The sequence below is a fragment of the Athene noctua genome, chromosome 22, assembly GCF_965140245.1.
Source record: "Athene noctua chromosome 22, bAthNoc1.hap1.1, whole genome shotgun sequence".
Lineage (NCBI taxonomy): Eukaryota > Metazoa > Chordata > Aves > Strigiformes > Strigidae > Athene > Athene noctua.
In genome coordinates, this window is record NC_134058.1 from 4,322,187 (window position 1) to 4,610,544 (window position 288,358).

Below are 288,358 nucleotides of genomic sequence, written 5' to 3' on the forward strand. Positions count from 1 at the left end.
TTCCATGTGGAATACGGACTATATAAAGAAAGAGTTATGTTCTGCACTTTGGTGTGGCACCTCTCCTCTTTACCTGCTTTCCCCTTTAACCAGACGGGACGGGGTATGGTAAAAGAATTTCAATCTGACTTTGCCCAAGATGGTAATCTGCAAGCAGATGTCACTTCACTGAAGTGACTCAGAAAATCTTTCCCTCTATCTTTGTCAGGGACTCTATTAAACTCCCTTACTCAATCCCCAACCCAAGTCCAAAGAGACTGTCCTAGCGCACAGGAGCACCAGGGGGGTTCTGCCCCACTTCTACCCAGCATGTGTTGTCTTGAGTCCACCCTTACAGCACCTTTGCTCTTGTCACCCTTCGTACTCAAGAGCCCCAGGTGCACCCCCCCAACAGCAACAAATCTTACCCAATTCCTTTTCCCTCTCCTTTGTGCTCCTTATTTCTCATTCCATCTGACACACCTGCTTAAAAAACAAATGTGGTCCTATCACCCCAGAACAATACATTTCAAATAAGCATATAAAAGACCTTTTATTGACGCAAATAAATTGACTGGGACCATTACTCTGTAGCTGCTTCCCACAGAAAAAGCCTCTTAAAGGCAGCCTGAGGCAGGGAAGCAACATTTACATTTAGATGAAGGCATTTCTGTCACAGCACCTCCCAACAGTTTCTGGCCCCAGGTATTGTCTCCAGAAGAAATTAGTAAAGTCAAGGAGCTTTGCTTTAAATAACACAGAATGAAAAGGGGAAAAAAAAAAATAATATTTTGACAGTCCCACTGCAGGCATACTATAGTCTGGGATCACATAATCTGTAGCAACGCAGTGTCAACAGGTGAAAGGAGAATAGTACCATCACATCAGGGAGAAACAGCAAAGAGCCTGATGTCTGGAAACCAATTTTTCCAGCACAAACTCTTTAAAATGCCCTGCTTTGTGTATACTGAACAGTTACAGAGGTTTCTACCACCAGGCTATGAACAGTTCCCTTACATACTGACAACAGACCAGATTCAATGCTGCTGTGAGACACTGGAGTACCACCACAAATTTACACCATGTAGGCTTTACCTTCAGTCTTTACTCAGTTCATTACCCTCCAAATCTTCAGGACATCTGACAAATGAAATGCATGGTACAGTGGTTCCATACTGACAGAGTGGAAGTGCTTTGCAAAGGAACCTATTTTAATATTTTTCTCCCCAGTGAGCAGAGATCCGACAAGGATTTTCGCTACCCTTGGCATCCATGTCCCCAACCACCACAGAAATGTCAGTGAACAGTAACTGACCTGTTTTTTGCTGCTGTCACTGAAGGGCTTGTCTATGCTAGAAATTTGCCCTGTTTCAGCACTACACAAGAGTTACAAGAGTAAAAGCAACAGATGCAAATATAACAATTAAATTATGTTTTACTGTCTTATCTACTGTAAAGGGATATCTTGCAGTCAGTCAGCTGGGGAAGAAAAGTATTTTCACCCCCCTTATCAATACCACCAAAAGTAAAACTCAGCACAGACCAGACTTTAACACAGCAGGTTTGATGGATGAAGGACAGCCAGATTACAAACCCTCTAGGTGCAGCACATTCTTCTGTTGAGCCAAAAAAGTAGACCCAAAGGGGGCAAGAAACCCCAAAAGCCCTCATTTAGTTTCAAAGTAAACATGTGCCACAGATTCCTAAAATATACAAGATATACTCAGGGGATTATTTAAGTATTGTCATCTGAACGAGTTAGTACTTACAGCTCAGTGTCATGCCAGGGACTGAAGTCTCTGCTCAGATTCCAAATCTAAGGTCAACTCGGAACAAGTTACAACCTATGCAAGTGCTGACAAAGCATCCCCATATGCTGAGACAGCTGTGGGAAACCTCCTGGCTGCTCTCCTGATGGCCTGCCTTCACCTGGAGGGTCCTTGTATATCAGCACATCCTCCTGAAGGGGAGTATTTCCCTATCTCCCAGCACGTATCTTTAGTGGCTGTGTATCTATACAGTGCTACCAAGTCCAAACTTTGATCCTCATTTATCTTCAGGTTTTTCCCCTTCAAACAATGGCTAGAAGAACATCTGCAACGTAAAAAGATCTTGCTGGCAGATACACTGGACATCATGCAATGCTGTCCACTAGAAGATTTAGGGCTGAGTGGACCCTTTCACACACACACACACAAAAAAGAGCACTCAGGGAATTAATCTATTTCAAAATGGGCACTTTGACTGTTAATTTAATTTCCTCTGTTAATCCTCTCCCCTACTTCCAATAAATTGTCATAGACACTTTCTCAGTGACAAACAAAACCCTCAGTATTATGAAGTGCTGAAGCTGGGTAGTGTGTTCCTTTACTCCTTTGCTACTGAGCATCCTCTTGTGCTTCTTAAAACACTGCTATTAAGACCCGTTTTATTTGCTACTACATAAAAAGCATTAAGCTGTGAAGGAACTGACTACAGAGAAGCCAAAAGGATCAAACAGTGACAAGTTAGATGACAATACGACAATCCAATCCACAGTGAGGAAAACCCCCCACAAAGCTGTGGTGGAGTATTCGAAGGCATACACTCAACCATGTCACCAGGCCAAGAATACCAGACTCCTTGTCATTGCCTAGACTTTGTAATTAGGGTTCATTCAAACAAGCTGCAATGCCAGAGAAATTTCCATCTTACAGATTTGACTAATAGTCTGTTCCAGCAAAACCAAGACCCCAGGCAAAGTGAAATACAACTCCACTGACATCACGCACAGCTATTTTCCAAGGCCAGTGCATCGATTTATTCCATCATTTCTCTCCCGTACACATGTTCCCTGGTGCAAGAAACTCAGCCTTGCAGCTATAGCGAGAGACAGGAGTGTTCATAAGCTAAGCAACAACTCCGCAGAGCATGCTTCTTTCTGGTGACATTGCCACAGGTAAGGACATTGGACAAATATTTAAGGAGCTAACAAATAATGAAATGGAATTGCAACAGGATTCAGAAACTGGAAAGACCCAAAGTCATCCAGAGTAAAAAATGGGTAACAAGACTGATTGCTTGAATCTTTTCCGTGTCTTTCACTTTGATAACTGTACTTCTGAGTTACCCTAAGTGTGCTTTGGTGTGAGGGAAAAACACACTGCTTCATTAATATTAATAATCAGTAAAGTTTTTCATGCTTACTTTGAAGCTGGGCCTAATTTAGTGCCCTAAAATTTACACACTCTGACTTACAAACCCTGAGAGATATGCAAGCGATGGAATTACCAAATCCTGTCCTGGATGTGACTTTTACCTGCCAAGCATCCTCCACTCACCAAGAGCTATTTTTTTGTAGTGCATTTTCCCCCTTCTGCAGAGCAACGCAGGATTAACCTAACCCTTCCCACTACTCATCCAACCTGAAAAGTGGATTTGGACAATGTTTTTTCGGAGGGCCCATTCTCTCCTTTGGGAGACCCAAGGAAGACATATTTATGTTGCGTCCGAAACCTGAGCTGCATCAACACTCACCAGTACATCTGTCAGGGTGACCCTTCTTAAAAGTACATTTTTTTTTCAAACTGCCTGGGAGTTTATGCAGATTAAAAGTTTTTTGACAGATTCTTTCACTTGTTTTTTCTTTAAGGAGAGAGTGGGAAAGGTGATAGGGGTTCGGAACAGGGCAGGGAAGTACATTTTATATATATATATATAGAAGTAGCTGAATTTGCAGGGGCCAAGTTACCGCTTCTACAGAGATGAGTGTTTGTAAAGAACAAAAAATAGCCTGGCTAAATCATCCACTTGGGATTTGTGGTTTGCATTATGTTGTTTTTATCTTTCCTTCGTTTGTTTTTGCAAAGTCAACACCATGAGAAAAATCAGGCTTAATTACCTCGCATTAAAGAAGGAAACCAGCAGAACAGCAGTTTGCAAAGGATGAGTTGTACATGCAGGGCACCCAAAAGGCTCTTCCCTCCAGAGTCTGATACACTTAGGGTGAGAAACTACCCTGGAAAAAGACCGAGGCTTACCTGTCACATATGAGGAAAACACCTGGAATTGTCATCGCAGTGGCAGCTGACTGGGACATATGGAGGAGTACCTGTCACAGCAACAGGGATGGAACTGAGCAAAGAGAACAGGCCCCTGGGCCCCGAGGGTCTGGGCTGCCTCAGGGGCCAAAGGATACTTGCCAGGAGGAACACAGAGGGACCCAGCTTCTTTGGGGACCAAGGGACACCCCCACAAGGGGCAGGGGGGAAGCTGGCTCCCTCTGGGATCAAGGAGCACAGGCAGAAGGGGCTGGGGGACACTGTACCCCAAGGTCTGGGCTTCTCTCCACAGGCAAAGAGGCATGGCTGCTCTCAGGGCTGTGCCCCAGGGCTCCCTCCCTCCACCTTTCTGTCACACTTTTCCCCCTCACAGCAGGGAAAAGGCTCTTACCTGCAGGCCACCATGCTGCCCGGCTGGAGGGACTCGCTTGCAGCACCTTCCAGAACCTTCTGGGCCAGCTGCTCCCAGCTCCCTGCCCTTAGAATGAAGCCTGGCAACGTGCATGTAACTAAAGCCAGGTGACAGACGGCTCTCCAGCCTTCCCCCTTGCAACAGCAAAGCATCATTAAGACCACTACTGCAAGAGGAACTGTATTGTTCAATTTATGCAGTAATAAAAATCTTTTTGGCCTTGTCCCTGTAGGATTCATCATTTTAAATCTGGAAACTCAGAACCTGTACCAAGAAAGGGAGGGGAGCCTAAGCCCATTCGAGTTCTATGTTAAGTACAAGGAATTAAAAAACCAAAAGAAATGTCAAAATAAATACCATAGCACATGTTCAAGCCAGCCTCAGAAAAAGCACTTTCAGGAGCTATTTCCAGTAGACAAGAACTGACCTTCCCCTTATAAAATGCCACAGGGTATAAATAGAGCAGCCTCTTCAAATATGCAGCTCCAAACTCGCGTGCAATTTGTCATGAACGCTTCTCCGTCTGCTTCAAGCACGCTTGAACAACGGGGCACTCTCTTCTCCCTACACTCAGAGCACTAATTAGCTTGAACTGGAGTCAAAATACCTCAGTATTTCTAAAAAAATCATAGATCAAAAACCAAAGCAGAACCAGATCAAGAATGCAGCCTCCCTGTCTCCCTTCTGACCAAACATTTGTTCTGTAAAGACACTCGCCATCTCTCTCTGTGACCTCACAACATTTCCCTGAAGTTTTGGAAATGATGATTATCATAAACTGCAAAGACTCAAAACAGCTAGCTCACACAAATACATTATAATCCCCCATAAATTGACGACAGGGAGCTGCTAAAAATGTATACAAACATGTAACTTGATGCAATTTAAAAGCAAATTTTAGCTTTTCAGCAGGCAACAAACAGACAATGAGTTATTGTGCATCTTCCTTCTCTACAATTATCATCCCTTTAGAATGCATCTCTGTATCACTTGTGAGCAAGACAACTCTACGGGCACAAAATAACATCTCTTTGAAAATAAGATGCATGAAAAACTCAGCTAGTGTGCTGTATCTGATTTCAAGCTTACACGTCGTGAGTCATCAGGCCTCATTCTCCCTTGTGTGTCTTCTGAACACCTTTGGTTCGCAGGCAAATTTAAAAGATGATGGTAACACGCAGTCTTGCCTACTCTGTTGAGACCAGGGGAATTGTCCTCTAGTTTATAAGTTCTCATCTTTCTACTCTTCTTCGGCTGACACAATGAGAGCTTATGTACACGCTTCATTTTAACTACTTGTTTGTGCTCAGGCAGAGCAGTGGCTACGGTATCTGACCACTGTACACTGAAAGCCCCTGAAGTCACGATAGCCGAAACATCCTTACACATTAATTCTAATCAATTTGACTGCTTAACTTATGGAAAAACATGCCAAATTTATGCAGTATAGCCCTAGAGCATAAATGTGCCTCAGGGAGGCAGAATATACTCTGGAACTGGACGTGATGTTGGTGTTTTGTGTACCGTGTATTAAAAATGAAATGACTTCAAAGAAGGAAAAAATAAAGCCAGAAAGACAAGACAGCTTTGAAACAGACAAGATGGCCATGCCGGCATCCCATATTATCCCAGATGAAAATAACTCTTTTCCCACTAACAACAATCAACAGACACATTTCGCTTGCAGGCAAAACCTGGCTGCTGTAGTGTAGCTTGGTTTTATTTATGTCCACAAATATTTCAAAAAAATTACAAAATACTCAAATGGAGAGAACACAGAAGTCACGATTTCTGGGTTTCTACTCTGTTTACACTGTGTTATCCCATGGCAAACTACTCATATATACATTAAGCTTCAAGATATATATAAATGTAGCAGTCAGAATGTACACTCTGCTTTAACGGTGCAGTGAAACAAGCTCAACCATGACGACATAGAACAAGAGAGACGTTTCAAAAACACTAAAGCAAAATTAAAAAATCAACTTTCAAAACAGAGGAAAAGTAAGAGAGATTTCTTAAAGAAAACCAAAAGGTCTGGGTTGTTTTAACAGGGCATCGAACACCAAGATGGCTTCAAAAACCACTGCATGTAAAGTTGTAGTTAATCATTGGTCTAAAATGGAAGAATTTCAGTGCTTATTCGCTGAATGATGTGAACAAAAAAAACTCCCAGAAATGATCGGAACTACTTTTCTGGGAAAAAAAAGAAAAGAAAAAAATCAATTAATAGCTTTTAAACAGACTGCAAACTTCAGCTGAAAAAAGAAAAAAAAACAAGCAACAAGAGAGAGAGGACCATGGGAGGCAATTAGCTGCTTTTTTTTTTTTTTTTCCTTAAGAAGAACTATAGCTAAAAATAACAGCAAAAGAGAAGGATCACAAGAAATGGCTGAAGTGACTGAACTCCCCCGAACTCCCAAATTCCACATGGTAAAAACAAGGAGAGGAGGTTTAACTGCAATGTGCCTAATTAGACCTTTAAAATAAACTGAGGCACTCTCTCTGCTGAGCAGACCGATCTTACCAGCTATTCCACTGTTCACAAAAGTAAAAAAATGTTACTCAGAAGAAAACCATTTCACCTGATCACAGCAGACAGCGACCGAAGGCACTGACTGGAGCTGACTTTACCATCCTCGATTCTAGATTGACCTCGTGGTTTCCAAATCTCAAACACTAGCTGTTCCTCCTAATACCTTCCCAGAGAGTTCAAACAGAGCAGATGGAACTGATTAAAGGCTACTGCAGTTCTTTAGCACTGAGCAATCTGGAATGGAGGACAGAAAAAAAAAAAAAAAAGGAAGATCAACATCAGCTGCAATAGTCCTCCTCTCTCTCCTATAGACTTTTGCCTTAAGCAGACTTAGAATGCCCCAATGCATATTTTAATTAGTAAACTGATGTTATTAACTGTCCGACAGTAATCTTTGGGCACTGACACTGGTTTGAGCTTCAGGAGGTGGATAAAGCACTGTGCGTGCCATGCCTTCCATCAGAATGTATGATTAACTACAAGTTTATCAAACATGGCTCAGTACAGTCCTATGACACAACCATCACACCGAACAGTCTACGACAGCAGAGAGAGAGCACTCATGACTTCAGAGAGAGAATGGGGGGGTTATGCACCAGCAGAAAAAACGGCCAGCAGATTCAGATGTCCATTGGTTGCATCACCCTCTGCTCTGGCAAAGAAAATCCATGGCAAAAGAGTGGGGGAAAAAAAAATTAAAAAATCTGCCTAAAGAGTAAGCAGAGGTGTCTTCGAAATAATGCTCACTGGCCTTCTGTGTATTCCTCTCCTTTTACCATCCACATGGGAATTAGCCAAGAGGAGTTCCTCCGCATGGACCTGTTGTGTTGGGAGTCAGTAAATGTCACTATCCACATTATCTGGTTAATCCCAAAGCAGTAAGTTCCTGAGATACAGAACACTGGTGGCAGTTAAAAAATTTTTTTGCCTACAAAAAACAAAACTAAAACAGTCAAAGAGAAATATAGTCTGGTCTTTGCAAAACAACTTTAAGAACACTAACTGAGTTGCCTAGTCAACTTTTCTTAAGAACATATCAAACATAAGAGGCCAGAAAGGGCACATTCTCCAAAAATATGCACATGCATACAAAATTCTGGCTGTACTAGTTTTGAGCCACGGAACATTTTTAAAAAGATTTTAGAACAGATTATTTCTTTGAACTTTTGCCTAAAGTCTAAAACCAACATAGTTTAAAGTTTCAAAAGGTAACAGGAAAGAAGCGTATTATGGCCACACTGAAAATTAACCCTTGAAGTAGGGATCAGAAGGGTAAGCTAGTTCCAAGGGACATCTGTACTGCTGAGAAACCCAACTCAACAGAAATCATCTGCAAAACAGAGAGATGTAACACGAACAAAAAACCCCAAACAACCAAACCAACCAAAAAAAACCAAGAACAGAAACAGTCATTTGCAACATTATCCCTGCAACTCCCTTTAATGCTTATTGTTGATATCAAACCAAATGTCAAGCTTTTACCCATTTGAAATTATTGATACCCATCATTCCCTTTAATTAAAGGGATAATTATATATATATATTTTATTAAAAAATCAACTCTGTATTCTGTCAATACCAGGTAGGAATTCACAATTTGTGATGTTACTGAAAATCAAGATAAATGTTTCTGGAGTTTTGTTTTGTTTTGTTTCTCCCCTCTACCCAAAAAAAGTTATTTACAGACTTAAAAAGCCATGCTGCAGAACTGAGCTCTCTTTAAAATTATGAAGATTTCCTACAATGTATTAAAATAAAAGTAGATTTTTATTATTATAGCACTTGGATTCAGAGCTTGTTATGTCACCTACTTGCAATCCTTGTTTTTTTTTAAAATAGCTATAGATGCATTGAGTGTCTCTTCACGCACAGTGACTTGTGTTGTGAACCTGATTCTAGCACCTACTCAAAACGAACTAGTAAGAAAAAAAAAAAAACAAGATTGCAGGAAGTTCTCTGAATATTCCACACAGTCCTGTATTTTCAATAGGCTTCTGAATACGTTGTCATGCAGGGAGACCCACACCAGTCTTGAGAAATCTTCTCTACAAATGAACACTATGCTGATAAGTCTCTACTTGTTGGGTGGTTGTTTCTGTTTTAAATATATAAAGAAATCTTTATAAGATATTCTTTTCCTTTTGTAGCTCTTATTGTATGTAAAAATGTTCCACTCCTTCCCAAGGACTGGGGTTTCCATAGCCAGCATTACAAATAAATAATTTATTACAACTGTTTGTCGCCTTCTTTCTTCAGTCGACTGAAAGAGAAAGAAAACTCATTTTAACAAAACGAAGGAGGTGTCATGACACTTCAGAGATAGTTTTTGCCTTCCTGCTAACCTCACCGGGGTGCCCTGGAGGGATCAGAGGTCGCAACAGGACTTGTGAGCTTTCAGCACAAAAATGAGAGCCACTGTAACAGCAGCGGTAACACTGTCTGTTGTGGGAGGAAGTGGTGACCTTTTGCTACCGGAGTGCTCCTTACGTGTGAGCAAGATCACTAATGGCAGCTCATCAAGCTTTTGCTTTATCTGCAGTTGCAGATGTGACAGTCGGCTGCAGGCACACTGCCTGCCCCCACGGCACAGGGCTGCCAGGCAATTCAGGCAAGCTTGGGTAGCAGAAGCAAGGACTGAAACACCAGAGTAAAGCAGGTGTTGACTATGCTGCTTCCTACAGATCCCTGCTGCCCACAGGCACGCGGAATGACCCTCGCTAGGTGCTGGTGGCTTTTTCTTCTTATCTGACATATTGTCAGTGGTCACTGTCCAACAGGAGCTAAGGTGGTGTCACGTAGAGGTCAGCCAAGGAGAGAACCACTCTACTACCAACCCCACGGAGCATTCTGGGGAGGAAGAACTTGCATCATTCATCTAGACATTCTCAGCTGGTAATGCAGGACCCGTATTATTCACACATTTCAACCTCCTATTGCCCTTAGTCATTTTTAAAGATTTACCGAATTCCACCCTTCTCATTCATAAAGCTTTACCCACCCTCCTTCACTGTTCTCAAGGAAGAGAGAGAGATGTGGAAGCAGAAATCGTAGTCTCACACTACAAACCCCAATCAGAGGTAATTCTGCAACGTAAGACTCAACCAGTCTACATCTGTGCCAATAATCTGGACCAAGCTTCCAATCCGCCCTATCACCTGTGCCCAAATTTGGTCTCAGTACAGCTTCACCGTCTTCCGTAACTGCATCAGGACAGTAACTCAGCACACAGTAACAAAGGCAGTAATTCAGAAGAAAAAAAGATGGAATGTGGAGAAAGATGAAGGAAGCCGCAGCACCCCCGCATCTCCAAAAGCCTTCATTGCACCTCTCACCTGTAATAATCTTCCTGACTTGGTAGATGACCACCATGCATGTGAGGATGCCCATGCAACCACTGCTGCTCCATTGCCAGTCTCTGCAGCTCTGCGGACTGGGCATGCATGGCCTGCAGCTGGTGGGCTGCTGACATTGGAGGTGGAATGGCACCAGGCAGATCTCGTGGATAAGGAGTACCTACAAGAGAGTTGCCCATTTTTAGACACTTCTTTGCTATGAGGTCTGCAGAGTTGTCCCATGAAGCTCTAAACAAACCCACCAACCTTTGGCTGTATCCTAAGTTACAGCTCAACTCCACTAACTCCCCTCCCAAGAACTGCAAAGACCCAGAAGGAACGATGTCAGTTCAGATCAAGAGCCAAACTTCGTAAAGGACCAGAAAATGCTCTCACCAAAGACTGGATGTCGGAGCATTTCATGCTCATGAGGTGGCTGCCCTAGCAATGGGTTGGGGATGGTCCCAGGTGGGTAGGGAAAACGTGCCAAATGGGGTCCCGCGGCTAAAGGATCCACCAGCGGATGAACAGGTCCTGCTGAACCTTTAAAAAAAAGGTGAGAAAGTAAACAATCAACTGCTTTAGGAAGCTCCACTCACTGCTGGGAGGTCGAAAGTCCTGTTAGACCTGAGCTGGAGCAGCATTTGGCTTGACTGGCATGTAATTACCGGGACTTTAGCTCCATCCAACCCCCTTTTCTATGTTCAAGTGACATCTGCTTACCAAACAATCTTAGTTGTTAAAACAACAACCCAGGGCTTTCAATTTCTACAAGAAATCTACCACCCAACAGGGAAAACCAAATATGATCAACAGTTAAAAAAAAATTTCCCTCTATTTTCCCTTTACACACATAAAATTAAAGGAACACTAGTGACATTTAGTACAGAAGCACTCAAGCAGCCTTCTGACTTTAGCAATACTACTTTATAAGCCAAAAGCTGGCAAAAAACATTGTCTGCAAAAGATAACATTGTCACCACCCTTGTGTGGAGAGGGACACCTGTAGACAACCTCTCTGATCTCACTTTACCAATGTAACGAAAAAAAGACGCTGGCAAAACCTGAAAAATACTTAACTCATCACCTTATCTGCAATCTCTGCACGTTAAGCTGTTAGCAGACTGCAGAGGAAATCACAAATGAAAGGAAGGCAACACAGTCAACACCATGCTCCCTCAGGTGTTATCTGGTCCAGAGCAGAAATCGTGGGGTCATTTTACACTCTGTTCACCCCTCCTCTAAGCAGACAGAGAGATTACACACTTTAGGGCCTTACTCACCTATGGAGCTACTCTGGAGCAAGAGCTACTCGGAGACACTCGAGCGCGCCTATTTCAACCTGGCACCCAGGATTAAAGCCAAATTACTTTTCAAATACAGGTAAGAGAGACTTGACAATGAGTTGACTTGGCTTTGCTTGCACCGGTCTTTTGCTAGACTGAGACTAAGAATGTACTCCCCACATTTTTGTCCAGAACAAATAACTGGGGAGTATCTAGACTTACCTGCAGAGGTGGTGACTTACCTGACAACAAAAACCTTGTACAGACAAGATCTATGACAAATTTCTTCTGCTATCAACGGGGTAGGCAAACCTGCCTTGAACTGAACCAGTTTGTAATTTGTGCAGTCAGTCTCCACCAATATCCACAGCTGACAGCTTTAAGGATGCTGATATTCAGCGTTATCATCTCCTAATCGTAACCCCCTGCCCCTTCATCTCACAAGACCCTGCTGCTTTCCTTGCTATACGATTTGGCTTCTGAAACAGCACTCAAATTCCTTCCAAACTCCAAAAAGCAGACACCCCAGCTATGTTTAATGCATGCTGCTCCAAGGCCAAGTGTGCTATATTTGCCTGCACCACTCATATACTCAAATACTACATTTGTAGCCAGCTGCACCAGAAGCCACGCCTGAAGTACTTGGGACTTTTTTTCCCCCCCTCTTACTTGGCAGCAACTGCACCTGGTGCCTTGCTATGTTCTCTCCAGTCTGCCACCAGAAAATCAGAAAAATTCTGCTTAGTGCCTCATCTTCCAGACACCAGAATTCTAGAGGAGTAGCCACGTAGCTTGCTTTAAAAATGAGCAAGGCATCAGTTAATTTCTGAGACTATTAAATACTTTGGGAAAAATCTTTCCACATATAAGAATGTACTGTAGCTAAAAAGATGCCAACCCATCAATGTAGATGGTTCTTATGAGAATTGTGACAGTTTCAGCTCAGCTAAAGCCAGATAGCTGGCATGTCAAATAGCTAAAGAGATGAAGTCTTTCTCTCCTGATTTTTTTTTTCAGCTTCTTTTCAGCTATAACTCATATAACAACAGCCATTAGCAGCGTTATCAGTTCCATGACATCTCTCCTACTGAATTCCCTTCACCCAGTGGAGTCTCCACCTGTACACAGACACTGTAAGGTGGTGCTCTACGATTCCAGTACTTAAAAAAAGAAAAACAATACAACAAACCAGCAAACCTTTTACAGTGACAGTGTGCAGTCTTCAAAAAGATCACTGTACTGTTATCATCATTTACTTTATCACTGTTACTGGTCCATCCTCCCCAAAAAATAATTGCCTGTATTTCAGTTATCACAACCTTATACAGAAGTCAGAGCGTGTACAAGGAAACAGGGGTTTTGTTACTTGAGCTCCAGAATCACCATTTTGGCCTGTTTTGGGTAGATTTCTGCTGACAGCTCAGGAAGAGAGATTCCCTAGGAAAGTGCCCAGCCCCTTTCCCCCGGGCTCACCTTGGTGTAAGGGATCCTGCTGATGTAGGTGTAAATGCGAGTGTATGTGTGAATGTTGGTGATGGTGAGGCGTAACGTTGAACATCTGGAGCCGTGCCAAGGGGTCGTTTGTCAGCGATGCCATCCGCTCCGCGTGGATTCTCTCTGCTGCCAGTCTGTCGGGGTAGCTCATTTCAGGCCGTAACTGCGGGCCTGCCAGTGCAAGTCTCTCTCTTTCGAGGGGGTTCAAACCCGGATGGAAGGAAGCAAATGGGTGAGGTCCTGCTGTTGGGGGAATAGTCAGTGCGCCATGCCTGGCAAAATGCTCCATGGGGTTAGTAGCTGGGTGCAGGGCATCTAGCTCTGGGGGCTTCACCTCAAAGCCAGGTTTCATCCTCTCTCTCAACTCCCTTTCCCGGATTTCTCGCTCCCGGATTTCCCGCTCTCGCAGCTCTCGTTCCCGAATGGTGGGATCCACATTGTAGAGGCCAGGCATGTGGTAGGCCAGAAGTGGATCAGTGGGGTTCAGGGGGACAAAGAAGGGATGATTACGGTTTGTTGGTGACATGACATGAGGACGGGCATATTCGCTCAGTGTTCGTAAAGCAGGTGTATCTGGACCGATGTACGGTGGTACAGCAGCGATGGTCGTCGGGGGAGGTTCAAATGAAGGTCTCATGTGTGCTGGCCCGCTGAGCTGAGACTCTCCAAGACGGCCTTCATGGGAGGAGCTGGATACCTTCTGCTGCACAGAATGGGGGAGGAGAATTTCAATTCAACACATCTGGCTTAAAAACACAGCAGGCAGACACTTCCCTTCTTGTGCCTCAAGCCTGAAGAGGAGGTAAGTTCAGCCTGCTGAGCCTCACAAGTCCTGCACTTGTGTGCTCCCATGTGGTCTGGGGAAGAAATGGGTTCTGTCTATCCTGGAGGCCACTTTGTAGTGGCAGCCTCAAAGCTACACTAACAGCTTTACAGTTAGTAAAGCACCAACTAGTTGGTAGATGTCAAAACTATGAGCAACAGCTGGCTGGTACAGGTCAACACAGACTACCAGTCCTGTTCACAGTGTGTTCTTCCTCTCCTCTCCACACTCACTTGTGACCTAGAACCTACTAAACCCAAGCAAACTCATCTCCATGATGTGCAACACAATAAATGCCACTCCTTTCACACCGTGACTTTGCATCTTGCTCTCCCCTCCTGTACAAGGGCACCATAGCACCTCTGGGGAGGGCACTAAGCAGAGTTTACCCACACAATTGCCCAAGGATCCCCACCCCCAAAATGAAGCGAAGTCCCCGTACATAACACAACCCTTAACACACGGATGCTATACCCTGAATTTTATAACCCTACAGAAACACATAGCTCTGATTCACATCTCTGAAATGCACCTGGAACAGTAAGACTTTATCACCTTCTTTCTCAGCATCAGTAGTGCCTTACCAACCTACCAATTCTGTGTGCCCGGAAGCAATCATTCCTTTCTGACAGGCCACAGAAAAATGGATTAGTTGTGTGGGTTCTTTATACCAAGACTGGAGTTTGGGTCTCCCCATTAAAAAAAAAAAAAATTACATGCCTTTAAAGTTCACTTCAAATTTGAAAGTCTTTAGATCACCTTTTTCCAGACAGCACTCTTGTGCCTGCACAGTAGTAGAAGGTACACAAAGGCACTCACTGTATCTGCACAGAACTCTTTCCTACTGAAAGTAAACGTAAATACTTGGCCTAGTTATCCCCAGTGGCATTGGCTTCCCACACATCAGAACCAGGCCAGGAGCAGAAACTCTCCATTTCCTTTAAAGAGAAGCAAGTCCCAGGCAGGGCGGGAGGTGCTCAGAGCTGGTTGGCTTTCACTCAATCCACCAGGCTCTCGTATCCACAAACACCCGACTGCTCACGCACTAAAGCACTTCTGGGGATTTGCGTTCCATAGTCACCTCCAGGTCAGATCCCACCATGCCAACTTCCCTTAAACAGCTCTTAGCTACAAATAAACCTACCGCAGCTCTTTCTGCTTCTCTTTCACGCTCCCTCTCCCTCTCTCTTTCCTTCTCTTTTTCTTTTTCTCTTTCCCGCTCTTCTCTGGCTTTCTGCTCCGCTTCCCTTTTGGCCTTTTCAATGGCCTCTTCTCTCTTCTTGGCCAGTTTTGATCCTGCCAGAGGCATAAAGTACAAGTCTGCTCTTGAGCATGAATTGTAGCCACGGTCCAGGTGCTTATAGAACCTGAAAGAAAGAAAACAGAAAGAGCTTAGCCCTGGGAAAGATGCAAGATTTAAGAGCTGTATGTAGAAAAAAACCTCCAGCGTGTAGCACTACTCGCTTCCCTGAAAGCCATGAGAAAACTAATTGTACCCTATTACTCCACAGAGGAGTGGAGTATAAAACCCCTCTCACAATTACAAACTGTAATGGCCTCTCTGAATATGCTGGCTGAAACAGCACCTCCCCAGAAAAAAAGGGTAAAATCATGCTAGAAAGAGAGGCTGAGAAGATGCAGATGTAAAATACACTCAGCTTTCGGGAGTGCCCTGCTACACAGAAAAACAGCACATTAAGGAAGCACTGCTGCCAACCTCCGTACCTGGCTGACTGACTGGCGTGACTCGGTGTATCCACCACGGTGGGTTCTGGCGATGGACTTCTGGGTGGAGGGGGAGGGCTTTCTGGTTCCTCAGCTTCATCTGGGACTTCTTCTTTGATTTGAATAGGTGGTAGCGTGCACGCTGTCACCACTGGCACGTTTCCACTAGAAGCTGCTGATGTGGAGATGGGAGTCTGAAGCGGAATGCCAGGCACGGTGGGTGGCGTGGAAGTGGAGGGGCAAGAAGGAGGGGTGATGGAAGGTGGGCCTCCGGGGACAAACGGATGCTGAGAAAAGGGGGGCTGGGAGGATACCTGATGGAGCCCAGATGGGGGGTGATTAGCAGGTGGGGGAAGGCTCTGACTCTGCGTCAGTACAGGAGGTTGGGCTTGTGAAGACTGCAGCGGCTGGCTCTGAGGCATCAGCTGCAAAGGAGGAGGGTGTGCAGATGGGGGATGATGAGTGGAGAGGGAGCTCAGTGGTTTTAAAGCAGGTGGTGGAGGCAAGTTGGAGTTCATTGAGAATGGAGAAGGGCCAGAGAGATGAGGAGGGTGCTTGTGGGACGGAGCAGTGGGGAGCTGAGGGATTGGGGTGGTAGGGGGAGGTTTGATGTGAGGCATGGCCATGGGGGCAGGGGGCAGGGGCTGCTCCCGCGGGGGCTGAGCCTGCTGCAGGGAGGTTGCGGTCGGCAGGACAGGCTGCGTCACCTGAACCTGGAGAGCAGAGTGAGAATGAGACGGTGCCTGGGTCTGGAGGGGAACCTGAGACTGAGATGACTGAGTGGGGAGGGAGAAGGGCTGGGAAGGAACGGGATGAGGCAGGAGGGGCTGGGCCTGCAGGCTGTGAGGGGCAGGCTGGCCCTGACTGTGGAGCGGAGGCTGGGAGTGGGGCTGCGAAGAGGGGGGGGTCGGCTGGCTCTGCGACACGCTCAGAGGCTGCAGCGGAGGGTGAGGCGATGGGAGCCTCTGCGGGTGCAAAGCGGGGGCCTGCTGGATGTGGGAATGAGGCGGCGGCGGCGCGGGGGGCTGGGGCTGGCTCGAGGGCTGGGATGCTGACGGCGAGACCTGCGGTGCAGCCGGAGCAGCGCTCGAGGCTGCTGGCAGCGATGCTGGTAGCTGGGCTGAGATGGGTGGCGTAGGAGGGGGAGCCTGGCCAGATCCGCTCTGTGCCTGAAGCACTTGGGGCTGTGCCTGCAGCACTTGCTGCTGAGCTGATGAATCCGAGTCGCTCTCATTGTCTTGAGGGCTGGGGATGCTGGGGGACGTGCTCCGGTTATCCTGGTCGATGTCCTTGGGATCGCTGCTCCCCTCATCATTGACACTGCGGCTGTCGGAGCTCTCCCCTTCGCCCTCACCCTCCGAGGGAGAGTTTGGCCTGCTGATCTCCTGCAGGGACAGCGGGAAGGAAGAATAACGCTGTGCGTGACAAAACTGCATGAAGAACATTACCAGCGTGCCACAGGATGCAACCTATTGCACACGCTGTGCAAACACAGGTACAGGTACCCCCATTTGAACCTCACAGGACTTAAAACAGCACAGGCAACATAATTATCCGAAGGGAGAGAGCAAAGACAACAGAGCCAGGCTCTTTTTAGTAGTGTCCAGTGGTGATAGGCACAAACTGAAACACAGGAGGTTCTGCCTGAATATAATGAAACACTTTTTCACTATGAGGCCGCCCAGAAAGACTGTGGACTCTCCATCTTTGAAGATATTCAAAAGCCATCTGGGCACGGTCCAGGGCAGTCAGCTCTAGGTGGCTCTGCTTGAGCAGAGAGGGTGGACTAGCTGACCTTCAGGTCCCTTCCAACCTCAACCATTCCGTGATTCTGTAATATGGAAAGCTCAGTGTCAAAATTCCAAAATCCTGTGCACAGACTGAACCTGGTCAGGTACATGGAGCTGAAAAGACATCTTGAAAGTATTTCAATTGAGCTTTGATAGCATTAAATCGAGAGTACTCCAGTAGTGGTCTGCTAACTTGCCACAGAAGAATAAAAAATGAATTTCAATTAAAAAAAAATAAAAATCTGTGGAAAATAATCTAAGTATACTCCTGTAAGGCTGATATTAAAACAAAACAAAACAAACAAAAGACTTCTTGACTTACCCTGTATCATTCCACTTCTTTTCAACAGAAGGAACGCATCACAATATTGGTTGATTTCCAGCCATAGATTAAATTACAATTTGCTGTGGCCTAAATTGATTTCATGTTTTTGGTTTGTTATTGGCTTTGCACCCCCTCCCACTCCCAAACCACTCTCCTGAGAGAAAAAACTCCTCTGTGGGACTCACTTGAGTTTTGGATTTTTTAGCATTGGACCTATCAGGTTCCTCTGTGTCAGAAGCTGCCTTTTCCCGCTGCCTCTTGGAGTTCTTGAGAGGAGAAGATACCTCTTCTTTTATCTTCTGCCACAAACGAAGCAGAACACAATAGTTACCGGTGATGTAAATGCAAAAGTAAATTGAGCGTAGGTCAGTGCTACTATATTCATACAAATAAGAATAAATAAATCAGCAGGAGAACTGATGAGGAGTTGAGGAAGTCAGTATTTAACAACAATCCAGGACACATCTGTCCCTCTGTCCAGTTGCAGGGGGAATCCGCTCAGGAGCTGCTCCTGTGTTCTGCCCTCTGCCAGGAGCAGCTCCCAGAATTGCTGCATCTACATAATGCTCTAGCCACTCCCTCTGGAGGTCAAATTTAAACCAGAACCCAAATCAGACGGCAGTTTTATTTCTGCAGATGGAAAGCCAAGCAGCAGTTTGCACACAAACCCTGCACACATTTCTGACACAACCAAGCAGGAAAATGAAAACATGAAGTATCATCACGCAGATGTGGTCTCAAACTTTGGAAGTGGAGAACCGTTTTGAACAAAGCAGCTGTCAGCTGTGCAGGATCAAGTCTATCAGCAACTCGTACCAGGTCAACTGGCCCAGTGTATTCTTCTAACAGACACCGACACCAGTGGTTAACAGGATGGAGAAGAATTTCTGCAGTAGACGGGCACAGGATAAGCCTCTTTCTACCACATGGAAGTCTTGCTTTACTCCTGATATTCTGAGAGGGATATTTTTACATCCCCTCAAATACAGGGCTAACACTGAGTAGCTATTACAAGATTACTACCTTCTTTTACGGCCTGGGACAGCTTTATACATCACATAATTATCTAACCTAACTTCAAATTTTGCGAAGCTCTCAGTTTTATCATGTGAAACCTTGCTCCATACTCCAGTTTTGACTATTTTTCTTTTTAAAATACTTATTTTTAACTTGCTACTTTTCAATTTACACTGCTTAATGGCAAGTCTTCCCACTTCATCTGGCTGTGTTACTGCAGTACTCTCCTGGAGAGGCACTTACTCATTTAAACAGACTAAACTGTCAGCTTGCCCTGAAAAATCAAGCAAATATACATACAGAAAAACAGTAACAGAAGTAGTCTCAATTACTACTTATTCACGTTCCTTTGTAAACAAAGATTAAGTACTGCTTTAAAAAAAATCCCCCAAACTGTCTACTTGTCTCACATATAGCATTTCTCTATTTATTACTGTATTACTTGCACGAGCCTAATGCTTACATTTGCATCTGAAACTGAAGGATTAATTTATCATGAGAGCAGTAAGGTTATGTGGGGGTACTTTAATGATCACTACTCATCCTTATGAGCACAGGAACAAAGCATCAGTCAGATACACCATTAAAATTTTTGCTTATCCACACAAGCAGGAATTTCTAGGTCATGGAGAGATTCCCTGACTTCCTAGAATCTGCACTGCCTTGAGCTGACTGAAGAGGCCTCAGGTGTCCAGTCCTAACACAAAAGAACAACGGGGAAATTTTACCTTGGTAGACTTCTTCACTGAATCTGCTTTGCTGTCATTACTGGAGGTGCTGGCAGCACTGGGGGAGTTGCGGCCACTGGAACGGATGTCTTCATTAATCGGTGAGGCTCTACCATCAGGGCTGGCTGGCTGCTTTTTACGACCACTACGTAGTGTAGACATCTATTTGTTTAACAGAAATAAAAGTGTATCAAAGTCAGCATTCGTCCAATTTACTTTTTTACATTTACTTTGTTCTGTCTTACATCAGGGTGTGGAAGGACCACTCCTGCAAAGGGCTTGAAAAATTAAAAACAAAGAGCATTTAACATCGTTACAATTTTTCCTTGAAAGCTCCGTTTGGACTTAAAGGTAAAAAGAGGTAAAAAAGACGAGAGGCAAATCTCGTCTACTCAAAAAATTAAGTGCTGATTATTTTATTTAATAGTGTCTGATAGAAATGACAACAGTTGAAGGATGTTCCAAAGCTGCTGCTGTTTACATGCTAAATTTTCTTTATAAAATGCATGCAGACACATTTGTAAGTGTGCATACACACACAGTAAGGTAGGAGAGGGCCCTCACGTTTCATTAAAAAAGTTTATCTGTTGGCATTCAAGCACTCAAGACCAGTTTCCAAAACCAGTTTCAGTGTGCTCCTGCTATGCAATAAGGAATCACAGTAGAGTATATTTGAATAATTAATGCTATTTCCCTCCCATTCTGGCATTTTTTGGATGACTGGCGACCATAATGACACTGACAGTGTAGCCTCACAACATATTTAGAAGCAATAGTCATATCATCACAATCAGAAAGATGGAGAGGGGAGAGCAAGAGAAAGAAATGTATCTGCTGCTTTCTAGCAGCCACAACCCAAAGCAAACATCAAATTAACTAGAGCTGCTGTCAGAGTTCTCACAAGTGCCTTGTGCACCGTAAAGCTCCCAGCATTTCACCCCGAGTAAACGCTCTGTGACAGAGCACACTAACCACGGGAGCAAACTACAGTTTTCTGTAGGGGAGAGATTTTAACTCCGGTAATACAAGGAGACCACATGAACAGCATTTCATTTTTTAAAAACTCTTCCTTTAAAACAAGCCCAAGGGCTTACCTCTGACAGGATCCAGCTGGAAGAAGGGTACATACTAGTACAAAATCTGTAATGACACACCGGTCAAGTGCCGAGTGACAGTCCACTGCCAGTCATTAAAAACATGGAAATAGCAAGTTTGACTAGAACTTGCAGAAGAGACATTTCAGCAATTTCTTTCCAAAGAAAGCCTCAACCTTAGCAAATCTCACGCACACAAACACAGCAGCAGGCACATACCATGGCAAAGCAAGATGGAGAAAGAAGTCTGACCACCTTCTTCCAGACAACACCTCTTTACAGAAGGAGCTGCAATACAAGAGTGTTAAACCTACCGAGCCTCGACTCCGCCTTGTCCTCATGCTATGCTTTCCACTGAGTCCATCATCTTCCTCTTTGACAGGCTTAAACATAAAGGGTGGAGGGTCCACAGGCTTCTCAATGGGTGGCAGCTCTCCGTATTTTTTGAAGTGAATGCGACAATCGGTGCACAATAAAATGTTTTCTCGACCACCGTGGTGCCAGTCCTTGGAGGCTTGGGGCAGGAAAAGCAACAGCTTAGAAACACACAGAGTTCCAGATACTCAGTACAAACACATTGCATTATTAAAAAAAAAGCACACAACTACTAGAAAAGTAGCTGCTTTTCTACAGGCAACGAAGTTGGAGAAATTTCTGCAAAACTTTTCTCCTGTTCCAGGCTTGGTCTGTGTTCCAGTGCATATTTCAATTTACAAACTACTATTTTGTGCATAGTTAAGCAAGTAAGCAGTAAGTAGTACTTACTTACTTTGTAAGTAGTTTACAAACTACTGTGTATAGTTAAGCAACTACAGCTCTGAAAACAAAGAAAGCAGCTTTATCTGCTCCACCTGGGAACTAACAGGCAGCTATTATTCTCCAAAGCTGTGGTTTCTTAAAGTGAAGTGAGTGATGAACTTCTCATTGCCTTCCCCTCCCTATTTTGGGGTTCACACTTCCATGCCACGCATATGCCCAAATATCAGACAACCTTAAGGAATATCTACAGGAATAAAGCTGCTGCAGGAGAGATCTGATGCAGCATAAAGAAGTTTTGTGTGTGACAGTCACCGTCCAATACTGATTTACTGTATTGTAAATTGATTATCTAGATTATGTAGATGTTTTTCCCCTGTATAAATGTCTACCTCTTAGGATTCTCCTTTGTCACTGCAATATTAATTTGCAATGGCAAATGATTAACTCTGCTAGGAATGCTGCATGGTTTAGCTCATTCAACCCCACATTCTTTTGAACAGCTGCACATGCACAGGAACTGCTCTTGCTTGAATGAAGCTGCATTAAACAGGCAGTAGCAGAAGAGAGAGAAACCCAGCAATGAGTCAGGCGCATACTGGTTGTGAAGCAGTGACGACAGGCGTAGCCCTTCAGTTCCTGTTCACTGTCCTCGCTGTCAAAGTCATCTTCACTGGCCGAGCTCAAGTCCACTGAATAAGTAAAGAACAAGGGAAGAAGAACAAAATGGAGAAGAAAAACTCAGCAGGATTTTCTATTTCCTCCTACTTGGCTAAAAAACCCATTAATAATAATAGTTCTCGCACGAATTTTGTGACTTCCTACAACCACCTTGCCTTCAACGGCCATTATTTCTGATTTTGCAAACTAAGCAAGGCCAAACCTCATCAGTCTACAGACTTAAATGAGGATTCCAGGAATGCATAGGTGCTACAATTCACAGAACTTTTGATTCAGCACACGTTGACTTTTCCAATTAAGTTGTTCACGTTTAGTCAGAGAGGCTGAGTTCCAAAGGCACAATTTTCAAGAGAAAGGAGGATCATCTCTAGAACCCATTCAAATTTAAAATCAAATATTCTGTACCTAAATCCTGCTTTACTAGATTCCATGGACAGATACTGTGGTGGCTTTTCTAGTTTTTATTTTGTTTCTAGACTTCATCTTCTAAACCAGATGGGGTCTGCTGCTATGCTCTGGTAGACAATAGTTACATTTAACCCAAGAGCTGGATGTGTTTGGTGGGCTGAAGAAACGACGCTTACATATAACATACCTGTTTGAAAAACATGTTGCCATTCTTTTAAATGAAAGGTACTACAAGGATTCTACCAGCTTTCCTATCCTTATTGCAAGCCTCATTAAGACTTTTAACCTGTGGCAAACTTACATTCCAAGAATGTCACGTTATGAAGAAGTGGAGAATATGGAAAAGGTCACTCTCTCTTGTGGCAAGCAGTATATAGCAGATCAGCCAATTACAAGGCTGTGAGCTAAAAAGCACCATCTAAACCACTGAGAATCTGCAGACAGCACAAAAATGGTATCTTGCCTCATCTTCTAAAACAACTCAAGAGTAAATCCTTTCTTATTGAGTACTGCATTTTTCTAGCACCACCCCTATAAATTCACAGCATAACAGGTCTATAATTTGTCACAAGCAGAGAGCCCTGTGGCTTCTTTTGCTTACATCTTTAATTAGAAGTCCTTGATGCAAGAATACTGTTTTTCTAAAAGTTCCAAGAGGATATTTGGCAATACATGCAGGTTACAGAGAGGGAGGGATTCTACAGCAGTTGCCATTAGCGTTTGTCATCAACTCATTACCCTTCAAATTAACACTGGGTCCCATTTAATAACAGTAGCTGCTAGCACTCCCATAATTTCTACATTAATTCTTACAGGTGTTTAAACCCTGACTGCAAAATTGACACCAGGCTAGAATTTGCTTTCCTTTACTAAATCAATTTTTATTCTCATCCTGCAGTCGGCTCCATATGGATGGGTCCTTCCAGCCACATGTGCTCTGAAGAGCCAAGTATCTTGGGTCGAGCTGTAGAGTCAAGGTCCTCACTTCTTGTGCACACAGAAATCAGCAATAAATCCTATTAATTTCAGCAAGAGGAAGCTAATAGCCCTTTCCTACCACCTCACTAATATCCTCTCCAAAATACTCTGTCCTGTCTGCTCATCACATCCTCTACCTCCCCCGTATCAGTAAGAGTCTGCCAATTTCTGCCTTCCACACAGTCCATTTTTCTTTAGAAGACATGTGAAATGCGCTGGGTTTAGTCCATAGAAAGACTTAAGCTCAGAGGGTAACATAAGCCTTTTACATAAGGATAAAAGCTTCTATATCCATGTGCGCATTACTAATCATAACCCTCTGCAATGCTGTACATCTCACTGGGTTGGGTAATTATTCTTCGTTTAGACACTTCTGCTTCAGTCAAGGCAAAAGTTCTTCCCAGATGCATTAAGATACAACAGTGCTGGCTGCAGCACACTGTCTGAGATCAAGCAGAAGGTATGGGTCACAAAGATGGGTAAGGGACTTCCTTCCAAAGGGACCAAGGACTTCCTTCGTTTTGCATTTTCTAATTCCCATTACTGTAATAAGCCTGGAGAAAATACAACAACACAAAACCAAGAAAAGAGTAGGGAAATTCAGTACCAGGGCAATGTTTCCACCCTTACAGGATGCTTTTAAGAACGGCACAAAGCACTTGGTGATCAAAGACGCCTACCACATTCCAGCATAATGGTATAGGAACAGGAGGGCAACCGCCTGAACTCCATTTCCTTGCTTCATTCACTCGAAGGTGCAGCACCATTACATTACTGTTGCTCCCTGCATCTAAACAAAGATAAATGCATTGCTTTTAGCTTCCACTTACAGAATTCACTGGAGGGGGGCCTGGAGGGAGTGTTGACTGGAGTGGAAGCAGTTCGAGTTTTAATTCTCCGAAACACAGCCTGTCTTCGATGCCTACGGTGGGCTCGAGAACTTGCTGCTTCAGGGGTTTTCTTCCAATAGTAATAGAAGGTGATTAGTTCTCCCTGCAAATACAGAAGGAGTATGTTAGAGGGGCATGCAAAACTGACTCGTCAGCTTTTTTTTTCTTCCCTTCCTTTTGCTCTCTGTATGCGTGCACATGTGTTTTTTCAGGAAGCTTCGTGATGTATTTCAGCCAGACAAAAGAATTCTTTTGATAAGACAGAAGAAAAAAAAAAAAGAAAAAAAAAAAAAAAAAAAAGAGTCCTCATTATTTTTTGGTTTGCTTTTGCAGGGGAGAAACAGAAGTAAATAAATGTCTTCTCACCCCTCCCCTAGGAAAGAAAAGAGGCTGGGTAGGACGTATCCAGCCTCTGCATGCTGGTCTCAGCAATTCGGACGGGGGTGCCCTTGCCTTGCTGTCAGCACCTCTGCACAGCTCAGGAGGCACCACAAAGGGACAGGGACCACCTTCCCCTGAGCCCTGACAACAAGTAACAGGCAACTGCTAAGAATTCTCTGGTGTTTACAAAAAAAAAATCCGGATCAATTCAAACAGATACTGCCATTTTGTCAACCTACATTCTGCATACAGATATTTTTAAATATCCCTGTTAAAGAAGCTGGAAGAATAAAAAACGTGTTCAGCAAGAAGTCTATAACCGTAACTCAACCCTACTACAGTAAATCGTGTTTTAATTTGAATATATATGCCCACATCTAAATTAATTAAGCAGTTAAAAGAGCACACCTAGAGAAATGAGTGATAATTTCACAGCATAATGAATCTGGCTTACATTCAAAAACTGGAGCAGCTGCCATTCAAACTAGCGGATGTAATGCTGAACTGAAGAACAGCATGTGGTTTTAATCTCTTTTCTCTTACTTTGAAACCCCATCATTTCCTGGCGACTTGTCTGCCTCTAAGGTAAAAGGTGTTGTTTCTTTCAAGTTGCAAGAGAAAAATGGAGAAGTTCTAACCAGCCCCTTGAAAAAAAATCAACATCAGAACAAACATACCTGAATTGCCCACAAAAAGGGTTGCTTTGAACTGCATTTTATGTGATCAAACAACATAACCTCAGCCTGCTCCCTCTGTGGGGAAATCCTGCAGCCTGTACTCAGGGCAGATCACTGAAGTTAACTCTAATAAAGACACACCCTTAATCCAAACTCTCCCAAGGGCCTCAAACAAGCAATTTACAGCCATAACTAAGATTTGTACCACTGAAACACTTGAAAGACAAAAGGAGGATGTTGTTCTAGACATTAACTGCTGACATTTAAGACACTTAAGAATTTTACCAACACCTAATTTAAAAATAGAAACACCAAAAAAAGAACACAACCACAAATTTGATTTCTGGCAACAGGCAGAACAGATGCATTTGTAATCTGCACTGCTATAGACTGGGATTGATGCCATTGATCTCCACCACAGACCCGAACAATATTCACACCAAACTGTATTCGGAGCGATACTTGGTGAGGAGGAGGGAGTAGTGAATGGATAAAATTAATTGTTACCTACAACTGTTGATTCCGAAGGACAAAAAACCCTTAAAAAAAAAAAAAAAAATCACTTTCCTGAAGAGAATCTAAAACTCAAGTGGGTGCAGGCTGGCAATGAGCATTCAAGCTGTGTGAGATCTGGGAAGAACAAGAGTTCTGACACCCAGCACCCCGCTCTGCTCCCCCATGTTCAACTGGGCCTGTTTGCTTTAGCAATTACATTTTGCTCTGAGCCCATGAAGTAGGTTCAAAGTCCACCTGGCACAACTGTTTGTCAAACTGAGGATCCGACCTGTGCCAGGAGGCAGACAAAAGCTCTGCAGAAAAGCTTATGCAATGTTTTTCAGAGGTAGAAAGTCTCTCGCAAATGAAACCAGCCACATTTCACCTATAAATTCGTTTACATAAAACCCGAGGTGTCAGTACCAAGGAGCAAGCCAGTAAATCCTGTGTCTTTATGTCAGTGAATCAGCGTGTCCTCTGACATATGGCAACAGCAGAGTGCAAACCAATCTGTTTTCCTCCCGTTACAAAACAGGAAACGGGCACCGATCTGAGCTCCGGTTACACATCACCAACCCACCGGGTCCCAAGGGGAGTTTAACAACTTAGACACGCACAACATCATAAACCAAACTCTAAAAAAAGAAACGGGGCATTTATAAAAAATACTAACTTCATGATCATTTGGGGTTTTTTCCCCCGAGACCCTCCCAAAACTGTGGTCACAGCTGCATGCAGGTGAAGATGAAATAGAAGTTTATTTAACAGGTTTTACCCCATCTATGAAATCTGGGTGCATTAAAGGACTAGAGAATATTCTGTACTTCCAATTCAGTGTCGAACTGCACAGCTACATGATTCAGTAAATGACTCAACTTTCTGACAACGAGGGAAAAGTAAAAGTCAGAGAGGAAGCATACGCAGAGAAGGTTAACGTTACATACACACGGGTTAGCCATGTACGACTGAAAAAATTCCATGCCAGATCTTACTAGCTGCCTGGCTATCTAATATTATATTGTCTAGCTAAGGGATTAAATGCTGGAGTGGAGTGAGTCAGGTAGGATTAGAAACAGCATACTGGTGACTGCACGGGTGGCAGAAGCTGCTGCACAAAGGAGTAAGTCAGGAAAAGCTTTGGTTCTACAAACAGGGAGTAAAACCAGCTTCCAGCTTCACTGCCAGTGAAGTCAAATGAACTTTAATCAAACATGCATTGCGTGTGCTGCTGAAACCCATCACACATAAATTCAGGGAACAAAAGCTATTGCAGAAATCAATAGCCTACTGAAACATTAACACAGGCAAGCATTGATCAAAAGGCCCTTTTACGAAAGGCAGCCTTGCAAATTAGCTGCTGTTTTTGCTTGCAAGCAAACAGAAAAGCATAAACGCTGCTGACATGAATGGCCTGTAATGATCATTTTGTTCCCGGTGATCTCACCTCACCTCACCACAAGGTCTCGCAGTCAACACATCCTACATCTCTGTACTATAATTGCGAACAGCATGATGAACTGAGGCAGTCTGCTGCTTGTTCACGGCAGGGGGGGCTGAGAGCAGCTGCTCTGAATCTGATTTTCTGGGTAGCAGGTCTACACCCAGGGGAATAGTCCTAATCTAACAACCTGCAAATATACTGTATGTCTCCCTTGAAGTTTTTTGTGCCAAGAACGGGGTATCACTAGTCGCATACGTGCTAAAAATCACAGAAAATAAAGCAGACTGAATCATCCTCTGTTGCATCATTATACTCGTTCAATTTAAGAGTGACATCCCCCTCACTTCCAAACGTCAGAGATAAATTAAGGGAGGAGTGAGAGCACTGAGGTGACTACTACCTGTGGTGAGGTCTCTGCCTGACGGTGCAAGAGAAACTCAAGGCTTGCAAGCCAAGATCAGGGAGGGCTGAACCTGCTGCTTCAAACATGACCTCCTTCGTCACTCTTTAACCCAGTTTAGTGGCCCGAGGTGCACAGACCACCTGAAGTTAGGAGGCGACTGGCTCCTTTTGCAGTAAGCACCATCCAACTGCTCCTGCCGCCCTCTCTCCCCTACACCCAGGGACACGCTCTTGTTTCATCGAGCTCTGGCACCACCGATAAAACGGGGATTGACCACTACTGCAAAGCCTCACAGGGAAAGGGTAAAATCTAAGCGATGCATGCCCAGCTTGTCACCACTTCCAAGGCAAAGTAGTAAAATTTTATATGGCTGCACATACATGGCTGACCCATAACACACACTGAGAAACGTGAGTGTTCAAGGGAGCAGGCCCTCACGGCACACACAAAACCACGCTTCAGCACAGCTTCCAGCCTAATGAATCAGAGCAGTCCTAATATTCCAGATGTGGTAATACAGCCTGTATTCTGAGGCAGTTGTCCAGCAAAAGGGTTTCCATGTCCACATGTCACTGCTGCTTTCACCAGAACTGCCAACATGCTGCCTCCAGTCCCTGAAATCCACCTCATCTCTCAGAGCCCCAGTGACCGACTTTGCTGACAAAACCGTTCATATCACTTACCAATAAATTCAGTACGTTAGAAGGAAAGTCCCAATAAAACGGCCTACATGTCTGCTCCAACACCACCCCTCAAATGAGCAGCTCTAATTCCTGTACTGTGCCACATCAGAGGAAGATGTTATCAGTGCCCTCCCAGATCAACTCCACCAAGGAACAGCTTTTTGCATCAGTGTGGGGAGAAGATTAATTTCTCCCCCAGCCTGCTCAGTTGATCATAGTGAAGGCATCACCTCCGCCTAACACAACACCACCACTCTTTTCTGCAAACACAAATCCATTTTTCTATGTTAATATCTGATTAAAAATTAGCAACTGATCAAACATATATAAACCAAAGTGAGAAGCATTGCTGAGGCTGTTACTGCCACCTTCCCTTGACAATATCTACTTTCCCATTACTGAAGGCTCAAAGACAGAGGGGATATGTTCTTCACTAAAAACCACGGTTCAGCTTTCATCAATTTTGAAATACATCCGGAGCTCACAACTCAAATCTCTTGCCTTCTCCTGCCAAGGCCATTTCACCCCATGTTGTAGGTACATAGAAAAAAAGTCACGCTTCATCTCCTTTTAGCTCTGTTCCAGGGATTATTTTTAAATGAAGAAATGGTTCAGATCCACTCCCGCAGGAGCATGCAGCGGTGAGACTTGCTCTGCAATTCAGCTCTGGGGGTTGAGCTGACACAAGAGTCTCCAAGTGCCCGACAGCCCACATCCTCCCCAGCCCAGCACTCATTAGATTATTTCCTTGGCATGTGGCACCTTTCTCTTACCTCTCCCACTACTTTCACCCATTGCTCCCACCCGTATTTTTCTGCAGCTCAACCGAGCTCTCCAAGCCACAGCACAACACGCTAGGCCAGACCTTACTAACCCTTCCATACCCTTAAATTAACACCAGCACCAGTAAGTGCTTCGTGCCCTGGTTTCTCACTTCTTATCAGTAGTTTTCAAATGTAAAATACACAATAGGGGCTGCGCCCCATGTTTGTCTTTAGTCTTGCCTTAGGTAAACAAAGGATTAACACTGTGTATGCATTTCTGGATTTGAGAGGTTTTGACAGCCTTGCTGCAGCCGCTGCTGCTCCTATGGAAGCCAATCACACAAACACATCAACTTACCTTCAAGTATCTGTTACGGTATAACAGAGTGAGCAAACATAATAATTGCTGTTTAATTTCCCCAGAGCCTAGCTCTGCCAGGAAAAAAAAATAAAAAATTGTGGGGGAGGGGAATAGCTTTACAGTAATTAAACAGAAAAGGTAAATGACAACTCTCTTCGGTGGCTATAAACTAGTCATGGCAGACCAGAGGGGAACAGATTGTCCAGCTGTGGCCTTAATGAATTCACAATCTTTCTGGAATGCATCAAGGTTTTATTAAGTCAACTCAATTTAGCTAATGCTCCCTATTACTAAAGTCCTGTGGTAAAAACAGTGTCTCCAGTGCCTCTCCTCCCTCATCACCGAATCCCCCGGCTTTCACAGTCTTGGTTATGACATCTGTTCAAGTGCCCGTGTGCCAAGGGCCATACCAAGAAAACGGACCAGAGATTTGCATAACGGGAGCTTTACAGTACACACCTTCAGTACAGAGCACCCCTGTCTCTGTTGGTGATCTCCAGGTTGTTTCCTGAATTTACAGAACCCCCCAGAATACTGCCATACGCTGACAGATAAACCTGAAGGCATCGGTCCTTTCCATCACGCACATCTCCATACCCAAAAATTGCCAACGCAAGAGGCACAAATGTACACAAACAGGCCAGGGCAATCATAGAACAAATCCTCTGGCCTCCTGAACAGCACAGCCTACCACAGCAAGGTAGAAACAGGACAGCGAGGGGAGGGCACTGCATGGCTACTTCTTGTTTTGAGCCTATGTCCAGATAGAAAAAAATTGAGACTCTTGTCTCGCCCAGAACAAGTACTGGAAAAAAATGCAGCAGGAAACAGAAAGAACAACAGCTGTGTGCAGCTCACAAGAGCTGAACCTAGGCAGTTTTACAATTTTAAGCTTGGTCTACATGCCTCTGCCAACTATGACAAATAGGTTTGCATATGCTCTAATTAAGCAATAAGTCTCAGCAGCTTGTTCAGTAGCACTGATTAATGTCCACCCTGGGTGCACAGGAACACTGCATAATCTAGAACATTACTGAAATTTTAAGAGAGGCTTTTAAAAACCAAGCAATATTTTACTAACACTACATAACATTAAAAACTGTGGGATGCTCTCTAAGGAATACCCTGCAGGTCTCTCAGTTCTCTAGCATATTTTGAAAGTACAGGCGTTCTATCCAGCAGTTCCTCTAGCCATTTGTTATCTTCTGGATGGCAATACAGCCTTCTCTCCCTGGTATCTGCTAAGAACTCTACCTACAATTTTAGGAGGAGATTGGCTGTCCTAATACTCTGTTTCCTTGTTCTGCAAACCGCAAGGTAAGCTAGGTGGTTTCATTTTTTATTTGAAACTCCTGGCAAAACAGGCTGGCCAACTGGGTCTCAAAAGAGGTGATAGGTATGTAAGAAACCCAGGCTATCTCCTTGGTTTTTTATGCTGTCAATTTACCCCCAATACAGGAACAGTCACAGAATTTCCTGGGAACCCAGCCGAGGCTCCATCTGTATTTTCTGGATTTCATTTTGTTGTGGAAAATAACCTGCAATCAGATACAGCTCTATGCTTTTTAATTGTTTCTGCTAAATGAGCGCTGCTACCCTGCTTAGTCCTCTACAGACCAGAGGAAAAGAGAGATTCTGTCTCCTACAAATTACGCTTTTGTTTAAATAGCTGACACAGGCTTATGATACAACAGGTCATTAGAGCTGTGTCACTCCCGATAATGCTGAAACAAGTTTGGAACCTGAAGATTTCCCTCCAAAGTTGCTCAAGGAATGACAAGACTAAAATAATTTCATTTTTCATGTTAACCTAAACACATAGGTCACTTCTGTAATTCTCCCAAGAAAACATATTCTCCCTCCTTCAGAGATAATAATAATAAAAAAATCATAATGGGTGAGTGCAAACTAAACCTAACTCTTAAAATTATGCATGGGAGCTGGGAGTGGCAAGAGACACAATGAGTAATGAAATCACTAGTAGAAAAGAGTCAGTGATCAGGGATTGCAAAAAGGAGAGAAAAAAGGAAAGAAATAGGCAAGATAGAATGTAAGTAATCTCTCATTTGAAACAAATCTTTATCTGTAGTAGCACAGTAACACTCAACCATTGTACAGCATCTTCCATTTGATGACAAAGTCAATGCAGTATTTACAGATTAAGTCTCTGCACATTCTTTTAAGCTTTATAGTGTATAGAAACAAAGAGACAGAAGATTTATAAATTGGCCAAGATCAATCCTGTGTGAGACGTACAACTGTACTGATTCACCTCAAACTACATGAACAGCTCCACCAGTGACAGTCAGGCTCTAAAATTCCTTCATAATTCAAAACCGGGCCAACTGGATAGACTTATCCATCCTTATATTAAACACAGCACTGGCTGACTGTTCCTCAACAGTTCAGCTTTCCTCCTGCCCTCAATACAAGCTGCTTTTTCTTTTCATCGGATATTCTTGTTTCATTCCTACCACTTGCTCGTATGGTTTTAGCAAACCACAGAGAAATCTAAATGTTCTTGTCCACAGCCTGAAAAACACACCAGTAACATGTCTCTGTGCCACATCTAACTCACAATTTTCATGTAGGTCATTTGCTAACCTTTTCCAGTGTTTGTAATTAAGGTTGCATACACTGGCAGGAAATAAGGTAATTAGCACATTATGGAACTTACTCTTGCTATCTAATTGGTTTTTGGTGTTTTGTTTTGTTTTTTGTTTGTTTGGGGTTTTTTTTAATTTTCATTTTTAGGGATTTAAGTACCAGCTTTAACAGTTCTGCAAAAACAAATGCATCGCATGCTAGTGCATTGTTTTAAGCCTCTGCCACAGTTAAAAGCTGCTGACCCTCTCTCCAGCTGTATATCATGCCAGAATGAAAAGAAAGCTTTTGTAATTAAGGCTTCTTCCTCCAGAGTCTCCTCTTTGTTAATCAACAGAGTTCCTAATCCCCACAGGAACTCACAGACTGTTGGCTGCATCTATTATTAATTATTAGAGCCTATCTTTAACAGTGTCAGTTACAGTTCTCCAGGACTGTGTAAGCAGTGCCAGCGTCACCAGGTACACCCCACAGGGATCTCTGCCCCGTGATCAATTAAGAGGTTATCAAAATAGTGAAAGAGTTAAGAACCTGCTTGCCTTATACAAATTTGTTGAGGGTTTATTTTCTACCCAGCTCCCCTTTGCAACTTATCATCAAAATTTCCGAGGTTAGAAATCCTGTTTTGCTTGGCCACTTTTAACTCCAATCATTTAACCTTTTTCCTCTCCTCTCCTAAGCCCTCACACCTCTGCCAGCCTCTGCTCAGACACAGCTAACCCAATCTGCAGCGTCGAGGGGGCTCCCATTCCAGCAGAGCCCAATTCTTCTGCACTGATGTGATGTTTTCACCTGGCACAGAGTACAAACTGCTTCATGCAGACAGAGCCTGGAGAATGTAATTTAGCCCCTGTGGAGCCAGGGCATCTCTCTTCCTATTGAGGCCCAGGCTGGCATACACTGAAGGTTCCTTCTAACCCACTGTTCAACAACCATTTGTTCTCCCTAGCAAATGCAAATATTCAGGCTTTTTTCCCTTTTCACTTACATCTTGATGCCCAAAGCGCTACCCCTAACAAAATGCACGTGGGCCAGGTGAATTAAGCACAATGTAGTTCTGAAGAACAGAGCTGAAATGCTTTTGCAAAGATGGGCAAAGTTCCTATTTTCTTGAGCCAGCAATTCTTTCATTCCATTTTACAGCCCACATCAAAGTCCTGGGGTTCACAGCTGTTTCATGCAACATCTTTCACTGCCAGTCTCTTGTTAACTAGAAGTTCTCAATATTCGAGCTCACACACCAGGACAAAGAGGAGAGTGGGATAAATACGCAGATAAATTAAATGCAAGATATTCAGAAAAGCTTTCAGAGCAGAGCTCACCGTAGTCTGCACTGGATTGTGTCTTTCCCCCTTCACGTACACTGTTCCATCAGTGCCACTGACATTGAGCAGCGCAATACAAGATTTTTCTCAATGAAAATTATCCCTTTATAAATATCATCCCTTTAACTGCACTTTCTTTTTGTGCCAACCAATAATTAAGTTTCTTGGTTGCATATTGGTTGGACTAGGTGATCTTCAAGGTCCTTTCCAACCTAGTTGATCCTGTGATTGCTGAAGTTCAGGTGTGGGACAAAAACCTATTTCACTGCTACTGGCTAAATCACAATAGAAATCTTTCTCAGTGCCTATAATACATCACATTTTCACTATTTAAAGTGAAGGTGTCAGTGGTGGTTCACATGGGCGTGTATATGAGAGAGAAGCAAGCCATAAAGCAGTTAAAACTACCACCCTCCATCCCGTAAACATTTTTCTATTTATCTGCCCTTCATTACATGCACAATCTTATTATCTCTGCACATCCTCAAAGCGACAGCCGTCAGGGTCACCCTATAAAATATACATCGGCAATGTTACATTTAATGACTGGAGCGAGAAGAAAAATGAAGGATGGGAGGAGTGGAATACCGCAGGATGTTTTAAAGGGATCATCAGTTATATCTATGCATTTCCTGAGGTGATAATTGAATGACAGTGGCTGGGGGGAAATCCATTTTTGAGCTTGGGAAAGGACTGTTAAGAAAAAAATGTTTTTGTACTGGCAGCATGTAATGGCTGCCAGAAAATGAAAAAGGTTCCTTCAATCACAGCAGTTCCTCTATTTTATGGATTTTATATAGGGGCTGAAAATTGTATCAAGTACCATCAGCTGTTCAAACCAATCAAAAAATATTGACAGACTTTGGTAATTTCATCCCCCAACCAGACTACCTTCTGTTGTGGTTTGCATGTCAACTTTAATTTAAATGAAAGACCAATTTGTGTATGTGCATGTGTGTGCACAAAGTGACATTCCAAACAAGGACAGCAGCATTTTCTACTGTCACCATTTTCATTTAAACAAAGTATTAAAAATGTAGCTCTACTACTCAGCAGGGAACTTAATTCTCCTGTGTTTCAATAAGGTATACATATGCTGATTTGTTTTCTAATTCTGCGCAACTGCAATTAGGCTTGCAATTATTTAAAAAAAAAGTTTTACTACTTAAAAATATTTTTATTATTGCATTAGGACTCTTTTACAAATAGAATAAAACTGTATTTACCAAAACATTTCCTGTGCTACAATTGTTAGTTTGATTCACTCTGTTAGTTGACTACTTCACAGCAATAATGCAAGCTGGTATTTAAAACTAACCACTTTCAGTTAATTGTCACTTACAATCAACGCTCTGCATTACTGCAACACTCCACTGGATGCCTCAGGCTCACTGGAATGACACTGACACATAACTGAAGGGATGATAGAAAATACTGACTTTGAGCTCATCAGAATTAAGAGAGGTTTTCTGTCACTAGAATACTAGGGAGGGGTAATAAAATAACCCCCATACATTCACACTCCTCATTAGCCAAGACAGACAACCATTATATAGCTCAGCAAATTCCCCTTCTGTTCAGCTGCAAGTTTACACAGCGATGAGATGGATGACACTTTCCGATCTGAAAAGATTATTTCAAACGATGAAGTGCTTCTATCTCACAATGTGAGTTCCCGGCTCAACTCACCTGAGAAAGCACTGGAGTCTCTAACATTTAACAAAGCACTTTCTAGCTATCTTTCAAGCACCAGTTTAGAAGTCAGCCGTTAGTCCACGTGTGGGCAAAGTGTTTCAGGTCGAACAGACTGCAGCATTCAGCACTACTGGATGGTCTGGAAAAAAGTTCCAAGCCCCAAGCTGCTGCAGCTTCTCTGTAATAGCCAAATCTATAAAACCTACAACATTTTATGGGCCACCAAGGACTGTCTTCCTGTTCATTATAGACAGTACTTCTGTTGGTTTCCCCTCTATGAAGCTGTCTCATGCCTTCCCCACATTGTTAGATTGTATTTTATAATACCAGGTTTCAAAACAAATCTGATTCCTACCATATTCTATTATTGGAATCTGATGTCATACTTAGCTAGAGTTCATTCCCATGATGTCAGATATGGTTTTTTCCCCCCTTATTCCTTTAGGGAATGGGTTTTTGCCTCTAGATTAAGAACACAGATTACCTGCACTGTGCTCTGCAGTCCTAGCCCCGTTCCCTTCCTGGCAGGGAGTGGTCAGTGGGCAGATAACATACCACAAAACCAAGGAAACAAAACCACTCAAATAAGCAGATGGCAATTCTGACAGTTTGATCAGATTTTCCCATTTTAATAAGAGCAAGAAGAGCTGAAAGGTAAGTAAGGAATTAGCCATTTGTTTCTCAAATGTCACATTCTGTAACTGCTCTTATGTCAATAAAGAAATAAAAATTGAAGGTCCACTTAGTTCTGAGACAATCCCGACAATGCAACTTTGCCACTAGCAGCACCACTTCACGCTGTCGATGTGTCTGCACGCTGACCTGCATTCCACATTTCAATGTAACAGATGTTTCAGGTTTTCCAAACACATCTGTACTGAATCACACAAAGCCTGGCTTGTCAAATGTCTGCATTATCTTCCCTGACACACAGCTTCCTCCCTTTGCAGCTCATGACCTGTAGGGGAGCTGCTGAGTTTTAAGTTTATTAATAAAGTCGTGTTAAAAACAGCATTCAGAAAATAGTGAAAATTACAAACCTTGTAAAATAGATCTCATTGCTAATGAGGAAAGTGAAGATACAATCACCTGGAAACAGAAAAAAAAATTCCATCCCTTTTTTATTGCAACTATCCTCAAACTCCTCACAGCTGGTTATTTCATGATGAAAACTATCAAAACCCCCTGACTCCACACTGAAGACAGCTAGTATTTGACCTCTTAACAAAAATCTCTATTCACAGGATGTCCGACACCTGAACAAGCCAGATGGAGGAAGAAAGTCATCCATTTTACCCCTGGAAAATATCAAAAGCTCATACGAACCATCAGGCTTATCACTGAAAAACCTTATGCACACACTACACACAGGTTTAAGGAGGATGGGTTCCTGCTCTACTCTTCAGTCTGAGTTATGGACAAAGCAACAAACTTGCAAACAAAAACTCTCCAGCAGCCACCCCTGTCATTAAGCCTTGATTTTAAACAGACTTAGTTTCTCTCAGATCTGATCCCTGAACAGCTGTTTTTCTTTTACGGCTCTCCAAGAACATTTCTCTAAACCCATAGATTTTCTAGATTAAGCGTGGAGGGTTGAGGGATACTTAAGTGTCTTCCTGTTTATCAGAGCAATATATGAAAAGAGAAATATTAAGCAGGACATCAAGCAACCCCCCCCACCCCACAAAAGAACTGCCACGTAAGCTGCTTATCCCTCGGTTATTGTTGCTTCCATCCAGTCTCAAATTCTTTCCGTCATGAAAAAATCCTTAGCAAGCAAAATTTAACTAAAAGACAATGGTAAGAGTTGTAAAGCAGTATTAGAAAGACCAATTCATTGTAGCTTACTATAATACCTATACAGTCAGCTCAAAAGTGGAAGAAATTGCTAATTCTTTACAGTTCTGTTCCGCCCTGGTGTCTCCAGCAAGCATTAATCCTAGCTACTCCCTCGGAAAGTGAATATGATCCCCACTCCACAATTAGGGATAAGAAAAAAAAGGCGCCAGTAATTTGGGGCACAACTCAGAGCTCTGACTGCTGAGGTCTTGCAAATGACACTACAGTGAGTTCAGAGACAAAACGGGGCTGCTGGCATTAATCCTGTCCTCCCCGTACACAGCCCATGTCCTCAGCAGGGCTGCCAGGACAGGTGCTACACCTGCCGCAGCTGATTTTACAAAATGTACTGACTTAAAATGTCTTTGATTTCAGTTTACACTGTCAATTGCAACGAAACAGTGGGCTCATTTTTACCTTTCTGTTATGTCCACTACAGGGACACTAACCTCTGATAGAAGAACCATGTAAGCAGGATGGAAAAGAAGTATGCTGGAACAAGGAAGACAGGGCAATAGTATTTTTCATCAACTGCCAACTCAGAACCAGAGATCTCAGAGCCAGGAGTAAAGCCCAAGAGCTCTGATTCACTCCACTAGGCAAGCAAACCTTCTAATAGCTCTTTCTCACAACTTGGGCAAATTTCAGATTCTGACCCACTGGATGACATAAAGCAGCTGCAGTGTTAGAAAAGGCATCTTCATCTATCTGGCTCTGCACAATACCTATTATACAGAATTGCAGCTCCACATGCAGTTATCCACCAGGGAGACAGAAGAGCCATTAAAGCAAAAGGGCAGTATTGGCAAAAGAACAAATAGCTATAGACCTTACGAGCTTTAATATGAAGTTTGATCCCTTCATGAAAGGGATTTGAGAGATGGTTGCCTGTGACAACAGAACTTTAGATTCAGCAATCCCCCCAGGCCTTTCTGGCCCTGCTTTCTTATGCCAGAGGAAAAAGAAGTGCAGACCCCAGGAAACCCATCAAGCAAGGGCGCTGACCTATTATACAGCCAGTCTGCCACTTGCACAACATTTTCCTTAAAACAGTCTGACAAGCTTGTTCTAGAGCTGCCTCTCTGCTTCCCTGAAACACTTCTCTCTACATTGCACTTTACTACCCAAGAAAAGCTCGATTCCCTCATGGAAATGAAATCAGGTTTATTTCTTAGGCTTGTAACGTGTCTACCTGCCTTCCTGAGTTCTTCTGCCAGTTGAGATTGAGAGTTTCTGATAAAAAGGAATAAAAGGTCATTTTTACCCAGTCAGCAATCTTCTGAAGATTAAGATGAAGACTGTCTCCTTGTACTGTTTTATTAGATACGCAAACCCATATAACCAATTCCTCTGCACAGTGTTTGACAGCTCCTGCCACACCACGCTTAGCCCAGACTCGCATTCTCACCCACCCACCCAGCCCTCCACTGCACAGACCTGTTTCTCGTTACCAGTTTATAAACACTGAAGAGTCTCATTCCAATTGCATCAATAAGAGCTCAGAAATTCTTTACTACTACAGTTAGACCACGCCAATATGCCTCAGAAACACAGAGGCTGGCTGATCAGGTATTCCAAACGCACGGAGTATTTCACCATTTATTCCCCACCACCACGTCTAACAGTCACAGCATGGTGATGCCAACCACTAGGCAGCGTGAGTGATCATTTTAATTAGTGGCTTGTCTTCAACACAGCAACCAAGGTGTCAGGAACTAAAAGAGAATCACTTATAATTGAGAACTTCAAAACAACAAGAAAGAGGTTATATCAATACTTGGTGGCCTCCTTGGAGAGAAAGTGAAGTGTACCAGTACACATCTACACTTGCAGGTCTCAAGGGTTATGCCATTATTCACTGGTAAGCTGCAGCCACAGAGTTTCTGAAATTCTTGGAATATCAATCTTCATACGTTTACCAGAGGGCAACCTATACACTGCACTATTTGCAAACAAAACTACTCACAGAAGCATCCTGCACTTTCAACAAGACGCTTTTATCCCCATTAGTCCCTAAAGCAATGTCACTCTCAAACCAGCCCTCAATATCCATCTTTTAACTACAGTGGTGCCACGCAGGAGGCTCTACTTGAAAATATAAGTTAGTGTTTCCATCGTGAATCTGAAAGGGTAGTAAAGACAAAATTTAAACACAGCACTAGTGTAAAAGAAAAAAAATTAAATCAAGGGGTGGTAGTAGCAAGCAGAACTGCAACTGTAAACTGAACCTGGTTTTATTTTTAAGCACGCACTTCAGAGTGAGGTTATACGGTCTGCTAGGACTTCCAGCCTTAACTGTGAACAACACCACTTCCATTTTTAGTGATCATCTATAGAATCAGTAGTATTACATAAGTTTAAACCAGAGTGCAATAAAAGCTAGTGATTTACTTTGTGAAAAACTCCATTAACTAGAAGTAGGTATATGCTGAGTTAGTTTAAGAATTCATTCCCCTGAAGGAATCCAAGAACAGATTTCTCCTACCACAAAAAAAAAAAAACCAACCAACCAACCTGTGGTTCCAGACATAGCAACACCAGCTTTCATCTATTATTAAGTTGCGTTACATGTTGGATTTGGTTTACTACAGCAAAATATTATGTATAAATAAATTCTTTAAAAAGATGCAGACTCCCATGACACAACTCAGTGCTGGAAAAAAAAGCTTGAGATGGATGTTCAGTGTATTGATTTCACTGCCATGTGTAAGTTTGCAAACTGGAATGCCAAAAGCCTATTTGGTGGGGACACATTCTCATTTTTTCCTCCTAACCGTGGAAGATTTCCATTTGCGAAATAAGATCAATGTTTAACACAGTGCTTGGGCTCAGGGCCAAGTTCAGCAAACCACCACATGTAGTGCACAAGTTAATGTTTCCTGTAGGCATTGAATACTTGTAACTTCTGTAAAGGGTTTCTCTGTATAATGCCCCATCACATCAAACCCGTAGTAAAAATGCCAGCTTAGAAACGCCATGTTGACATGATATGACAAATCATTGTGAGAATCCTCCAGCTCCTATCTTTTTCCCTTCCCTGTCCACTCCAGTCCTCTCAAAGCCTCTCCCCTACAATCAAACTTAGGAATGATCTCTTTAAATCTTAACTGCTTTTATCTCCACAGCACCATTACAGAATAGGCTGAGATATTATCCCATTTCACAGAACTTGGAGAGAGACTAGTCAAGCCAGCAGAGAAGGCTCACAAAAGAACAAGGAGATAAAGTCAGTTTTCTCTTTAGAAGATTAGCTTCAGTCTGTCAAATCATCCTTCTGCTTTGTTTTCTGGGCCTCCCTTAAGTCCTTTTCCTCTCTCCAAACTCTCTAGAATCAGAAAGGGTAGAAATTTCCAGAAGGGGCAGCAGCTGAGCACGAGACACAAAGACCCCTGCAATTCTTCCTGCGGGGTCTAGGTGACCAGGGAATGAAGGTAAGAGAGATGGTACCCTGCCTTTAGTTAAGTACCATGTTGTAATATGCTGCTCCTGTCAACTCCTCAAAAATCACAGCAACATGTCAAAGAAAATCTCACTGGTCTGGTATTACAAAATTTATTTTCTGGGCAATGTAGATGGGTAGTGTTTTTCAGGAAAAAAAGAAACACCCCTGCTTGATGCAGGCAAATCTTCTCGTCTGAGCGCTCTGGCATCCAAATGAAATGAAGGCATCTGGGATAAAGTGATGACCTTACCCACATAAAACCTGGTTTAATTTGGACTAACCCTGACTTGTTAAGACAGAAAACTGAATTTCAGCCAAAGAAAGCAAGAAAAAAAGATTTTACACATGCCTACTTTAGACCTCCACATTCTTTAGGCTACCATGTCCAAAGCATTTTATTTCCCAGCTTTCAAAAGAAATGTCCCTTTAACAAGCTTCTTGTGCATGTAAGTAGTAGCCGAATAAAATAGGAAGACATGAAGATCACAGGGAATCTGAGCTATGCTGAGCCAAGACAAGGAATTAGCACCCTCCTGCTCCAGCAGTAGCTGCTTTCAGGGTGAGGATAAGAACAGATTTCACTGATGAGGGCTATCACCAAGCTTTTACACTGGAAGAAATGATAAAAACCAAAGCTCAACCACAGTAAGATTCAGTGCCTGAAGACTCACTAAATATATTCTGCAGGAGCACTGGGAAGTCCCATTACAGATTACACCTCCTTCCTACCTGCTTCAGTGTAATGGAAAAGTGTCAGTTAAAGGATAAGCAAAACTAGTTAGTTTGGGGGAGACACAGAATCATAAAATGGTTTGGGTTTAAAGAGGCCTTCAAAGACCATCTTCTTCCATCTTTGTATGCTGAAAGGCCACAGTAAGGTCTCCACAGAGTCTTCTTTCCTCCTGGCTAGCTCTCTGAGCCTGTCCCACAGGGCAGGTGTTCTAGCCCCCTCATCATTTTCATGGCCTACTCTGGACCTGCTCTAACAGGTCCAGGTCTGTCTTGTAGTGTGAACCCCAGAGACGGACCCAGCACTGCAGGGGGGTCTCACAGGAGCAGAGTAGAGGGGGAGAATTCCCTCACTCGACCTTGCTGGCCACACTTCTCTTGATGCAGCCCAGGACACAGTTGGCTTTCTGGGCTGTGAGCACACATTGCTGGTTGATAGCCAATTTTTCATCCAGCAGTGTCCCCACGTCCTTCTCCACAGGGCTGCTCTCCATCAAGTCATCACCCAGTCTGTACTGATACTGGGGACTGCCCTGACCCAGGGGCAGGACCTCGCACTTGGCCTTGCTGAACCCCATGAGGTTACTTACATGCCTTGTAAGAGTCGTGACTTCGTCCAGCCAGAATCATGATGCATTTGATCCAGTTTGGTCCAACGGGCATGGAAGAGAAGGACTTTCTCAAGCTACGGGTTAGAACAAGGTTCTTTGTAGTTGATCTCTTCGCAGCCCTCTCTAAATGCAGAATCCTTCTGTTTTCCATATGAAATATTCAATAACCTAAGAATGCTCTCAGCTTTACATGCAGTTCTCCATCAATTAAGAGCAAAACACAGCAGTGACAGCCATCTCAGCTCTTAAAGGCATCTGCTGCTTCAAACAATTCATCACCTCAAGTTATTCAACAGCAACATTATTGCCTCACAACAGCTTTTCTGTTCTGCTTAACTCTCGCCTATCTTGTCCAGTTTGGAGTTGGCAGCACCCTGTTCTACCAACCACAAACTCCGTATCTTGCAGGCTTAGGAAAATACAAAGAAACAGAAAGTCATGGACTCAAGATGCAAGCTCCTTTCTGATTACAAATACGTTCAATTACCCAACCAGCTGACACAACTGAGGCAGACATCTTGCAGCAACAGGGATCTGAGGCATTACACAACTCTGGGAAAGAAACCCTGTGAAGAAGAAACCCAGAAGACAGGCCACAAACACTATTTTCTCAGTTAAAAATCACTTTACTACGCTAGATCTAGCCACATACATTATTAGCAGAGGGTATATGTTTTGAGTGTCTTGTGTGGCATTTTGTAATTAATTCTAGCTCTTGTATTTTTTCCCCCACATTAAACTATTCACAGTAACACCGCTAAGATGTGTCATGTGTTTTTTGTTCATCCTCGCAGGTATTGTTTTGTAAGGTAACTGTGTAATTCCTTAATTTATTTGTACATTTCTATTGCTTAGGCCTTACTTCTGAAATAATAGTTGGGGGATTCAGCCCATTCCTCTACGCATGCGAGGACAACCGGCATCCCCCAGGTCTATACACTGCTGTAATTAGCTGCTACCAAGCTAGCAGGACAAAAAGTGGCACCTTCAGGTGGGAATAAAACAAAAGCAGCAAATTAAGACAAATACAGATGTTTTCACACGAATGGTACTAATGATAAAAACAAGAGGGAATAACACAAAAAAATGATGCACTAAAAAAATGGAATCACTCACTGGAACTTTTCTATACTGATTTCTTCACAACAGGACTACCACCTCTTTGAAATGTTTCATGAATCTTTCATACACAAACACACACAAAAGGCCTAGACACCTGACATTCTACTCAAAATGTAAGAATTTTTACATCACTTATTTTATACCATGTAAAAATACCATCAACAGCTCAATGTCCGAGAACACCAAGCTGTAAGCAGCAGGCAACTACTACACATTCATGTCTCCAAAGCAGGAGAGGGACTTTGAATAGATAAGATATGCAGCTCTTCACTTCCACCTCACTGCTTCAAATTCAGTCTGAAGCATTAATGACATAAGAGCTGAACAGCTGGCAGCATTCCCAAGAAGCAAATATGCATCTTGGAGGGTCAGAATATTTGAAGGAGTCAAGGGGTCTAAATCCACTCCTACCCTTCTGTATACAAGACATGAAACACTAACTACAAGAGAAAAATAATGAGCAACTCATCTGGACTTTTGTGTAAACCCTCATCATTCTGAGTCTCTTCACAGTGATAGAGGAGAGCAACACTGCAGAACTCCACACTTCTGTGAAATGGGTCAACTGTGATCTAAAGTTACAGCTAGAGAAATACTTAAGCATAAAAAAAAAAAAAACTCAAAAAAGAGAATAGGAGATGAGGGAGCAGAAGTAAAGACACACCCTTGGCAAATTCCACACTCTACAGAAAAGCCTATCTTTACAAAAGACAGCACACAAGTATCCGCATTTAAACATACAAACAACCCATTAATCCTGTTAATTGACTGTCCAAAGCTCCTCATTAAGTTAAACATCAGAAGTAGGCCATGTTAAGAACTACCATTCCTCCCAGTTTCCTTACCTCCCCCTCTTCCTGAACACTCTTTCCTCTGCAGAAACTCTTCAAACCCTGAAACTCTGGATCCTGCCCACGCTCAGTCCCGTCCAGCTAACTGTACCTCTCTGCCCACTACCCCTGCTCTGGTCCTCCTTCCGTTTAGCAGCTTTAATTAATACCTGAAACAAAATATTTAAGAAACGCACCAGCTAATAAAAAGCCCATTGAAAAAGTACGAGGAGACAGGAAGGAATTATGTTCAACATTTGTTAAGCCAGCACCAGGGCATCTGCTGCTAGTGCTATGGTGAAAGTGTTTTATCAGCTCAGCCATCTTGTCTGGAAAATCATAAACCCTGGAGGGATGTTTGCTGTTAAAGTTTCAACCACTTGCAAAGCAGCTTTCCGACTAAGGCAAGTGACACAGAATAATGCTGCTGTTATGAACATAACGGAACAGCCTAACAGCCGTTTGGGGGGATTTCTATTCCACAAGCAGCCGTACAAGAATTTTCAATTGGCACTGTATGGAAGTATGCATTATACAAGGTTTGATAATTTTGAGGTGTGCATAATGTAAGATTAAAAAGCAACATCAACCTAAGAAAAAAAAAAAACCACCACACAGTAATTTTTCCATGTCAAGAGGAGGTACCTTCGCAAATCTCACTTGTTTGTGAAATACAGAATAATTTCACAAAAAGATAACGTATCTTTACACTGTGCATTTCTCCTGTGGTTGGCACTACTGGTTAAACATTACCATTGTGCTCTATATTCAAAGCAAGTTTTCAAGATGTTGTCACAGTCTGACCAGATCTGTCCATGCACATCATTAATCAATCTTTTTCCCCTACTCCCCATTACCGTAAAAGGCCTTTTTTTTTTTTTTTTAAAATAGAATGCCAAGCTTTTAGAGTACTGCTTATTTCACCAGGCAATATTTTTTTTCTTAAAGACATTTTTATCTTCAATAGCAACACCACAAGTATCTGAAACAAGGTAGAATTGGCTCAAAAGAAAAGGATGGGAGAAACATGGCATAAAACTCTCATGGAACATGCCAGAATAAAAAAAAAAAAAAAACAACTGCCATGTAACCCTGAAATAATTGGCTCCATACTTTCAACATTAAAAGCAGCCGTTTTCAAGATAAAAGGAACTAGGCTGTCCATAGTGCATTAGTGTATAATCTCCAAAAGGCTGACGTTAACTGCACATTTGAAAACTAACCTTCAGGAACAGTCATGCTGTCACAAGGCTGTTAGACCCTTTGTGTTTGAAAACCCTGCCTGAATGCCAGCCTGTAGTTTTATTAGATTTAGGCAATGAATTTGGAATGATGGGCTTTTTGTGTGTGTTTTGACTGCTGTAGTTTGCTTTAGGTTTTTGTGGTGTTTTGGTTTTTTTAAAGAAGCAATGCTGCGTGTTCCTATCATTCTTGCTCTTTCCAATCCCAGCCTCCCAAGGAAAGTGAACCCAAGAATGACAGGGGCATGCCAATAATATAACGGATCATCAAATTACCATCGTGTTACCCTGGAAAGGGGTTAACTTTTTCCAGTAAAATTTACACTGCTCCTGTACAAATGTGGTAGTCAATTTTCCGATGTGGACAAGCTGAGAGTGAGACTACACCGCACAAAACCCAAATTAATTGCAATTTTAATGCTACAATAGATACCCACCCATATGATTACTTTCCACTGGAGAATGAACACTCACTGGTGCTATCACCTTAAAACCAAAAATCCAGAGTAACATGAAACATGTGCCTTCCCCCCATCCCAAGTCATTAACTAGATGATTGCTTTGTATCCTAGGAGATTGGCTTGTTAACATTAATTCAGTTTTCAAAGGGCAAGCAACTATATTATCAGATACCTGACTACCACTGGCTGCAACTGTCCTGCAGGACAGCCAGTGTCTGCAGTCTAGGGAGAAGCGAGCAAGGCTTTCAGTAACGTTACGTTAGCTTCAAACAACTGGGTAACAGGGAGGGAGGAAACTCTTAATACATATTTTTTTTTCAGGATTATGTTGATCAGTAACGAGTCTGTTAGTCATTTTGTCTGCCACACACACGCTCTGCTCCTCAGAATAAATTCAAATAAAAGTTTAACGAGTTCAGATAAGATCAAAAGTTTAAAATCGGTGTGTTAGTTTCCAAACCTATGATAATTCTCCATACAGGAAGAGTTCAAAAGACAGTCAACCAGAAAAATAATTAACTATGAACTGTAGTAAAGAAGGTAACAGGTCAGCAGAGCACACCGTGTCACTCGTCTGGCATGGAAAAGCTTATGTAAGCCTAACCATCAAACCGACTGCCTTCCTACTGAATTGTCTTGCGGTTCTTACCCAAGAGGAACAATCCAGCTAACAAGACTTGAACTGTGGAAGGGATAACAAATCCTAAATTTGGTTTTGCTTCCAATCCTAATCAGGCTGCTCCCCGAATTATTATATTCTCCAGGTACTGTAGTTGCAGCTGTGTATGTATTTTAATTTACTGCAAAGGAAAATATTTGTTTAACACACCAAAGAATTACATCCAACAATGGAGGAAAACACCAGTTTCCTTTTGGCCTTAGAGAGAGGTACTAACTTCAGAAAAGTTATTTACTGTACAGATACACAGATTTCTAAGAACAACTGAATTTCTGAATAGGTGAAATACATGGGACAAGGTGAAAGCATTACAAGATACAGCCACTTACCCGTATCCTCTTCTGGTATCTCTGTTTGAAGAGTACCTGTTATATTCAGTGCTCTGGCAATTAAAAACCAAAAAACCCAACAACAAAACCTAACAAACCCCCAGCTAACACAGATCATTTCCTTACAGTCAATCACAGCAGACAATTACCTTGAGCAGAGTAACATTCAGTAACAGGAGCTCAACCAGGCACAGATTCCCACTCTACCCTTGAAAACTCAAATTTTTAAAGTTGTATTAAAACTAGAAAAAAAGTATATAAGTGAATATCACACACAACTCTGAATTCAAATAGTTAGTTCTTACAGTAGTTGGGTTTTGGTTATTTTTTAATATTTAAAACCATGCAGGGCGCCTTAACTTGTGTTTCCCTACTCAGAAGAGAACTGTTGCTAACCCAAATGGCACACACTCCTTCCCCCCTTCAGAAAAGACTCGAGAGACAAAGCAGCAAGACAGGTTTTCTATTAGTCATGTTTCCCTAATCCATCAAACACATGCTACTGCAAAGTGGTCTCATAATTGAAACCATTCTAATTGTCAAATATACGAACAAAGCTTTTTCTGTGGTTCACTAGCCATTTTTTACTGTGGTTTGGTTACTCACTGGGCTTAGAAAAATTTGCATCAACGTGACCCCGGACACCCGGGAGGGCCCAGAGCAGGTGTAGAGCTCCAACCTCCCAGCACCTAGGGATGCAGAGCTCGGAGCCTTCAGCAGGTACCAGTTTGCAGGATTCCTCAGCAGTGCTTCAAAGCTAACAGAGGAAGCCTCCTACAAAAGGGCTTTTAATTTATTAAAGGATTTAATTAATGGGCACACGTTGTTTCTGTTCAGAAAGATGCAGGTACCTGCAACTTATTTTTTCAGCGTCTGCATCGCAGAGGGCATATATCCCATAGCTAGGAGATCCCCTGGGGAGTAAGAAAGCAGAGCTGCCAGGAATCCAGCAGCCTTCAAGCAAGCAACGTCAACATTAATTATGATGGAGACAAGGCAAAATAATACAGAGGCAACAAAGCTTTGGCAGCATCTAACTTACTTTTCTGCTGCCCTTCAAAAACACTTCTAATGAAATAAAATGGAAATCCCCACTGTATACTGCAGATGAAGGTGACCTTGGGAAGTGGGGGAAAAGAGGAATCAAAGCAGATGGATGATCTTAGGAAACTGCCTGGTACCCAACAGACCCCCCCAGCCCCGTCCTTCCACCTTCTAACAACCATTCAGAAACGGACAGGTCTAATTAAGTGTCAGAGCAAACCGTATCTATCAACGTCCATCCACGAGGTTTCCACTAGCTGTGTTTTATCCCTGCACTGCTCAGTCTGCAACGACTTCAACTACAGACGTTAACCCCATTAAAAAAACCCACCTCTTCTTATTTTCCTTCCTTTTGCCAATAGAGTGTTACAGCTGCAATGAAGTTGCAGAAGCTGGAGGCTGATTAACAGAGGAAAGTGTAAAGGGAATTAAGTTACACAATGGACTTTTTTCAGCATTGAAGGAGAGATGAGATATTCCTGGGGAGAGACTGAAGCAAGAATATCTGAAAAATCAGTAGCCCAAAGAACTTCTTATTCCTAAAATAAGACAAAACTGCTAGTCTGGGATTTTTTTTTGTTGTTTTGTTTTTCTTCCTTTTGACATGACCTTTATGGAACGACAAACCAAGACTGAACAGTGCACCAGAAAGGCCGTTTATCTACAGCCTGCAGGATTCCATCCACATTTTCAGCTCCAAGATGACAACTAAAGCAATCGAACATCAAATGAAACTCAAGTTTTAAAAACTCCCCGTATCTTTTCTACATAAGTTCGCTTGAAAAGGTCAAAGCAAAACTTCAGTAATTAAAAGAAAAACCAAAAACTTAACACTGGTTTGGCACAGGAATAAATATATAAAACTAGCTATTCAGTGGTGATTCACATGAATTTGTCACATACTACTTAATTGCTAAAGCAATGAAAACTTCTACAGTTGCAGTTTCTAAATGCCAGCATGTTGGGTTTTTTTGTTTTTGGTTTTGGGTTTGGTTTTTTTTAGAGTCGCGACTCAGCATTGTGTAAACATGGAATAAGGACTCTGAAAGACAGATGAGATGAGGTAGGGAAATGGCAGAGCAGTTTTCACATAAACACTTAATCCCATTGATTTCTCTTCAGTAGCACTATTAATATGCTCCATGGAAAAATATTCTGAAGCATGAGGGCAAGTGGGGTCATTCATAACACCCACAAACAGCAGCTTATAACCTTCGTTTGTGTCTGTACAGCAGATACACACCTATTAAATAAAACTTTCTAAAAGTATGTGCATTATTTCCAAATATATCTTGGAGAGCTATGGGTTAAAACTCACTGGTGGTTCAAATCTAACCAGACTTTAGCTTCCACCTTTTCATCCTTTAGCTGAAAATAATTTGGAGTAATTTTTGAAAGGCTTACAAGTTTAAGAAACACAGATTTCTCTGAAACAAAAACATTAATCACCTGAAAAGTATATAAATAAGGGAAAGATAGGGAGGAGAGCTTTATGCCAACAGTGAGCAGACAAATTCTTTTTAGAAGCTCTTATGCTCACAACAAAAGAATGTTCTTCTAAAGCCAGGCAGTAACAACAACAAAATCTAACACATCAAATGCCACAGAATAAGAACATGAGCTGGAATTGTTAAATCAATACAAGTTTAATGCAGCATCGAAGGTGGAAGGCCTTTGTCCATGTCACTTCTTCATAACAAGGTGAAAGCCCAGTGATACAACCCACAGAGTTATTCTATATACTGGATCTGATTGAACAGTGGGAATTAGGATAAATGCATTTTTCCATATGCCCTTTAAGCATCCAGATTGTGCAAGGTTTATGACACGTATTTTTAATCACATCTCAATCTGCAAGTTATGGAATACTGCAGAACAAAACCAGAGTCCAAACCAACAAAACATCTATTTCTGTAATTTATCTTCTTCCAGTATCTAAGCCATTATACACTGCAACTGTATCACTCTAATACAATGCAAGGAAACCTATGCAGAAAGTGTAGTCTGTGTAACATCAAAATCACAGAGAAGTCAGCTAAGCTCTAGTGAAGCACAACCAAATGTGAAAAACACCGCCTAGGCAAAAACCCCCCACCTTTCAGACAAACTAGCATGTATATGGATCTCTCACATGCTCCACCCTTTCCTACACAGGCAAGAAATGTCATTTTGGGCTCTTAGAAATAAGCATTTCGGATGTCAAAAATCTCTCTTTCCCATATCTCATGCCGCTAAATAGAAAAGCTAAATCCAAGTAATGCAGTGAGCATTACACATTTGTCTAAATTCACTCTTAACCCTAAAGGCCTAAAAGAAACTTCAGGGAAGGGAAAGTAACAGATGGGAAGTTAACATAGCTGCAGGAACAAGGAAAGGAGAGAGAAACGGGTTGTTTTTCTAGTTTAACGGGGTTTCTTCTATTTTTGTTGTTGTTGTTGGGGGTTCTTCCCCCCCCCCCCCCCATTTGTTTGTTTGTTGGGGAGTTGCCATGATTTATTTTTCCAGTTCCCTCTCACAGCACTTCAGGTAATGAAAGACATGAGCTTTGGCAAAGATCCCCTCCTTAGCCATAAAAAAAAAAAAAGAAAAAAAGAAAAAAAAAAAAAAAAAACGAAAAAAGAAGAAAAGAATTGTAATTACGCTTACAGGAAACAAAACTAATCAAACCTGAATAGTAACAAAGGGCAACAGGAACATGTTCACTGTATCACATCTTCCTTGCTGGCCAAGAGCCCGGAGTTTTCATTACATTCCCCCCCCCCCCATTTCACAACAGCATTAACAAGCCCTGGCCCAGGACTCCTAGCTTTACAAACTGTATTTGTAGGAGGTCAGCTTTTCATGAGGCCAGAAACCCAGCATGTGGAAAGTGTTAAAAGACTTTCATGTAGTAGAGGAGGTTCTTAAAACTACTACTGTTCAACTCCAAAATTCTGGAGCTTCACAGATCATTAAGAGGTTTCTGAACCACAGTGGAGGGCAGAGTTAGCAAAATAAATCAAGGGTTCCTGTGGGATGTCCTAGTGCTTTACACAACAAGAGGCACCAGGCACAAAGCAGGCCCAGAATTAAACAACGGGGAGGACTTCTCAAATTGCATGAGGAAAGAGCTGTTTTATAACCTGGAATGTACTCTCCCCCTTTCTTTAAAGGTTAGGGTCTAGAGGCATTGTACAAAATAATTCAGTTTGTGTCATGGGCACTGGTAGGAAAAAAGAAAAAAGGGAGCACAGAAAGTACATGTGGAGGAGGGGAAGGAGAGGAATCAACTGTTCCACCCAACAAGAACAATCTATTTCACCATGGCAATAAAAGTACTTATCAGCATCTTTTAAATGCCAGATTTCTTACTGCTGTACAGGAGCATGCTAGCATAAAAAGAAACAACATTCCTTGCCAATTTTCTGTACACCAGATGACCAGAGCCAATAAGGATTTCCCAACCATCAGTAGTCAACATTTTTGATTTTGTCATTAATCTCATAACACTTCGCCTATTTCCCAAGACTCCAAGTTCTTCAATACAGCAATTACTTAAGAAACCATCTCTTTCGTTACATCTCCCAAAATGTTCCAAAGTTCACATTTACAAGAAAAGGGGAATTGAAAAATTTAATCTTAGAAGAGCTAAATCAGAAGGAAACACATCTGTCGACATTCTAAAGTGTTTAAAGGGACGTAAAAAGCAACAGGTTTTCTGTGGAACCTGCTTTGATTACTCAACATTTGACCCAACACTAACCTGCACCTTCTTCACTAGACTAAAAGTAAGAAATGAAGCAGCGTATTGAATTTTTTTACTGTAGAACACGTGATGCTGCAGCGTAAGGAAGTACTTCTACATGGGATGCTGTTGGAACAACAGTCAGCAAGAAAAATGTACAAACAGGACCAGTGGTGGACCCAGTCTTGCAAGACACTTACTAGTCTAAAGCAGGCACAGGAAACCCAAAGCCTAAGCATTTCTCATGGCTCACAGCTTCAGTATCTTTTTTTTTTTTTTCTACATACCAAAAGGCATTAAGATGCCTCAAAATGCATCCTACCTCTTGTCAGGGAAAGGAGACATATCCTCTGCTATAAATCCAAGATCATACACGCACATACAGGGCTGAGGTTCAGATTTGAAGCCTTTCTCCTACCAACCTTGCAGAACAGGCCTCTTCCCTTACGTGTTGCTGTGGTAAAAGCAGTAGATGTTTACCCAAAACACCACCACCTATTACTTCATGAGAATTTGAATTCTGTCATACTCCCAAGCACTCTTCTTTCAGATACGGAACAGGGGAAACAAAAGGGAAACAAAACAAACCAGCAGATTTCAGCTTGTGATGTTAAATGTTTCTTAAAGTACAAGACCTACAGATCCTGTTATATCCACAAACTGCCTTAGTTTCCCCTACAGTACAGCCCTTTTAAACAAAAGCCACTATTTTAACTCCCCGTTTTCAGTTTATTCCAAAATCTGTGTAGTTTCCTGGGAGTTTTCCTTGGCAAGAAAAAAAAAAAAAAACAACCACATAAACGACAAAAAAAAAAAATCCAGTAATCAAGCACTGCTTCTTTTTTACAGCTGGTTTGAAACAAAAATGACAAAATGAGTGCATCTGTCTACTGAAGTTGTTATTGTCTTGTTCTCACAGTACAGTTATAGCAGCATATTACAGGATATTTAGGACTGAATAATGTATTTGGGGGCTGATTCTATGCCAACACAAGACTGTAGATACCGTTCTTACGGTGCCATCTGGGGCAGGAAGAGACGATTAAGGCCAATGATCTGTTGTATAAGAAGAAAGTTAATTTCATGCTCAGTGTGGCAGGCAAGATGCATTAAAAGTATAGTTTACTCTCTGCCAACAGACAGGTTGGTTTTTGGTTGGTTTTTCTGTGTTGTTTTTGTTTGTTTGGTTGGTTTTTTTTCCCCGGTGCACAATCTTTTGCCACCAAATGGCTTGCTCTACTGAACCCCACTCAACCTGGACAACAACTTTATGAATGTCTGTGTTAAGGGTCTGAAGCTTTGCACTACTAAGCACTCCAGATCACCCTGACTTTCCTGTAACATGACTCTCTCAACAGGTCAAAGCTGTTTACATTTATTTTGCTTCCTGAACTTGAAATTTCAAGAAAACTGCTGCAATACCTTTTGAAATTGTAATCTCTCTCTCTCTCACGCACTGTGGATACACACGTGAAATGCCACCACTTGGGACAACACCTAGATAACATCCTCAGTTATGTTAGCTACGATCTAGCTGCCCCCGCTACATTTTTTTTCCCCTTAACTGTAGATTTGCAATTAATCTTCATTATCCCTGACTAGGATAAGAAAGCGGTGTGGGTGCTGAGGAGGAAAAAAACAAGTAGCAAGACAGAATGCTTGTTCCTCAAATGTAAGCAAGCCACCAGTTCGGCAAAAACTAACCGAGCAGTTTGTGCTGGCTTCCAGTGGATAACTAGGGGTGAAATTTGGCCCAAATACACACACACCCCCCCAAATCAAAAAACCAAATTACGTATAGGCCATAAACATCAAGTTCAAACACCCAAGCTGAATTAGCTGCGAAAACTGCTGGACTTTCACCGAAGTTTGTTTTTCAGTATCTCACAGACTTGAGCAATCGCCATAAAACTCAGGACTTGCCAACCAAACTACTTTTCGCCACATCTCCCTCTCTTTCTAAAAACCCTTTTAAAAAAGCATTCCTTTGTCTGCTCCATACAGGAATTTTTAGAGGTTAACATTCCTGCTGCATAGATAAGAAAGAGGGACTAACCAGTACCAGGTAGACACCATATGAAGCATAACAAAGAGACTTGCACTGCGTCGTCCCCTTTGGCCCCATCCCATCCCTCCCCAACAGACAATACCATCTTAGAAAGCCACGGTCATGCATAACAGAAGTCTTTAACTGGCCAGAAAACAAAGCCATTGATTCATGTATATCTTTCATAGATTAAATCAACTACTTGCAGGATGAGATTTGTGCAACACCACTTTTACATCAGTGAAACTATTCTAAAGGACATCAAGGCTTATCTTCCTGCTTTGCCACAAAAGTTTTCGGTTTCCCAGAGCAGGTCACTAAGTTTGGTTTTGACTCGGCTCTTAACTTGTAAAAGCTTCAATTCCACACCCAACAGTGCTGTACATTAGGTACACGATTAAAGATCACGAGATATCAATTGCAGGTCTGTGAATTAGTACCAGAGAGGATTACATGGAGAATATTTCTCTATTAAGCCATTTGAAAAATCAGACACCAGGCAGGATTATACAGATTAATTCCGTCAAGGAGTTATCCAGGTTTTGTAACGTTAGCACTGTTCTAGGACAGGATGCCCCACAAACGTCACTGTTGCTTATATGACGTTTATTTTTGCCTTTCTGAAAGCAATCTTCATGTTTTAAAGCATATCTTCAGTAGCTAACAGGATGGGAAACAAACGACATGAAGGGTTTGGTGCACGGCATCTGTGGAAAAGCAACTTGCCAGAACAGGACACTCAACTGTGAAAATAAACTGCACAAATTCCCAAATAGATACCTATTATATGCACCTGAGATTCATAGGACGTTAGCATTGATGTCTGAGTATTTGATACAATCTGACAACTACCACAAAAGAAAAAGCTAGTGTCTTTTCTCACAGGGAAAGAAAAATGCAGAAAAAGTATACAGCTGGCGGTGAACAAAAACATTTTAACCAGTCACACATACCCTGCAGCACAGATGCAAAAAAGAGAATTCACAATGAGAAAATAAACAAAACAAAAGCCCTTATGTCGGTGAATTATGAACAGAGGTAAGGAAAATACAGTGTAACAGAACTATGAAGAGTCACAGCAGCATGGTGTTGTCTCAGTTGTTGAGGAAGACTTGGACAATGTTGTACCAATTTCCCAAATAATCTTGGCTTAGATGTTCAACTACATACCTTTCACTACAAAGCAGAAATTGTCCTTTTTGGCTCTCTGACAGAACTCAATGCAATTGCCTAATGGCCCTCTTTTGCTTGCAACAATATTTTACTTCTACCTCTAAACCTTCAGAGAAAAATAAACAATGAGTTCCAATCTTGTAATGTAAAATAATAAAAAAACCCCATCATACTGCAGAGTTGATTTATTACTGATGCTAAACGCAATTCTAGAGTCCAGTTGGCACAGTGAATACACCTTCTGCTTTTATGCTCCTCACCTATGAAGGTTTCTTAGTAAGAAGAATAAGCAGCTCACTTTTTGAGCTGATAGCACCGTAATTTACCTTTAAAATACAAAAATAATAAAATTGAAAATGAGTTCTCTTTTTCTCTTAAGAGAAAGCTTAAGAGATTTAAAACAAAACCAAAGCACATTTAGGTACTTTCTTTCCTTGGTTTTACTTGCTTCAGCTGAAATCAAGAGACAGAGGTATGTGAGAGGGTATTTTGGTCTTTGGAGGACGTAACCGTAGTCATTAATCAGATGGCCACACACTAAAGGCACCGGGCCCTAAAAGCAAACAGTCAGTGTAAAAAGGCAGGTCACAGAGCAAGGACTGAAGAGCCAAGGAACATATACCTTCATGATATGTTAAGTCAAAGGAAGAAACTCAGGAAACTGAAACAAAAGGAACACACATGATGTAGATAAACCACTAAGCTGAACTGTGGCCCAAGCGTGTCCAATGAAGTATAGAGTTGGCAGCTCCACTCACCTGCAAGACCTGAAATCAGTTTTAGAGATGAAGACGACATGGTATATACTAGAGTTAAACCTTTATGTTGCTTTAAAGACCTTTCCAAACCTTCTGTTTTATTATCCAATAAAATGATGACATTTGCAATAGGTTTAACAGTTAAACTTTAAAAACCAGCCAAATCACAGTGAACACACATACCGAACATCCCTTACAGATGATCTGGTCTTTGTAAACAGCTTTCAGCTCAGTGCCACTTAAATTTAGGAATATCTCCATCTGAGCTCAGCTCCTATGAGCTCAGCATTTCATTAAATTCTTTGGCTTACTTATTCTGCTCCTGGTGAGAAGCGTGAACTGAATTACTGTGTGCCTCCTCAGTACACTGCTTTACCTTAAAGCCAAACATACTCATTTAGTGTTCTGCCTCAATCAGGTAATACAGCCACCCTCAAAAAAAAAAAAAAAGCATAAAAAATAAAATAAAAAAAAAAAAGCAACATGTTTCCTACAGAAGAGTTTGTTATGCAAATGAATCAATGGTTTCACTTACACAAGAAAAGCAACTGATGCCTCTGCCCATTTTTCAAAATGGACTGAAGCCCAGTAGGATATCTGCTATGACTAAAGAAAAAAAGTGTGAGGCTATCATTTTTAAAATGTGAAGTCTATATTCCCTGTTTTAACAAGAACAAAACCCTCCAACTGTAATATCCACGCCATGGAAGCACTAGCAGCAGTGAGCAGAGATGAAATGAAAAGAAGCAGTGGCTGTTTATGTTGGCAGTCGCTTCAAACTCTAATGGAAAATTTCAGCTCTGACTGCATCTAGGCTAGAACAAGTTATTAAGGAAAAAGGTTCGGCTTTCAAACAGAAAGGGCTTACATAGCTTGTGCCTTTCTGAACACTTCTGCAGCAAAGACAAGTCAGGAAATAATATGCCTTGACTATGCAATGTATTAATATCCTATCATTAGGGGAACATGCCATCTAATAAAATGTATTTCCTTTGGGAGAGGAGAACTGTGATAATGCCCATCCCACAGACACCAACTCAGCTCCTGGTACAAGTAAGTTATACCACTAAATGCAAATATTAAAAAAGGCAATGTAGGCCTTACTAATCGCTTTATAGTAACGGACCAAAATATATTCACCTGATTATCCCCCTCTCTTGATCAAAGGAAAACTGCTATTTGAACAGTTATGTGGAGAGAGAATCTTTACCTTTCATATGCTTGTAAGAATTTTGCATATTATTATTAAGGCTGTTTGTTGACATGATTAGTATACAGTTTGTCCTCAGAGAGGACAAACACCTTGCCAGGCTGCACATATGGTAACTGCAGTGACCTTTCAGTTACTACACATTTGACTATATTTAAGAGCTACTCAGGAAGCCAATATTGTATATTATGTAACACAAGATTAAGCATTAATGAGGCAAGAATAAAATTGTTTATCTAAACCCCAATCTAAAATTAAACAGAAGTTTATGCTGAAAGCTCACACTGCACTCATTTTGTCTCCTAACATTAACAGAGCACAGCTTATTTAGTCTCTGAGATATGTCCCAACAGCATTTACTTGGGAGAAAAAGATGTTGCTATCAGGAAGAGAGACTATTTTTCCTAAAGCAGAAAACGATGCATACTTAGTTCTCATGCACATAAATACAGCACATTGCAGGTATTTTGATCTAAGGAAAAGAGCTGATATTCTTGACTTCTGTTTACACTGTGTTTTAAAGCTAAATACAGAAGCATCTACCCAGAGGCAAGACCTTTTGACTGCACTCTGTCGTCTCTTGCTGAATAGCCAAACAAACAAACAAACAAAAATAAAATCACACACACCAAAGATACCTATGTGCTCAAAAGGGAAATTCAAAACAAAATTAGACCAAAGTCTGCATATGCCTCCACAAAGATTCACTGTCCTCTTTTTAGACATCTCACTAAGCAAGCAGCTCTACAAAGGGGGCTTCAGACTGCCCCAAAAAAAGACAAGCAGACAACGAGACCACGGTCACCATCACTGTACCACAAACCTTCACAGTAGGGGTCACGTCAGAGCCTCAAAACGTTCAGCTAAGTGTCTGGTTTTAAGGATAGGTGGAAAAGGTCAAAAGTCCTTGAGCCTATTCCCCTGAAAGACAGTGTCTCCAAAACCTCAAACCAGTTGCGGCGTATGCCATGGCTAATGATATAACATGCTATTACCCCTTAAACCTATGCTGGGCTGCCAAAGAGACAACCACACACCCCCCTCCCCTCCGTTTCCAGTGGCTAATCAACCAGCATCAGATGTTTGAGTTCCACCGGTCAGACAACACATCTGACAGAAAGCAGGCTGCAGGAACTCCAGCCAGAGGAAAATGAATCTGTTTTTCTGGGACCGTGGCATTAAATAGCTCAGGCAAAGTGAAAGTGCACCCTGACGAAGCTTGTAGAAGTGCTGCTGAGTGACCAGCACAAGGTAGGACCCAGCCCTAACTCCCAGCAAGCTGACACCATGACTTGGCGTCCTCCTCCTGCTCTGACTGGACGTTGCTCATGTTCATGCCGTGCTTCTATTTACCTTTTGCACGTCACTAACACAGAATTAAATATATTTGCAAGAAGACAATTGTAAGACAATCCTCAACCTTGTAGGCTTTTAAGTACATTTACATCAGGCCTATCACAATGCTGGTGGCTTCTAAAACTTTCAAATTCAAGTAGTTCAGGGTAATCACCTGAAGAATTCAGAGCAGGAAAACTTTAAATCCTTTGAAAATTCTGTATTATCACTAAGTTCTAGCAAATTATTCTAAAATGGATGGGAGGGGAACAACCACGTTCAAATGGATGGGAGGGGAACGACCACGTTCAAATGGATGGGAGGGGAACGACCACGTTCAAATGGATGGGAGGGGAACGACCACGTTCAAAGCCAAATCGTATACTTACAAAAACTTGCTGTCAGCTGTGTACCTCGCATTCTCACGCCATACGGATTTAAATAAAAGTTATTAATGAAAACTGTTCACGTCACAATAGGTGCCTCCTAAATTTATTTCCCACCTTACCAGGTAGGAGAATCAAAAGTGGTGCTAAGCACAGACCAAACGAGAGCAGGACACTTCACCAGCTGTCCCACTCAAGTCCAGCTGAAACTAGGAGAGAACTCTTCAGGAGGAAGGGGAAAGGCAGAAAGATAATCTGAACAGAGGAGAAGCCAGATTTAAGACAGAGTTCAATGGAAACCCAAGGAAGTTTCAGCAGTTTTATTTAAGCTCATCTACATGGAGGCAGTTTTTCTCCAGAGTAGCAGAAGGTTAACTAACACTGATCCAGCCCTAAAACTCCAGGCTCTCCTCGATCCATCGCAGCATTCCCACTTCAGCAGAGGGCATGCTCAGCTAAGAGCTTATTTTAGTTCCTGTGTCTCTTGCTTATAACAGCTTGAAGAGAATACTACAGATATTTACATTCATGCCCACTGGGAACCCCTCTCAGACATAAATTTTAAAATAAACTGGAAAAGTGAAGACCTAAACAAACATACAGCTTAGAAATGCGCTAAATATTTCCTTTTGTAAAGATTTTTTTTCCTTGCTGGTTATTAATTTAGAAGAAACAACTAAAAAAATGTTGATAAACTATGTTAAATTAGTCAAAACACATTGACAAATACAGGGTTTTCTTAAAAGATATTGTATACTAACTATGGGAAGGAAAAAAAAAAGCAAAGGTACCACTCAAATAGGACATTCCTTAACACGCTTGTGAAAACTTAGTACAGTATGGCCTAATTCTCATCTCTCATCTTCCAATATTATAAAAGAAATACAATGTCATACCCACCTCCATATTCTGACTTCCCCTACAGTAGCCACAGCTTGCTTTAATATAAAATAGGTTCTACAATAATTTTCTATTTCTGTTGTATTACTTATCTTGCACTATTGTAATGCTCCAACCACAGGGCTTAAGGCAAAAATTAGGAAGAGTTCTCCCCCAGAGAAAGCAGCATAAATGTAAATGTCTAAAAAAGGCACACATTATACAAGAAGCCTGATAATAAGGAGATTTAACTTTAAGTAGGGTTTTGCAGAGAGGCAAAAATGCTGGCTTCCCTCCCCACGGGCTTCAGTGACTGGTAAGGTAAACTCTCATAAATTAGAAACGTGCAGGACGTATTGACCTATAGCCTGGTTTCCATTCAGGGCAAGTCACTTCAAGAATGCCCCTGACTCATTTTCAAGTAGCTTTTGCAGAACTTGGGAGTTGCCGTAGTGCTCCTGTATCCACGTAATAGTTTTGAGAGCTTCATTTCATGTTAATATGGTAGCTAAACAGGAAAATAAGCCCTTTTTTTCTAGCATTTCTGGAATTGCTAGAGGGTTACTTTACACTGCAATAGAAAAATGGCAGGCAAAGTATCTTAAATTATTTTGGTGATGAAAAAAACGCAGACAAATTAATTCCACAGGCTTGTAATTTACATTATTCATTATTCCACTTTAAGGAGGAAAACCAAAACTGGATAGTCAAATATTATTTACTGCAGTCTTTATTCTGAATGCCTTACTATAGCAAAACTGCTGTAAATTTTGTCTGAAAAAGACTGGGAATTAAAAGAAAGCAGAAGTGAGACCTGTGGGCAAAAATAGGAAACAGAGATTAAACAATCCGTTGTAGGTCAAAGGTTATTTGTAGATCAGTTACCACTGGGGGCTAAAAAAGCCTACTCAAAGCCATCAACACTCTGCTTCACAGTTGCTCAAACTCAATATTTAGTCTTCTCTACATTGAGAATTTAGACCTAATGAAGAAAAATGTAACCCTTGAAAAACGATAGCTTATATAAAGTTTCACACCACTTGCAAAACTTTTACAAAAAGCCTTTAGGCCTGATATGCAAGTTCAAATGTAGAAGTCAAGTAGCACAAACAGGGTCCGACACCTGCCCCCAAGCCTCAGTTCTTTACTTTTTCTTTTCCTTTCTCCTGTAAACTGTTTTTCTTTACCAAAAAAAGACATTTTATATTTAAAAGCGTATTTCACAGTTGCTGCAATTCAAACTTTAGAAAAGTAGTTTTGCGTCCCAGTAACTTCACCATCAGCAGAATTCACTTCTGAAGTGAACCAATTTGTTCTAAACACATTGCTAGGAGATTCTCGAAAGAGAAAAGGACTGCTTAAGCTGACCGTGTGCTGGATTTATCAGACTGTGTGCTAAGAATCATACTACTTTGGCATTCCTTCTAAGCTGTCACCTTTCCAACACTGGGCCTTCACACCTCAAAATCCAAGAGAATACTAAAGCAAGGTCTACCTACATTTGACCAGTAATGAAGTTTTCTCATCTTTCTCAACAGAATCAGTGAACATACACACCAACCCAGGCACTCTGGGAATGATTTCATCCTCCCCTTTCTGTTTGACATATGCGGTGTTACGAACTATTTACCAACAGAAGATTGTGGTATCACAGCATCGTCTAACAAGAACATCTCAGAAGAGAATGGAAACATCCTACAGTAAGTGATAGGTTTTAGAGTATTTTTATAGTAACGCTCTTCCCCACTGAACATCCAAATTCCACACAAGCAAAAGTCTAAATAAATGATTATGCTTTAAATAAATATCTTTCAGATCACTAACACGTTGCTAGAAAATAGTCGAACTCAATTTTCATTATTTCCCTTCTAAATTCAGAACGAATATGAAAACTGCTTCCCAAAACCACCCTCCCAGCAGTTAAATGACACCTGCAGAATAGAAACCGAAGCTTCTAGAGAAGCTTGGCAATTAGGACTAATGGAAAAGTAACTAGATTCCCAAGGCTTCCCAAACCCTCTTTCCTTTGAAGAAGCCAGCCACTCCTCCCTGTCCATCTTCCTTCTAAGCACTTGCCAGGATTTCTGATAGCATGACAGTTATGTAAGCTTTATTAAGTTCAGTAGAGTAATAAGCCACAAATCAATTCAGAAACTGAAGTTACACGCTTGTCCTCCACATGTGTCAGGAACGTGAAGAGTTAAATACAACAACCGAATTCACAGGAGCAGGCACATACCTCAGTCTTCCAGATTCAATTAGATTTTGTTTTGTTTTGGCTTTCTTTAATTACCCACTGCCATTTGAGTCCAAGTGGGTGACATAAATGTATTATCCCATCATAATGTCAGAATTTAAAATTAGATTTGGTCTCCATAAATACACTTCACCCAACCTTAGTGACTCCGTCCAGCAATGACGACTATTTTATGTAACATCTTTCATACACTAAGACCTAAAAACTGCACTAAAAATTACAGCTACCTTTTTCTGGCTGTGGATTTCTCCTCCATTTGTCTGAAGAGAATTCAGTTCAGGGTGAAAAGGAAATAGTTTCGTAAGATCAAACACTGAAACAGCAGGAGAAAAAACAAATTACATAAAGTACAAATGTACTTACAGTCTCCTTATTCGGAAGCAACTCCTTTCGGATCCTGAAGAAGTTCTTGCCGTACTGCCTCAACCCCTTAATAAAACGTTTCTGTGATAAAAGATAACAAAAACAGTATGTCAGCAAAAGGAAGGAAAAAAGGAAAAAGGAAAAAAAAAAAAATCTTGTTAATCGGCACAACAGCCAAACAACGTTCTTAGCTTAAGGTCTGCCGACAGAAGAAAACGTTATTACCTACACAGCAACTGAAAACAGGCGGGGGAAAAAAGGCTTTGAAAAGATACCGAAAAATTCAAACCACATTCCCTTCTACGCCAAACTTCCAACATTTGAGGCTTAAAAAAAGTCAGTACCACAGTCAGTTCTTCCCCAAACCGACCGAAGTGTTCTGCCGCACGTCTCCTTTGAAGTCTATTTTTCAACTACGAAGAACCAGGCGAAGGAAAATACGCAACGCTGATTTTCAGGGGAGAAAAGTGACTCTCCGGAGAAGGTGTTGCAGGGGTTAAAGAGTCCTTGCAGCCGCCAACCCTCCGGCTTCTCCCGGCCCGATTTTCGGCGGAACAGCAGCAAAAACCTTCCCGAGAAAGCCCTCGGCCGGGCGGGAGCGGAGCCGCCGCGGCCGCTCCCCCTCCGCGGCTCGCAGCGGTCCGCGGTCGCTCGCCACGCCGAGACACTTCCTCCTCCTCCTCCTCCTCCTCCTGCGCCCGCTCCCGCTCTCGCCCTGCAGCCGGGGCCGAGCCGCGCTCGGCGGGGCCCGGCGGGACGCGGCGGCTTGGGGGGGGGCGGTGAAAGCGGTGGGGCCGCGGCTGGCAACGGGGCGAGCGGCGGAGCCGAGCTGAGCCGAGCCCAGCCGAGCCGAGCCCAGCCGAGCCGAGCCGAGCAGCCGAGGGCCGGGCGGGAGGCGGCGGCGGCCGCCCAGCATGTGATCGCGGCGGGGCTGGGCGGCGCGGCACCCGCGGGGCGCGCCGCAAAAGGCGGCCTGGATCGCCGGGGTGTCCCCGTCGTGTCCCCCCCTCCCCACCCGCCGGGCCCCCCCGGGAAAGCCCCGCGAAACCAGCTCGCCCCCGGCCGAACGCCCCGACGGGCCCCGGGGGCAGCGGGCGGCGGCTTCCTCCGGGGGCAGCTGCCGTAGCTCCTCTGCCGCCCCCTTCTCCCCGCGGCCCCCCTCAGCTGCCCCCTTTTCTCATGTTTCTCCTCTGTAATCCCCCCCCCCCCCCGCACTAACTCCTCGGCCTCCAGCCGTAAGCATCGCTCCCCCTCCTCCTCTTCCCAGGGCCAGCACCTTGGTAAATCCAGGGGGGCTCGGGGACCAGTCCCACCTACACCCCAACATTTCACCCCCCTCAACCAGTAGCAGGAGACGAGGACTGAACCCAGAGCCAGTCCCGAGGACTTGTTCCTTTCATATAATAAACATACAGGTTTAAACACTAGCAAACACCAAATTGTGCCTGAAAAAAAAAAAATAAAAAATAAAATAAAAAAAAAAGATGAAGGATGTTGAGTATATGGGCCCGAACACTGGGGAGGGGAGGGAGATGAGAATTAATTCTTCCCTAAAAAGAAAACCATACCTCAAATTGCTTAATGCATTTTGGCCCACATCTCCGTGCAAACATCTATTCGAAAGAGTTGGGCAGGTGATTAGAGGCTTCTATATTGTGGATAAAGAATCCCAGAAAGGGTAATTCACTACTAAAACACTGCTCTGTACATAAGCTCCCACCACAATTCTCAATATGAGTGAGCAGTCTCTTTGGAACCTCACGCATATTATTTTACGGATATGCTCCCAGAGGGATCTATCCTTACCTAACCCTGACCCTCAAAACCAGCAAGACTTCTGGGCTTGGCCCAGAACATGCCTGGGGGCACAGAGACAAGAATTAACCACCAGTTGTATATGCTTTGAGATTACAGGCCCCTTCCAGTATATGATTTGCTCATACCCACCTGCTCCTATTAAAGCAGCAAGCAGAGCAGGTGGGAGTTTTAAGAATTCAGTGACAGCAGTGCTGGGGTGCTTGAACAAGGAAAATTTTGCTACAGCAAGGTACCAGCCCCCCAGTTCACAGGCAGAAGCCACATATCTGTAGAGCAAGGTAGCAAGACTGTCCGCAGTGTGTAACTGGTCACTAATGCCTTGCCTACTTCTCACTTATTACCACGTGAAGGACAAGGAATTTTTACTACACTGAGGGGGGAGGCCCATCGCTCCCCTGGCACCACAGGCACACCTCTCCTGCCTTGTGCTTCTGGCCAGGAAAAGGTGGCAGCAGCAACCAGGCAAACAAACGTGCCCTCCTACCCCTCCCAACATCCCAAAGAGCAATGTAACGCCTGCCTGCAGCTTATCGCAAAGAAGGAAAATCAACTAAATCAAGAATGGTTTAAAACCAGGCAATCCAAAGGGAATGCAGATTCTAAACGACGCAGCTCAGTCCCTGGCTTTGACATCACTGCCTCGTGGACTGCATCAGAGGTACGATGCTTGTGCAGCAGCAGTTAACAGAGCGTAACAGGAAAAAGCGACATAAAAACCTGTAGGGGAATAAGAAGAAACCAGAGCTGGAACACTCCAACCATGGATGAAAAAACACAGCGAAATATGAGAGAGCAATCTGGTCTGCTGCATAGAATGAAAAGCCCCGATTCCCTATTCTTCATTTTGCCGAAGACTTACTATGGCGTATCAATTCTCAGGACACCATTTAAATTATTTTTTAAAGATTCCTTTTAACCAAACTATTTTACATTTGTGTTGGGATCCAACTCTGCATTAAAAAAAGTGGATGACAAACTATTTTCCTTTGAACTCATGTCAGAAATCCCTACCAGAAATGTAAGCCTAGCATATAGCTGCTATCTGAGTAACAGAGGGAGCTTGAAATGCTGTTCCAAATTTCCAAATACGAATGAAGTCAATCCTTCTGGCATTCTGAAGTTTTGGCCAATTATGCTGTCACCTTTATCAGTGTCATACAGAATTATCACTAGGCCGTTGAGGCAGTACAAGATATCCAACTATAAAATAGTCGTGTGCCTCTACTGAAAGGCAAGAGAATGCTACTTCTTAATACACAAGGAACAACAAAGCAGACAAATTAGTTTGACACTTAGAAATTCTAAAGCTTAACAAAATGATCAAGCTTTTAAAAAACATTTTCATCTTTCAGATTTTCCTTCCTATTCTACTCTTCCATTAATTCAGGTATCGTGTTCAGTTCCCCCTTACCCTGCAGCAAGAACAGCTACTTCTTTTCTCCAAGTCAAGCACGACAGAGACCTCTAAATGTTTTTAAATATAAAAGAACTAAATAGTTGCACACCAAATCAGAAGTGACCTGTTGCTCTCCAGCGTCTCATAAAGCAGACTGCATAAAACAGTTTAAATTTTCTCTCCTCTGCACAAATGACATGCAACAAATTTTATGTCTGCATGTTAATGGTGCAGGAGATGCTGCACTGCTCACAGAAGGCATCCGAAAATGACAGCTGCTGAATTAAAAGTCTTACAATACAGGGCTGGTAGAACGATGAGGCTTAAACCTGTGGATGCACGGGAGAGAAGTTTTGATAAAAAGTGGAAGTGGCTCTAGACAAAATGGATTAAAGATCCTAGTTCTGTACTTTCAAAAATTAAGATAAACCTTTCAATTTTACCCCTTTATGTTTAAAACATTACTTATCACAGAATTCTGTCAGCATTGTTGTTCATACTGTAGACTGAAGACAAACTGTAACCAAAAAAAAATGCTATGGATAATTATTATTGTGAAGTGGCATTAGGAAAACCCATGGCTTGCTAGGTCAGTCAATACCGACGGACAGCACAGTTGTATTTTACAAAGTGGTTACCATGGCTATTGACCAGCCACAGCACAAGATCTCCCAATACCATTTTATAATTTGAGCTTCCCCAATGAAATGTATTAGATTCTGCAGTATCCTGCTACAATGTGTAAACAGGGAGCTATAAATAACCAAGGAAGAACAAGGAACAAACATGTTAATGTTTGCATATGTGTTACTTGCAGGTCCCATATTTTATCCCAAGAAACAAATATCATGACAAGATACACAAAGCCATTATGTTCTGACTAACAGAGCTCAGATGGCATGTTTATCAATGTGATGATAATGCCATTGCAAAGCTGTAGTTAAGGTTATGCGTCAGGGTTTCTATTATCAAGAGATTACAGCTTGGCAGGAAAAATTTGCTGCTGCATGCTGAAATTCAGCACCCCAGGTATGAACTGGGAACCTCAGTTCCCAGTTCACTTTTCTTCTTTACTGCAGAAATCTGAAATAAAGCTGTTTCTGAAAGCATGCAAGAATAACATCTAGTGCAAAATAACCTGTTTAATTAATTTAAGACTTTCAAACTGAAACCTCATGGGCTTCAGAAAGGCAGGATGACTCTGATAAAACTGTCAATTTGTAACTGCTACTAATGTGTCTCTTGATGCTTCAATCAGGTTTAGATCAAATGTATTTTTTCTAAGAAAATCCATGTGTATTTCATTCTCTTCCCATGACTTCCACCTGGTTAATTAGTGAAGAGCATGTTGTAATGCACTATATTTACAAACACACAAACAGAGCCTTTTCTGTTCCTTCTTAATTCAGGAAATAAGGACTTTTTTCCTAAAAAAAAAAAAAAAAATCTCCTTTTTAGACTTTGTCAAAGAACAGCAAGTTCTCTCAACCTTTTCCTTAATTACAAGCATATAAAGATGGAAGATTTTGCTATCAGGAAAGCAATAGGTACAGTGCATGTTTTCAAAGGCCCAAGGTTTTCTAGGCAGAGACCAATTGAAATTTTCACCATCTTCCATATTTTAATAGACCTTTTTAAGTTTTATAGTAAATACGGTAGGGAAATTTACAGGGTTTTAATAGTTAACAGCAAATAAATGCTAAATGCATAAACCCATCCTTATTTCTTACATTTCACAAGATGAAAAATTATGGCAGTTGTTCCGAAAGGAAAATGAAATCTGGTTATATCTGCAAAACTTCTGTTAAATGTGCAGCACATTTATAGATTGCCCCAATCAATTTTTTAGCATGCAGACACTGTATATGCACACTAGCTGAATTTCAGTGCAGAGTACATTTTATTAAAAGCTTGGCTGAGTTTTAACATTATATTTTGTGTGTACTGTGCAAATAAAGGCGATTGCTGATAACGTTAGATGATATATATTGTCCTCTAGAAACAGAAGTATCCTGATGGTTTCCTTAAGAAGACACAGTTTAACCTAAAGATGTCAGGTATCTCTTACAAAAACATAACTTGTGTTACACTTGGGGTTTTTCCACCAAACTATACCTGGCTGTCACAGAAAATGATGCTAGTATTTATTGTATCTTTACCCAAAAGGAATCCTACATGCTCAAGAACAGACAGGACTAAGCACTGCTCAGTGAATAATTCCATCATGGGTAAAAAGAGATACTTTAAGTTAAAGAAAATGTAGCTGTCACACATATCCAAGCTACTCTCAGAATCCACCTAACCACTGCATGCCCGTTTAACTCTTTCCACAAGCTGCTCTGTGCCCTGAACACTAAGGGTCGTTTAGATGAGCTGTGGGGGGATGTGGGGTAGGGGAGAACCTGTAGAGTCGGGCTGAGGGTTGGACTCGATGATGCCGAGGGTCTTTTCCAACCTGAATGATTCTGTGACTCTGTGATACCCAGAAAAATCCCAACTCCCCCAAGACCCGGGCCCGGCTGGGGCTGTGGCCAGGGGACGGCCGGTCTCTCGGGGAGGAGAAGCAGCAGTCAGACTGACAGGCCCTTGCTGTGCCCCATCCCCAGCCAGCCTTGGCTGCCAGGCTTGCTCTCGGTCCTTCCTTCTCAAACAGCCCAGACCAGGGACTGGCAGCCTGGGAAAAGCTGGGGAAAACACTTTCTGGCGCTGAGCCCAGGAAGGCTCCATGATGGAGAAGCAGGTGGAGACACGGAGAGGTGTTCTGGCTGGTCAGAGAGAGCACAGCATAGTCAAAGACTTCCACAAGACAATTTTAAGATGCACAGGTTGTCATCTAAAGAGAAGAAAATGCTACAAAAGAAATCCTCTTTTCTAGGGCTACAGGAGAGGGTAGAAGGGAGAGAGGTTCCACAGAAATTTCTTGGCTTAAGAGTGCACATCCTCAGAGCAACTTTCCGTAGACAAGGATTGGTCCCAAGGTAACTGAATATTCTAGGCTATGACAGCAGCATATAGAATGAGGAATAAGCAATGAAGCTCACCTGAAACCTTTGTAAAAAAAAAAAAAAAAAAAAAAATCAGTCCACTAGAAAAGAAGAACTATCAAGAAAAATCTACATTCGGGCCTCTGCTACGTTCTTTTAACACGCCCTGCTGCTGGAGAACAGGATACGCTTCAACCTCATCTGAACTTCATTTTATTGTTTCCTGTCACTACTGTAACTCTGCTTAATGTTTTTAAAATTTAATTTTGAAGTAGCAAGCAATTTTACCCTTAGCATTAGATACTTGTGCTGCTGTGCGTTACATCAGTTAACGGCAAGCTTGCAAAAATCACCTAGCTGGCAAAGTTGTGTAACAGAAAGATACCATAAGCCTTCCCTAAATGTCTCTGCATGTTGTTTCACAGACTCTGGCATCGTATCAGAGATGTGTGCAGATCTCACACATGCAAGCAGAAGTAGGAGATCTTTGCAGAAATCTCTCTGTTCCCACTGCTCCCTCTGTTATTTGCCCTTAGCCTGCAACATCTCAGATGCTCCTAGGTTAAGTTTACTGCTCTGTCCCATCTCTAACCACAGCACTTCTTTTGTCTCCTGCTGCAGGAAGTGGGGCTGTCACCAGCTTGCAATTTAGAGTCTCCTCCTGAAGAGGCTGCACCAAAGCACAGGTCATGATTTGAAGGACCTTATTCTCTTCTCTGACACAACCATGCAGAGGTATGAGAAACTGTTCACAGAGTCTGGCAGCTGCTCGAAGATGTCTGCAACCACTTACCACAAATCTCTGTGTTGCAGGGGAGTATCTGTGCTTTGATGACCACTGACACAATACACACAAGCTCCTTCATGATCTCTTTGGCTTGCAGAAAGTTGTGGAATAACAGCAAGATCCTTCACAGCCAAGCATGAACAGTAATAAATGCAGCCCACTCCTGCCATGGCAGTTCTTGCTGCTTAATTACAAACTACAAATTTTTAAGTAACCCATTTTGAGGCAGGTTTGTTTGTCTTTGCTCATTTGGGTCTTTTTTAACAGTCCCATTTCACAACTGTAAACAGGTCAATGTTTCTTAAATTGTGCCACAAACCTGCTTCCAGACTTCCAGTCTAAGAGAGAAGGCACACATGCAGGGGATTGTTTTGTAGAGCAAGACTGCAAGAGAATAATTATACAATGCATGTGAGTATCTGTATAGATACTTTTTTTTGGTCAAAATCATCCCTTACGTCTGAAATATACTTAGTTGATCTGCTTCTTCATTGAGCAGATTGTGCCTGTAGTTCAGAAGTAATACTAAAACCAAATTCATCTTTCTTTTCATAGATACCGGTCTGTTTATTTTTCTCAACAATTTTTAAAAATGAAATCATTCTCTTGTGTCAAGGCAAAATTGTCCTCTAACCTTCGTGGTATTTTGAAAATAAAATTCTTCTTCACCAAGACCTCTTACTTAAAGATACGGAAAAATAAAAGTATTTTGCTGGTATTCATCAGATAATCAATTATATTAAAGGACATTAACGTTCTAATTGGATATTCAAAGCACCTCTCCAGAGTGCATTGCTGGTCATCTAGATGTGATAAAAATCTTGTACTCCTTAGGCCATATGCCTGTAAGATCAAGTATCCTCTATAAACAACCTGACAAGAAATAGATCAGCTGAAAGCCTTAAAGGTGCCGAACAATTAGCTTTCCCTCCCAACTGGATCGCTTTGTCTTCCTGAAAAATTATACTGAAAAATTAAACCCTACCTCACAGTGCAGGGGATTCAACACCGAGGCATCACACAGATGCAGAGAGGCACAACACCCACCGGAGTCGGTGTTCCGTACGTCCATGGCCATACACACAGACGGAAAGTCATTAAGCAGACTCCCTCAAGGGAATGCCAAAAGATCCTGAAATGATAATGATCCCCCTTCCATGGCGCTGCACTGTTGGCTTTTGTTTTGAACAATAGATCTCCCATGATACCTCTCGCTTGCTGAAAATATTGGTATTAAGTGAGCATGAGCACAGCTGTGTGTAAATTACATATATAAACAGATTAGATTTGTATATTTATACTGGATGCAAACACATTAATAGCACATTTGCATACACAGTTGGCTAAATGAGATTGCATGCAGAGCAGGATTACTAGTTACAAACACATTTATTTAGAATTTTCAATAAAGTATTTATACTGCCATTCAAGAGGTCAAAGTGGATTCATCATCCTTTCTCTCCTCTTCGCCTTCTTAGAAGCATACAAAAATGCTCTTGTCAACATGCTTTCCACATCCTGCCAGTCCCTTATCACAACTATTCTGGAAAAAGGACTTACAAGCTAGCAGAAGAAACTGAACTGGGCTGCTTACCTAAAGGTTATCCGAATTTCCTTCAGTTCAGTTTATCGAAGGTGATGTTTTTTGGGGGCGGGAGGAAAAAGAGTTCTACATTTGACCACAGCATGAACTACCACCTAAATGCTGGTTTATAAACCTCTCCTTTTCCTGCTCTGTTTAATGCCAGGGATCAATGGGGAAGTCTGCATGAAAGGCAACATGATATTGAAGGTGACACAACAGCGCTCAGACATTTCCAAAGCTGGGGGAGAATTCAACTATTCCTTCACCCCAGGCTTTGAGCTGTCAGGGTGCTGTTAACCTTCTGTGCTAACCCCAGCTTTATTTTACCATCAGTATTTTAACAGAGCTATTTTTATAAAAAGAGAGATTTCAGGTTCACCCAAAGCCATATGCAAAGCTTTGATTCACTTTTCTGCATTGTACCTGTTTATGCATGAGAGCCTAGATGAGAAAGAGAAAACAAACCAGAAGAAAACCATAAAATTAATTATGTCTAAATGAGGAGCCTTTAGTGTTGCTCTAATTGTGCCCTGATTGCTGGCTCTGGGTGCTTTCACGGCACATCCCCAAATAACACTCCCAAGCCAGCCAGTCTCCCCTCTCTCGCCTTCACATTTCACGTCGGTTCCTGTTAAAAGGTCCAGTCCTGCCTCTTGGGTTCACCACGCTCGCAGCCCCGCCGATAAATCATCTCCCAACCTGCTCTTGGAAATGCACTGGCCGCGATGCGATGGCTCCGGCCGCGTTGCCAAGCAACCTGCGCAAGAGGGATGTCTGAGAAGTGCTGACAAATAGCCAAGTGGCTGCAACAACAGACTTCTCTCTGTCAAAAACGTGTTTGGGAGAAGTGCCTCCCCCGCCTCGGCTCTGTGCGAAACACTGCGTGATTGTAAAATCAAAATCAAAAGGCTATTGTAATGAACACACGCTTCCTGCTCAATTACTAATTGTTAAAAAGCTGCGGGGAGGCTGCGATCACACAGCGTATGGCAACAGAAATGTGATCCGGTAAACGAGATAAAGTCAACAGCACGCCAAGAAACCTGATCTGAGAGCAGCCTGCAGTGGCACATCAGAAGCTGATGCACAGATCAAAAAAAAGCCTGGATATTAAAGCAGCAGCAGGAGGAAAAAAAGAAACCCTGACTTTACTTTTCCCTGAGCTCTAGAAGGGATATTTGATAAACAACCTTGACTCTCTGGAAGAACAATTCGTGGGTTATTACAAGATTATCCATCCCAACACTAACGCAGTTGCGTGGTCCCACGTTTCAGCAGGAAGATGAACAGGCAGGGACAGATGAGCACTCTGGTTTGAATTCTGCTCAGTTTGCAATTCACTTTCCTCATAAAGTCAGGGTGGGAAGAGGCAGCATTCATTTTTCCAAAGCAGGTCTGGAGAAAACTCACCCCTGGTGGCACTGAAACAAAGGAGTGAGCTGCAGAAGATCTTCTGAAGAGCAACAAGTCCTGAACCTCCAGAAGGCTGGAAATGCACAGTCCCTCGGGACCCTGTGTACCTCTCCCCCGAACAGCACTGCAGCAAGGCAGTTATATTTAACACAGGCAAGCATTTCCTTAGTCCACTAAACTTAACCGTTTCCACCAGCAAGAAGCCCAGTTGGCCAACTTGCCCACATACATATTTAAAGGCCCATGACAGGCCTTGCCTGAACAGACGGGAGGGTCCACACCTATGCAGCGTGACGGGCTGATCCGGATCTGTGCAGCGCCCCAGCTGCTCACAAAGCCTCCCCGAGACATTTGCTCTTTCGTGATCTTCAGAACACGATCACATTGCACATGTCCATAAACCCGGTTTCACACAGTGAGTCTAAGTCTATCCCCTTCTGTGGACACAGACCTTAAAAACCAAACTGGGCGCTGCCTACATTGTCAAAAAAGAGCTTTCTATTTATATATTATTTGTAGATTGTTGTCTCCCCTAATCAACAGTTTCTCAGTGCTGCAAACAAAGCTAAAATGATCCGAGTGTGTTTTTACATAAACAATTTAAAGATGCATTAAGAGTTAAAGAGAACAAAGGTCTGGCACATTTGTGACCCAGAGAAGCAAAACAATATGCTGCTGCCAAGAGACAACAGAAAGCTTTTGATTACACTTAAGATTGCCTTTTTCTGTACACAAAGAGATTCATTTCTGATTGTTATTTTAAACCTCTGTTAAAATGCTAATATACAAAAAGCCTTTTTGTACATCAAAACTAAAGAGGAAGGAGAAAGAAAAAAAGTTGGACATGTTCCTTTTCAAGAATATACTTCCTTTCCCATATGACATCTGAGAGTATCTCCCTTTAGCATAGGTAAGTAGTGGAAATTCAGTACTTAACCTGCAAACTTCAAGCTGACAAAAAAAGCACGGCTATTTGCTTTTAATTTCCCAAACTCATGCTCGCGCAGACTTGGTAAAAATGCATTTCCCAAAAAAATAAGTCAGCGTTCCAATTGTAGTTGGTTAGTGGATGGGATATACTTCTACTAGTGGAAGTATAGAATCCAAAAGCAGAGATAAAAATGCATATAAAGTAGCATATGTAATGCGAACCAAGACAGAAAAGCAGCACTTGTGGAATATAAACAATGCCCTGCTACACCACCTTTCCTCCGAAGGAATGCTTCACATGCATCAATTTAGACAATTAACCCTTCTTTTCCTCATATACTCTGTATCTCAAATACCAAATGCTGCACTGCCTGTGTATTCTTAAAGTTGTATTTGCTTGAATAATGCCAACATCAGAAAGCACAGCATCTTCCACAGGGCTCAAGATGTTCATTATGTTTCCTCAACTTTACTGGGCAGACACAAGCCAAGAGGAAAATATCATATATTAGCCCCTCTCTGAATTCTATTCTCCTTATACTGTTTGTCTTAACAACAGAATTTTTACTCGACTTACAATACCGTAGGGAACATCACTCCGCCCGCTACCACAAAGCGGATCCCCATTAAATCACCAATACTAAACCGCCCAGTCTAGGCAATAACATGGGTGGGTGAACACAGACATACACCAGCCCCCAACCCACAAGCTATAGTTCAGCAAGATCAGACCACAAGGCTAATAACTAACGGGAGGGTTAAGACAAAATAAGCTTCCACTCAAGCTCTTTCCTTAAATAGCAAAACATTTCCATTTTCTCCATTTTCCATCCCCCCCCCCCCCCCCCAAAATTTTCTTTGTTACACAGATCACACAGAGTTCTGGAAATACATGTCCGCTCACTGAAGTTTAACGCTATTATGCAAGCCTGAAGTTGTTTTTTTTCACTGTGACATTTTTTGTCCTTTCAGTCAATTTGTAACACTAAGCACAAAAAAGCAGCAGCACTCAGACTACTTGAAATAAGCTGTATGATCCTTTCAAGGCTCAAACATACTATTTCTAGAGGAAGTTCCCTATTGCAGAATTGTTGTTCCACTGGGATTTCAACCATTAACGTCAATTATTCTGTAGACTATTTCTGCCTTCAAACAGTGACTTTATGCAAATTGCAGAAGGAAACAAATAAAACCACTCCAAGAGCTCCCATACTTTAGAGCAAAAAACATATCCAGGAGTAACGAGACAAAATGGTGGCAAGAATCCCCAGGAAATTATACAAATAGAGAAGCAAGTATCTCTGTAGGTGACTTCACCAAATAAATAACTAAACAGCAGGGCTGTTAGTAGTAGCAATGCCCAGGTTTGAGTTCAAGCACTAAGATACAAGTTTCAGTTTGTGACCCTTATTAAAAATGACATAAAGCAACTTCTGCAAACTTCCTGAATTTCTCTCAAGGTAAGTCTGCCACGAATGCAGCGTAGTGAAGAGATACCTGACAGCACAGCTCTGCATATAAGAAATCAAATTCCAGGCTAAGAGACATATCCTCAGTGAGAGACCTTTCCTATATCAAGCAGAAAGCAAACTTCCTCTTGTGACAGGAGTTCTTCAACCTGCCAAGTTGTTTACAAGAAAAAGAGGGTGTTCTGATGCGTTCAGGAATTTTGTATTTTCAGTTCAGAGAAATGAATTCCCATTTTCACCTAGGATGATACAGTATCCAAAAACCTTCAACACTTAAAACCAAAAAGAGGATATTCAGAACACTGCAAATTCTGTTCAGCTCTTTAGAAAGTTCAGTCTTCAAAATGTCATAATTTAAGATTTTTTTAAACCTGTGTTTTCTTTCTTCCACTGGAGTTTTTATTATAAGAAAATTCTGCCAGTCAAAAATGTTAGAGGCGAGCAATCACAGGGGAATCTAGGTATGTAATACTGTCTCCACTGAAAGACAGCAGATTTTAGCACATGAGCAAGCACCTAAAATTCCCTCTTTAGATGTGGGCTGGGGCAACAGTGGCAGCATACTCTGTGTCTGTAACTGGTACTCGTAAGCTCTGAAGGCTAAGGCCAAAGATATTAAAATAGAACTTGTGATACTTTGCACTGTTTAGAAGATGGTGGACACTTTAAGGAGACTAAATCCCAAATAGTTACAGACACACACCCTCTGACACCTCTATAAGAACTGAACACCCAGATTTGGCACTCAAGTAACTTAAAGAATTCTTTATTTCAGTTGTGTAGCCCAGTCTGACCCAGCCGTGGAGCAGTTCCTAGGGAGAGTGGCAGCATTTACCTCCAATTTCCAAGACTCCATGCTGAAACCACATAATATAGCCTTCTCTTTAAATAAGTAAGAAGGCCTAACCTTTTCCAGCACTTTGACTGATTGCTAATTAAAACTTGTCTTCACAGCTTTACATTTAAAAGAATCACAATGTAATAAACAGCACCAGCGCTGCCCTAACACTAAGATTTTCATCCTTTAGCTACTGCCCACTGCCAGTGTGGGTCCTAGTGGCACCCAAGCACCAAAATCAGCAAGACTGCTTATAACAAAGTAGATAAACAGCTAAACTTGCTAACTATAACGACCAATAATTGTATTATTATTTTTAACCAGTAAGTCCCACTGCACAAGGTTTCACTGCCTTGCGAGCTCCTGTCATGATCGCACACCACAACCCTCACTGTTCAACCCCCCATTGTATATTTGTCAGAAGCACACAAGATTTCAGCAAAGTGAATGATACACTTCTGCAACGCAGCCATCCAATTACTGAGGAAGATGTTGGCTCCTACAGGGATCTTGGCAGTAACATATAAAAGTAGTTTTTAAAAGAATCGGATGATTCATAAGTTCCCTTTTCTTTTGTGTAAGGGACTCTGAATAAAACTAGCTACGGGGAGGGTGGGGGGGAATGGTGCCAAATATGAAAAAGTGACCCACAAGTAAGAGTGAAAAGAATAAAGATTTCAAAATGAAGGACCAGAAATGCATCTATAACAAAGGTGAACACTGACAAAGGAAACTTGAAGGGTAGATATTTGGGGGGAGGGAGGCAAGGGGGAAGTGGTGCCGACACTGTGGAATTACCTCCCCAGACATGCAGAAGTGGACAATATCTTCCATAACACATAAATGAAATATGCACCCTAATAAAATAGAGGTGCCCTCTTTTGCCTTCCCCAATTTGTAACAAATGGAATGTTTGATTTGAGTGTTTGAAGTTATTCCAATGCAGTGGAGGGTAATACGCTGCGATGCTTATTTATTAGCTCCTCTAAATGCATAAGCCCCTGTCTGATCAATCTCCCCGTGTAGCCTAAAAGCTATATAAATCTGAGCAGCTACTATGAAAGGGGGAGGGCGGAGAGGAGGAAAGGAAGGAAAAGAACAAAAGAATAAGACAAACCACGGTGGATCATGCACAAGTGGGTAGGGGAACAAGTGAGGTATCAAGAGGCCAGTAAAAGCTGAAGCAAAACCACAAACCCAGAAGCGACGTGAGCTTTGAGTCTTTACCACAATATATGCAAAACCACAAGGCACATGAAAGTACAAAACAACATCGGACAGGGAGCACAAAGTCGTAGTTTTTAAATGCACCCTCATGAGTACTGATCAACACATCTCTTACACAACACTTAAACAAGGAGGGAGAAAAACCTAACCACGTGCTAGCTTAAGAGAACCTTTTGCAGAAGCACAGACAGTATTTACAAGCTGTCCAGGGATGGCTCTGTTGGGGTTCATCTCTGTCGACTACGTAAACTTTTAAAAAGGTTAAAAGGGAAGTTACTCAGCTACTATGAAATGGAAAACGGGCTGCTTCTAAGGTGGCATTTCCACACTCAAATCTGTTTCCTTCCAGATCCTACGAAACCCCTCAACATCTGCTATGTAAGCAACACGGAGGCACGCTCGGAAATTACTCCTCAGCTCTAGCAGGGTTCCTCTGTGCTAGAAGGTACTGAGTATCTCTCTGGATCAAGCCCTTATTTGCTGTCAAATTCTTTTTATGGCAGTATAATCATTAGCTTTACTGGCACTGTTACCCTCGTAACTAATTAGGAATCTTGGATGGATGCAGAAAATGATTAATATTTAGTCACTATGCATCTACTACAGAAGCAGCCTATTATCAAACAAGTGACACCTCCACAAACTTAAATTAAATAATGGCTCCCACAGAGGATTCAGAGCTACTGACAGAATGGCAAGTGATTTAAGTAACATAAAGCTGAGCAACTGGTGATGGATCACAGTTTTTTCACTCGCTCTGTTACAGCCTGTAATAGAACAAATGATCATTTTTCAGCCTAATTGAATATGGCCGCCCCGCTTATACACAAAAGGAGACAAAGCTATATAATTTGCTTCATTAAAATGCATTTTTATGGCATCTGAAAGATTAAAAAAAAATTGGTGCTGTTGATAGGGAAGATTAGAAAAATAAAATTCATCACGCAAACAGAACTTGCAAATGAGGTGTACTTTGGCATTCATACTGCTTATGCTTGGGCAAGAAAGATTAAGTCCTGAGCGCTAAAGCACACAGAGCATCCATATTGTGACAGTAATCAAGGTTTCTTAAATAAGAATTATGTCACTATACTACTTTGAAGCAGCACTTTGTCATTACCTGTTGCAGTGACTGGCTGGGCCCTACTAAATAATTTTCAGAGAAGTTGTCAGGCAGAGCCACAGAGAATCTAGTGACCTTCAAAAAGTTAAGGGTAAAAAATTTTTTTTCCATAATGATTAGAAAAAAATCAAAACACCTGTTAAAAAAGAGCCTTTTCCAACATAAAAATCAAAGCTTCAAGCAAGAGTGCTTCATTTATATAACTTTAATGACACTGAAGCTTTCCAAGATGGCATGTTTTGGTACTCTCACCTTCCACAAGCCAGGCGGCAAACCTAGTTGTTTGTCCTCTCCCCCCTCCAATCCCCCTTTCAGCTTTCATTGCTTGGAGATGCTAGGGAGAGATCTAGGAATTTAAAATTAGTTACCATTTGACACTGGAAAACAAATTTGGTTTTTCTTCCATATTTCTATCTTGGCCAAGAAAGCAACATGGCATCTCTGTTATTTCTCTACAGAGCATCACTTAGGTGAGAAAATGCTGCTCTGGCAACAAATACCTGCTCATCAACTGCTGCCAGAGCACCAGAATGTGGTGTGATTGCCCCACCAAGCATGGAAGCACAGCCTGAGCTCCATACTGGTTTCTGACTAAAATACTCACACCTGTTTCCAGCTCTGCTCCTTCTTGAACCTCTTTGACCTACACCCTCTACAGCTACAGTTCAGCCATAGGATCCCCCTTATTTAGTCTGAGCTGACAGCTCCATGTTCAAACAGAATGGAAGTCAAGGCTAAGACAAAAAGAGATCCAAACTACCAGGAGGAAAAGAACTTGAAGGGGAAAAATAATCAAATGTCATCTTGCCAAGTTGGAGACAACACTGTAATCTGTCTCTGCACTCGCTTTGTTTTACTTGGGGTTTTTTGTGTTTTTAAAGCAATCTTGTTAGGAACAGCAAATTGCCTTTTCCCATGGTTTAGACAGCAAACAGCTCCTTCAAAACAAAACAGTGATTTGCCATATCAATTAATCCATTCCTGGGCTCTGTGTATTTAATAAGTAGTTCCAACATAATTATTGCAAAATAGAACACGTTCACCTGTATCAACTTAAGACTAAGCCACAATTACTTGGAAAGATGCTGGAGATTTCTATCATAAGCTTATAACATGGAAAAACATCCAAGCCCTTCACCATTATTTATTACTATATTATAGTTTAATTTTGATGTATTAAGGAGGTAAGGATCCTGTAGACTAATTTAAATTTCTTAACACCTGCAAGATAGATAAACTCAACCCAACAGTGAAATGGCAGGACTATTGAAATAATTTGAAATCAAACCAAGATCTCTGGATGTAGCTGTCAATACAAGCCAATAAACCAGTCACCCTGCCTTAACCAGTAGAAAAGGTGAACCTAAGTTTAAATCACACTGTTTATAGCGTTTCCAGAACAAAACAAAAAATCTTCTGGAAGCAGACAGCTAACCAACATTTCTTACATTTGAATTGTAAAATTGTTTTCAATAGCATGAACTCATCCAATCCTAGACATTGGGGTGTTGCCATAACGTACACCAAGGAGCATCAGCCAGAAATCTAAGGCCATTTATTAAATTTGCATTCAGAATAGGAAGCAAATGGTGATCTTATTAACACTATCAGGCTTTAAAAAGTCAATCGTACTATTAACATATACGGATTATCTTTAAAAAAAATTAAACTTCAGAATTTGGAAGTTAATTTACGTACAAAGAAAGGGAGAGTCAACAGATCAGTGGAATCTAAGCAGGATAGCTTTGATACAGTCTCTTTTAAAAATTAAATCTAGATGTACACACATCCACCTGCCCCCAAAAGACAGATGCAGCGCAAAAAAGTTTTAGCATGACCATGAGAGATGAACACTTAACAATCACTCGGCTCTGCCCACTATGGCAAAGCATTAACCCTAGAAGCTCCCAGAATGTTGAGGATCGCTCCACTCTCCAGATGCTCTTAGCGTTACCGCGTCATGGACTCAGTGTCCCTTTGGAGAAGAATAGTAGATAGGATGATGTTATATTTAAACCAGGTTCCAGATCTCTTAGCAGATCAAACCTGATTAAGAAGTCAGAGTATTGAAGACAGTAACTGTGTCACTGACCAGAATATCATTTGATGGGGAGAAAGAAAAAAAATACAAGTCCATGCAGCGTATTAGCACGCTTGGTTTCTTTTCTTCCCCTGCACAAGGCCAGGGTGAAGAGTCTTTGTTTCAGTTGCAATACTGCTGAGCTGCACAGCTCATGCTTCTATACATAGACTTGTAAGATATACACGAACATTAAAACTGACTCCAGCTCTGTTGCTAAGAAACTACGAAGGATAGCTTTTTTGGCCCTCTTCATTTATAAAATAACCACTTTGCCCTATGGGAGAACGAATGCAATCTCTCAAGTCCCTCAGTGCCTTGTTCTCATTTTTAAATGAACACAGAAAGATGATCGAGAATGCTAGGAAGTGTAAGCGATCTCCATTTTTAAGATGCCCTTGAAAATGAGATGAAAAACATGGTTTCAACAATCAACTGCTGTCGTATTTATTAATCTTTCAAGCAGCAGATTCTTTCCCCTTGGCAACAGTGAACTATGTGTATGTGCTTCTGTCTCTATTACAAACCTTCTTCTAAGAAAAACAAAACACCAGCTTCTGAAAGCACCTACAAATTATTTAGTTTGTACTGGAGTTAAACTTTGAGTTTAGAGTTTAGCTTCCGTCCCCACACAGAAATAGCTTTCTAAGCTGTGGCAACTGGCCAGTGTAAATATTTGTTGTATTATTTTTTGGGATCAGCAATATGGTAAGTGCTTAATAGATAAAAATATTCCACACGAAGGCAGAAAGACGATGAATCAAGAAACATATGGCAGTTAAACAAAGCAAATTAAAAAAATGATATTGTTAAGAAAAGACTAACTTATCTGGCAGCTGCGGAAAGATTAAGACGAGCAAAAGCGGTGAAATCACCCATTTTGAAGCCAAGGTCACTGACAGGATTTATAGATTTACCCCTGAAGGCAGCCTTTGCTGAACATGAAATGCTGAAATAATTTATTTTTTTTTTTAATCTACTTCCCCCACCCCATTTGGGCTATCTCATTTGCTGGAGGCTTTTAAAATTCATTCCTTTTCACAGCTGGTTAAACAATGGAATCTTTCTGCAAACTAAAAGGACAAAATTGATTGCCCTACACAAACTTTTCTGCACGTATAATTGATTTTTAATTCACTGTCTTATTTCCGAAAGGACTTGACAATAAACTCAGTGCTGTATGTGCAATATTGATCCCTTTAAACAAGGACTTGGATCAAAGACTGATGCAAGTTAATCACAACCAAAAAGATTATTATCTTCTGTCTAGAAACCTGTGCTTAAACTAAATTCACCATTCCTAGCCATATTACAACTTATATTTTCTAGCTGTACTGCATCTTATAATTTTGTTAACCTGTCAACTGCTAAGTAACTGTAATTTTATGCAACTTTTAATAACTCCCCCCCCCCCCCCCCCCCCCCCAGCATAATAATTTCATCCTTCATTAGTTACTTTTTTCTGTGAGGACTGATGGTTCTTTCACATTCTGAGTTCTTAGAATAAGCTACAGACAAGTCTGTGCATTCCCACTCTTCCTTAAACTAAAAATCTTACTTATTCCCCTTAAAATAAAGGAGAACTACTAGACCGTGGCAATTTGTGTTTGGTGGGTTTCTTTATCTCAATGCTCAGTTAATTTTCAGCTGTTACTGATTAACACACTTGCAAATGGCATCAGATAGCTTGATTTCTAAAGTCCAGAAAATGTTAATTTAGTAGGAACTGTTACTCTACTATGAAGCTATAATGTTTACTTTTTGTGGATAAAGAATTAAAACTAAGCCCACTCAATTACTCAAATGCAGCCCTGCAATGTCAGCCTTCTTTACAAGTATCCCTTGATGATTTTTTTCTCCCCCTGACTATTCCAGAGGCTCTGTTTCAATTTTGCTGTGAATTACATTTTCTATAGCTGCCATATAAACAGTAAATAAAATTCATGGTATTTTTGCCCCAGTAAGCAGCTCTGTCTTCCAGCATATCTGAAAAGCCTGGCTTCAAAGGAGTGAGCAATGAAAACAATGTTTTCATGAGCAGATACTCCAAAAAGGGCAGATGAGAGACATTTGAAAATGATTCTAGGCAAAGAAGCCAAGCAAATAAATGTGTGTTTTGCATAAGTAATTTCTTGACCAGCTACACTGGATTACAAATACTTGCAAACATGTTAGGAAATTAGTTTGCTGTATCTTGTCATTTTTGGCAGAAAGATCTCCACTTTTATTTTATGACAAATGAGCTTTAAGCTGAAGCCAGGTGTGGATATTTTAAAATTTATGAACTTGTAAATCCACGTACACGGCCAATTAACGTTTATCACCAGCAAGGATTAACTATCCCTGCCCATAAATTTAAGAGGTTGTTTGAATCTAGGTTGTTTACCTCAACTACTCTACATCAAAAGCAATGTAAAATATTTAAAGGGCAGCATATTTCATGATAAAAGCTAGTTATCAGGGACGTCACAGTGTGTCATCGACAGTTCTGCCTGCAGATGCACAAGTGAAAAAAGCACCTTCTTCCTAAGGAACACTCAGAAATTCTTTTTTTGAGAATTTAACATCTCTGAGAAGACGGGACCGAATATAGAAGGAAAAGGAGGAAATGGCCAAGAAATAATACAAAACTATTGTTTTGCCCAGATTCTCTTTAACTTTGGAAGACAAGAGCCCTGAATTTCAAAGGTGGTTCAATTAGCCTCGCCAGTGTTCTTCATAATCAACATCTGAATGCTAATTAGGAGCACAGTTCCATGCAGCAGAAGCATCCCTGTGCAATAAACTGCAACACAGCAGCAGTGAACTCTGCCTTCAGCTAGCATGCATAAGTAAACAGAATTAATAACTACCCAAGTGTGGACGGCTGACTTAATCTGTTTCGATTAGATGCAGCTCAGCCTGAGGCCTTTGTGTTATTTAAAATGTGTTCATCATGTTTAATTAAAAACCTAATAAACTAGAGGTTCTTTTAGTTCTGATTTGTATTTCTCTCTTCTGTAAGCTGTATCGATTTTGTTAGTACTTTTGATAAAAAGGCAGGAAAAAAAGCACATTCTGAATAAAGAGACAAAACTGTAAGATCAAATCAGCAAGACTCACGTGAAGAACAGTCAGAACTACTCTACTTCTTTTGACATTTCCAATGCATGAGGCATACCAGAACTGAAAACCATTTCATTTGGTAATTTCAACAAAACTTTAGATGAACACTGTACCCTCTGTCAATTATAGCCGTTTGATAGGTTATTTATCTGAATAATGGAGAAGTGTGCACAAGGAGCTCGGGTTTGGACCTGGAGCAAGTGTAGGGTCAGAACTGTACCGAAGATCATTAAAAGTACAAAAGCCATTTTGCAGAAAAGATTTTGTTCCAAGACGGGCGGAAATTCTGCAAGGACAATTTTTCTGGTGAAATATTTCCACTGAAACTACGCCAGGAAATATGGGTGTTCAATTGAACCTAAACTGAAAGAAGCTTATGATCATAGTTCCAGATTTGGAATCTGTGGAAAGTAAAGCAGCAGATCATCAGGGCAAGCACCAGCGTTTAAATATAGACACTCAGTTTCAGATTTGTTGTGCTTATTCCCCATAGACAAACTCTAAGTCTGCATGTTTCAAAATACAATTTCAGTGTCAGTTTTGAAATGTTTTCAACTGGAGAAGACGACTTGATCAGCACCATTCCTTTCTTATGAGTGATTTCTGATGGTTTCCATCAAAAAGGCCTGTACTCTGTCAAAGATTAAGAGACACTGTTAGAGGTGACTGTGAGATACAGAGTAGACCTCACTTGTCTTCGACTCTGACAATCTCTTGCTGAGTTTGAGTGAAGCATCTTTGTTTTCTCAATGCATTGTAAGTAAGGCAAATACTAATGACATCTTGCCTGTACTACAGCCTAACGCTGTTGTACTCCAAGTGACAACAACAGTGCTAGAGAGATGGGGTGACACCAAGTCTGTGGGAGACTAGGAAAGATGGCTGAAGAAAATGAAAGGAGAAGAGTGGTTACTCTGTTATCTTAGTGAATAATGTTCCCTGTGTAGCGTTAGTGAAAGGCATCACACATGCCCAAGGGCTAAGTCAGTCCCCTTTTCCCAGCTCCACTAACCTTGCCCTAGCAGCGAGCATCATGCCACACGTCAGCCATGGCATTCAATGGTAGGAAACTTTTAAAAGGACACTGCCACCATCCATATCAAAACAGACAACTTGCTCCATGGCTTCTTCCCAAAGACTTCACTCTGAACCGCCCTGCTTTCTATTTGCAACTGCAGCCCACCACTAAGATTCCACCAGGTGATGCTGCTGAATAGTGGTCTATCGGCTGCATGCTTCCAAAGTGCTTAAATATGACATTATATATGAGAACTGCTCAACAAATTTGTCCACGGAAGTAAACTCACAAGCCTTACAAGAGAAACCAAACCCCCAAACCAAATCATTGCTGGAAATTGATGTTGTCAGGTGCAGCGTAAGCCTTTACAAACAGGAAACAGCTGCTCTTAGAGCTGCGTGTGGATGCATCGGTACACAAGTTTCTTTAGCCACTTTTATCAGGCAGTGTGGAAGGCTGGTTTTCACAGTATGCCTCTGAATTTACATACTGGAATAAAAAAGGTTTAAAAATAGCCGTAGGTTTAGAAACACAAGGGAGACAACAAACCTCCATCTTCATATTTAGAGAGTCTTCCATTTAATTCAATCAGCGGCAAATTTTATCCTCTGTTTAATTTGATCTAAACCTCTGTAACCACATCATCAGTAGTAAAAATAACATAACTCCCCTCCTTTATTTTAATCAGTTCTGATCACTGCAAAGCAGCTCTTACTTGATATTTTGGTCACATGCAACAAAGCTGGTTTAATTAACAGGAAAGGCTTTCTCTTTCGGCAACAGATAGTCCACAGAAAAAGTTAAAAGCTTTATAAATAAATAAATTTTCAATAAACTTGAGTTGTTCACACAGCGTTGTATCACAAATACTATTGAATACTACAGAGACCTGTGCTGGACACAGCATTGCTATCATGCACAAGAAAATCAACAACATTAATCATCCAGCACAGTGGAAACGGACTCAGTGAAAACACTCGTGCCAGTAATAGATCAACCAACTTGGGGGATTTCCGACTTAGGAAGTGCAAAGTTTTAGGAATTAGTTTTGTACTAAGTCAGTTCTTTCCCTGCACGAACGTGTCTACGCTTCTACTGAGGTTGCTTTTGCCACCTGCCCGAGTACCTGACATTGCCCCAGTGCTCCTGCCCAGCCCCACAACCTCATGGCTCCCCTGCAGCAGAGCTGACCCTCACCTTCAAAATCTGGCAGAAAAGTAATTTAAGACTAACAAAAGGCGGAGCGTGACTTTTTGGGGGTCCAGAGGCATGGCAGGGGGCAGAATATGATTACAGGATTAGAAAGGCAGGAATGGAAAAACTGAGACAACAAAAGTCCCGGTCTACACGATTTCAGTTGGTCCCACGCGACAGAGCCTCTCTCAGGTAAGGGGATTAACTAAGCAAAACTCTGTACCTGGTGTGGTACCTGCTTATTTATCCAAGTTGTAAAAATTAATAAGTAGATATTTGCTGAGCCACAAGAAGAGATTAATTCTAAATCCAGCACAAACAGGGAGATGGTTTGGACCTGGGTCTTCCACTTCTCTTGGAAGTGTCTCTCTTGGATTATCAACCAGGCACGTTATCAGGGGCTTCCTCCAGCTCATCACTTGCCATCATGAGACCGAGGGGGAACACATGCCCTTAAGATTCTCACCAAAATTTAATTTTTTTGGCCAGACTTTGGGTTTGACACTTCAGTGTTTTCTGAGAAATACTCTGTTGTGGAGTTACCGTGCAGCTTTAGCACCCCGTGTATCATGCAGAAAGAGGTTTCCTCAGTTTCACAGAGCCAACAATAAGGATTCTCGCCTTGCAAGTCTCAGAAATGCTCAGAGTGCAGTACAGCTGCTTTAATCTGGAGTTTTCCACAAACTGCCAGGGACAAACACGCTATGAAGTTGTGCAGGTGGAGCTTAGCTGTCTATAAATAAGAGCACAGTTTGATCTTTGGCTCTGCTGAGGCTGGAGGGCTGCCAAATGTTTCTGGAAACTTGGATGGAACAGTACAAGAACAAATATGATAAAATGAGCTGAGACTGACAATGATTTATAGAGTCAGTGATCATTATTCTGTACTCACAGAGTTTGCACTTTCGGAGTAATGTTTCACTTTTCAATAAACTTTGCTTTTTCTACTCTCTATCATTTAACATGGACTGCTCATCAAAAAACCCTGAGCTGCAGCAGCTATGGCATTCACAACATAGTGCAGCTGATGGAAAAAAACAAGGAGAGTGAAAAAAAATCTAGACAGAAAAAAAAGAGGTGTTGGCACTGCGCAATTTAACCATGAATGTGGGAAAGAATGTATGCAGAGAAAACAGAGGTTAAAACAATACGAATACAAACTTGCTATACGCAGGGCAGAGCACTTGAACTGTTTGTTCCGGCAGTCTGTTCCCTAAACAAAAAATCCCTTTTGTGACAAGATAACTGGAAAACTTATCAGGAAGCTTTGTTCTAGGCTTTTTACTCATCTCCTCCTTCGCTTTACTGTCAGCGTTAGCACATGATCCTCTTTCAGTCTACGACTTCAGACAGTCTCCTTACCACAAAGGTTCTCTGTTGGATTTCAGAATAAGCCTACTTTAATACAGGTTTACATGGCCTGGCCTACTCCTAATCTAGCTCTTGCAAAAAAAGGTTTACATAAGGAGAGAGCAAGCACACATAATTCATTGGACTAACTCCCTGAAAGACTTTCAGAGAAATGAGAGCTTAAAAAAAAGTCTCTCCAGCCATCATCTGAATAATTAAAAAATGTTAAGAGACCATGAAAGTTTCACCCATTATTAATCGGTTCTATTTTACAGCACCAATGACAACTTTATTAGTCACTTAACAAGATCGCAAAATTTATTTTTATTTGCTTCTTCTAATACATCTACCAGTTAAGGGGGGGGAATACAACAAACTTTTCTGTTGTCACTTGTACATGAGCAATGCTGGTTTACACCGTTATCAGATTTTTTTCATTTACATGCCTGTTAAGTATACATGACAAGTTGAATTTCTATCCCCATTTATTCTTATGGTACATGAGAGAAGAAGCTTTTCCAACAGCAAAAACCATAAGAGTCTGAAGTTCTTCTGTGATAAATATTTTATCATAACTAACTTCCAATCATCTGATTTTCTATTTTAGTGCACGCTGCAGCCTAATTATTGAGCTAGGAAATAAAACGTTTTTCCATCTTCACAAAACCAGACATGCCTAGTCAGCTTGCTAAAGAGGTACTGTCTCCTTACATGTTACATTTCACATAAATCTATTCTGTTAAGCATAATTAACACCACCATTAAAATGCAAAATATTTTTAGGATGTAATCCAAGTAAACTTGTTCAGCATTCCTCCTGGGTACTGAAAATGCGCTAGTTTCACTTTTTTTTTTTTTTTTTAATATAGTCAAGTACTTCTGTGCTAGCTTAAGCTGCAAGGCCTGACAAACAAAGGGCTGTAATCCAAATGCTGCCAGAAAATGCATCTTGTGTTGAATGCAATATTTAAGAATGTTTGTTTACAAGGTGTCAGCAAATTAAGAATCTATAATTTGCTTCCAACTTCACATGATTTATTTCAGTTTACAACCCTACAGAAAACTGTTTAATAAGCACAGTTGCATTATATCATACGTATAAAAATTAAGCCAGTAGAAACCTCACAATTACAGTAATTAACCTGGAGAACGAACCACAAGAAACACCTTTGCTTCACTAATTCTCACACAGATATCATCTCCCCAGATTCTGGAAAAATACCCAGAAATAAAGAAACGTGGTCTGTTTGAGCGTGAAGTGCTTTCCCAGCAGCACAACCTCTCTGTCAACTACAGCTTTTATGAAGAGGTGTCTTTCTCAGGTCAAAATTATTTTTCTCCACTACCCAGACTGCAGATCCGTATCTTTTAGTAGGCTAATAACAACCATAACATTTCAATCCAAAGCCATATACACCAAAACCCTCAGCCTCTGTCTCAAAGAAAGAACAACATGTTTACACATTCCTCCTTTGCCTGCACTCCCACCCCAAACCCAGAAAGATTTAACCACCAGCACATGCCAAATCAGCAGCCATATGGAAGAACCAGCACTGCAACTACTAGATTGTGTAAGATGACAAGACTCGCAGTGTCCCAGGATGTTAAACTGGCCGAGCACAAATCCCTCAGTGATTTCAGGTCCGTCACTGCGAAGACACAATACAGCACCGTGTATTTACTGCACACCCCAAATTCATCACGTCTATACATGACTTTAGGAGCTACGTATAAGATGGATGCACGGTTTTCAGCACAGTTTCAGAGCCGGACAATTTCGACATACTCTAAACGAGATGTGGAAGGCATGGCTAAATCCCAGCTTTCAGATCATCTGTTCTTGGTCTGCTCTTTGTCAAAAGATTCATCCATCAAGAACTATGCCAGTAAACACTTTCTAATATTCTGTATGAGGGGAAGAAAGGACTTAATCTCACACTCTGTTTAGGAGAAGCATTGATATCCAACCTCCCATTAGCCAGCCTGAGCTGACACTGTAAGCCTCCTCCAATGCCAGCAGGGAAAAAAACAGGAACAATACTTTGTATGCCTTCTGCATCTTATCCTACTCCAATTAATGAACGTGGCCAGCCTTCCTGGAGGTGAAAGTGAAATTTTGAGTCCAGATGTTTCGCAGCTGTTCATTTACCCTATAGCATCCTCTCAAAAACAGTCACTTGATTGCCTCCTTTCTTATTCTGCTATTAGAAAGATATTTTCCTCATTCTAATTAAGTTCTATAAATCAAATGAGGGCTCACTAACTCAGCATTGTGCAAAAATTTATCCTGTGCAGCAAATTATTTGGCCCTCTTCTTTACCATAAAGGTAATCTCTTTAGAGGAAAAAAAAGAAACAAAAAAACATAAAGAAAGAAAAAAGCAAGAGACACAACATGAACTATAAGGCTCAGGGGAATAATTTATTTCCCTACCACTTCATCTTCAGTCCAACACTTCTCAATCAGTTTTGGCACAGGTTTCTTCACCAAGCGCTGCAGGGCTTTTCCAGCATCATAGTTACTTTCATGTAGCTAAAAAATAAAGAAGACAAATAGATCATTCAATGGAATTAGCAGTGAATTGATATTGGAGAAAAAAAAAACACTAAAGGGGGCCACATGAGATGTTCTATGCCTAATTATTTTTACTGCTGATATATGAAGTGAAATCTAAACAACCTGAAGGATAATTGGGGTCTTATTAGGAGAAAAAGCAGCATTAAAACAAGTATATTTTTTCCTTCCTTCCTCAACTTCTCCCAGATAATGTTTGAACCCATAAAGCAGATTTTTTTTTTTTTTTGGTTAACTTTAGAAAATATTTTTTATATTAGAAATTCCAAGGAAAATTTTAAAAAGGTCCAACAAAATATTTTTCAAAAGGAGTTGTATTCCATGCAGCATATTTTGTTCAGATTAGTAAAACCAACTGGAAAAACTAACACGCAGGAGGGACTGCAAGTCATGGGATGTCAATGTTACCCATCCAGAAAATTCCCTTTATTTTTATTGCACTGCAAAGATCACCATGCTGTTGGAAATCAAGTATGGAAGAGAAAGAAACCCTCTACAAATAGCTACAGAAGTACATAAAAGCAGCTAGGGATGTCTACATTGACATTATTGCTTCAGCTGGTCACAGCCTACCGTGCACATTATTTTCTACCATAAATTCGGTATCTCTATGATCAAAAGCTGTCTGAAGTAGACAGTAGACATTGAAATTGGGGTGAGGTAGAAGAACAACTACACTGAAAAAAAAAAAAATTCAATGAACCCGTGAGAATCTCCAGCTCTTCACTCTTGATGGAAAACATTTAGCACACTCTAGATTTATACCCTGTTCTATCTTCAAAGTACACTGGGATTTTAAGAACTGAAGGACTAGTTAGGAGCCTGCTCTATGTCTTCTGAAAATAATCTCAAAGAAAAAGAAATATCGCTGGGATGATAAAAACTGAATTATCTTCCTACACCCAAAAGGGAGAATGATTTGCATGCCAACTTCCCTACACAGGCAAGAAGTAGTTTTTCTAAACAACATGCTAAGCAAACCAAAGCTTCAAAGCTGTCGATTAACATCACGGAATTTTACAGACCATCAGAAGTTTCCTTTACAATAGGGACAATCAAAACATGATTCTGTACATGGATTATCTCCCGCTTTTCCTTCCCACCCAGAATTTATCCTGAGCTATCCACAAACCCGCTGCCTAGAAGCATCCATGCTGCTAGACCTGTGCTTAATCAGTCTCAGAAAGCAGTTCAACAAGCACTATAATTTTTGAACTTTTCCCAGGGCTGATGAACCGAACAGGGATCAAGATATAATTACTGAAGAGCGACAAGATATGAACTACTTTGTCACTATTAATATAAAGTTATAGCTAAACCTGATTACAAGAGGAAAAAATTCCTCATTTTTCTTACATCAAAAGGCTCAAATTTTAGAACAGCATTCTGCTTCAAATAAAAATAGCAAGATTACTTTCTTACTGCCGCTATTTACATGTCTCAACCAACTTGTAAGTACCGATTATGTACATTTGACAATGACCCTTCTACCCTAGGGCCACCTCCTAACAATACTGAGTTTTTCTTATATTGCTTCTTTTGTCTGGTCTTGCCTCAACTCAGACTGTAAGCTCTCTGGTGCACAAGAATGCCCTGCATTCATCCTGAATCCAGTAGCACGATTCAGAGACTTTTAAAACCTGTAAGTAAATTACTCAAATCTACTTCTGTTAAGTAGGTCTGAGTGATTTCTACTAAGAAATGAAGGCAGATGTCTGAATCAAGATAGAAGGGAAAAACCAAATCACTCTCCCTACAGAAATTTTAAGTGAGACTATAATAAAAATCAGTTTCCACTGAAAGCCAGCTTTGTACAGTTCTCCCAGTAAATAACCTCTCTATGAAAGGTTTGTGTATTGACTTCTGAAAGCCACCAAATAACTTAGAGAAGAAAGTCAAATGACATCTTAGATTGCAATGATGATATTTACAGCAAAATACAAACCTGCGTGCATATGCGTGTATATTATAAATATGTATTTAATATCCTGCTTTAAAGCTGCACCACTGTTGAAACTAGGTTTCAGATGGGACAAGCCCACTGTAAGAAAGCCAGCACGGCTCGAGCCATGGCACTTCTGTGAACGATGGGGCAGAATATTCAACAAGACTTCAAGGGCTGCAGCAGAACTTGCCAAAAGCTGGGATATGGAAGGCAAAGCTCTGCCCAGGACTCATGCAGCTGGGAAAAGAAAGCACATCTGTCAGACCTGGTACGAAGCAGTCTTCACGTTCGCTTCCTGGCTTTTGCCAACTCAGGTTTTAAATAGCTTGTGCATCTGTAAGTACATTGCTTTTTCATAAAACAGGGTTCACTTTTTCAATAGAAATGATACCAAAAACGGACAAGGAATTTCAGAGAACAAGACGTGCCCATGTCGCACAAGGCAATGTGGTCTGTCATACGGGGCAGCACTTCATGAAATGGTGGATTTTGGATATCACGTATCATGCCATGCCACCTTCCCATCTATTTTATTAGCATCTCAGTTTTCTGGTCATGACTGCCATGGATTGTGACAGTCTATAAAGTCAATCTATTTGCAGTACAAAGTGCTAGAAATTACTTTGTTTTCTTCAAGTAAAGTCCCTGCACATGAACCTCAAGGTATTGGAAGCAAACAGCTAATTTATTCCATCTGCTGATGAAATTTCAGTTCCATATAATTGAGTCTCCTTTGTAACACCCGAAGAGCTGAGTTTCCAGAAAACAATTTGATCAACAAGTGTTAGTAAACACCTCAAACAGACCGTCTGAGGTCCAAAACCACAAAGGACCGGGTTAGCTGTAACAGCAGAAGTGCACAGTCCTCTAGAAAATGAGGCCACACGAAAGTCACATATCTCCTACTGACAGGGGTGAACATGTTATCAGCTGTGTTACAGAAGTAATTAGTACATTATGAGTTGCACTTCACACAAATTGGCTCAGATCATCTATCATCAGCAGGAACAGGTCCTGAACTAATGAAGGTGCTTTTCCACCTCCACCAAGTTATTGTGGCATTCAAAATTTATTTATACTTGAGAGACTTTAAAAAAACTAAAGGACCTCTAAAAATAAAAAGGTCACTATTGGGCAAAGACCTCTGATCATTACTTGCAATATATTTTTACAACAAACAGTAACGTTCCCTAACTGGCAGCCTAAACATATCCCCCCTCCCAACAACTACAATAATAGCAGCATCCAGGGTGTTACTGCAGTAAAACAAGTGCTTGGCTAATATAACGAGAACAAGAAAGAAAAACTAAACCAGAGTGGTTTTCTATTAGTTTTCTGCTTTCTAGAGGGCACCTACTGAGAAGTTAGAGATACTCTGTACAATAATTGTATGTACTTAGGCAGAGTAACCATAGGAAAAAATGCTTCAACTTCCAAAAAATAATTTCCTCCCCAGCCCCCTTCTTCAGCTATCTGATCTCTGCAAGCTACTGCTAAGAGAACATTAACACAGCAGAGCCATCAATAGCACCTCAGCTGCTCTAAGTCAGGGAGATGCATTCCCTGAGATCACTTTGGGGAAACCACTGCTTTCAAAGCTGTCTCCCCAGGCAAAATTTCCTAATGTACAACAGAACCACGGCTTGTAAATCTGCCTCTGGTGACTACATCAGTGTCAGCTCCCACGACTCCACCTCCGTGCCACTGAAACAACCATCTCCGTCCATCCTGCATAAGCCCCAAGCCAAGTGATAAGAGCAGAAAGCCAGACTTGCAGTGCCAGAGCTCAACACCAACCACACAATCATCTAGGCTGGAAAAGACCTTGACGATCATCCACTCCAACCATTAACCTAACACTGGCAGTTCCCAACTACACCATATCCCTAAGCTCTATGTCGACCCTACTCTCAAAATACTCAATACTCAAACAACACTACCAACCTCAAATTCTTTTTTTAAACTTGTTTTTTTAAGACTCCTGTGGTATGCAATACCTACTTAAAGGCATGAAAATAAGATGTTGTCTTTTCTACTGGGTACACATTAATTTTTCTCCTTGTTTGCACTCCAACACTGGGAACAGGTCCATCCTAAAGGAAAAAGGACTGTTTGTTTTGCCAGCTCACCTTGCAAATGCTTTTTTCTGTGCACGCCACTACCTAAAAGATTTTTCATTTAGGAAATTTGACAGTGTTGAAGAGAATAGTGCTTCTGTTTCTTTTCCCCCTTTGCTCCCTCCCAAAACATGCAGTAATGCCAAAGCCTCTTTGTAATTTGGAGGGCATCTTTACTTCGCCTCAAGGACAACACGTGGTTTTCCCTGGCAGTCCTATTGCCCAAGCAGTTCAATCTGCAAAAAAAAATCAGACAAGCCCAGAAAGAATGGACTGGTCTAGCAGGCAACTACTCTGGTTACTGAAAAAATGAGAGAGTTAGGCCATCAGAACTGTCCCAAATCAGCAACAGAAAATGTGAGCATTACTTCTGACCAAGTAACTACATTAATAACAATCACAAAACCCATAAGCACAGATATGAAAGAAGAAAAGTCATATAACAGAGAAGACACAGGTAAACAAGAGACCTGATACAGGGTTTATAGTCTCCTGAAAAACGTTACTTTTAGCAAGCAGGAAAAAAAAAAAAGCAGCTTTTTTTAAGTGCCAGGAGTAGGATAATGCAGAAAAAAAGAAAAAAATTTTTTTTGTCAGTGCCAGAGTTCCATTTATGTGTTTCAATCTGGCTCATTCTCTGCTTATTACTTTCGGTCATTTAATACATATAAGCACTTTATTGGCAAACAACTCAAAGATATAAATAATAGCTAATGATGACTGCCTATGGTTTCATTAACTTCTGGTTGAACTTTTCAAGCTATACTAGATTACCATCCTGTCATCTAGAGAATCACCATTTTCAGCATTAACTCTGCCATCTAAATTTTGAACCACTGTGACATTATGTGTATATATATAACTGCAACAAGAGGAATCAACACAAGCATAACTATACTTTAAAACAGAAAATACAGCAACTTCTGCATCACTGGACAGGATTTAAAAGAAAAATTCTGAATGTGCACGTGTCTAAAAACCTCATTTATATTACAACAGTCATTAAACAATGCTAGATCACAGGCAAGCCTTATTACCATAAAGTCTGCACATTACCACAAGGTTTCAAGTTTCCACTAAAGCTTCTCAGCAGAGCTGCCATTTTCTGTCTGCGTGATGTCGCAAATAAATTCTCCTTTTGGCATGGCTCAGCTGTCAGGCACCTCTGTTCTGTAATGAACCCATGAATTACATCTTGCAGCTCTGACATCTCTGGTCTTGCTCATCAAAATATTGTTCTTCAATTGTAATTTATAACTTAATTTAAATGTCCCTTTTACTGTGACCTTTTTAGATCAGAATGGCATTGCATCTGGCAGCTTCTACTTCGGCAAGGCATCCTTCTGCAATTACAGTCATTATGATCTCCATTGAAAAGCCCATCTGAGTTAGGTTGCATTCATGCTACAATATTAAATAATTGCAGTCCATTAAAAACACTGTTAGATTCCAGAGTCTTTTTCTCTAAGGAAAAATTGCTACTATACAGTGAGAAAGTAGTACTGAACTCCTTTGAAATCTACCCAGAAAAGTCAATAAAAGCAGACGGGATTGTTCAGCCAGAACACACTTTTGTGGGGATGCAGCCACGTCCAGAATTTATAGAACAGCACTGGAATCCAGGAGTTATCCAGGTTCGAGTGCTGGCTCTTCCACTGAATGGTCACTGGTCATGGACAAAGCACATCACTTGTCAGGGCACAAAGATATAAAGCCTGACCTGTCAAACACGAGGGAAGTACTACCAATATTGCCAGAGCTTTTTAAAACTTAAGTAATAAAGATGAGTCAAAAGAAATTTTTTACTGCTGTCAAGCAAGATGCTTCAGTGGCACTGTAAAAGATGTGGTATTTGCCTGGTACTGCACTGTCGGTATTTACATAACACCCCCACCAGTTATTTTAATCTATGCAGGCTTAAGAACACTGTAATTCTTAATAAGGGATTTGCTCCTCTCACTGAAAAGGTAAATGGTCAAGATAGCCAGTAGTTCTCTGTAAAACTGCAGCATGTTTAAGAGAGCAGGAAATAAAGAGGAGAAAGAATGAAAAAGACAACAAGGAAAATGAACAGCAGAATGAGAATTACTGCCATGTGGCTTGAGCAGCCAGGTCTTTTGGTGTAATTACTCTAATCCAACCATCTAATTTAATACAAAATGTAATTCAGGCCACTTTCAGTAGCAAAGCTGACAAATTTCGGTTTGATGCAGATACTCTTTAAAGCTACGGACATCTCGCCCTACTATCAAATGGAATAGGCTCCATAGCAAATATACTTCATTAGGTGAAACATCAAAAATCTGTATTTTTTTTCAAATTTGCAGCACTCTTTGCAGTGCTCATCCTCCAAAATGACAAGGTTTGATTTTTATCAGCCATGTCTGATACCCAAAACAAGACACTAGCACCAAATGCCCTTTAATTCCAGGAATTTCCTTCCCCTTGCTGAAATTCTACCTCCTCCCCACCTGCTGTAACACACTAAACAATCTGGATCAGAGAAAAAAAACACACTGCCCTCTCAGACAACAAAACTACTTTGCTGAGCTCCCTCTGGTGCCCAAGGACAACAGAACCTTGAACCAATCAAGAACCTAAACTATCCAAGGAAGACTCTGCCCAACAATCTTGTTTTGTCAACATCCCGTCACAATTATCTGGGCAGTTTTGATGTATGACTAGTTGACACACGGCTTGGCCTGCAAGAGAATTTGGAACTAACAAAACAAGAAGGTGACAGAAATCAGTAAGCTACTTCAAGAGAAAATTGCTACTAGTTCTGCTTTTTAAAATATCTGACAGCTTGAAAAAAAACAGAAATCAGTCCTCACTGCTTTGGGGAAGGAAAAAAAAAACAAAAAAAACCCAACAAAACCCAAGAACCACCAAAAAGCAACTTCCATCTCTTTTCCCCCCAGTTCTAATCTATTTTAAGCTTCTAAATAACTCTAATTGCTACAAAGTGATCTAAGATGCTAATGATGGAGATTAAAAAGCCAGATGCTTGTGTTACATCCACTTTTCACGTTGGCACTGCCAGGGCTCTGCCAAAGCGCTCACAATACAGTTGCAAAGCAGAGAACAGCAGAGGGAGCTACCTGTGCCAGCTGCTTTGTGGGCAAACAACAGGCATGGCAAGTGCTCCACAAGCATCCAGAGCAACGACTTGCCAAACACCTGCAAAACTTGAAACAGCATTTAAAAAACAACTTTCAAAAAAAGCACAAACATTTTATATATTCTCCCCCAAATTTTTTTAAAAACCATGGCAGTCATTTTTGGCCCTTTCAAATCTGCCCATTTCAATAGCTTCTCCAGAAAGATTTCCTGGCTCATTTTGCAAATCAAGTGCTGAAGTTTTCCCCCTAAGAGCAAGGATAAGGATGAATGAAAATTCAAAGTGGCAAAATTGTCTTATGCACTAGAAGTGGCTTCATTTTCCAGCATGCCCAGGCAGAGAGCGATGGCCCCTAAAGTGCTATGCTACCTCATCTGAACCATGAGAGTAGCTGTTAATTAAGGCTCATCCAAAAGGAAAACTAGTAATAATAAGAAAAGCTAACATATATTTAAATATTGTTTTATGCTTTCAACCTTGTCTGTAGTTAATGAACAAGAAAATCTGGTCTAAGGGCAAGTTAAAACAGGGAGTAATTTGTCTGGGTGACAGCTTACTTCGAACTGAATTTCCTTAAACTGATATTACACTGTCATGTTTGTCACTCATAATGACATGTTCCCATGTAACAGTGTGTCATGAGAAGTCAGAACACTATTAGTAAAGAGAAATTTATACAATATTAGCATATGACTGTTTTGTCTTTTTTCCAAGCTTAAGTGGTGGTATTTTCTTACCACAGGAGGATAGAGTTGCTGGCTCTTTGATTACCCCAGCAAAATAACACACACATCAAAAGGACCAAAACTCCCAAGATTTGCACTTACACACTGAGTTTGCACACCTGACATTTCCAGTTTCTTTTCTAGAGTCTGCTGTTTTATATAACTGATGCTCACACTTACTCTGGAATCAGAACAATGGCTAAGGCAGAACACAGAGAATGTATTTTTATTTGGAACTTTTTTAAAACTGAGAACAAAGTAGTAATTTAACTCCTTCTTGACCTGGATTCTCTAAGAACTGCAGAAACTCTGAACAGCAGGCACAGGTCAAAGGCAGCAAAGGATAAAAGAGGTCATGAGTTTCTGACTTTGTATTGGTACGGAGCACAAAGAGGATCTTAAAGCAGATCTGTTATTAAACCAGAGCTCTGGAGGACAGAGGCAAAGAAATGGGAAGAAGGGAGGGGAAAAACTACACCAAGCTTTACCGCAACTCTTACTCCAGAGTGGTAGCCAGCAGTAGCAACTATGTGTATGCTCAATATTCACCATGTTACAATCTCTCCATGGATTGTCAGATCCAGGGCATCAGCTTTCTACTACAGAGCAGGATGAATTTTCTGAGTGTATTTTTTCCCCAACGTATTTGTCAGCCATTTCTGTTCTCCAAAATCACTGTCGTAATTTTAAACACTTCTTTTCACAGTTCTCATCTGCAGGGCTTGCCAGCTCCAATTCTTGTAAACAAGCCCTCATAACATTAAGACATTTTCAAATCAATTCCTCCAGACCTTGCATACCTGAATTCTAGATATGACAAATTAGTAATGTCCTCAAAAGCGTTCACCTACTCTTCTACTGAAGATGAAGCCATGATTTCACTGAAGTTCTAACATCACAGCTATGGTGCAAAGTGAGATGATGACAGGGGAAGAACGCCTTGCTGCTCCTGCTCCTCCTCCCTACACACAGCTCAGCCTCAATCAGCTTCTGCAGCGCTTCCTGATACAGTATTCTGGGACACCAGTAACTCTCACTCTTTCTTTTAACCATACATCAGCTCTCATTTCTTCAGAGGAAGTGAACAACTCTGAGCAACCGAGGTGAGTGCAGAGTTGCTGCTTGTGTGCCACAACCAGCCAGGTGAAGGAACAGCCACAGGCTCCTGCCTAAAATGAGAGTGATATTAAGGCACACAGTAGGTGATACCAGCTTGCATGGATTGTTTCACTTTATTTCTTGTATTAGAAATGAAAGGACATCCAGAGTGCAAAGGGATCCCAAAGAGCTGCAATTATCAGTAGCCCACCAGAAATGTGGGGTTTTAAAATGAAAAGGTCTTTCTCCTTGCCTGTTAACTTTAAGACAGACACACTTAAGTTTTAACTAAGGGCAAGCCACCATAAATCTTTCCACTGGAAGAATGTTTTGAGTTGTTCCCACCTCCCCAGTTGTGCCGGTTCTACTATCTGACAGCTGTCCTACACACTGCACGTGGGAAATGATGTTACTTTAGAGCATCCCATAAGAGGTATGCGCTTTGCTTTGAAAAATGAACAAAACCACAAAAACACTGCTTTGGAGGTCACATTAAAGTCGTCATAACCACAATACTGTCAAAAAGCCACAAAACACTTCTCTGGTCTTTACCGAATCCTTAATAAGTCTACAGCAATCATCACAAAGTCATCCTATACAACTCTCAGAGTGAACAAAGTTGTGAGGGTGGATTAAGAAAAGGAAGAATAACACTGAGGAAAACTTCTGTGAAAATAGTGACAGTTATTCCTACGAAGACCTCCTAATAAAACTCTGGCCTTGTGTGTATGTCACAAGCTACGCCAAAAGTTTCCATAAGGTCCTTCTGTGTATCATGTTTAAAGAACCACCATTGTGATACAGGCACACATCAATATTTGGTTTCCATCTCAAAAAAAAAAACACCACAGGGGAGCTGGAGACTTATTACTTGCTGAATTTGCATGTAACTTTGTCACATGTACAAAGTCAGGTTTCAAAATTCTTTGACATTTAACTGACTTGCCTATAAGCTCTCTATCATGGAAGAGTTTACAGCATTTCTAACAAACGCAACGAAGAGGGACTACTACTGATGTTATATTAGTGGAAATTAACCTGGAGGAAATTACAGACTCACAGTACAGTTACCACTTCTGAATTTAAATTGCAGAAGTGATTTACATGGCTCTGGATATTAAGAGAAGGGCTCATTCTACTGCATTTGAAGGCGAAAACTCCTTTAGATTACTAAGGAGCAAGACAAAAATTACTCCAGTGATCCATATGCCTTTGAAATGAGCCTTCCCAGGACTGAAGTATAATTTTAAAACTTTGCCAGTAAGATGATGTCTGTAAGTTTTCTGGTATTCTTTGTTCATCTGATCTTCAATGCTTCCTGATCTGAGAGTTAATAAAGGCAAAATTCAATGTAATTTCTGCTTTTAAGAATGTTTAAACTACTTTCTATTACTTTTTTTTCCATAGGGCAATACCGAACTGCATGGGAAAAACCTAACCTGAGTTGTCTCACACTGCAAGCCACAGTCCAGTAATCTGCTTAAATGTTTTGGCACTTTATGTTAGCTTAAAAGCATGAAGTGGACAAGAAGGGTATTTTCTGTAACAAGCAATAGGACCATACCTCCGAGAAGTTCAGTCCCACAATGAAGGAACACCCCAAGTATCGAATTTCCTACGTCTAAGAGGAGTTTTGCAAAATGCAATGCCAGAAATGGAGTCTCTAGAGGAACTCAGGAGAACAAGGACACACGAAGAAACAAATAAAACTACAGTTTCACCTGCCTGTCTAAACATGCTTAAGCTTTGTGGTAGGATCAAATTCAAGTGCGGGGTTGTCTTTATTTTCATTTGAAAACTGAAAATCCTTCCACCCTTGTTTCACGTAAGTATTAGATGGCCCAGGTTACCCACAAATTGCATGTGTTACAGAAGAAATTTATCTGCAAGGAAAAACATACTGGCATCACAATTGGCCATTTTTTACAAATACTTTAAACAAGACTTCACTTCCTTCTACAGAAGAGAACAAAACAGTGTGTCAGATGCATGCACTTGCAAGTGAAGAATGCTAAGCAAAATAAGTTAGTTGATTAAACTAGCCTCACTTGGAAAGGAAATGAATTCTAAGATTTTTCTATTGATTTCCAAATTTCAATTAGCTTGGAACAGATAAAAACCAACCTACACCAAAACAACAACAAAAACAACCCCACACAACCCACAACTGGCTAAGTCCTGGCTCTCCTGCACGATTTTCTTACTAAGGATCTCTACAGTTATCTTGTAAATACAGTGTTTTGAGGGGTTTTTTGAGGGTATTCTAATTATTAAAAAGTGATGGCTATCCACACTCAAAGCCCAAAAGCACTAAAAAGGAAAAGTGCATTACTGCCAATTATAAAACTTTCACACTGACCATGGTGGCTCTCAGAATACAATAATGTTGTCCACAGTGACCCAGAACAAGGTTTGGGAGTAACACAAATCAGCATTTCCATTTCCCTTTTCACTTGCAAGGGAAACAATGTGCTCCTCCAGATCACAAGATAGGAAGAACTGGGTAGCAATTAAAAAAAAAAAAGTTTCCATCATCTACCCTTTCACCAATAAAAATGGCTTCACGGATTATAGTTCAATTATGAAACTTGAAAAATAAAAATGTACTGAATATGCATGTTTGTATTTTACATGACTAATATTTTAAGGTCTAACGCATCAAACGACCTTTCTTCATGAATATTTAAACAAAGCACAAATCCCAGCTAGTTTTAGAAAGTCAGCCCAATTCAGCTACCTGTTCTATGGTCATGTTAAAAGACCCTCTCTGTGGGAAAACACCATGGTGAAAGGCTTTCAGGAACTCTTATGTCCTCCTTCCTACCTCTCAGCAGTCATCACGAGGGCAACAAACTCCATACGAAAACTTTATTTCCTTCCTAAAGCCTACAATGACAAATGTGGCATCAAATCCCAAACAGCCAAAGGAACAGGAGTCGAAATTTTCCTGGAACATTAAGTGAATAACCATTTCAATGAGCTGATATATATGTTGCATTGTGCCTTCCATGATCTTCATTTCTATCTGGTATAATTAACAATAAATCATTCTGGGGGCTACAGCATCTGTTATTACATAAATAAAACACTAGCAAAGGAGCTTGTCAAGACTGATTTATATGAAATGCTGCTCTGAAGTTTATTGGATTTCCATAATAAGAAATCATACCATATCCATTTTTTTTTACATTAATCTTCTGGGTTGCATATGATAATTTCTAAATGAAAACACGACTTAGAGCAGGGTAAGATTCTCACAAATTATTTATCAGATAAATCTGGTATGTTTTAAGTAGACAGTGAACAGAAAGATAAAAAGGGCACCACTTTGTCAGGACAACAAATTACCTAGCTAAATTGTTTTAGGTTAGGTTAGTCAAAGAAGTAGGCTCTCAGAAATCAGTCAAAGTTTCTTAAAATATCCCACTTGGCAGAACTATTATTCATAAGAAAACACTTTTCTTGAAAAATTCTGAGTGAACAAGGAAAGTATCTTCATTGGTTCCTAAAAACTGCAAGGAAGAGTACTAGTACACAGAGTAGATTTTTGAAGCATTAACAAAGCACAGAAGCCTAAGGACCTTTCAGAAGTCATTAAGGTCAAACCTTGCAGACTGTGTTTTCTTGGAAATACAGCACTCCATGGTCAGGCAGACTATTTAATGGGAACTACAGTGTGTCAATACGGGCTTGAAAACCAGCCTAGAGAGGAACCCGCACCACAATGCCTACAAAAGAGAAACTTCAGCAAATCTGAAGATAATGAGACAATTACAAGAACAGTACAAGGTAAGTCTTACTGCTATGCATTATGTCACAGTGAGGGGAAGTCATGACAACAGCAGTCAAAAATATTACACATGAGAAACGAGATTCTTAAGAGGGTAAATTAAAGAGTTTGTATAGTGCATTTATTTTAGAAGTGTGAAAGCCTCCCCCATTCAGAAAATGAGTCAGCAGTGATTCTCTAAAATAGATGTGCACTAGAAATTCAAAGAGAAAATAATCGGAAGAACATAAACGAAATATTTTGGGACTAATCTAAGTCTCAGAAGCAAGATATCTACAAGTGCAACTCCAGGCTCCTTAGAATCCCAAGTGATTAAAGGGGGTAATTAAAGTTAATATAGTGAAGCAGTGAAATTAAATTATTTTTCTGCATTAGTCTTTTATTATAGATGACGTGGGGAAAGAAATTCCAAGTCCAAAATCTCTTCAATGATTATTGGCCTTAACAGAGATTTGAGTCTCTAAGTAGGGTGTCAGGGAACAAAACTCTAGAGTGGTAAGGCACCAGAAACAGATGGCATCCATCCCAAGAGAAAGGAAGGAAATAAAAGGGAAAATGGGTAAGAAATTGAAGTGGATGTGCCATACAGACTTAACTGCAACTCTTATCAAACTGTATAAAAATCTTTAACACACTGTTTCCTTAGAAAAGGAAACAAAGGACTAAGATTTATTCATTCACCTCATTTCTGAAGTGCACTGAGAAGCAACATTTGACTTTGTAGATGTAAAAGCAAGAACAACAAGGAAGCATTTAATTTGGGTACAGAATTCCCTCTTGGATTTTAGTTGGTTACACACGTGAGTGTATAGACTATACTGAAAAAATTCTACAGAACGAGAACGGAAATTCTGTTGCTGTTTAGGTAGGAAGTGTAGTGGGGCACGTTTTAGATCTTAATCCTGTTTTACTCCTGCCTGTTGCAGGAAGCAAGACAAAAATTGATGCACTCTATGAAAACCATAGAGTAATCAAACAAACAGAAATAAGAAACTGAAATAAAACACCAATGCAAGTGGTTTTGGTAAGCTAGTGTTACATAGGGAACGTTTTTCATGTTAAGAATAAAGGATTTTATCTGTAGTGTAGATATCGAGTCATACATACCTGATCATGGGCTTGACCAGTTACAAACCAGTTATACAACTTGAGCTTCTTATTAACATTCTGAAGTATTTAAAAATTTCATGTAATGGGATGCTTTACTGACAGTAAAGAATCAGTTTATCAAATTAATCAGGTTAAATATGCTTAAGTCAGTTCCACTCACTTTAATAAAACAACCAAGCAACGACATGCTTAGGATATTTCTTCTACAGAAACAGTCTGTTCTCTGTTTCAGTGATTATCACTCAGTTTCTGAAGTATTTCACAACCATCTACAAGCTTTTAAAATTTTATAAATAAATGGTTAAAAACTATGCAACTGTAAATAATTTAAGCACAGCAGAGACAGACATAACATTGGTCATGAGGGGGTATTTACCATAAGCCACTTTACAGGAGTACAAAAGATAAAGTTGGCTTTTGTTGGTATCACTAGTTGTTTTATTATTTCTGAACAAAAACAAATTACTCGCACCTCAAGCACTGTGAACAAAGCATGTATGAATCCCTGTAGATAGTTATGGTGCTGGACACTGAGGGAGAATATATTTAAAACTACTTTTAGGAACGGAGATCTTTAAAAATTAAATCTGAAGCTACACACTGCATCTTTCCTTGGCAGTTTCACAAAGAATGTGCTCAACTGAAGTTGCTCCCAGCTTCCAGTCCTCCCAGCTGTCCACGGGGTTTGCACATTTTTACTGTGATTGCCCCTAAAACATAGTACAGCTTTAGCTAGAAACTCATTCAGCAAAGAATACATCCTATCCTTGCCACAGCCTTCACCAGTGGATGTGATTAGAATGTAGCCAATAACCATGAAAACAACAGGACAGAACTCAGCTGTTCATACCTCCGAGATATGTTTTATGGATAAAAGGCAACATAAAAAGAGGAAGAATGAAAATTGTTTATTGGTAGAGTCAGCAGATCTGTCTGTGTGTTTCTTCAGAGTAACATATGACTAGTTACACGTAATTCCTTTTATTCTATTTCAGGAAGGAAACAATGAAGACACACAAAGGTCACTTGAGTCACTCCAAAGCTGCAAATAGCACTCTGGGGAAGCAAACAACTAGAGACTTCCTTAAGTTACCAAAAATATGGAATGACAGACAAGTATCTGCAGCTTGATCTTAAAACAACATTTCACGTATCATGATTTACCCGTGTTAGTGTCCCCCATCCTCCCCAAAACAGTTGTTATGGCTGTACTGAAACAGCGTGAGCCTCTCAATATACACTCACATCTACAGAACTACTCAGTAACACTTTCTTTACACACCTTATGTTTATACAACAGATAACTGACATACATGCATCCAAATATAAATGATAATGAAGACTGGACCATGAATGGGATAAATTCCAGATAGTCATTACCACATACGTGATACTACGTCTGATAGCATTATGAATTTTCCTTCTAGGAAATAACTATTGTTTTCCTACAGCTAGAAACTAGTTGGACTGAATGAAAAAGGACAAATTGGCAGGTCAGGTGTCAGCTGACTAAGTAACAAGTCCAGCTGGTGTACTTGACCTGAGCAGCTTCCCCTACAGAACACCCACTAGCTGTCATCTTAAAGGCACCACCCAGAAGTTTATCACTGAAATCCTGTAGGTTAGATCTTTGAAAACGAGTCGGTATTTGAAAGGGAGTCATGATATCCTAAGCTACTATCATACTCATATTGTGATCCCAAAATCTATTTTACCTGTAAAATATTTTATGCGCTACATCAATAGTTCAGAAATAAATGGAAAGACTGCTCTTCCAAGCTTTAGTTCTATATACTTACTGTATTGAGTGCGTTAAGTGTAGTGTCGTCACGGGAGGCTGCAACACAACCATCTTCTGTGGATCCTCCATCACACATGCCTGCGAAAGCTGCCATGCTCCTTCATAGTTTGAGGGGGGAAAAAAGTATAAATTCTTCAGCTGCTGTTTGATGCACACATCATGCAATACACAAATAATATATTTACACCTCAAATCACAAATTTCAGGGCCTTTGCGATACTGCGGAAACAAGTAAAACAAGGCACCACAAACCACTATTTGTTATGCAAACCTGAGTCACCTCAGCGTATGGAATAATTCATTCAAAATTAAAACCCAATCTGAGTGGATTTCATAAATTAAATATCTGCGCTGCAGTAGCACCCAAGCCTGATCAGGATTATGGAAGACATAACCTCCGTACATGAGGATAGGGTCTCACCAGAGACAGCAAAGCTGTTGTTGTAATCTTAGTTTAATTATGTTAGAAAACTGACTTAAATTGCAGATTCCCCACGTCTCTGAATTCTTGCAAACTACAGGTAATTTACTCATACTCTGAATTATTATAAGGCCCACGAGTGCATCTGATTAATCTACCAGGCATACCAAAGATCTGTATGAAACTGAAATGCAAACGAGAGCTCATTCAAAAAAAACCCCTATACAGTGTCTGAGGGAATCCTGTGCTTTCACAGCTATTCCACTCGTAGCAGCTACTCCCCTCGTTACACGCTACACATGCAGTGCTCTATCATGCTAGCACATACAGCTGGCTTTACATTTTAAATCCAAAAGCCACAGCCAGAGGGAAGATTCTGCGTTGGCCCAACATCAAATCAGAGAACTCTTGTCTCAAACTAAACAATTTCAGCTTATCTGGTTGACGTTCATGCTACACCAAAATAGAATAAAAAGGAGTGACCGTAGCCAAGTGCACATCCATGACAGTCCACATTTCCTCTAGAGCATTCTACACACACTGGTAGTATCTTGGCTGGAATTACCTTGCTGCCCTAAGGTACATAAGTAAGTCACAGTCATTGACTCCTGGCATCCACACAAGTTCTTCATGCTGTGTCACTGTGTCACCGTCTGGGGAAGGAAACGGCTGCAGATCAGGAAGCTTTGCCTGGAAAAAATGAAGAGTTCATAGAGACATTATAGCTGTTAACAATGTTAGGAGGATGCACAAGTGTGTGTCAATTCTCCGGAATATTATAATCTCATAGATAGGTGTTCAGACAACAGGTGGAAGCTGTTTGATCCAAGTTTCAGAAGTTTATGAGGAAATTGGGTCATCAAGCTCCAATCTATTCACTTTATCCAGCATTCCCTCTTTTAGAGGGGAGGTTCATTTTCTGACAATTATGCAGGGTTAACGCCACCTCTCAGTTCACCACCAGCGAAGCTCTTCTGTATACAGACCAAGTGCAAGCATGTCCGCAGAAATATTACAGCCTGAAAGTAAACCACTTAATGCATTATGTATGTATTTACCATTATGTATAGTCCTCCACTGTACAGATGTCAAACATCATTGGACAATTTGCCCTCAAAAAGACAGTTCATTTTCATTTGTCAAAAAGATGCTGTTACAAATCCTGCTTGTTGGGCTAAACCACACTCATTTAACATACTAATATGAAAGAAGGCAAGAATATGGCTACCATATGTGTACCATTTTAAATCTGTAAAAAAAAACCAAACAACCCACATTTGACACTAAGCTTAAAATTAAAGTCTGCAGTAAATCATTAAAACTCGAAAGAGAAACAAAGAAATTTCCTGAAAGTGAGATAGCTCAGTGAAATGAACTCTGCCACTAAACATTACACTGTATCCAGAGACCCAATTAGCATCTTTAGTCATCTCCTGCTATTGGATGAGATAGCTGAAAGCCTCTTCAGAAACAGCTTTTAAGCCCTATAATTACCTCCTATACTTACAACGCTAAACATATTTGAGAGGCAACATTTATACATAACCAGTAATTACAAGTCACAGGTTCAGATGTCTTTCATGTTCTGCTCTTTAATCTGTACTTTATTTTACTTCTTGCCTGGGAAAATGGAGATGTCATTGAACTTCTCTTCTGGAAAAGGAGAAGCAAGCATTATACCAAGATGAGATTTCTATGAGCGCTGTGCATTCTGGCTACCAGGGTGCTTTCACAAATTTATGTTCATCCTTATGTACCCTAGGAACATGCTTAATTATAACAGTTACTCCTAGGAGCAACTTCCTCTTGAAACACCTCTGGCCATTAATTTGTTAGCCAAAAGTTTTAATGGGAGAACATTTAGCAGAGACCCACTCTCCTCCTCCTACGCATGTGAATTTTGAGAACAAATGCAATTCTACAAAACATTTGTCTTCACTGGTGTCTCTCCTTGCTATTATGATACAAGCGCTTTGAGGTATCTGTGCACGAAGTATCAAAAAACTGAACCAACAGTCCTCTAGCATCTGTAACATGCACAATTTAAGGAAAATGAAGGCAACAGATTCATCAAGCTACTACTGGGATCCCAGGGTTGTTTCTGGATTCTGCTACATTTTTACACTTTCCCCAGAATGAATCAGACTACAGAATGGAAAGCAGCAAATACCATCTTCAATCTGATTTCCTACCGCGGCCCACAACCAACCATTCATATATTTTAAGATTATACCTCATGCTAATTAACAGGATGTGAATATATCCTCCTAGTGATGACATTTCTCAGAAACATAGATACTCAGTGAAAGAATGAACAATGGAAGTTTAAAATACTAAGCAAGCAAAAATTAACAGAATTCTAAATCAGTGGACCTTCTTCCTACTTTTATTTCCATCCGTAAATGCATCTGGTAATTATACCTTACAGCACAGGTGACTAATACCTGCCAAAATATTAGATGACAATTTGAGATGAAAGTTGTTTTGAAGGTATCATTTACAGTACTCATATTATGACTAGTGAAAAGAATACTACAGGTTTAATTGCCATGGACTTTCTTCCTCTGAATGCAAAACATCCTTAAGAATGTTACAGCAGTTCCATAAATGTTATTAAACAAGATTTTAGAAAGAGTCTGAATGAATATTCATCACTGGGATGCAAAAATCCAGCACTTGGGCAGCACAAAGTCAATTCCACAGGTAAAGGAGAGCCCTTAGTTCCTAGAGAGAGATCTGGCCTTCTAAATCAGAGTAAGTTGCAAGCTAATGCTAAAACCTGATTATTTTCAGCACTTAGGAAGGATTTCCCTCAAATTAGAACATACCAGGAACAAACTAACCTCCAGAGTCTTAACCTTATTCTGCTTCCCAGTGTTTGAACACGTTCAGCATGCTTTCTCAATTTCTATTTTAACAATCCAAACGGCTTAAGGCACTGGTCTTAAGAACTTCCAGTTCTTATTGCTCCTCACAGTCAAACAAACAATACAACTGAGCTCTCCCTATCTTTAAAATCAAAACTTATCCTCTACAGCATCAGAATGTGAAAAGAAAGCCTGCATCAAGAACTTCCTGGGAAATACCAATAAGATACTTTAATTATAACATGACTCCTATAGACTATGGACAAAAGGGATGTTTCAATAATCATCCAGAAGTACCATGCCTCCTAGTTAAGAAGAATTTGAACTGCTTTGTATGAAAATTATGGAGGTAATATGGTAAGGACCAGCTAACCTCCTGAATGGCAGAGGGGGAGCGTGTTGGTGACACCAGCACGTGGTCACGCAGGAGGAGAGTATTTAGAAGAGATCTAATCCTTACAGCTGCCAAAACTGCTCCAATTATAAATACTAATTTCATTTTTAAGACAACTGTTGAATTACTAAATATACCGTGGCACCCCGATTTTTATGCTGAAGTACCACAGTTGGCCAAACTCAATTTAACGTTTAAAAATAAGAGGAGAAGACGTGAAGAGCTCAAGTGTAAACGCAAGTCGAGGAGGAAATGCAAAGCCAGACATGACACCAGGCAGAGCACGCTCGGAGACAAACATAAAAGGGAGAGCAGGTTTACAGTGAATTCTGCATTAATGACAGCTACATTAACAGACATGCTTAAAAGCACTGTACCCTGTGTTAGAAGATGAATACATACATAAATATATATGTATATCTCAGCACAGTCACTCTGCAGGAAAGAAACCTTTCTCAGGTTTAAAGTTCCCCAATCCTTCTAATTTTGTACTGTTATTCTTGGAAAACTGCTGTGGTTTTTTAATCACTTCTAACAGAACTCCATTTTGTTTAAATATGTAACAGGTAACATACTATCAACTTCACCATTTTACTAAGCAAATTAAAAAATCTACTTTCAATATAACTAAAAAAAATTTACCAAATTAATTTTTAATAGTTTATTTATACGGTATTTTTAATAGTTTATTAAAAACATTGCCAGCTGAGAAAGCATTCATTTTTAACTCCAGAATGTGCCCAATAATAGTTGAGATTTTTCCTTTATTTCCAGTAGCTATTCATACTTCAGTCTTATTCTAGAATTAATCCAATAGCTACTTCTGCTGGCAAAAATCATTAACGTATCAACATTTGACATAGAAAAAAAATCTCATTAACTGAGCTAAGGAATTCTAAAGAACTCATGATGAATCTAAAAAAAACCTCATTGTATTTGAATGCATACAGTTTTAACTAACTGCCCTCTGATCAGATCAAGTGGCAAAAGCACGCCTTCTCGATATTAGAATAGGAACAAAATCCCTTACCTGATGGCTGGGTCCCACTCTGATTTCACCTTGGGTACTGTTTAGCCTCCTAATATATAAAGAAAAAAAAAAGTAATGAGAAAGAATTACAGTTAATGCCATTTAGGATCATATTCCTTATTTTTTCTCATTGCATTTCCAACGTAAATGGAAGGAAAAATAATACACTGTGGAGAACACAAGACAAGATACACCCAGGTGTGTTACAGGCCACACTGCAAATGGCAAAAACCACAGGGGCAAGTCTGGAACTTTCAGTCAAGCAGCTGAACTCAAGAAGAGGATCAGTGTGATCTGCCCTCACAGGAGCAACTACCACAGCAGCTGATAACGGGACACACACCTTCCTTCTTGTCGACGACTGGATTTCATGTAACACAGAGGCAGGACTGGCTTCTCATCAAGACCCTTTACAAGCCTCCACAGCTCTGAACTGCTCCATGCTTTAGCCAGCCAACTCCAAAGCCGGCTATGCAGAGAATCACCTTCCAACATGACTCGTACCATGTTCCTTTAACTGCTTATTTCAACACCAAACCCAAAGCAGCGCAGACAGCACGCTGAGCACTACGCTGCGGATGCCCACACAGGAAATACCACATTCCTCATCAACATCTTTGTGGCCACTTTCATTTTGAAAGAGAAAAATATCTCAGATAAAAATATTTGGGGTATTAAACGTTGAAGAACGGAGCCTTGCATTACCAGAACTGGCAAAACTAATTCCTCTTTTTCCAGGCAGAATTCATGGAAAACCATTCAGGTTACATGCAAAATCATCTAGCTCTTGTTTTAAGAAGTTTAAATTATTACTGCTGCTAATTCATCTGCTAAAATCACATCGGATAGTATGACACAGAAGCATGGAAAAATCTAAAAGGCAATAAAACCATGCCTTGTAATTTTAGAGAAGTGAATTTAATTCGATTCATCCAAAAAGGGCTTCCCTTCTGCATAACACACTTGGCCCTCATATTTTTCCACTATTTTGAAATTATGTTTGCATAAAAATTTCAAGTTCCACATGAACTGTCCCCCACGTAGTGAGAATTATACTCTGAAGGGTTCTGTGCTGCTCACACCATCGGCTGGAGTTAGTGAAACATCATAGTATATGGCAGGAGAAAAAAAATATTTTTTCATGTTGCAGAAAAATTACCCTGGCAACAACGAAGTTAAAGGTATGTCAATATAAACCAGAATAACACATCTGACATGACAACGTTTATTTTTCTTCTTAAATTTTGAACAGACTAACAGAGTAAATAAAACTTTACCACTGGAGAGTGCCCTTTGACCCCTTTTGTTTATTAAATATATTAAAATATAAGCAACAAGAAGGCACAAGAACAAAACTATTTACTGGAAATACTGATTTCTCAAGGACTACAGTTGAATCTATGGGACCTCTCTGCTGTAATCTCCCATAGCCAGCTCGTCAAGAGCCAGATCACTGCTAGTCTGTAAATGCACTTGTGCCTCAACATTGGTATTTGGGATACTGAATGGAGCTACAGCCTGAAAATTTAAATGACTGTTCAAGTCTCCTATAAAATAGCATTAAAGAAAACGACCATATCCACGGAAATTCAATATCCTGAAGATCAACGTACTACTTCTCCTATAAATTGTTCTTAAACAGAAATCTTTTATTTACACTCCGCATATTGCATTAGAAGGACAACAAAATTCAGAGCTGTTTTAAGATAAACTTTTGAATTTAACTCCTCAATAACTGCAAGACATTTAAGTGCCTCTCAACACACTGGCAAGGAAGAGCACACACATAAACCTTAGAGATCACCATCCTTAACTTGGAAAGAGCAAACCTGAATTCATCTTGCAATCTGCTGATACAGGAGTAAGAACATCATTTTACAAGTAAGCTGGTGCCCTGCAGGATTTCTTAAGTCACACTGCCACGTTCACAGTGATCTTAAGCTGTGACTGATAAAGTTTCCTTTATACTTTTAAAAATTCAGAATCCAAACCATTAAATACCACTTGAAGCCAAAAAAGGTTACTGGAGGGTTGGGTTTGGGGTTTGTTTTTTGGGTTTTTTTTACATGATCATTTGTGTATCTTTACGAACATTTTCACCTCAAAACTTCCAAGTATGTTGCCTATGTGTGTTAAGTTAAACTTGACCTTATTGACCATTCTGAAACGTTATTCATTGGTAACACAAGCGGGTGAACTACAGCTCTGGATCTGAATGGACTTTATCCAAGACAAGAAGACTGGAGAACCTGTCTGACAGGAATAAACACAGGTTTTGTAATACTCAATCTTCTGTCTTGATGTCTGTGCAATGCTACCTCCTGGTAAGCAGATCCACTCTAAAGTATGTGCCAAAAGTTTCCTGAAAAGAACGAGAACATGGGAAAATGTTTTTTCTCCATTGCATATTTTTGCAAGACACGATCTGACACTGTTAACTCTTGTTTTCAGGTTATGCAAAGAAATGACTGAACTAGAAAAACAATTTTATATTTACAACAAAGTCATAAATTAAATACGAAGGTACATTTTTGCAGTGACAAGGTGTCAGAATGTTTCCTTGTGAGGAATGAAGGGAAAACTGACAACAGAAAATGCTGATGCTCTTCCTTTATTCCCAGAATTCATTTTAAAGCCACGTACATCTCTACTAGTTAGTGCAAGTCAAACTGAAAACATGTCTATGCAGTTTCTGCCAGCTACACTATTTCACACCAGCCAAAGGCCGCTCAAACTATATTCCATTTAGACAAGAAAAAACACAGCACTCCAAATATCCCTCAACTCCCATGTTCTTCAGTTGCATCACACTGAGTATGATAAATAAAGCGGTTAAGAATCAAGCCTTGTTAGAGGAGTCTGAAGCATCCTGTAAGTAATTGCAAAGATAAAAGCAAAGTTTTGGAGGGAACCTCTGCTCCTAACTATGTAGAGTTAGCTGGGAAAACTCAATGGGGCTACCCAACCATGATTCCTCACATGAAGTGTCGAGAGAAATACTTCTGTGTGCCGTTTCATCGCTCATTTACCATTTCCTGATTATATTCACACCCTAAAGGTACTCCCTCCTCCTGCCCCAAAAGGTAAGGACTGGATTCAATTCAGCTGCTGTGCAGGAAGCTCTTTCAGACTGCCCTACATCACACTTTTTTTCAAAAGGCACAAAAAGCTGATCGTTCTGCAAGGGCACACAGTCTGTTAAATAATTTTTACCGTTTCCACGTCCCCTGGAATGGGTTTGCAAATGGAAAGAAAATTCTTGCTATGGAAACTAAAATGCACTGTAGATTTTTAAGCTAAATTATATTGGTGGAAAGCAATTACAATAATAATGGAACAGCACTCTGTGTTTATTCGACGGGAAAGAAAAAAGAGGACCCAACACTGTATATGAAATCTGACACAAAAGAAACTGATGTAACAAAGCAGTATCCATAGCAACAACAACTTAATATTTCAGTCCTCTTCAGCTGCAGTGGATTAAATATAATGACAAGATGTTCCCTTTGAAAAGTAACCTGTTGCCATGACAACGTTGTATTCTGCAAAGTAAACAGGGGCTGGTCAGAAAGGAGATGGAAGCCTGCGACTGAATATCAAAAAGGCAAGAAGCTTCTGTAGCTGAGCAGGGCAAAACAAGCATACTCTAATCCGAGAGAGGCTTGTTCCAAACAGTTCCGAGAGAAGAGAGAGGATGTTCAGTTCAATAAAGCTTTGTCCTTCCAATTCTAAAGCAACGGAGGAGGTTGGAGGTTCAAGGCCAAAAGCAGCACCACTGAGAGAAAACAGTTCAGAGGTGAGGATGAGAAAGGAACAGGAGACAGCACAGGGTGGTGCAGAGCTTTAATTTATCAGCTTTAGAAAGAAGGAAAGAGAGGAAGGAAGGTCGGCAACAAGAGGTCCCGCACAATTTCCAATACACAAACAAGTTTAACCCTCTGTTTGTCATCTACCTTCTCGTCTATACTCATGCCATTTACAAAAAACCTGGCACAACTGGCAGCCTGTGCCCGTGCCGTGGCATCACAATGCCATTAAGGGCCGAAACACGGCCACGAAAACTGCTGCCAGACAGAGGCTGAGCTGCACTGAAGCACACTAGAGCAGCTTTGAGGATAACCCGGGTTCAGGACTTGCAACACCAACTGCTGTTACGGTACTGCCAGAGCCATGCAGGGTTCAAGGCTAGAAACTCGCAGCAGAACTCTCCCAAGTTGGCGGCAATGGCAAAAGGCATTTACAGATTTCCACGTAGCACTTCTCTGCACCATCCTACCTTTGTCCTGTCTTTGACATGAATCCAAGTCACTTCTTCACCCAGCACATTTAGTGAAGGACTTTGCTAGAAGCCAAGCTTCTGAAAGAAGCTACACACGCTGCTCCCTTAGAGGTCAGGGATCCTGTGCACAAGGTGGAAGCTTAGGAATTGTGACACTGCTTCTTTCATGTCTTCCCTTTTTACTACCAAAGTTCAGCAAGAAACAAGCTACACAGTAATTGCACATTTTTTATATACTGACTTACATTCCTGAGACAGGGTGAGGGAGGTGGTGCTACTGCAGTATCACACTCAACCAACTATATTCTTCATCAGCTCATTGCACCCAGCAGACAGGCTTTAATTTCATTCTGCTGTGGTCACCACGCACTGCATGCTCTCCGCCACACACTGCACTTGCACTGGCTTTCCGAGACACCTGCTACTAGCCAGCAACAGCTTAGAAAACATGACAATAACTTCATGCTACCATTAAGATTAAAAAAACCCAAACACCAAAACAAAACGCCAAAACCCAAATGCCACATAGAGGACAGGGTTCTGTGCTACCTGTTTAACCACTCTTGGAATAATCATTCCTGATTCTGTACGCTGAGGTGATCTGTAATTAAACTCGAGGGATGCTTCAACAGAAAAAGGATTTTTAACAGGCCAAATGGCCCAGCCACAAACCACCTTTCAAGCAGTCTTTCTAATTCTCTTCGCAGCTCTCAGAAAAAGCTTTTCAAAACCAACTTGCTAAAACACACTGCCTTCTGCAACATATGCATGTCGCTAAGGCAATCTTCACAGTGTAAAAAAAAGTTCCAGCCATTAGACTAGAAGCACTAGGAGTCTACACAGATCTCGCCATCCCGGAGTACAACCCGTAGGAGGGCACAGAGCCCTCTGAAGCTGAGGCCACAACTGGTACCAGAACAGTGATTTCTGGGCCTTCAACATCACAGTGGGGGGACAGACTGTTAGCTGAGGAACTGTGCAACAACACCCGCAAGAGGTCATTACTTTTATATAACAAAAGATGAAAAGACACAGATGAAAGATATGCAGGGCATTGGGGGTGGTTTTTTATTTTTAATAAGCAATAACAAGCTATAAGCACTAAACAATGAATCTTTGGAGATTATGGTTTATTTATGAAGCCTGGTGAGAAAATCAATGGCTTACTAAATAAAACCCAAACCAGATTAGATATATGTATTATAGGCAGAACAGATTATAAATTGAAATCATACACTTTAACACTGACGTAGCCAGTCAGTCACTATTACTGGCAAGATAATCAGTTATATAAATTGAAAGTGTGATACAGTAAGGCAATTCCTAGATATTTGTGATTTCTGTAAAATTAATATAAATCTGAAGTAGGCAGGAAAGAGAAAAATCTCAATAAAAGTTTTTTTAAAAAAATCCTTTTATGCAAATGGTCCAATACCCAAGATTAAAAAAAACACCACACTCTTCAGAGGCAGTTCTAAAAACATCTGGCAAGGATCATTTTGTTCCATCTCTAGAGGGACAAAACAGGAGAGAACAAAATTACTCCACTTCAACTTCAGCTGGTTAAAAAATAGTTTATCAGGGCCTGAAAGGGACTGGCATTACATGCAAGAGATCCATTTGGTAGGACATTGTTTCTTTTTATTCTGTGCATCCATAAACCAAAAAATCTGAACTTCTCTTGCCATGCTCCTCCCTCAGCTGATGCTGTGCAGGCTCTATCTGCAAAGACCTCACTACAAAAAAAAAAAAAAAGAGATTTACATACATTTGCTCCACTGCAACACTAAGTCATAAGATTTCAGCACAGCAATGCCAAATAGACTGCCCACAAACACAGCAAGCCCCTGCCATACAGCACAGCTCCAGTCTTACTTTCTCCAAGCATCTGCTTATGGTCACTGTTGGGAGACAATACACTGAGCCAAATGAATCCTTAATTTGGCCCAAGACGACCGTTCTTATGCATGTTATGCTCTTACAATACGTCATTCAAAATATGAAAATCAGGTTCAGGCCATTCAAACTTTAACCAAAAAAACCCCACAACTACCACAAAGCCATGAGGTGCCCAAGAACAGAATTAGGTCCTCCCCAGAAAAAACCCTGCAATTCCTGCTTAAAGACAATGAGTTACTCACATTGGTTTGTTTTCATTATATGGGGACCTAGATAAATTTACAGATTAAACAGTTGTTCATTAGCTTTTTTACCAACAACTATTTTCTACATTAAAAATTTTACTTCAAGTTACCTGATTTCATATGCCCAGCTTGCATCTGTGACTTAAACCTTTTTAAAGTAGTATCTTAATGCTCAGAAAATATTTTTGCTAATGCTGAGCCTCTAGTAAGTTTTTTAAGTTGTGTTTAAAACCTGTTGTAGCAGTGTGTTATAATAAAAAAAAAAAAAGCAATTTTGTGTTCAGAGTGAAAAATTCAACCCTGCATTTCAGGCAAATGAATTTAGACAGGAATGTTTTTAGTGATTGCTTAATCTAAAGCAGGAATGAATAAACATGTACTAACATTGTATTATCAGTACAAGCTCACACCTGCTGACTGATTGCAGAGCCAGAATTTTAAGGAAGTGGAGGACTCCATGTTCTGCACCCATGCTGCTGTTTGGAGAAGGGAGGAGTTGCAGAAGTTTGAGTCAGACAGAGAAAGCTTTGTCAAGACAACATTATTTTTCATCAGGTTTATACAGGAGGAAAAAAAACCCCTACACAGTCCTTCGAAGTACTGTCCCCTACTCAAAAGGTAGGATGGAAGTGATGGTAACAGCCATTCTGAGACACACGTTGTTGCAAAGGAAACGAGCAGTCTCTCCACACAGGAATTACCTCTGCAGGTAATATTTTGGTTGTAGAATTCATTGATCACCTCTCTAATACTTGTTTTCCAATATTTATTTACCCTCAAATAAGGAAGACACCAGTATTTTGACCGCAAGTTCCAAAAAATGAGTTAGGAAAAACCTTTGCATTATAGAAAAGTTTTTTACCTGGTCTACATATGATTTTAATAGAACCAGAATGTTACTTATAGACAAGCTACAGTTACACTGAGAAGTAAATATGCAAGTGAATTCAACATGGAATTATATTGCTTCAAGTGTTTATAGCTCATATAACTATATTATAACTACAGTTTCTAAAATGGCCAGGCAGTATCTTTGCACTTCCCAGAGCAAATATTCACTATTAAAACCAACTATATACTACATCAGCATTGTTTCTTCAGCACAATCAGAATTTATATGCAGGACAATGGAACCAGGCAACCTAGCAGTTAATTTTTTTTCTATAAAGTTCCATCAAGGTTAGATGAAATGATCTACCACTCAGTCTCTTAGCTTGCTTGACAACACAAATCTCCACCTTGCTTGAACAGCAGATAGATGGAGAAACAACAGCATATGTTAAAGGTGATAAGCATGAAGAATGCGAAGCATAAAACAAGACTGAAGATATCCCTAGTTCTGCCATACACCTGGAAATACAAAGCTCTAATTAAAACAAATTACAGCCTAAAGAATTCGAAGGAAGGAGGAAAAGGTAATCTTACTGATTTAAGTCTTGAAACAAAGCTAAAATTAAGCCAGAACAAAGGGAATTAAGACTAGCAAGTACTTAATCACTATTTCTTCATCCAAAGGACAAAATACAAGCACTTTCCGTAACGTATTTGTAACTTCAAGCAGTTGTCTGGAGTGGCTCACCAGACCACCTATCAACAGTCTCTGAACTGGAGAGAATCTTCTGGGCATCCAGCCAGCTTAAAACTTCACCATCAGTAGTCACTGCGTCAGCACACTCACAGTCTGAGCAAGGAGAAAGGGGCTTTTCAGCACACCAAGTATCTTGCCAGTACCACAGGTACCTTACAGCAGACACCCTTATTTCTCCTGCTACCAAGGGTTGGGTGTTTTTTTTGTTGTTTGGGGGGGTTTTTTTTAGTTATTTTTGTTGGTTGGGTTGGGGTGGGGGGTGAGTAAGGAGGTTGGTTTTCTCCTTGTGTTGTTGGGGGTATTTTTAAAACAAAGCATTAACAGTCTTGTACACCTATTCACAAACCTAAGGAACTGCTCTCATTATAAAAACTGTTTTTACTACTGGCTGACCAACTCCACAACTGGCAATGCAGGTGAAAGACATTTATGTTGAAGCATGGGGAAAGGAAAAATTGAGATGTCAAAAACCACTGAAGGTCTGCTGTGAGAGGAGTACTGCCACAGGGAATAAAAATATCTATACATTTGCTAGGAGCAGGAACCATCTGATTCTACACGAGCAGAGCACAGACACCAGAGGCATCCATCAAGGGGAGTTCTGGGTGCCAATACAACCAACATCACATCCACAAGCTCACATGTGTGAGTGATTAAGTGAAGAATGCCTTGTTTGGCATATTATTCCAGCAGTACTTGTTTTGCCAAATGTAATACTTTTGTCTGACAATCAGATTTTGTTTTGTTATAACCTAGAGGTGGGGGTTTTTTTTCTTTTTCTTTTTTTTTTTTTTCCCACCTGTTCTATTTTAAATTAACCTTATAGTTGCTAAAAATAAGCAAGGCCAAATTTTCATTTTAAGTTTTGAAGTAGAATTTTTTTCAAGTCTCTTTTAAATGCGTGCCCAAATTATCACTAAAGCCAGCACAAAAGCAGACTGCTTTATACACTCCCCATCCCTTAATGCATTCTCTTCTGCTTGTAAGTCAACATTTAGAACAAATGTTAAGGACACAGGTGTCACATCCCTGTATTCCTGCAGAGCAGTGGCATATTCCTGTACATATTCAAGTAGCTGCTTTATTAGGAATGTTTCTAAAGCCTAGGCCTACAGAGACACCCCTTTCAACTACGAGACGATTCAGCCGGACTGAAAGTTCAAGGGAATTGTGTTCTGTAATCATTAGCATGACTTTGCTTCAGCCAATAGCAAAAATGACGAGTGACCCACACTAAATAGGTATAAAAGGAAATGGAAAAGGGAATGACACTTCAGAGAGCATACAGATACAGACACTGCACTAACACGGGCAAAATTATGCAGTCTTATTCATCATTCCTTCCTTGGCTTGTAAGGAGAGGAGGAAGGTAGCCCCAGCGATGCACACACACAGGTGACTGGCTGTGTGTGCAAGGCTACAAAGTTCCAGAGATGTCACTATGAGCAGCACAAACCATCCTGTCACCTTTGAACTCAATCCAGTAACTCACAAACAAGTTGCCCTGACTGAAGTATTTCCCAACAGCAACAGACCCCACGGTCCCGGGATCAGTTCCGCAAGCCAAGTGGCTAGGCAGAGGGCCACAGCAAAACAGCACCCAGTTCTGCACAAGCTCAGACACTGCTGTGAATGAGAACATGCTGCGCAATCAAGTTTACTCCCACTCAACACACCCAAGTCCTCTCAAACCCACCGATCTGTAGCAGCGACAGGTCACTGACAGCTGTCCCACAAGGACCGCAAAGCTGGCCACAACCATACTATCATCACACGAAACTGTGCAGCCCAAGTCATCCGTTTTATTCGGATCAGTCTAAAAATTGAAGTGTTTTGCTAGCCCCATAAAACCGACGGGGGTATTGCTTCCACAGCTGTCACGTGAGGAGCTTGTCAACGCATAAAACAATATTGCTGCATTTTAGATGCATAAGTGTTATTTGCATGTGACTGACAAGCAAGCAGAAGCATGCCGGCTAGTTTTCGGGATTTTTTTTTTTTTTTCCTTAATACTTGAGGAAGTATCAGCAGGATCACTGCCCCTCAATCAAAATGAGAACCACCCATCCTCAGAGCAACCAATGGCTGCTGATCTACGACCCTTCCTGTAACATTATCTAAACAGTCTGTTGCAGGCCCAAACATTTCCTAATAGCCACTTCGGCAGCAGCACTGCATCCTGCGGAGCGCCTCTGCAGCTCCCTACAGACCTGCCAGAAGGCTGGCATGCAGACAGCACAACTGAAATTAAAACTGCACCACGAGGGGAGAATAAAAAAAAAAATAAAAAAAAATTAAAAAAGCCCAGACAGCTTCAACATTTTTGCTACATGCACCCCTTAGCCAGCAGATTCCCTGCTCAGTGCCCTCATGCACGGTCCGAACAGCTGCACAGCAAAGCTGATGTGATTACAAGGTTCTGAGGAACATGCAATAGTAATGAAATGATTTCATAAACATTTCAGAAGTCACAAATAACAGCAAAAATCATCACTGTTTAGGGGAGGCCAGAGTGATGTAGCCTACCTGCAGGGGCTGAATGGATCATCCATGACTATGACAGGCTCTTGTGGGTCTAGATGTATTCCTGAACCCTCTACTTAACAGCTAAAAACTCTGCCTTTTCCACTCTACCAACTCAAAATGGAGGCACATGCAGTCTGAGAGACCTCAGAGAGCTTTCACTGAGCTTGTGCTATGACCTAAGCCTGCACGCAGAACGCAGAAACTTCGCCCTCGGACTGACAGGACTGAGCATGTGCTGTGACCCTCCCTCATCCACACACTGTCTTACAACGCAATCAATCTCAACCCTGCTGTTTCCGTAAATAAAGCGCACTGAACAGCCTCCGCAGCCTCGGCACACCAAGCTAGTGTGCAGGGAAGTGGGGCCTTAGCTAGGGGATCTGATACAGCCAACGCTAGAGAGCAGAGCCATTCCAAGGCTGGGGAGCTGGGTTCCAGCACTTTTTTTTTTTTTTTTTTTTAAATACCTTCTGCGATTTAAAACAGGCTTCTGAAAGCACGTTCTTCCCACTTCGTGAGCAGCTTTTTAAAAATTACATTCAGTAAAAGGCTTAGCGGTTTTCACAGATGCAAATAACAGAAGCTCCACATTTGAATATACAGTTTTTTGGTTAGGAAACGAAGCAGCAAGCTGATTCACAAAATACTTTTATACTACCTGTCAATAATGCAATATACGAGAACATTTAAAGCACAGGGATTCTCAGCAACAATGCCATTACCATTTACAAGCACGTGTGAACACAGAGTGAATCCAAGAGGAGCTAGACCTGACTCTATTTCAGCTTCCTCCATCATCCTTGATTTTTACCACATACTTATGTAATTATAAAAAAATTTCTTAGCCACCCATTTCTATGAAGGTAATATCCCTACAGCATAATATGCTCTCATTAGTATACCTGCCTCCATCTTAGAGCATCAGATGCCTGAATTTACTGTGATACTACAGGAGAATAGAAAGTTTCTCAAATTTTGGAGTTTAAAAGACAGAAACAGATTAGGCAAAACAGATCAGGCCACGGAACAACCCCAAGTTTTCTTTCAGAATAATTCAGTGAGAAAATTTTGTTACAAAATAGGTGGATAGACCTTTCCTCTTGCCCAAAGTATGTTACCTCCCACTCCCTTCTTGGAAACCTTCACCAACATAGTCTGGCTCCTTCAATGAACCTGCAATAATAATTCAAATGTTCAGTAACTTGAACATTTCAGCTACTGCGGCTCTGCTGAAGCTAACTGATGCTATCAAAGCTCATTCATAATCTGAAGGAGCCGTTCCCAAAGATACAGGACAGAGGGGCTTGTAAAACACTTGTTAAAAACAAAAAAAAAAAAACAAACAAAAAACCACAAAAAAACCCAACACCAAACCTTTAAAAATCAAACACAACCAACCATGATAAAAGTTCCTATGTTTTTTTAAATTACTAAGCTATACTAGGCTATTTATTTAAAAATTCCAGAAACACAATGAAGTTTTATAAACTGCTTTAAAAAAAAAAAAAGGAGACAAAACCATGATAATATTTTATCAGCTCACTTCTGTTATAAAAACATTACAGGAGGCACCACATTCAGAAGACTCTCTGACCAAATTTTCCCAGACTACAGACTAGGAAAAAAAAAAAGCCTACTCCAAATCTGTTGCACAGTCTTTACCAGCTGACCCATTTAAGAGCACTTACAAGGCCGAATGTATCTGGTCTTCATTTCAACTACAGCTGAAATGCATTTCTGGATTTTTTTGTTGCTGCTGTTCTGGATTGGGGTTTTTCCCCTCAAATTCACAACATGAACTTGAGAAAAAGTTCTCAGCTTTTATGCTACCCTCCAGTTCAAAAATAAATTGAGATATGAACACACAGAAATAATGTATTCCAAATAGTACAAATAAGTGTGATATCAGCTAGAAAGAACCACCCAAGGAAGTTATACATCCATTTATCTAAATACAGGTTTTTGAAGGGTTTTTGCCTGTTTGTTTAAAAGGAATCAACTGCAAGGCACCTCCAACACATGACAATACCTACTGACATGAAGTGAGGGTGCTCAGCATCTTCCATAATTCTTTCCCAGGAATATTAGACAAGAGAAATATGAAACTATTTTGCTGTAATTTAGGAAGACATACAGAAGCCATCTGTTTCACATCACATGGGCATACCATGCAAACAGTCCCCAATCTCCCCCATCAGGAGGATTCCTGATAAAATTGCTAAACCTATTAAAAAAAAAAAAAAAATTGACTTGTGATACACTGTAGGAATTTTCTTGTTTAAACAAAGTACACCCCAAACTCTCAGGGTTCTGCTAAGGGTGAGCCTAGTAAGCCTCATTTTAAGGCTCTGATTTGAGACATAAGGTTGGATACATTTAAAAACCGTTATGATCATTTCATCCTCTATCACTGCCCTAGGCACTATTATATGCATAGAATCAAAATATTCTGACTGCTAAAAATTAGCCAGAAAAAAAGATCAAAATAGCAAAACAGAGCTCTGCAGTCCTCTTGAGCCTCTGTTTGCATTGTGGTTGTAGATATCAATTTATCATTCAACCACAATTTTTTACAAATAAAGGCAATGTTAAGAGGAAGCTTTGAAAACCCTACTTACACACAATTCCACACTGGCTTCTTGATTTTGTAAGAGTATACACTGGTCTTCTCCATTTCTAGACCTGAAACTTGTACTCCACCCACTACACTTTCATTGAAAGGAGAAAAACAAAAACAGGCTCTTGATGAAGACTTTAAACAGAAATCCCCTTCCAGACAACAAAATAGTAAGCCATGAAAGACAAGGAAAAAAAAAAAAAAAGCAAGTCAACTTCAATTTCACTTTGGGGAACACTCCTCTCAGACACACCAATACTCATTTAGCTTACAACATTCCCCAACAAGAACACTTCAGAAGAAAAAGATTAAGAATTAAGAAAAAGCAAATGTTGTGGAATAAAAACACAGACAAGATCCTGGTCTTCCCAAAACACCTATTCAGAAAATTCACCCATGCCTTGAATGTTTGGTATTATTTTGTTCTACAATGCAAAACAATGTTGTAGAGAGTAATTCTGATTCACAGCCATGAGAACTGTTGGTAGAATAATATCTGATTGTTTCTAGTTCCAAGTAAAAATTCAGTAGCATTTAAATCTATGTATATTTACAGATGTCAGTGTCAAAACTTTGCAATGTCTTTATTTACTCAAGAACTGACTGACTAGTATGTGCCAGTACACTACAAAACCAGGCCAGTACCTATAGTGGCATCTGGCATGCCTGCATCCTTGAGTCAGACAGTTCAAAGTTGTTTCTGTAAGTCCATACAGGATGTCAGAGTACAAAAAGGAAGGACTGGGAAAAGTCCTTGCCAGAATCCGCTACATAGGGCAGATCAGGTAGGAGCTAGGGTTGCAGGAAAGGAGTGGTAAGGTATGAGCTGGTGACAGGCAGCTGTCTGAGGTCAAGCGACATGTTCAAGAGCTCTCCCAAGCCTTGCTGCATATTTCTTCTTAACAGGCAGACCTGAGTTCTGACTCAAATACCAAAATCAACAGCTTAACTCAAGCTGGTGCAGTTACTGATTTTCTGAAGTGCTATCACAGAATCAGAACAATCTCGGTCAGAAAAGCCCCTGAAGCTCCTCCAGCCCAACCCTGAACCTCACCCTGACCGTTCCCAACTCCCGCAGATCCCTCAGCGCTGGCTCAGCCCGACTCTTCAACCCCCCCAGGGATCCCGGGGACTCCCCCCTGCCCTGGGCAGCCCATTCCAACGCCCAACAGCCCCTTCTGCACAGAAATCCTTCCTCAGAGCCAGCCTGACCCTGCCCTGGGCAGCTTGAGGCCATTCCCTCGGGGCCTGGCGCTGGCTCCTTGGCTCCAGAGACTCATCCCCCCTCTCTGCACCCTCCTGGCAGGGAGTTGCAGAGGGCCAGGAGGTCTCCCCTCAGCCTCCTCTTCTCCAGACTGAACCCCCCCAGTTCCCTCAGCCGCTCCCCAGCAGACCTGTGCTCCAGACTGGTACATCAGGTCTGTTTTGCTTTATCCATTAATGCTTCTTGACTGCTATTCCATACACTCTGAAATGCTTCTGAACTGATTTCAGGGCATGTACAATTCACTTAAGATCACTTCTTTGATAAGGCATTAGTCTCGTCTGGCCATTTGAGGAGCCTCAAAAGTTTGAGTGGGATTCCATGGTAGTAGAATCAGTGTCAGAGCAATCACTTCTCTGAAGAGACATGAAATTAATTATTTTAATGTACTTAGCATAAAATGAATTTCCTTTCTCTGCTGGCTATACAAGCTTAGCAGATGTATTCCCACTCTTGAGAGCCAGGAACATATTTCAGGTCTGCTTACTAGCTTGATTAACGCTTTATTCAAGGTGGTAACACCCAACCTCTAGCTTTAAGAGTATTTTTTTATTCCACAATCAGATTTTTCTCACTAATGTGAGAATTAATGAAACAGAGCATGTAATCTTTTACCAAACTCTATAGAAAAACTCCCAGCTAGATACACACTGTAAAGAAAAAAAGTTATCCCAAAGCACACAGGTTTACCACGTCCAGACTGCAGAACGATCAACAGTAGGATCACAGTTGATATTTCCCAAGCTAAAGCTATATTCAAGCAAGCTTTCAAATAGGAAAAAAAAAGGACAAAGCATATTTTCCTTCAGCACTGTGTGCTCCAAGAACAAAAGGGCCTCTTACTACACATCTACCACACCAGTGTTTTGGATGTTTTGGGGGTCTGATTTTTGCAGATTGTTTTGCAAATACAACATATGAAAACATAGAAAAAAAGTCAGATTTCCAACACATTAAACTGCATTTGAGAGTCCTGGAAAAGTGATGAGCATCTTCTGCTGAACACAAACCAAAACCACTCGAACAGAAGTACATCTTTGTAGATGCAATCTACAGCTCAAGCTTGTTTGGTCTAATAATGTATCCTACCACACGTTTCTGCAGATCAGTTGAGGGGGTCACACTGCTGTACTCAGAACCTAATTTGCAACAAACTAATACTTCAAGCTACCATGAAAATTTTCCATCCTTTTCATGTGAAACAAACACTACATTAGAAAAGCTAATCAAGGTGAAGATGAAGCTTTGTTTTCATAGACAAACCACCAACAGGTCATCCTGAAATGCACGTTATAATACTTCTATTCCAAAAGTAAAACCAATCTAGAATTAGGAATTCAAAGCAGCATGCATTCTAAGGCCGTAGCAAACACAGAAAATCAAGCCACCTAGACTCAGCTCCTTTTGCTAAACCACCCCCCCCATTCCAAGACAAAATACAGACTTGGAAGAGCTAGAATTAAAATAACAAACACCGGCTGCAACCAAATGAAGAAAAACCTACATTTTGAGAACTGGCTAGTCTGACTAATTAGCTGATCACTAAGTGCTGTACTTTGTCATTTTATTGATCTTTCCAGGCTCAGTCATTTCCTAATAGCTGAAAGAATTAAGAGCTACTTCTACCAGAAGGTAGGTTTAAGTCTGCACTGACAACTCGCATAAATGGCGTTTTATAGGAGAAGTCATCCATTAAACACAGAACTTGAACACTAGTACAAATAGTTCATTTAGCATTTATGCCCTCAAAACTAAAATGCATTGAAGAAAAGTGCTAAATAGAGGGGTCAAGCACGGTGCTGAACATCAGAGAGGTGCATCAAGACAGACTTCATAAATGCCTTGCCCTGATGGACTGCTCAAAAAAAGAAAAACCCCACACAAATGATGTTGCAAAGACATTTTAAAATATTGCATTTTAAAACATTATAGGATTTCACGTCCTCTTCCCAGAGCTCAGCACCATATACTAGAGCATGATTGCTTCCTAAGGACTTACACTGACAACACCTGAATGTAAACTGGATCAGTTAAGGGAGGTTACCTAGTCCAGTGCCCTGTCCCAGACATATGGACAGTTTAAGACTCTTCAGAGTAAGGTACAGGAAGCCTCATAAATAGGCAATTACATAATAATATGCCCACACAGGGAGTTTCTTCCTAACTGCAAGCAGTTAGTGGTTGGCGATGCCCTGAAGCATAAAGATTCATATCTGCATTAGAAACTGTAAATCTACCATGGAACAATTTGAATATTTATTATTTATATGCCTAGCTAATCCCCACTTAATACTTTTTTCAACAATATCTCTAGAAGTCAAGGTCCATCGCTAATTATGTTTTCTGCACTGAAGGAAACAATAGCACTTCCAGGTGGCACAGACCTTGCTGAGCCCTGTTACTCAAGCGATCTTTTACTCATGTGCTCATAGAAATATGCCACTAGACAACAAACTCTTTAAGGCTGGTATCTGTAAGGCATCCTCTGTGTTTACAAAACTACATAAATTTAAAAAAAAAAAAAAAAAAAAGAGTCATGGTTTGGACCTGAAAGAATAATGAAGGTACAGTCTAGTACCAGCTTTGGTTTCCAAACACAGCTGATACAGAGTGGTTGGACAACTCCCAGGCAGACTGAAGGAACTGCAGAATGAAAGAGCATGCTGAACACACCCTTCTTCAAAAACGTAGTAATTCCCCAAAAGAGTTCTTTCTGTACTTCTAACTCGCTCTAGGCCAGCAAAGCGTAAACTAGGAATTGTTGATATATGGACCCTCTATGAGTATTTACACACAAAATCATGAATTTCCACACTTAAAAACTTTCAACTCGGTTTCTTAAAGTATCTCATTTCAGCATTGCTTACTAGAAGATGTGAATGTATTTTCAAAAATAATTCTGAGGGGTCTGCATTTAGCCAATGAGACAGCTAAGAATTCCTGCGAATGTTTGCAACCTTTAAGAAACATTTCACAGTTTTAGAAAACCTCTTTTGAAGCAGTATGTTATTTACCCAAAGATGCAACCAGATGTCATGACTCACTGCACAATTTCATTGTTTGCTAATTCTTCTCCTATACACACACTCAGCAGGAAGATGTAGCTTCTCCTCGCGCTCCCTGCCACCCCACCTTCCTACCAGCATCATAGCTAATGTTAACTTTTTTTCCCTTGAGTAGTTTTCCTGTTCCTACAGGCTCAGATCAGTAGTAAAGCTTGCCTTGAAAAGTCACGTCACTTACCTTGTCTCTGGATTATAGCCCAGTATGTAGAAAAATGAATCCACTCGGGCTTTAAACTCTCTAGCAGCAAATATGTCAGAGAAATGGGAGATATTACACTTCCCTCTGAAAGAAAGAGGGGAAAATGGTATTAGAACTCTATCTTGAATAACAACTATTTTAATTAAGTGCCACTGCAATCTGTGTATAAGCCACAGACAGCCTTGTGTTCTCATAAATGTCTAAAACATCATAAATAAAAGCCTTTTGTAACAAATAACCATGCAGATTCTTCCCATGGTGGAAAGGGAAGAAAATTCAGTTACAGTGTCTCAGATGGTATTCTACAAACATTCATTAATTCTCATTCAGCCAGCACACAGTCCTGAAGAGCCCAAATTTAATCAGACGAACAGACAATATCTACCCCAGAAATACAGTCCTGAAGATGTCTTATTTTCAAAGTTTTTACAGTCCTATTACACTTACATCTTTAAGGAAGCTTCCAAAATTCTACTAATCATATTATTTGGGAAGTCAGCTTTTTATTTAGAAGGCTAAATAAAATTTCAGTTTAATAATACTTCCAAATAAAAAGCAAAGCTAGGCTGTTTTTCACAGGATTGCAATCTTAACAATACAAATTCCAAACACTCTAAAGTTTCTTCCTTCTACTACCACACAAAAGACAGTAAAACACATAAAGACTTTTTTTTTAAAAAAAAAAAAAGGGAGTAAAATGAGGAAAATAGGATTTATTATCTTGTTCTACAACAGATTGTTAATAATTTTTTTTAATATAGCTTGTTGATGAAGTCATTATCCTTAAGCATGAAGACTAGCTGTAAGAAGTTGCATCTCATTTCCTCAAGGGTTTGTTGGACTGTTAATGTTCGACAGCTGCTCGTGTTTTGTCGTTCAATGCGTCGCAGTTTACTGCCGCCAAGTAAATCAGATCAGAAGCGGGCAGAGACAAACAGGCCAGACAACCCAAGAGTTAGTGCTTTTTATCTAAAGCTGATTCAATGCAATAAACAAAGCACAAGATTTTGCTCTTTTTCAGTATTTCAAGCTTTCTAGTGTTAATATAGATAGCATCCCTTTTCCCTTGTACTCACTGAATAGTATTTGCTATTATAAATAAGCTAAGGGACTTATTTAACGTTGTAAAAAAGGTTTGCCAGCCTTGGTTAAAATTGAATGAAAAGTGCTATTGCCACCAGTACACCAAGATAAATAATTATTTAGCCTGTAATACTACTGGATTCATTTGCCTTGTCTTCTCACCGAGCTTAAAAGCCCCGCATACTTGAAAAACTGCACCAGGAGGTAGAAGCGCTAAGCTTGCTTCCCTTCCTAACCTTTTCGTGGTAAAGTGCTTCCACAAGACTTTACCAATCAACAGCCACTGCAAACCTGCCATGGAACATGAGCTCGCCCATCCACAACATCAACTACTACAGGCGAGGACAAAAAAAAAAAAAAAAAACAAACAAACAAAAAAAAAAAAAAAAAAAAAAAAAAACAAACCAACAACAACAAAACAAAAGGATGAAGGATGAATAAAGTTGCTGACTGTTTTAAGACCAAATCAATACGGCTATCCTGTGAGCTGAGGCTGCATAATTGTCCCTATGATTGCCTAATTTTCAGTCAACTGCCTTTCTAGCAAAGGACAAAGCAACACTGGATATTGCAGGGGTCACGCCAGGTTGTAATGGAACATTAACAAGGTCCATAATTGAGATGTCACACAGAAATACTGAAAGACAAACTTGTTCACTACTATTTATTTTATCCCTGGTTGGCTGAAGCTGGTTTCTGAGTTTAGTCATTTAGAAAGAAAGAAAAATGAGAAGGGATATTTGTTTTGCCATTTCAAATTAAATTCAAATTTTAAAAGTATTTGGGGGGAAAATATTTCGTTTCCTTCAGTAATTCATCTCACCGTTCACAAGCATTTTCCAGGTAAGCTTATATTATCTATATTCATGAAAGCAGTACATCTTGTTCATAGCATTTCAGACAAGTAGTACTACACATTACGACAAAGATTTACCATATAGGTAAAAAGAACATAACTTTTATTACAGACTTCCACAGGGATCTATGAGTATCCTCTAAGTTATTTTTTTCCACTGGTTAGAGCAGAAGATTAGTAGTTACAATCACTGGTTTTATTTTCCAGTTTGTCATCAATTCATTGTGTGACCAGAGCCATTTTGTTTGCAGAGGGCAGAAAAATAATCTTGGATTAGAATAAATTAGAATTTCATGTTAACCCTCCTTTCACGCATCACAATACCTACTGCCTAGTCTGTGTTCTCGAACTGTTAGAACTCCGTGTGCAATTACCCTTATGTTCATCTTGTACACTGAAAATTGCACGTATTAATCACAATTTGCTAGAAAAAAAATCAACAAAAATATAATCTTTATCCTGCAGAAGTACATTCTCTCAATTATCAGCATCTTTAGATACCATCTTATCTACAAGCCTGTAAGAATTATTAAAAGCATGAACAATTCAGAACACAATGAAACAACAGGGAAAGCCAACAAAGAGAAACAAAAGGGCGAGTTGAAAGGTGCCTGTGGTATGAACTTCCAAACAAAACCAATGCAGACGAAGCACAAGACACATCGAGGAAGCAGTCTGGCCTCTCAGCAGCCTCCACTCCTTTTGGAAGGGGAGAAGAGAAGGTTATTTTTCAAGCTTGCCTGGTATACACATATATTCTATTTTTATCTTCCCACTTTTATCCTTTCTTTAAAGAAAAAAAAAAACCAAACTAAAAACAACACAGAAAGAATGTTGAAGAGAAGTTAAAATCCTCCCAGGGAAAATTCCATCCACACAGTTCAGCTTCTCTCTGTTAAAGCAGAGTCAGTTTTCCAAGATTGGTTCCATCAAGACAGCCAACCTCCTGCTAGCTTGTTTCTAAGCACGCTGATTTAAAATTGGAAAGTGACCTTCTGTAACTCAGAAAAGGCCCTGTGGAATTTCATGAGATTACTGTACACCACTGGAATTTTCTGAGTTTAGAAAAAAAAAGTCTAATCTGTAAATCAAAGACTTCTTCCCACCCATATAATAGAAGTTGCAGCTAGTTTGTCTTGAAGTAAGTGGCTTCAGCAAAGTGACTCTGAACAAAAAAATGTCTCCAGATGGTTCTACTGAAACACCATCTGAGCATTATTATCAGGGAGATTATTCAATTTGCATTTTGACAATATCCATGCATGTTTGGCATATTGAAAAATCTGCTGAAAAATAATGCCTCGCTGTTTCTATTTGAAAACATTTTTAAGGAATGGTGTGTCCCTTCAGCCTAGTCAAAGGTTAGCCACTGAAGTTAAAAACTCAGTGAGTAAAAAGAGCAGCAACCTCCAGGGAAGGGCAGACAGTACAGAGAACAATACAGGGGTCCATTACCTCCTGTCTGTGCAGCTAGTTTTTAATGGAGCTCTTAGCTGAGCTGCAACAATGACAAGTGCCTCAGAGAAAAAGCCTTTAACGCAATTTAATCAGGGCGACATACTAACAGTCACTTTGCTAGGAGATGCTATTGTTAATAGTGAAATCAAACACAGAGGAGGGAAGGGTAGTATTTCTGCGGGAACTAGCAATAACCTAAATTGGCAACGATGGGAAACAATATCTTCTGAGCAACATTGATTAACTGAGATTAAAACGAGATTGTAGAATTACAGCTCCTTTTTGAATGAGAACAGATAACAAGTTAATTACTGGAGGAGATGAGGAGAAAGCTGAGCAGTATGCTAATGATCCCCACAGAAAACCAGAAAAAGCACCTCGCTCTCAAGAAGGTTTTTCTCAGCCGCCTCTGAGCCGCTGCACCACATCCTCTGTGACTTACCTGAGGGCAGCAGCGTGGTAAGTGTCAACGTAATCTGAAATGAAGAGCTCTCGGTTCTTGATAACTGGGTCTGTAATAACAAGCTCTCGTCCAGAGTCTGCCAGAAAGCAAAAACACAAACAAAAAAAGCACCAACACATTAGCTTTAATGTGAAAGCATCTACCATTGCCATTTTGCAGGTCTTTTTAACAGGTCAAAATTTGAGGATGTTTCTTCAAGAGAGACTCCTCAGTGTTAAACTGTTTACATGACCTGTAAGGTATGGAAATAACGGGATACCCTTTTTACACATGAATTCTCCCTTGCTATTTATAAAGAGGGGAAAGAGCTCTTAGTGGTACTGGATGACATCCACTAACCACTAGAACTGGTCATTCCTAACTGAAAGGAACGAAGCAAATTAATTTATCACTGACTTCTGGTTTCCAGGTTAAGATCTTGGTTGTTTTGCATATGTAATCTTCATCTCAACAAAATCTTGACAGTACTAACTGCTTAGTGCTGTGGCTTTGAGATAAATGTTGACATTCATGTTCAAATACGGAAAATTCTCAGTGTTAACAAAAAAAAACGGAAGACAACTTTTTCCATGACTTCTTTATAATACCTTTGAAGACCACACAAAAATACTTCTCCACGTGCACAGAAGTGTGACATAAAAAAGCAGCCACATGACCAAAAATGCTCATTTTGACACTATGCCTATAATCCCATAGTTAGAAGTTTCAAATAAATTAGTAAGGAAAATGTTAGATTTGTGCAGCTTTTGCTAAACACACACACAAAACATCCTTAATGCCTGCAAAAAGGAGAACGTAGGCTCAACTTTACACTATCATGCACAGAAAAGTTGCTGTGTTCCACATTTCAAGGATCAACTTTTATCATCACAATTCACCTTGGAGTATCTTCAGAATTTTAACAGTTGCCTCAAGGAAATTTCCTGGTAAGAATGGAAGCAAATGTTATGTCTCCCCTAGAGGCAAGAGATAAATGACACTGGAATACGTACTAAAGTTTCTCCTGCTTCTATTAAACCCAAGATCACACTTGTTTTTGCAAAGAGAAAAGGGGGAACTCAGCTACGAGTGGTTCGGTTACATCACTTACTGCAGTATTAATCACAGCAAGTATTCATACATGCAATGTAGCATGAATGTAAAAAACAATAGTTCTGATGACACTATGGCAGAATAAAAAAAAAAAAAAAAAAAAAAAAAAAAAACCAAAACAGAAGAGATGCACATTTCTTCAGATAACTTGGTCTTCAGCCAGTAAGATAGCAGTACACTGTCCAGAAGGCCTACAAAGGATCGGATGTTTTTCACTACTCTCTCAAGGCATTAGTATTATACAGCACAGTATTTAAACCATACCAGAAATAGATCTGATTATAGCTACGATGGTTAGTTAGAACAAACAAGGCAGGTAAGAAACACTATCATCCATCCTCTAATACACTGTTTTCATCAAACAGTCCTTGCTTCATATCCCTAGGCAGAAGTGTTCTTGCTTTCTGGACTGTTCAAACTTAAAATTCAGAGTAGAAGTAAAGAAAGCCTTACTCTACAGAGCCTAACTTACCATTCTCATTGTGTCTGTCCTGAACCAAATGCTGATAGACTGAATCTGGGACTTCAGACTGGCGATAGTACCATTTGACATTCATAAGGAGATGGTCCCGTTTACTCTGAAAAAGAAGGTCTAAAGGCATTACTAAAAAGGAAATCAGACCACATCTGACACAATCTTCTAAAGTATAAAATTTGTATTCACACTGAAAAAAAAAAACTAAGGCAAGACCCAAAAGGAAAGAAAACATATTTCTGTGACAATAAAACAAAGGCAATGTGCTAGTGGCAGAACGCCCTTCAAATTCAAAGGCAACAGGAACCTAGGACTGCATCATCATGCAGTTGTATCTCTCTCTATATCTGACCAGCAGATACTGATCTATTCACTCACAAAAAAAAGTGGCAGGGGTCAGAAGAGGATTGGAATTTTTGGCCTCATGCAGCATGATCTTAGTCTGCTAATTTCTACAAACAAGAAGTATTTATGGCCAAACACGGAAAAAACAATACCAATAGTACCACAAATGCAACCATTCTAAACAGTTGTAACTAGGAGATACCAGATTTTTTCCCCAGAAGGACAGATGGATTCAGACATAATCATAGATGTTCTTTATTACACTCCTTTACACAGAAGAATAGGATGCTGCACTTCAATCCCAATAACAACAGACTGACTGACTGCTCATGTACCTCACACAACCAACAGCAAAATTCACACAAAACTACTTTCCTCAAGTGCTCCTTTTTCATGTAAGGATCCAGCTACCAGTTTGTTTCTTCTTAGAAGGCAACTGAAGCATAAACACCACTTACAAAGAGAATTTTTTACATCAAGTTATTACAGACTCTCTGCTTCAGTTTATCTTTGAAACCCTTGGTAGCCAATTCTTTCTACCACTCCAAAACCCTTGAAGAAAGAGAGGAAGGCCTAAAGGGGAATTAACATTCTTCTGGCATGAAGCAACTGCAAGCACCGTTTGTTTTTTCTGGACTACAGTTCTCTAGACCTTTCTAAGACTGCTCTTAAAACATTCACATTTGAGAGTTAAATCACAGGTTACCGGACCAGAAAGTTCCTATCGTCTCTCCTGTTCACATCAGCCCAGTTGTTACAGTAATTTTCATCCTTTCTGCTTAATAAACAACATCAAAATCTTTCCATTAAATGCACTTTGTGAAGACTTTGATTAAAAACACATGTAATACCACAAAAAAACTGCTAGTGGCAGCATTGTGCCAGAAAAAAGTCTGTTAACTAAGCCACTGCTACCACATGTGCTCCATGTACTGAACGTCTCAAAAAACATTCAAAAACATACCACGCGTCTTTGTGCTGTACAGGAGAAACCTGAACCTCCTTTTTTTAAATAACATATTTGCAGTCAAAGACAACAAGCTTGTCTGATGCATAAAAAACCCCCCACAAAATAACAAAATCTGAGAAGCAACACTGATTTCTGCTGCCTGCTGCTCAAAAACGGTGATTGCAGACTTTCCTGTTCTGAAATAAAGTTCTGTGCCAAATAGACAAAAAAAAAAAAAAAAACAAAAAAAAAAAAACACCAAAACCACCAACCAAAAAAGTAAATGTTCTGTTACCCTCTTGCTAAGAGTTCATAAATTCTAACAGGGCTAACAAGAACAGCATGCGGCAATGATGAGAAACATTAACCCAGCATTTCTCTGCAAATTCCCTTTGCGTTTCTTAGCTGAAATTTTATTTTCTTCTCTTTCTCTTGTGTTACACAAAGACCCGACAGCACACTCAGAAACCATCGCTTTGTGGCACAGAAACTACCCACTTGTACGTACGGACAGTTTACAACAAGCATCAAGAGCTAATGCTTTAATTTTCTTGGCTTGTGCCACTAAAGTGAGGTGTCTTCCAAATAATACAACACTCCAAGAAGCACTGTAAAGGAGGCATAAGTACATATGTATATGCAACCAGGAAGGAGGACGACAAAAATATACAGTACTGAATTTTGTTGGTGCTGGTGGTTTTGAATAGCAAATTACATCTGAGGGGGGAGGAGGAGGAGAACTAGGGATCTACACACTGCTCTGCCAGGGATGGACAAATGCTTATCTACAAATCAAATCACCAAAAGTCTGAACAACTATCAACAGCCGATGGATGGAGAGCTCTGAGAAAAGGACACAAGTTACTGTATCTTGATAAAAAGATGAGTAAGTGATGGAGAGGACAAAGGCAGCAAATGCGGAATGAATGGTTACAACCTCGGATGTAACCTTACAGCGACTCTGCTACCAAGGGACAGTTTTGCAGAAAGAACCCGGGAAGAGGGTGACAAGTTTTGTGTGAAGATGTGTTCTTTATGTATGCATACACTGAGATTATGTGAGAGAAAAAAAGGGAGGGATCAAAACTGTCAAACGTTTTCATTGCCTTGGCATCACAAAGAGCTGTAAGCTGGGAGGTCACAGCTTTATTCTGAATTAAGCCAAGACTGTAAAGGACGTGGTGATGCAATCACTTCCCTGTCTCAGTTCCTGATTTATCACAGAATAGCACAGGGCTTTTAGCAGCACAGGGATGAGGCTGAGATCACTTAAAGCATTCTGATACATTTGGATAGGAAAAAAAAAAAAAAAAAAAACCAACAAAACAAAAACAAAACCAAAACCACCACTAATTAGGAGTGAAGTTTTACCACTTGCTGCCCTCAGGGACCACCTTATCCTCTTCCCTCCTCCCAAAAGCCCACCCCAGTTTGTCATTCAGTCAATGCAAAGAGAAGTTTCCTTACTGCTGTGCCTCCTGTAAGCTTCACTGCAAACACCCGCGTTCCCCAATACGTGTTTAAAAAACGGAATAGCAGGGGATTACACAAGAGTTTATTAGGAATATTGACACATTAACAAACTATGAAGGCAGGCAATGTATTCGTAAAGTTTTGCAGTATTTTATCACCTTCTCATTCAAAAAGCCCATACTTTAGGAAAGCATAACATCTACACACAGTCTGGAGCTTTTTGCCAGCTCAAGCACTTGAATCTGATGGGAAGGTGCTCATTTCCCATTTTGAAACTTTGGTCTCAGACTCACAGAATGCCTTGGTTGTTCCCTTCGCTGTGTTTTATTCCTGACCTTAGCACTTACTCTGCACAGTGGAAGAGAACAACAACATTTCCTCCTCTGAAATCAGTTCACAGTCAGGAATAACACGGGGAATGAGATTGAATTTCAGGAGGCTGGCTGAATCTAAAAAGTTTGCAGGGAAATGATGAATTGCCCTACAATGCAACCTGCCAACATGAATGGTATGGAGTTCTTTAGGTTGATCGTGTAGTTGTGAGGCATTGTCAGAGGGGAAAACTACAAAGAAAAAGAAAATACAGGGGTTTTCATAACACAGAAAAGTGGCCTTCCTTTCATTACACTTCAGAAACAAAAATTATGTATTTTTAAAAACTATGGAGGAAAGTAATGAAAGTTGAATTACAACCAGAACAGATAATAAAAACAAGAGACAGTCAATCGAAGTGAGGTGTGTAAGCACAGATTTGAACCATGGCATACACCGGCTCTCTATGCTTTTAACTTCTAAAAGCTAAATTTTATAAAATAAGCATTTTAAATTAATTATAAGTGACAGGAAAAGATGAATATGGCCAATGTATGTATCCTCAAAAATTACAAGACTTGTGTATCTTTCTTAATGGAAAGCAGCTCATGCTCCATCATGCCAACTGTTCTTCATCATGTGAATCCTAGAACACACACACGTGGCACGACTCAGTGCCTCTGTACACAAGGACTGCAGCAACAAAAACATCATTTACAACTGAGATGTGCAAGTAACTTTTTAGAGAAGAGTCTCTGGACAGTAATGCAACTAAAACTATGCTGACATACTAATAAATGCTGCTGCTATTTGTGCTCTGCTGATAGCAGTTGGGTTTGGGTGGTGGGTTCTTTGGCTTGTGTTAGCTGAGGGATGGCGATCTGATCTCATTCGTAAATACCTCTTTTTACCATGATTACTGCTTTTTTGCCCAATTAATTTAAAAGCTTCAACTTGAGAAGTATTTTCTGTAACTACTCTCCCAACGTGCATGACTTTGTGAGCTTTAACCTGAAGTGAATTTCAGTCTCCCTAAAAATACAAAACATCTATCAGAATCTTGTTTTTCACATTTATATCCTTCATTGCACAGAAATTCCTAGACATGCTATTTTGTCAGCCAGCTTTCTAAATATGTATGTCATTTACAGAGCAGACTATACCCAGAGGTGTCAAGGCACCAACTTCTGTGGTAGACTATTTATTTTAGAACCAGGCTCACACAAAAGAAGCATCCCCTAGTTCATGAAGTGGTTTGGTGGGTTGTTGTTTGGGGTTTTTTTTTTACACCTTTACATATGAAAAGCTGCAGATAGTCACATGTCAAATTCAGACTTGCAGAAATCACAGCAATAGTAAAGTGCTTTAAAGGCTCTTTCTGTCAGCTCAAAAAGATTCCCTGTGCTACACAACTCCATCCTCCCCTTAAATGAAAATATTGCCTATTGCTGCAGTACTCAAAGCTCTCATTTGGCAGTTTTGTTGTTGCCCCTGTTTTGGTTTTTGTTCCCTTTAAAAAAAAACACATTAATCATTTTTGGACATTCAAGAAGAATCAGATAAAATCTGTAAATGGATGAAAGCATCCCAATTTACAAGCATCTGGTCAACTTCTATTTAAAAATGAGCCTTTCCCTTAAAAGGGAAAAAAATAATCTTGCCAGTTCTCTTTAAAAGTATGAATGCACTGATTTCCATACCATGTTACAATTCCAAGGTGCCAGTTTTCTTTTAGAACACACTTGAAAACAGAGCTATTGCACATCACAATTCCTATCTTAAGAGATTCCACATTCTCTTCCCAGGGTTATGACTAACCAAATTGTGCAAATGATCACAGATGTCCTGCAGATTCTCTCAGAGGGATTTAAGCAGTATCCTTCATTACTTGCCCTATTTAGATACCACGTTAAATCACAACTAGCTTTGGAAACAATATACGAAATGCTGGAGATGACAGATGGGCACGCTGGAGTCAGTGAGTAGTAGATATTACAAAGAAACAAATAGCAAAATAGAAACAAGGAAAAGATCATCTTTCTGTTCAAACGTATCTTCAACACTGAAATTATTCTATCAGAAAAAAAAAAAATTCACGTGATTCATTCTAAGCCACCAAATTCTTTGTATTATTTTAACAACACGTTAATGATTTTAACAGTCCCTCCACTGTTCAAAATAAACATCTTATGCCTTGCAGCACAGAAGCTCTGGCCTCACAAAGCCAGTTTTTAAGTGGACATTATTTTAATTTTTTTAACACTACATATTAACCCACTCCTTTGGGGCCCTATTCGCTCCCCCAAATTTATTTCGTTTCACACAAGCAAGTCTAATTTTGCTCCATGACACAGTATTACCTGACTCCCATACCAGTTGTAGCTCTGACTTGCTGCACCCCACCTTGCCCTGGCCCTTCCCTGCCCTGTTGAACTGCGACCCACATTCCTACTCTTACCGCTGAAGCATTTTTACACTTACTCGATTTGGACATTTACTAGTATTCAAAGAAAGGAGAAAGAAAAATGAAGACGACTCATAGCAGATTCCTGGTGAGGGGAAGCAGAGGAGCGGACAAATGAAACTATCTGGAAATCAGGAGCTAAAGACATACAGCAAGGATCATTCTTCTTCCCTCTCTGCAATAGCACATGTAATTTCAAGTTCTCAGGATATCTTTTTGTAACTGTTTTCTAATTAAATAAGAAACCTGATCAGCTGTTTGTAAGCCAAAAAAAACAACCCAGCTTGGAAATACAGAGGTTATTACTACAAAGGAACGTTATTTTTGCGGCTTCGTTATTTCGTTCAGATGCGCGCATATTAACACATAATTACTTCTTGCAAACACAGAAGCATTGTCAAAAGTGAGAGCTATCAGTATTCAGCAAGAAATAAAAACGTTAAATAAGAGCAGTAAATACTGCAACGTGAAGTTTAATCCTCTCTGCCCCTCAAATACAACCCCAAGAAGGCAGCCCTTTTGGTTCCTGTCCTCTTAACCTGAACCAACACAAAGACTGCAACCTTTAAACCTGTTAGTGTTATCTAATGACTATTCCATCTACAAGAGCTTTTCTAATAGAAACATGCCTTGATGGCTTATCTCAGCACACAGTGCAGGCCACAAAGAACCCTCGGCTTGATTGAGCGCAGTAATGGAAGGCAGGAAATGAGAAGGCTTGGTTAAGCCGCGGATAATCGATCAGTGTATTCACTGAAGTGTGAGCTGAGCTGGGAATAAGCTGCCTGGGGTATCAAATATTGCTGTTTCCAGGGTAAAGTCCCATTTCTGTGATCTATGTAGGAGAGAGTATAATTTATTGACAAAACAATATAGGATTTTTTTCACAATATCTCGCTCCTGACATTTTCTGATTGTTTACAGCAAGAATTTCTCTTGTGTCCCTTTTATTCAGAAGTTTAACAATGAAACTCCTTTTGGAATTCATGAAGTCACCTCAGCATGCTAGAAATTAATTCAGTCTTGTGTACAAATAACTCACGAGATGGAAAACAAGCATCACACTCACCTTCCCCTGAATTTCAAGCTTCTACACTCAGGTGCGTATACACATGAACACTCACACACCTTCGGGGACACACCTGTCCTGAACACTATACAAGAAACAGTCATTTTGCTCAGAGCCACTCTGCTTTGTCCAGATTTTTTGTTCTAGATCTCTACTACAGTTTCTACAAAGTATGAAGCAAAACTGTTTGCAAACAACGTCAAACATTATGCAGTATAGAGAGGTTATTTGTAGACAGAGTTGCTTCCTACGTAAGGAGAGGGGAAAGCATACAAGTCCCATAATTATACCTGTAAATCTCAGCCTACACGCATACTGATAGACACATATACAAGTATAAAACAACAATCTGTTGGCCTACATCTTGAAACAATTAAAAAACATGGCCAAAATTAGTCTTAAATCACGACTCATTATCTGCAAGGCTGTGTTCTGTGCACTGTGGGGAGATGGCCAGATAGTCAAAACCTTAGATTCCAGCTATCAAGGCTCAAGCCTTTTTAAAAACACTAGGTGATGTGCTACTTATCCTCATGTTCATTCATAGCGGTTGCCATATGTTGTCTCCTAGTGTGGGTGGTTTGGCATTATAGTTGCTAGACTGTCTTAAAAAAAAAAAAAAAAAAAAATACAGTCTTCAGATCACCAGAAGAATTGTACGATCAAAACTTGCTATACTGCCATTTTAGAAACACTGGATGTTCTGGTGGAATAGCTATTATAGTCACAAGACAGGAACTTTATAGCATATACAACAGACAATGAATAATTATGGTAACTGAAAACTAAGGAAAGAACCATCAGAAATGGCAACATATAGCACTAAAAGATTGCAGGAACCTTAATGAATTCAACAATAAAGTCTGCCTCATAAGGATACAGGTCAGCACTGAATTTCACTGTGCTTCAGCTAGATGTACTTCTAAGACAAAGCTCAAACTGAGCTATCTGAATGCATTTTTCTCTTCCCTCCATCTGTTCCTCAGCTCTGTCTTCTCCTCCACACTTTTACAAAAAGTCAACTAATACGCAGTGAATGTTACCTACCAGCTCTTAATTTTATGTAGTGTCATTCATAAATCTTTCCTTCTCCTCAAATCCTGCTCTCCAGATGTCCAAAACATACTGAAATAATTAAGTCAAAAATCAGATCCGGTCACCCAAGAGTTGATATGCTATAATTCAAACAAAGATGTAATGTAGACCCAGCTTCATCAGCAGATCTTCCCAGTAAAATCAGTGTACTGGAATAGTTGTCTTTTACAGGCACCTCAACTACTCACCCATCGAAAATAGGTAAGTGCTTGCAGATTTAGAGGGTACAATTGCACTGGGGTCTTTAGATGGGAGGTGTTACACATTAGCACCTCACTAGTTAGCCAAACATCACTCCATAGAAGTGACATCAATACGGAAGAGAGCTCTACACTCTTAAAATGGCACTTTAGAGATAAAATAATCCTCTCCAACATACTGATAACAGCTTCATCCTCAAAGAGCTAGAATCAGATTGAGACAACAAACTCTTTCTATACACCTATATTCCCCTCTTCTGCTTCTATTTTCTCACTGTTTTCAAACCCATGTCTCTATTTGCTTCTAAACGAACTGCAAGGGGTACGTGTTAGCAATTCCCCTTGACACAGAGAGGCTGACATGGATTTATGCTGAATGCCAACAGGATACCAATCTGTGAACTAGGCGTCATATTAAAGAAAAAGGAAATACAAGGAACAAATGAAAATACCATCAGGCAAACAGTCATTCCTTTCTGAGACCTAAGCCCATATGGAACAATAGCTTTAATAGGACACTTGCCATGAGCCAAATAAAACTTAAGCTTGTCTTTATGTCTTCAAAAAAATTCTAGAAAGGCAACTGTGAATTAGCCAAGTAAAATGGAGTGTTTAGGCTTTACCAGTTTTGTTAAAAGAATTGGTAACTATTTAAAAATCTTACTCTAACGGTGTTTCTTAAAGGCATAGGGCCATTAAAATTTAACATGAAGTCTCCTGTTTTCTACTGATCCAGAAGAACAAAGAGCAGTATATAAAAAATACTACTGGATAAATTACCAGCCCAAGTTAGCTACTGAACAACATACTTTTATATGTGCAGAAGAGAGTGTGTATAATCGCATAAAAACAAGTGCAAACTAGAATTGATCAAAATGAGACCATAGTTACTTGAAAATTAAGCTATGAGGGCATCGGCCATCTGTCAAACAGTTTCCATACATTCAACTTCTAACCAGCCTTCTGTACCCAGGCTCTGCGGACTCCTCCCTTTCGATATCAAAAAAGCATCCATCTTTTTTCATTGGAATTCCACTCATATTCACACCTCCGAAAGTGCAATCCATCAGCAACCGACATCATCATCTCTGCTTTTAAGATTAAAGAGGTCAATGGGGACCAAACAAGAAACAAAACTACACAGTGCTTGCCCAAGTTATTTGTGCTTTCTACCCAAATTCCAGAGGCAATTTCCTCCTTATCTACAACACTCAAAATCAGTCCCACCTTCCCTACTTTTAGCTGGCAGTGACACAGGAGCAGAGGATCAGAAACAGCATCCTTACATGCCACAATACATCAAACATTTGATATTAAATATATATTCATTCACAGGGGTTTAAACTTTTGAACAATCCAGAACTGAACATAGCCTCATCCAATATTTCAAGGAGAAAAAGAACATTACTCACTCCAGGTAAATGACCATAAAAGATTTCCGTATTTAAAATAAACTGTAGTATTTATTCCATAAACATTGCAGCTTTACTAGAAACAAAGCTGCTTACTGTGCCAAATCATCTGGCTTCCTAGTAGTGAAATACACTTAAGTATGACACCACCCTTAACATTTCAGTGCAATTCTAAATGACAGAAGATAATTTCATTTCGTAAAAAAAAGCAGTTATGCTTAAAACCTGAGTGGCTTAAAATAAAACTATTGGGAGATCTTGCACAAAGGTTATGGGTCATTGCTTACTACCTCATTTAATCCCTTTGTGGTATCTTTCTGCTCCGTTTCCCTTTTATGTTCTTTGAATCCCATCTGTGGTTCATGGTGTCAGTTATGCGGAGCAAAAGCATAAAGTAACCACGCTATTAGTGTGTACAACCACACACTAACAAGCCTTTTTAATTACAGCTGTCAGGACTAGAAGACTGTGTGTCCACCCGTTTTCCCCCCCATGAAAGCTTCTGCTGCACAAAAAGCTCTCCCCCACTGACTGCTCCCTTCTTGGGGAAAATAAGCAGCAGTCTACAGACAACAGTGGATCCAAACCAGCTAAGCATGTATATATCTGATGAAACCCGTGCAGATAAACTTTGTGCTGCCTCCACAAGGGTCCAAGAGGAAAGCAGAGCACACCCTAGCTGTGGGCAGTCTGCTGGGTCCATCCGGGCTTACTGGGTTTGTTTTAGCAAGCTGCACCTCCATGCAATACCCACATAACACCGCACTCTGCTCCTGCTGAAGAGTCTTCCCAACACACCAAGCTACTGCATTTCTATGTGCGCATATACACGGTCCACTCGGCTCTGCTGTACAAAAATCACAGAGCAGCGGACATGCCACATCTTGGCTATTATCTCTACAAGCATCACGGACGCCCTGTACAAAAGACAGAGGTGAGAATTCATTAATAGGCTGTAATTAAAATCACTACTAGAGAAAGCAATAAGCACTATTTCTGATCACAGCATCTCCGTGGTCGTGTTTGCTGCTTCTCCCAACTCCACTTTGATTACAGATTATGCCTTTCCCACAGAAGAAAATTTGGCAGCAAGCTGCTGACACGGTATTGATGGCGACCCTCCTTAACACACGGGCTTATTAGCATTTCTGTTGCTGCACTGCATACGATACGCATTGTACATCAAATACACTCTGTGTCAAGCATAATAAGCAAACAGTTACCTAACAACTAATGGCATTACAAATGCATTTAACTAATCATTGAATATATGCTCTCATAATTAAATTCCATTAAGGTTTTTTAAGCATTATCCCAAAGAAAGTCAACACTGAAATGAAGATACCATTCAGACTATGCCTGACATTTGCCATTAAATGTCATTTATAGTATACAGCTGAAGTCTAATTGCTGAGCACCACCAGCCACACTATTTATCACTTCTATTAAAACAAGCAGCACACAGCGGTGAGACTACTTGAAGCCATCATATACAGTTTAAATAGATTTCTCACCTTTTAAATATCAAGAGGCCATATTTTCTTTAACATCTCACTAAGGGGTTTACCTTTTAACAAAGAGATACCAAGAGCTAAAGGATAAAACAATCAGAAGACACTTTGCTCAGCAAACCCAGCAGAGTTTGAACAGTCATATGGCTGTGAAAATACCGCCTAATAGTCAAGGGAATTTTATGACAGGAACAATTAAAGCACCTCTGCAAACTGGCCTGCTTTGCTAGCAAGCTGGGCTTCAAAATTATAAAAAGAAAAAAGGGAAAAAAAAAACACCACAAACGAACAACAAAACCTGATCAGCCAGATCCGGTGACTTGGCTATTTCACCACATAAGCAAATGCTGTTCCTAGGAGGAAACAAAGTGTATTTGGAAAACAAATGTCTGAAAAGTAAATGCTTCCTTTTGCAGCTTCTCATGGGATGTAAGCATTTGCTTATTAAATGGTCACTTACTTAAATGTTTACATCCTCTAAGCACCTACACCTAACATGCTGTGTTAAAGAAAAAGCTAACACTTTAAACCAGAAAAAAAGTTTTCTACACATGTGCTTCATATAATACTACCGTGTTCAGACACTGGCTGATAAACAGGGTCATGGCATAGCCTTAATATAATAATAGTGTCAGTAATTAATGTGAAACAAACCAGAGCAGCTAATCCAAGAAAACAAAACAGTCTTTTAAAAAATGTCAAGTTGTAGGAGATACGGCTGTATCTTACTATGGAGGGACTTTCTAATATTGTCTGCTGCAATACCAATAGCTTGAATTAGCAACACTAGACTGTGTATTTTTTTCTTTGTATTTATATGTAAATCAGTACTAAATAAATATACCCCAAACCAGGTCCGCAGGCTGCAATCTAATCTAAACCTGTAGATTGGAAAGATGGCCTCCATTCATCTGGAAATAGCTAGATATTGAAAATGCTAAAATCAGAAATAACTACACTGGAGAATAAAATGGATGCATTTACCTGCTATAAAAGAAAAATGCTCAAAGGAAAAGTTGAGAGAGATACAAAGAAGAAAAAAAAAACCACCTTTTCTCAGATACTGAAAGTCATGCATGAACATAGAGACAACTAAGATGATCCACAAGAAAAGGAGTCCTGAAACAAAGATATATATATATATATATTTAAACGTATAGTACACATATCAGGGACACCATCTGCACTCTCATTTGAATTAAGATTGAAGCGAATACAGACAGCCGATCTAATATACAATTCTAAGGCTAATCATTTGTCTTGGGCAATATAATCGTCACAGCACTGCAACTTGAACAAATGAAGTTACTAATAGCTTCCATTTTAAAAAGTCATGGTGTTAATTCAGTCAGAGATCCAGAAGTAGAATGCTTTGAGACCAACTAGTAGTTCCATAAAGCATTCAGTCCTCCTGTAGAATTGAAATTAATTTACTTTATTACTAGAGGCAATGGATAGAACCCGTCTTTGCCAGATTCAAATGCTCCTGACTCTGATATCATCATTTATTGTTATTGAAAGCTTGTACCTTTCCCACTGTGCTGGGCACAAGGATTTATACAAAGCATATGATCATTGCCAATTTTGTTTTACAGACTCATTGAAAACAACAGGACACCTGACTGCGCCCATTACCTGTAATTGCAGAAACTTGCAGAGTACCTTACAAAAAAAGAAAAAAATTTTCATAAAGCAAAACAAAACACCCTAACCAAGTGTTACTAAAACTTAAGGAAATTTGTGCAAAACCTTATTTGGCTGTTTTAAAGACAGCTCATTATTTAATTTTCTTTTACCAGATAGATTCTTCTCAGCATGACTTAAAAGGTTAGTAAAATCACCGCGAGCTTAGTTCTTCAAATTGTTCACCAGGAGTCTCAATTTTGGGGGGGTTAAGTGTGGAATTGGTGGGGATTAAGTAACAAAAGTGGGTGCTCTCCCTCTCTGATGCATACGTTAAGAGGGAGAAGCCTACTTAAAATCAATATTGAAGCACATATTTGAGAAGCTTGTGCAATTGTCTTCAGTTCTGGCCGTGCCATCTCTTCAACTTCTGCTTCTCACAAGCTCATGTATTTGACTGCACAGACCATGTGCTCTAACACTTTGCAGGTTGTGAGAATGCTGCCAGGCTGGAAGGAACCTCCTGTATCAACTGAAGGAAGAAGAGAAAGGAAAACAAACGAACAAAAAAAAGTCCTAGATCACTGGGAGCCCTACCCTAAAAGGTATGGAGCTACCTGAGTATTTATCACCTCAGAAAAGTAAAATAAAATATTCATGCGCCGGCATAAGCAACACTGACAAATCCATTTCCCATCACTTGAACTAATGTAAACTATAGCACTTGTCCTACAAGTGCTTTCCAATGAGTACAGTAATAAATGAATCTTTAATATAATGCAGTATTAGCTCAAATTTAAATATTTACTATGCAGTTAGTGTCTTTCAAATGCAGGCATGCTCCAGGTACTCTCCCAGCTGTTTATTTTCCTGGTCCAATGTCTTTACTGACAGATAGCACCCTTGGTTTAATCACCTCTCCACATGCAGCATCAAAAGGCAAATATTAAACATCAGCTACAGCTACTGTATTAACCCTCTTCGGTATCAAGAACAGTCAACATGCAGGGACCAGCTCGCATTCAAAGGACATGCCCTTCCTAATCAAAAGTGAAGATTATGCAGCACAGACTTAAACCAAGTAGCAGGTTACACTGGAAGACTGCGGAGAGCATCATGACAGCTGCAGTTTCCAGATGAAAGATTTATGATGATATTTTAACACAGTTAATGGAATTTTGCACTTCAGAGTGTGAAGTTTTTAGCTTAAAGGTCCATACTACTTCAAAACTCAAACAGCTTATACTGAAAGAATGTTCTGAGGGCTCAGAAAAGCACATATAAGAAACAGCATTGGAAATCAGTATACAATTTTCAAATATTTCCTTATAAATTTGTCTGAGCTAATGCAGGGAAGCACTCAATCACAGTCCGTACTGGTGATTATCATCATCTCTGATCGTGAGCACAGCACAGGGAGCAAGAATTCCTAGGTTTATGAACACTTTTGTAATACAAATATGCAAAACACTACAACACATCAGAACCAGAAAACTAACATCAAATAATAGCTTCCTTTTTTGAAAAACCTATTTCCCAATCTTTTCAGCAACAGACATTCTGAAAAGCATTCAAGGGAATACCTTCCTGCAGATTTCTTCACATACACTGCATGCATTGTGTGGTATTATATATTACACACCTTTTGCCTCACTAGGTCCTGAGGTTCAGACATATCAAAGCACCCAATTGCCTTTTTTTTTTCCCTCTTTTTTTTAAACATGAAGAATATGAAAGCACATAGTGAAGCTGGCCCTTGTTAGCAGGCCCATTTTCATCTCTTTAAACTCAAAGAGAGCAATTCCCTTGAAAACTGTCACAGCATTTTCACAATCCATAAAGAGGAAGTTCAACAGCCTTAGGTCACTAATCATAACTACAGTAGATACAGAGCATAAATTATGTCTTTCTATTTCGCAGTACTGAATCATGTATACCCTTTTATCTTATTTACTTGATTCTTTTTATAAATCGAATATTCTAGACATGTTTGTAGCCAGTAGGGTGTAAACAGCTGCAACTCCATTCTCTAAAGTAATATTCTTGGCATTAATGTTCCATCTCCTTTCCTTTCTACAAGGCTATGTGTAAACCTCATTTTAACAATTCCCTCTCAATTTTTTTTCCTATATATAAACATACAGATGCCACATTTCTTGCTGCTTCTATCACACGGTTACTTGTAAACAAATCGCTAAAGCTGTCAAGTGGCCTTAACGCCAGTCAAGAATCTTTTCCATGTATGAAAGCAGTGCTGTGTAGATGTAGTTGAATATATTTTTATACTGCAGCTACTCTAGCATTTCTTCGACACTTAATGCATTTCATGAAGATGCATACTACACTGAGTCATAAACACGGGATCCAGACTCGCCAAGATGTTCGTTCACTATAAAGCACTAGTTAGCTTTCCCAGCAAAATTAGAATATGGAGCATAAAAGAGCAAGTGCAAGCACTTTGGTGGTGTTAAGCTATGTGAAAAAAGCCCCTCTGAATCAGACATCCACTGGAATTCTCCAACCGCAAATCACAGTAAAAGGGGTAATTCCCCCCCCAAAGTCATACAAGTATGAGACACAGTCAGGAACAGCACCTTTAAAATTCAGTGTTGCAAGGAAATAAATGGATTATTTGACCTGCCAAAATGTTCAAACTGACTGTGACTAGTAATGAATCCATGAATCTGCTTCATGGAAATCTTAACTCTGAAACATACAGCTTTGCACAAATATTTAGCTATGAAATCTGGACAAGCAAGACCCAAAAGTTCAACAACCCTAGTGGTATGTCTCATATAAGAGGAAATTTGGAAACAGAACCACCTTCTTTACAGCTTGTCAAATCTTATTTATGAAGTCTTAGACTAAAGTCTGCTGCACTGGTTGTAGAGGCTGATTCTACCACTTGTCCCAGCAAAGACCCTACATTACCCAGAGTTTTACAGCAAAACTACAACTTTCATATTTGGTGTTAAAACTCCAAGAATTTCTGCTCCATGACTTTAGGCTCAATTTAGGGTGCCTCTTTCACCTCCCTCTACTCTTCTGATATTTCTAAGATATTTACTGACCTAAGGAAGGGGGGAAAAAAAAATATCAGAGCGACAAAGATTCACTTACACAGACAACTGCAAATTTGGTTAAAAAAAATATCACAGAAAGCATACTGATAACTGGAAGATATATATAGATATATAATTGTGGTGTTCCAGCCTTCTACATAAACAGCAAATTAGTAAAAAGATTGATTTGACAACAGAATATATCTGGAAAGATGAGAACCACCCTTCCAATTCTGTTACCTATAATCAGACTTTTTTAACTGGGGATGCTTAAAACACACCATCACAGTGAAAAGACAATTCCTTTTACCGTTCATAAAATGCAAACCATGCATGGGATTTTGGTCCAGCAAACTAAGCTGTCAAATAGGTTAGTCATAGGAGGTGTTTCTGCATCCTCTCTTCGCTATTAGGAAATGGGAAAGAGGTATCACCTCTTGTAATTCTTGATCACATGTTGCTCAGATCCATAGATATTTTATACAGCTTGTGTTTCAACTGAATTTTATATTATGCTTAGCTACAGATGACCACCTTTTAGAGAGCACTCTGTAGATTGCTGTGAAAGCAATCCCATCATTTGATTAAAAAAGTCAAGGATTTGTCTACACTCAGCTCAAGAAACCCACAGCAAATCACAACTACAGGAATAGTCCACATCAAGAGCCATAGCCCATTAATCCATTCCCCAGCGTGCAGGAGTGCAAAATAGGCCCTCTCTCATCATCACATCTGGTATGATAATGGCAACTGCTGAAAAATAGTTATTTTCATAGCCTTACTCTCTTAGAACTTTCATAGTGCCACAACTTTATTTTTGGGAAGGGTCCTTACATTTGGATGGATTTCTGCCTTATATTTTATGGTGGTATTTTGCTATTTTAAAATTATTTTTTACAAATAAAAAAGAAACACAGTTTGTTGTTTTATAGAGCATTCCTTACATGAGGTATATTAACAGTACATACAGGTGGATGGAACAAGAACTGCTTTAGAGAACAATACAGCTTGTATGTTTTCCAAAGGAAAAAGTTCAAATAAAGTTTAAGATTTGCTTAGCACAAGTTTAATAATTTTGCATTGCTTTTAACCTTAAAATGTGCCAAGAAACAGGACACTGAAAGAATCAGGATTTTGAAAAACTAGAGAAGTTTGGCTTAGAAAGCAGAGCAAGACACTTATGCACTACTAATTTAATTAAAGAGTTATTTTCCTTTTAAATACCCTCTAATGGCCCAAAACGAACTCAGGCTGATTTAAAATCAATCACTTTAATCAAAATTACAAGTTCAAATTCTCCATGGATTAGTGTTCAGTGACTAGAGTCAAAAAATGCACATCCGTCACATCCCGACGTTTTACTTGCTCCAAGTCCCAAGTAGGGAAAAGAACGGGTTCTCCCACTTACACAAAACATGTGAACCTCGGGCTCACGGTTAGCCAGCCCCCAAGCCCCGCTGCTGCTCTCCAAACAGGCCCCCGTAGCACACAGGCCTCTCGTGCCCGTCTTCTACGTAAGAAGGGGGGGGGGGAAGTCTGCAAAAGATCTGAAACTCTATTAGACAGTCACAAGGTGGAGCTGACTTGAAGCATTTTCCGAAGTGGCTCAATCGCTGTCTATGCTGTATAAAAAGGGGAGACACGTTGCCTTTCCTGCCAGACACAGAACGCATCCCAGGTATTCAAAGAGCAGCTATACGCTATTTCCCCTTCCACACGCCAACATTTTTGTACTTCTCACCAGCAGCCTGCTAGAACCGACATCTCTCGTAATATTTTTTTAATCTACACGGAATCAACACCTTTTGACACAGTGTGGTGTGCTTAAAGCTCAATTTTACCAAAGGCAGACCAAATAATCACTTGCCTTCAGAAACGTTCTTGCTCTACACAACAATCACACAGCAAGACTACAGGTAGTATATGGAAACGACACATCAGCAAGCAATAATCAAGAAAACTGACATTGTAGAACACACACCAGTTGCCCAGCGTCTATCACGTTATCAAGTGCTTCATAGGAAAGAGGAACAAAGGCTGATCTTTATGGATAAAGACAATCGCTACCCGCTTGAGCAGCAGCACAGCAGAAAGGCAAGAAATACTGGCAAGGGAAGCTATCCATGCCTGAAGGTGAACACACGCGTGCCAGTAACCTGAAATGTCCCTAAATCCTGAAATCTTAAGGCAACTAGGGAAAACAGGAAGAAAGAGTCCAACCGACTCAATATGGGGCAGGGAAGGAAGAACAGAGATTTCTGATTACACTCACATCTCTACACAGATTCCGGGGAAGAGATTTCTCTACCAAGACTTGCATCACTACAGACAATTGTCACCTCCCACCCTTGACCACACGCTGTTATTTTAGAGCACTTAGGACAAAAAATTTAGTTAGGCTGCCTCAGTGATATTTTCCATAACTGAACTTGTGCAACAACTCAACTGCACTTTCTTCAATACAGCTGGAAAAATCAAAAGTGTCTATTTGACATATTATCCATTATTCTTTTCCAAGTTTTTACTTCTACACATCCAGATAGGACTTACAAGCTTAGCAAGATGCATGTGCCTAAGCTGCCCTTAACCACAGCTACACCACAGCTATTATGACTGTTTCATAGCTATGATAACACTAAAACACAACTCCCCACTGAAGTCACGGCGAGCACAGGCATCGTCTTGGGTAGCTGCTGGCGGGATGTTTATTACATCCTACACCTCCACATGCTACACTGAGCATTTTGTTTTCACAAGAGCGTTATCACTACCTCGAAGAGCAATATGAAGCACATCAGTGAGGCTGCCCTTTCCCAGCAAAAGGCAAGGAAGCAAATGGTGAGGGATGGGACACACACTAAAATTTAGTGACCACAGTGACATTTCACATTCCTGAAGGAAAACCATTTTGAAAGCGGGAAAACAAATTTCTTTAATGAATCATCTTCAGCAGCTCATGAAGCATAACAATGTATCTTTGGAGACTTAGCACAGACACAAGAAATCTGACAGTGCTCAAGTACCCCCGAATGACCAGAGAGAAAATTTCAACTTCAACAATCCTAAAGGTCAGAAGCATTATTAAACATGACAGATGCCCTCACTATTCAACACAAGAGGACATGGCTAAATTTATTCTAACTCCATTTTCTCTTGCTAAATGTAAAGCAGCTAATGTACCATTTAATAATTTTTTTTCCTAAAAGCTAGAAATAATCTTTTTTTCTCCATATTTTCCAGTTGACACCTAATGATTTATTTAGCAGTCAATTATCTCAGCACCAGGTGTAGGAAACAGCTAGGTTTACTTTGAGCAAGTAGCAGGAAGCAAGCAGAAAAGTAAAAAAAAAAAAAGAAAAAATAGAGAAAAAGGTGCTGAAGACTGCACTGCCACGAGAAAGGGACTAACAAAACTAAAAATACGGGCAAGTCGAACATATAGAGGGACGTTAATAAATTCTACGGTTCCTGTATCTACAATCAAGCCATTGCTATTAAACGTGTTCTCATGTACAAATTATTAGTCACACATGTCTCTCTTGATAACACAGCATGGGAAAAGCAATCCTGATTATACACCACAACCATGCATTTTTTTTTTTTCCCCCCCTCGTTTGCTCAATATCTGTTTTCATCCTTGGCTCACAGTCAGATGGGGGGTGGGGGGGCATGTGTGGGTGTTGTTAATGGAATTTGTATCAATTGTGCTTCCTGCTTTCATTTTTATAAAATTGGGAAAAACAACACAATAGCAATTTCGCAAAATGAGCATGGGATTTCACATTCAGTCCTATTTTTGTCCCCCTGCAATTCTTAGAATTCCCTTTTCCATTTTATATAGAAGTTGGCTCTCAAAATAAAACAGCTTTACAATGAATAGGAGCAATTTTCTGATTTGAAACAAGCTGACAAGCATCATCAGCTCACATTAAGGCACTGCCCGCCATGTTATCTCTTTGGGAGCGTACAGAAGCCGTGGTGCACACACACGCACACACACAGAGAAGCATCTCGCCACAGGCAGCCGTGCAGGATGTTCAAGCAGCTCTGCCGTTAGAGGAAGGGCTTCAGCAGCCACTGCTGGAGCCAGTGAAAGGGCTCACAGAGCCTTTGTTGGGGGTGAATCCTCAATAGCCTCCAAGACAAGCTTGCATTTTTCACGTGGCGAGAAGCCAGCGAGGAAAATTCCAATTGCTGGCCTTCTGAATGCCAACCGGTCCAAAAACAAACAGGGTAATGACATTAAAGAAAATTTTAAAAGTGGGTTGTTTTGTGGTTTGTTGTGTGTTTTTTGTTTAGTTGGTTTTTGCTGTTGTTTTTTTTTTTTTTAAATTGTAAGGTCTGGATTTCAATCGTAAAGATCTGGGCCATATGGAGGGGAACGGAGAAAGAGCTGGAGTTGAGCCCTAAAATACATATATATAGTCTTAAACTTCCAGCTGTTTAATCCTTATTCTTAACAATGCTACCATCTGTTTTAAACCCCCAAATATGAATATTCTCTCCCTTTTTAGAAGACAATGATGCAATTGTGACATAACATTATAGCTCTGTACAGATTAATTCAGTTGCATTGGTGCATTACGCTATGAAAGCCACTCAGAAAAACAAAACCAAAAAAATAAAAAAAGCTGCCACGAAAATGCTAAACATTCTTTACTTGACAAAATAATGCCACTGATGAAATTACAGATCTCTGCCAGCATCAACCAGAGCTGAATACAGCATCTTCATGCAGCCCTGTGCACTTTGGGAACTCAAGATATGCTGGTTTAGCTACTTCAGAATGGATGGTTTCTGCTCCTGCCTTCCGAAGATATACAACAGAATAAAAAGAATGTTGCTCTATTTTTCAACCAAGTTCAGTGAAACTCCAATACCCATAAATCCACAGAGCAGCCTCATTCCTCTTCCTTCAATTCTGAACTCTCATCTGAAAGACATTGCAAATACCTTGCTAATTTAATACGCCAAGAGCGTGCAAATCAACTCTGCACTTGAAGAACAGTCTGCTACTACAAGAATTTTTTTTTACATGACAAGACCAAACCCTACTGTGTACCACAGCTTAATATTTGCGTGAAAATTCAAAGTGTCATTTGGGCAAACGTACACAGGAAAAAAAAAAAATTCTAGGGAGAAGCATTGTAAAAAGGAAGAGAATTATCAAAATGGATTCATATGCATCTGGAACAATTTTAATACAAAATGCCCAGCAAATCTCCCTGCATTGCTGACAAATCACCAGCTGAGGTAAATCCCAGATAATGAAACATTGTAAGAAAGGCTCTATTTAATAATTTAGCCCCTGTCAAGGAGTTTGTATTGATTCTTGTTTTCAGCACAGGGAGAGAATGTTATCTTCAGCCTTACGGCTCAATGACAGCATCAGTGAATTTAATCACTGTGCAGCTCCTGCCATGCAATCCTTAAACTGTCACCTCTGATTCTTCATCATTCCTTCCTCCTTCCTTCAAAGCCCCCTATACCCACATTTTCATACTAATCTCCCACCCCACACATACCCCACTATAATCACAGCAGCATTTCAATCTGCTTCCCATTAGACATAAAAGCCAATCTCATTTGCAGGCTAAATTTTTTATTTTAAATAATTCAGCACTCCTTCAAACGTCTCATTCGTCTGTCTCTTATTAGCGAGTCCGCTCCATACCTTAATAGCAAACTTAGTCGTGCTGAAGGCAGGATTGAGCAATCATGGGACATCAGTTCTAGCAAAGGTTTTGAGTAGAAAGAAAATCTTTCAGCCTTTTCTTGGCTGTAGAAGGGAAGATGAATCTGGAGGAGCAAGAATCTATATTAATCAGCATTTTTTCCACACCAAAAAAAGAAAGGTCATGCTGCTTCATAACTGGCCAGGAAAAATTAGCCACAAATTAATTCAGCTGCAGTTCAGGAACAGAACATCAATTCATCTACAAACAGAATGAGGCTTTTAAATACATAAACGCTTGTGGCTACAGAAACCTCACCCAGATATTTGCATTCAAAAACACTACCTCCTGTAGAAGTGTAGAGAATAACAGATGTAATTTTAACATGTTTGCTATAATGCAAGGCCATATGCAGGAAGAATGCAAAGGAGAGGAAGCATCCACTGCATAATTTAGAAAAACGGATATTTCTTTTAATTTTTCTTCTCTATTCCAGGTGAGATGCAATACTTTCCATTTTATAATCCTTTGGATCACAGTAAAATGATCCCACAGGTCCATACAGACAAGGTCATCATACACAGATTTTCTATTACAGGGCACTAGCGGCATTTCACAACTGTCTTTTTATGCACTTCTGCTTTTCCATCCAGACTATAAATTGTTACAAGGCCCTGGGGCAATCCAGCTGTATACTCCATTCAAATCAGGCTTCAAGGAGAAAGCAGCACAGTCAAAATGCTTCAATCAAGTAAACATACAGGCACAAAGGGCAACTGCATCACAATTAATAATGTTTTCTTTTGTACGGCAAATCCACCATTTTTCCGTTTTAAAGTTTCTCTCTGATGCCCAGATTCAAAGTGTAGCCCATTAGCATTTTAAATGCAACAACAAATTAAGTTAAAAATATGATAAATCAGATGCATGCTGCTGAAATCCATTTGCTGGTTGGGTTCTGTTTCTCTCTACAAAAAAGGAAAACCTTAAAACAAAAATTTGGACTTATCAAACACTGGAAATTCATACCAAGAAAGGCTTAAATGATACGATTAAAGGGCAGATTTGCAAGACGCATTGTATTTGTATAAACTGGCTTGTATCGTGGGCAGAGATATCATGTTATTACCAGCAGCTATGTGGTTTTTTTGGCTGTCAGTTATCACCCCTTGGGTTTGTTGTTGTTCTTGTTTACTTAACTTCTCACTTCGCTTCTACTTGTTATCACAGAAAAAGCACACAAATTTCTTGGATGATAGTTCCAGTTTTTCTTTTCGGATGTGTCTTTTTTTCCCCTTTCAATTTACAAGTTAAGCTGGAATGGCCTTGGCTTCATTAAATTAATCAGAACTTTACATTCAATACACTCATAAGTGTAACGTTCTGTGACTAGCTACATTTCCAAATCTGAATGCTCTTCACTCGGGATGGAAGTTAAAACTTCGGTAAGTTCTGCATTGTGTTTTGTTTCTTTCTCCCAAAACACTAATAATCAGTAATCTTATTTTACTACTGATCTTAGCATACAGATAAACATATTTCCAGTATCTACGGCTCTGTACTACTTTTGATATTTACATCGAGACAAGTAATAAAAGCGGGATACGCATGGTTTTAGATGCATTACGTAATTAACATATTCATATTTGAAATGCAATTACTACTGTTGCATCATATATTTAAGCCATCAGCTGGTTATTTAAGGTGAGGAGAAAAGTTTAATTGGGATAAAACAATCATGTAACCGATACTGCAGGCTTTTTTTTGCTCACAAGCCACTAAAAAGCAGCTGTTAGTGTCTCCCGAGGAAGCAGGTTGCACCACCAAACAGACCTAGAGCTTGGTACAAAGCATCCACGTCTGTGCTTCTCTGCACAGAGATAGATGTGTTTGCTTAAATTCCACTGGACTGAAGTGGGATATTCCTGTGGGATTTCTCACCCACACCGTGTCACAGAGCTCTCCCTAAAGCCCGTTTAGTTTATGTAACTGGGGGTGTCTGCGTGTCTATCTGTGTTATAAAATGGTTACCTCACTCAGCGTCATGGGCAAGTTCACGTTATCATTAACGCATCTTCACAAAGGACAGTGCTTGGCCAGCAACAGATAGTGCCTGTCCACAACACCAGGTGTTCAACAGAAAACCATGCAGGAAGAGCAGGCGGAGGGGTGATCCTTGGCTTTACAACAGCATGGCTTTCCACACCACATAACCTGCATCCTTGAGAATCTCCAAAACACCTCGTCACCCCTCTCTGGTAAGCCCACTGAATGCAGATGGCAATTATTCGAGCTAGTTAGTCGTACCTACGTATCCCTATATATCAATCCTACACACTGCTTAGATATTTCACACTAGTTATAAGCTATTAGCTGGCACCGTGTGGCCGCATCCTTGCTCTCCAGCCTGAAGGACTGAAAGAAGCTTCTTTCCAGTTGAGTGGGGTCTTAAATAAAAGAGCATCAAAAGCCATCTCAATGACCACTGTGTGTGCATATTAACCGAATTTCTGCATATTAATTGGATTTTCTCATACAAGTCAGTCATCTAAGTTTTAATCATGTATTTTCATCATCTGGAAGTAATCACAATCAACATGTTAATTAAGATAAAGAGAATGGACTGAATTTTAGGACTTAACCATTAACAAAGAGATAAAGAAAAACTTCACTGTTTATAATACAGTGATTTATAATGCAAAGAATCCGTCAAAGTTTAAAATACAATATAAAACCATGAAACACTCTTTAATAAAAAAAATATAGCTATGATGTTATAGCCTCAGTCTGATGAGAATCCAAATCTGTTTCTTTAAATAGTCTGATCCAAAAATAAATTTAAAATTTCCATTTTTAAAACAAAGCTGCCTGAAATTAGAAAAGGAAAAAAGGACTTGTTTTCTTTTGGGGAGGAATAGGAGGCTGAATGGAACAAAGCAACTAAGAGTAAAGGTGTGCAAAAGAGAAACAAGGTTGTCTGAGCAGACCTGTAGCTATTTCTTCAAGAAATTCTAGATACTATTCTTCCACCAGAAACTCAGAACAAGGAGATCAAAGTGATTTTGACCAGGTTTGATTTATTCTTAGCAGAGCTTAGACTTCAATTCAGAGACTGCAATAACAGGATAAGTAACCAAAGTCAGGCTTACTTCTGAAGGACGACGTGAAATGAGTGAAGATAGTATCAATTCTGGAGAATCAGCATTTGGGGGAAATGAGCCAACATTTGATTCCCAGCTACTTATTTCAGAACTATTAAAGTTCAAAACTTTAGGTCTGCAGACAATTCATCCCTCTTCACCGCCAGCTAAAAATATGACTTGTTCATCATTATCCTGCTGTGTATGCTTTGATCAATGTATTTGTAGCACCAAAGAATATTTAAGAAATACTTTGTGAAATCTGTAGACTTTCAAGATTTTTCACTCATGCCAAATTAAAGAGAAGAAAAAGTATTCTTCCATATCTTTGTGATGACTAGAAAATTTGTATTTATGACAGCAGTGTGCTGCTGTTGAAACACCTGCACTGTTAGAAATGCAGTGGTACTAGTACAGAATTAAGTTAAAAGCAGTGGACTGATGTACAGGAGGCATCTCTCAATATAAATAAGCCTAACATGTTCTCACAGAAAGGAAAAAATAATCAGAAAGACTTACGTAATCGTAAGTAAGATATAAGAATCTTCTAGAAAAAACAGACAAAAAAACCAAAAGTAAAAAACCCTGAATTAAATGGTAATGGATCCCAGTTTTATTATTCTACCAAACACCATTTTCTTCCTTCTCAGTTGTTCAACAGTCAGGTTATGCCGATGTAGTATTAAAGCCACATTACTGTGCCCTTTTATAATCCACGTATTTTAGCTCTCCAATTATATTTTGCTGTTTCTTATTAAAAAATAATATTTTTAAAGTAACTGACATTGTAGAGTGGATAACAGAGGTAAAGAAGTGTTTCCAAGGAACAAAACAAGGTTAGAAAAGTTGCTCTGAAGCTAATCATAACCCTCCATAATCCAGATTTACAGAAGACCACTTAAACCCAAACGCTTGGTTCAGCTGCCCTGACGTGCTCCTGCTTGGAAGGAGGGTCAACACAACCTACAAAGTAACTGAGAGCTAATATTTAGCACCACCAATGAAAAAGAAGGAACTGATAACCAATAAAGACATGTAAGGCAATAAACTAAAACCAGATGTAAGCACTGCTTCATCACTATTTGTTCCTAATCAAAGTCCATAAGGATAATCTGGTCTTGAATCCTGAAAGAGGATAGTATTAGTCCAGTGCAAAATGAAGTAGCACTGAAGAGAGGTTAAAAAGAAAATGTTCCAGGTCACAAACAACATGAGATAACACAATCAGTAGGGGGGAAAAAAAAAAAAAAATCTAGTAATTTGGCTTGGGGTTAGACAACTCATACTCTTCTAATAGGCTACGGCAATTTCAGTTATAAAATGTATTAAGTTCAATAATTCAGAACTGGTGAACTGAACAAGGAAAGCATTTATGGCATATTGCACCCTTCTGCATGACCCACCACTCCATTTTCTCTAAGAGGAGGAAAAAGAACCTCTACTTGTAACAGTCAGCATTCAAAAGTACAGTCAACATGTCGGTGTTTGAGGGCAGAAATAAGACAGCAGATTTCCAAAGAACTTGCTCCACAATGTTCAAGCAAAACAAGATTCACCAGAAACACTTTCCATTCTATCTTTCAATTATTTTCCATCAATTCCTGCCATCTGCCTTCAAAGAAAATAGGTTAACTAACCAAGTTACTATCCACTGCTGCAGAAATCAAACTTTCTACTAAAAAAATATATAGTGTTAAGCTCAGGTTTATTAATGAAAATGCACACATTCTTAGCACTTGAGAGTTCTGGTGTTATCAGTGGACAGCACCTGCAATAAATGTACTTAATATTTCCAGAAAGAAATTTAAATTACATCGCAATCACTGCTATCTTAATAATAGCTAACCAAAAAAAGTTGATTAGTGAAGACATCTGGTATAGTAAAAAGTTAACATCATGCCACTATTTGGAAACCTGTAACTATTTCTTTTTTTTTTTTTTTTTTTTTTTAAATCCAGCAGCTCTATTATTGCACTGTATTAGATCTGTGCATCTCCAAAATTTAGTAGATCTCTGCACAGAGAAAGCTTTGCCAACTAGATCTGGTTCAGATCAGGCTACAAGCGGGTTGGCAGCACTATTTTGCCTTTAAAGACCCATCAAAGGTACCTTTATGCTAAATTCTGCTGACTGCCTTCAGGCAGGTTTATAGATTTCCGATAAAATACCTTACAAACATAGTTAAGATGGTTTGTCAAAGGACTACCAATTGCCAGTAAAAAGATCACTGTGCCTGTCCGACAGAGTGTCTGATAGATACTGGTAATCCATTCGAGAGTCTGTCACACAGAAGGAATGCAAAAGAGAAAGTTTGACAAAATTAATGCCATAACTAAAATCTGTCAATTTAGCAAACCTCAGTTAGTGACCACTAAAGATATAGAAATTGCAGCAAAATTCATAATTATGCAAAGACAAAGGAGATTAGAAGACAAAAGCTGAAAAATATGACCTATTAAAAAAAAAAATTTTAATGGTATAAGGAAGCTTCCAATTCAATGGATAAATTGGACCAACACTGCACTTCTGATTTGTTGAAAAACGGAGAGAAAGAAGAATATCTGCATGTTTTTCCTGCTATCCCTTCCCTCATCCATCCTGAAGTCTTACCAACCTTTGAAGCTAGAAGGCTCCTCCAACAGGCAGCTGGTTTTTGAACCCAGCACTCAGATCTCAGCATGCAGCCAGCAGCTGAAATATGTAAGTGAGTTTTCATTCACTCCCAGGTTCTGCATACCATCCATCTGCTTCTTTTAAGCAAAGTTCAGACAGATGAAAATAACAGAAGAGATCCAAGACACCGTGCCTTAAAAATACTCACTGTTGCCTCACTCATGATTTCCAACCCTTTGCTTGGGTCCTCAACAAGCACCTTGGATTCTAAAAATAATATTACACTATAAAGACATTGTGTCCATTTAGAAGGTGTTTTACACATCAATTTTGTGGCAAGGCGAAGTCAAAGCAAGTGTATTCGTACTTGCTCTGGCATCTTCCACTGACAAAAAGAGACATAAACAAGAACTTCCTTAAAGACACACAATAGTTTTCCCCCCTGTGGTACCCTTCACATAACACATCATTCTGAACCAGCAAAAAAGTGAATTTGAAACATTTCTTCAAAATTCACCACTACAATGAGTTGCTCAGCTCTGCAGTAATTTAAAACCAGAACACAACACTGGAGCAAAACATCAGGGAACTTAAGCTGCCACAAGCTACTCAAGTATCTTGCATTCATATTTACCATACCACTGCCAGTAAAAACAACCCTTCCCCTATTTGTACAAACTCAACTTTAAAGACAAGCAACTTAGTCACAAGATTATCAGACCAGGCAATACACTTGGAAACTCCTGGCTTTGTTCCTCTGGCTGCTGAGTACTCTCCTGTCAACTGAATTCAATGGAAGACACAAATGCTCAGTATGTCTGCAAGCAATCCTTCTGAAATTACTCAACATGAACATTTGTAGCAAGACAAAAGATTTCCCAAACCCGTTCTAAGCCTACAAAAGCCTTAAAATAAATCTGAAGTCAAAGGCAGAACAGAACTGAGCAGTAAAGTGTTAGAACCAAAGCGCTAACAACACGAGTTTAGCTAAACACAAAACGACAAGGCAGCAGACCTTATAAAAGCCATTGCAACATTAGAAGTTCATGTGCTCACAAGCTGCAAGCAACCCCACCGTAGTCTTCACACTTTTAAGCCATAAATAGCTTTCCAAGAAGGAAAAATTATTCCTGTGCTTTCTCACTACGAACGTTCTACACATGTCATTAGTGAGAAAGTGAAACTTGTTAGCTGCCCAACAAATCAACTTACCACTTGCATTTACAGTTATAGGAGAAAGGAAAGTTAAGAAGCATTCATATTTAAGACTAACAAATAACTTGTTTCATCTCCAAACCTTACTGAACATCTTTGTGTTCAGAACACATTTTTAAAAAAAAAAAAAATTAAAATTAAACCAAAAAACCTACCCGAACTATGGACATCAGACACAGGGGTCAGGACAGGGGGAATATCATTAGATTAACACAGTTCCCTTTAAGTATCATAGAGAATTAGGCACAACAAAAACTATGACATTTGACCAAGAATTGCGTGTGCATTTTCCTTCTCAACATCAAGTGCATTATACCAAGTAGATGCTAAATAGCAAGTTTGAACTACAGATGGTTTTCCAAACTCTTGACTAGCACTAGAGAGTAGAAAAGGACAAGCAATAAAGGAGCAGGTGAAGTCCCTTCTGTCATCATCCTTATTCCCTAGCAGTGTTCTGTGAGGCTCCCACAGGTTTCAAATCAACACTTTCTCAAAGCTGTTTCCCAGCTGCAGGAACAGTCAGTGCATTTCTTAAAAGCATGCCAAGTTCACGCAGCAGAGCAGTACTCCACTCCTCCGGTGCTGGTATTATTTAGCCCTCTCCCCAACAACATATGAGACTATCAGCAGATTATTGGAAGTGATTTTGAAGGACAATATTAATCTTTGTGAAACCCATGTTATGGAAGTAGCGAAGCAACGCCAGACCCAAAAAGGACATGACGATTAAAGTGCCACTTCTTGTTGCTAGTTTTCCTAAGACACAACGCATCACACTTGATCGTATTTTACTTCTCAATTCCACAAAGTTATTTACACGAATCCCAGAAAGCCTGAAGGAATCCACTACCACAGAAACGGTAAAGACAAAAGAGGATGTGTGTTACCCATGACAGTTTCTAACGTACTTAAGCTGCATTGATCAAATCACTTAACTTCTTCCCACAATGCCAGCCCTGATGCAGCATTGCATTTTTTGATTCAGGAGAAAAACCTAGAAAGCTAACTATGCTCCTCACGTTGCCCTCAAAGCTTGGGAACCAAATCTGCTGCTCTTCCTCCCAACCTCAGTTTATCTTCATACAAGAACTAATCCAAGTCACAAAGGGAATGACCAAGCTCTGCAGCATCACACCTCTGCTTCACATGAAGCAACACAGAGCAACAAAACACAGGGTGGCAACAGATTACAAAGAAATGAGCAGTAGGTAAAACTTCATCACTAGGACTTTATGGGCATTGGTGAAGCACAGTTGTTCTTCAGGAAAGCAAGAGCTGTTCCTCTTGTGTAATTTTTAGTAGAACTGATTCATCTTAATGTCAAAGGAAACTTGGAAGTATAAGCTAATGCAACAAAGTACATTGTTTTACCTGCCATAATTGCTGAACTGCGAAGAGCAGACACAGGAAAACATTTACTGGTTTCTCCAGTCACAAGATCTAGACTCCAGAATACAAATCTGCGCTGAAACCATTTGAAACATCTGCTTCTAGAGTAGTACGACTTCATCAAGTTATAAGTAATCTCAGCCCATTTTCCATGCTGGTATTTATTAAAGTGAAGCAGGCAAAATGGCTCTAACCACAGGAGTGTTGTTTGTAACACAATTTGAGTAACATGAAAGGGAGTAAGCCCATTTTTAGTGAACACACCACTACTTCAGTATTGGCTTCTACTTTCTTTGCTTCCTGCCATCTGTCTGTCAAATGAAGAAAGCTTGAACATTTTACTAGAAGAAACTGCCAGACCTCACAGAAACAGTTTCGAGTTCTGCAGTAAACATAAAATCATTTCTAATTATGATTTAAGATTTTACTGGAAAAAGCAAGTTGAACCTCAGTTTACTTCAAGAATGACACTGAAGGTACTCTAGCCTCAGCCTCAGAATGACCCTCAGTACCTCCTACTCTGCGGGATAGGGTACATGAGACAGTAAATGCTTCCTGACACACATTTTTAACTCCCTCTTTGTAAAAAATGCAAGCTTACATTCTTTGTTTTACTCAGTAAAACACCACCATCAACTCATAAGCCTGAACTGCACATAGAACAACAGGAAGTATAGAGTAAGACTCGTACACTCAGCCAAAAACTTTTAGGTTGTGACAACCAACATGATAATGTACTTAATTAGTAGGCAACATTTCAAAGCTGTTGACTTTAACTTCCTTGCTTCACTTGACATATTTAGCTGAAGGCAAAACAAGACTGCTTTCCTGTTGGTATCTCACACTAGAAGATAAATCAAGTGTCCTTTCCACTATACGTCTTGCCTTTCCCTCAAAGTAAAATCAACAGTGACACACTGAAGATTCATTTTTGCTAGTATAATCAGCATCAAGGGGTGGGTGGGTTTTTTGTCATTTTTACAAGTTGCTTTTCTGCATGATGTCAGTAAGAAAAAAAAAAAAGTCTAACAGAAATTAAAGAACTCGGAGCAGGCAAAAGTAAACATAACCCAATGATACCATTTCCATGTGAAAAAACATGCAAAGCTACCAGCAACCCTGATGTCATATCCTTTGCACGCTGAAAACACAAGAAAAGAGAAACTACTCCAAAAAAAACTTAGAGGTACTAAAACATACTGCAATACACTTGCCACGTAGCTTTGCAAGCAGCTTTAACGTGTGGTACAAGACCAATGCTGACAACAGAAGCTTCAGCTTTTGTTGTCAATATCCTGAGCAATTAATGCAACTCAGCAGGAACTTATTCCCCAGAATGGCAACTATCACATTGTAATTCTGGTCAGACACAAAAGCACCTGCTATGTGCAAGAGTAGTACGACTGTGGCTTAACCCATTGCTAGAACCTGTTAAGTACAAATCCAACAACTCCTTTAAAAGAAAGGAGAAAAAAAAAGGAAAAAAGGGGGGTGACACCACCCTCAAGTGCCAAGCACTACTATGGACATCAATATTAAAGCCTACACATTGTCCTTCACTGTGGTCTCACAAAAGAAACTTGAAATGAGTGAAATGGAAGAATCAAGTAAGAAAGTTTGGAAAAGGAAAATATATTTTGATAGCAACAAGCAGTGGGTGATCTACATCTGCACTGATAGGAAGGACAGTGTATTACACCCTCAGAACTTCTGTAAACCACCAACAACAAGATGATCAACAGCCACAGGTAGCCTTTCCAAACATCCTGCTGACACTACCCAAAGCACTACAAAGTGCAAAACCAGCACAGGTGCCCCCTGTGTTGAACGGGCAGCAGCCTCCAGCTCTGCACCGCGTAAGCAGCAAGTGGTTTTCTGCACAGGTACAGCATACTGGGAAGGAACGTGTTTAACCTTTTACATGTACAAAATCAGATCAGAAAAGAGGCAAATCACACCTCCAACTAATTTGTTTCTTGCACAAGTCCCCTGCTTTTCACTTTTAAATAATTAAGTGCTAAAGGATTCTTAAACATTATTTTATATTTTTCCAAATCCAACTCCCTACATTGGCCTAGTCTCTTTTTGCATCCTCAACCATCAGTCCCCCGCTCAGCCAAGATACACAGGCTACCACGACTCAGCCCACGTGCTGCCATTTACACAGCTGTGCTGCATAAAGCTAAAGGCACAGCCAAATATAACTTCCCAGGAAAAAACTGAACTTACTGAGCCACAATTTCCCTAACCCACTCAACTCAAAGTTCATATTTTTGTGGATTACAAAACCTTAAAATGATGTAGATCACAATTTGAACTCTACGGCCCTGTTCACTAAGTCTGTATCAAGGATAGATCACTGTCCTGGTAACAAAACAGCCACTATTTCAGAAGCTAAAGATCTACTCGGAGCAAGGAACTACAGGAAGAGATACAGACTAAGAACTATTGCCATCTCACTGGAGAATGGGGCAGGGAAAAGGAGGAGATGTGAAAATTTTCCTTACCAGTTTGAAGTCTTGAATGCTGCAGATGAAATACGGGGTATTCGGCCGGCGACTTTCAATATATACGCAATCTTTAAGAAAAACAAGATTTTAAAATAATGGAAATTAACTTCTGTACCTCCAAGAAAGAGCATAAAAACAGGATAATTTAAAAAACAGCTTAAGCTTAGGAAGAGCCACCATTTCATTTGCATAACATGTAATTTATTCCAAGTGTGATCTAAAAATAGAAACTAGATGCTTTATGATGATAAATAAGGGAATTAACTGCATAAAAATTAACTTTGGTTTGAATAGACATTTTGCTAGGAAAACAAAAGGAAGTGGTAGAAGACCATATTCTGAATTTAGTTAATAAAAATGATCAGGTCACAACCTATGAACCAGATCGAAATAAGACAGGAAACTAATCAGATCTGGTGTGGTTAGCTTGCTATTAAGAACCTAGCACTAACATATTTTCTCATCTAATTGTGAAGAAAACCAGGGCAACCAATCATAGATGAAATTCAGCAGACTAAATTAGATTTACCTGAGGGAAGCACTGGGCTTTCTCAAATTACATTTGACATGACAGAAACTGAGTAATTATTTTTGTTTGCTTTTGACAGCTGGACTCTACAAGGTTGCTGTAAAATAAGGTCTGTTGTATTAAAAACAGTCTTGGCAATAACCACAAGAGTAGTGCCTCAGAATAAAATTACAGCCAGGATGGGAAAGTAGTGCCTGATTAATGATAATGACCTTAGAAATCCGAAAACTCACCCACAGCTTGCTAGAAAGCAAACATGCTACTCCCAAAGCCAAACAAATATTTAAAGGACAGTCATTGTGTTCTCCTTTTAGATTCGGATAAGTAACCGCTATTCAAAAGACACAAGACACAAAGAACACCAGCTATTCTACAAATGAATCTCCATGAACCTTTTTATATTTCTACAAAAAAATTTGGATGTCTTAGAGAGTTTTAAGCCATTTCAAAACACAACTAATGGCCTGCTTCACCTCTTGTAAAATCTAAAATTTATTGGACATTTTTTAGTTCTTACACTCCACAAATAGCATTCTGAAGGAGGCACTGTCACTATTTCCAGCAATAAACACTACATGTTTATAGCCTCTTCCTCGTGAAAGAAAAAAGAAACCTTTCATTAATAACTTGAAACCCAGCCTGTACTCAGGAATTCTCCCACTCCTGAGAGTTAGCCCAAAGATTAATTTAAAAGAAAGAAACTTAGCAGCTGTTCAGCAGGACTACCTTAGGACCATCAGAAGTGCAGAAAGTCTTAGTAGATGCATCCACCAAGCTGGAAAAAGGCCAGGCATTTCAAATCTATGACACTTCAGTGATATATGCCAGAATTACAGTTGTGCACCTGTTTATAAAACAGGCTTCTTCACCACACCATTCTCCATCCATCTCAAACTGCGTCGTTAATCGCTTCGCAACAGCATTTGATAAAGTCAAATGAGCTTGACAAAAGAGATTCCTTTTTTTAAACTGAAAAATCTATTGCTTATTTTGTAGTAAGAGTCAAAGACACAGGATAAGAATCTGGAATAATCTGAAATCATAATTTTATCAGCATCTGTGAAGCTGCTCTCCAAGTGTACAGAAGAAATGTAATTATAGCAGAGTTGTGTCCACATTCCCCCTAGAAGAGACTCAAGTTAACAACTCAAAGCCTGAGTGTTCTGAACCAGAACTTGGCATCTAAATTCCAAACCAAGCAGTTTTCCTGATGGTTTTTGTATTAACTAGAAGTTAATGTTGTTTAACTTACACAAATTCAACTGAAATCTTTGAGAATTTCTGTTACTGTAGTAACTTTTGATCATTCTTTACAAAAGCATCCATAAAAACAGCACTGAAATTAATTCATGATTTCTCAGGCCACAAGTTCCAAAAAGCCCTTTTTTCATGAGAAGCACCTTTCCTACACTTGCTGTCAGTTATAGCCCCATGAGAGTACTGGCCTCTTTTGAGAACTTCTGCACAGCTCTTTTCAGCATAAAAACGCCCACAAAAGTAGGAATTCCACTTCAAGTACAGCTGGCAACTCTTTACCAGGTGTCCACCTGATGTAAACCCCAACTAAATTGAGAAATAATAACAAAGAGAATAAGGATAATGGAATCAACTAAAGAGTGAAACGATCAGCAGTGGGAAGGCAGGTGTTTCAGAGATGTTTTTGTGCTATTAATGCATAAATATAGTTTTAGAGCAAAGAACTCTAAATTTTAAAGCAAGACAAAAGGTAACAGTGAGAAAGAGTTAACTCATATATTGGATTTATGTTGAACTCTTAATACCACTTGAGCATTAGAGCAGAGGAGGAGACACGGTCAGGAGTACAATCTCTCAAAAATGCTTGTGCTAACCAAGCATTTACTAAATATAGTCATTTGCCTTAGTGATGATGGCATCACAAAAAACCTTGCTAAATATATAGATAACTATGTAGCCTTACTAAGTAGTATCGCTTTGAAGCTTCCTGATGCGTATTTTCGCTGTCTATAATGTGACGAATTTAATGTCTTGCACCAGGAGTCTCAAGAGAAATAGAAGTTTCATGGATGTAAAATGCACTGAAATCTTGGGGTTTTTTTCCTTTTTTAATAAGAAAATAACAATAAACAGTTCTGTACAACAACTCCAGTATCTCTGTAGAATCACAAAGGATTATGCCCATTTATTTCAAGCACAACTTGCCTTTCCCAAACAACTATTTTCAAATGGTTTATTTCTTAGCCAGGTAGTAGCAGCTGTTGCAACAGCACACATATGTACATTTTAAAAGCTTGAAATAATAGATACGTAATCAACTACCAACACCATAACAATAGTAACCTATTTTACTTATAACTCACACTTACATACCACTTTTTATCCAGAATCCTGAAAACCCCCCCGGAGCTGTTAAGTCAGTCTCTCCTGGGAGGTAAGCGTCTGAACTACCTTGCACCAAACGCATCCTCTTGGCCTCCTTGCATTGACACAGCACAATTCAATCCCGTTTACTCAGTAGCTGTAGCAATTTAACTGTATCAAAGTATTCCTGTGCTGTTTTGTTATCCCAGACTGCCTTGACTAATCATTCCATTTAGACAGTTCTCTACGCACCCAAACCCAACCGCTCAGTATCCCAGGTGAATCAGCCATTTACATGATGTTCCACCACTCATTTGCAGGAAATTTGTCAGGATTCACTGGGGAACGAGTATAAAAAGATTTCCAATACAGAAAACACCGCAACTTCTAAGGGTTTGGTTTTTTTTCCCTTAATATCTCAGTTTTGCAAAGCTCATTTTCAGAGTGTTATCAAACAGCGCATAAAATAAACAGCTAAGCATCCCTCTGAAATGGCCAACGCAAAAGTAAGAGAATCTGGCCTCTCCTATGGATAAAGCAAACATGTTGACTCACTAGTACACTGCATTTAAGTAAGGCACTGCTGGCTGCCAGCCAAGATTTAAAACAAAGATGACATCCAGTTAAAACGTCTCCAAAGCAATAGAGGCCATACAGATAAGAAAACAAGTTAATCCAGGTGCAAAGCAACATCATGAACACTACAAACTGGAAAAATGCCAAAAGGAGAACATTTATGAATGCATTCACATTAGCCACTCAAAACTCACCATTAAGAGCAATTACTTTCATTTACCAGAAATCCAAAATACAAATACATTATTTTGAAGAATAGCTTCGATGTGGACCCAAAGAGAAACCGTGTATCATTTTTCTAACACAACAAATCTGCATAACTTATTATATCCATGAAAAATACAGAATAGACCCTCTTTATCCACAGCACACTGCAATGTGCTATTGCATCCTCTTTTTTTTTTCCCCACTGCTCACATACTTGAGAAACATTTTCAGTTCTATGAGACTGCATAGAACTTCTGCACAGGCTTGACAACTTCAGTTAATTCTCACCACAACTGCTCAAGCTGCTTTTTGTCCAAGCATCTATTGCCACTTTGTGACAACTACAAAGATGTCATGAAGAAACTGCTAAAATACTTAGAATCACAAAATAAAGATGCTCCTTATACAGACAAGTTCACTTATTTCTGGATTCTTTTACTGATCAGCAGGTTTATATAGATTCAGTGACATGTATATATAAATTAAGTGACATGTGGTCTCTTCACACTAAATCTAAGCCTGAAGCCTGAGGCTGTTTGTCAGCCCAAAATACGGTGAACACACATGCACTCTCCCTTCAGACACATGAAAGAAATTCTGGTCAGTTATTTCAACATCTATTAGACTAGAAAGGAACTCAGAATACAGTTATGTTTCCAACATCTATTTGCTCCTGTAATATTAATATTCATTTCTACTAGCCTTAAGGTTCAATCCTTTCCAGTCAAAAAGACCAACCAAAAAAAAAAAGAAACAAAAAAAACAAACCTCAAACCGACTAGAAGTTTCCTAATTTAAACATGTCATTAGTTGAATGACACAGTATCATGTCCACTCAAGTTGCTCTATGGTGATACACAATTCCCAGCACCTTGATTTTCAAAGAAATACTATCCAGTACTGAAAATGTCATTCATCTCACTGCATGGAATTATGGACTGAGTGGCCCATAATTATAATTAAGTCACTCCTCTTTATGTCTACTCATCCAAGCTGGGAAAGTCACTAGTTTGGCGTCTCCAAGTGCACTACATCAGATAGTGGTCATGGTTGCAGCTTCCAACACTTGGCAGCTTGAGGGCAATACAGGTTTGCACAGAAACCCGAACAAGGTAAATCCCCACCAAAACAAAATACAACTCAGAAGGCCAACACACGCTCCTGAACACCACTACCCTGGCTTACTCTTCACTGCTCCATGACAACCTTTATCCCAACCCCAGATGACTAAATTCCAGTCTCACAGGAGGCCTTGGCCTAAACATACACAAGTTAATCCCACTATGCACAGTGCATCACCTTCTTTCACTTACCTTCTCCCTGTTCCATCTTTAACTTGAAAGGTACTGATAACCTTAAAGTACTTTTTTTAGCATGTATTCTGCTCACCTCTAAATCCATCAAGTCTCCTTCCCTTTCCAGTCATTTTTTTCTGTTCTAGTCCTTATTACACCTCCATCAACAACTACATTCTGTATTGCCTGCTTTGTCATCTGCAAAGATCCCTTGAAAACTGAATTTAAAGATGTGTTTTGTTATGCAAAGCTCATGACCCCCTTTATAGACAGAATCATACCACTAATAGAAACTGAAAGGAGATGCCTGATTGCATTGACTCAGTGAAAAATAAGTAAAACAAAGAAATTACTGTGAAGTAAGCTATAAGATGAAATACAGCAAACAAGAACTATTGCTCTGAATATCCTTATACACTTACCAAAGTATAATTTGATCTCTTTTACTGAAGGATAGTCATCCATCCTCACATCATCCTGCATTTATTAGTAAATAAGAGCAAGCATGAAGTAAACCACACAGGAAACGGTTGTGCTACAAATTCACTGTCTTTCTTCACAGCAAGAGATAACATTCATGTGTCAACTTCCAAGGGCCACCTCAGAGAAGTTAACCATCTCATCTGTTACACCAGTTTGCTGTTGAGAAACCAAACCCAACAGGAAAAAAAAAAAAAAAAAAATAGAAAGGCTTTTCATAACCTTTGCCACTACAATGGCAAAATAAAGAAATCTTAAGTTCCCTGAACAGTTAGTGGGATTCACTGCCTGTCTCCAACCATGAGTGCATTTGCTTACTTTCCTATTTCATGTAAAATGTCCCACTGGAGATGAAGTATTTCTACGACACATGGTAGAGAGTCATTATGCCTTTGGGCTTGTGATATTCACCAGATGTGCCCTAGTTCTGAAGGGTTACATTAATATTCCCACACTAAAAGCTGCTTTTAAAATTAGAGCTTCAATACATCCACTTAAAGATCTTTTAGAAAAAAAACCAACCACCTCACTTTTCCAAACGCATGAACCTTTATCAGCTTAAACGCTGCAGTTTATGTAGTAACCATCTTCACAATTAGAATCCTTTTATGTTTTACCTAATGAGTCAACACTTGCATCATCCAAGAAACAAAGCCTTAGGCTCCCTGCACTGCACGGCACTTCCACAGGAAAGATATTCCTTGAAAGCCATTGTCAAGGAATTGCCTATAAGCCCCACCATCGTATTTTAACAAACTCAAACTCCACAGTGAAGCCATAAGCAACCAGAGTTCCTATATACAGGCATTTCCCAGTTTTGACATCCCAGTATCTTACTGGATTACACTTTCTCTCCCTCATTTTGCTTTCCTTCAGATATTCTATATTAGAGATGCTGAAAAACGATGCACCAGATGTGTAAAAACACAAACCACTCAATTTAGGTACAACTTAGGGGAGTTTGTTGAACACCAAGGTTGTATAGTTCATACATCACCTCTTACACTGTCACAACCAACCTGATGAATCATCAGGCTCATGTAATTGTATATTATTTATTACCATATAATAAACATACTCTATACTCAACCATTCAGTGTGCTGAAAACCATACTTCAGATACACTTATCCCTGCAGCATACGTGTACAGTCCTGTTACACATCCACCACTTCAACTTAAGAGCGCTCATGCCACCACTCTCCTTAAAGTCTACAGATTCAGCTGCACCACAGTCAAAAAACGGATTGGAGAAACTGTAAAAGAAACAGTGTCCAGGCAAGTCCTGCAAAATGTGTTTGTTTCACCAGAACCATCCTGGATTTTTTTAATTTTTTTTTTTTAATCTGTTTATCAAGATATACCCCAGTTCTTTGGAGACAAATTTATTTATAGACTTTACAAAGTCATATATAAGGACTTGAGAGGGAAGGTGGGAGGCACTATAGGGGTGTGTGTATATATATATATTTGTATATATCCTGAATACAAGTTGTGGGATAGGCAAGTAATTAAAGGATATTTACATCCTAGAATTAAAGGATATTTACATTCCTCCATTCTGCTGTCTAAAATTAAAAGGCTTAGTTGTCCTAGTACCCTCTGCCAACCAGTGAAGAAGCACGATCAGAGAATTCTGAACTGTTCTCTAGAAATTCCTCTGCCCAAGTCAAAATTAGTGGGAACCCTAAGCAGCAGGGCTCCGAATTGCAATGTCTCACATACTTAAAGTTAAATGCCACAATCTTTCACCACCACCCACCAAGAACAATTTAAATACAATTAGGAGCCCAATATTAGCAGTTCCAGAGCATTAATAACCAAGTGGTACCTTCCAAAGGATCAGAAAAATATTTGCAACATTCAGTGAATTCTAAACCCTTGAAATCTGAATTTGCCTGTATTCCAAACACAGGAAAATTACCAAATCTTTTAAAACAAAGGTCAATAATGAAAACAGACCTGTAACTACAGCAATATATTTGGCATGAGGGTTTAGTAACAAACGTAGAAACACAGGGAGGAATGCATTGGGAATGATAAACGCATGATTTTAACTAGAAAAATATTACCACTGACAGGTAGGGAGCTATACAGTTGCCTCTCTTCCCCCCATATGGCTGACAACAAACAAATTGCTAGTCTGATCTTTTAGTGTCACTTCCTGCTGAGCAGATTTCAAGCAACACTGCTGGCTCCTTGTCAGAAAACAATGTGCTAGAGCCCTGTTCGGCAATAAATGGTTCAACCAATTTACTGTGTTCATTTGAAACTCACAGGAGTATTCCCAATGCCTGGACTATAGTTCTTATTTGGCAAATGATTTTATTATAAACTGGTATCATAGCGAATCCATTTTCTTTAAGGGGTTTTGCTGCTGTTTAATGGACTGTCAGCATAATTTAGATTTCATCTATTTAAACTCATTCAAGCCTGGCTCCTGATTGTACAATAAATGGAACATATTTCTATTCAACAAAATTAATGACAGCTAATTGTAGTCTGCAGTTCCCAATTTTATAAAAGCAACTGTTCTGCAGTTCAGGCACCCAGCTACATGATTTCCCACACCAATTATTTTCCCTGCACTTTTCATGCATGTCCACAGCACTACACAGTTCTGCTTGCAAGATGCATTCAGACACATTTTGTTAACGATTCCGACACAAAGCAAACATTTTTCTTACAGAAACAGTGTTACCAAAAAACACCACACTGAAAACAAGGACATCATAGGTGCCCAGCCACTAACTCATGCTAGGGTATCCTCCTATCTTAGAATTGTTTTTCAATTAAACACATGAAAAAGGAGGAGGGGTGGGAATAAGAGTTCAGGCCACTGAAAAGAATTAATTAAATAACCAGTTTAAGAGCTCCTTCATTAGCAGCAGATAAGCTTTACTGCATGCATGTCATTTAAAAAGTCTTTCCTGATCTTTTAAGGTCACAGCAAACTTTTGCTGGAGGTGCAACATTTGCTCCCAACACTGATATTTTACAAAATTCTACACAACCACTTGTCTCTCAAACCTGAGCTGGATGCATTTCAGTAGCTCTTCAAGGACACTCATTTCTCAGGTACCGTGGAAGACACAAAAGGTGAGCAGCACCACAAGTGTACCTCATTGCTACATAATCTCACTTTTTAGATATCCTTGAGGTTTTTTTCCTGTTAAAAAAAAAAATCCTCAAAATGCAAATTACACCACGCTTGAACAATGACTACAGACAATTTCTAAGCCTTTCAACGCAAGCATTAGTAATAAGCCTTAAAAAACCATCAGAAGTTGTCACAGTCTACGCCGAAACCAACTGAACAATCTCCACAATGTCTTCAAACAGTGCCCACGATTGGCCAATACACACAAAAATCTGAAGAGATCCCGTATGTCTGGAGATACGGAACCCTTTTTGTCACGAACTTTCCATTCACTTGTGTTTCCCAAGTTTTGGTAATGAGTCAGTGGTGACATTAGAAGAAATCAACAGTATACAGCTGGCCCATGAAGCTGTACTTCATGTGAAAACTGGCATCTTTAGATGGCTTTGAGTTTAAGAAGTTCTTCTATTGGACCGTGCATAATTGTAACTCCGTGCTCTAGCAGGCAAAACAAGCACACCAAGAGGACTTGGAAGAGAAGACTCTTTTATTCCCAAGCCCACTACAAACACCAAATGGTTGCTTAATTTCTCTCCCTTAGCTACGCTTTTGATAATTAAAGTGCAACACACTACAATACCTCATCAAAATATGGATGGGCTTTATTTGTGTAGCCCTCAACTAGAAAAAAAATTACAGCCATTACTATTTCCGTAGTAATTTTCCCATCACTTCATTTTCCCAACTAGACAAATGGGTAGAGAGTAATCCATTTTGGTGCAGCCCTAAACAGAAACACATGTTCAGAAGGGGAAAACTGTGTCACTTGAGGATGATTTTCACAGAATACAGTATTTCAAATACTGCAGTCTGTTGCCTTAAAGCCAGCTGTGATGCAAATACAAACACTCCCATCAAGTCAGAGTATGTGATATTTGCTCTGTTGACTGCTAACCTGATATTAACCTCTCTGCAGATACCTAGCAGCACTGAAAAAACACCTGTGGGGTTTTTTTTTTAAATCTGTATGTATTTTCCAAAACAAAAAATATTTTCATATTGTTTAAATTTGTAAATAGCTCTGAGATACTTTTTATACAGGACAAATGAGCGCAGCAGCTGTTAAGCTGACCTTACAGCAGAAGTGTCTTGTCTTTGTTTCAACACTGGTATGGTACCTTTCTTCATCTGAAAGCATAATGATCATGCTAGTATGCTAGTCAGCTGCTTAAATAAGAAATGCCCATTTAAGGAAGAAAAAGATGAATACAATAGATACCAGCATAAATTTTCAAGCCAAAGTAAAATAAATATATGTCTACATTTAGGTATATTTCATTTGTATGGTTTGTTTAGGAAAGAAAAAGCCTTAAATCTCTATCAGTTTTCATGTACATCTAGCCACTCCTTTTACAGCAGGGTTTCTGACCCTTTCTTGCTTTAAATATCTTTACAGCTTTTCATAAAAGCATCCATAACACATTTTGGACTTTGAGGAAGACAGACAACTACACAGATCCATTCTTTCTGCCAGCGCTGAAACAAAGTAAAAATATTTCCATTTGTAGCTCCATTTACTTAAGATGCTTTGTTAGAGCAACACGTGCTCTGCTACCAGATACTGTTTATACAAAACTCTCTTTAGGACAAAAGGAAAACCAAATAAGGTGCCAAAAATTTATGATATTATAAAAAAAATAATTCATTGATCAGTTAGATTATACCCAGTTACAGACATTAATACTGGTGTGGCCCATCGACCAGTAACATGAAAATGGAGATAACTTTTAAAGGAGAATATATGGTCATCAGCTCTCAAGCTGTATTTAACCTCTTTCATTTTCTATTCCACTTGGAAACAAACAAAAAAAAAAAGTCTCACTTTAACACACTCTCTTTACTTAGCCTGCTTACACACAGCACCGAGTGTCAAACCTGTAGAGAAATATCTCCCTCACCTATGAACTTTCTCCTCCATCCCCCCATGAATACTTCTACAAGTTATTTTCACAAAACCTGTATTCCAAAATGAAGCAGTAAAGGTTAATCCCAGGATCAAAGTTCTGACAGATTAAATTTCATTCCCTTCCTCCCCCAATTTATCAGAAAAACCTCCAGACAGAAGTTAAAGCAATCTTCTGGCACACACTGCTGTGCTACATGGGAATCAGTAGCATCGTTCCCAGTACAGAAACTAAAATGAGAATTTAGTTTACTGCATACCCAGGTGTTGTCATCATAATTGACCAAACACTCCTTTACCTAATTGTCAGTGAAAGACTGTGGCAACTTCCACAGAATAAAAGAAAAAGGGCTGGTAAATTCATAAGCTGAAAGTTCAAGTTATCTCAATTGAAATAAATTGAGGACAGGCCATGAACAATTACTGTGGCCACCAACTTCACTCTCACTTCTTGAAAACTGCTATCTCAAGGAATTCTTTCCCCTTCGTCCAATTTTTCCACAGTTTTTAATTTAAAATTTTCTCAAGGAATTCTTACCCCTTAGTCCAATTTTTCCACAGTTCTTATTTTAAAATATCCATTCGCCTCATTTCATAAAGGCATGCTGCATTCTTCAAAGTATTGCTTTTTGCTTAGGTTACAATCTTTCTACATTTATCCTCTGCAAAAATAATTCCCTAATGCCGTCTGTAAAACTGCTCCTATATGTGTTCCACAGTTACCTATGGCAGTTAAAGCACAAATTTTCAGCTATAGCTGTTGAGTGACACACACACACACAGAATTATGTCAATAAGGCATTCATGTAAAGCTTCACACTCATCCCAAAACACCACAGCTTTACAAGGTATTTTTGTTTTGCATTACAAGTTTCTCAGGGAATGTTATCAAGTTTATTTAGTACACAGCATATGTTTAGAGACTTCATATAATCCACGTTACTTTTAGTGATACTTGGTTATAGTAGTCGATGGTAGCACATCTCCTGTGAGCGACCCACGTTTTGTTATGATGGACACAGAGGGATGACTCACAGATCGACAGCCTTATAGGGAAAGTCTTCTCTCAAATTCTCCACTTGCACAATCCATCTGTTATGAAAACACTATCATGATTTCATGTAATAACAAAGACAATACGAAAAACTACCTGTTACATCAACACTGGTTACGCCATGTCCCCCGTCCCAGCCCTCCAGCCCCCCCCCCCCCCCCCCCCCTTGTTGCTCTGCAGGATTTATACACAAAAGCCAAACAAAGCCAGAGGAATCCATTTGCCAGATCAACCTTGATCTGCACTTAAGACTCCATCTGTCAAGCACCAACAGCTGTCCATGCACAGAGCAGTGCCTGCCATATTTAAGAGTAAATATGAACTAGGTAAATGCATCTCTTTTTTTTTCCCTCCCAGTTTGGCTTATGTTTACTGCTTATGCTAACAGCACATATACAGAAAAATAGTTATTTGCAGTTAAGCAGTCAATGTATGCTGTCATGTAGCCTTAATTATTTTCTACACAATATTACTCATCTACTCACCTGATCTTTAAAAAACACTTTTTATCAAATCGCAAATGCCAAGAATAAAAATTATTTACAACCACTGTTATAGCCAATAGCACAGAGCAATAACACAAGTTTCAGCTGCACGTGGAAACAGTTCTCTACAGACCTCAATCAACTTCAAAAATAAAATCTTTCCGTGATGCTTTTATGCATTCTTTAATGCTTTTATGTGTTTTGTTAATCCTCCTGACATGTTTGAAAACTCACTCATCCAAGCCTCTTCTCTACTTTTTTTTTTTTTTCCTTCTTTTAATCACTAAAGGAGGAATGGGTAAGGAACATATTTTTGTTTCCACTGAAACAAAATCTTAACGATAATATCTTCTAAAAAAAGATTGTTACAAGTTTTCCTCACCACTATTCGCATATGCAGAAAGGTTGAAAACACAGTGGTGTAAGTGTGAAAAATAAGGGAACTCTCACAAACACATTAAGTAGCACAGCTCCTGAGGTTATTCCTATTTACAGCAGCTGAAAGTCTGTCACTCAATATCTGATTATTTCAGTGACCTAGAATCACGACAGTAACAGACTTTCAAACGAAGAGGGAAATACAGAGTCATTGTGTTAGAAGAGATGCTCGTTTCAACTATGAAGCTTTGGAGGGAAGAGAAGACCACGCATGCAAAAATACACATCTCCACGACAAACTTGGTCAGTCCATGCAGCACGGACAGAAAACAGCCTGGCCAAAAACCTCCTGAAATTAAAACGTACAGCTGAAAAAAATCATTTCATTGCATTTCTTCCTTCTGCTCAATCACAAAGTTCCAATTTTAAAACTTCCAAGAGAAGAATTAACTTTTTCCCCCCTTTTAAGCAGCCTAAAAAACACTTGCCAGAACTTCAAGGTTTATAGAAAAAAAAATTTCAAGTTCAGATTCTATGAATTTTTATATTTAATTCGGGCATGGCCACCATTCTCAGCTGGTAAAGCTGTCAGAATAAATGGAAGGCAGCATCCAGAAGAATGACAAACAAGCATCAATGTCAAATACAAACCAATCTGTCAGGGCAAAAGCCAAACTCCTACATTTCACATTTCACCAACAGTGAACCCAAACACCAGTGAACCATTTATTAACAAAGTAAATAGCAGGAGGAAGCGCTTAGGTTTGGGCTTTATTTATATATTTTTTTCGTAAATCTGATGGAGATTTCTAGATTAAAACAACCATTTCAGCAATTCCCTCAGTTACAGCAACGCAAAACATCTCGGCATATTTATAATAAAGGCAGCATTTAACAATTAATTATGCCAGCAAAAACGAAAGCTTAGAAATTTAGAAGTCTAATGCTTGCAAACCAAACTGCCAGTGGGTTTTAAGACAGCTAGAAAAAAAAATCTCAGTCCAACTGGATCTTAGGTAAAGAGAATTCTGGTTCCACGGCGATTGGAACTGCGCTGGCCACCCTCCAGAGGACACTCTGATGTCAGGCCTGCAGATTCACACAAAAGATGACCCACCATCTTTTGTTATTTTCTCATTGTGATAGTGCAATAACCCAACACCTGCAGGCTTCAAATCTGAGCCACAGAAGACTGCAAACTATTTCATAGCTTATGAAGTGCTCCCTTTGAAAAATGGCCACATACTCCATAATCACGGAATGTATCAAAGTGAAAAGTAGTAAGATCTCACTTTGATACATCTGGTGACAACTGAGCAGCAGTATTTCACAACAGTGCATCCGACCTGCAAATTCAGTCTCCCTTTCCTTCTCTGATGCCTGTCCAGATAATAGCTTATGGGGCTATGGTGCCTCCTAAACAGCGCTTAGGGACAGAAATCTAACAAAACTTTAAAGTGACATCAACCCATAAATCCAGAAAAGTTACTACTCAACTCGAGTTGTATTTTACAGTAGCAATATCTCACCTTCACTGTAGTGACAGTAATTCCCATACTTAAATCAACCCCCAAAACCAAACAACTAAACCAAGAAGTCCAACAGGTGTCCCAAATAGTGATCGCCTAAAACATCTCAAAGTGGAAAAGAGACACATTCCTATTTTTCTGTATACTAGGCCAGATGTTCCAGGATCCAAGAGGCTAACTCTGCCTCCTTCCCTGCACCATATGAAACCGCACTTTCCATACCTAAAACTCTGCACTTCTTGCAGCTTCACACAGATCTTAAACCACCCAGAACAAAGAGGCTCTCATGTAAGCTATTCCTAAGCAATCTGCTAGAAAACAATAGTCCTATAACACACTACTCTCCCTGCAGAAGCATTTCACCTTGCATTACCTCAGGTTGATGCCTCTTGCTGATGTGCTGTTTATATAGCTACTGATGTCACTCTAGAAACAGATCCTCATAAATCCTTTTAAATTCCTGCAGATCCTTTTAAATGTTTCTACATAGGCAGAACAAACAATATTGTCCTCATCTCCAGGTGACATACGAAGTCATCTGTTTTCCTGAGGCTCCAATCAAGTTAGACCTTCGTCCAAAGTTTTTCCAGTCCAGTATTCAAGGTGCCATCGTGATGACATTACAGCAATCTGCTCAGCAGCAACAATATCCTCAGTATTGAGTTCTTTGGCTTTAATACAGTAATAACCCTTCCTGATGTGTTGAACAGACTGAGGGTAAAAGGGGACAAGGACCATACAGCTTCCTCCAGCAAGAAAGATAGGCAAAAGTTCAGAGAACAAAAAGGAACAGGGCGATAAAAGTATCCACATAACCAGCTATTGTTTTGATGCAGGTATTTCTGGAATTTTAACCCATTTACTTCATGAGAGCGATTTATCAGGATAGTGAAAAGAAAATCTCCAGGTTCAAGGCCAAGCTGAAGATATGCAAGAAAAACACCTCCATACATCAGGTCCTTGTAAGACTTTAAGCATGTTGTTGCCCTCCAAAAGAGGGAGGGAGAAAGGGCTCTCTGGAACAGCATCATCGCTACCTTTTCCGTCTTTTATTACGTTGGCCAGAAAACTAAAGTTACAGACAGCACTATTTGTTTCCCATCACATAGCTCCCTCTTCCTGCTAGGCAAGACATTCTCTTAACCAAGTATCAAAAGCAGGGCCTGTACAAAAGCCACTGTATTTCTCAACAGTGTCTGGAGTAGCAGAGCCCTTGGAAAAGCCCGGAGAGCTGTTCCAAAAGCACCTTCATCGCTGAAGTCCAGTACAATACATTGACAGCCACTTGACTGACAGCACTTCAATACATTCTTCTATAAAGAAAATCGTACACAGAGATCAATTGTCTAACCCAAACAACAGATGTAGTTATAAAGTCTGGTTTGCACAGCAGAGTATCAAAGTATTCAAATTCGCTTACAGTCTGACTATCAAAAACCTAGAACTGCAAAAAAACCTACTACAAAACAAGACCACCAGTTTTCGAGTACACCCAATTAGGAGCCATGTGTTAACCATATTGCATGTGCATACAAACTGTATGGGAAATCAACCCTGTCAAACTGTGCTGTGTGTTGGCAAAAGCCACTAGGATAGAAGGGAATCAATCTGCACTAGAAATGGAAGGAAATTCAGCATTAAATAACCTAACTGAATCTAAGAGGATAAAAAAAAAAACAAAAAAAAAACCTGTCTTGATGCAACTATCTTATACTATAATTACCTTATGCCATAAGCCTATATAAGCAAATCCGAATACCCATTGTACAATAAAAATTCATTTGTTACCATTAGCCGTCATTTTGACAAAAACAAAGGTAAGAACTGAAAGGGGAAAAAAATGAGAAAAAAACCCCTCACATAGTAGATTTGGGAGGAAATGGGAGGGAGGTTGTAGAAACTGAGAGGACAGATGGGGAAGTGGGCCAATAAGCTTTTCAGACAGGCCTGTGTGATTTCCAGCAAAGCAGAGAAGATTAATTGCATAGTGTTGTCTAAGCTCTACTCAATAAATTTTAATACAGGGTTTAAAGCTATGCATACATTCATTATATCTATGCAAATTAATAAGAACAGTATTTATATAGTAACAATATAGTGTAACCTTTCATTTGAAAAATTCCAGTGATCTTGATTGTCTATTTATTTACAGTTTATTTGCTATTACTCAAATATAGCTGCTGAGCTCAGCACAATAAAAAGTAACATTGAGTGTTGGATTAAGTACAATACAGCAATGGGGTAAACACAGAATGAGATTTTAACCAAGGACTTCATAGCAAGAAAATGCAGACCTTTAACATTTATCCGTATCAGATAAAAGTATTTAAGAGAAAGAATTAAATGGAAAGGATTTCCTCAAAGCCTCAAAGATGTAAGCTGAAGACAGCTATCCATTCTGCACACACCTTTAATTTTCATCATTCTAATGCTTGCTGCACAAGTCTCATTAAACTCTCTTAATCCCTCTCAAATTTTATGTAATTTGTACCCTTAGCTACAAATACATCTCCCTATGTGTAACCTAGCCATACAACAGAAGCTAAGATTTTCTTCTGTAATAGATGCTAAAATTGCTTTAGAATGTATTACGCCATGGAATGCGTATTCGGGATGTCACTCCTGTTAGGAAATTATATTTTAAATAAAATTTTAAAATCAGTACAGTCACTTCCGGTTTCAGCTAGGCTCAGTTCCCTCCCACAGTGAGCTAGCCAGTAATGTGTGTTCTCATTGCTCTGCAGTTTAAGACAAGGGACAGGTGCCAGTTTTAAAAAAGCAGAGAGCAAACTGAACAGAAAAGTTGCAATGCTAGGGTATGTCTCATGCTAGATACTACTAATAGAATGTACAGTTTAATAAGCAGATTTTAAAATTACAAAACAGGCGTAAAACCTCTCAATTACCACAAAAACGATGGCTTTCCTTGCTCTTTCACTGAACAGCCTCCCCCAAATCAGCTGCAACCACATCCTTGCAGCCCCTTTTCTTCCAACAGTGCAGAAAGATGAGCGCAGAGAACACGAAGCCTGTGGTCTTAGCTGAGACTGGGCAGACCAGGTTCAAATCCTTTACCAGATCACAAAACCTCTTCCAAACCCTGCCGAATACATTCACGTAAGAGGGAACTGCTCCCCAAGCAGCCAGCTCCCTTATCAGATCTGCAACCACCACCACCAAAATACATGGGATGAAGGACGCAGCCTGTTAGAGAAGACGTCCCACACTATCGACCATGTGTGCTCCCTCAAGTCCCGTCAGGCCTGCAGGGTACCTGGCCAGCATTTACAGAGCATTTGCTGCCTGACACATTTCCACGCCTGTGCTGTGACTGAAGCTTTACCTTCCATTTCAGACCATAAGTAGAATCTCCCCCAGTGTGTAATTGCTGGCAAGCGAGAAGGCACAAGCCGTAACTGAAGCTCTTGCCAGTCCGTACATCGAAAAGATTGCTATTCTGAGTGGATACCCTCATGAAAAATACACCATAAACTAAGCTCTCCCCACACTACCAGCATTTACAGGCTCTTCCCCCTCCCCCCCTTTATTATCTGGCAAAGTCACAAACTCTGTATAACTACAGCACCGATTCCTGCTGTTCTGCAAATGTGCCTCTACTCAAGAAGTGCTGCCTCAGAGGTACTCCAAGCACTGCACCTCCTGGATAAAGAGCACTAATACTTCTCCATCCTTCTACAGGATAAAATGGAGATCACAAACTGATTTTCCATCTTCGTTTCAAGCAAAGTCTTTGCAATAAAGCCAGTGTATCCCATTGTACTACTGGGCCCACACAACAGCTGTTCTTAACAGATTCTAAGTTGTTTTTCATCCTCTGACGCTGAAAATAAAGATTGCCACCAAAGCTGACGCTTTTACAGGCTCCCTATTGCTACCGCTCAAGCAACAAATATTACTCAGCTAAAGCCAAGAGGAAAGGAGATCTTCTGAATGGTTTACAGTTATATTTGAAGCATTTCAACAGACAAGCTATTCTGGCAAACGTTGGTGGATCTAAGTGAAAACAGACTCCGCAACTTTCACAGGGAATAACAAGTATGGAACGCAACACCTCCAAAACCAGCAGAATTTCAGCCCGTCTGTATCCGCAGCTGATAATGCACATACAACTAGCAGTTCAGAGCATTTACAGCAACTACAACTGGAGAGAGCATTTAAAACATTTACATCTGTACTCACACAATGAGATTTTAGTACTTGAGATATCCAACACCTCGTGGAAAATTTGAGACAAGATTTTACCTCCCTATTTCCCATGGTTTCAAGTTTTAATTCATCTCTATTTTGCTCCAGCAGTGTTACTACAGCATACTGATTACTTAACAGAGATGTAAAATAAAACTACCAGAGCCCTTAAGCCAGTGTTTTGAACACTAAAGCCAAACATTAACTATTCCTTGTGGTGGAACAAACAACTGCCATCAGCACTTTTAAAATGCTGTGTAGATGAGCACAGAAGTTCTTACTCAAAAAATGAGGAATACAGCTAGCTGAATCATCTAATTTTCAGGTACAATTTCATTTTGAGGGAGAAGTTAGCTGGCAGCAGCCACAGCTTAGATCTTGAAAGCTTACAGGAGACCCTAAAAACTTTATGTGAACTCGGCAGTAATTAAAAGGCACATCCAAGATATCCAGAGCTCCCTGCAAGCTTTTTGCTTCTGTCCCCAGAACATCCCAGGTACTTTGCTGACACTGACACTGTCTGTTCTGACTCACAGCTAAGCTGCTGTGCATAGGCATTAGCTAGCTATTAATGAAGGGGTGAAATTAGTGACCTAACACATATGAGATCTTAAGTCGCCTGATTTATTTTTCACAAACAAAAGACAGGGGAGGAGCTCTACAAAGCAGATTCACAGAAAAACTTGTCAGAAAGGTTGGAAGATATCTCTGTATGCCACCTAGACAAATCTCTAGATCAGATGAGGTCTCATTTCAGAGTTGGAGCAAGATGCTCAGTGCTTTATCCAATTTAGTTTTCAAACTCCCAGGGACAGAGATTCCATACAATACACAGATAATTAATGGAGAAGAAAGAAAAAAGGGTGGCTCTTTTTCAAAGAGGAGCTAAGTTCATTTCAACAAATCAGATATTACAAGATACAGTTAAAAGCTTTTGTATGCATATCCAGTATTTGTCTCCAATAGAAACGTGGCAACCTGCCCCTAGGACAACTGTAATTTAAATTAACAGATAGGCTGCAGCCAACTAACTGGCAGCTCTGGTGCACATTTATTTTCAAAGGAAACATAAGAATTTCTTACCTCCAGGCCTGTATACAACATCATCCTCTGTGATAAAGGACGTTATTTCACCGTTGTCTGTTCTCTCATAGCGGGACTTCTTCTTAGGTGGTTTCTTTTTGCTTTTCTTTGTGGACTCCTCTGTGGTGGCACTGTTGTTGTCATTGTCCTCATCTTCACTATGGTCACTTTCCGCATAATTCTTGGCACCTCCTTCCAACGTACAGCTCCGTCGAGGACGCGAGTTCTCACTCTCCCTCACCTTGTCTCTCTTGTCTCGCTCCTTATCCCGGTCTCTATCCCTGTCCTTCTCTTTGTCTTTGTCTTTTTCTTTGTCTGCTGTCATGATTCGCCACGTGCCTTCTTCTGTCCTCTCACGGCTGGGCCTCCGTGAAAGGTAGACAGTGAGCCTGGGCTTCAGTCTTCTGAATTTCTCACTCAAAGCCAGGAAAAATTCAACCACTCCAACAACCCCAGCGTTTTAAAAAGGTTCTTGAAGGGGTGGGGGGGGAGAAAGAGGGGAAAAGCCCATGTTAATATTCAAAATTCTTTTCAATTTCTGAAAATAAAAATTAAATACAAAGAAAACAAACCCCACATCTTAAAGCAATTCAGTATGGAAAACACGAGACAGTAAAATACCAGGCGGTCTTTTGAAGAGTTCACAGAAATGATAACTTATGAAGTGTCTATAAAATGTCTGAAGCTATCACCAGCTTCAAAAAGCAACTCCTTAAAAAAAAATTTCTTTTGTTCACCAGAGAAATAACTTGGATAGAAAGTGCTCACTGAGAACATCTATTGTTTTACACCTGAAGCTGAATAGGAAGCATGCAAGTGAAAAAACACATTTAGAAAGGGACAAGTGCAAGAAAGGAGAGTCTACAAATCTTTTTCCTCAAAGCAAATGAAAAGTTTAGCAAGCGGCCGTATTGTTTTACATCTAAACACCACTAGCAACGGATGCCCTACAAAGCTGGTACACAGTAAAGAATGCCATCTGCCACCTCCAGGGCAATCTGTTAGGAAGACTTCCCCCTACCCTGCTTTTCCAAAAATAGAGCTAACCTGTAATCCACAGATTACAGGAATGAATTAATTGAAACCAAACCACAGTATTTAGAAGTGCACTAGCAAAATCTGCATTTCTACATATCAAAATTATGACCTTTCATGCTTGCTTCACCAGTAACAGAACACATGGAGATGGGTGTTATAACTCCTCACCTTCACACATTCGGAATAGGCAGGGAAGAGATAATCCCGTATTTTTACTTCCCTGATCATTTATTCAATACAGTTAATATCAACCACATTTTTTATTATTCAATGCAAGTTTAATTTTTTTTAAATTGGACTTGCTGTTACAAGAGTATTCACAAGCTTGAACCTATGGGCCAGGACCCTCAAACCACAGCCAAGCACACAAAGCAGTTGCCTAATGTGGTGGTTTAACCCCCCCAGGCCACAAAGCACCACCTGCAGCTCACTAAGTGCCCTCCAGTACCCTGCAACTGAGGTCTGCATTAATTCCCCCGAGACACTATTACCATACCTCAAGTCAAATCAAAGGTAGAGAATACTGACCCTGTGCAGTTATACCCTTTATTCTTTTGACTCAAAAACAAGAGTTTGCTTAAAACATACTTTCTGTTGGTCAAATTGAAATGATCTGGACAAGTCACATGATACATCTCTGAGTGACAGCCAGCAGCACATCCATTAGAATTTTTGGTACCTTGTCCAGAAAGGCTCTAGTGAATTTGTACCAATTGAAGTATTTGCAAGCGCCTTTTAATATTGCTCAATAGCACAGTCTGAGCAGTTGCAGCTACTACTGAACAATAATCATACGTTTTCTGTAAATATTCAGGAAAGAAGGATATTTCAAGAAGGGTGCATCCAACATACAAAGTTAAGTTACCTTTTAGGCAAGTTACCCATGTCACCAATTCAAGATAAAGCTGGATTTACCCACTTCCAATTCCTAAATTTTCAGGAAGCTACTATTTGGTGCAACTTGAACTTAGTCCACTGTGTAGAATGCTACAGCATGAAAGTCAGGGACCTAAGAAGATTGAATGTTCATGCATTAAGCATCTGAAACCACATTACAGAAGGAAAAAGACTATTTTGATTTTTAAGCAGTCAGCAAGAAGTCAGTGATCCTGTGTATTTTAAATTTCTTCACTCTGACACGAATCTCAGACTACAATATTCTTGTCCCTGTTGACTACTGCTTCCAGCAATGGAAATAGCCAAAGAGAAACAAATTGCTTTTGCTGATACAATTCAGGCTGTGGCTTGAATCTCTCAGGCATTTCCTGAATGAACGAACCGATCATCCAGGTAGGAAATTATTCTATTTTCTTTCCTCCTTATAGCAGCTGCCATCATTCTGATAACACACAAGGGGAATCCAATGAAACTCCAGTAGAGAAGACTACAATGAACCTGTCAATTGCCAGAGAAGTTGCAGATAATAGTGATAGCAACCATCTACAGGGACTCAATAAGAAGTGTCTTAAATTTCTAGAGACTAGGAAATTCCCCAGTAGCAAGCTCGAGAGCTTTTTCTATTGTTATTGATACAAAATTCACTTTAGAGTAAATAATCTATTCATTTTGAACGAAAACTAATTACTTTCCCAGTGCAATCTAAAGATTACAAGCAGTGGCATCTCAACCTGAGTACAAGAGATCTTTATGTGTTCTTTAGGGACCATCAGCTAAAGGATATAGGATATACCTAAAAAAATTTATTCACTGACCTCCAAGGATAGATAAAAATCCAACCACTTCTGATTATTCTTATAATTCTTATACTAGCCCCAGCTCTCAAAGGCTCAATTTTTGAGTTAGGTACAAAAACCACAAGAAACTGAAGCCTAAACCAGAAAGCTGTTATTTTCACAGCTTTTTCCATTGCTTCTCATCTTACTTGTAAGTACATCACTACCCTCTCCTGTTCATTAGAACTTGGATGTTGTTTACAAGTTAATTTTGGAGAACTTGAAGGAAAAAAGTCAAAGCGCCAGTTCTTTTTGCTTGTTTTTAGTGAGGACAAGAATGTTTCGGCAGCATCTAAGAAACATTTGCACAGTCCAATATCATTAAGAGACACCACGACGGGGAACTCTGCTCATGTCACATTTACCAGTTGGGTTTACCACCAGCATAAGGTACCACTGGTTACAGTTACGCAAGATCTCAGCTGCACAAAATCATGATGGAAAAACACTTTCTGTTCATTTTGTTTTCCAACTGTGCTAACAGAACTCAGCATATGTACAGTGACTAAATGCAACGCAGCTATAACCAAATTATTTTTTATGTTCCACTTCTTTAAAAATAGCCTTCTCATAGCTTGCAAGACAGACAGACACTGCTGTCAGGAAACAACTCTTAAAAAAGTCCCACATGTACTCAACCTATGTATTTCCTTCAACTCTCCTGAGCATAAAGCACTGATTTTTATGATAGAATTACCTCCACTTTTTTCAAGAGGCTTAAGTCAAGTATCCATAAAGGAGCTGTATCAGCATTTCTTTCCTTTCTCAAGGGTGAGAGCGTATCTTCCAAGTGGAAGACTTAAGTAGCACCATCTTTTCAACAGTATAATATATCACACCTCTCTTCTGACACAGACAACTGCAGTGCAAGCATCTTCCTTTAACTGCAAAGTGCAGAATGTCTTTCTTAAAATAATTTTGAAGTAAAAAAAACAAACCACAACAATCTGCCAGGGACAACAATAGTTCATTATTGGACATGGGTGGCAATCCAAAGCAGGCTTGAAACACGGCCAACTACAGGGCTTTTTCCTTGAAGTCTCAAGATGAAAAACTAAGATGGTGCCAATCACTCCACATCTCTAAACATAAAGGAAAGTGGAATTTAAAATTCCTGAAGGAAAAATAAACCTAAGTTGATTAGTAACCGACAGATAATTCTAAATATTAATTTTATCTGCATCCTGAAATATTCTGAGCTTCTCCTTGTATTCTCTGTCTCAAGGAACCAGAGCTGTGCAAATAACCCTGAAAAGGCAGCCACAATTACAGCACAAGCCGCTCCTTGCCAAACTTTACTTTGATCAAGTGAACTATTTTACACTACTGGAGTCTGTTCAAGGGTCAACACCACCTCAAATACACAGTGACTTCCATATGGCCAGCAGGTAAATCACTTTAGTATAAAGTAACATACCAAATGCACTTCCCCTTACTCTATTTTTCTACCTTCATCAACACTTTTTAAAGTTGCAAAAACAACTTGCCAGCAGAGAGAAAAATCCCTCTACACAACCTGCCATGAAGCACAAGGAGAGACACCTCCCAGTATCAAGGGCCACACACTGCAGAGGAAGCTCTGATGAGTTCCACTTCTCACCATTAACCAAGAACAAACACTGCAGGACTTAACAGAACTCTCCACATAACTGCAGCTTTAAGTCCTTGTTGTCTCTCTCAGATTAAATTCAAAGCGCTTCAGTGTTTTTGTTGCAAGTCCAATTATGGGTTGGGTTTTTTTTCCCCCCTTTTTTTTTTTTCGGCATAACAAAGTTCTGCACAGAGGAATACCATTGAATAAATAAACACTATGTTCGTAATGATTTAGTTTACTGAAGGGATGTGCAAGAATTTGTGTATACCGCAATTTGCTCAGTTCGTCTGTTGATCTACAAAATTTCCAGCTACAAATACAGCAAAATTGCCACCCTCCTAGCTCCTGTTTCAGAAGAACCCATGCTAACATATTTTTCATAGCCGATGTATTTATGAACAGTACAGGAAGCCTCTTCATCTAATCAGAGTCTCTATTTAGTTCGACGAGCATTAAAAGGCAAGTGATGAAATCTCATTGCAAGCACTATTCAACTTTCTTACACAAATATATCACATTTCCAAGACTATTTTGATATTTAAAAAATACTCAGTTTCAAAAATATGGCAGGATTGTATAGCAGGCAAGATACTGTTACTGTTGTACCTCAACTATGTAGCAGTAGTACTGGACTACCAGAAGACCAAAGAAAAACTGTTTTATCATCAACATCCTAATAAAGATTAAGCCATTATTACCACAGAGAAGTACTTGATAAATTATCTTTATTATTTAAGTAATGATCCAAACTTACTTTAAATATTCCAAGATATGTTTTGTCTCTGCAGTGCAGTACAACATTAGCCCTTGCTACCTCCCCACTTTTTATTTACTAACACCAGAAACCAAAAGCAAATAGTCATTTATAAATAGAACCATACACCCAATGTTTGGAAGGATCTCTTCAACCATAACAGCAGAAAGTATCTTACAACTGAAATACTATATCATCTGAACTTAAACAATTTCATCTCACACATTCTCACTTCAACCACACTGGAAGAGGAAAATACTACCAACTCCATATTCAAAAGCTAATACTGTTGCATAATCACTCTTGACCAAAATGTAAATACCGTGAAAACATATTTGCTGACTCGACATTATGCATCGGTTACAGATGTTGTAGTGGGTTATCAGTCTATATATAATTATGCACGAATACAGAACCCATAAAACTAACAACAACACAAGAATTACAAAAATATTGTGAGCCTTCTTTTTTATTGTCTAACGTAAACTGGGATAATACATCATGTATATTGCCAAATACAGTAATCACACAGATGTTTAAATCTGGATTAGGACAGTAGAAGCAAATACATTGAAAATATTAAGTGGTTTTTGGCAAGCTCTGCAGCTTGACTTTCCAGTAATTTTACTCACGGACAGCTCCTCAATCTCACTATACCAAACAATCACCAAAACAGCTGCTTCCATCATCATACCACAGAAAAGAAGTTCAGGTTACAGCACCACAGGTTGAAGAGTATTAACTGCCTTTGATACTGGTTTACTGCTTCTTCCACAGGGAATTTTCTAGAGATTAATCTCAGAAAGAAGTCATTTAAGCTAAGGGGGGAACATTCACTTTACAATGTCTGGGACTGGTATACAAAGGAGAGGAAGAATAACCCCCATCTGTTATTTGTTCAATGCAAGTTGAAAAACCTGAACAAAAGTGTTAGATTCACTGCAATTGCACACTAAGATTTTGGTTTGGTTTTTAACTAGAGTCTCAGGAGATGTCCCTTTATCCAAGTACGTCTGTTATGTCCAGTATGGTATAACTTCATCGCCACCCAGCATGCCATCAGACATGAAAGGTCCTTATTACCTTAAACTGTTTAGACATCTAACGTAAGCCAAAAATGTGTTTGCAGAGCTACTTGAAGTCGTCCGTTCTCTGCTTTCTAGCAGAAAATGCAGATTTTTGAATGAACACAACTACAAATCATATTCAACTGTTCTTCTTTCTGTTAAAATGTTCAGGTCTCTAGAGATGAAGCAACAGAGGAAACTAGGATCCTGGTAGGAGACAGAAACCTTCATTTAGAAGTCTGGGCCAGACATGATGAAGGTAAATTGGCAGTAAGTGTCCGTGGTAAAGAGAAATCTGAAAGCAGGTGCTTCACCAAGTCAGAACATTGCCCCTACACCATTCTGCTACTTGGTACACTACTCCAAGCACATTAAGTGCTTGCAAACACTATTTTTATACAGAAAAGGTGTTTAACGTTGCACAATATTCCCAACAGTCTGAAGTGTAGCAACTTCAGACAAGTCTCGAGGACAACACCTCTGCCCACAGAAGTTCAGGAGGAACACTGCAGCGCAAACGAAGTCAAAAAGAAAAGCGCTGCAGTTACAGTCCCCGCACTCCTGCAATGGTCTTTGCATATCTCACCTATTTGACAGACAACTTGAGAGCAGCATCCCTCCAGGGAGTAACACACAAAGGTCCCAGGCACCTTTTAGGACACAGGTTATACACACATCTTATTTATTACTAGTCCTTCTCTAGTCAAACCCGAAAGTAGCCAGGTGTTAAATGTGACACTCTCACTAAGCCCTTCTCGGTTCCACTCCCAAAGACAGAGAGAACAAAAGATGTCATAACGAAAATGATTTGATAGCAAATTTTCAAATACGTTCCACAAAAAGGTATTGCCAAAGTATCTTTTGAGAAATCAAGCAGGCACAATTTAACCTTTAAACTTCATTTAAAACACCGAAGTGCAGGAGTTCATAATCATTATTTTCAACTGATCATTACCCTACATTCACCTGGCTGAGGGTTTTTTCCCCAGCATGTTAAATCTAGTTCAAATTAAAGTTTCAGCATTTGTTCAGACAAAAACCTGGACAACCTTCCATCTAAGTCAGGAGAGCAGGATAGTACTTGTCCCACGAGAAATGAGTTACAGTCAGATGTGGGCACTGAGTTATTAAGATGGTCACACTGCAGTTAGCCATTCCACACAGCTCTACAGTTATTTGATCTACACACCTGGAAATCATCAGGGCAAAAGACATACATAGCACTTCTCCACACATTAAGTACTTAAACCTCTTAACTAGTATTAAAGAGTCAGGTTATAAAAATAATGTGAAAGCCAGTCCAACAAAAATGATACGAGACAGAAGCAGAAAGGCATCTAAGCACAAAGGGTAAGTAATAATATGGAGAAGAGCTCCTTTTACTTAAGCCAGACAGATAAATCTTTTAACAAGACTCGTTTGGTCATGTGTTACCAGTCTTAACACACACAACAGGACCATTCTTCTGTAAGCTTTTAGTCTCATATTGCAAGATAAAAAGGCACTGTTTTCAGCAAATGTCAGATTAAAGGAACTATGTGCTGCAACTGCTAGAGTTCCTTCCACAGAGTTCTTCTAATTTTGATGTCAAGGAAGAAAGAATAGCCCCCATAAAGATTCCTCCATATACTCATAACATTTGAAGAACTGCATTAAGAAAACCTTTAAGATCATTTGTGAAAAATAACCCTAACAAGACAACATTAGGAGACGGAAATCTCAGCTGCAACAAACAGAATGAAGCACTAAGCTGCAAGTATCAAAACACAGCACTATAGTTTGAATACACACATGCCCATTCCAAACCCACACAAGGGTAACTTCTGTACAGTTTACACTTCAAAAGATCCCACCTTCTATGATAAAGCTCATTCACTGTATGGGCTCCAGCTCCCTGGGGAGGCCCACAGAAATTTAACCGTTATGTTTCAGAAAAGACTAAGAACATCTGTTACCAACTTCCTCCACATTCTTTCCCCATCTTCCATTTGCCATTGAAAATGCGAGTTGCAGATATCCAGAGTGACAAAATATTTTAGGAGTTCACGCAGAACTCCTTATACCCTTCATGCAGAACTTCATATATCCCTCAGAATATTCGTCACCCCCACAACCCATTCATCATCTCAACCTGGAGAGCCAGAGCTACGCCTCATGACAACACACCTCCAACTGAACTCAAATTCAGTGAGAAGCCAGCTAGGAAGGGAAAAAAAAAAAAAAAAAAAGATACAGCAAGAGCTTTATACCATTACACCTGGACAGTATTTCACACAGTTTGGAGTGAGATTTTACTAAAGATACTTGCCCCAACTTTCATAATCCAGATCCTGCTGAGTTTGCCTATTTATTCACCAGCTGCCACACAGGGAGCCTAAACACAGATCTCTCCATGCCAGTGGGAAGGGAAAATGAGCACAGGTCCTGAAGGCAGCAGCAAAGAACATTCCTGTCTGGCAGCGTACAGAGCTGCAAGCCTGTCAATACCAGAACTTCATAGATAGTACTGGGCCTTCTGTTCCTTTAGACTCTGCATTTCAACAGAACCCAAGACTTATGTCACATCCCACTAGACTGTTCTACAAGAGCGGACAGCTGCCAAAAGGATGGAGATTCATGCAGTCTTTACTAGCCTTGCACTAGCTGTTGTGTTCAGTGTAACACTCATTTAACATTGCTACTCCTGCACCTGAAAAAGCAGAGTGAAAGCTTGGCAGGGATGGGGCTAAGAAAAGGTTCCCTCAAATTAGAAAAACTTCTGACATGCTGCACAGTGACTTTTGTTTGTTTGTTTGGGTTTTTTGGGATGTGGGGGGTGTCAGTTAATAGTCTGAGAAAACAATCTGGAAGTGTTTTCAAAAGTTGTTAAGACATGGTTATTATGAATGTGAACATAGCTATGTCAATTCAAGTCACATTCTAACACCAAATAGAAAAATACAACCAGCTTACACAGCCTTGAACTAGAACAACTCTTCCTCACTTATATTACTGAAAGAAAATGTTAATAGCTAACATCTGTCTAACAACCCCATGCAGCAGACCTGTTGCAGAACCTTAAGATGTCTTAAAAGCATCTGAGCATTTGTAAAAGCTTTGAGTTCTCTGAATGAAGGTAAATATGATGAACCTTTTATTGCTTCAAGGATTCATTCACTACGTTTTCTGCAAGCTTTAAAGGGTAACTGGCTTCCAGAGTTCTCACACATGTAAATACATACACAAACTTTTTTCCTACAACATTAACTTTTTTACTGACCAGTGCGTTAGTTTTCCTCCTCTGTTCTGGTGTGCCTTATGACTCTCCTCTGAGGATTGTGCTGACCTAGTTGGTGCCTCACCAGCTTCACAGCTGAGTGGGTGTTGGAGGGGTCCTCTGCCTATTCTTGAATGCTCATGGGACTAGTCTGCAACCCTCCCGAAAGCCAGTTTACTGAAAGTCTTTTTAAAAGCTCTTATGAATCTCTCCAATGACTTACATGCTTCTTATCAGTTGTCTTATCTCCTTCACTGCCATTCTGAGTTTGCAACACAAATACAGGACTGGAACACTTCAGCCAGTAACAGTCATTATGAGTTACATATTTACAGTCCATAGCTTGGGTAAGCCCTTTAAGTGTATGCAATTAAAAGCATGTTTGTTCACTTTGAACTGCTCTCTACTAATCATCCCCAAACGGTTCAAAAAGCTAGTGTGTAGAGAGAGAAACAACCAGGCACTGACTTCATCAGCATCTCTCCCAGCTGAGAAGTAATCATCACTTGAATAAAGGCAGACAACTCAAGGTGTTTCTCATGACAGACGGTGACCTTTTTTTTTCCCCCATTATTTACTCAACTTGACCTGAGAAAAGAAAAACAAGAGATCTCATATTTCTGAGCCATGCCTTACACCAACTATGCTCACAGCTGTCAGTTTTTAAATCACAGACTGTATAATGCTGCATATCAGCACTCTCCCACTGCACATTCCACCCTCATACGGATAGGCTCTGACTTGGGATATCATGGCATCATCCTGAAATCCAGGCTGAGGGTCCGTTTGACAGTTGAGCTATGCAGGATGACAGCTTCGATAAGATCTTAAGTCCCTCTCTTCAATACAATGTTGATGTTACAAAACTTAAGGGAACAGGAGCAAAGCAGCAAAGCAAGATTTCACACGGCAAAAAAAATTACTTCTGCATTTATCAACAGAAAGTGACAGGCTATTTTGCATGTCTTCAGAATTACATTTTCAGAGGAGAAACATGTTTCATTTCATTTTACTCAAGAATGTTTCAAGTGTCTTTAAAGCTTTCCTCAGCAGCCAGGTTTACCTGGCAATTGTGAGGATTTTTAAAGACTGGAGTGGTAAGGATCTAAGAGAGGAAAAAAGTGACATTTCACTTTGTTTATGGTATTTTAGTTGGCATAGGACAGGTAGCACAAGTATCTACCGGCAAGAGATCATAAATTCAGTAAGTACTAAGAATGAAATTTTACAAAAAGTCAGCTTTGACCACAGAGTAGACTGAAAGACCAGGGATAATATTTGGGGTGAACATATCAGCTCCTACCTCCTCCAAAAATGGTCACAATTTATGTACCATATTCACAATACTGATCTGAGAAAATCTTTCTGAGAATACCTGTTTCTAGACAGTTTTACACAGGCTTCTGTAACACTAATGTAAAATCAAACAACTCACAATTTCTCTCGGCATTAATTCCAGAGCAGCCTACATAAAATCAATACAGTCTTAGAAAGTTTCTGTATTCCCAATAAGATTTCCCAATTTTAACAGATAAATTAGCTAGACTTCCTATGCTATTACTGTTTGGTGAGGAATCTCAAAAACACCAGGGACACAGGAACTGTCTGCACACTCATTTTGATATGAGGCTGTTAGTTGGGTCATCACCTGAAGAGCTCAGCCCTCAATCTCCATCCTGAGATACATAAAACACTGAAGATGGTCCCTCTGAAATCCTACATCCTTTTCACCTCTCAGACCAAGAAGCTTAAGGGCTGAGGGGCTAGGTGGCCACTTCAAAACCAGAGAGCAATGAACACACAGAACTATGACTATAGTACAAACATTCAGCTCCTAGCCCACTGGATTGATCTGCTCTATTAAACCATGATGCTTAAAACTCCTCTAATCATTTAAAAAGGTGCTTTAATGGCCTCTACAGTCATAACATATGGGAACAAACAATGATGCACAGACAGTAAATACGAAGCCATGAATTTACTTCTTTTTCTCCAAAGTCACTCAGGCTAATGTAAATCATTACTACAACATAGGTCTGACTAATGTAAAGTAGTCATCCCATAACACCATAAAAAAAAAAAAAAAAAAAAAAAAAAAAAAAGACTTTAACATGGCAACATAGCTCCCTCACTTTAAAAGGCTGTTAGGGGAGAAAAGGCCCAAGGGACATGTAAAGAGCTGCTATTGCAACAAGAACTATTATCTAGGGATTTTAATGTCATTTGGAGTCAAGAAAACATCTGCATTATAAGGTTGCTAAACAACATTTAAAACAGAAAAAAGTTAAACAAGAACTTGTTATGATATACAGCAGATTCTTTTGAATAGATTCTGCTTTTATCAGGCACAATTACTTTGCTTTCCTTCCAACAACCAAACCAAGCCAGAACTGGATTTTCAGAATAACTATTCAGGCAATAAAACACCGATAAGGATAAAAAAAAAAAAAAGTGAGATTAGGGTGGAGAACCTAAAATGAAGGCAGTGGCAACCCTTCCACCATCACCACCACAGGCTAACTGTGCATCCTCACACCACCAAATAAGTTACACTTTCTCCCAATAAGTCATGAAGTATTGTACAAAAATGCATTTGCTGACAGAAGTTTAAGAAAAAGACAACAGACTTTCAGAAGAAAAAAAGGTAAACCTTGAAAGCATGCATATGGATTTCTTGACAGGCAAGTCTGCGGAAAAAAAAAAAAAAAAAAGAGTCTGTGGTATGTTTACTAAAATAGGTAAAATATAAACATATCCAAATGCTGTAAATTCAGACCAGGAAAACACCAACAAAGAAATCAAAGCACAAAGGCAAATTCCTGGTACACAACAGCAACCTAGCCATCCATAACATTAAAGAATACTTCCCCGAAATGGAATCATGAGTCCATTTGACAGTAGCTCTAGTTTTAAAGAGTGCATGACTGTCAAAGCTATCAGTACATCACATACCTATACCCTCCTGTGAAGTGACTTAAAGACACAAACAAGTTTTGCATAATATTAGAAAACACCCATTTGTGTGTGTTTATTAGAACGAGACTGCTGCTGCTTTGCGGGCAACTGCAAATGTAACTACACCTAGAACTCTATCCACTTAGAACTATTTTCACTTTCATTTTAAATTTTATTTTGGTAATATCTGCAACAACATCTACAAATACCTACCAAACTGTCAGGCCCTACTGGGTATACCACCCTAGGGTATTTCATTTTTAAACGGTTGAACACTCAGCTGCCCTCTCGCAATCCTTTCATCTTCTAGAAAGCCTCCAAAATATCTTCATTTAAATCACCCAAACGAAAACTGATCAGGTTATTTTTGGAAAACCCCTTTGAGCAGCAAAGGGAAAAACTCTGGTCTTCAGCCACATGAACTTTTATTTAACTCCATACAACTGCCTATGTATTTGAACTACGCAAAATGGAAGAGTAACTGCAGGGTGGGCTCCTGTGAGCTGACTGACCAGACGTTTCCACTGAAATGTGGCTATAATTAAAGCAAATTTCTCTCTAAAAAAAGCAGCACCCCGAGAGTTGCAGAGACCATCTACAAGACTAAAGCTATGTCACTTAACTGCTCCATAAAATTCCACAACAGTAGAAACAAAGAAATTCTGCTCTTCCAGTTTTATGACAAATGGGGGGGGTAGGGGGTGGTACAATGTTATCAGAATGAGCAATAGATATTAACAAGACATATTTTCTCTGTCATCCACTGTTTTAAAATACTTTTTACATAAGCATCAAAGCAGATGATATTTCTGCCTAGAGAAACTGTCTTTAATTTCAGACGTTGGTCTCGTTTTCTCTGAGGAGCAGCTTATTTTGGTTCATGACAGAGCAGACGTCAGAATTTTCTTTCCTACAAAGCCTCTCTCCCCAGTACAGCAGCACTGTTGTAATCAGGCGATTAAGTGTGCTTATCCATGTGTGAAATGCAGGCTTGATCTCTGTCTCATATTATAAACTGTCTACAGCAAATGGTCAGCATATTCTTCATAATTTCATAATACTTAACAACTGAAATGTATTAAATCACATCTCACTTCCTTTGTTGCATTCACAGAAACCAGTAACAAATACTTAGTATTTAAAGTAGTAAAACCTTACTAGTGGAAGTATAACCTTTGATCTTGACTCTTCAGCTACACGAGCAGGTTCTGCTATGAAGCAGCAGGAATATTATTCAAAAGCAAACATACACGGTACTCTGTGCAAGAAAGAACAAGCACAAGAAGCTGTGCAGCAGAGGTGTACTGTTTAAATATGTTTATTGATATAGTAATGCAGTAAACCTACGCAACAGCCAATTATCCTTCTATACTCTTGCTAAAGATTTCAAAACACATGTTAAAAGGTATTTGCAAAGAGGGTCTCTATTTCAAGAGATAATATGATCTCTCCTATGACCTTAAGTGATAGGAAAATGAAAGCTGTCAATATTGGCATTTGACTTCCAACACATTTTCATCCCAAAAATAGAGCTAGATCTTTGAGACATCCGTGAATACATCCAACTTGCCCAAGGTCACACTGAGACCTCGGGAGACATGCAATAACCTGTCTCCAGATTACACACATAGGACTCGGCAAGAAACAAATCATACACCTACCTCCTCCCCCTCAACTTCATCTCTGCCACTCTAAGAATAAAACCAAAAACCAACAACAACAAAAGAAAAACCTACACTGCTTATGCATACAGGTACATCACTGCAAAACTTGTTACTATCCAGAGCCTCCGACTTTGTCTTACTGCCTCTTCAAACAGTAAGGACTTAAAACACCACATAGTATTATTAAGGCATGATTCCCTTGTTCAACGTCTAATATTGTGCAATTGTAATGCTTTATTTTAATCAGAAAGGGCCAGTTTACTCCCATACATATCATCAGCTAAGACTGAATGTGAAATAACAAGCAGCACTGAACAGGGAATTAGGAAATATTCCATCTCCTGACGTCGTTTTAAATGCAAAAGAGAATCACACAAATACTACAGATGTGGTTTTCTTGACAAATAGCAAGGAATACTAGAAGATACGAGTCGTCTTACACATCTGATCATCAAGTAGGACAGATTGACAAACAGAACATCATTGTCTGGAGGAATTTTTAGATTATTCTTTGTTAGTTAAGAAATTAGTAGCATTTGCTCCGGCACCAGTGACTTCTACCACAACTCGCCTAGAACTGAGCCAGTCAGAATTATCACAGCTCTGTACGCAGTATGTATCCACACCAGTGGGAGAACAGGGAGAATCCACTGCTGATGCCAAGATGAACCTTTGTTGTTGAATTTAAGGCAGAACACAACAAGCTGATTTCAATCATATTCACGAAACACCAAAATTTACACAGGCAAGATATTCTAAGGGCTGGCTGAACACCGAACCTGCTTTTCCACAGTCTTTCAAAGCCTTGAGGTTAGTTCACTAAATTCAGTATACTCCAGAGATGCAGTGGTTAGCAGGAATTACCTTACAGACTTAACAGACTGAATTAAACAAACTGATTATGACTCAGTAACTGAGAATTTAGAAAAGTTTGATTCTTTATTATGTATTTTTCTGCCCAGCAGAAACTTTTAGTGCTACAAGGCAGCAACCATTCTCACCTGCATTTACTTTAACACAGTGTTTGCCAGAATAACCACCACAGAGATCATTTCACCCTAGCAAACCACAGCAAGGGAACCCTGCTCAGTTCCTACAGCTCCTACCATCTGCAACACTGGAAAGGTCTTAGCAAGTTGCTGTAGGCAGGCAGCGACTGGATTTAGACCACGTTAAACAGCCCAGGGAACTCACCTACACGCTGTTCTTGCCCATTTCCATACTGCACATGCACACCAGATTTCTCATTTGCTCAATGGCATGCAATCGGACTTCTCACCGTACAAGCTTCCCTAAGTTTTGGGGGTTTTTTTCCCCTTAAAGACTGGTTCACTTTTCTTTTAAAAAAATAATAACAAATGTACACCTAACAGAAAAATTTCACCTTCTTTGTAGCCATGTTACTAACTGCTCCTGGGCAGCAACCAGCTGAACTCCTCATTAGATTTGAAGCACCGTTTTTGAAAAAAGGACTAGTTCACAGCTCTCCCACATGAGGTGTTTCAACGCTACACATTTTGTTCCAAGCAGCAGTCTCTCTGTGCTACAAGAACAATCGCATCAGTACTCTGCTGGTCACTGCTAATAAACCCCTTTAAAAGGGACTTCATAACTGGCCATGTCTTTCATGAGAAGAGGAAGAAAATATTAAGAAATGCTCCAAGTGATTAGTCTGCTTCTAATCTAAACCAAGGGGAAGTACTTTAACACTGCATGAAATAACTTCTGACTTCGGTCACGCTTCAGAAGTTAATATAATTTCTACTTCCAGTACTCTCAGTAGATACTTTTAACTATTGTATGGCTGAAGCAATGGAATTTCATGTAACAGAATGAGGCAATATAGTTGTATCAAGGTATTTAGGTCTGATCTTGTAAGCTGCTGAGAACTATGTTGCAGAATTAGACCATAAGCCATTAAGCACAGAATAACCAACACAAACAATTACTGAGCCACACACAAAATCTGGTGGCCTCATTCACATTACAATACCACTGCATGTCATCATTTACCACCAATAGCAATCAGGAGATGGCAGACGTTTGATTTGGTGGCCTTACGCCTTCCTCTCCTTAAATCCAGGGTTACTCATCCTTTATGTATTGAACGACACATTCTCACAAAAATAAGAGACCTGAAACATTTAAAGAGAAGAATGAGCACATGAAAAAAGGAAAATCTCCTTAGTTTTCACAGTGACATGCTAATACCCCACGACATGCAAATTAAGACCACACAAGCCATATATCATACTGAAAACACCTTTAAAATGGAGGTTATGTTTCCTAAATGAAGCAGTATGAAATTACTAACTCTATTTTCAAGGTAAAGTTTTAAGGTTAGATACCAGTAATAGCTCTGAAACAACGTTAGATTACTAAAACTACTTGCAGTCTAGACTGGACCAGACACTGGTCTAAGCAGAGCACCATAACCTGTTCACAGCAGCGTTTAATCCATCTGTGACCAAGGTATGTCTTTTAACACTGTCTTTATTCCCACAATAACATAAACTAGGATTACCATACTTTGCTTGTTCTTTCAAATAAAAATCTGAGGTGATCCTTCAGCAACCAAAGACAGCAAAACAAGTTACACTATTTATTATAAATATGATGCAATAAAGTTTTATTTGCAAAAGCGTACCTTTGAAGAGCCTTGTCTATGAAGTTTCCATCACTTACTGCGCATGAGCATTCAGCAACAAGTAGGAGTTCAGAAGGATGTCATGCCACAAAGTTTTTTCCTGAAACACTAACCTAATCAGGAGCTGACTTAAGAGCTACTTTCAAAATACTACAGAAGAAAATTCACAAAGTGCCAGTTACCCAAGCAACTGGGACCTAATTAAATCTATCCAATGCTTCAGGGATTAGCCTGTTTTCTCCTACAGTCCTGTAGCCTCTCCCATGAGATAACATATACAGCTATGGTGAGATTTATTACTTGCTGACTAGTTCTTAACATATGCTGAATTATGATCTGGCCTGTGATTCAGAATGAACTTTGACATAAGTGGCATTTCAAACCAATTATTTAATTATTTTTTAATTGAGAATTTTTAAAAAAATATTATGTATAGTGTTTTAGTATTAAATGGCATTGATAGGGCCAAGAAAAAACTCCTACAAAGAGCTCTCAGGCCAACAGCAAAGTGAAAAACTTTTAATGATTTCTCACTAGTGCTGTGCATATTATTTCTTTGTGCATTGCTTCTTAGACGGGTGTAACTGCACTCACACTGCTCCGAGTTTAACAAAAAACTCCTGAAGTAACAGCCTTTTTGGAGAGGGAAACCACCAAACCACACCCCCAAAAAACAACCACCACCCCCCTCAAACCAGGCAAAAACCACAGCAAGAGTTCTAAGAAAAAAATCCCTATTTAATTCTAGACAAAACAAACAAAAAAACCCAAGGCACAACCAGTATTTTCCTCACATCATATGCTGCAAAACAAAAATAAATTGAAAAAAAGTCACATGCACAATTTAGGCTGTAAGAGGCAGAAAAATTTCTAACATGCCCTGAAGATAATCACGGGGGAAGTTTCTATTATTCATCACCTATCCACGTACTTATGTATAGGACTAAATCACTTGTTTATCTGGTTAAGAATAGTTTATATACTTTAAAAATTCTATGGAAGCAAACTCACAACAAACAAGCTACTGGTGCATTTCAAATGTTCAGACTGCATTAAAAAGTCAGTTTTGAAGAGAACACCACCGGTGTTTATGAGGCACGTTGGAGTTCCTTACAACTCCCAGGATATCCCAACCAGCAATGCAGAAACACACTGCAGGATCTCATGCTTAGTTTAACATTTTCAGTGGGTATTTCAGCTGCGCCAGCTGTCTTTAGGAACCTTGCTCAAGACCCAGGACACAGAAAAGGTAGTTTGTTGTGTGGTGTACTCTTTAGCTTGCTGCAGAACAACAGGTATTCTGAAGCAGCCTGGTAAGAGCTTGATTTTTCAATTATGAAGAAGCCTATGCTAGGTTACGTATGACAGAAACCTAACATACCAGTTCAGCTTGAAGTCATGGCATTGCACTAATGTCAGAGAGTCCGACCACACCATTTTAACAAAGCTCACACAGATCTGCACGTGCAGAGATGCAGTCATACCTGCGTTAGGCTCAGCTTCCCCTTCTGCCACCCCAGAGGGCTTTGGACTGGAATCCAGCCGAGATGCCCGTGCCACCACCCCAACGCCAAGACCAACACGGCAGGCAGAAACCCCCAGCTGAGCTCAGGGAACCAAGCAGCCGAGGCTGGCAGCCTCCTGGAGCTCTCTCATGAGACCCACATCAACTTCACACTACACAGCACAGCACGGGTTTCAGAGAATGACCTCAGAATGTTCTTAACCTGACATACAATGCTTAGAATTTATCTCCAACAACAACTCTCTATATTCGAATTGAGCTGAGAGATGTGTACTGAACAAAGATTTTGCTGTCAAATTTTCTAATGCTCCTGAAATCCTAAACCACTGTTGAACTGCCACATGAATGTAACAGAACAAAGTAGTTCTATTTACCTTTGGCACCTCAGATACCACAGTACGTCCTCAGAAGAAAAGTACTCAGCCAAAAGCACGGATTCAATAACATTTTATGCCAAAATATAACTTTATACAGCAGCGTTTGTTAAAAAAGATTGAACTCTGAAGTTCAATATGTACATCTTCAGTTTCATTCCAATTTATATTACTGACTCTACGCTTTAAAAATCCACAAGAATTGCTTTTACCAACCACATGGAGTTTTGCACATCTTCCTAGGGCAAGCTACAGACAATTAATCCCTCAAATCCACACTGACTGTCAAATACCAGCAGACAAAAAAAGTGACACAATACAGGAGGTTACCACTTGCACCTGTCCACCTTCATTATCACCCTGCTGAAGAAAATGCAAAGTGGTACCTGTAATCAGATCATGCTGCTAAATTCCAGTAAATCAGCAGCTAGTTGTGATTTAGAGATCATAGCTCTACTTATTTTTCACATTAACAATATTTTAGTCACAAATTAGTCACTAAATGTTTTAGTCACAAAGCCACGGATCTCATCTGTGCACAAACTCGAGTTAGGCTAAAACTTGGGGTTTTTTTTAAATAGTCTTAAAAACTTGGATTTATATCTGAGCATTTGACCATGTGCTACTTGAGATAAAAATAGCACATTGTGACTGTTTCCTTCCAAACACCACCTTTTCTTCTGTCAGGGCTGCACAGAAATCCCCTACCAACAGAGGAAGTTGCAACAGCTCTGCTCAGTTGCAACCACAACATCCATTCATGAAAGAATTCTTTCAATTTAGACCAGAACGTACTTCAAATTCCCTTAGCAACAGTGGCATGTACTGCTGTAAAGAGAACAGACCCAAGGTGAAATATTATCAAGAACTGAAAAACCTCACAGAAAAACCTATACAAACAGATGGCATAATTCGGGGTTTTTTTTTAAATGCTACTTAGCATTTACAGCTGGAAGTGGCAAATATCTAACATGCTTTGAATATGCAAATTATAAGATCAACACAAAAGAGGACAATGCAATTTCTTTTAAAGACAGGCAGTCATAATGTTGAAACAGACTGAAACCAATTTTCATACACTATTCATAATTACTTTATTACACTGTGAAAGGGTAATCAGTTTCCAAATGATCTAACAACCTTGGGCTGCTCTTAACTCTTTTATACCAGTCTTAACTACAAGCACAGCCTAGGTCTGCAACTTTAAGCCAATTACAATAGTCTAATATTAAACATGCAGGTTAGATGTGTTCTTCCTCACATAATCTCACACAAACCAGCATACAAGATTATCTAAGAGCATTCAATTAATAAGCAGGAACTGCTATATAAAGAAATCCATTCCCAGCTCTAATCTCAAAGGAATAGCTTTATTATCAGGAAAGGGAAATCTGATTTTTGGCTCCTTTGTTAGATTTCAATAGGAAACAGAGCAAACACAGTATGTTTTGACTGGCTGGAAGAGTAAATTCTAGAGGAATGTTACTATGTCAAACATTAAAAAAAAAAAAAAATCCCCAAACTTAAGTAGTTGAATTGCATTGACTCATATTATGGCTCAGTCATTTTCATACTGTCTTGTAATTTAAGTACCTGATAAGGCCACTTCCACTTTTAGTCATCAGTCACTGACTAAATCCAAGAAACTTCACAACATGAAACACCGCAAATAAACTAAGTTTCAGGTTTAACTTGTGCTTGGGTTAAAACCCCTACTACCCTGTGCCTGGACTCTATGCTGGGTTTCTACAGTTGGCCAAGTAAGTATGGGGTGGGGTGCGGGGGCGCCGGCACAAACAGAAAGGCTGTGAACTTCCCACAGACAGAGGAAGTAACATACTGGTCCTGGTTTAGGTAAGTATGTTGATTTTGTAGACTGATTAGATTAACAGGCTAAAACCTCCCCGGGTAAAGAAAGAATCTAAAGCCGCATCGTTTTTAAGTTTTAGAACTTGTTACTGCCGTCGTTTTACCACCTAGATGAACAAGAACAGAGATTACAGAATTGTGGATTAAAATACCCCATTTAATGGCAAAACTCTGCACTTTCTCCAGTTCTCAACAACGATGATCAAAACAGAGGCCCTGATCTTCCAAAACAAGATTAACACATAAAACCTGACAATAATGTTCAGACTACTAAATGCTTTTAATTTTAAGCATCTAAACAGAAAAAAAAAAAATCTTATCAGACACCAGATGCTACTGAAACACTGCCTATTAAAAAAAACTCAGCTTTATTTCAAAAACAAGTAATTTTGATCTCTACAAATAAGCAAGTTGACAAAGAAAACACTGCCAAAACCAAAGCATTTTTTTATTGCTAGTTTCAAGAAAATTCAAATCAGCACTTAAGACAGAATTTATTACATGTACAAAATTGGTGTTACAGAAGCAGCAATGTATACACCAAGATTGGGTGGGTTTAGTAAAAGGCTTACTTATCATACAACTTTTTACAATCAGTTCATTTTAAAAAAAAAATAAAAATCCACAACTATCTAACTTCTAGGAACTCATACTAATGAATTACAGATTTATTTCACACTGTATTGTCATCTTGTAAGAAAATGATACCCATTTTCAGAGAAGCCTAATCAAATCAAGTTGGCTTTCAAAATTTGCCATTACTTCCCCAGAGAAGCTAACGGATATGTTACTAATGCCAAATTTACAGCCACCATTTCTGTGCCTTTGCCAGCATCAGAAAAAGCCCAAATTCCAAACCCACCACTATATTAAAAAACATGTGGTTATAAGAAAACTCTAGGCATCACAATCAAATACTATTTATTCCAGTAGTAAAACGTTTATCCAATCACCAAGATCTTTTCTTGGCAAAACTTGACAAAAGAGTTTCCTAAAGGCGGCCAGCTCGTTTTAATCATTTACATTTTTCAACACTATTTGTTCTCACTTTGTATCCAAAGGTCAGAACTCAAACCACTACCCCAGGCAAGCTTTGGAACAAATATTATTTTTGTCCACTCTTCTGGAAAGAATTTCACTTCTGTTAAGAAAGCTGAACTATAAAAACCAGATTTCCCTCTGATCTGTTTAAAGATGCTTCACAGTATTTTTCATACACATAAGGCTAGCTTATCACGGGTCCTATCCTTTATTGCTTGAGTGTTACACCATTACAGGCTTTTGCTTTGTTCTGGAAGAAATACACACACCACCAGGAGAACAGTAAAACACAGAGCAACGCTAAGCAAGGTCCAGCTGAGGTGACAGTTTGAACTATGCCAACTAAGATTCCAGTTTCCCTGACACAGCCCTTCTTCCCTACAATGCCCCTTCTGAAATCATCTTTATACATATTAGAAAATATCTGCACATTAATCCACATGTTACTGGCTAGTAAATTAGTCCAGGAAAAGGTCTGCCCATGTTAGTTTGAGAATCTTCACTACATTGAATGCTTATATCCACTCTACACGCAGCTCGGTGATCTATTAAGATCAGAAAACTGGAAGAACCTCCTCTCACACACCAAAGGCACTTTTGCTGCCCCTTGGACAGACTTATTTCTGAAGCAACATTCAGTGTTCTGCATGCAAAGATGAAAAACTATAGTTAAATATTCATGGAATTGACTATCAATGTTAGGGATTCACATCAGAATACAACATAGGTTCCTTTTCTAAGACTACAGTGATTAAAATATCATTTATCTTATTTAACCTTAAGATGCAAAATAGTTACTCAGTGTTAAGTCATTTCCTAATCTGAGTCTGACACCTGAAATACCCATGGTTCAAAAGAAAAAAAGGATTTTAAAGCAGTAAGTAGACACTTTGGCCATACCACACCACTAAAGCTCACCAAAAATCAATAAAACTAATATTCAGGCTTCCTGACTGACCCAATCACACCTGTAAGCCATGGTAAAGCACTCAGAGCTCTCTGAGGCCTTTATAGAGATGAGAGGGCTGAGCATTTGCATCAAACACCACAGGCTATATGGAATCTTTGCTCCCTAACACCTAGAAAACGCTGCTAGTTCTATGCAATTTTCTGAATTTCCTAGCTATGGGGTCAAGTCAGCCTAGTCCCCAACAACTATCACACCTCTAAAAAAGAGCTCTCAGGTACACTTGCAACTTAGCTCCTCGACTGCTCTTGTTTTCTGCCTGGTGCATTCAGATGATGTAAAATTACAATTGAACTAAACATGGTTGTCTGAGAACAGTAGCAGTTCAAAACCAAGTTTCACCCATGATTTAGATAGCCCTGCACTGGGGACCAGGGTGACAACGGCCACCAGAGACATCAGGCCAAGAGGTGAGGACTGTAACAGCTCCAGTCAACGCCTTTTACTCCGTTCACCTGTCAGAGGCTAGGCTAACACTACAAAGAAATATCCTTAGTTTGAAAATCACTTGGCCAAAACAGCAATTCATGATAATCTCCACGCAGGATATCTATTCCTACACTCTGCCTTTGTAATTGGTTTTTTACCAGTAACTGGATCTCAGGTGAAATATCATGTTATCTGCATATATCAACAAATTACAGAAATAATGATTTACAGTGGTTTATAAACTGATTTTACTTCTCATTCACACACAGTATCAGCACAATCTCTCTATATCATTCGAAAAAGTCCAAGAACAAGGAAAGATTAGTAGATGCACATTGACCTAACATTTAGAGCCAGCTCTATAAAGCTGCACATTCATCACAGAATACAACGCATCTCTGCAAGAGAATCTTCCTAAAATTCTGCACTACTCCAATACCAGATGAAGCAGAAAATCACTGGAAGGATGGGGTTTTTCTGCCTATAAATATCAACCACATTAAATGCTACTATGTAATTCATTTAGGTCCTCGGTATGGGATCTTTGGACCACGAGCTGGATGGGTATTAAGCTGTACTTGCAGTTGATGCTGAAGTCACTCCACTGAGTTCGTGGAGATCTGAGTATTTTTCACCTGCTGAAATGTGGACCATTAAATCAAAAGTTCAGCAGTATGAAGATTATCTCAGGTGCCAAAATGGCACTGTTTCTACAATTATTTTTTTTTTCTCCACATAGAGAGTACAATCGCTCTTTAAGTGCTTTACTTACACATAGGTCAATCACTATAGCAGGAACTCCTTCAACAGTACACCAGGAAAAGAAGGGGGAAAAAAAAAAAAAAAAAAAAAAAAACATCACTCACCCTATAAAATTAGGAAGTTAGGGATTCCTTCTGGCTAATTTTAAGCAAAACAATAGGTAGCATAACCCCCCTCAACCCAAAAACCAAGGAGATTTAGGGTTAGTTTAATAATAAATAGCTTCTTTCCCACACCCAAAAATCAAAACAAAGCTCACTCTCAGATGAGCTATTAACCACTCACATCAGGAAACAAAAGCCCTGTCTTGTCACCTCTACATAAATAAAAGTCAGCAAAAGAGGGGTTGAGACACACACCAAGACATTCTCTACAACCCGTAGTAAAATTGCAGAGACAGTCGATGCATTCTGACAGAACAGCTGTATACATCATTATGTTAATTAAAATTAAAGTCTCATCTACTTAGCATACAAGCAATTCAGTGAACCTCAGTGACAAAAGGAAGGAACCATTTCCTCCAAGGGGCACAGTCACATACAACTTTAACGAGTTGTCTGCTTATACCGAGGGCCACAGCAGAAAGGAGATAGAAAAGTATTTAAGAAAGAGTCCTGGCTATTTTAAGTAAAACAAAGCACTATCAACTATAAAACACACACAAAGGAAGTGGTAGGATAGATTACGTCAGCCCTTGCCTCAATTCATAAATCCTAACCGCAAAACAAGACAAATTCTTAACTGCCTTTCTCTGGAAACACGTTTAAAGTGAATACATGCAGTTTATGTCTTAAAATACGCTATTGAACAACACTCGCTGATGCATCACTTTCAAACAGCCACGGGAGGGGGGGGGAATTGTGTAATCCTAGTCAATTCTATCGTGCAGCCAGATCAAATAACATTTCAAGAACTGCCTGCCAAGCACCCAGCCTGCCAGAGTACAATAAGCACTCAAGTGCTCTGGACTCAAAACCACTTTTCAGTGGTCCCAGAGATCTTTATAAAATAGTTTAAACACTACGAAATTACAGGGTTGGAAAAACAAATAAAAGCTTTTAAATGCTGCTCCTACACAATTCTCAACTTGCTGTTAAGCATCTAAAACGTCTGTCTTGTGATATCCACTAGGCGTAAGTATTCAAAACTGCCATTGCCTGTAAGAGCAAAAACTGACAAAAATGCAGAATTGGTTGCATGTCTGGAACTAATTGCCTGCAGATTAACGGCTTTACATCGGAATAGTGTTCGTCTGCAGGGTTTTAAACCCAGTTTACTTTAAACTGAGTTCCCAGAAGAAACATACTGGTGGAGAATCTGAAACTACGCTTCACTAGATTTTCTATTCTCCACTTTCCTCTACTTCATGCCTAACATTAGTGTAAGTTTAGAAAAAAAAAACAAAACACAACACCCAAACCGCATTAAGTGTCCTTGTCAACTGCCATTTTCATTCACATACAGTTAAAGCAGCCGCATATGGCTGTAAGGAGGCCATCCAGTCACACAATGCCCCACGCAGTGCAAAGCCACATGGACTCAAGAGGAGCTTAAAACCAATTGCAAAACAAAGCAGAGCTGGTTTCTTCCTCAGGAAACAAAGTGGCCAAGCAGGTCTCCTGTCACTATCTGAAAACACGATTAAACATCACTAAAAAAAAGTTACACCACACACCGTAGCAATTAGTACTTCAAAGGCATTCCATTTTATTAAGTGCAGTGAAAAAGTACTTTCTTTGAGGATAAGGAAAATGCAAACCTTATCTCCTTTGCTTAAAAAAAAGCCCAGAATTAGAGCACTCGGTTTAGCTTCACTGTTTATATTTAGCACACAGAGGTAAAGCATCTGTTATGGAAAGAAAACCCTGCGGTCTTAAAGCATTCTGAACTTCCTAGGCCAAGAAAAACTATCACCTCACCTACCAAGTCGATCCAACTTTTTTCCGAAAAAAAAAAAATAAAAAAAAATGGAGTAACCCAAAGGGGAAAAAAGAGAATCGACTCAAGCTTTTCCTCCATCCAGGTGCTTTCTGTGTTACCATTGGATAAGTAACAATTAGGCAACTTGAAGAGCAACCTTAATCCTCCTCTCGGAAATACAACTTGTATGCCTAAAGCACCGAAGTTACCCAACCCACCTGGCTTTGGGGACCCACTCTCCTGAGCCTCCCCCGTCGGTTTAAAAGCGGATCCCAGCCCCTGCCGCTCCGGGGCCGTCACCGCCAGCCCCAAGGCCAAGGTCCGGCGGCTCTCGGTGACCAGGGGGGCAACTCACCGCCAGCCTCGGGCTTAGGCTCCGCAGCTCCCGGCGGGGCCGGGCAAGCCCAGCTCGGCTGCGATCCCCGCGGCTGTGCAGCCTGACCCCAGCAAGCCCCCGAGCCGCGGAGGGGGGGGGCGCGGTGCCCAGCGGCGGGACCCCTCGAGGAGGAGGAGGAGGAGGAGGAGGAGGAGGAGGAGGGCGGCGCAGGGGAGGAACCGGGGGCCGGGGCGGCGAGAAGGCGCAGTTGGTGAACAAAAGGAGGCCCCTCCGCCTCGCCGCCACGCAGCTGGGCCGGGGTGCGGAGCGAGGCGCCCGGGCCCGCCGCCCCCCTACCCACACCCCACACCCCCCAGCGGCGCAGCCCCCGCCCGGCACCGGGGAGGAGGCGGCCGCGGCCCCGGTTGCGGGGGGGTGGGGGGGGGGCTGCGCGGGGGAAAACCCGGCGCGGAGCCCGCCCGGCACCCCCCACCCCCCTTCCCCCGTCGTTGTCGTTCGTGTCCCCCCCGCTTCCCCGCTCCCCCCCGCGCCCCGCCCGGCTCTCACGCACCGGCCCGGCCCGGCGCCGCTTCCCCGGTGCAGGCGGCGGGGCGCGGGCACGCACACGGAGACCCCCGCTCCTTCCCCCGGCGGCGGCCCGCCTCTGCCTCCTCCCCGCTCAGCCGAGCCGGAACCGGGAGCCCCGTGATTGATGGCGGCTCTTTAATAGCGTGGTCAGCTAGAAAATGCATCTGCAAGCAAGATATTAAGGAGGCAAAGCATCCCCGGGAGTGATCAGCCGCTCACAGCCCCGAGCTGCAGCCAGGAATATTAATGCAACCAGCCCGCCTCGCCTCCACGAACGCTGATCAAAACACACAGGGGGTGGGGAAAATGCAGATAAAACCGAGGGGTGGAGGGAACACATCCACAGCCGGCATTCGTTCCGGAGATGGATAGGGAAGATGCCCGTCCAGTGTCACATAAAAAGACACTTCTACACTAGGACTGTGTGGCGGTGTATTCAATTAGTAAGCCATTTTGTTTAAATAAATCCTTTCCACGACGTCTCTCCTCCCCCGTTTAGAAAGAGAAATTCGTCTGCTCGGCAAAACACGTTCCTTTTAATTGTATTTAATTGGCAATTTCTAAAATAATTAATATTTACCTCTTACTAAGTGTCTTCATGCAAACCTGTAACTTTTTCCAAATCTCACAATGTCTTGCACTGTTCTTTAACACCACAGCCATGACCTTTCAAGCTGCTAGGACCGACTTAATTTTAGAGCAAAGCTTTTCTATTTCCCTTGCAGAGTAACATGAAAACAAGTCGTCTATGTAATCCATTACCTGAGGGCAACGGACAATTTTTCCCTGCCAAGCAAATCCATTTCCTAGCCATGCAGTAGTATTTTACCTGTAAAATAAATAAGTACATCACCTCAGAGCTGGTGTTACAAAGCCAAGTTTAAAAATAAAAAATAAAAAAAAAAAAAAAAAAAAAAATCAAGGCTCACAGACCCAGTCAATTAGAGCAACACCCTCAAGTACTGTCTGCCAACTTACTCTTTCCAGATGCTGTTAATTGTTTGTAGTTGTACATTTTCCCCTCTGTTTAGCCACAGATATTCCTACCATGTTTTGTACTACAGCACAGGAGTCCTTCAGGAGACAAAGACCCAACTTCAAAATTTATTCTGTACTCTCTAGAAATAGCTACCTAAAACCACTAACACAGCTGAAGTAGCTGATTAATTTTAATGTCCTTGCCACATTGCAAGACAGCTATGATCAATACAAATTGAAGATGGTGTGCAGCACAAGCTCTGCTCCCACAATATTCGTTGTCCAACACTGGAGCCTATCTTTGAGAGAACTGGTTCAAAATAAGCTTTGTAACCAAGTATCCGTGTGATAGCTCCAAACCTGCCAGAGCTGAAATCCAATCCTCAAGTCAGTACAAAGAAACCACACTGCATTTATCCTCACTTCAATTTTCTAATCAAATGTGGTCTGACACCTTGCAAATCATAGAAAGGAACTTACTGCTCCAGTGTGTATTTAAATCAGTGTTTACTTCTAATGACTTCCAAAAGAGCTTTCCAGCAGTAAGTTAATTCAGGCCAAGTTCCATTTATTTGCAAAATACCCCGTTTGATGGTATTTGCTCAAAAACACCTTATCCCTTTAGGACAGGTGACCCAGCCAGCTTGGATCATAAATCCTGAAAGTCAGTAAATACTGGGAAAATGCACTCAGATTTAAAAATAATATCTATAGAATTTTTTTGTATCCCATTAGGATGAAAGTTATTCAAACAGTGCAGAGCAGAGCATCCAGCAGTTTGAACACAGCAACAGAACCAGAGAGTATTCTTGAATCTCAGACACTGTCTTGCAAGTCCAAGGCAAACCAGCTTCAGAATTCAGCAGCGTGGTAGATGGCAGTGAAATCATCTGAAGTCCCATCTGTTTTCATACAGCATATTGGAGATTCTTGAATGAACAGAACAGCTACAGCATTCAATCACTGACATCAGAAACAACTGAACTTTCACTAATTGGCTTTCCTGTGAGATATGGAGATCTGCCCCCATTTCATAGACTGAAATAAAAAAAAAAAAAAAAAAAAACACCACAACATGCCCAGCGTTCAGCCTCAAGTTGTATTTTGCAATAGGGACTTTTTATCTTGTCTTTTGGAAATGGATTATAAGAAGATGAAAATCTTCTCTTGATCGTGAAACACACCTTTGCCAGTCACAGCTTTATAATCTTATAACATCTTTTCTTTTAATACCAACCAGGAAAGCATGCATGTCTGAAAAAAGCTGGGGGGGAAGCATGAGTTGTACATACACGAAACCCATCAAGACTACTCAAGCAAAAACTACCTCCACGAGGGTTCAGCAAATATATCGTAGAGAATAAGACCTACAGCGTGCTGGAGCGGAGATTCACTGAAGGATTGCTAACAGACCTCGCACAGTATGTTGGGTTTGGTCCAGTGTGCATCAGTTATCTGGTGTTACACAAGGAAATCAAGCTCAATTCCACTGCATGCAAAATCCAGCCCAGCTTTCCTGGCAGCCTCCATTTATCAAAACAACCCTGTCATGTTGAGTACCATTAACAGATAATGAACTCAGACAAGGGATGCAGTTACAAGCAAAGCACTCCACATGCTACAGGCCTAAGGACGCAGCCAAGGGAGCTGATACCTGACTTTATTATAAACATTCTAATTAAATAGAACACCTAGTTGAAGAAACATTAAGGTCATGACAATAAACAACAGAAGCTGGAAATCTGAACAAAAAAAAAAAAAAAAGAAGGTTTTGACTTGCTGTCAGTAGCTCCTGACACTGCTTAAAGGCATGGACAGTACACCCAGGTACACTTTCTCTCCCTACAGCTAAGAACTGGAAAGCACCCGTTAACTTGCAGCTTTTGGTTTTCAGCGCTTTCCCTGAATACTGTAACACTTTGTATACTGTACCTACGCACTTCAGATTATGAAAGATTGAGCACTGAGAAGTGACAGACAGTGTATCTTCAAAGAGCTGTAAAATGTGCTGCTTTCTAGACATACTACTCATAACAAACAGGAATAATTCATAACTTCGCACAAGAATCCTACCATATTTGAAGAATATTAAACACAGACATACAAATTTGAAGAATATTAAATACAGATATACTCCCTGCAAGCCCCAAGGTCTATCCATCAACAGCATTCTCCACTTCTTCTGACAGAATTAGCCATCAAGTACGCATAAACATTTCACCCACTAGAAAAGCTGCTCCAAAGGAGCAATTTCAGGTCTACCAGATACATCCATACTTGAAACACAAACTAACTGTAAACAGATTTAATGAGATTATACAGATTAAATGGGTAAATTAACTTCTTTTTTTAAGAGACATCCAAGACAACAAGGTCCCACAAATGCTTAAAAGGAGCTCACAAGTCATATGGTTAATTCATCCAGGTAACTTTTTTTTAAGAGTAGGTTCAAGTACACCGTCTGGCTTGCACAAAATGTACAAAAAGAAGCCTTAAACAGACTTTTAAGAACACACGGAGATATGAACATGACAAGTGTTTTCTAAATGCTAATATAACACTACTTCCCAGCTTAGGCAAGCAACAAGTATAACACATTAAACCCCTGCTAAGCTGAACCTATTTTTAAATGGGACTTAACACTGTCTTCAGAAGCTCTGCCTTTGGATTTGGCATCGGGTAGAGGGGAAGAGGAAGGGAGTAGGTTCAGGGATAACAAGCTAACGGCTTAATATTATTGTCACAGCACTGTTTTTCTTGCGTGTCACTTAATTCCAGCCCTCATCCAAAATTCCCCTTTCACTGTCCGTGCATATATTCCCAGCCAAAACAACAGTGATTCCTTCAGGAAAACAAAAAGCCTGAAGTAGAAGCAGTTTAAGCTGAAAATTAGCTAGAGAATTCCTGAGGCCAACGGTCAACTGAAGGATTCCTCAGCAGAGGAAACGTAGGCTGAGCTACTAGCACGAAAGGTCACCTCTTAACTGCTCAGAACAGGAGCAGTGAATATTTGTTACCCATTTCTGTTTGTTTTCAGTTCAACATCAAAACGTCTAGGCTCTACCTATTCTTAACACAAAACCTCTGGTCAGGTTAAAAGTGATGTTTTCTTCCTCAGAAAATAATGCATTGTTTTGTGAGTATAAACACAGATGAAAATAAATTATACTTAGCTCTTGACAAGACAGTTATTACTGTCTACATACAAATTTCTTCAAACCTGCTGGAAGCAGGAAAGTCTTGTCTATGCTTGTAGATCTCTGAGTACATGTGAATACCCACAGAAACAAGTATTGAGTTTTAAGCAGCTTCTTGCCACGACATTAATTCAGCTACAGCTTGATCCATAATTATACAAGGGTGCTTTTCCACACTACTAAAACAATCTCCAAGAGGAAATTCAGTGCAATGTTATTATTGCTTCAACATAATCAAAAGGCCATTTCATTCTGTAATCCAAGTCTGCCTAAGGAGACCGTAAACTCTGCACACAGTTAAACACGGGTCTTGTCCACTTCCGCTCCGCCACGTTTACAGATACAGCAGTTCTTTACAAATCAACACAAAGCATTATTTTAATCTGGTACAGAACTGCTGAAATTTCAGTCAACCATTTCCTTACCTCTCTCAAATCCCCAAACGGAACCTATAACCTTTAAAGACAACAAACTGTCAAGAGGTTTGGCTTTTTTTTTGTTGGGTAGGATTTTGTTGTGCTGGTTTTGGTGGGATTTTTCTGGGTTTAGTTGGTTGTTTTTGTTTGGGGTGAGAGGTGGGTTATTTTACCAAGCCTCTAGGTACACAGCATCTAACCTAGAACCTGCTAAACCGAATTACTAACGCTATCATGCGTTTTATGGTTCAAGTAGCGTGACTCCTTTTCTGCACTTACGTGGTGTTGAGGTTTATATTCCAGAAGACCTCCAGTCCTTACAGGTCACTGCTAAAATCTGACACCACATCAATACTCTGGGAAAGGAGGACCCTCTTAAAGACAGAAAAATCTGAGGAATTTCAACCTTATTTTAACCACTCAGGCCCAAGAACGCCAGGCACCGCCCTTGCTGTAACTGCCACCACCTACTCCTTTGCCACCCCTGTAAGATAACACCTTTGGACCAAACTCCACCTGACAAGAGAGGCACAAGTCTCAGACACAATGCACAAGGCTCGAAACAAAAAACAAACACCAAGACCAGTGCACTGGTGGTACTTAATGCTTGTTAATATGACTGCTTGCCATTAGATAAAAACACAAGGTGCCTCAGATTCCCTCTCAGCCGATCCAGAACTTGTGACAGCTGAAAGATTACTGTTGGTACAGTCGATGACCAGCTGAAGAATGGGGACAGTGACTTCAAGGACATCAAGTCCTGTATAACTCCATTCTACATGTCTTTGAAGAAATCTAGTAAGTTATTTTTATACAGCATCTTGGATGCATGCAGCACTTCTGTCACAGTAAGGAAGAAAAAACAAAAGTTGCTCCCCCAGGGAGCTGTGAAAACTAAGGCAATTCACATGCTAACATGTGAAACCTCAGGATTTTACAGGAAGGCTTAGCTTAGAAAGTGTGGGGGGGAAACACCAAAAAAAAACCCCAACCCAAAAACAACCAACCACCAATGAAAACAATGAAACAGCTATGGCTCAGCCCACTGGGGCTTCAATCTCAAATCCCCATACAATTAAGTCAATGTTCACAGTAGTCTCAGCCTATACCCTTCTCCCTATTCTCTCCACCACTCCAAATGCTGAAGACTCAGTTCTGCCAGCTATATAAACCTTTGAAACCACACTTCAGCGTGTCTAAAAAGGCCAAGAAAAAGCAAACACAAGGCAGAAGAGAAAACATTTTCTATTTACAGTTAAAACTTAATTCAAGGGTGAAACAGGACAAAATTCAACCAAAAAGACAGTAGGCTTTATTTGGGAAGAGGGGGGGGGTGAGAAAACAGGAAAAGATGAACAAGCTGAGGAATGCAGCAACTTAGCAAGGTCTGAAAATAAAAGCTTTGATGTGCATAGGTAAGTATCTAAGTACAAAGTGTAAAACTCAGTTGGGATATTGTGACCAAGCTACTAGGGAACAAGTAGCAAGACAAGTAACCTGAAACCCAACTACAGCTTTCACATGCGGAAATGAAAACAAACCAGGCAAGACAAATTTCAGCAGACACGAACTTTTTAGCTTATCACAGAAATCACTTTTTTTTTTTTTTTTTTTTTTCATTATTTCTGCTCTGGTTTGTTTCCACTTCTCTGTAGGGACCAATACTTAAGTTCAAAAATGTTTTTGTAGAGAATCCCTGCCCTGGGAAACTCCAAATTACAGAATGGTACATTGTAAGCCAAGAATATTAATACAAAATCCAGTTGTGTCTGCCAGATTTTGTGGTACTTACAGCAAGACATCAACCTGTTCAGCAGCTTCTTGAACTTAACAACAAAGTGACACGCAATTTCTTTTAGAAGGTATTATCTTAAACGAGAAAAAAACCCAAATTATTTGTCAAGACAAAGTCATATATAAAAGGAAAAATTTACATACTTGAAAACTTAATAAATGGATTTAAAAAAAAAAAGAGACCACTTGTTCTCAGCTGTATATAAAAAAGCAAACAAAATAAACCTCTCAATAGTTAATAGGGGAGAGGATAGGAGGGGTAAAGCTTAACAAAAGGAAGAAAAGAAGTAAGCAAATGCATCTTTTTCAACTCTATCAAAGCAGCTGTAAAACAATGGAAGTTTGCCTGTTCTTCCCTCCAGTTTCAACTCAAAGTTACGGTGAGAATGGAAAACATGATACCTCTATCAACAGCCTGTGGTATGTTTAAACTATTATAATATAAAGCATACTCATACTCACAAGCTAAAGGAAATGACTGCCAAATGCTTCCTTTACAATCTTCCTTCCAGAAGATGATGGATTCTTTACCAAGAGGTTTTGTCAACACACCAAGTATAGCAGAAATTGAACTAACAGATATGTAAAATGTGCAACGGATTTACGGCCTTTTATTGAAATCACAGTGGAGATAGAAAATGTGACTACAGCTCACAGTTTTTTAGTGCAGTAATCACTTTCACATTCAAAGGCTTCAGAAAATTCAATAGCCTTTTTTTTTTTTTTTTTAAAGTGACAATAACCACAGGATGTGACCATCCCTACAGTAATCTTTCGCTCCAGACGGGAAGATAAGCTCTAAAAACAGGAAGTTTCTACTATAATCTTGAAAAAAGGTTAACAGTGTAAAACCACATGACTCCAGTTCAGTTGTATGGGGAAGAAACTCTTGATTTCCCAAAACTATGGGAGAAGATACTTAGTGTATGAAACCAATTCAGGCATTGCTCCAACACACCCCTCCAGAATCCCCCAAAACATGGAATAATCTGAAGGTTTTCAGTTTATTATTCTTCTTTTCCCTCCACAAATTCATAAGAGTAAACAAAGAAGACAGCTTCCATCTCACAGGAAGAAATAGTGGTTAATGTCAAAAATCAATACTTTCCCACATAGACCCATTTCTTAAGAGCCTTAAAAAAAAAAAATAGACCAGGTCAAGAATTGCAAACAAGTGTTAGGCACGTATCTGCCTCGGCCATGCTACAGCCTACTACACTTAAAGTAGCCCTTTTATCCTTCTGAAAAAGGTCTCTGTACACTTTGGAAGACTTGATAAAGGGATACATTCAAAACGCCACTGCCTAGAGTGCACATGACCCTCCCTAAAATCACACACACGTTATGTAAAGAGTTTGCTGCACTCAACTTCGTTGTTGTTGTTTTTCAAACAGATAGGGATTTACTGATTGTAGGAACGTATTTCACACAGCAGTCTTCAGCCACCTACCTACACAGAAGCTTTAAGTGAACTAAAAGGAAGCAGCAGATACCTGATAGCCAATATCAACCAATTAACACTCAAAAAGGCGTTTCAAAATTCATTTCACAATATTTCTCACGCTGTAGATGAAGAGGTGGCAATAATTAAGCATGGTTTACACCAGCTTATCACACTCAAAAAAAAAAAAAGGATCCTGATGTATATTTTAACATAAATCAGTTCTGTGCTACTCGTCTAAACAATGTACATCTTCCTACCAGCATTTAACGTAAAATAATATGAAAATCACACTAAGGGCTAAAAATTCCATTCACATGACTATTCTGACTGAACTTACCTCAAAATTCTCAATTAAAAAACACACTAGTCTCAACTACGTTCACCTTGGTTTCATATGTAACGCAGCTACTATAGAAACACACAAATTACCTCAGTATTTTCAGGAAGGCTTTACCAGCAACGTGCCAGTTTTCCCCTGACACTGTTCCTTCAATGGCTTATCAGAAAGAGAATTTAATGTAAAAAGCATCCCAGGTTTTCTATTTAGTTGTCCCTTCTTGTGATATGGAGAAAAACACACAGCAATCCAACCAAAGACAGAAAAACTTAAAATACATAATTGCCATCAAAACTGGGCAACCAAATAAAGTCAAGGCAAGATAGTAATAAGGGTGAGATCTATCTACACAATTTCTTGAAAGTACTTGCAGAAAACCATAAAATATCAGGGTAGCATTCCCTCCCATTCTAAATTGTTCCAGACATTGCATCTGAGGAAATCAACTGCATCCAGCTCGCAAATCAAGACCTAACTGAAAAACACACACAAAGGGACAACTGCATAAAACATACATACATGTAAGGAAATATCTACATGTTCTACATTAAAATTTAAGTGAAAAGCAAACATTCCTGGACAGAAGGAATGCAGGAGCTTCAGACTATGTGAGGCAAGTTTCCAATGTAAAAATAAACAAAAAGCCACTGCACAGAAACCTCTTCAACAAAGAGGGCTCAAGAGTAATCAGTGACCATTATCAGGTGACATGGTCAAGCTGCAGTATGCCATCTAGTGTTGGACTCTAAAAGAAATGTTATTAAACCCACTAAACCACTGTAAATTCAAGTAAGCCAAAAAGACCTTGACTTTGCAATTGCAAATTTTAAGTCTTCTGTTTTCCCCTCAAGCGCTGACAACAGCCCAGCTGAAAGCATTAAGAAAGAAAACAAAGCATAAAGTTAAGCAACGTCACAGGAAGATCTTTAATATGTCTGGTTCACACTCCAGTTAACAATTCGATTCATTAATCAAGACATGAACTAAAGAACAACAGAAACAGCACGGAAAATGCACAAAAACCCAGAGGCACACAGGCAGGTCTTCTGACATGTGAGATACCTCGAAGGCGGCTTTGCTTGGTCTATGAGCTATTATCTCATTCTCTTCTGAACACAGGGACTAAGCTGTGATGAGGTGACTGACAGGAACTGCTGATTTTTCATGCTGGTGTTTTATTAGTAACAAGTATTCACATACACCTCACGAGTTCATTAATAATCCATTAATAAAACTTGTATGAAAGCTTGGCAAGCAACTTCCTCATGAAATAAAATCTGCTTCTTTGCTTTTTAGGATCTGAACATGCCAAGGGTGGCATATCAAGAGGTGAAAACATAATTTGAAGGCTACATTTTGTTTCAATTTTCCTAACATAGTCATCATTAAACAGTCACAGAAGGCACGCCAGGTTATTCATTTCCTTCCCATTTACAACCTCCAGTCATCAAGTTTCAGAATGAAAATTTTCAAGTCACATGTCTACAGCGGCACGTGTAACTTCAGGTTTATGTAACCATACACAGACAGCAAAAAGAAATAGTGCCCTTCCCCCTAAATATCAGACCAAGAGGTCACACTGTACACATCTAACTTCCACGAGGATGTCAGTGCGTAGCACAAGTAAAGGCTCTAAAATATATTAAGCAGGGAATTGTCAGGAGTAAACTAACAGGAAAAGAAACACTAGATAACATTTAGAGAAGGGAACTGGGCGGCTAACTAGAATCAAAGCCTGTGTTTTCAGGCTGACTTGTAAAGAACAGTTGTTAACAGTGGTTAAATATTAACAGTGAACGCAATTTTAAGAAAGCAACATGAAGTATACTGCATATCCTCCCTTTACAGGCGTGTAAGCAATGATTGCTTAGTCCATTACTCAATTTACAGCGTTACAAGACATCAATTCCAACACCAACATCACCTACATTCTTCCAAAGGAATGGGCAACAAAGTATGTTGTTGTCATTCCTCTTCATAGTATTTTCTCAATGAAATCTACACCTTGGGATACAACAGGATATATTTTAAATAACCAGGCCTTACTGGACAAACAACATCAAGAATAAGCCTGACAATCTTGCTGGATTCAGCTCTTGGAATGAATAGCCAGAGTGCTTTTCATGGCCTGCACTATGAAGCCTATCACTCGTACCTCATTTTTGTCAGCTCATTCATATACAGAAGGTGGGTTTAAAAGGAGAAACTTTGAAATCAAATAGTTCCCAAAAATATCGCCATATCCACTTGAGATTAAAACTTCTACTACCTTCCCTCCATTAGTCCAATTTAAGGTAGGAAGGACCATGTTTTGCTCATTAGTTTCAAAGCTTGGGTGGGGGTATTCGGTTTGTTTGTGCGTTTGAGGTTTTTTAAATAACCTTTAAGATGGCTCTCTTGATTAAACCATTTTCATCCTTCAATGAGTTTGATTCCTATTAGTTCAGACTGCAGAGAAGACATTGATTTTTACTCTAGTCAGGATCAAGAGAAGTAACAGCTTTTCCAATTAAACAGCTGCTCACAACGTTAAGTAGAAAAATATGTCCACAGCAATAATGTGCAAGTGTCCAAAGCACTCTTCAGTGATAACAAAAGCTAACAGACATGCTTGTAATAACTTTAACCTTTAACTTGAGAAAGGAGGAAAACTCCATGTATTACAGACAGTTCAGCTCCTGTTAACTCTGCTGATAAGAAGCTGTAACACCGAGAAAGGCTCAAAATTACAGACAACTCATCTTCCAGCTCTGAATTACCATCATTATACCACACAAATCACCACATCGGGCTTCAGCCTACTAAAATAGAAATCACAACCAGAAATGGTCGAGTAGGCTGCTGCTGCTTCTCCTCTTAAATGAAGCTTTTATACCAAACAAATCTATACAGTTCTTGCATTATAGCCTTTCATAGAGTTGCACTGTAAATCAAATGTTTTATTCCACAGCCTGCAGCTATTCCCACATTTAATAACTGACATGGGAGACAAGTTTTAATCTCCATAAGGCTGAAACAATTACTATCCTCATAACCACTCAAGTCAAAGGTAAAAATTACGAGTTTTGTATTACCTGATTGCATATTCAGGGGGAAACAGTTATACTTTTCCAGAGGAAAAAAGCAAAGAATATTAGTACAACAAAAGAGGGGAGCCTGAACAATCACACTCCCTAATTTTGTATGTATCAGGGCGACCACCCACTCCAAGCAGTCAAGACAAGGCTTTCTTTTAAGCTGTAGAAGAAATGCATCATTCTTGTCACAGAGCAACAAAGAGAACAGACACTACATCTGCAGATTTAAATATTCTCCAACCAAGAACTTGAACTGCAGCTTTAGGTAACTGGGGGAGGTTTTTTTAGTCATCAGGGAAACAGTTCTCATGCTTGGAGAAAAATATATGGAAAAGTTACCTGATTTAAGTGATACGGAAATCTGTTCTCTATCTGTGCAATTCCTGCCAATGCTGTGTTTTCAGGTTTTAAATTTCTCGTTAAAAGGAGTTCAACTTTAAATTTAGGAAGTTATTCTAACAGCAAGAGCCATGACTGAGAATAGCAATAGCTAGACTCTCCCTAAATTACTACCAGCACTACTTATACTCTGTCTTGGTCACATGCAGCTCATCCATGGATATACATCCTACCACAACTGCTAAAACTGAGCAGAATTTGGTATGGAATCTGCTGCCCCGTGCTGCAGTCCAACATCAAGCAACTAAGAAACATTAACTCTTTGAGGCTTTACAATCCCTAACAAAGAAATGCCCTCCAAAGGACCATTATTTAGTTTTTTAGGAAAGGATTGCAAGACCGTATGTAAATGTAAAAAAAAAGAAGAAAGTGTTACAGGGAGTTATAAACAACAGAAAAAAATCCTGTGTGAAATTCCATGTGGAATTTGTACGTTATTATATGCTTTACTATACAAATTATTACAAGCTGCTGGAAAGGACTATTATAAAAAAAAAAAAAAAAAAAATCACAGCAGGTCAAGACATTGCTTCTTTCTCTTTGAATATATTGAGGCAAAAATGCAGCGTTTACACCCCTTGTCCAAGAAAGGAAGAAAATGCCATCAGGTCCGAACCATTCATCTTTATATTTACGCTCTATATAGGCCTGAAAAGATACTTCAAACATTCAAATTATTTAACTCAGCATGAAAACAGTAAGTAGGGTGTTAGAACTCACAATGTTTTAGGAGCCTTGTGAAGGAATCCGCCTCTCCCCCCCCCGAGCTAAAATCCTTAAGACTGATCTCCAGGCCAAACCAATATTCATGCTTCCAGTATACCGAGAGGCCGGATGGCCGGTGGGAAGGACAGGAGGAATGCAGAGCGACCTCAACGGCTTTTCTCCAGCGAATCCCCCTCGTGGCACGCTGGAGGGGAAGGAGCCGGGTCCCTGGGCTCCGCGCGCCCTCTGGAGCCCGCTCCCGGCAGCGAGCGCACCCCGCGCCCCCAGAGCCGGGCTCCAGCCCCACTGCACACCGGGGAACGCGACAGCCTTCTTCCCGCTGCGGGGGACCCGTGTCATCTCCTCTGAACTCACACACAGCATCTGTATGGGTACCTGAGCGTGCCCCCGTACACACACGCACGCACGCGTGCCCCCCGTACACACACGCGCACGCACGAGAGCGTGCCCCCCGTACACACACGCACGCACGCACGAGAGCGTGCCCCCCGTACGTGAGTGTACACAGGTACATACCCATATACGTGAGCGTACACATACGTATTACCTCTCGGGTACATACCCATCACAGTCCCGGGGGAAGAGGGCCCAGCAAAACACCACAGGAGCAGCCGTGGCTCACAGAACAAAGCAATTTCTCCAATTTTGAGCAAGGATCAGCATATATAAGCAGGTTGTTGGGTGGTAGTACACAATTTGGCTTTCTCCCACTTTATATATCTGTAAACACAACAGCCTTTTTCAGACATCTGGGGTTAAATGTAGTCTTTTCTAAATTTACATGCAGGGTGTGTATATATATACACACACATGTATGTATGTATACCCATAGGTGTATATATGTTACACACATACGTGTGTACACTTACGTATAAACACACACGTATATCTCAGTTGCCTACCCACCACGGCCCCAGGGGGAAGAGGGGCCAGCGAAACAGCACAGGGCGAGCCGTGGCTCATGGCACGAAGCAATTTTTCCAGTTTTGAACAACTACCAACATATTTAAGCAGGTTGCTGTAAATGGTGTGGTAGTACACAACTCAGCTTTCTCTGAGTTTGATTTATGAAAGGGTGTTGCTTTTATCACACACAGTGCAGCTTCTCTAGGAGTACAGTGTCCACAAGAACAAGGTAGAATTTTACACCTGTAAATTTATACATGTTTCGATAACAAGTATTCCTATAATGAGTGTTTTTAAAAGTTCCTTAAATATTGCTAAACAACAAACCATGCAGCAAAGCATCTTATTCAGAATGGATGTGCAATTGTACCTTTTCTTCCACCCACTACCAGTGTTTGGGGTAAGCCTCCCCCCCAACCTCCCTGGGAAAAAAAAAGAAAAAAAGGTTTTATTTTTCTCTGAAATACTGATGCCCAGTGGGAGTTATTCCATTAGGCTGCATAAATAAAAAAACACCACCACAAAAACAGAACAGTGTAATAAAGCATTTTAGTAGTAATCAGAATTCAAAATCATCCAGGCCGAAAAGTCTCATTTTCAAATAGCTCTCACAAACTTCCACTCTCAACTACTTGGCTTAAGTGAGATCATGATGTTGCAACGTTCTTCCCAGTTTATCTCCTGAAGATACTTTCCTTCACAGACCAGAAAACCTGCAACTGTTTTTTTCTGATTCTTCCTACTCATGAAAATTTAATGTAGGGTGGGAAATAATGGCAAAGCTAAGAACAGAACTGCATGGTAGTCACCAAGCCCATTCTGTCATTAAGAACCAGCTACAGAGCAGGAAAAACTTAATTCGTTTTATGTTGGAGTTAGTACCTCTCCTTGTTATTTCCTGTCCCAGTTTTGTGGGAACACTGAAGTTTTTCACAACAGGAACGTCTCTCATATCCACAGCACAGAATAAGTTATGTAGTGAGCTAATAAAAACACGAACATGTTAGCTGAAAACATCTTGAGCTTTTTATGTCATATGCCTGTTAATTATTATCTACATTTCTACAGCTTATCTTAAAGAAAATTGTGTTGGGCAGAGACACCCATCATCTTTTCTATTGACAAGCACAACATTTTAAAAAAAAAAAAAAATCAAGTGTTTTACAAAGAAACACAGCCTTACACAGACCACTTTCTGTACAAATTTCAGTAAATTAGCAATTTGAAGTGGTTTAACTCTTGGAATTACATTAAGTATAAGCCAATCCTAGACAATACAACTTGTTTTAGGACTTACATTTCATCACTTAAAGATACTGGTCCTTCCATCCTTATCAGCCTTTAAGGGTGTCATAAGCTACTCATTTTCATATCCAAAAGCACTAAAGAATTCATAGAAGGCTACACCATCTAACATGAGATGAGTTTCTTATCTGAAACCTCAAGGACATGAGCATCTTGATCTCTTTTTCCCTATGTATGAACCCTTTTGAAAGACAGTATGCATGAGCAGTCTCTGCATAAACTCCTACATGCTTTTTCCTCTGGATATCAGGTGACTCCTGTGTACTCTTAGAAGACCTAAGAGCATTAAATCCTTTGATTTGATCAAGTAATACATGTGCCCATGACAAAATGGTTCCTTCTTCAGACACAGAAGTTGAATAGGTATGCTACAATTCCTACAGGACATTAATAGCAAGAAACAGATCTTCTCTTTACTAGCCCCATGCTGTTGGCCACTCGACTGCCTCCCTCATCATGGTGTGGATAAAGCTATGTAAGTATTCAGGTGAACATTAAAATGTCGGTAGAAAAAAAAAATAATCTCCCTGAAATCTGTCCTATCAAATCTGTCCTATCCATTAAATTTTCATGGGTAAGAAAAGTCAGGAAAAAAAACAGATAGCAAAATAAGACACTACCTCTGATTTTTGTACAAAGCTATTAAAAAATTGCTACTTCTCTGTCACTCTGAAGGAGAGTTAACTAGCTCATGTTGAATAAAGGCAAAGTTTCATTTTCAATGATTTCATGTGCAGCTTTCTAGTGAAGGGAGTAAGGAAGCTGCTCTCAGGGTTTTGTTTTTTTGGTTTTTTTTTTTTTGTCAGGCTGAGTATGGATCGCAGGAGCAGTTCTTGATCTGTTTTAACATCAATCACATCTGTAAGATTACCTCACAGACATAAGAACTGGAGTTTTTAATTATTATTTGTAAATTAAAGATTTTAAGGCACAGTATTTCGGTTAATCAAAAATCCATTTAGTTACCAAACTATTAAAAGGCATATTTTAACCTTAAATGAGGGTAAGTTACTGCCATGTATCATCATAAAATTCTCACTTGTTGATTATGAACTTGCTCCCTAAAGCAGGTACGTGCAGAAGGTAACACTGACACAAGAAAGAAGCTATGCAGAGACCATCTAATAACTATTAATCAATTCAATTAATCCAAATCTGAGCCCTTGGGAAGAAAAAAAAAAAAAAAGAGAAAACAGACTGCAGAATTTCGTTATGTCCTTTTTTTTTTTTTAATCCTCCAAATTAAGCAGACTCAACCCATGACTGAGAAGTTACACAATGGAAGCAATTTCCAGTGAGCTGTGAAGGCAATCAGAGTTCCTAACCAAGAAAGAAGGGGTTTCCTTCACCCCCACCACCCCCCATCCTCATTCTCCAGTCTGAGGATGACATTTTCTGGTGCAGACAAGCACGTAAACACACAAGGTCATGCTCTTGAGTTTTACTCACATCTCATACTGAAGATGTATCTTCTATTTCAGAAAATCTATGATTATCCTTCTAATCTTTCTTGAAGAGGATATTCATCCTTCATCTAAGGAGATTCAAAAAGATCTCTTGAGGACCCTGCTTTTAGATACAGGCAGTAACTGTAAGAACTCTAAGGGCTGTAGGAATTCAGGGCTATCTTCAAATGACCATTTCCTTTAAAGTAAATCATAGGAAAAATGAGGACTTAAAACAAAAGTGCTTTTTATTTTTAAACAAGCTCTACATAAGGCCAAAGAGGCAGAAGAAAATCACTTGTCTCTCCAACACACTAAGTCATTGCCAGGAAAATAGATTGGGGGGGGGGGGGGGGGGGAAGTCAGAAAAGTTTTTTGTGATATGAACAGGCAAGAAACATTAGCCTACAGAACGGATATAATAAGCTTCCACCATAAATTATCTTCCATGGAGATATTTGTTGCAAGAAAACTGTTCAAAATAACAGCTGCTCTTGTAATTGCCTAACAAATACAAGTCAAAAACTCAACTTCAGAGGCACAACAGCTATTTCATAGCTAAACAAACCCAGGCTAGGCCACTTGGGCTGCAAAAAACACCACTCAGAAATCCCAGCATGTTTGGTGTAATATAAAGATTAGCCTGTGTCTTCCTTGAAAACTTTACACGTGATTTTTTTTTTTTTTTTTTTTTTATCTGTCAAATAGCAACTACCTATATGCCTTTTTGCAAAAAGAAACATACATCTGTGTGGGTGACTGATAACACAAGAAAAGCAGTTTCTGTACACTGGTTAACATTAGGTTCCCACACCTTAAATACAGTCATTCTGCATTTCATCTTTAGCAATATCCTGATGGCAATAAGGGCCAAACTATGCAAAACATCGCTGGATTAAGAATATTATTTGCAAGATACTGGGTTTTGATCCACAAATCTGTAAAATCACATCTAAATTAAACGCCATATAAAGCTAAGAGTTACTGTACTTGCCCGTTCACAGCTCTATACTTTTACACACATGGAGTTTGCAGTTTTATAACAGCGCAAGAAGCAATTGTGAGTTTTAAGGTCATGCCTTTGTACTTGTTTATTTACCTTTGAAGATCGAAATCAACAAATAATTGAGAACACTAGCTAAAAATAGCATCTATTGCAAGACAAATCTAGAGTCTTTTACAGCTACAAATCTTTACTACATACCTCAGTACAGACTCTTTTTCTCAGAAAGGATCAATAGCCTGGCCACTGTTTGAGCACAACCCCTTCTTTCTGCAGAACCACTACTGTTCTGATTCGGAAAAATCAGCAAACTGCTGTGCACATAAAAATACTACCTGCAATTCAACTGACAGATAAGTAATCTTGGTAGCTTTCCTGTCTTTTGCTAAAGAGTATTTCCTCAGACCTCATCTCCCTTTCACTTGACCAAAATAGAAAGATTAAGGTAAGCCATTTACAGGCAGGAATACTAACGCTTATTACATGTTATTTCTAACTAGCTACACTGAATTTAAAAACGTATTCAGAAATTATGCCAATGGCTTTCAGCAGCAACATTTATGCCTCCCACAGCTAAAGTCTGTGCATTTTCTCCCTCCCTTATATTAATGTGTTTATCCAACCATAATTCCATTAGTATTATGTAACACAGACAATCTTCTTAGGCATTTTATCATTACCTCACGCCAAAACCAACCTACTGCACACGTACACTGCCACTACAAAACTGTTACCTTTCTAGACTTTGCTGACAGAAAAGGAACTGTCTGATGTAGAACTGAACTGACGCCTTCAACTGCAGAGCAGATCTGACTGTATCCTTAGCCAAACTCTCACAAAACAGAACAGCATCACCACTGGCCAATGCCATCTTTTCCTTATTAAGCACTCATGACATACTAACAAGTTATTTTGACAGTTGTGATTCATCCTTTAAGAAAAAAAGAACATTAAAAATACATTTAATGTTTGTCAACTGTCTATCTCTCTCTTGCATGTCAAAGACAGTAAATACTATTTGCAGTTATGTCTGTAATTTGACATTAATTCCTTAATCTTCTTAAGTCAGGACAAGCTTGTAGATCATTACGAGGTTATTTAGAAGAGGACATTTGAAGTATTACATGAAGTGTACATTTTATTAAGAAAACAAGTTAACTCAAGTTTTGTACTTTGTTATTCACACACCTGAAAATAAATCAGTCTCCTTTGGAGAGCAATAAAAAGATGCACTCTGAACTATAATTGCTACGTAATCCTCTTTTGCGTGGTACAGTATCTGCTAACAAGATTGCGTAGCTTTCACATTGGATCAGCAAGACTGTGACCTTTACTGACAGTTATTCTAACTAATATTAATGCTAGAGAGATGGCCAGTGCAACAACCTTCCACATTTATGCTCTCCCGCACAGACGCCACGTGGATTAGCTTCCACTGTCACCACTTGTTTCTTGCTTGCATTGAAAAGTACATGGATCAGGCCCAGCAATTATAAATATTGCCCTGCATCTGCTGCAAACTACACAAAAAGCAGGCTTCTCCGGGGGGGAGAAAAACCCACACCAAAACTTACTTTTGCAGTCTTTATTGTGCCACACCTCATTTAGAAGATAGAGCAAACTGGATCTTCACTAGCACCTCTTCAAATTATTGATAGGGACTTCTGCCATTCTTCGCACAACCATTTCTGATTGTATCACTTCTATTCAAATACACATAAACAGTGCAGGAAACTCCCCCTAGTGAAAACAATCCAACACTGAGCAGCTGGTACCAGAATGAGAAGGAATACATTACCTTCCTTCAACTCAAAGCTAAAAAAGCCCGAAACATATACATGCAAGAATAAAACAGGAATAAAAACCTCTGTACCTACAGACTGCAAAGTAAACTGGACATAAAAATTTGAAAGAATTTAGGCCTTAGGAAATACAGCTCGGTCTTGTCAGTCCTCAGATGTAAAAGACACAGGAGACGAGCCATTACCTTCAATAACTTTACAGAGAATCTGATCACTCAGCAGACCAAAGGACCGAAACAGCACGCCTTGACCGCTGCCAGCTTTTGTCCGTGGAACAGCCATTCTAACTGCACCCGAGCCTCTTCCCAAAAATCTAACAGCCAAAACAACACAGCTCGCTCTCAGTAAGGATCTTCAGGCGACTGTTGTGAACCAGAATATTTGCACTTTTGAAGTCCACTACCCACTCCCCAAATAAAACAAACAAAACACCAGTCAGAACTAGTACAGCCTAGTTACTATTCTTCTATACCCACTGCCTGCAGGCCTCCTTATATACAAAGGTCTTCAACCAATGCCAATATGCAGTTGCGACTCTTGTTGAAATTTAAGTTCCAAGTCAAGGGTTTTAACTGAGCCAGTAAAGATAAGCTTAGAAATAGCTTTGAATAAAAACTACCTAGGCAGGGTCAGCTGCTGAACTTACACATGCTGAAACTCATACCGCTACACTGGTGAAAGGAAAGAGACTTAAATCAGAAGGAACAGCAAGACGACACATTCTAGGCAAAAATGCTTCCTCCTGTATACATTCAACATTCTCAAACGACATCCAAGAAAGAAAACTCACTAGCTGGCACATGACAAGATTTTTAAAATCTAATTTGCATGCAAGAGTCTAAAGCTGTAAGAATTAAAGTTACTTTTAAGTTTTGTAAGCAATTTTGCAATGTGCTTGAGTTTCCAGAGCAAGCTTTATTCTGATGCAAATTAGAATGTTTCACTTGTTGGTACACTAGCTACTAAAACTAGTTTACGTAGAAAACAGGATGTGAAATAGCAGCTACATCTATCAGCAAAATAGTTTTTGCTAGGTTTACAATCATAATGCATTTTGTAATTAAATTGCTAATGTTGCAGAACCCACTTCTAGTCAAATATACATGTAATTACATTAATCAATTAGCCTGTAATTGCATTTTGCTATTTTTGATTCCCAAGACTTTGCTGGTTGTAACTGAAAAACTGATATTCCCTGGTTTTGGTTCTTGGGGGGGTGGGTGTAATATCAATACAACTACAAAAGAGGCTGAATAGTTTTAAATATCATTATGTTTTCCAGTTAAGGTTTACCTGGAAAACAGAACACCATCTTCAGTGTACAATGTTCTGTCAGTCATAATGGGACAGGATCTGTGTATGACTGCTCACAGTGTGAGCAACTTGAAAGAGAAAACGGACAAAAATATTACACTGCAACGTTCTAGTTTAAAATTACTTCTTCTGAATGCAGAAATGAGCTCCTTAAACTGTTCTTTCTGCCTCAGAGGTTTCTTCCCAAATGATTACTGTAATTTCCAGGGGAGATAATCTACCAAAAACAAAGGAAATCCCATTTTTCAAATTTTATTTGCACTTTGTGCTCATCTAGTGGAAAGAACGACATTTCAGTACCTTTTCCTTCCAAACACAAATAGAAAGATCACACAATGAAGTGTATCTTGCTTCAGGATTTTGCCTAAAGATTCAAGACACATGAACAGTTATAAAAACAAAGTCATAAAATATGAGCTAAGCAGGAAGCATGTTTTGTTGTCACAGAACTGGAACCCAAAAGCAAACAGTCAGCCAGGCACCCATCATAAAACTTCCTCTCTGTAGTATGTATTTAAACAGACAACTTTTATTTTCAGTATCAGGACAGAGACGAGTCCATGAAACAAGGAACTTAAAATTCTGCCAGACCACCCCACAATGACAACTAAACCAGAGGGTTTGTTCCTCTGGGAAGTGTTTTGTTTCTAAAACTAAAGATGCAAAATATCCTACTATGAGTTATCTGATATTTCCCCAGAAGACTCATCAAAACACATTGGTATTGCAAGACTACAAACCCATAAACCACATTAGAATTATCACAGTTAAGTTAAAAAGAAAATTCTATTGAGTTACGAGTCTGGCACAAACACAACCAGAAATCCCTGACCTTTCCCTGAGTCACTGTCATTCTTAGAGATGCATTACTCATCCAGATTCCACTACAGGTGCAAGTTGGTTTGATGTATGCCAACAGGATTTTATTTTAAGCCAGGAGTAGTATCTGTTTCAAGAGCAGGTACTTCTCAGCCATTGTAGCCTTGGTGTCCTGTGTAGTCTCCTGAACTCCTACTGGAATGCTTTAGAACGGATTCCCTAAACAGAGAGCCTTAACATAAGCAGAGAACAAAGTTATACAAGGATATTTATATAAACTTCCTTCCCCAAAACAATCAAGATTTCTATTGAGATAGCAAATTAATCTGGACAACACTCCATCCACAAAAATCCTGCTTTAAGTGATGAGCAAGGAGTAATTGTAGCTGAGAAAAAGTAATCCTGTGTTAAGAACTACTTTTAATGTATTTCAGTTCTATGTGCTAATTTTGGTTTAAAATCCAGTAACTTTGGTCCTTCAGTTGATTAGGATCCAACCAAGGTGGATTTGCTGTGATTTACATTTCTCAGAACGTCCTGATAAGATCAAGTGTGATCAATACCACCAACTATGAGATTTTTTTTCCCCCACCAGACACCACAAAAGAAACCTGAGTTATTACTTAAGATAGCAAACAAGTTTGCATGCCTTTAGCTGTGATTATAACTGATAAACTGTTGGCTTATCCCTTAGCATGTACACCTCTGCCTTTTCACATTTTTGGGTTTGTCTCACAGCTTATTAAGTTTTGCAAACAAAAGCAGTTGGGCCCTTCCCAAGGGATTATTGCATTTTATTATCTCGGATAATTTTAAAATAGCAATGTACCTACACAAATAAGACTGGAACTGCAAGTGTCTTCCACCAATTACAGAAGATTTTTTTTTTTCTATTAGCTGCAGACACACAGTAGTGTTTTTTGCAGAGAATTGCAGGATAGTGTTTTCATCTACCATGACAGCTGAGGTTGTGTAGATACCAAATACACAGTAAATGCAGCAAGTGTTTCTTTTAATAAACTGCCACAGAAAAAGTATGAAAAAAAATGATTCAAGCTGAGGACATATTGATGGGTACAAAATCCTTGAGGCATTATGCAGCTCACACAAGCTCATGGATCAGTATTATTGCAGCAACCAGTAGCCGTCAAAGCCAATTACCCCAGGGACTTCCCTGTGTGAGGACTGGGTTCCATAGATGCCTTCTGTAACTGTCAGAGCCTGAACACACTGGAGAGAGGAGGGAGTGCTGAAAATCTGTCACAGCCAATTACTGCCTATGTTTTATTTATGTCAGGATACACCTGATCAGTGAACAATAAAGCCATTTTATAGAAGATGATTACAAAAACAGAATGCAAAATGGCAACAACTGGTAGAAAAATTTCATTTATAGATAAACACAGCACATGCACTTTCCACACAGGAACATATAAAATAAATTCTCGATGCTGAAGCAGTGACACACACAGGTTTTAAAGCCTTTGACTCCAAATGTAGACTGCTTTTTACAAATGCCCTGACAAATGGCTGATTTGTATATAACTCGTTTTAGAGACAGGAAGATGCAAGTCAGTCTACTACAATGGATTTGAGGAATTAAATTTTTTATGGAAGGAAACCAGATAGGGAAAAGAAGGGAGTGAAAAACACTGACACAATATGGAGATAAGTCCACAGAGCATCTTTTCCGTGCAACAGCCTTTAATTTAACTGCCTAACTCAACTGACAAAGAAAAAGGTTATCTACAGGAAAAAATACAGAAGTTGCAACATCCTCCAAGGCTTGAGAACCTGCTTTGTACTTATCTGTCTTCAACTTACCATATATTACCTGCATTTTCGAGTTAAACAGATTTAAGTTTAAATCCACCCTTTGCCCATGGAACTTAACATCAGATCCCAAATAAAATACTGATTTTTTTTTTTCCTTTCCCCCCACAGATAGACAAACTATTCCTAGTTTTATTCACGGTGATTTTCAACTCACTTCTCTCAAGAACAAGGCATTGTACAAAACCGTTCTGAATGAACAGATCAGTTGGAGCCTCGACAGGCAAACGTGCTGTTGGGAAATCCATCTTTAAACAGAATTGACCTCCCAAGAGAAGTTGTACTGGCCACCAAGATAGAAGTTGGCACTTCTAGGTAATTCTCTCCAATTATTTTGCTTCCTTAAGTTTCAGCTGCCAACATTTCATATCCTCTCTGATCATGAGGATGATGATCCCCTCCCCAAAGGCACCGCAGATCCCCATGCGAGATGCAAAGAGATTTAGTGACTACACCAACCACTGCTCTCAAAATGTCATTTCCCTACGTCACCTTTGAAATCAGCACCAAGCTAGTGGTCTATACAATTTTTTTCCTAAATATGGCCTTTTCAAGTAGCAAATCTAAACCAAGTGATACTCTGTTATTTTGTAAAGTAGTTTGAGATCTATTGGGATTTTTCGAAAAAATTTTTTTAAATGCACTAATCATAACAGTGGGGAAAACTTCTATATTTCTTACATTTCAGTGTTGAAAATTGCTTTGAATAATCTGAGAATAATCAAATAATCTGATCTACTACTCTGAAGAGCCACCACAATACTCACTGCCGCTTCTGTTTACTCTTCAGCTTTAGAATATAACAATTCAACCCAGGGCCTTAAAATAACTTTGGCCCACACATGTACTTTATTAACGGAAATTCAAGAAATAATTTATCATACAAAAGGCTCCCATCTCAACAAACACTGCAGACCTGCTCATCACCAGGATCCAATGGTACTTACTCTTGAGAAACAGACAACTTGAACTTCTCTGACTTAGATCATTTCACAACACTGTTAGCATTATGCAAGTATTATTGTCAACTTAATTTACAAGGAGTTTACTAAAAAGCTGGGTAACCTGTATGCCCCTATGAAACAAAAGGCACTGAAAACGGAAAACTAAAGGGCATGAAAACTCCACACACAATAGAATATAATGGTTTCCCCAGGATTCTGCAGATCCACTGCAGCATGAGGCTGAGTAGGCAACAGAATTTACGATACCCTGGTGACTTCTTTGTCACTCCACCCTTCTTGCTCTCCTCCTGCCACCACTGGGGAACTTGGCTACCCAGAAGCTACAGTAACATCACAGCCACAGTGAGGATATGCGACAGCTTCCAGACACCGTTGCACACTGCAGAATTTGGAAGCTGAACGCAGCTCAAGAATCACGTTGGCCATCTCTACCTGTTGCAAGAGCCATCTGGAAGACAGAGGAAGCCCAAAGATCGAGGAACCAGTCAAGCCAGACAACACACAGGGGTATTTGGGTATGGTCTTCCCTGGGAGTAGATTGTAAAGAATGCAAGTAAGAGGCATTTCAGACCTGAAATAAAAGTATGAAAGGAGTGGCTGTTAGGTGCCAAGCTGTGTATTCGAGACTTGGATTCTCCCCTCCCTTTCACATATGGCATACACAACAGTCTTCAAATGGTCATTTTGTTCACAAGTCAGACACTGTGCAAGTACAGCTGCAGAATAAAAAGGCATTTTAACACCAAAATATACCTTCCATCTAGAGTTTTGTGTGCACTTTGGTATATTTTTAAAAATAATCTCTCCTGTAGCTATTAGAAGAAGATACATAGCTTATTGTTTTAATAGAGCTAAATGAAAGAGGATCAATATTATTTTAATTTTTAAAGGTCTGTTTATGAAATGCAATCATCCTTCATTAAAAATGCAAGCTGTGCTTCACAAGAGGTTAGTGTAAATGATTCATAGTTTGATATCTTTCCAGTATAATCATCCTGTCTCAGGAGGGCCCATCGGATGCTTCATCACACCACTCAAGCTGGTATTAAAAAAAATACTTGTCCATGACAAAAAACCAACACATTTTTTAAAAATCCTACCCCACACATTCTTCATCCCACATACCTATAGATCTCCTACGCATGTATTATCAGATGGCTGCCTATTTGGTTGGATAGTCTGTGGCAAAAATGGATCAATCCAGCCACAGTTTTCCTTTTACTATCTTTGAAAAAACCCAAATAAACAGAAAACCCCACCACAATAAAAAGAGTACATACACACACTCTGCATTTGAGACACATCTTTTACTTAAAGAAAAAAAAAAATATATATATACCCACACACCACAATACAGAAAACTACCCCCACACATTCTACCCTCAAATGTCTTGTTAAGGTGGGGGCAGGGGGGAAATCTCAAATTGTTCAAAATGACTTACCTAGCCTGAAATCTCAGTATGATTACCACCTTTCATTAGAACGAAGAGAAAATTTACCTTCAACACTGGACTTCAATAGGTTCTAAAGATTGAAATCTTCAAAGTCAAGCCTGTACAGCATTAAATGCAAGACCTTCTATTTAAAAACACTAATTGCAGCTAACCACTTCAAAATAGCAGCATCTGGCTAATTATAACATAAGGTTTTAACTAATAAACTCTTAATTATTAAACTCCAGTGTTCAATTTCCTTCATAGAAATAAAACAGCATTATATTATAGCAATTACAAACACTGTGGATATACCAGTTACAAAAAACTCCTATCGCAGAAATCCCTTTTAAAAAGCTCACCAGCTGCTACATTAAAGGGCAGAATATAATGCTTACATTATAACAATGTCTACAGAAGAAGTGTCCTTATGAGCTGTTATACACAGATGTATACAGCCTTTATCCGGCTACCAGATATTTCACCTTGCTATCTATGCACGCAATAACGCACAGCACTTCTGTTTGTGCCCATTACAAGACTATCTGCCAATAATTTTCATCTTTATTCTTTTCTCTCCAAATACACCCCTTTGAATTTAATATAACTGTACTACCATCACCCAGCATATTTATGTATGTGATGCTGAAAATATATTTAATCAAGGCAATATTACACACTGTAGTGTCTGAGCTCCTGAAGTTCCCTAGAGAATACATTTGGTTTAGGCTTTAATACCTGCCAGGAATGCCCCTCCCCTAAAAAAAATAAAATCAGAAATATAGCAGATCTAACAGAATATTTTACAATGGAGTTGCTCAGTATATGCATTCAATCGCTCCATTTCCCAGAAGATTCATTACAGTTACATTAGAAAGTCAAATCAGGCAATTCTGCAGTCTGGTGAAAGCTAGCATATGAAAGCAGGTTAATACAAAAGAATTTCATTTTAAATAGAGGACATTTAGGACTTTTTAAAGCAACATTATGATAAAAATTTCAGGGTGTTTGTTCTGGCTTCAGAGCCTGCTTTTCAAGTCTCGTTTCAATGATGTAGCTGATTTTCTAAGGAAAGAGGGAGGGGATGTTAGATCTCCAAGGTTTGCCATCTTAATTACCCTACTGCTTCCACACGTTGCTAAGAATCACACTGCAGACACACAGCTCTACTCAACAGCCAGCATATAGTTAGTATCAACTCCTAGCAGTAATTCTAAATGCATTAGTTAGCATTTGCAGGGACTGTCTATCACACACTAACAAATCACTGGGGATTGCATTTTAGACAAAGGTATTAAATGCAAGATACAGCCCATTTAAAGTTTGCTGCTCACCTTACCACAGAAGTATTATATATAATTATTACCATTTATAGCCTTACCTCCATTTCAGCAAGGAAAATGCAGATAGAGAATGTAATTACTTATTAAAGTAATAATGTAAGAATTGATTGACAAGACAGAAGGAAAAAAAAATGTTCAAAGCAGTATTAACTTCAGAGTATAAGCTTATCTTAATGAAACCAACTAACCATAGAGCAATTCTTTACTATAAGCAAGACACCTACAAACACATAAGCCATATACACACAGTTACAAGCAACACCAAAAAAAAAAAAAAAAAAAAAAAAAAAAAAAAAACACAACCCAAAACCACAGAACACAAAAAGTAGTTGTCAACAGCACCAGCTTTGGCAGGATTAAAGATGAACTTCATGCACCCCTGCCTATGTTTAATTTAATACAAAACTAAACGCAGTCAAAACATCTGGTGCATTATTAATGGTTATCATGATAAATGAAATTTGACGTTTCACAGGAACTCATTAGATATTCTACTTATATCCTGTACTTAAAGTGGAAGACCTACATTTGGTCCTGATTTTTCTTTCTGGAAAACATGCGTTGTGTAGATAACTGAGACATCACAACAAAGCATCTGCGTGTATTAGGAACTCTCATTCATAAACAATATTTAGAGCACATAAAAGCACATTGGGGGCGGGGACAGGAAAGGCAACTCTTACATATATTTTTCTCTTGCTCACACATCAGGTGCAAGCTGTTGCACTCCTGTCTCTGAAAGGCAGAAGGTAACACTGAATCATTTCATCTCCTCCATAAGAGGAGTCTCCTGTCTTCGACAAGACAAACCTATTTTGTATTTTCTCTCATCCCAAATCACCATTTCTTTTGTTGCTAATCCCACCAGGTACAGGCTTTTCAGGAAAAATGTTCAAAGCATTTATTCCCCCCACCAGTTATTTAAGTAGTCACCTTTTATCCTTACTTTCCATTTGCAGTATTACGGACAATCTGTAGGTTAGGTTAAGGAGACAGAAACAAAATCCAAGTTTTTACTCAAATTTAATTGAAGAATACTGTTCACTACTACTGCCAGATAAATTTCTCAGTCAGGCATATAATGTTGTTTCTAACAACACAGTTAAATTCAATTTTTTATTATTGTTTTTGCATGAATATTCACTGTGCTATTTGCATGCGTTTGATTAAGTCTGTTATATTCACTATCTCTTAAATTATTTTGAGACAAACTGGAGTCTCAGAAGTGCTCAGAGCCCTGCATATTTACCTGTTACTGTCTTAATCTGAAGGGGGCAGAGGGGGAAAAAAAAATCAAGACTCAAGTTTTCATAATAATCTCCACCTGAACTTAATAGAAGCAGAATACCACCAACTACTACACTGGACTACCAGAAGAAGTTGAGCTGATATTTCTGGCCCTCATATTGCAAAGGAATAAACTTGCACTGTTGATTACTAATATTGAACTGCTTGTACAACCTAGGAAAATTAAATAGAAAACATTTTATATATCAGCCACTTCAGTGTGAAGCAGGTATACCAAAACTCGCAAATGAATAGTAATTTGACTATGAAAAAAGTCTGAAAAAACAAGGGTTATCCTCACTCCCAGCCTCTGATGGAAAGAAGAATTTAAGCACCACTGACACTATTTTTTCTACCCTCTACTAGACCAAATGTTACTGAAATTCAACATATTTTTAATAGCCTTTCGCCCCATTTGAAGAGCAGAGATCACAAGTAGGGGCAACACAGATACAGGGTCATGCAACTCCTAAACAGAGATTAGAAAATGAACTCACACCTCTGTTACAGCACTACCACAGCAAGCCACACCATGAGGCTTCTTGCAGCCTTTTTACATGCCTGTGCGAGATAATGCTATATATCAGGAATAAATACACTACAGTCAAACTAAGAACCATGTTTCCCTTTAATTTCTCACATCTTGACTCAAGAGCTGTACAAAAAGTTATTAAAATTAATGCAAACTATCATAACTCTTTTTTATTACTGGTAATATTCCTTCTAAAATATTAGTCTCCTTGGCTGAACCAGCATGTCTTTTTGAAAGTTGTCTTTGAAGATCAGAAACTCTTTAGCATAAAAAGTGAAACACGCAATCATGTTAATTTGACAAGGTAAAGGGAAAAAAAGAAATCACTTCAGCTTAGTATTTCTGAAACTCAAGCTATTCTTTCTTTCATTTTTTTTAAAAAAAGCATTTTTCTTTCCTGGTTCCCACTACAGTAACTGAAGTGAGGATGTAACAAAGGGTTTTGGTGCTCTGAGCATTTCAAAAACAAAACAAATAAGTATTAAACTTGGCAAGTGACCTAAGTAAACACCTCCCATCTTGAATAAAATTAGTAGGTTAGAATAAATTGCTGAAGCATGAACCACCCCAACAATCCAGCGAGTACTTATTTTTCCTTCTTTGCATAATACATGCTGCAACAATATCTAAATATGCATGTATATACACATATATGAAGGAGACAAGAGCAAGAGCACACGTGTTTTATAAACAAGAAATTCAAGCTGGAATTTCTCACTCTTCCTTCCGAAGTCTAAGTGAGCTGTACGCCTAGCCAAACACCATATCATCCAGAACTATCTTGTCAAAAGCAAAACCAGAGCATCCACACATTTCAAGTTCTTGTACAAAATTTAAAAAAAAAAAAATAATAAATAAAAAAAAAATCAAGAACTTAAGTTGCCAGAAGTATCACAGTTTTCCAATATTCAGGTACAGTTTATAGTAACACTTCATGCATGTGAATGTTACGCTCTTCAGTCATTTGTTACTCTTTCATCTGCTTTGCACCAGAGAAAACAGGTACTGCACTTGAAAGGCTTAGAATAGCCCATTTCTCCCTACTCCCAGATGTACTACGGTGTTCCTACCAAGTAACCCCTGTTACCACGACTGTTCCTAAGCATTTACGAACACCTCTGCAGTCAGTGGTGGGCTCTAGATGGCAGAGTTCTAGTCTAGTACATCTGCAGTGTTGATCAAGGCTTTTAGAGTAACATACTTCTCAGTGTCATCCTGTGGGACAAACTAAATGTCAAAATTCAAGAATGAAAAGAGATGCTGGTATAGAATCACATTTGTATGAAGTTGTGTTTTGCAGAGGGATTCATTCCCTTTGAAGCCCTAAATTCTACCTCTATACACGTTAAGCTTTCTTCAGGACAGACATCCACATTTTACAGACGTGTGTATCACCACACACACAGTCTGAAGTCACAAAATAAATACATGAACAGAAATTCTGTGATTGCTAGGACTGCTGACTCCCCAGTGTTTGTTCAGATACTGAATACCCACTCTGAGAAAAGGAACCATTTACAGAAGTGGCTACTAACCTCCTTTTCATAATTGCTCACTCAATTTTTAAAAGCATGTTCCTCTCCCTTACAGTTACAGAATTATTTCAAAAGCCTGAACCCATTAAACATTTGCTTTAGTCTGCCCTCAACAATAGCCTCAAGAGATAAAAATTCTCATTCGATTCAACAGAGGCCCTATTGATTCCACTGTCACAGAATATGACTATTTTCTCCTCATGCTGCTTCAGAACAGAGCATTCTGTCATGGAGCTATACATTTATTTCCTTTCCTATCCCTTCAGAGCTTTGTAGCAGTGGTTTCTCACACCCCACCACCCTTCTCTACCCCAGCAGATAGCTTTCAGCAGTCGAGATGCAGGTTAAGTCTACTCCACACACACTAATACACAGGAGAGTTCATGTAAAAAAGCAACAACAGGTGGGCTTTAACCTGCAAGCATTCATATCCAAATTGGTGGAATACCAAACTCTCTTCAGTGCTATACATACCGTTTCCCACTACCAGTAAGAACATCCAAGAGTCTAGGAGCCAGTTGGAGATGAACTGCCCCGTCTTCTAAAAACCACCCACTGCATCACACAGATGCTTATGGTTCTTTAGAAAAACAAGGTCAGACTTACTACTGGCAATTCTGTAAATGTGAAAGTCTCCAGGCGCGATGCTTGGCTGTCACCGTAAAGCTGCCAAGTTGTATCAGAATTGGGGGATATCGACTGTGTTCCGTCCCTTGAATGTCAATGATCTGATCCTTCAAGTTACATCAAGCGCAATTTCCTTTTCCAATGATGCAGTCAGCTGATGAATCCATGTCATGGTTACAGAAGCCTCAGAACAGCTGTTTAGGAAAGCCAATACTACTTATCACAACTGGATGTAACTAAAGGTGTCCTTTACTCAACCTCCAGTACACATCAAAGACTGGGACTGTCTAGTCCCTACAAATCATTCAGGCATGTTGTTTCCCAGGTAGCAAGCCACAGCCACCCAAAGGGAAAACAACAAAACCAAGCAGTTCTGTGAGCAAACCCAAGCGCACCTTTGGATAGTTATTAGAGGGGAAGGGAGGTCGCTTTTAGGCAAGATCACAACCAAGTCGTCCCTTTTACCTCCAGATCCCCATGAGGCGCCCCACACTTTTCTCCTAAAATCCTCTAACAAACAAGCTGTGCTCAACAGAAAAAAAACACAGATGAGATCTAGAGTCTCTGCAAACAAGCTCACTATTATTCAAATGGTATGCTCTCTCCTTCATACCTCTCAAACTAGTTGGCCCAGTTAAAGACATATGAAGACAAGTTTAACAATCAGATACACCTGCTACTGCAGAAACCCCAACTCCTGACAAGGTTAAAAAACTGCACTCAGCACTAGTAATTCTCTCTCCACCAAGAATTTTAAGAAAAATAAATAAATTACTTTCTATGAACAAGAGGATTTATGGGTTTGGGTTCCACATCTCCCTCCCCAAATACTTAAAACTTAACCCAGTGGTGGTGTTTGATTTTTCTATCATTTCTTGATAGACTCTAGTTCACCACATATGATGACCTTCTAAATTTAAGTGCTGTCTTTCCCTTTTTTAGTTTTTCCAACATTTAAAAGTCCTTTGCATTCTTTCTTATCAAGAAGAGATATTAGTTACATTTGTTGCTTGTGTTTTTTCATGTCTTTTGGGGGGGTGGGGTGTAGGGTTTTTATTTTTGTTTGGGGGGGTTTGGGGTTTGTTGTTGTTTTTTTTTTGGGGGGGTGGGGTTTTTTTGTTTGTGTGTGGGGTTTGGGGGGGTGGTTTTAGTTTGGGGGGAGGTTGTTTGTTTTTTGTTGTGGGGTTTTGTTTTGTTGGGGTTTTGGGGGGGGTTTGGTTTTTTTGGGTTTTTTTGGTTTTTTACACAGTGAAGCATTACACTGGATGCTCAGTTTCTACTCTTGATAGCGTACCACCCAGAAGTATTTACTCATCATTCTACACTACAAGCTAACAAAAAAGTAGGAAAGGGAAATTGCAGGAAGACAGATGGGGAAGCCACATCAAGAAAGCTGTGCAGTAGCTACTTTTTGTACACACTGCTTGCAAAAAAGCAAACAAAGAAATATCGACAGTCAGAAGAGATCTCTTTCAGAGCTTAACATTGAAGAGCAAGAACTATTACTAGTTTCTATCAAAAATCAAGCAAGTTTTTAGAACTATGGGTTTATAAGGAAACCAGAGGGTATCACTACAGATGTGTAAATCTGCATCCCACCTCACTGGTACAATCTAGACAGGTCGATAAACCACCGCAAAAAGAATGTTTTCAGTATTGATCTTAATTCGGCCTCTAAAAGACTAACTATCCAATGAAGCTTAAAGGCAACTGGAGCAAATCCCAGCTTTATTTAAGTTTCAGGTTCTCTCTGATACCTGCTTTCCCCATTGCAAGACACGAGGCGAGCAGACCACAAGAAGTACAAAGGGGAAAAATTTTCACCACAGAACTCATTTCTCACAGCACTCAATTCAATGCTGCCATCAAGTTACTATAAGCTAAAACACACACAGAATGAGTGACCTTCTGAAAGGAACCTTGAACCTTTGACTGTCCACTTAGAGATAAAGCTGCAAAAACACACATACATACAACAGCGCCAAACAATACATCAGGAAAGAAAGCACTGTGCTTTCAGTCATGTCATCTTTGCCTGTCTTTGTTCAGGATGGGGTTGACAAGTAGTCAGTGTTCTACAGTATTTTCTAACCAAAAAAAAAAAAAAAAAAAAAAAGCAAGGCAATACAACTTAAGAGAAATTAAAAAAAAAAAAAAAAATCAGTCTGCTAATATTTGGGTCAGTCTGGACCAGTCCTGAAACATTTCTCACTGATTCCATTTCTACTGCAATAAGGACTAAAGACAATTTAGCAGACTAAGTATTTTATAGAGCTTACAGTCCAACCTAAAAATATTTACAGTGATCCTCCAGCTCCACTTTAGTTTACAATGCTGCACAGTGCCACCTTTAGCTCACTTCTGTTAGGTATTGTGAAATTTCAGCTTCTTTTCATGGTAAGTAAAGAGCATTTAGTGAATCCATTTCATAAATATAAATTAGCTTATAGATGTGAGAGATTTGGGAATGGGCTAAACTAATCCCAAGAGCTAAACGAAGCTGCTTAGACTCGGAAGAGAGACAAAATAAGAACTCTTCACGACCTTGCTACTAATGTAAGACAAACTACCTGTACACCCTGCCATCAGGGCCAAATGATTTTCTGTAGTAGTCAACTTGTTGTCCTACTGAATTCAAACGTTTCCAGTCCTAACAGAATATTCTGACAGCCTTATAAATCTCTTAACCTCTCTACTTTCCTAATCCTCAGATGTATAAGAACTTTTTTCCAGTATCCTGAACTGTTTCAGTGGTATATAACTCACACTTGAGAGCTAACATATGGCTCAAACAAGCATCAGATTGTTGCATGGTTTTCATACCAGCCCTCACAATCCTTGGGTTCCTAACATCTGTCTTTCATTTGTGATATAATTACACATTTATTTTTCATTTTACTAGTTTAATTTCATACACTGTTTACTTGATCTTGGGTATGATTTTGTTGCAGCCAAGAGACATCATGCTTCTTCTTACCGATATGAAGATGTTTCATTTGAGCTTACAAAGTTCTGCAGTTTTCTTGCTCACAAATAGATTCACCTACAGATAGAAGAAAATGGCTCATACAGTTTTTTCCCCCTAAACATAAATGCTTAATAATTCATAGTAGAAAAAAAAAAAAAAAAAAAACAAATAGAAGTTTGACCAGTCCTTCTATAAAAACTTAAAAACAACTGCAAAAGCTTTAAGAGTGTACTGGAAGGTGAGGGGGAAGAAAGAGGTATCAATATTTAATCTCCTGCTAAAAATATAACATCAAAGCTGCATCAGGGTGGCATAATGTTGCAGCTGGTTCCATTTTCATGTTCTTACATTAAGAAACCAGCTTTTCCTTTTGCATTATGTATTAAATAGTACATATTTTAGAATCTCAGAAAATAATCTCTAAGCCTTGCTAAGCCTTTATAATTGAAAAACTTGCATTTAGCATTTTACCAGCTAGACACGCATGAAATAATAAATTCAAAGACAGAGCTAATAATGTTAATTTCTTGATAGTCCCTTCTGATATATACCTTCTCAAACTCACTACATCTGGAAGACAGAGTGATCAATGTAAGTAATACGCCTATCTTAAAGCATGCTTGCATTCTTCATGTTTGAGCAAAAAAAAGTTCAGACTTCCTATCCACACAAATTCCTTTACTGAGAAAATTGCCACCACGTGGTGACTAGCTATCATGCATATATTGCCTATCCTTAAGAACATGAAAAAGCCAAGAAGTTGTGTTTCAAAACATAGTGATGCATTCCCCAGAAGTTCTGCAATGAAAAAAATCTGGTTTTGCAGGTTGCTACAGACAGGAATTGTGTTTTCAGTTCAAAGCAGAACACTAGGAATGGTCACTGCTTTATAAGCTTTCAAATTAAACTCACACGTATCTCACTCAATACATGACCTCTAAATACAGTCATGTAACACGAAGTCTTTCTGTAAATTCAATAAGCAAGGCACATGTTTACACTGACAACATAATGCAAGCATCATTATGGGGCAGAAGGAAAGCTGGATGAAGATAGATTGGACATATTGGTAACAGAAAACACTTTTGGCAAGCAAAGAGCAATTAAGAATAGCATTCTTAATCATCTCAGGCATCTCTAAATTTGAGATAAGCATATCAGCATGTGGAAGAGTTAGTGGTAATGTCAAGTTTCGCAGTCATCATCAGTTTGAAACAGCGGACTTAGCATTGCACAATGTTGGTGCAAGTCTGCCACGATGCACTGACTCAAACCTGTCCACGTACAGATAGATCGCCTCTTCCCCCAGCCCACACACATTCTAAGAACTGCAAGGGAAGTTCTTGTTAAAAACGGGACGGCAAAAGATTTTTTAGAAAACATACAGAGCAGAATAGCACAACACATTTCTGTAGCATCACAGAATGTGCTGGAAACTAGTTTTGCTATACCCATTAACGTGTTACTCTAGACACAAAAATTCATCCCACAGACTCCCTTTCACAATAACAGGTCACTTTTCCACAGTATATCTGTGCATAATCAGACAACATAAAGGTTTGTCGTATCACCTCCTGTATTTGTTTCTCCTTGTTATAGCCAAAATACTTGCAACTGCAGCTAGAAGTTCTACAACCTGCCTGGTATCCATTATTAAAAGCTAAACAGATGTTTACTCAAACTGTAACATCATTGTTTGTAAAGCATATAGGAACTGTTTATATCAGCACAGAATGGATGTCATTTACTTATACTGCCCTAGGATGAATCAGAGAGCATAACAATGAAAAGCATTCAAGCACAGCAAAACTTGCTAATGGATTTTGATAACAGCAGAGAGACACCCACTGTATTCTTCATTACTGCTGCAATGTATTTCAGAGTTAATTCTGAACAGATCTAGACGCATACAATCATACTAAACACTGTACTCCAACGCATTATTTATCTAAGCGCAGGATTCCTTCAACACCTCTCCTATGTTGAGTAACTGGCCAATACAGCAAAGATTTACAAGTCCACTATAATAGAAGCTATCTTCTCCAGAATCTGCTCATCAGTTCTTTATGCTCATCTGTGCCCTTCATGCCTTAAGTGGTTTTCCATTGTTTAATCAAATACTTTTCTCGTCACACCATTAAGAGTATCATCACAGAGTAACAGCATGCAAACACTGGAAAAAAAAAAAACGATTCTTCGGCTCAGTGTTTCTAAACAAATAAACATCACATTAAAAAATAATAATGAAAAAGACGATCACTCCGACATACAGCTTGGTTTTGTCAGCTAGTGTAGATTTTAAAATTCAGATGCTTGCGTTTTACTTGTCTTGCCATTACTGGCAAATTAAAGCTATGAACAAGTGCTGCGTAGGCAACAAATAATTCTACTAACATGCCAACAATCACTTTAATCTCTTCCACTTAACAACTCATGAACCTTTTATGAACATAATCTTCTAGAAGGTAACTGGTAATACAAGATAATCCCAGTACAAGTTTAATTAAAAATACAAACTACATATAGCTCCATGCTTACCAACTCTTTCATGCTGAAAAAGCCAGAGTGGCTATTATTAATAGCTCTGTTAATCTGGCAAACTGAAGTGCACAGAAACAAGCCAAAGAAGCATTCAACAGACTATTTCACACTGAAAAAAAAAAAACAGTTTTCACAAATTATAACTTGCCTTATCATAAGCATTAAAAAAAGCTATTTTAAATAGCTGAACTGAAGCATGCTTGCAGTGTTATGGATCCTACCCTTTCAAAGAAAATCCAGTACAAGATTATTTGTTGTTACAGGCTACAATTCAATTACTCTTTAAAAAAAAAAAAAAAAAAAAAAAAAGACCTTTTCCTTCAAGAAACACAAAGTTTGAGTCACTTGGCTGTCAGGTGGAAGTCAACATAGACTTCATTTGAGTTTTGAATGCCAAGAACCTTATTTGACTGGACATAAAATAACATTTGCTATTTTTAAACATACCTCATGTAATCATTTAACCAGAGCCCTGTAATTCAAACTGGGGAGCTCTTTTCACATTAAAAAGCTGATCTGAAGACAGGTCTTTACAGCTCTGTTTAAGTGTTGGCTTGTTTCCATAAATACATTCTGCACTCCCAGGCTCCCCTAGTAATCATCTCCACAGCTCTTTCCCCTTCTTATAAACCCAGCTAGAAATATTTCAAACTGCCTGAAAGCCTCCAGAAAGCTTCTTCTGCTTAACTCTACCACAGCCTCATACCTGTGGCAAGCAGTAACTAGTCCAGTCAACACTGGCCACACAACAGACACTCAATAGACTATACATGTAACCATCTCTTTGCTACTCTGACCAAAAATAGTGAAGTCCAAAGTTTTACTCCACCATTTTATGTCACGCTAACAATCAATCAATGCGATCACCAATACAGAAGTGTCATCTAACTGTATCCCAAACCTGAATCAACTTCTCACCTCAAAGACTTCAGCTGTGTAATTCTGAGCTTTATGGTTCTTCAAAGTCACAACAGGAATTCTCTTCAACATCAGAAGTAAATATATCTGTAATGAACTATCCTGACACACACAGAATGAAGTGATGCACCAGTGGGTTGTGACATTCTTCTTGTTGATAAGCACATTCCCCAAACCGGTAAATTTTTCATATAATCTCCTTTTGGATTAGACTATGCCATGATGAAAGGCACTGTATGGGCTCTTTCACGCTGAGAAAATAGCAAGAAATCCCGTGTTGGACAAAAAAAAAAATAAATATGTGCACAAGCAAGCAAAATTAAACCTTGTAATCTAATACAGATTTCTTTAAACATGTTTCAGCTATGACACTCCACTGAGAACTAAATGCATTGCAAATATTTTTCCCTCCTACAAAAGAGCAGCAAATTTTAGATACAGCTGAGTAAGTTACTACTACAGAGTGATGTGGGTTTTCTCAAGCTCAGATCATCAAAAAAGCAAGACTGTACACAGCCTTTGTCTTTTCAGGAATATACTCAACTTATCGTAAGGGACAAAGGTAACTCAGATGGATATCCAGCTCCAATAGGGACTGGGGAGGGGTGCTACTCTTCATAAAAAGTTCGTTCACATTTTGAAACCAACTCCTTTAGATGTTTCACTGTAGTAGCATTTATCAGCTCCCTCCTCTTAAATGATTTGATGCATTTCATTACCAAGGACTACGGCCAAATGTCAGATTTCTGCACAGCCTTTATCTCTGAGCAGTTTCTGGCTTCTCCAGTGTTCAGTCCCCATAGCAGTCAAGATCTGCTTTGAGAGCAGGGCTTAAAAAAAAAAAAAAAAAAAAAAATTAAAAACTGTACTGTGCTATAGAGACAACACTTACAGCCCACCCTGACAGACAATTTATCTACAGTTCAAGTTCATAACTAATCAAGTCAGTAGAGCAAGCATATCAGCCACGTACCATGCTCTGTGAGTTCTTTGAACACTTAACATCTGCAGTCTTTTGAAACCTAAGACATTTTTCCACAGCTACGTAAGTCAGACTGTGCTATGGAGGACTGGCCCCTAAAGTCCTATTCCTGCAAGTAGGAACTGATGACCTGAGAACTGTTAACATCAAGGAACTAAGCAGGCAACAATCTCAGAGGGATGTTTAAGTGACGCTAACCAAACAGGTTCTTCCCACATAGAAATCCACTACTTTCCAAATTTAAAATACTTTTTTATCACTAAGGCATTTGCCTGAACTTAAACCCTGAAGACAAGGGCTCTGCCACTACTGTGAAGTGGTACTTTTTAAGGTATCTTTTAAATTTGGTGTCTTTCTGTATTGTCATAGTGTGGAAAATGAACACAGTGGGCCAAAAAAGCAAACTAGCAGGGGAAAAAAATAAATCACACTCAACTCATGCATAGTCATACACGCGCCTAAGTACTTTCAGAAAAGAAGGAAACTCTGTTCCCTGCAGACATGCTCCCTGATAATTGTATAATGTCAAGTTTTACTTTAAAGTTGAAAGAATATTTTGGTTTTATTCATGACACCAGCTCCCTACAGCCACCTCCTCTTCTCCTAATCACAGACCAGACAGAAAGGCTATACAAGCTCAAACACACAGCCAGCCACACAGAGAAAAGACCTGGTTGGACTTCAAACAGAAACTGAAGATCACGGAAGGATCAGTCTGTTTTCTGCACTGCAAGTATTAATCTCTTTTGCCTAGTTTTCTCCTCTGGAGACCTTCCTTCCTCTCACCTGGGGGCAGGGGGGGAAAGCAAGCGAGAGAGAATATGAAATTTATTCTCCATACAACCACTGAACCACAGACTGATTTTAAAGAACCATATTTAAATGAGGTTCAAATTATGTTCCTACTGAACTAGATTCTAAGAATATATTTTTATTAAAAGTGAACATGTACATAGGAAATAACCTTCTGGCTTTCCTTAGCTTACTAATGGGTGACACCACCTCTTCCCATCTTGGAAGGCTCATTCAACATTAATATCTTCACCTTCGTACACCTGAAAGCAAAATCCCCATTTCATTCACTTTAAGAAAAGTGGAAAGAATGCTACCCAGAATGTATTTCCAGTATTGATTCAGAACTGTTCTCTGAATGAGCAAATAGTCAATTAGTAACAAAAGGGAGACCAAGTATAGGAGCTCTCCATTAGTAACACCTAGAGACATGCTGTTATTACAAAGCATAGGGGCATATGTTCTCTGCTAAAAGCCCACGTAAGCAAACCAGGGAGTAAAAAGTTACAGTAATTCCTACAAAACTTCAAGGCAAACGTGATTTAAGACAAGAATTGTAGCATAAAATAGGTCCGAGAACCGTGGGAAACGGGAGACTAGAAACTTATTCTAAAACTTTACGAAGAAAATTCATGCAATTCAAATTTGACAGCTAACAGAACAGGCATTTAAAAAACCAGTAATTTCCGTTCAATACTGACAAACTAGTTATTTTCTACGGCTGCTGTTATCAGAAGATCCTTAACTTCTTTGATATGGACAAGTAAGACCAAATAGATCTTGAGGATACATCCAGACACAAAATAACAAACGCAAAGATACAACAGAAAGTTGCCATCAGAGTTAAACTTTGAAGTAAAAAAGAGCAACCATGTCTTAAATTAAAAGATACAATGAGAAAGTGATGATCTACAGCCACATAAAACAGAGATCACTGATGCCTTGTTGCAAATATACCACCTACATATCAATTTCCAGACATCAATATAGGGGGAAAAAAAAAACCAAACACCACCTCAAAAACAATATCCATACTTTTAAAGCACACCTTACCTCCCTCTTATGTTCCAACAAGAAAAAAAAAATTTAATAACATGGTAAAAAAACGTAAGAACTACATTCTTCAGCAGGGGGAGAAGGTGCAAGTAACCACAATGAACTGAAGAGAGCTGCTCCAATTATATTTTTGAAATGTATTCATTTCTTAACCAGTAGAACAGGTTTCTGAGAGTTTACCTATTGTTCCTGTAACCTTCTATCGAGCACAAACTGCCACTAAAAAAAAAAAATTAAATCCCCATATATTTCATCATTATTTTATAGCTTGCTGGTCCTCTATACCAAACAATAACATACCATGGAAAGCCAGCTAAAGGTTTGCCACAGCAGATTTTCACAGTTCTGAACTATCAAGTCAAGCCCTGTCTGTACTGCGGGGTGGCCAAGCTGCTAGGGTTGGGAGGATTTTTTTTTTTTAAAGCATTAACTAGCTATTTCATGACCACGGCAAAGAGGAAACATGTAACTAAGTTAATGTTTTCAGATTAGCAAAGTAAACATGTATAAAAAAATTGGCATTTCTATATTGCTGAGCTTACATAAAACTTCCTGATAACAATGACAAAGTATCATCACACCTATTTCATAAGCAGAAAAACGCAACTGCAATGAGTTGTTCACCTCAAGGTCATGCAACAAGTTGTGTGTTTTCTTAAAGTGCCTGGAGCACAATCCAAATATTGCGATGCCAACAACATCTAAATTCTTGTTATGAACTAACAACACGTAATCTTTCCGGTCTCTCATTGTCTACCTGTAGCATGACCCTTTATCATCTTCAAGAATATATGACCTAATTAAAATATCTTCAGGATTTAAAACAGGAAACATGTTTTATTTCAAACAGAATGTCATAAACAAGAGGCTTCATTCATTAATAATCCCTCCCACCAGTTGTTTCTATTCAAGAAGATCTAACATGTGTATTAGGGCCTCAGAAAAGTCCCAGCAAGGAAAAATGTGAATATAACTTAGCAAGACTCAGAAGACTTCACTAAACATACACAGAAGTAATTACTTTCCACATCTTGAACTAAACTTGTACTTTGGGACAAAAGCTATGGAAGTAGTTATTTGATGAATAATTAGCGTAGGGAAGAGAACAGGGCTCATTAATTGAAGCAAGCCTGCACAGAGAGAAGTGACATACAATGAGAATACAAGTGGAGCCGGTTTCATTTTTCATATATTACAGACATGGAAAGAGAAGCATGCAGTTAGACAATAAAATTTAACAATAAAAGACTAAGTCTATTCAACATGAAGAGAAGCAGGAAGTAAGAATCAAATTACTTTTTCCAACCAGAAGAACGAGCAGATACGCTGTTTACAGAACTGTCTTGAACAAAGCCAGCCCTGTAAGGTAAGCTTTAATATGACTTGAGACTCGTGGAAAAAGAAACATATCCTCAAACGTTCACATTAATCACCAAGAAAGAATAACAGCAAGAAGAATCCCAAAGTCTACAGTAGGGGAATTGGCATAATTGTGATTAAAAGTGTAAGCAGAAGTACAAAATAAATATGCCACAAGCCACACACATGTGTACAGACCTGCTAAAGGACATTTGAGGTATAGCAAGATGTCAGACAATTCTAATACCCCCTACAAATTAGTAATATTAAAAAATAATAATCTTAAGACTACTAGACTACCTGCACCACTATCTTTTCACCTACTGCACTCCTACAGTATATCTCAAAACTTTGAGGAAGACATTCAAACAGAAACCAGGACTGTTTCAGCAGGTCAGAAGAAAACTTGGACTCTGCCTAAGTTTTCTTTCAAGAGCATATGGTAACAGTCAACTTGGCCCTTTTCTAATCCAAATATTATTCAGACTTTCATCCAGCAGCATGCACTGCAACCTCCCCCCAACACCAAGAGATTTCCTATAAACAGAAAAGCCCTAAATCCATATTTCCTTTATTCAGACATTAGGTTGGTTTATTTGCATCTCTGCTTTAGGAGAAATACTTGCATTACCATACCCCATCCACGTTTCTTCACAAACATTTACCTTCGTCAAGTTATCCATGTTTGCTCTTTTTCACTCAATTCCTCTGACTTAAAGCCTAACCTCTGAAACAATACTCTAGCTTTGGCCAGCCAACACAAGAGCAGCCTTACTTAAACAGTTTCTCTACTGTCATCTGCTGAAAGCCTTCCATAGCTTCTGCCCTGAGTTCAGTTGAATTAAACAGCAGGGAATATAAAATTTACCATGGAAACTGAGTCACAGAAAACACTGTGAGCAAGAAAGGGGGAGGAGGTTTCCCTGATTAACCACAGATAGAAGGGGCAAATCACAGCAAGTTCTCAAAAAAGAGAATAAAATGGATTTTACTTCACTAAAAACATGCCCATTTCCACTGTTCCCAGTAACAGCAGATAAACTTGTATGTGCGTGATAAACAAACCTATAATTTAAGTTTTAAAATAAAATACATTAGAAACTAAGACTGGTTTGGGCTGTAAATTTAAAGTAAGCCAGTTTATTTCCTGATGACTCTTAGTAGCTGGGCATTTGACTCAGAAATCTTTAAGGTACCTTTAAGTTCATTCTATCACTGCATAAAGTTTCTCATCTTAAGGGTTCGTGTTAGAAGGCAAATAGGATAATTCAGTAGTTTAAGGAGCAGTCAGAGGCAGGTCTATTAAGTTTTGTGGAAATGAATGACCTTGGAGACATAAATTAGATTTCCTGCCTCTCACTCCCACTTTGTAAAGATGAGGATTAAGTGTTTAAGTCTCCTGCACCAACTTCATTAGAAGATCTCTAATGGAGACATCACATTCCTCTTTATACAAGATGTACCACCCTGGCACAGAGATACCAGGTACCAGAAGGACACACAACTATGATTAAAATGTGTGTGGTTTGTTCACCTAAAGAACCTGTGGTCTTTCTCATTTTTAAAATTTAATAAGAACAAGGAGAAAGGCAAAGTTTTATTTGCAGAAGCTTGGCAGATACTGGGCCTTAACCAGGTAAATTTTAAGCAACTTCACCAAGATAAGTTCATATTTCTACTTCCAGGGTTTTTTTCATACTCCTAAGTTCATACTTCAGTTCTAGATCATACTGACGTATGATCACAGTGAAGCTGGTGCACCTGAACAAGAGATGAAGTACCTGTTACTGCAGAGAAAGGGGATGGGAAAACAAGTTGAAGAAGAATTATTATTAAGGAATACGGGTAGAATTCCAAGAGACAGGTTAAGCTGTTTTCATGGGCAAGAAAAACTTCCAAAGAACAAATGAGGACCACTATTTAAAAAAAAGCAAAAAAACCCACCAAAAAAAAAAAAAACCACCACAACACATACACACAGTGGAAGACAGAAGTTCCCTTCAATTCAACGTTTTCCAAGCTCAGAGCCACCTTTCAATTACAGGTACAGGAAAAAACATTTGATGGGTGTGTCCACCCTATCACCAGGAAGCATTTGCTCTGAAGAACCTTCCCACATGCCAAACACTCTTTCTTAATTCAAAGCAAATCTGAAGGTCCTGATTTCCCGGGTATAGTGTCTTGGAGAAATACAACCCTTAAAGCACTAGATGTATTCCAGTCCCCTGCAGTTGCTGGTATCAGCAGACTACTGTCATACACACACTTAAGACAACTCATAGTCTGTAAACACATACTGAATAACTTTAGCACAGAGCTTCTGACTCCCAAATATTCTCTAACATAATTACTATAGTGAACTTGCCATTTTTCTTTAAACCAGGAAATAAACTGATTGCCAAAATAGTAGGCTTTGACAGAAACCATCATATTCTGTTTCAATTCTCTGTTCCAGCAGACCAATACTCTCAAATCTAGATCATCCTGCTTTACACAGCAATGCAACCGCATCATTATCATAAGTGCTCAGGTTTAGAACAAAGTACAGTCTTAGGAGCTGCCCCCAGACTGTGGCAATTTCAGTAGCAGTGTAGAAAACACCCATCTCTGGCATCACAAGTCTGACTCAATGCCTTTAGCCCAACTCAGAGTCTACTACTCACTACACAGTTTAGCTCTCCCACAGTCTGTGCATGCTTTGAATTGTTTCTCACTTAAAGGAAACTTAATCTTCACCAGAGCTTCTACCGCCAACATTACAAATCTCTTTTGTTAAAATGTTTAAGCTATTAGCTAAAACAAGACAACTGGTCAGTTTATGTAATAGTTACGGCATGAGTAGTACTACACAGACTGCTGACTCAAGGTATAAATGCACAGATGAGGTCCCATGAGTCAGAGCCGCCCCGTGTCAAGTGCCCAGAGCCGTTTACTAAAGGATGGAAGTAAACAGGGCTGTTTAAGGTACCTGTCCTTCGGGGAAGGAAATCTCCATCTCTCACATACACCGTGACTGAGAGAACACCTGCTGTACACCTAACATTAAGTTACCTAACAGCAGCTTAGCCTACACTTACTCACTGATGTGCTCCTACCTCACTTTAGGGGCACATATCTGCATAGGTTATGTGCATCATGACGTGCACAATCAACGATCCCACAAACCCCACACCTGCCCCCCAGTAGATTCCCCCATCCCTTCCCCTACACACGTTCAGACCACCGTGATTTCACACAACAGAAATCTGACTGTAGCATCACAAGTTTAATAGACGGTATCTGCCTAAGAATTTAATATATACCACTCGTGAGATATCTGAGATCAAGTAAGATCTATCATTTTTTAGTCCCCTAAAATAAATTGCGCTTACTCTAAGGATTCTTTTGTTGGAGAATTGGTATAAACATTCACACACCAAGAGCCATGTCAAACCAACCAAAACCTTGGTTTTCTAAAATTTTTACAGTGATTTCTCACTAATAAGAAATTCTGTTCCTTAATGTTTTCATTCACTTTTAGCATAATATATAACAAGACCAGTCCCCCTAGATGCCTGTTCCCAGACCAGCTAATCACTATGAATGCTTCCAAACAGCTCCAAAAGAAAGGAAGGTCTGCAGGAAGATGGGCCAATTGCCCAAGAACTTCTCTGTTTCCACCCCGAAACAGCTGGCCATGTGAAAAAGTTGAACATAAAGGAAAAACTGCCCATCACACAGACAGAAATACTTATTAGCACTAGATGACAGAACTTCCTTTCTCTTTCTTTAACCTGGTTTCTCAGAAAAAATAAACTTCCCTATTTCACCTCGCCTCCCCCTCTCCCTCCCCAATTCCCTCATCCTCTCATTTCATGCCAGTAACTTCTGGTGCGTAATGAATTTCAAACCAGCCTGCCACGACAGTCATCTCAGCAATAACCAACATTCCTGAAAGTTTTGTGCAAACCAGCAGATGGATAGGAAAAAACTCTCTAATTAATCACATCCCCACTAAGGCATGGCCAGACAGAAACCAGCGTTTTAAGTTTGGCTTGGCAGGCAGCTAGTCCGAAGGCACATCCATGCTTCTTGCCCATTCAACTGTTACAAAGGACAGGGGGAAAAGAGGAATTAACTGGCAAGAGGGATGGAGCAGGCAAACTTCAGGACTTACAAGCTCTTGTCTTCTCGGAAGAGCTACTAGAACATAAGTTCATTAGTACGGCTGATCATGGAAATAAATTTACACTACAACCTTCATTTCACACACTAGAAAAGACCACATAACACCCATCATTATCAAACAGAAATCCTGTTATATATTTGAAATACTAAAACTGACTCTCAGTATCAGGGGTTGATAATACCATGATAACAATTTTTTTTTTTTAAATATAGACAATTGGATTAAATATATAGATTCACTAAAACCTCAAAATTAACGAGCACTCATTTTCTTCCACTTACCTGGAATCTTAAAACAGTGAACTAGCCTCTCATTCATCTTCTGTAGGAAGAACAAAAGACAACCTACATGTTTAAAGAATTACCCATTTTTCACTAACTCAATCATAAAAATTTACTTTTTAACCTACCAAGTTATGCAATACCTCAACTGATCTACATTTTCAGAGTTGCACTTTTAACAGAATTAAGATGACAAATACAAATGCAGTCCTTTATGCCTAGAATTCAGAGAAACACCACCAGCTCTGACACAGTGTTTCATACACATATTTCTAAGAATTTCACAAAAGGCCATCATTAGCCCCCATCAGGCACAGAAGGAAAACTGACCTTTGTAACCAAGCTAGTTTTACTTTTCTCTAGGTCAACATACTATTCTGGATGCTCAGTGAACTACACAGACATTTGTATTGAATTAAAAATAAACTCAAAAAACGCAAAACAAAACCAGCCAACACCTATTGAAACAGGAATAGCCAACTAATATTTCGATCTGTTTGGGTTTTTTCAGTCACTTACAGCAATTCCTTGCCCCAGTAGACTTTTAAATCAAAAGAAGCCAGTGTAGTATTCATATCTTGTTTGCTCCTTTGTTCATACATCAGCCTCTCTGAAAAGAGCAGTTGGGCACAGCTACCAACATTATAAAAGCTTGTGTAAAATGCTGCTGGCAAACCAACATAAAGAGCACAATACTGCGTTGTAGATCCTGCTCCCTAACACCTCCTATCACTCCAAGAAGCGGCTAGATTTTCTTCCTAGAAACTTGCTGGCAATGCCATTTCCCAACTGCATCTAATCACACTCGCCTCCCGCACCACCAATGTCCATCTCACACACCTTCTCTATTGCAACAAACCAACTTCACATCGGTAGAGTACAAGCTTCATTTCAGGCAGCTTTAAAAAAAATAAACAAACTAAATAAACAGGTCTCCAATCAATAGGAGTTTTGTTCTGTTTTGGTTCCAAGATAGGTCTTTTTTTAAAAAATATGCCGTATTTTAAGCCTATTGATTTAAATTTAAGCTCTGAGCTAAAGTCAGATACTATGCATCCCTTTAAGTCAAGCAGGATGATTTGTTTAGACTTTATACAACTGAAACAACTGCAATATATTTCCATAGCAAAACCAGAGTGAAAAATAGCTGAATGTTAAAAATAGTCCATCTAAACCAGGATACCATCCTAAAAAAAAAACAAACCAACCTGTATATTAGAAAGTTAGAGTTGGGTTGTGGTTGGGTTTTTTTTCTCATGGTTAACTTCAACCCCGACCATCCCTTTTAAATTTACATAGTTGCTCACTCATCTTATTTCAGGATCACACAATAACTAATTGTTTCCCAACTGTCATTATTTTTTAAACTATAAATACACTACAATCCGAGTACTGTATTCACATGCCAACGACACAGAACGTAACATGTTACTGAAGCTTACAGTGTCCTTAAACATGGCACATAATGAAATCAAAGCTACCCTCAGGCAATCTTAATGTACAAACAGCTCTGCTGAGAGGATAACACAGGTTCTGCTGTGCCATTACACAGCCAGTAACGTACACTTGCAAAATTCTATATGCTCATAGAACACTTGTTTCCTCCCACTCCCAAAAGTGAAATAACTCCTTTATGGGCAAAAGAACTCACCAGTATGGCTAGAACAGAGATGTATTGTGTATCTATGACAGTAAATTCATAAATAGCGTGTTATTAAAAAAAGTCGATTATTAAACTGCAACATCACAATGCCATTTTTCTCACCTAAGCTGTAACCAAGCATTAAGAATTACACACCCCATATCTCCTCACATTCATGAATGTCATTGATTATTAGCCTTTTGCTGTGGCAGCACTGAATCTATACCCACAACTCCACAGGATGGACTTCTGCATGCCTACAAAACCCCTACTAAGGTAAAACAAACCCCTGCACACAAAGAAATCACTCTTGGTTAATCCAGCTACCTAATTACCGTTTAAAGCAGGTCTGCCTCTCCTAGCTCTACTTACCTTTTCTGCCCAAGAAATGCTTTCAATTTTGCATAGGGCTATCAAGAGCTTTGTCCAGATGGAGTTATCCCCCTCTCAGACACTCCACAGTACAAATTCACACGCCATAGTAATCATAAAGCCACAGAGAGGCAGTGGAAGTGTTTCACTGCACCTCTGTGAACTCAAATCATAGCATTCATGCAGACAATAGCCTACAATAATGTTAAAATTATCACCAGCCACACCAAAGCTATACGAGTGGCAGAAAAATACCAAAAAAAGCATCCTCAATCCAGAGGCAATCACCACATTTTATTCAGGTAAGGAAACTGAAGTCACTTACCCCAATTATACACTCAAGCTACCTAAAGAGTCAAAAACAAATCTTAGATGTCTCACAATTGAACTGTGACAGTCACTGCTGCCTGTTTTCCAAAGGATCTAGCTCACTGGCATCTTTTCCTCAACACCCACATGTGGGGTTTTTTAACCCCTTCTGCAGACCTCATTATCACCAGCTAGTTGAAGTTACCAGAGAGCTGAGATTTTACCATATTCCAGTAACCCCAAAGCTCAAGCCCTTGTGCAGCAGTTGCTCTTTTAACAGCTTGAGCACACGCTAGAGTGTCCTGCGAGGAGCAGACAGTTGGGCTTGATGATCCTTATGGGTCCCTTCCAACTCAAGACATGCTATGATTCTACAATTGGGTTTGCTGGTTTGGGGATTTTTTAATTTGTTGGTTTTGTGGTTTTTTTTTTTAAACAGATGCTGCTGTAAAAACAGAAACATTAAATAATCATCAAGAAAGGAAACCATGTATACACTTAAATCGACCTCAGCACACGTCCTTTTACTTTTGTCATGCCCATGCTTTATCTCAAGGATTCTCCCTTGACAGTATTCTCCTTCCACATGAGCCTCCAGACCAAACACCCAAAGCTAATGCACAAAGCTGAAGTGTAGTAATTTGTATTTGAAGCCAGCTGGGGTTCTCATTCGGGGGGAGAAGGTAGAACATGAAAGAAAGTTGAGAGGGGTTCAAAAGAGTGTACTTCCGAGTCTCACCTCATGTGCTCCCTCTCTCTTTATACATCCACTTACAAACAGAGAAAGAAGCAGAACCAGCACTGGGAGGGGAGGAGGAAAGGACATACAGAATGTTTTGGCGCCCTTTAGCTTCTAATTTACTATTTTGCTTTTTGCAAGGTTACCAAAAGGCCATTCTGGGGAAGGAGGAAAAGGGTAGAAAAGACTTCCCATTCTCTATCTTTCACTTCTCAAAAGAAAAAGATACCGTGTTTGAGTGAGAGCACAGTCCCAAACACAGCAGAGTGTACGGCAAAGAACAATGAGCTCCCAAGCCTGGGCATTGTGTGCATCTACCTCCTCCTTTTCCCTCCAGACCTCATCAACCAACAAGACAAATCTCTAAAAATCACTATTCGTCCAAACCAGGCCCCTGAAATCAACCCCAGTTCATAGTTTATTGTATAAACTCAAGTAAAACCAAGATGAGAATATATTTACCAGAAGTGCTTTTATTATTATAGAAACGCTTCCACCCCTCTCAACCACCACAGATTTCTCAATTCTAAGGGAATAGTGCACAAAAGAAACAAAATGTTTGCCTAGCAATACTAGAAGTACGAAAAAAAAAATATACATCACACATGAATTGGAAATTTGACATGTGCCTTTTACAACCAAGAACTACTTCTTATGACACAGTGTTCATTTTTATCTGGTTAAAATCCATATTTAAGAACAGGCATGCTATTTGAATTATGTCACTTCAGATTTGTTTTGAGAAAGCATTTTTACTAAACTGTAACAGTAAGAACTAGTGGCTGAGGCTCCTCATTCCAGTTACATTGGGGCACAAGCAAAATAATATCTTTGACTTCAATAACTGATCAATGTAACTCAGGAGTAAACAGACATCAGACAGTAGTAGCCTGCTGACCGCATAAAAACCTTCTGAGCTTCTAATCTCCAAGAACATTACTGCTTCGAGGAAAAACTCAGCATAAGTCAGTAAATCAAAATAACTGCAACCAGTCTGTAAAAATAAATCTAAGGGAAAAGACACTTCAACAATGAATCATATTGTTTTCTTCCCAGCAATTTCTTCAACAGCCAGTTTCAGCAATGAAGCCTCTACTGTTGTCTACCTCCTACTACTTTTCTGATTCTGGTCATTTTCTTTTCACACTTTAAAATGATAAATGGGAACAAAAAACAGGAAAAAAAAAGGGAAAAACCCCACCCCTTTCTATGGTACTGAAAATGTTATGATTACATTCATTTGTATAAAATCTTCATTTCACAATCCCATACCTACCACTCGCGAAAATAAGTGCATCCCTTAAACACCTAAGCCGATTTCCTCTGTGTGTCCATTTAAGCTCCATATTTCCCAACCTCCCGCTTATTGAAAAGGTGAACAAGTTACACCTTTCTCTGAGAACCCTTCCTCTATTGAGCACTGAACAGACACGACGCTCTCTAGCAAAAAAAAAAAAAAAAAAAAAAAAAATTGAAAAAAAAGCCAAACCCAAACAAACACACCCAGACCCCGGCCCCAGCACCCCCGCGGGCGCACCCTCCCGCAGCAGCAGCAAGGAGAAGTCTGGTGAGCGAGTTCACCCCCGTCTCACGCCCGCAGACACAGCCCCCTCCGCGCCTTTCCCGCGCCAAGCCCCGGGCTTTCTTCCCGGAGTTCCCTCACCAGCGCTTCCTCCGCTCGCCTCCCGCACTTCTTCACACCGATAAACAAATAAATAACCCCCCTCCGCTGCTCGCACAAGGACGGAGGAAAGGGCCTCACCCCCCACACCCCCCCCCGACCCGCGGCCACAACAAACCCCCGCGGGTGAGTTCCCCCGCTCCGCGCCCACCTACCTCCGCGCTGCCTCACACCATCCGCGGCGGCTCCGTCTCGCTGCCGGGACAAAGCGGCGGCGGCGGCGGGAGCGGGGCGGCGGCGGGGAGCTGCTCCCCTCTTGCCCGGGCGGTAACGGCGAGCGGCAGGTCCCCGCGCGGCGCCTCAGCAGCGGCAGCCCAGGGGCATTTTAACGGAGAGACAAGGAGCGGGGCGGCGACCGGGCCGGGGCGGGGGACCGCGGGGAGGGGGGGAAGGAGGAGGAGGAGGAAGACGAGGAGGAGGAGGGGCGGCGGCGGGCTGGGGGTCCAGGCAGCCGAGCGCTGCCTCCGCCTGCCTTCCCTCACGCACGCACGCACCGAACGGGCACCCAGCAACGCAGCCAGGCCGGAGCCGCCTGCCAGTATCCGGCCTCCCCATTGGAGGAGGAGCGGCACCCCGTGACCCGGCAGGAGGTGGGAACCAATCCGCGAAGTGGATGGAAGTGATTTAAAAGAATAGGGGGAAGGCGGAGGAAAAAGGGGGGGGGGGGGCCGGGCCGCCGCCGGAGGGGCGCTGGGCCCGGTGCACAAAGGCGGCCGCCCGGCCCGGCCCGGGGAGGAGGAGGGGGGTCCCGAGGCCGGGCCACCGAGGCCGGGCCACCGCCGCCCCCCGGGGTGAGGTCCCAGGCACACGCAGACACGTTCCCCCCTCAGTTGATCTGCGGGTCGGTTTAACGATTCCATGTCAGAAGCGGCGAGGGGAGGGTGGGTTTGAGGTTGCCTTCGCCCCCTGCTGTAATGGCGCTCGGCGAGAGACAGTCACGGGGAGCGGGAGCCCCGCCGCCTCCCCGCGGCCTCCAGCCCGGCCTGGGGTACCTGGCCCCGCTGGCCCGAGCGGGCGAGCGGCATCGCCCAGGCGGCCCAGCCCAGCCCAGGAGAACCACGAGGCCGGGTGCGAAGGTGGAGCCGCATGGGTGCCGCGTGTTTGGTTTGTAAGTGGCGGCGTGGCCGCGGCCCGGCGGCGGGACGTGCCCAACGTGCGTTTCGCCTGCGAGTTTCTTCCGAGTCCTCATGTTCTTATGAATAAGTAATCAGTTATCAGAGTAAACGCGTTTGAAGTGTCTTCTATGGGAGACAAGGTACAAAATTTTATGGCTCTGTCAGAAGCTTTAGGCTGCGCTGTGGCTCCAGTCCATCAAACCTTTTAGGTCCACGCTCTGCATTAGTCACGTTAAGCCACCGTCACTGATCTCACACAGAAAGTTAAGATTACGTCTAAGTGCACTGCTAGATAAAAAGCTGCTGCTTATTGCTCCGTGCGGTGAGGAAGTTGTCCTCGCAACAGCAGAATTCCAAATTACTGAGCAGCAATTAATAAAATACTTGGTCACTGATGAGATTTTTAAGCTGCTTTATCTCTGAGCTATCACGTGGTTAGAAAAGACAGCATGAAGGTACCAGCGCCGAAAATAGAGCAAACTTGTTATTTAATGTTAACCTCACCTTTCATCCGCAGAACACAGGCCAGCAAAATAAATCACATGGCGGTAAAGAAAGTCACACATTCTTCCCAAGGATCTGAGAAATTTCATGTGGAATTATATCTTCTTTTTGAAAAAGCACTAGGATATGTCAGGACAGAATTTTGCCCTCAATTACACTTGTGTAACCCCAACTGTTTGCTGTCTCTGTAAACTGTCTTCATGGCTGATTCCAGTAGTATCACAGGAGATAAGTTTGAGGCTGTTAATGTTATTGCCTTTAGCAGAGGGAAGTGGGAACTGTTTTCACTGAAGAGAAAGGCACACATGAGGAGATCAGAGGTCTGTACATCAGAAGAATTCGGTTCTTTGCCCTGAACATACAGCACAAATTTATCCCTAGCATAACTTCAGGGACATTACCACCCGAGGTTGAGGCACAGAGTGATTGTGTCCTAATAACTAATTTAGATAAGCGTCTAAAAATGCACATCACTTAAATGTCTGACACAGCCATTTTGGAGGCTACACTTAAGCTGTCCTTGATAGAGTCTGATTGCATCTCTCTTCTTTTCTCTGCTAATTACAATTTCGTGTTCCTTGGTGTCTGGATGTATGCATTAAAAACTGTATGAATTGCCCCAACGGCAGGCTTGCCTTCAGCTTTGTCCCGTCGCTATCTCTGTGATGGGAAAACTCTCACAGCAGTCTCTCTCTATATTTTATATATATATATATATATATATATCTCCCTCTCTCCTCTTTTACTCACCTCCTGGTGATAATGTCACCGCACAAGGATTAGAAGTATTTACTCACAGTGTTTTGATGTCATATTTTGTTAAAGAAAAATAAGTATTTCTGGGGGGAATTTCCTTCTGTATTGTATCCGTAACGTCTGTGTACCTCCTGACATTCCCACAAGTTGGACTGCAGAAGTAGGTGATTATTCACAGGCAGTTATAGCAGGCATAGCCACATCCTCATACCACAAACAAGTGATCCAATCCTAAATTTGCTTTTTAACCGGAGGATTGTTGTGGGAATAGCACTTGAAGCTACTTCTTTTGGGTTGGTTTGTTTGGTTTTGGCAAAAATGCAGCCCTCCCTGTGGACAATAATAAACAAAGCCACAGAGCTTGTCCTGTGATCTTCTACCAGCTAAAGCTACAAGGTTCAGTTAACACAAGGAAGATCAAGGAAGACCCCAATGCTGCAGAGAGAGATCATTGCTCCTCTGTCCGGTGACTGTGGATTTTTATGGTTCACATCCCACTGGAGAGAGATTGATGGTGAAATGACTGGGCACGTTCTACATGTAAAATACTTCATGTACATATAGATTGTCTATATGAGATACCACAAGGCATTTTCTGACATCTTTGCAATGTTTTGTGAATCTATCCCCCGGTGCTCCTGAGAGGTATAAAATTGCTGATGCAGAGAAAGGCTAATTGGCCAAATCCACAAAGAGACTTAAATTCCAACATGCCACATAAGGTATCTGCACACAAAATGTTAATCCTCAAAATCCTGCTCCTTACCCCTGGATATTTCTAAAGATCTGATGCAGCAACATTTCTGCTATCTGAGTATTCTGGATCTGAAACACTGCTGCTGCTCTTCAACTGGAAATGCCTCTGTCTCGACTGCAGTCGGGGTCACAGCAGAGTCCTGTCAGTATTCACAGACCCGCTAGCAGGGCTGCCCGTCCCCGGGGCGTGAGGAGGTGTCTGTCATGGAGCTCCTAGGTGCTCCAGGAGACTTGCTGAAGGCTGCAGTGTGCCTTTTTAGGTTAGCAGAACACATCTCCTGCCCCAAGTTGTTCTGCTAGCTCCCTTTCGGGCCTCTCAGCTACAGAGTTCTGCTCTGCTGGTCACGCATCTGGCATCCGCTGAGGCAAAAGACATAGCAGAAACTTCAAATGGTTAGTATTATTATTCTTATGTTATGGAAAAATCATATTGCTTTGTCTGTTACCATTCCATCTTCTTTGTTACAAAAAAAAAAAAAAAAAAAAAACCAGACAAAAAATGCAGTGGCAACATACCTCTTAGTGAATGGGCAGAAAGCAAGCACTGATGCAAAAGGAAAGTCACTTTCAGACAAAATAGGTCATCAATGAGCGAAGAGTTAAAATGTTTCATGACAACTTTGCTGCCAAATCCAGATAACAGTCATGTGGGTAGAGCAAAGTATCTGTAGTGCATCCAGCAAACCTTAGAAACACATTTGAAGGGAATAAATACATTTGCATAATAATGACACGAAGCGCTTCTGGATTTATTAGTGTGATACAAGAAGAATTCTTACCCTGACTAAAGGAGGATGCTGCCGACAACTTCTGACTCCTTTCAGATGCTGATCTGTTTCCTGCGTGTGCCTAGAACTTTTCTGACACCTTCCTTTTGCTGTAAAGTTTACTGTCAGTATATTGCAGAGACCATGAATTTACCTGTTCAGTCAGTAGCCCTGGAGGTTTATGACATGGATAAATGACTTAGTTTTGTCAGACTAAGACAGACTAAACTGTCTTTTCTTTGTAGTTTTAGATAACATTTCTTTCTTTCTCCCTTTGTTAGCCCTTGCATCTATTATATCTGCTATCTATATGTCAGTGCATATAGAATATTGAGCTTTTTAAAATTATCTCTTTACAAATGTGTTTTGACATAGCTCTTTTTTTTAGTCACTTTGCCAACTGAATGAAACCAAAATCTATGAGTAGAAATCTAACTAGGAACTATTAAGTCAAAAAACACTGACACTGAGAATTCCGTGAACACTATTTCAACCCAACTAGTTAAAATAAGGGAGATTTTTTTTTTTAATTATTCTACAGTCCTGAAATTACAAACCAGTCCTTGACCATGACAGATGAGTCAGGTTCTAACCTCAGCAATGCAGTAAAAACTCAGCTCTAATGAAACAGGCAAATGTCAATACAGCGATTAGCTTGGAAGATAATATTCTGAGAGGCTTTTACAGATGACCTAACTCCACTCACAAAAAAGGATTATATTCTTTCTTTCCCTTTGTAATATCTGAATACCAGCCCTTTAGCTGAAAACTGTTTGCTTTGGGTTTTTTTCTGTTTTGTTTTCTGTAGAAATCTCAGGAATTTAAAATCTCATTTTCACACATATTACTAGAGAACTTTTTGGAAGTGTCGTACCACTTGAAGGACAATGCACTGGAGGGTCGTGAACTCCTCCTGGCCACAGTTATCTTGATTTAAAACTGGCTATATGGGTTGCAATGAAAGCAAAAGTCATGTAAATGAGATTTAAATCCATTTGAGCATATTCACACACATTCAAGTGCACACAAAATTACAGTGGCTCAAGAGAATCTCTTAAAAAGCATCGCGTCATTTGTTAATCTGATCCAGTTTTTTAGAAGCTGGAGAAACAAGTTACCAACAGGACAGGCTAGAGATTCGTTGCTGGGTATCAGCTGCCTCATGGTGACTATGGTCCAGACGCTCTCGGTATCTTGCAGAGCCACTGGAAGAGGAAGAAGTTCCTGGTTATTTATCATGGGATAAAAACATGCCCACTGCGGAGATCATGGCGTCAGTGGCACACAGCACGTTCACAGCCAGCTTCCACGCTGGTGGCTTCTTTCAGATTCTTTAACATCAGGCTCCTAAGTCACCTTTAAATACATTTTCTGTGATCTAAAAAAGTGTCTTGTCTGTATTTTTGCACATGGTTCAATCATTATATCTTTGCTATGAAGTTCTGAATACATTGATAGCACATACAACCCTAAAATTTCTGGTTTTAATATTCTGAAACATCCCAGAAATGTAAAGTGCTATAAATTAGTTTCCTCGGGAAAAAAAAAAAAAAAATTCTTTTTATCTTTTAAAGGTTTTCCATTTCCCTGACTCAGACCATTTCCTAGTGGGTTCTGCATAATGAATATTAGCAGAGGTTGGCTTACCACAGTGTCTAGTGAGACTCATTTATCAAAGCCCAGGATGTGCGCCATGCAAAGAAAAAAAAAAAAAAATCCCATTGAAAATGAACAAAAAATTTCAGCCCTAACAATCGTTCTTCTCATTTTTGTATACTTGGGCATGTTCCAGTGCATGCAGCGAGAAGACAAAATGGCCATCTGCAGAACATGAAATGTATCTAACGAGAGATTTGTACACCTTGAAAGTCACCAGTGCTGGAGCTGCAAATGACTAATGACAGTCTTTCCTCATGAGTGGGATTAATCGCATCACCCCTTGATGCTTATTTCTGTATCCCGTTTGTACCTGGGGATAGTTACAAGGTAATTTATTCTGTGATTTACATACCAGATAAAATTTGGTAAGTAAAGAAAATATAACAAATTTACTTTCAACCCAAACCAGCTTTTGGCTGGTAATAACATCACAAACTGAAAGTAGTCCTTTTAAGCAGCATACTGTAAGAAGGATCCTAAGCACCAGAGGGTTTTGGTGTGGATTATGGCACATTTTTACTTTCAAGTATCACAGCCTTGTGTCTGAGAAGTAGCAGCCACTGGACATCAAGGAGGAACAGAGTGCCTGCACATTCACACACACAAATAGCCGAGCACATCTAGATCTTCTTCCGTAGCCACACACAGAAGCCAGAGGTGTCTCAATCTGCTTCTTTCTGGTAGAAAAATGCCCGTTTTGTGGCAGGCTGCATCCTGCACACACGCATGGAGAAGGTGCCTTGTGTAAGCCACAGCGGTGATCCACCACAGTGGGTGCATTTCCAATTTCCTCTAAACCGTTGGACTTTTGTGAAGGAACTTCTCTGTCAGCAACCAGCTTGGCACACGCTGGCACGCACACAGAGTTGGCTCCTTTCTGCGTTTCTTATGGTTAACATCAATTGTTTGCTCACAATAAGAGCATATGTAAAAAGCAGTTGAATCTGGAATTACAGACAGGAAAGCTGGCTGCTTCCGACACCCCACGAGCATCACGGTTTTGGTACAGGCTCACTGGCCTGGCAGAAAAGGAGCTCTGGAATCGCAGCATTGGTCCAACAAGGCACGGGGCCTTGCTAAACCAGGCAGAAAGGGGTTTCCACGTGCAGCCGAGAGCAGGCGGGGATGGGAGGGAATTCAGCTGTCGCAGCGCCTGCCGTTAAGCCCGCTGAGCTGTAAGCATATTCACCTGCTGCCCGGGGAGGCCCAATTCCACCACTCTGGGGTGAACCCCTGGTTTTGTGATGCTACTGTCCAGCCCCAGGGTGGCAGGGAAGGTTTTTTTCTGGGGGGCAGCAACCATAAGGCTCATGCTGCCAGCACAATGGGGCCACAAAAAAAGGGGGAATTGAAAGATGTGGTGTAGACACCTCTGTGCCTTTGATAAAAACTCAGAGCCAGGGCAGTAGAAGGGAGGCTTAGCACATGAAGCTGTTTGATACGTCTCAATCCCAAGGCCTGCATGCTTTCTGTTTATTCAAAGGTTTGCTCCAGTATTTTTGAGCCATCCTCTGTCGCTAATGTGGAACACCTCATCTGTGCACTTACAGCATTTGCACTATAAATTCACTGCTTCTCCTTTAGTGCAGAAAGTAGTAAATGGATTTACAAGCTTCTCTTCTTGTCCTCAGTGACTGACTTCACTTTAAACTGTTATAAATGGCCAGAGCGTTCAAGGGAGAGAGAGATGGATTGATTTCAGATTTGCATTTTTGTCCTTCCTACTGCAGATCTGCTCCTCCAGGAGGAGGTTTCTGGCTCCCACCTCCCCATTGTAGCGGCTCTTTCCCTGGTGTTGCAACAGTGCTACCTTTGATGGTACATTTGAATGTACTTTGTTAAAAGGAGAGGAAAATATAGTGACAGAAATGGGAAAATTTCCATTTCAAGCACCATCTCTTTTTTCCCCCTCAGCTCTTGTTATCTTCAAAGCACTTTACAAAATCGACGGATTAATTCTCCCCACCGTACTGGAAAGTGTCATCTATCTCGTGGGGCAGGTGAGTGAGCAAGAGAGAAATGGAACAACACATCTGAGGTGTCAGAATAGGTCTGGGGCTGAGGAGAGCTCACAACCCCCTGGTACCTGCGTGAGGACTCTCTCCACTGGAGCAGCCTGTGCTTAACACTCTTCATCCTGAACAGCTGGGCACAAGGATTTTAGTTCTTGTTAAGTAAACGAGAAATATATCTGCCTTCCTAAAGACTGGTACCTCTCCTGTTTAGAGACTAAAGACAGGTTCAGGCTGTACATACCCAGAAACATCTGTTCTTTGGATTTTGATGGGACAGGAGACTTTGAGGCTCTGAATTCAGCTATTCCCACTGTCAGTGATTTTACAGCCTACATAAAAGCCACGATATACATCTTTCAGTCACTGTTTATTGCAGGAGATGAGAGAAGAACCTGAGTACTACAGAGCATAAAAAACACAGGTTGGGACTTATTTGAAGAAGTGCAGTAAAATGGATCAGTCAGCTTTGCAATGGAAGAGCAGTGCAGCAGCCTGTGAGCTTTTCTCCCCAGCTTTTGTTTGCAGACCTGCTTCAATGAAGAGACAAATCAAAAAATAAAACAGTGTGGAGGTAGAAGCACATCCTGGAACCTGCCTTCACAAAAGCCCTGCAGCTCCACTCCGATTAGCACATGGGTCTTTTTCAGGGATTTGTCACCTACTTGCCAAAGAGCTGGCTTAGGGAGCTTTAGCATACCCTGCTTTTTTTCAGCATCTTTTTGATTTTGCATGTACTCACAACAACGCAAGTGCGACACGGTTGGCATTAGGCTTCCAATGCAAAAATCCCCAAGCCCAGCCTAGACTAATACTGACCCACCAGCTGGTGCTTCTGGAGCAACGGCAAGGCTGGGACCTCAGCAGGCCATTTTCTAGGCAGGTCTCCATTCCGCACAGCCACATAGCAACACTCCAGACACCTAAAAACTACAAGGACTCTGGTCACCATGAGAGGAAAGGAAAAGGACAGCACAAATGCCTGTTCTCCCCCACAAACCCCCACCCCTCTTTCCTTCTTGGTGTAACCAGCATTGGGGAGAAAGTAGCCTCAGATTCAGCATGTTTGCACGGCTTTGGGGGTGCCTCTGTTTGGGACAGTGGTTGAGTTAAACCGGTTTAGTTCAGTCAGGTTGTAGTGGTGCTTTCTCTCCTTGAAATCTGTGAATGCTGATCACCTAGGCTGATACTGAAAGCCTCTGGTGAGAGGCAGTCTGACATTTACTGGGCCAGTGGGATGAACATTCATCCCGTCACTCTAAGCAACGGAGGATCAGGTCATCATAACCCACCCAAAACAAGGCCTACATGCTTCTCTGAGGAGCTTTCAGCAACAGATTGAAAACTCTCAGTGGAGGTGTTTTCCTCCTGCCCACTCCCAAGGTTGTCCTCGCTCCCCACTTTCCCCCCCCCACGCCTGGTAGCTGAGCTGCTCTCCCTGCTCAGCTGCACGGATTTCACAGCCAGGACTTAGACCGAAAAGCATCTTAACTCGCATTTTCATTTTAATACCTTCATAGGTAGTTGAACTAACAGAATCAGTCATCTTATTTTTTAGCACTGGATGCCTGTTTAATGCAATATATATTATTCAAGACCCTTCTGTGAAATTTCAGGCAGCGAGAACAAGCACTGACAACAAGACGTGGATAAAGCCCACAGCAACCGGCTGAGGCACGTTGGCACCTTGATGTATGAAGTTCTACCTGTGTCCTTTGCTTTGACTGATGCAGCTGCTGTAGGACATTAGCACCTTCGTGACTGACGCTGTTTGCAAGCATTTGGTAAGCAAGAGTCAGCTGGTGGGTTTGGATGACTTCTCAGATTAAAACACATCATAAAACTTCCTATTAAACAGAGACTCAACAATAAAAGTGGGGTTTGTGGGGTGAAGGGTTCAGCCAACTCCTGTGCTTCAAGTTAAATGCACACAAAAATCAAAGGTTCCATTTCCCCGTCCACACAGAAATTGTGTTGGGTCACCCTGAAACTGAGACACTCAGCAATGTGGAACACTAGCAAAGAAAATGTTTTGTCTGGCAGGAAGTGTTTGGTTTCCTTGTTAGTTTGTTTTAAAAGCTTTCTTAAGGAGTTTTCAAAAGAAACATCCCTTCAAAACAAATTATGTTAGTGAAAGTGGTTTGTTCTCAAAATGCTAAAACAAAACACGCCATCATGCAAATAATATTTTGAGTTCAAATCAATTTGCCAAGTTTGTAAACAGTTCCAGGTGGGCAGAAGCGATCTTTGCTGTTTGTCCCTGCTAAGCAGGAGTCTGATCTGCCTGAAGTGAAGCATCTGGCAGAGAAGGAGCCACTGCTTCTGAAAAAAACCCTTTCTGAACAGCACAGGGTCCTTGCAAAGAAACCAAAGGAGACCAAAGTCTGCTTCTGCAGTGCACCAATCCAGGTGCTTTCCCAGCTCGTTTTCAGAGGGAACACAACACCCCTCTGCCCATCACCGACCTCCCTCATTCTCAAATTACTCTTTGGACAACTCCGTTAACCTCATACACCTTGTTACACTGGTAAAATTGCTGGTTGCTGACAGCCAGCATCAGCGAGGGGAGATGCTGAACCAGGGCTGGACTTAGCTGGACCACAAGCACGGCCAAGGGGGGGGGCACAGCCCCGTTAGAAGCAGAAGGTGACAGCCTGGGGACGCTCAGTGCTGGTCACGGTGCCTCCACGGCACCCCCCTCGGCAGCAAGGTGTCATTTTGCCTGGGCTTCATCCAAGGTTTTTATTTTGCACAACTACTGTGTATTTGTCTTCTCTCCTGTAACCTGAGCCTCTAAGTGCCACCCTGCATGATTAAATGTAGTGTTTCTAGACAGAGCTAAGCCTGTGCATTGTATTATAGGCACGAGATCTCGCCACACACAAACTTCATGTGTAGCACAAGGAGGTGATGGGGACCTTGTGATCATTTCCTTCCTTATGGTTTGTGTATCTCATTTTTATCATCCGAGTCCTTCACTCAACCCTTTTTCTTCCTCCCTGCCTCAGCTCTCTTCTGGTTTGTGTTGTTTTGGGTTTTTTTTCCCCTTCCTTTTCTACCTTCAGTTTTTCTCAGCGCTGCAGCTGGCTTTAGTTCTTCTAGCACAGACCCTGCACTTCCAGTCTCTGGGACTGTACCTATCCATGGAGCCCACAGCACATGTGGAGTGCGTCAGATCTGATGGCACTTCAGTCCCTCTTGGGGACCGAAAGAGGGAGCACACATGGGTCTCTCTTTCCCTGTAGAAATGACCAAGCCTGGACTCCCCAGGCCGGGTCGGCTTGAGCACCGTGGTGACCCCAGCACTCGGGTGCGGGGAGTGGCTCTGTTCCCACGTGCTCAGAGAGGAGCAGGGCTCTTGCATTTTCTTCTCACACCCACCCACAGCTCCTATCTACAAGGAAATCATTTCACCCAGCAATACAAAGAGAACAGTAATAAAAGCTTTCCAAGGGAGTGGTGGGACTAAGCTGGTGCCTGGCACAGTTCGTTAAATCCTGCTGTGAGAGGGAGCATGAGGCCATCGCCTGAGACACTGCTGCAGGGCAGGTGGGGCTGGCTGCCTGCCCGGCCCAAATCCTCTCCCACTGCACCCACCATCCACCCTCGGCTCCCCTTGCAGTCCACACAGCAGCAGGAAAGCCAAATATCCTCCTTTTAGTGGGGAAAACGCAGCAGCTGCGCTCCCTTCGTCTGCTCGTGCTGGTCCTTTGCGCCCTCAGCCCCCGGTGCCGAGCCCCCGCAGCGCGCCAGGCTGTTTGCACAAGCCTTCGTGCCTGTGAATGAGCGAGAGGGTGTTGACAAAGCACAGCAGTCAATGAATCTCATTCAAAGACAGACAGCTCACTCCCACAGCTTCTGCCTCTTCCAGGGAAACGTGGCACAGCTCACCCAGGTCCCTTCCTGGGGACATCAGAGGGCACAGCAGCCCCGGGGGGAGCAGAGCGTGCCACAGGCTTCCCCAGCATGATCATGCTGCTGGATGCACACAATGGGGACTTTTTTGTGCCCAGAATAAGCAGGCAGGAGGGAAAAAAGCAATTGTTCTTACCCACGTTAGAGGCAGTAAAATCTCCTACCTGGGAAGTCTCAAGTTTTCACTGAGCTGAGCAGTTCCTGCAAGGTCGATTCACTGTTCAACTGCAGTTTTGTTTCTTTTTAAAAATGAACAAACTAAGGAAAAAAATATCATTTCTAACATTTTGAATGACACAAAAACTGGAAGGTAAACAGGATGAAACGTGGACACTGAGCAATGCAGACCATCACCCCAGCCAGCATCACATGTGCAGTCAGGGCTGTGCTCAAGGGACAAAGCTGCCCCCGCTCACCAGGTGGGTGATCTGACCAACAGCACCCAACAGAACTGGGAGGTTACAGCTCTGCCACGACTGACACTGTTGCTGCTCTTGGGAGTCCAGTTTTGAGGCCCGTGATACGAGAAGATGAGGGAAGGGGCTCTATAGGTGGTTCAAAACAACCAAAGGGTTGGATAATGTGGCCTTGTACTGACAGCTTGTTTGAGAGCAAAGGTTATGAATGATGTGCTTAATCCCTATCAGGGGCTACTGCCTAGTAAGAAAACTAAATGTTGAATCATCTCATTTCTCATCAGTTATTGAGGGATGGCAATGTCCCTTTCTGTCCAGATCAAACTCTTTGAGACAGGGCCTGTACGAGACCAGAAGCCAAAGAAATTAATACCAAGAGCAAGCTGGGCTACAAAGCAGAAGAGCTACCTCTCCAAACCTAGAAATAAAGCCAGTGGGTAATGGGAAACCTTCCCCACTCCAGTCCTTTGCATCACTTCATTAGATATCCTGTTACCTGAATAGCTCCCAAAAGTGCCACCTGCCTCTCCTCTCTGCTCATCAGTCACCTCTCCTGCCTGCCTCTCGCTTCAGATCCGCTTTTAAGGCTGCCTGCTCTCCCCAGAATAGCCTCCCAGTTCGTGTTTGCTAAGCTGATGCCTCCTTCTGCTGCAGAGTGCCATCCCTGCAAATTATTACAGTAATAGAGACACTGGCTGTGCTACATTTGCGCTCTGTTACAAAGCACAGCCTTTCGAGTCGGAGCTCCACGGGGACGGTACAGAAAGGTGAGGAGCTATGCAGCGGGACTCAAGCCCTGATTAAGGAGCAGACACATCTCTCCCCCTCTCCAGCACTGCAGGTTTAGGTCTTGATATTCAGCAATCAAATCTTGTTCCCTATTCACTTACTCCCCTCACTCCAAACACACAGAGAGTTACCAATCATTCACTTTTCTCTAACACACTTTACATTCTTATCTACAAACCCCAGTCCCGTGTTTCAGCACTTACCCATTCTGGTCTCTTTTCTTCCTTTGCAAGTAACTCCTTTCAATGCTCCAGCCTCATTAGGTAGAGCCTGAATCCTCTGCAGCTGGAAGCACCTTGCTGATCTGGCCCAAATACTCTGAGATTTAACTTGAAAGCTTTATATAGCTCTGGTTTGATGGGACGGGTGAGCACAGCGTCTGACATTGCGCGATTGATTGCCTGGTGTAGGAAGGATCACACAGTTCAGCAGCACCTGACTTCAGCTTTTAACTTCCCAGCCCAAGCAAGGTTCTTCTAACCCTGGCATTTTGCATGCCATGTCTGACACATCTGGTAATTGTGCCTGTAACAGTTCTCCACCTTGCACTGACAACAAGGTGCAAACGATAATCAATTAATACCCGGGCTTCATTTCAGGGGGTTAAGCAGCAGGAGGAGGCAGCTCCTCCGTCAGAGCTGGGGCCAAACTACTCACCTGACCAGGAGGATCCCTGCTCAGCACAGCAGCTGTGCTTTTCCCCCGGCTGATGGAGCTGCACCAGGTACAGCAGCCCAGGTGCCAGCCCCTACTCCTGTCAGTCCTTTCACAGAATCATTTCGGTTGGAAAAGCCCTTGAAGCTCCTCCAGCCCACCCATGAACCTCACCCTGCCCGTTCCCAACTCCCCCAGATCCCTCAGCGCTGGCTCAGCCCGACTCTTCAACCCCTCCAGGGATCCCGGGGACTCCCCCCTGCCCGGGGCAGCCCATTCCAACGCCCAACAGCCCCTTCTGCACAGAAATCCTTCCTCAGAGCCAGTCCTTTCATCACAGCTGCACTGCCATTTAGGTTCTGCCGATTTTTAGCAACCAGTGACCTGATTTCCCAGCTCTTTCTGATGCTTATTAAAAGAAAAATCACCAGGTGAAAATACAGAGGCCCAGGTAAGTGGATTGAGCATTTAGACTTCACTTTCTGAAGTACCAGGTGAGAAGCAGCCCTGCTATTGCTTCCTAACATGGTTCTGCTAAAAAGCTTTCTAAATCAGTTTGCATATATTACAAGCTTGCCTGACAGAAGAAAAATCCCTTGATAGGATTTATGTGTAATTAGCTGGTTTACTCATTTAACAGGTCTAATTCAGAGATCAGCTATGTGTGAAAAGTGCACCAGGTTTCAAATCTGCACAGAGTGCAACCAGTTTATACCACTGCCTGATGAAAGGACAAATATGTATGAGAAGGCATTTACTCTGTGCTGAGCTCAGACTGGTAAATTTGGCATTTATAGCAAAGCTCTTCTTAAGACAGGCTTGACAGAAGAGAGAAAGCTCCTAAGGAGAAGCAGTTGCCAACTGCCCACCAAAGGTGTGATTTCATGGCACAGAACCAGATCCAAACACACACCCATTCCAGGTTCAATATTCCTCCTACTTAGAGCATGAGAGATCATGGAACTGCAGGCCACATTCCCTTAAGGGATGAGGTTTAGTCTTTTGCACAGGGACCACTCCCCTCAGAAAACACAGCCCACCATTTTCCTCCATGGTTTCAGCTGTAGTGAAGATGCCCAAAACTCCTCCTTCCTCATGGGAGGGGTGTTTAACATTCTTAGTGTTGCAGCTTTATCTAAAACAGGGTACTTTGGAAATGCCAACAAAAGATGAGTCTTTCTAGTTAAAAAGCATTGATCAATAGCCACTGTAGAAGGCCAGCTTTCCCCTAAACCATCCCCTGTGTGCTAAATCCTTTCACAGCTATTACTCACACTACTACTAGGCAGAGCTGACATCTCCCAGCAGCTCCAACATCTCTGTTCAACCTTTACTCTGCACAGAGCAACCTCCCAGCTCTGGTACTGTGACAGCAGAGCACTGTTGTACAGGTTTATTCAGGGCTACAACACACTCCCTACCCCTTGGTGATTCCTAACAGCCTTTATTTCCTTTTGACATCAAATCTGTGTTGCTTTCTCCCCAAACTAGAACTGAAGATGTTCTTTAAGATCCAGGGTTTGAGGTAAATAATGACATGTACCCTGCAGCATCACTGGCTTTAAGTGTGCTATTTCCATCTTACAGATTTAGATCAGTAAGATACAAAACTGCCTCGCACCACCACAGTGCAACACATGCAATGCCCACCGCGGGGCACTGCTGTGCTCCTCAGAAATTTCCAGCCACAGGTAATGCAGCTTCCTGGAATAGAAGAACTAGTAAAATAAATCATTGAAGTGAATCAGAAATTAATCTTTTCCTGACAAATCCGCCATTATGGAAAAAACCCTTAAGCAGCAAGAACTGGCTGAAACAACCTTTCACTCAGCTGTGCAATTTGATTTTTCCTGCCTGGTAAAGGACTAACATTACCACTCTGCTCCCCGCAACGACGCTGCTCTGACAAGGGCCACACAGAGCAACAGAACCACGAGGGTGACAGCCACTGAACACTCTTGCCAGACCCCAGGAAAAAGGAATTCTTTCTCCTCATCTCCAAGAACATAAGCACTGACTGAGAATGAGCCACACGCTTTGCAGTCTGCCTTCCCTTCCCCACCAAACCAGCAGTGAGTGCTGCAACCTGAATAAAAAAAAAAAAAAAAGGGTTTTAGAAATCCAAGTATTTGCTCATGAGCCTTTGGTTTATGGCCATCTGCTCTCACACAGCTGGAAATCCCCTGAAGTCTTTTCTTTTCCCATGTGAAATATGGTACCTAGATACTAATGGGATAAAAATTAAAGTGCAGCTATCAGATCAACTTTCAATTACACCTTCCATTAGAGTGCCATTAGCAAAGCACAGGGGCTCAGGAACAGCCCTGTTCCACAACTCATATCCCGTTGAGCTTCATCTCCTCCTAGAAACAGATCCAAGATGAGGTTACAAATTTACCTCCAAGATGGTTAACAACCTCTCACCAAGGCTACTGCTGAACTTTTCCAGTAGCACTGTGACAAGACTGACAAGCAGATATCTGCAACGGTCCACAATAAAAGGTTAATCACAGCACATGTCATCAGGATACACCTCATCTTTGATAAAGGAAGACAGATCTGAGCTTTTTTTCTTCCCCTGCAGGATCACAACTGATCTAGGTGTTCCAAGCTTATTCTTAGCCCCCCTTCCAAATGACTAAACACATCCTCGAAAGCCACCTCTTGGCAGCAGGCACATAGAGTCTTATTTGTTACAAAGCAACCTAAGTCCACCCCACAGCAACAGCAGTGCAACTCATTCCCTGCAAAACAGCTCTAAAAGAGGGTTATGGTTATGCAGAGGTAGGTCCCTCTGCTCCTCAGACTCCCCCAAAGTAACTCAAAGCCACACTTCATTGGGTTGTTTGATGCTTTTATTTAACACATGTAAAAACACTACTATTTCTGTTTGCAGGTACCTCTTGCTGCACTGCAAGTCACACAGCTCCAAACACTGAAGGCCAAACAGGCAGAGAAAGGAATTGTTTATGCCCAGAGTCACAAGGTCATGGTCCCAGAGGGTGTTTAACACACAGAAACCCCCCCCCGGGACTGTTCTATGGAAGCAGTAGAGCATTACAAGTAACAGCTTGGAGTTGGTGAAAACACTAGGTGAAGGAATCAACTAGGGGGAAGAGGACCTGCAAACTGGTCTTTTTCCTTCAGCTGCCCTTATCTTTCTAGTACAGGTAATTGTGATCTAAGTAGATGACTAGTGCTTTAAACCAGAACAGGGGTTGACTCATCCACACAGCTTAGTGGATACACGGGTTCCTGAAGTTCCTTCCAGCAAAACGGGCCTTGCTGCCAAGCTCCTCTTCGATTCTGAGGGAAAGGGAAGAAATTGCTGGTGTCAGCAGACAGCACAGAATTCAGGCATTACACTAAATCACTCTGGCCTTACACTAAATCACCTTATCTACCTGGTACTGAAGATACCAGAGAGTCACGAGCCAGTTCCCACCAAGCAACTTCAGTTACACACATTTAACCACACTGGTCACCATCACTCATCTGCCATAACTTTACCCCAAAACGTTAAACACTTGCCCAAGGCAACAGCATCATGCAGACAGAGAGACAGTGTGTGATGTCTAGTGTCAGAGAAAGCTCTGTATGATGTTCCCCTCCAGAGTGTCCCATACAGACACTGCCCATCTAACTCATCCTTCACCCCAGTCAGCTCCGCAAGCACAGCACCAGCCCAAAAGCACCTCTGCCAGGGTCAGTTTATGTCCCTAAGCCACAGCGTGTTTCTGAGATGCAGAAGACCAAGCTGTGCCCCAAACACATTAGTGGAGTATCCAGTTTATGTCAGGCTTAACCCTCAGCTCTTTTCCCTGCGAATCTCACCTCAGCAGCTGGTTGTACTTGGCTAGACGCTCAGATCGGCAAGGGGCACCGGTTTTGATCTGAAATGGAAATCAGAAAGTTAGTAAGGAAATATAACAGATAGAAGGCCACAAATACCAACACAAAAGACTGCTCTATTCTGTTGAGTAATAAGCAAAATCACAAGATTTCAGTATTGGATTCAAGGTAACTGTATACTCAGAGAATAGGGCTTGGAAGCAAGTGTGTTCATTTGCCAACAACTTCAGTAGCAGAAAATCCCAATACATCCACTGGAGTTAACCAAGTTTTTTTAAAGTACTGGTTAAAAGGTGAGTTTCTGTAAGATAACATGTTCCCTTGTCACACTCCCCTTAGACAAATCAGCTTCCTCTATACAGGAACAAGAAACATGCATGTCTTAAGTCAGAGCAGAGCCCATCTACAGTGCAGCAAGGCTACACCACCCCACCATCCCATCACGCAAAGAGAGACAGAACACTACAGCAGGTACAGACACCCACCTGGCCAGTGCAGAGACCAACTACCAGATCAGCAATGAAAGTGTCTTCTGTTTCTCCAGAGCGATGACTCACCATCACACCCCAGCCATTGGACTGGGCGAGCTTGCAGCTAGAAGAGATGAACAGATAAGGCCCCAGACTATCCCCACTTGCTTAGCAGCCTTTGCTCGAGTGATCCTCCCTTTGGCAAGGCAGACCTGCCCTCTGGTACACGGTAGGCTTTGGATCATGTGACAATGCCATGATAAAGAGCTGCTTTTACACATGCTTAGACCTAACGGAGTTGTTTGAGGTGCCTATATGATTTCAAGACCACAGAGGTACAGGTTTACTTCTGTTAGTTAACAACTGCTCTCCCCACGGATGCCCCATCAACAGATCCCTATCCCACTAGCTCTGGTCTGTACGCTCATGTCCCTCAGTTGGGCAATCCCCCTCCCTCATAGGCCAAGAGGGGAGAACTTACGCTTGCAGGGACTCTGTCACAGAACCAATCTGGTTGACCTTAAGGAGGAGGCAGTTGCAGGCTTTCTCCTCCACAGCCTTGGCAATCCGCTTTGGATTGGTCACAGTCAGATCATCGCCCACCACCTGGATACCAACACTGCCAGTGAACTTCTTCCAGGCAGCCCAGTCGTCCTGGTCGAACGGGTCTTCGATGGACACCACTGTAGAGGGACACAAGGAGCAGTGTTGTATTTATCGTAACGCCACTCTGAAAGGTCTTGTTTGAAAGCGGTGGCACTGAAGTGCTGCAGCCAAGTACTACCCACTGCAGAGAACATTCCTAAGCCTCCTAACTAGCAGGTTAGCTGCTTGGTGTGCTCTTGATCCCTCTTGTAACGGAGGCTGCATCCTAGCTCCTCCCTTCAGCAATCAACCCCTGTTCACCACTACCACCGTGCTTCTTGTTGACAAACAACTTACCAGGGTAGTTCTTGACAAAGCCCTTGTACAGGTCAGCCAGCTGATCAGGAGATATGTATCTGCTGGGATCATCAGGGGATTTGAAGTCCAGGTCATACTTTCCATCACGGTAGAACTCGGAGGCAGCCACATCCATGCCAATGACCACCTTCTCAGAGTAGCCAGCCTTGCTGATAGCAGTCTTCAGCAACTCCAGAGCTGAAACATGGCAAAGTATTTCTGAGTTCCCAACACACACCTCAACTCAAAAGCTAGTCATTTACCCACAACAGTACATTCACTTGCCAAAGAATCTCCATTACCCTCTAGGGAAAACACCAAAGGCCACAGAAAAGGGTCTTAAAATCACCCACTTCTGAACTGAGACTGGAACAAGACATTAATACTTCTTTTAGCTTGTTAATGCCCCTGAGACACCATTATGGGATTCATAATCTCTTCAGGCAGGACTACATATCAGCCCAGAAAGCTTAATGCTACATCCTACATCCTCTTTCAGCTTTATGCATGTGGGCAGGAAGCAGGGACTGCACTTTAATCCCTTTTAGCTCCAGATCAGGTGCTGACCACGAAAGCATCCAAACGCTGACAGGCAACGTGATAGGCAGCCTGCCTCTGCACAGGGCACCCTCTCTTCGCATCTACCTGCTCTCCACTTGCACATTTATAAGCAGAAGAGGGAACAGAACTACTCAGTTGGAGTCTATGGATACTACCCACTATGTTACCCTGTTTGGCAGAGTCCAAGCAGCAAAATTCGGTATGGTCATGACCAGGAAGATTGTCCAATCACCCCTGCCTCCAAGCCAGCAGCTGGGTCAGCCAGGCTATTTACAGTAGGAAACTTAAATCAAGTAGCTTTGGGCAGGTTTTTGTTGGGTTTTGTTTGCTTTTTTTAAAGGCAGAAAACCAACATGTTAATGTAGTACAAACTACAAAGGCAGCTGCTGCCAGCAACACAAATTCCTTGGACAGTAACAGTCATTCAAGGTCATCTTCATCCGTGTCTGCCAGGGTACAAACCTAGCAAGAGCTGCACACAACTGTGGGATTTGGAAATGCCCCAATTCCTGGTGCTGGCTCAGTATCTTCAGTGACAGAAAAGGCAATGCAGTTCAGTGGCCACCTTCAACAATAATATAACTAACAGCTTTAAAGCAACAAGCAACTTACGAATTCTAGTATTCTACTGAGCTCCATTTCTGCAAAAGAGGCAGAAAAACAGCTCTTCTCATATAGCTTTTGTAGAAACAGGTATTTCACTTTCCACAAGACAAACTGCTTCCCTCCCCCACAAGTTTCTGGACAGAACTGTTTGGCTGTGGAAGCAGCAAATGCCTCGACTTCCCAGGCAAGCCTTCATGCACTCCCACACATTACCAGGCATAGTCCAAACTATCTTCCTCCATTTGTCAGCAGAAAAACAACCTAAGCTTTGATTACTGACTTCTGTGAAGCCTGCACTGCACACAGACATTCCCACACCACTTTTCAACTGGAAGGGGTATGAGTCCCTTAAGCTGCTACAGGAATGAAACAGCCATGAGCCACTGAAGTCAAAGCCATCCTGTCAAGCTGCATAAACTGATGCCCAAGGAACTAGCTCTGTGCTCCTACACTGGACCAACCGGTACAGCATCTTGGCAAGCTTGTAAAAGTGAGAAGCAGAGCAAACAAACAGCAGCAAGTCCTACAACCTACTGATCCTGCTTCCCATTCTTACAGAACAGCTATGGTCTTCAGACAGGGCCAGGTTGGACAGGGCTTTGAGAAACCTGGTCTAGTGGAAGGTGTCCCTGTCTGTGGCAGGGCGTTGGGATCTTTAAGGTCCCTTCCAACACAAACCATTCTAGGATTCTACGATTCTTTCTCTGGCTAACAGTTACAGCTCCTCCTCCCACACCCAGCTCATTCTTACCTTCTTTATTTTCCAGGATGTTGGGGGCAAAGCCACCCTCATCACCCACGTTGGTTGCATCCTTGCCGTACTTCTCCTTGATTACATTCTTCAGATTGTGATACACCTCTGCACCAATGCGCATTGCCTCCTTGAAACTGTCAGCACCCACTGGGAGGATCATGAACTCCTGCATAGCCAGCTTATTGCCTGCATGGGAGCCACCGTTGATCACATTGAAAGCCTTGGAGTAACCAAAAAAAGTCAAGTTAGAATGTTTCAGGGTAAATTGGTAACAACGTTTGATAACTCTTCATTCTCTAGAAAACTCAATTCAAGACCACCAGATCAAGTCTTTAGCTAGAGACTTACAGGAACTGGAAGAATGACTTCTGCATTTCCAGCAAGGTCAGCAATGTGACGGTACAAGGGGACACCCTTCTCAGCAGCACCAGCTTTGCATACAGCCAGAGATACACCCAAGATGGCATTGGCACCAAATTTGGCTGAAATAGGAAGAAATTGTTTACAGAAACGTTACATCTTCATCAAGAGACAGCAATACAAGCACCACGGTCTTGGTTATGGAAGTGCACAGCACATGCCATGCACTGCCCATGGTTTCTGATAAGGTGAGCTAGAATGCTATAAACTGATCTTCATCTTTTCACACCTCACTGCAACACAAAGTCCACTTACATTTGTTCTCCGATCCATCCATTTCCAGCATCAGTTTGTCAATCTTCTCTTGATCCACAACGTTGACATTCTGCAGAGAAGCAAGCAAAGCACTGCTTGACACCAAACATGGCTCTACAAACTCACCTACCCACTGCATTGTTATTTCCCTGACAGGCACCAAGACTTGCTTAAGGGCAACTACCAAGAGTTGAAGAGCCTAGTCCTTGTCATTATCACACCCACGGCATCTTCTGGTCCCTTCAAGCAGACCAAAGCTGACAGATAAGTTAGAAACATCAAAAGCTTGTTTTGTTCTTCCCATTCAGAGCTGTAAGGCTATCGTGTACCTTGACTCCCTGACATGGACCTGCCCGGCACAGGAGACATCCCAGTTTATGCCCCCTGCCCCTTTAGCACAAGCTCAAAGATGCCCAGCTTGCTCACAACATACACCCACTTGTAACTTAGTCTATCATGTTTGGAATTGTCACTGAGAACGTGCAATCAATCACTTCATGCACTACCACTTAGTTTTGCACCATCCTTTCTAGCTAGGGCTTAGTGCCCACAAAATGCACAGGAATCTCACACTCAAGCAGACTTCACTAAGATCCCCTGAGATTCCCTTCCAAATTAGCCAGCCTGGATAAAACCCAGTCCCAGTCCCTCCTGATCACTCAGTCACCCTTTTAAGCATAAAGCAGCTTCTATCTGAACTCTGCACTACGGAGTTCCCAGATACTTAAGGATTTCTGCACACGACAACACTAGGCTGCTAAAGATCGTTCTGATTAAGTGTTAGATATGCAGTCATTAAGTAAAGCAATTGCTGTAGGCTGTTAGTTCACATGCACTCCAATACACAGGCTAACACACCCCCCCCCCCCATGTAATACAACTCCTGTAACTGCCTCTAGAGAGACAACCCATCAGTTAGGACACACTGGACTGGCATTAGCTGATGTTAGCAGAAGACAGATTGCTCCTACCTTGCTAATCAGCGCGGGTGCAATTGTTTTATTGATGTGCTCAACAGCTTTTGAGACACCTAGAAGGAACAAGCAAATCAGACACTGGTCAACCACACTGGTTACGCAGGCATTAGTAGGTGATCTCAGTAACAATCATCGAGAATACCACCTCATGCTATTCAAACCCCAATCCAACCTGAGCTTACAGCCAAATCTGAACACTTATAGAGGTCATCTTGATTGAATCGAAGTTGCATGAAGTAAGCATTGTCTAGGAATGCCTGCTGCAATGTTAGCTTGCAAGACCATGCACTGGAGAAATTCATCCAAGTGACAAGGTTGCACTAAAAGCACATCCATTACCTGTGTACTCAATGCTGTCCCCAGGAACTCGTTAACATATTTAACAGCTCTGGATACACCTGACAGAAGCGAAATGGACAAGAGAATCAAGGAAGAGATGAAGACCCACAGCCAAAAACACAGGCAGTCATGCAAGAGAAAGAAAAGGACACAAATAGGTAAACAGACCTACAAGTCAGCAAGTGCCTGATACTGAGCAGCAGACTAGAAACAAAAAGGTTCAAAGGGTAGAGGAAACTCTGCAGCAGCCAGCAGGGCTGTGTTTGGTCCTTCCAACCAGGTTTCTGTACTATTGCAAACACCATCGTGGACCCAAACTTCAAATGGACAAATGACAGCATTTAGAAAAGAAGTTAGGATAGGCTACCCCTATCCATTCAGAGAATGGATGAGTAAAGGGAAAGAAAAAGGTTTTCCCAGAAGTTAATCATGCAGCAGCTCAGGCATTTCACTATCTGCTCTTATTTTGTACCATTGCTAAAGCATCACCCTAACATATTTTACACTTGATACAAAGCCTCTGTACCTGGATGCAGGCACAGAAATTGATTGATTGTCTGCTCCTGGCTTCAGACAGGCAATAACGCATGCACACAGCACCGCCCTTTTAGTCTGCGTGGATACACCATTGCATAAACCAGAAGTTCCAGTATGAACTTGCTTCCTTCCCCTAAGCAGAGACCATTAGCCAGCTACCAATATTAGCCTAAGTAATACTCTCATCCCTGTGTAGTGTTTCAAGATTACCAAGACCTAAGCGCTTCAGAACTGGTGAATGCTCATTAAGTGCGCCCTGAACCACATCAATTGCCTTTTAAATGGTCTAAGTCTGCAGATTTATATTACAAAAGACCTACGAGCTATCTGCAACTCATCTCATCTGGTGATTAGTTTTTCATAACTCATGTTATTCCCCAGCTGACAAAACCCTTCAGCTGTGATAGCCTGTTGTAGAAGCTCAGGCTACTGTCCAGTTAAGTGCCACAAAGAGCTGCCTGTAGGATCAGATTTAACAGGTCTAAGCACACACATATTTAGTACATTGAGGCAAGTACACATTCACTCTCCTCCAGGAAAAGTGCCCAAGGTAGACAGCACAAGCTCTTCAGCTCTTTGGGATATTCAGTCATCTATAAGTTTATTCTGTGTAGTAACAACCATGGATCTTCTCAAAGCTCTCCAAGTTCAAGTCAGTAATTATTCACTAACTACTCTTTCTTAGTAGGCACAAAATATTTCAGCTTCCTTTTGCCAGACTGGCAGAAAAGTTTGAAGACAAGAAATTCTCTCTCTCAGCCAAAAGTGAGGTAGATTGCATATACTTGAAAGGCATCACCAATGCTTGTACAGGAGCAAGCTAAAAAGGAGTCCTGACTGTCCAAGCTCTCAGAGCAGTCGTAAGAATTATTAGGATGTTTATTAGGTAGCGACATCTTGTACATGGCTATTCATTTTCCCCCCACACTTATTCCCAAGCCAGTCCAGTAACTGCTGTGTTTAATTTCCTTCCAGAACACACAATCAGTCCCCAGACAACTAAAACATTACGCCACCAGCACAAACTTAAGTATCCTGGATACCTGTAGTGACAGACAAAATGTTAAGTGGCTTTAGCTATTACACAGTCTGAAACAAAAGCATCTTCCATGATTACACTGTAAAGCTGAGTGTTGGCTGCAGTCAGCAGTCGGCGTAAACCTCAGGTTCAGGGTTTAACATGCTGGATTCTAAGGAGTCTATAGTGCCAGAGCAGATGCGTTTAGCAGTTCTTTGGAAGTCTGATCTATGAGGAAATCCTGTGACTAGCTGCAGTATCACCGAGCCTTTTGGAGCAGGTAGTTCAGCTGCTCGTACGACACACTACTAAAGCACTCTGTACTGACATGCACCAACAAGCAGGGCAACAGGAGTGGCGTAAGAAAGGGTGTTTGGGCATACTGTACTAGAGACAGTATCACCCCTCTGGCATGCCTGAGCTCCACGTACCCACCTACGGAAGCACAGGGATCTCCACGACAGAGCTGCACTGCTGGAGGCAGCCACTCTCCACACCATTCCATGGCAAGTCCAGCAGTCTGGGCTTTACCTCTGCCCCAGCCACACAGCCCATGTGTGGTGTGCACTGCTGTCATCGCACTGTTAATCTCCATGGCTTTTGCTTAATTGCCACATCTTGTACAGAATATGGACTCTGCTACGTGTGTCCTCTGCTACAATCTGGCATAAACATATGCAGCAACACAGCCACTGTAACGGGCCAAAATTCCAGTTTACCTTTCCCCAGGTAGCGTGTCTTGTCATTGTCACGAAGCTCCAGAGCCTCATAGATTCCAGTTGAGGCACCGCTGGGAACAGCAGCTCTGAACAGACCTGTTCACAACAGAAAAAGAACTGTCTTGGCACATTCAAGGCCACAAAATATTTTCCACCCATATATCATCCCAACCTAGTGCACACTTCCATCCCTGAAGATGGGAGAGTTAATCTCTAAACCACATCTCTGCTTATTTATACAGTGACGCTGAGAGCACTTTCTGCTCCTTCACAGCATCACCAATTCATCAGTGTCTCCCTCACACTGATCAACAGCAAGATGACTCACTTAAGCACTTGAAATGCACAGTGGAGGAGTAAGCTCAGGAAGTCATCCATTTCCCTTCCAAAAAGGTGGCTTTACTCACTGAATCTACTTTTGAGCTCAGTCTGGCAGCCAAGCTCTTAAATTCTTCTAAGATATGGCATAAAAGGGACAATTAAGAGGCCTATTTTGTTAATACAAGTTCTGAGCTCTTCTGACAACAGCACAGCCACCCAGACAGCCCATTCCTCCAGCCAAGGATGCTGAACTTTAAGCAAATCAGTACACTGGAGTCTGTTCTGCCTGTGGTTCAAGATGCCAGTCTCCAGTCTTTCCCTTATCCCACTACAGCAAAGAGCTTAGTAGGGGTAATCTCATTAAATGACTGCATTAATCTTTTGAGGCAGAAAGATCAGCTATTTAGTTAGTGTATTACAGCTATTGTGTTTGCTCATTCCACCAAACCACACTGGTATGTGTTTGCACAATGCCTTTGTCAGATCCTATCAGATGTGGGATGAACAACTAACAAACCAAGGGAAAGTCCTACAATAATTAAAAATATAAGATGTTATATGTGAAAACCCAATTAGACAAGTTTAGTCATGCCTGAGTACTTACACAGAGAAGAGACCATTACCCAAGATTCAGCTCTGTAGCAGAAGACTTCCATTACACAAAGTGACTGCTAGACAAATCACAAATTAAACTTCAAGTGCAGTCATACTGAAAACTAAGACTATTAGCAGTTGCTTAAAGACAGGAAGGGAGGCCTTGTTAACTCCAAGTCTGCAAGTGCTATCTCGGGGCAAGAGGAAGAAGGCAGGTTTGGATTAACACTTGCATAACCTAGTCTGTAATCAGCAGCATGCTTCAAGAAGCCCTTTCACTGTCCAGGCCAATGACTTGAGCTCAGCAAATTCATCCCAGTAGAATGAGGTCTAGGTTTGTCCTCCAAGTCCCACAGCAAGATCAGCAACATGTTATATGTATGGAGGAAAGAGCAAGCACAAATCCACTGCTAGAACAGGACAGTTTGTATACTTTTGACTGCCTCTTCAGTTCTGTCAGATGCAAGAAAGACACAAACATCTATAGCTAAGGACGCACCTTTGTTGGTATAGAGGTCTACCTCAACAGTGGGATTCCCACGTGAGTCAAGGATTTCACGGGCATGGATCCTAAGAATGGACATCTTTGACACCTGAAAAGAAGAGTTCAGCATTAATGGGTTGGAAGGAACCTTAAAGATCATCTAGTTCACCCCCCCTGCCATGGACAGGGACATCTTTCACTAGACCAGGTTGCTCAAAGCTCCATCCAGCCTGACTTTGAACTCTTCCAGGGAAGGGGCAGCCACCACTTCTCTGGACAACCTGTGCCAGTGTCTCATCAAAAAATTCCTTATATCCAAACTAAATCTACCCTCTGTCAGTTTAGAACTTTCAGTTTCAACATGTTCATCAATATTATTCAAACACAGCTCTGTGCAATCAGTCTTTCTTTTTGGTTTGGGTTTTTTTTTTTAAAAAAAAAACACGAAAAGGGGCAACCCCTACACCTCTCTTTCCTTGCCCATCTCTCCTTAAGTTGATAGCCATTGATGGCAGCACTCCAGTTGTGTGGATCATCCCACCAAGTTTGTGACAGCAATTAGGTCACAGCTTTCCACTCCACGTACACAGGGGCTTCCAGCTCCTCCTGTTCCATTACCCACACTGCATGCATTGGCATGGAGACACTTCAGCTGGGCTACTGACCCTGTCAACTTTAGACCTAGCCTGAATTCCTTTGAAGCATTTCATAACTGTTTCCCTGTTGGCTCCTGATCTATCAGCAGCCTCTGGGGCTTTTTGGTTTTGGTTTTTTTTTTTTTTTACTCAAAACTCCATTTCTTCACCCCATACTGAGTCTAGCTTCAAACTCCCCTTATAAGTCTGGCCAGGTGAATCCTATCAACTCTCAAAAGACTCAGCTTCTCAAAGGCCTATCCACAATCATAAAAGCCAAAAAACCCAAGTATGGCACCAGGTAGGCAGCCAGGCAATGACCTGCTGAATTTCTCCTCCCTCCTAAATCCCTTCCTCTGACTGGGAGGACAGATGAGACCACCTGGGCTCCTCAACCTTTTAACATTGCTCCAAGGGTCACAGTCTCTTTTGATGTTTCTAAGTTGCCTCACTGCAGTGTCATTAGACCCCACACAGAATAGCAGAAGCAAACAATAATTCCCAGGCTTCACCACACTTGGCAGCCTCTCGGTGAGGTCACAACTGCAAGCTTCTGTAGGGCAGCAACTTCTCTAGAGAAATTGTCCGAATGGAAAACGGGTGCTTCAGTGCCTTTCAGTAAGGAATCTCTAAATACTAACGCCTTACATGCTTTTTTGGTGGCACTAGTTCTAATGGGGATGGGTGGTTGGATCAACTTTACATGGTTTGCTTTTCCTGGATCCTGTCTACTACCCACATGCTCTTCATTCTTCAACCCTAGAGTACAGGAGCCTTCCAGGGGGCAGGGGAAGGTTCTTCCACACCAAGTGGCAACCAGGACCCAGTCTCCATCTCAGGAGTGACTTCCATCAGCGAGCTGCACTCAAGCTCACCTTCCCCTTGCACAGCATTAAAGCAGGGCCATCGCACAATACCAGGTATCCTTCTCCTCCTCACACCTACATAGCTCTGTTCAAGTTTTGCCCAGGGTTGCACTTGCAGCCATGACATCCACGGCTGCCTTTGTGTGCCAGAGGCACTTCCAGATACTGAAGGTCCACACAACCCAAGGCCTGGACAGCCACTCCAGTCCTCAGGAGGACTGTCTGGGTGGAGACATCAGCACAGCCAAGCTGCAGTGCTTCTGTTTGGGTTTCAGCTACAGCCCTGCAGTTGCAGCAGGTGGGCACCATTTTCTTTCAGCAGGTCCCAGTCTCCATATGGCTCTTAGCAAAAGAAGAGTTCACTAATAAAGGGGCAATTCTTTTGAAAGATGTCATCCTTCTAATTCCCTGGAAACCTCACGCTTCCAGGTAGGCTTGCACAGCCACCAGTTGAGTTGGGGTGACCATGAGGCTGCAGCCTAAGCCTGCAGGCAAGCATGGCCAGCAGCAGCCCCAGAGCTGCCAAACTGCTGATGCTGCTCCCAACAGACACATCTCCC

General features: G+C 40.5%; 2 protein-coding genes across 6 annotated transcripts in view; both read right to left on the reverse strand.

Annotated features, from left to right (window-relative positions):
• Positions 1 to 6,112: 6,112 nt before the first annotated feature.
• RERE (arginine-glutamic acid dipeptide repeats) lies at positions 6,113 to 210,017 on the reverse strand. 4 transcript variants are annotated; one of them, XM_074925101.1, is made up of 22 exons: positions 209,764 to 209,871; positions 183,282 to 183,752; positions 164,056 to 164,126; positions 131,999 to 132,104; positions 130,414 to 130,510; positions 126,554 to 126,658; positions 108,893 to 108,941; positions 105,167 to 105,291; positions 104,179 to 104,278; positions 88,333 to 88,431; positions 61,583 to 61,663; positions 24,235 to 24,397; positions 21,937 to 22,029; positions 20,896 to 21,095; positions 19,488 to 19,649; positions 17,928 to 18,041; positions 15,628 to 17,012; positions 15,047 to 15,269; positions 13,059 to 13,779; positions 10,696 to 10,842; positions 10,300 to 10,480; positions 6,113 to 9,227 (listed from the first exon to the last, which is right to left on the reverse strand). In XM_074925101.1, exons 2-22 carry the CDS (start codon positions 183,604 to 183,606, stop codon positions 9,194 to 9,196), a joined length of 4,581 nt encoding a protein of 1,526 aa, XP_074781202.1. In that variant the 5' UTR covers positions 183,607 to 183,752; positions 209,764 to 209,871; the 3' UTR covers positions 6,113 to 9,193. The 4 variants fall into 4 exon arrangements, with proteins under 4 accessions (XP_074781202.1, XP_074781201.1, XP_074781204.1 ...); XM_074925100.1 differs by having other exon boundaries at positions 13,059 to 13,782; XM_074925103.1 differs by lacking the exon at positions 183,282 to 183,752 and having other exon boundaries at positions 13,059 to 13,782; positions 209,764 to 210,017.
• A 66,268-nt stretch (positions 210,018 to 276,285) lies between these two features.
• Positions 276,286 to 288,358, reverse strand: part of ENO1 (enolase 1) — a 15,739-nt gene continuing 3,666 nt past the window's right edge. The window contains exons 2-12 of one of the 2 annotated variants that reach the window (XM_074925079.1): positions 286,313 to 286,406; positions 284,899 to 284,994; positions 282,280 to 282,338; positions 281,309 to 281,378; positions 280,982 to 281,115; positions 280,631 to 280,853; positions 278,713 to 278,910; positions 278,252 to 278,453; positions 277,786 to 277,894; positions 277,283 to 277,341; positions 276,286 to 276,754 (exon numbers count right to left, since the gene is read on the reverse strand). In XM_074925079.1, coding sequence (XP_074781180.1) covers positions 276,685 to 276,754; positions 277,283 to 277,341; positions 277,786 to 277,894; positions 278,252 to 278,453; positions 278,713 to 278,910; positions 280,631 to 280,853; positions 280,982 to 281,115; positions 281,309 to 281,378; positions 282,280 to 282,338; positions 284,899 to 284,994; positions 286,313 to 286,397 — 1,305 coding nt within the window. In that variant the 5' untranslated portion in view covers positions 286,398 to 286,406 and the 3' untranslated portion in view covers positions 276,286 to 276,684. Of the gene's footprint in view, positions 276,755 to 277,282; positions 277,342 to 277,785; positions 277,895 to 278,251; positions 278,454 to 278,712; positions 278,911 to 280,630; positions 280,854 to 280,981; positions 281,116 to 281,308; positions 281,379 to 282,279; positions 282,339 to 282,624; positions 282,684 to 284,898; positions 284,995 to 286,312; positions 286,407 to 288,358 lie in introns of both variants that reach the window. The other variant, XM_074925080.1, reaches the window with a different exon arrangement.

What these genes read in the sequence shown, in the direction of transcription:
- RERE (XM_074925100.1), bottom strand. Translation starts at nt 183,606, where the DNA reads ATGACAGCAGACAAAGAAAAAGACAAAGACAAAGAGAAGGACAGGGAT. An exon ending in CTAAAAAATCCAAAACTCAA is followed by an intron (nt 17,013 to 17,927) that starts GTGAGTCCCACA and finishes CTGTCCCTGCAG; the next exon opens with GAGATCAGCAGGCCAAACTC. An exon ending in GAGAAGCAGAAAGAGCTGCG is followed by an intron (nt 13,783 to 15,046) that starts GTAGGTTTATTT and finishes CATTCTGTGCAG; the next exon opens with CAGAAGGTATCCAGCTCCTC.